Source organism: Motacilla alba, chromosome 5 (genome assembly GCF_015832195.1).
Source record: "Motacilla alba alba isolate MOTALB_02 chromosome 5, Motacilla_alba_V1.0_pri, whole genome shotgun sequence".
NCBI classification, from domain to species: domain Eukaryota; kingdom Metazoa; phylum Chordata; class Aves; order Passeriformes; family Motacillidae; genus Motacilla; species Motacilla alba.
In genome coordinates this window covers 6,373,705-6,641,529 of record NC_052020.1, presented here as the reverse complement: position 1 = coordinate 6,641,529, position 267,825 = coordinate 6,373,705, and the positions used below count along the sequence as shown (strand labels likewise).

General features: G+C 42.0%; 8 protein-coding genes across 32 annotated transcripts; 5 read left to right on the top strand and 3 right to left on the bottom strand.

The window, feature by feature from the left end:
• Nucleotides 1–10,555: 10,555 nt before the first annotated feature.
• On the bottom strand, nucleotides 10,556–15,310 carry LOC119701372 (gamma-butyrobetaine dioxygenase-like). The gene is made up of 5 exons (XM_038137995.1): nucleotides 15,306–15,310; nucleotides 14,472–14,577; nucleotides 13,125–13,321; nucleotides 12,253–12,419; nucleotides 10,556–10,716 (listed from the first exon to the last, which is right to left on the bottom strand). Exons 1-5 carry the CDS (start codon nucleotides 15,308–15,310, stop codon nucleotides 10,556–10,558), a joined length of 636 nt encoding a protein of 211 aa, XP_037993923.1.
• A 35,254-nt stretch (nucleotides 15,311–50,564) lies between these two features.
• On the top strand, nucleotides 50,565–85,822 carry FAR1 (fatty acyl-CoA reductase 1). 3 transcript variants are annotated; one of them, XM_038137837.1, is made up of 12 exons: nucleotides 50,565–50,695; nucleotides 61,880–62,074; nucleotides 65,556–65,731; nucleotides 67,486–67,665; nucleotides 69,405–69,582; nucleotides 70,129–70,173; nucleotides 70,284–70,402; nucleotides 70,890–70,957; nucleotides 72,971–73,139; nucleotides 79,310–79,439; nucleotides 80,710–80,837; nucleotides 82,847–85,822. In XM_038137837.1, the coding sequence occupies exons 2-12, from the start codon at nucleotides 61,886–61,888 to the stop codon at nucleotides 83,007–83,009; spliced, it is 1,545 nt and encodes a 514-aa protein (XP_037993765.1). In that variant the 5' UTR covers nucleotides 50,565–50,695; nucleotides 61,880–61,885; the 3' UTR covers nucleotides 83,010–85,822. The 3 variants fall into 3 exon arrangements, with proteins under 3 accessions (XP_037993765.1, XP_037993763.1, XP_037993764.1); XM_038137835.1 differs by lacking the exon at nucleotides 72,971–73,139 and adding an exon at nucleotides 72,479–72,650; XM_038137836.1 differs by lacking the exons at nucleotides 50,565–50,695; nucleotides 72,971–73,139 and adding exons at nucleotides 57,362–57,865; nucleotides 72,479–72,650.
• Nucleotides 85,823–104,422: 18,600 nt separating this feature from the next.
• OVCH2 (ovochymase 2) lies at nucleotides 104,423–118,449 on the top strand. Its single transcript, XM_038137994.1, is given in 16 exon segments — nucleotides 104,423–104,770; nucleotides 106,582–106,776; nucleotides 107,914–108,073; nucleotides 108,660–108,718; nucleotides 108,721–108,840; nucleotides 109,933–109,956; nucleotides 110,720–110,791; nucleotides 110,794–110,809; nucleotides 110,909–111,057; nucleotides 111,470–111,743; nucleotides 111,934–112,036; nucleotides 113,154–113,340; nucleotides 113,886–114,131; nucleotides 114,404–114,547; nucleotides 114,836–116,122; nucleotides 118,110–118,449. Coding segments are annotated over 15 exon segments (2,166 nt in total). The 5' UTR covers nucleotides 104,423–104,577; the 3' UTR covers nucleotides 115,060–116,122; nucleotides 118,110–118,449.
• A 25-nt stretch (nucleotides 118,450–118,474) lies between these two features.
• Nucleotides 118,475–125,305, top strand: LOC119701177 (NADH-cytochrome b5 reductase 2). The gene is made up of 9 exons (XM_038137415.1): nucleotides 118,475–118,575; nucleotides 118,683–118,829; nucleotides 119,450–119,522; nucleotides 120,582–120,688; nucleotides 121,684–121,813; nucleotides 122,534–122,617; nucleotides 123,172–123,257; nucleotides 123,817–123,916; nucleotides 124,856–125,305. Exons 1-9 carry the CDS (start codon nucleotides 118,561–118,563, stop codon nucleotides 125,026–125,028), a joined length of 915 nt encoding a protein of 304 aa, XP_037993343.1. The 5' UTR covers nucleotides 118,475–118,560; the 3' UTR covers nucleotides 125,029–125,305.
• A 1,658-nt stretch (nucleotides 125,306–126,963) lies between these two features.
• On the bottom strand, nucleotides 126,964–224,689 carry PPFIBP2 (PPFIA binding protein 2). Of its 23 annotated transcripts, none has more exons than XM_038137392.1 (30): nucleotides 224,320–224,689; nucleotides 202,511–202,607; nucleotides 189,424–189,638; nucleotides 168,637–168,726; nucleotides 164,681–164,794; nucleotides 155,712–155,843; nucleotides 150,747–150,926; nucleotides 149,229–149,321; nucleotides 146,408–146,516; nucleotides 144,939–144,971; nucleotides 143,201–143,262; nucleotides 142,606–142,681; nucleotides 141,832–141,929; nucleotides 141,588–141,652; nucleotides 141,008–141,076; nucleotides 140,563–140,623; nucleotides 138,991–139,032; nucleotides 137,244–137,388; nucleotides 135,892–135,924; nucleotides 135,185–135,323; nucleotides 134,407–134,535; nucleotides 133,764–133,914; nucleotides 133,490–133,601; nucleotides 132,918–133,006; nucleotides 132,069–132,191; nucleotides 131,338–131,463; nucleotides 129,907–130,095; nucleotides 129,339–129,509; nucleotides 127,766–127,831; nucleotides 126,964–127,098 (listed from the first exon to the last, which is right to left on the bottom strand). In XM_038137392.1, exons 2-30 carry the CDS (start codon nucleotides 202,572–202,574, stop codon nucleotides 127,027–127,029), a joined length of 3,048 nt encoding a protein of 1,015 aa, XP_037993320.1. In that variant the 5' UTR covers nucleotides 202,575–202,607; nucleotides 224,320–224,689; the 3' UTR covers nucleotides 126,964–127,026. The 23 variants fall into 23 exon arrangements, with proteins under 23 accessions (XP_037993320.1, XP_037993319.1, XP_037993321.1 ...); XM_038137391.1 differs by lacking the exon at nucleotides 224,320–224,689 and adding an exon at nucleotides 219,418–219,999; XM_038137393.1 differs by lacking the exon at nucleotides 224,320–224,689 and adding an exon at nucleotides 205,810–209,395.
• Nucleotides 224,690–235,570: 10,881 nt separating this feature from the next.
• Nucleotides 235,571–236,986, top strand: MRGPRD (MAS related GPR family member D). The gene has a single exon (XM_038139681.1). It carries the CDS (start codon nucleotides 235,678–235,680, stop codon nucleotides 236,611–236,613), a length of 936 nt encoding a protein of 311 aa, XP_037995609.1. The 5' UTR covers nucleotides 235,571–235,677; the 3' UTR covers nucleotides 236,614–236,986.
• Nucleotides 236,987–239,784: 2,798 nt separating this feature from the next.
• On the top strand, nucleotides 239,785–240,739 carry LOC119702147 (mas-related G-protein coupled receptor member H-like). Its single transcript, XM_038139680.1, has one exon. It carries the CDS (start codon nucleotides 239,785–239,787, stop codon nucleotides 240,727–240,729), a length of 945 nt encoding a protein of 314 aa, XP_037995608.1. The 3' UTR covers nucleotides 240,730–240,739.
• A 7,938-nt stretch (nucleotides 240,740–248,677) lies between these two features.
• On the bottom strand, nucleotides 248,678–256,005 carry OLFML1 (olfactomedin like 1). The gene is made up of 3 exons (XM_038138443.1): nucleotides 255,574–256,005; nucleotides 252,892–253,180; nucleotides 248,678–249,639 (listed from the first exon to the last, which is right to left on the bottom strand). The coding sequence occupies exons 1-3, from the start codon at nucleotides 255,697–255,699 to the stop codon at nucleotides 248,861–248,863; spliced, it is 1,194 nt and encodes a 397-aa protein (XP_037994371.1). The 5' UTR covers nucleotides 255,700–256,005; the 3' UTR covers nucleotides 248,678–248,860.
• Nucleotides 256,006–267,825: the final 11,820 nt, after the last annotated feature.

The following is a 267,825-nucleotide window of genomic DNA, read 5'->3' as shown; positions in this document are numbered from 1 at the left end:
CAGTACACAATACACACTAATTTAATCACAACATTTAAAACAAAATCTATTTCTATTACTAACATAACAAAATTCTTCACAAAATTTAACTGTAATAAAACCTAAGAAAACCTCACTAAACATAAAATTTTTAAATTCCATGATAACCTGAAAACTCATACATTCTAAACATGAACTTCCTCCAAAACAAATATTTCAAACCCCAAAAATCTCAAACCAAACATTTAAAATAACTACTATGAGACCAAAATACAGTAAACAAATAAGCACCTGACCTCAACTATCTAAAACCATCTATAATCACTCTTCTTAAAAGCACTCCAACAAATACCATTTGCCACCTCAACAATATACCACCAGCAACCTCAAACAGTTCAAAATACTGTAGTTCCCATGCAAAAATACTCCATAAACTAAAAGACCAAAATAAATCAATGAAACCCACTTAACCTTCAACAACAGGACACTATATACTACCAAAAACAACTGAATAAAAACCATATATAAACACCACGATTTATTAAACAGCACTGCCACTAAATATACTTACCTGTATGTATATATAAATGTATACATACAATTAAAATATAATAATTCCAGCAATCAGCCGACGATATGAGAAAATAAAACCTCCTAAAGTGATAATAGGATATCTTCTATCATCCTCACCCAAATCCTCTCTCAACTATATTGCCAAACACAAACAACAACAGAAAAAAAAAAATCCATTTTTTACTTATTTTACCTAACGTCCAATGTATTCGCCAAAAAAAAGAAAAATTTGGCCAAAACTTTAATTTCATCTTTTAAAACTATTCAACTTTACTTCGTTACTAAAAAACCAAACCACCACCAAAAGCCCCGTGCCAAAAAGACCCTCGCCGTACCCCCCTCCACAATTCCCTCCGCCCCTGCCGCTGGATGCGCGCAGCAGTGAACGAGCACAGACCCGGTGCGAAATGCATCGCGGCGCCCAGGGGATTATTAAAGCTGCGGCTCGCTTACAGAGCAGCCCCAACAAAGCCCGCAGACAAAAAGCCCGCGCGGTCGGGGCTGGGTTTTTCCCCCTCTCCTCCTTTCAGTGACTGTGGCAAGCACGCTCCGAAGCTGACAAGCCACAAGTGTCCCCCAGCGCCCCTTGCCGGGACTCGCTGCGAGAGCTGGAGTTTCCCTCAATTGAAGCCCCGAAACTGACGCCGCAGGGGATGCGCACCTCACTTCAACAAGGGCAAATAAACGCGTTCTCCCCTTCAATTTCATCCCCTATAATAGCAGAAAAGAAGGAGTTTTCCTGAAATTATGGTAAAAGGGGGATTGTTTTACCTCAATTCAAACCCTTTAAAAGGAGGGACAACTAGGCTGCGCCCTCAATTTAAACCTTAGGATGACGAAAATGGGGGGGGGGCTACCCTCAAATCAAACCTATAATACGACAACAATATCTTTCCCTTTCTGCTTAGAATAGAGCACAGGATTCCCTGACATCCTTGTGCTACCCCTAACACCCTGGAAAAGGCAGGTTTTTCTTCAAGCAATATCCTTAAAACTAAACACAGACAATGGCGGAAGAGGAGTTCCTCTTTTTAATTTCTTTTGTCCTCAAACCCCCCCCCCCCCAGTTGGTTTTTTTTTTTGGTTTTTTTTTTCTTTTTTTTTCCTGCGGGCACCGAGGAGGGATTGGCAAGATAAAATTGAAAGGGAAAGGAGAAAAGTTCCTGATACAAATCCACATGGGCTCACCTGTTTGGCTGCTGCCTCCCCACACAAAGCTTTGTCCCTCAGCACCTCCTTTAGGAATGCTCCACATATCCAAGTGTGTATCTAGGCATTCTCTCAGACCCTGTAAGAAACTCTCACCGTCGTTCCATGAGAGAGCCCCAGGAGCCCCCCATAAACCCCACTCCTCCAGCAGCTCCATGCAAAAGGGAGCTAAGGCAAACCCTCCCCATAATACAGCTTCCCCCCGGCAGGAGCTGCCCCATCATCATCCTCACAGCTCACAGCTGGGGCTGCTCTGAGCCCTCATCATCCTCACAGCTCTCACCTGGGGCTGCTCTGAGCCCTCATCATCCTCACAGCCCACACCTGGGGCTGCTCTGAGCCCCTCATCATCCTCACAGCTCACTCCTGGGGCTGCTCTGAGCCCCTCATCATCCTCACAGCTCACTCCTGGGGCTGCTCTGAGCCCCCATCATCCTCACAGCTCTCACCTGGGGCTGCTCTGAGCCCCCATCATCCTCACAGCTCTCACCTGGGGCTGCTCTGAGCCCTCATCATCCTCACAGCTGGGGCTGCTCTGAGCCCCTCATCATCCTCACAGTTCACACCTGGGGCTGTTGCCACTCTCCAACAGCGCCTCTCCCTCTCCAGCACACAGCCCACCTCTCACAGACACAAACCAAACAGAAATCTGCTACGGGTGTTGGCTTTTCTTAGTCCCTCTGGTTTCACGATTAAAGCACATACGTGCACTGATGGTCACTGAGGGAAATCTTTCCAGCGGAGAAAACAGTCATTCTGGTAGCACCCTTTGATACACCTTCAGAAAAAGCAGAATCAGCACCAACTCCTAAGACCCCTGCTGAGGAACCCAGCCCTCCCTGGGACACCCAATGCAGCAGACCTCAGAAAAGGAGAGGAAAAGTCAAGCTTGGAGTGGAAAAAGAGACCATAAATACACCAGCCTTTAAAAAAAGCCTTCACACAGCAGTAGTGGGAACCAGCTACATTTCTTCATTCCTTGGTTTTTGTGATTACATAAATATAAAATAAGAACACATTAAACACAGGGCAGAGCTAGGATTTTACAGGTCTTCATTTGGCAGTCTGGATGAAAAATGGGTGAAGAAGTAAAACGAGAAAAAAAAAACATGACTCTTTGCCTTGTTTGGTCCCAACAATGCTAAGGGCTTGTCCTCTAGCATCCACTGCAAGTGGTGTCCTCTCACAGATACATCCATTGTTGAGACAACAACAGAGAGTACCACAGGATTCCTTAAATGTACTGTGTGTGCATGCCCTGCAGTGGCGACAACTGGGATCAGTGAAGTCTAAGCAAGTTTTAGTGAGTGCTTATTTGTATATCTAGCCAGCTTCAGGGTTGTGCTGGGACCCTGATGCCAAAGATTATGTTGACCCAGAAAGGAACTGGAACAGATTGAAACTCCTCTTCATTCAGCTCTCTGGTGCATCCAGATTAATAGGGCTGCTGCAGCAATGCTGAAATTTGAAGACAGGATTTTTAATTCCTGGTTTAATATCTATGCTTCATACTGTGATATTTTATAGTGCTTCTCCTGCCCTTTAGTGAGCAGTGTTGTGATCCTTGCACAAGTCCTTGGGTCTGTATGCAAGGGTGATGTGAGGGATCCTGAGTGGTGAGAGGAAGGTACTTGCTATTTCAGACATTCCTTATTTTTTAAATTTTTAAAAAATTTGTAATAATCATAAATATGCCCTGGAAAGGAATCCATGAACTCATGCCTCTTCTATATTCAACAACTTTATTTGAGAGAGCACTTTTCTCCTTGCAGGAGGAAGAGCAAGGTATGGGCTTATGAGCTAGGATGGCTGTGCATGGCAGCAGAAAATGCGAGCTCATGGCATCTCTCCTTTCTTAAACAAGAGCCTAAAAATACTGCTGAAATCACTCACTGGAAACATAGATTACAGCTCCTTGGCCACATAAAAGCTGGCTGCATCTATACCTCTGCCCAAAACACTTTCAGATTTATATGCCAAATGAAATGGACTAAATGAAAATTCTTGGAAGGAAAAAGGAGGTTTTTAAGGATTAATGATTCTTCACCTTATTCTGAATAAATAAACCTATGGGTAAATAGAATACAAATGCACTTACTGAGATGAAGCATTTAATCTGACGGGGAGAGGGAGTTGCAGAGTCACACTCCTGTTTGCTGTCTAATCTCCAGGAGATCTTGGCTGCAGATCAGACCCCTTAATCAGCTCATAGCCCCAACAAAGGTAAAAAAGGTCAGAGAGCACTGTGGCAACCCTTACTCACCCTTAGTCTGGGCTATCATGACTTTTTCAAGTTAAGTCCATGACTTGAAAACCCCATGTCTAGCCTAGGTGAGCCAAAGCTAGTTCACACCAGGTCAGCAGCGCCGTCATCATCTTGAGGCTTTGGTGTGCCCAGAGCTGATGTGCAGGGACTGGAGCTCTGTACATCTTAAGGGCATCGAGAGCAGAACAACATCCACTTCTAAGGAGAGGCAGCAAGTGCCAGCATGGGTTTCTTCTCCCCACTGGGGAGGCAGCAGCAGATGTGGATGCCAGGGGGATATGTCCCTCCAGGAAGAAGGAGCGCTCAGGGTCCCGGGTTTTTCCCTGAGGCACTGGAGTAGATGGTGAGGGTCCTCTCCAGTCACATTGGATGTTAGTAAGGTCCCAGTTCACTGGCTGTTCTTATGAGCAGAGGCTCACCCGTGGTAAAGAAGAGTCAGTGCCAGGCTGGACTCCCCGATGGCAGCGAATTTTCCCCACGGCAGCAGCAACTCGACCGATCCCCTCCTGTCCCGAAAGCGAGAGAGCCAGGAGCTGAGCCCAGCCCCTCAACCCCAGCCAAACATCTCACGGTATCTCTGCCCTTCCCAGGAGAAAAGCCTCTGGCTAGGAGGCTGCAGCCAGGTACTGGTCCTTACTACCTCTTAGGCAAGAGACGGGAGAGAATTTCCTGAGAGAAAAGGAAACAAAAAGAGGGAAAAAGAATTCCTAACCTTCAACAAAGCAAGACCCTCAGAAGAGGAGGAAGAGGTAGAGCCACAGGTAGGATCCCTATCCCTGGATGAACAGTGAGAGATGCAAAAAGATTTCAGCTGCCAGCCACACGCCAGTACAACATTTGGTTTACTTGGCAATCTTGTAGAGACGCCGAGAAAGTGAACGGATAAGATCTTCCTCCTACCTGCCCTGTTCTTGTGTGCTTGCATGTCAAAGTGAAGGACAAGCTGTCGGGAAAACCCAGTGGTGAACACAGCAAAGGACAGGAGACAGCTGTGGGCTGGTGTGACCAGGAGTGAGAGAATTGTGTCCTGCTCCTTCCCAGCCGTGCTGCGGGAACTTAGCCAGCTCCTCCCTCCTGAGCCGTGCTTCAAGGTATCCTCCCCATCACCGTGCTCGCTGCAGCAGCTGCCTCTCACCCTCCAAGGGCATTGAATGGCCTCTAGCACACTTTCAAACCAATACTCCTGTTTGAGTAAAAACAGGGCAAGATTTCAGAAACTGAAAATTTCTGTATCTTCTCCCTGTCTGTTGTTCTGCGATTTCCAATTTCTGTATCTTCTCCCTGTCTGTTGTTCTGCGATTTCCAATTTCTGTATCTTCTCCCTGTCTGTTGTTCTGCGATTTCCAATTTCTGTATCTTCTCCCTGTCTGTTGTTCTGCGATTTCCAATTTCTGTATCTTCTCCCTGTCTGTTGTTCTGCGATTTCCAATTTCTGTATCTTCTCCCTGTCTGTTGTTCTGTGATTTCCAATTTCTGTATCTTCTCCCTGTCTGTTGTTCTGCGATTTCCAATTTCTGTATCTTCCCCCTGTCTGTTGTTCTGCGATTTCCGCTGCTTTGAATGCATCCAAAGATAACTTGAAAGAGATGCACAGCTTGATCATTGCCGACGTGAGTAGATACTGGTTCAAATGGCTGCTTAGAAAAGAAGAATAACAGAGACAGAAATCATCTTCTGCAATCCACATCCAGTGTTTAGCCTCCTGCCTTACACTTTGCTTGAGCTAATGGCTAAAGACTTTTATAACGGTACAGCAACAAAGAAAACCTTCTGCCTGCTTTAAAGCTATTGGCCCCTTAGTCATTAAAAATAATCAAAATACATAAAACTTTCGACTTTTGTTTAAGTTGGTTTACTTAAAAAGGGGACTTTTGTGTTCTTTCTGCATCTCAGTCTACCATCTTTTTTGTCCTACTGGACTGGCATAACAGCATGGGGGATATTTTGCTAAAAGTTTGAAATGTGTGTCTAAAATACGTTAGATTTTACCACAAGTGATTTCAGATTTCCAGCTTTTAACTGTGGACTTGCCCTGACAGCTGGCTTTATGAGGGTGTAGATTAAAGGAAAATCTCATTTACCTTAAGGATAATTTGAGAAAAGATCCCTAAGAATATTCACTGATTTGTGACAGAGAAAAATATGGTACAGAATAAATACATATTTGTCAGCCAAAACTAGGCAGGCGATGGAAATCTTCATTTGATTTGTTTTGAATTTACAGGTGTGACCTTAGCACAGCCAAGACAGCCCAAATGTGAAACAGGAATGCATCTTCCTTTATGCCTCTGAGTAACATGATTCTGTGTCTAAGTAGATACACTAAAACCATTTTAGATGTATCTGGACATATATATATGTATATGTAAATTAAAATATATTTCAACTTGTACACCTGGGCAGCCTGTCCAGTTAAAAATTAGTTGGCCCATGCAGCAGGTGGCTCAACAGCAGTGGAGCGGAGCCTGTGCTGAAGTGATCCAGAGATGTGAGTGTGCTGATCTGCCCAAGATGCTGCTTACTTTCAGTAAACTTTAAGCAATAGCTGGAAATCTGCTATATAAAAGAAGATTTTTAAAAGTATACATGAAAACGGTGCTTTGGGATTGGATCCAATAGCCATTGCTGAAAAATGCAGTAGGAAGAGAAGAAAGCCAGGACAAAAGAGAAGAAGCATTTTCAAATAGTAAAATGGGTATGTATTTTTTTCTGTTTCTTCATCTGTGCTGGATGCATTCAACTGCTGACCACTGCCTGGTTGGGTGATGTATCACTGTCCTAGTTTAGTCAAATTTGAGAGAAAACCTGCAGAAGGAGGCCCCTCCAGAAAGCAAACCCACACAGCCACTCCCCCCAACCGGTTTGGGAAGGATTCCTTGGAGAGAAGTGGAAAGAACCTGTTTATTTAACAGGCACAGCACCCCCCAGCACACAGAATGAACAATACCGGATGATAACACTCCTTTACCACTCTGAAAAGGATGACAAATTCAGAAAGTCTCTCTTGGGGGGTGGTTGCTCTGTTGTCAGTCCCTCCGGTGCTGGGGATGGCTGCTGCAAGCCACGAGGTGCAAACTCTTGGTGTTTCCCAGGTCCCAGTCCAGAGCAGGTTTGAGTAGTTCCAAAAAGGGAAAGGGAAAAAAAAAAAAAACAGTCCAGAGAAAAAGATTTGGACTGCTTAGCTAAACTAACTAATGAGCAGAAGCAAAAGGAAAAGCAAGAGCGAAGCAGGAGCAAGCAGAAGCCAGAGCAAGAGCAAAGCAAAAAGCCCAGCAAAAAGCCAAAGCCCAGCTATGTACTCCCTGTCTCTGTGTCCCGCCAGCCGTGGGGGAGCAGGCTGATAACAAAACCCAAAACAAAACATTCGCTCGTCAGAGCCAGTCTTGAAGGCACAGAACATAATATCCAGCATAAACAGAACACACAAATGGGGATACAAGCATCATAATGTCACCCTAGGACAATCACAAACAGCACAAAGCTAACACAGACAGCATTAGAACTCCTGGATTACAACAGCTGAGTGAAAGCATGTCCTTTACCACCCTCTGGATACAGCCCAAAAGCTTCTCCAGTGTTGTCTTGCAAACACTTTTTGCCAGCTGATTGTTTTCCTGCTGCTGTAAGATGGCAAAGACCTTTTAGTCTGTGAAGGCTGAGGTACCCACGCTAGGTGACTGGCATGTGTCTGTACTGCAGCTACCTCAGGAGCCAGAGCTACCTCCACCCTTTGCAATGTCATCTTCTGGGTGGTTCTGGAAAAGAAGAGGAAAAAACCCATCTGGGCTTCCTCTATTATTTAACCTAACCAGGTATCAGTGGTCATCAGGAGATCTACTTTGCAGATAGTTGCAGAAATCCTCTCTTTTTCCAGTATGACTAAACTATTAGGCAAAGGAATTCAGAATTAAAATCTCTGATATAGATAGTAGCTGGATTCTAGAATTTGAGCAGAGGGTTTTCAGGCACAAGCATAAGTTTTGATTTGCATTCAGTTTGTGTGGGTAGTCTGACCCTTTTCCAGTTTAAATATCCAAAATCCAGTTTTTGGATATTGTGTTTATGGAGGCATTACAGGAGTTTTATTTTTTTTCTTGTGCAGGACTTCATGTTTCCACTGATCAACAGTTTTTGTCATTATTTGTACTCCATTCTGTTCAAAGCGATGGGCTTAGCTATATTTAAACTGTATGTTAAGTATACAGGACAAACGTAAATGGATCCAGGTCTAATAATATTTACAAATATTTGTAACTAACAAAAATGACTTCATCTCCGTGTGCAAGATGTTATGTGTGAGATTAGATACAAGCCCAAACCAGCAATCAGTTCCAGAAAAGCTTTTAATGAAAAGAAATTTGAATTAAAGTGTTCAGGAAAGTATAGAATACAAGTGGAAAATATCTCTTCCCTATTAACGACTGGTATAAATCACAAGATGTCTTAACTGTTATAAATTGCAACATTCACTCATTTTTTATCTGGAAAATATCACAGTTAATGCAGAGCATTATGAATGTAGGTATTAATCTTTCCTCAGCTTTTCCCTCTTCTATTGCAAAGACAAAAAAAAAAATTCCTCATGTTTCCAGAATTAATTACTAAAGAAGGAACTGAGAGGTTTAATTACTCCTAAACTTTTAATTACCCAATTTTGTTAAACTATTTAATGAGGTCATACCTTTGACAATAACATTTCACTATTTAATAAAGAGGACTACATTCAAACCGCCCTATGACAAAAAGGCCTAATTGAGTTTTATCTGATTATTCAGCTGATACCTGTTGTTAAATGATGAGCAGGAACTATGGAAGTGTTTGCAAACTGATTTTAGGTCATAGAATCATAGAATGGACTGGGTTGGAAGGGACCTTAAAGACCATTCAGTTCCAGTCTGCCTGCCATGGGCAGGGACACCATCCACTAAATCAGGTTGCTCAAAGCTCCATCTAACCTGGCCTTATTTTAATTCTACGGTTATTTAGTTCTGTAGTTGAAGTTCTGTTGTGTCACCCTTCCAAGAAGAGAGTAGACATTGTTTGACTTGGAAGGGACAGTTTGAAAATAGAGAGTTGAACAGAAGGATTTGAGGGTGGAAGAGTGGCTATATTGCCCAGCTCGCAGCATGGTGAGAGGCATCCTGTTAACTCTGCAGCTGTAAGCACAGTGAAAAATGAACTCAGTGGATATGTTGTTGAGTATGAAAACAAGTACTTTAAACTTCTTTCTTTTTTTCATTTGGCATCTGAATGTAGGGAAAGAACACCACTACTTTGGCTTACAGTCCTTTCTAGCTAGTGTGATTTTCATTCAGAATCCAGAGTAGAGGAAAACATCCTAAAGACATATTGGAGGTGTAACAAAAATGGATTAGGGTTCAGTTGCCACATTTCTGTCACATGCAAAATCAATACCACTTCTGCTTTGTAGTTTCTAGCCACCAAGCATCATCAGCATTCCTCCTTTTGACTTTACTAAAAATCTGCTGTACAGACCTTAGGTCTGTACATGGCCTCTGATAGGATTTCTGATCCTCTCTGTAACCTCTACACTGAGAGTGATTTATCTTCCTAATGCAGAGGAACATTAATATGATGCATTCTTTGGTAGGTTTATGATTTCTGAGCTTATGAACTTGGAAATGTAAGAAAAATTATTCATGGCTGTGATAATCAAAACAGGTACAGTGGGATATAGAGAATACAGCCTCTGTTCAATGACATCCTGTATTACAGCAGAGTCCTACCTAGAAAGGTGAGTATTTAAAAAAAAACATCATGGCAGTGGGTTTTTTTTAATTTTGATAGTGAATTTTAGTTATGATCTATGCAATAAAGAACTCATGTCTGAAAATAAAGAAAGGTGCCGTTCATAGCAAAATTTAGTTAATGATACTTTTTTCCTTTTACCTTTCAAGCCTTCTCGGGAGGGCAGGTAGATCTGTAGAGGCAAAGGAAGGCATTGTGATCCACAGTCAGTCCAGTGAAGTGATAATCTTTCAAGCCACTTTGCACACTGCTTTTATAAAAGCACATAAACTTACAGACATAGCAATATATTTCCTAGATTCAAAGACCAGGGCATGGATAAATCTTAAATTGTTATGAGCAAAATGTTTCTTAGCTTATAGAAACCAGAAATATATTTATGACAGACTCATAGAATGGTTTGGGCTGAAAGGGACCTTAAAGACCACCTCATTCCATCCCCTCTGCAAGGATACCTTTCACTATCCCGGGCTGCTGCAAGCCCCACCCAGCCTGGCCTTGAACATTTCCAAGGACTGGGCAGCCATAGTTTCTCTGAGCAACCTGCTGCAGTACCTCAGCACCCAGACAGTAAAGAATGTCTTCCTCATATCTACTCAAAACCTACCCTCTGTCAGCTCAAAACCTTTACCCTGGTTCTATGACAAGCCCTTGTCAAAAGTAACGGCAGTTTCTGAAAAGTAGACTCATTTTTTTAATATTGCTGTTGTGATTGAGGTTAGATAACCTATGTTGTGCTCATTCTAGTTAGAAGACAGCTCAATCCCTCTTCAGGACCCTTTTCCTAAGGAGCTGGAGCCTTGCCATGACTACATCCCAGTCTGCATAGGCACCTCCCAGGTGACGTGTCGCTTCTGAACAGGATGGGTAGCTTTGGCGACCATGAAGCACACGCCAGTTATCAAATGTCAGTACATCTTCTATAAAGAGATTGCACAAAGGTCAATCTCTTAGAGTAGTTGGAATTTTAGAGCTGATTCCTTCAAAAAAACACAGAGGTAGATTCCTATCAACAGTTAGCGAGCAATAATTTTAAGTAGCCCAGCTGGAGATGTATAGCAACAACACAGTAATTTTAACTTTCTCAACCAGAGAGGCCAGTTCCCTTTTGACACCTCTTTCATTTCTTGTATAATGAGGAGTTAAAAAGCAGGGTGGTAGAGGAGTCCACACTGAGAAAATCAAGCCTTGAGGAGAATGCAAATCCATGGAGGTAAAATAAATAAAATGTGTGAAAACCACTAGCATACATTTTACTTGACCAGTCTAGTGCTATTTGTACTACACACATATATACTATCCCTGTTAAGAGAACTTCATGAGAACAAAGGCAAAACACTGAAAGTTAGCAAATCGCATTGTAAGTATGATATTTTATGAAAATCCCTTTGCTAGGATTTTCTCCTCCTGAGAAGCTGAAGGGCCTCAGCTCCAAGTGTAAACAATTTGTTATCTGCTGCTGTGGGATGCAGCAGGTGCTTCCTCCATTGGTCAGTGTGGGATGTTTCTGCTTGGTGGCCAATCCAGGAGGCAGCAGCTCTCGGACTCTCTGGGAGTCACAGAACTTTGTTATTCATTCCTTGCTATTCCTGTCTCGCCTTCTGATGAATCTTTCTCTCTGTTCTTTGTAGTGTAGTTATAGTGTGGTCTTTTTAAATGTAATATATATCATAATACAATAAACCAGCCTTCTGAAATGGAGTCAAGATCTCTCCTTCCCTTCACCAAGTCCTGACTGCCCTAAAAACCACCACATTATCGCATAATTAATGCTAGAATACCAATTTAATTTTTCTCCCTTGTGTGTCACCATTATGGTAATTCTTGAATTAAATAAACTCAAAATATTTCTTATCTTCTCATTCCCCCCACCACCATTTGCATTAATCAACAAAATTGGTGCCACTAGTGTAATGTAAGGCACGTTGTTTTCCATTAATGTGATTTTAAACATTATTTTATTTTGTTTTTGCAATGGAGGGAGAGTAATTTCCTCACAGATATTTTAGACACAAGTACCATAGTATTTGAGGCAGTCAGATACGAAGATGAATTTACTTTTGTGATATCTCTTGAGAGATTAATATATTTATTTTAATGCCGAGGAGTGAAAGAACAGAGATTAAGGCCACACATGGTATCACACATAGGATTGCCAATCTATGGTGCTATTGATACATCAATTTCCAATGTGTTATGTAGCATAAAATGCTTAGTTTAGAGATGCATTCCAGTAATCTATAAGTAGACTATTCCTCCCTGCCACTTTTTTCTTCTTTATAGTGTAACAATGGCAAAAGAAATCTACGAGATGAATGCAAGAAAGCAGTATGAAATAAAATAGATGATTGAAAGACCTGAAGTTCCTCTCAGTACTAGTGCTAGCAGTGTTCAAGTATTTTGACTGTCAGGAAAAACATGTGAAAAATTGTTGTGAGGAGAAGCAACTTACTGACCTGGTTTCATCTTGGAAGTAAACTTGTGTTCTGTGCTGTTCAATAAATCATTAAATTCCTTTAGAGCTGCATAAAATGGCCTCACTTGTTCAGCTGGCATATCAAACACTGTGTCTCTTGTTGCATTATTATAATTGATGCAAATTGCCTGGCCTCTGGAATCTGTGCTATAGAACAAAGAAAAGGGGGGAAAAAAGGAAAGGAAAAAAGAAAAAGAAATGTATTCTGTTGTTACTGAAACAGTTCAAGATGATTAAACAATAACTGAATTCTCCTGCTGGAATATCAGTATGTTTCCATAGTAAAATTCAGATTGATATTGGATTGGATTTTGCTAATTCAGACTAACTTGGAAAAGGGATAACCAGGAAAAAGTGTAGACACTTAATTTGCTCAAAATCTATATTATACACTCTTTAATTGTAAACTTTTAAATAAATCATAAACTTTTTTTTTTAATCAGAAAAGAATATGAACATTTGCATTTCGTCTTCTGATAGTGCATAATTCTTAATCTAAATGTTTCAAATTATGACCTCTCCTTGGCATGGTATATACGTGTAAATTGGCTGGCATTTGGCTGTTTGCTAACCCGTGCCTGTGCCTAGGAGTTACTCTATTTTCCAACACTTCTTGTTTGTGTGTGGCAAAACCAAGTAAGTGCCACAATGCACAGAACAAGTCACACATTTCCCCCAAAAAAACCAGACTAAAGATCCCAACCAACCAACCAACTCCACCCAAACCTAGAACTACAGACCACGTTAAACCAGAGTTTTCCCACAAGGTGGCAGGAGCAGACCTTGTTCTACCAACACATCATCCACCAGATGACAGGGATTTTCTTTTCAGGTGTTGTTGAAACTACTCAGTCTATAATCCTTTGTTTACAGTGCACGGCAAAATCACAGCAATCCACCCCAACATCAGCATAGTCTACAGCAGTAGAGGACGGGGTCTGATATGCCTCAGGATTTTGTTTCTTCAGCTTGTTGGATAAGTGAAATCCATCTACAACTTCACTGTCACCTCCTGCAGCTGTTTGCTTTGTACAATGAAGAAATCGAACCTGGAATGAAATAACAGCTCTTAAAAAAATAATTGGCTTGCATATTTAACAGCTTATTAGTATCAGTTCTCTCACATCTGTGGTTCTTTTATTCTGGTTGTTTGGTTTTTTTTCCCAGAGTTCTCATTTACTGCAGCTTCACAGCACTCTGCCACCAGTATCACAAAGGCAAAAAATTAAAATAGTGTGTTCATAAATCCATCCCATTGGGATATCTTCTAATGCTTGCAACCTGTGAGTCAGTGGCAAAGAGGTTTTGCTGCTTTCCTTTGAGTCCCTCTTTCTCTTCCTACTACCTTCCAGTTCTCTGGAATGATGTGAGTTACATGGATTACCCTTTGATATGACAGGAACCGGGTGAAAACATCTTTTCTGTGGTTGTCCAGTTTTACAGAATGGCCCTGATTTTTTTGCTGTTATGAAAGGGCAAACAAGTATTTACCTTGTGCCAATTCACAGAAAGCAGAATACACCATCTTAATCGTGTTTCTTTCTCTGTTTAGAGGACATGGTCTCAATCTGTGCCAAGGGCGATCCAGGCTAGAATTAAGGAGGAAGTTTTTCACAGAAAGAGTGGTCAAATACTGGAACCATCTGCCCAGGGAGGTGGTGGAGTCACCATCCCTGGATGTGTTTAAAAAAAGACTGGATGTGACACTGGGTGCCATGATCTAGTTGTTAGAACATGGGTTGGACTCGATGATATTAAAGGTCTCTTCCAACCTAGAAATTCTGTGATTCTGTGATTCTGTGATTCTGTGATTCCCCTCCTGAGCTGAAAAGACAAGTCCTAAAAATCTCACAACCTGACTACAGCATTTAGACACCTAACTTTTGTGAAATAACGAGAACAAGTGCTCACAGCATATAAAGGACCTGAAAGTTTTCTCATATGGCAGTATTTTCAATACTTTGTGAATTTAATTAAAAAATTACGGGATACATGGCAGACATGCTGAATTTATATCATACTGTATAAATTGCATGCCATGTGTACATAAATCAGCATATGCAGTTTAATATATCAATATTTTTACATTGCTCTTTTAAGACAAAATTCAGTGCCACTGATCACCAACCATGTTTCACACTACAGGAACATTTCCCTTTCCCCTTCTGTGGAGTGAAAAAGTCAGCAAATTCAACTTACCCCGGGTGGATGCTGCAGAACAGGGTAATCAGTGTGGAAACAGAGCCTCTCAGTTGTGTATGCTGCATTGTTAGCATCTGCTTTGTCTGGCACTTGCCAAGTCGGTCTTTATAATGAAAGGGAAAAGAGAAAACATGTAAGAACATCCAGCCCGCATGCCAGACAGTACACATTGAGACTGAAATCACAGCACAGCAGTCACTTCCTCTTTGGACATGAAAATATCGTAACATTATAAGGAAACAAGGATTTAGCAGTGTCCCTCCACCCCAACAGAGGCTTGTTTCAGCAGTCCTAGATAAAACTTCAGTGTGTCAAGGGACATCTGGCATCAGGGCAGTACCTAGAAGAAGGATGGCTTTCCAGTGGTGGCAAAGGCCAGCTGAAGACACTAACCAAGAGGCTTCTGCCAGTAGAAATCATCCTATGATGATTCATGCCTCAGAAACAAGTGAGTAGAAGCTGGCCCATTTCTTTTTATCAACCTTTTGCTTTCCCTCTGCCATTGGAGCACATTTTCAATGAAATGCAGAACTTGTAAAGGCCATGTAATTTTCCCTGGAAGTTATTTTTAAGGCTTCATAATCTTAGAAAATATAGATTTTCCTTTACAGGGGGATCTTTCCTCTAAGCTGAAAATTTGCTTCTGGAGAAAAATGTCTTGATGAAAGACTTTGAAACTTCTTCCCTTTCTATGGCATCCTGTTTGAGAACCAGCTCTGTTTATTTTATTACATAGTTTCTCTCTTGGATCTTGGCACAATTCAGTAAAAAGTTTTCTGACAACTGCCGTGAAAAAAGTAAGTCACAGCTGTATGACAATGGCATGAATACCTCATGTTGCCACACAGACAAAATGTGTTTTGAGTGGCACACCATGCAGGAGAATTTGAGACCCGGAACCACAGGTTTTGTTTACACAAAGTTCACATGATTGAAGACAATCCTCAGCAGATGCATGTTATAGATCCAGATGTTTGTCTGGAAAAGTGTAATTTACCATACAGAGACTATATAATTGCACATAAGTAACCAAAAAGAAATTATGAAACTCATTTTCCCTCGTGGGATACTATAGACAAAATATGTTCCAGATGGTGTGTGCCTAGTTTTACTTCCTCGTAACAGTTTTAAAAGAAAATAGGCTAAAGGACATGCAAATAAAATTATTTATATATAGTATATAAATACTTTTGTTCTAGGAGGGGTATTTAGAGTAGAAATTATGTAAAACACTAAAATTAGATTTCTGCAATTTCCAGAGGGAAAACCCTCTTGAGTATTTGCAAATGTGTTTAACTGCCTAGGAGAAATAGTTTTTTTGTTTGGTATGGCACATATTTATCAGTACAATACTTGAGTAACAGCACATATTCACCATCACATGACCTCAGTACTCAAGCATGACAATTTCAACCACACTTACACAGTTTGACAGCCAAAAAATAGCCCCTTTTTATAATTCCTGTAATTAGTTCTGAAGGCAGATAGATTTGCTCCATCTTTAATTTGATAGGCTATGGTGTCACTTGATGGCTCTAAAACAATTTAACACATTTTAATTGTCTTATTTATATAAAATATATAGAATTGCTGGAGTGATAACACTTTACAGAATCATCAAAAGCTTTTGTAAAAGCAGTCATTGCTTTTGTATTGACAGGATTTGCAAGGGAAGCTGCTCCCCAGGAGCTTTCCTTCCACACACTGAGCTTTTGGTTCAATCCTGCTGTGCAAGGCCATAAACTCTTTTCCTCAAAGTTTCACTTTTCTCACATGAATTCCCTTCCAGTGACAAGTGTAGCCAGCATCCTTAATGGTTTAGGTTTGTCTCTCTTTTTAAAGGTGCAAGCTGGTACACAAATGCATATAAATCCTACCTCAAATTTCAGAGGAGAAAGGCTCCCAAGTTTCCAGCCCTTCAGTGAATGCTGGTGCAGTCAAGAGCTTGGCCTTTGAGCTAGTGCAGGAGCAGCCTTTCCCCCTTCACATTTGCCAGTGTACTCTGGAATGACACCATGGTAAATACTCCAGTAGCTGAAACCTTGCTTATAGCTCCAAGTGGTAATATGAATGTGACCACACCATTTAATACTAAATATCCCAAAGAAAATGATTAATTTTAGCACAGAATTTCCTGCAGACTTTTTAATCTTTATGCTTTACATATTAGTGATTGTGGGTTTTTTTCCAGAGAGCTCTTAGAGCTTAATTTAAATACACTAGTGCCAATTTTGATCCTTCTAGTAGCTGCAATAGTTCTGAGATCTAATTTCTAACACTTATGTCTGATATACGCATGAACTGCTTTTAAACAATTCGTATTTGTATGAAAAACAGTGAAGGAATTCTCCTGACTGGTCCCAGCAAGCTTCACAGCCAGGTGAGCACAACAGCAATAGGTGAGAGACAAGTCAAAGGTCTGTGCTAAAAGAAGCAGCATTTACACCTTGGCTCTGAATGAAAATGCTCTATGTTGTCCAATATTTACAATTTGACAGATTACTGGGTCCATAATGAATTGGAAAAGGGACAGGAAAGCAAAACTCAGAGAATGGAAAAAAGATCTTGTGGTATGCAGAGAGTTACATTCTTCCATTTAAAAGTGTTTTTTAAAAAGACTTTCAGGCAGTCTTAGAAAACGGTATGCTGCCCATGGCGTGTTATTCTTCCACATACCAAACAAACAGGAACTTTCTACCCACTTTTATTCACAAAACCTCTTCAGCCTGAAAATCTATCAAGGAGCTGCACTGAACTGCACAGGGACTGTACTCTTTGGCAGTATTTCCTGGTGGTAACTGATCCCACTCAAGCGCTCATTGTTTTATTGTGTCATCATAAGAACGATTTCTTCCCACTGCTAAGGCAGTAAATACAGTTTCCATTGTACTATAGTAGAAGGATTAGAACATATGCTCTGAAAGCTGAAGGGGTAAGAAAGATAGGAATGAGTCATTAGTGTCTGGACAGCCCTAGGTCTCACTTGCACAGCACAGCTGCAGTTGGCAAATTAAAAATCTTTATGTTTGCAAATCTCAGAATCAGCTAGGCTGGGAAAGACTTCTGTGATCATCAAGTCCACCCCATGACCTAGCACCACCTTGTCAATAAACCATGGCACGGAGTGCCACGTCCAGCCTTTCTTAAACATCTCCAGCACGGTGACTCCACCACCTCCCTGGGCCACCCATTCCAATGCCCAATCTCACTTTCTGTGAAGAAATTCTTCCTGATGTCTAACCTGAACCTTCCTGGTCCATCTTTAGTCTGTGTCCTCTTGTTCTGTCGCTGGTTGTCTGGGAGCAGAGCCCAACCCTCACTGAGCCACAACCTCCTTTTAGGGAGCTGTGGGGAGTGATGAGGTTACCCCTGAGCCCCCTTTTCTCCAGGGTACACAGCTGAGTCCTTCACAGGACTTGTGTTCCAAGCCCTTCACCAGCCTTTTTGCCCTTCTCTGGACATGCTCCAACACCTCAATGTCCTTCCTAAAGTGAGGGCCCAGAACTGGACACAGCACTCCAGAACTGGACACAGCACTCCAGAACTGGACACAGCACTCCAGGTGCTGCCCAACCAGTGTTGAGCACAGGGGAACAATGACCTCCCTGCTCCTGCTGGCCACACTATTCCTGATCCAGGCCAGGAGCCATTGGCCTTCTTGGCCACCTGGCTACACGGCTGGCTCACATTCAGTCTGCCACCAGTCAGTACCCCCAGGTCTCTTTCTGCCTGGCTGTTTCCTGTCACTCTCTCCCAGCCTGTAGTGCTGCAGGGGTTATTGTGGTGCAGGACCCGGCAACTGGTTTTGATGAACCTCACCTTGTTGGATCAGCCCATCTATCCAACCTGTCCAGGTCCCTCTGCAAATGTAACTGAACAACTCATACGGGACAAAAACAAGTCTTACAGAATTATTTTGTATCTTTATGGATAATTTGTATTATGACTACTAAAACCCCAGATCTCCGTGCTTTTCAAAATGGGAAGAATGAAACTCTTCTGAAAGAATTAATGCCTCTTTCAATAATTTCAGAGCAATAATTTTGGGGGAAAAAGAAAGGAGAAACAAAAATCCCATTTCTTGATCATACCAGGTTAGTCCTAACTACATTAGAGTTTGCATAAAATGAGAAGATGCCCTTTGTTCAGTACCTGCAGATGGTGCGCATGCATCAACACCTGGAATTATCCAGCATTTACTACACAGCTTGGGACAATGCTGATCAAATCTTCTGGAGCAATATAAGAAAGTCTAGACACCACTAGAGTAAATTACTTCATCTAAAGTTATTTTGCCTCCAGCATGCATTTTAATGTTTGTTGAAAGCCAAGTGTATTTTTGCTGTATTGTGAGATATGCATAGGGCAGCCTAACTCATCATAAAGCCCTTATTAGTTATTACTGCAGGATAAATTCAAATTACCAAACTTTTAAAGTAAAAAAAACTACTTTTAACTTCATCCTCCTAAAATTATCATCTCTCAGGACCTAGCAAAGAAACTGAAAACAGCATTGATGCTGTTAACATCCTGATTCAAACTTTTACAGAACTGGTTATAAACATTCAGTATTATATCATCACATTTTAAAGAATTATCATTTGAAACCTTCAAACTGCTGTTTAAACCTTAACCTAACCTAAGGTTAAAAATATTAGGCACCACTACAGACTAGCTCTGCAGAATCTTCTCTTTCACCCAGCAGGAAAATATGATTGTGATGTTATCTAATTTCCACCCCTCGGATCCCCCAGCACCATTGGAATGCCAGCATGTTGCAAAATGAGCCCCAGCAAACACAACGGAGTTGGATGCTGGATACTGGCTTACTCAGTGTCTGTCACAAGCACCCTCTACTACCCCCAGCATCTGAATCACAGACATGGGAAATCGTTCCTGTGGCATCTGCTGCGTAGAACTCAAGCAAACAGAAAGAAAAAGGAGCATCTTTGAGACACCACAGCTGTAGAGGTAGAATATGGCTCATTCTTGAGACCCACTAACACTGTCTGGAAAGAGAAGGCTTTCAGGAAAGTAAGTGCAGCCCAGTGAGTTGTACTTCTCTCAGGTATAGAAGGTAGAAGAGGGAAAAGATGACCACGGGTCCCTGTCACACATGCACAGCCTGGCACTGGGCACCAAGGGATGTTGCCACAGCTTCAAGCTGGGTAGACCTGGTCCTCACACAGGCACCTCTAGCCAGGACTGTCAGTGTCAAACCCCTTGCATTTGTCACAAGCATGGATTTGATTCCTACCTGGTAAAAATAAAGCTGCTTGCATTACAGCTCTGGCTTCTTCAGAGAAGCATCGTTTTTTCAACCACTCAGCTTCATATTCGCTTGTGTGTTCATCAGGCCATGTAATAGAGATCTTTCAACACAAAGGAAAAGGTGAGTTTAGGAAAAAAATACCTGAAAAACATCATCTAGAACAACAAAAATCCCTTACAAATGGCAGAAATTGTAATACCTAGGTCAATAATATCAGAGCTAAACTTTCCCTGAAGCATGATAGCAAACAAGCAATGAAAACCCAACTGAAACACCATTCACATTCTGACACTTTTTATAAATGTTCATTTTCATTTCAACCCACGACCCAATTTGCTGGTTTGTGTGGACTGTTTCCACTGTGGGAGCTGCACTTAACAGAAAGAAGGGAATTGTAAACTGGCACGTATCACTGGGGAGAGCACTTCACCCCAGCTCAGAAGAGCAAAATTTTCTTGCAAAACACTGACAGGTGGTGAGAAAAGAAAAAGAACAAGACAGACAAGGACCTTTTGCTAGGAGAGAAATCCAGCTTCTACTTTTGAAGTCTTCCCTCTATCAAATAAATTTTTAAAAACTGCTGGGTTTTTCAATTCCTGAAAAAAACATGGATAGAAAGCATATGGCTTTGCTTGTCATGAACTGAAAGAGCTCTGTCCAGCACAGACCCTCAGCTGAATTTTTAAGGTGGATGAATAGGTATCAATTCCCAATTCACATGGCTCTGCTCATTCATATGATGGTAAAACACTATCAGTATCATTTTAGTATTAGTGCTGTGCTTTTATAAGTTTTTGAATATAAGTGCAAGCAGACAATTCCTAATTTGCCTGATCAAATAATGAATTTACATTGCAATAATTTTGTCTACAATCAACTTGGGAGCCCAGAATTCCTCACCAGAGACTCTTATCCTGTAGCTGAGGATACAGGACACATGTAGTCAGCCTCTGCAAACTGCCCCTGCAGCGAGGCTGCCCCATCTGACCCAGGGCTGACTGCTGCAAATTCAATATGTTTAAAACATCTTTAAGTATAAAACCAAGGAAATTAGTTTGCCAAAGGAGCCATAATAAAACAGAAAAAAAAAATCTAAATAATATACTAGGATTTTATATATCAGGAAAGATTGACATTCATGAGGAGGGCAGCTCCTATCCTCTCTTGCTTGATAACCTTCCATTTTGCAGGAAGAAATGCAATGTAGATAATAGACAGGGATACAGAGAGTAGTCCAATCCTGATTATTTGATTTAACTTTGGTTTGAGTGTTCACTCAAGATAAAGGTTATTTTGCATTGAAAGTTTGCTAATAAAGCTGATATTTTTGTAACAGATTAAAGTCGCCATCATCTTGCCATTTGTTTTTCATATTTTCAGCCATTTACTTAAAGAATAAAGAGAGGAAAAAGAGTAAGTGTGGTCAAATGTGCAAGAAACGTCTATTTTCAACAACTAATGATGAAGAAGCATATGGCAGAATTTTTAAAAGCATTATTATATGATAAAAGCTGAAGCTTGGGTTTATGCAGCCTCTGCATAACATCCATGCAGTGAAGATTCACATGAAGGTGGAAAGATCTGAGCTCCCCAAATTGTGATTCTTCCTGAAAGCTTTGCAAATACCTGATAAAGTTTGCAAACAAGCAAATTGTGATTAGAGTGTAACTTGGAATTGTCTGGAATTTAGATTAATAAGCATTGTTCGACAAGTTTCACAAGAAGGTGAACGATGGTTTGCTTCAAATACCTTTTTGCTATCTGCCAGAGCAACCTGCACGGCTGTCCTTTTAAAAGGCCAGTCCTTTTCCCTGGGAAACAAAACTCAGCAGCCCAGGTTCCTGATGTCAGTTTGCAGGAGGTGCTTGGCACTGCCAAAGCAGCCCAGGCTGGCAGTGGTGGCAGCTTGGGTCTGGGAGGCATCCTGCACCCTGCGGAATTTCAGGAGTTGGCTGCCCAGTCAGGGCCACAGGCCTCTGAACACCAAGAGCAGTTCCTTTCCCTGGGAAACAAAACTGCATCCCTCTGGTTTACAGTCAGCAGTCGTGGAGCAGCTGTTAGGTTGACATCAACTCGGAGGAGCAAACGCTCATTTTCAGCATCCGAGGATTTGGGCGTTGGTTGCATGTGGTTGTGGTATTTTATGAAAATCCCTTTGCTAGGATTTTCTTCTCCTGAGAAGCTGAAGGGCCTCAGCTTCAAGTGTAAACAATTTGTTATCTGCTGCTGTGGAATGCAGCAGGTGCTTCCTCGATTGGTCAGTGTGGGATGTTTCTGCTTGGTGGCCAATCAAGGGGACAGCAGCTCTGGGACTCTCTGGGAGTCACAGAACTTTGTTATTCATTCCTTTCTATTCTTGACTCGCCTTCTGATGATTCTTTCTCTCTGTTCTTTGTAGTATAGTTATAGTGTAGTCTTTTTTAATGCAATATATATCATAACATAATAAACCAGCCTTCTGAAATGGAGTCAAAATCTCTCCTTCCCTTCACCAAGCCCTGACTGTCCTGAAGACCCACGGCAATAGTTGCAGATATTTATGGAAGAACATTTGAAAAGAACAGCAGGTCTGAAATATCAGAGCATAACTCTGACTCTAAAGTGCAGCCGGGTAGGGTCAAAAAGGCATATTTTTGATGCACTAGGCTGGGTGCACTAGGCTGAGTTAGGGAGCAAATATCCAAGCAGAATGGTGCACCTTTGCAAGGCTGGCCTTGAACTTAAGGCTGCCTAGGAAGCCAGTGAAGTGTTTTTTCCTCTGGAAACCATTAGTATTTAGCAAGCATCATATACTTAAAAGGAAGATTTCATTCTGGAGCTCTGAAATCTGTCCTTAAAGGAGCCACTGGGCCTAGAATATGCTGAGTGAAAAAGCTGTTCTTGAATCAAATCCTAACTCTCTAAAACTCTTAGGGCCTTCCACAATGGAGCTATGCGTTGGAAGTGCTTACAAAGGGAACACATCAGGAGTCCTTAATGCTCACAAAGGTGTGTGCAGTTCCTGCTTCCTCAGGCTGAGCAATCAGGGTGGCCCAGCACCCTGATTCATGTAAGGAGAGGACAGTGCATTGGAATGGACAGCTCTGTGGACATGCTCAAATGTGACCCCATCACATTGAGGACATACTTAGAGAACAGGATCCTTCTGGAAAGGGTGCCATACAGCTGTGTGGTCACTAATGCCACAACAGGTCTCTTGCTCGTGGTAACTCTCATCAAACAAAACCAGGAAAGCTGTGTGCACAAGTCTCAAAGCTGAAATCTACCTGCAATAACAGGAAATACCACCCAAGGGTCCCTGCATCGCTGCTGTGGGTGGAGATACCTTTCCATGGCATCATGGAAGGTCGTGGAGACCAAAAGCTGACCTGGTTTGGTGGGAGAAGTGGCATTCCAGCCACGGGGCTGCCAGTCTGTTGCTGCTCTGCTATGAAACGTACACCAGCTTTGGCACAAGGACCTGACACCTGCAAGAGCACAGATATCCCACTCTGCCAGGGCTGCAAGCTCATCTTGTCTTCCCTGTATTGATCTTCACACAGGAGTTGCACAAAATTTGCAGGCTGGATTTTTAAGCTTCATGGGTGTTATGGAGTTTTCACTTTATACGTGTCAAATGTTTTGTGGTCTCCAGACACGCTCATTTTCTTTCCATTAGCCTTCACTATTTTATCTCTGTTGGGGTTCTCTCTGGGATTTTTATTCCTAATTTATAATCAGCCCTCTGGCACACTACATACAATATTTCTGAAGAAATATGAGTAGATATTGTTCTGCTTAGTTCTTAACTCTGCTCTTTTGAAGCATGATGTAAAAGCTCTTCGCAAAACTACGAACACTGATTGGAATGATTGTCATTTTCTGGATTTCTGGAGAGTCTCACACTGACAGCTGTTATTTCTGGTGCCAATCCCACCTCCATGTAATAAAACACTTCTCTGCATTTATCTCACTGCACAAGTATGATAAATACTTTGTCACAGGCATTTACTTGCATCCTAGTCCTCCAGTGATGGTGAGGCACAGGTGTTGGCTCAGCTTCTGTGCCTGCATTAGACTAACTAGGTGATGATATGACGTCGATATTTTGCATTTCCACAGAAATATCTCACATTTCTATTTTTTTTGAGTATAGACCATGAAAAAATGCAAAGGGCATTTAAAATTTATCAGTGTTTAGAAGAGACCACAGTCTGTGAAACATCAAAGAGGAGGCTTTCGGCTATCCCCTGCTTCCAGAAACACTTAAATACTCAGGTGTCCTGTAGCACAAGTGCCTGCTCAAAGCAGGGTTGACAATTAATTCAGAACCAGCACGCTTTATTCAGTTGGGCCTTGAAAACCTGCAAAGAAAAAATCCTGGAGGCTCTCTGGGCAACGTGGCTAATTGCCTTTGAGTGAAACACTTTTTTCCTTAATCAGAATCTCCCATACTCCAAGCAGCAGTGATTTTTCCTGCCAGTCCTTGCCCAGCCATTACCATGGCAAGGTGAACATCTTGCACTAGTGCAGCCCAAGCTGTGATTGCACAGGAACACTGAAAATGTTTGACCTGCAGTTTCTGGGCCCCTTCTTCTTGAAGTGAAGGGAAAAACCATGTGCCAGGCATGCAGACAACTCAGATCACAGTTTCCACCGTGTCTCTGAAGCAATTGTTGGTGTTTTAAAGGATTCTAGGCTGAGGTAGTTACATAGCAGCTTCCAGTGAAAAATAAAAAGCAAGGGGGAAAACAAAGCAAATATATAGAGTGAGGTTGATTGAAAACAATAAAGTTTTAGCTGTACAAAGGAAACTGAATTAGGCATTTCAAATGCCACTTAATTACAAGCCAAGTGATGCAGTAACTATGGAAAGAAACAAGTTATGCAAGGTAGGTAGAGGATCTTCAGTACTTAGTTTTGTTTACACTAAGCAAAACATTGAATTGAAACAGCCTCTGTTCCAGGGACAGTGAGCGGGTTGTATCTTTCTTTGAAAAAGGCTCTTTGGGTAATCTGGTGTATTATACAACATTGACATTTATTTAGATACATTGGTTGCCTGAATAATTAAAACAGAAACCACTGCAAGAACAACCAACGTAAACAAAGAAGTTCCTGCCTCACATATCTCTCAGAATTATCTGAACATGCTTATAAGTGGTAGATGGAGAAGATGGATCTTGAATATGGCCTGATTTAGAAATTTCTGTATTCCTAAGAATATCACATGTCAAGAGATATCAACCACCCGTGCATGAGTTTCCCACAAGGATTTTGTCCCCTCACTTTCTGTTTTCATCAGAAAAGGAATCCAGACATGGAAAAAAAAATTATGTGGAAGTATTTATGTATAGAACACTTGTGCATTTAAACAGCTTTTCCATCAATGTGTTTTACCTCATTTGGGATTTTTATCATATATTACTTTGGCTGTAAGTTGGCTTCGGCAAATTTTGTAGGAAACTATTGTAGCTTGAGGAGTTTCAGCAAGCATTGGCAAAACATTTAAATACAAAGGATTTTGAAAATGGGATGTATTTGCAGCATCTCAACAACAAGTGTTCCATTATAATTAAAATGATGCCATTAGTCATGAACATTTGCAATCAAGGGCGGATCTGCTGAGGTGGAGGGATCACAAAGGTCACTTTTTTGCCTACCATGCACTTTTCTTGCCTCATCTTATGATTACATCTGTAGGTCTAACTGACTTTTCCAGGTATCTGTTTCAGAACTAGAAAAACAAAGCAAAAGTACAAAAGATTATGCGGGAGGAGGCGTAGTTTGAATTTATCACACCGAATCGCACACGCAACAAGGAGAAGCAGCCCTTTGTCATGCTTCTCTCTTTGCTCACTGTATGCACACAGTGCCTGAAATGTTGAGTGATTAAGTTTGCTGAGCCAAAACAGCTGTGACAACACTTCCAGGAGTTCAGTGGCAGTGGCTTCCTTCAGTGTAAATTCAATGGACCAAATTTTCCTGGGTAGTTCTTGAAACCAGACTGCCAGGGTGTTGGGGCTTTTTATTGGTACGGTTTTAAACAGACTCTTGTGTGAGGTTCCACTGCTCCCCCAAGCCAAATGTTCTTGCTGGGAAATGTTCTCTGTGCCAGTGATCTCAGAAGGAGAATCTGGCCTACAGATCAAATTCCCCAACTCCCAGCTTTCTGTTTTGAGAGGCAAGCAGGCATTCCCTAGTAAAGACAGTTCTTTGAGTGCTGTAGAGGGAGGGGTGCACAGCAGGAAGCTCAGCCTCGGCAAAGGAAGCTTTTTATTAAATTCTGATATCTGATGTGAGTGTATTGACGTCATCAATGGACTCATGGCGTTCAAAACCACACAAGTTTAAATTTAATAAAAGGTCTGTAAATTGTGTCCCTGAGGAGCTGATGGCATTTTAGGGATTTCTAAGAAACTTCCTCTAACTCTCATAGATATAAGTTCTGGAACGAGGGGTTTAACTGATGTTTGGCCTAGGGACCTTTTCGATGGTTGTTTCTTTTGATGACATTCACAATAAAAGTTACAAGAATCCCATGTACTACCAACAAGGATAGGGGTTTACTTGCTGGGGAAATGAGGAAGAATGGTGAGAATCTTGAGGGGAAATTGCTTATCAGCTTGACATGGGTATTCTTCAATACTTGAATATATTAGAAAGATATTTTTCTATTTCTGCTGCCCTCTCCTGGGCACGGGGGACCAGCAGGTGCACAATGAATGGGTTTGCTTCTGCTACTGAAACTAGTAATATTGGCTTCCTTATTCATGTCATTGAGAAACAAACCTCTCACATTTGTGAGAAAAAAACAGCCCAAAACCCTATTCCTAAGAAAAAAAAAGAATCTGAACAATTTGCTCAAATAATACAGAATATAGAATTATAGAATCACAGTATGGATTGGTTTGGAAGGGACTTTTAAAGGTCTCTAATCCAAGAGCCCAGCCAAGGACAGTGACACTTTCTGCTATCACAGGTTGCTCTGTGCCCCATCCAACCTGGCCCTGAGCACTTCCAAGGATGGGGCAGCACCAGCTTCTCTGGGCAACCTGTGCCAGTGCCTCGCCACCCTCATAGGAAGGAATTTCTTCCTCATACCCAATCAAAACCTGCCCTTTTTCAGTTTGAAGCCATTCCCTGTGTCCTGTAAATACTCTTTCCCCATCTTTCGTTCAGGCTCCCTTCAGATACTGGCAGGTTGCACGGAGATCCCCCGAAAGCCTTCTCCTCTCCAGACTGAACAAGCCCAATCGTCTCAGCCTTTCCTCACAGGAGAGATGCTCCATCTCTCTGACAGCCTTGGAGGCCTCTCTCTGGGCTGGCTCCAGCAGGTGCATGTCCCTGCAGTGCTGGGACCCCAGGGCTGGATGCAGCCCTGCAGGTGGGGTCACCTCGCTCAGCCCGCTGCCCACGCTGCTTCTGGGGCAGCCCAGGTGTGACAGAACCTTTCCACAGTCACTGGGATAACAAAGAGAAACTGGGCCAAGTTCACCCTGCAGGAATCCTGACGGAGCCAATGAGCTGTGGTTGCACAAAGGCTCAGTCTGGACTGTGATGTGGCTAATTTCTTATTCAATTGAAGGTTTGACAGGTGAACTCCTACGGATTTAGAAAGAATGCTTTAGGATGTTACCACCTTCCTGTAGATTTCTCCTCCCGGCTGGGTCACTACCACAAATACTGAGCTGCACTAATCAGGCAGATGAGTATTTCTAATCAGCTGCAGAGCAAAGACTGACAGATTCCTGGACAGAAAAAAAAAACAGCAGAAACTGGGCCTAAATGAAAAATTTTGTAAGTATTTGAGAGAAATCAGATGTAAGAAGCAAGATGCAGTTGCTAGTGATTCACACAGTAGCTTACACAATAGCCCTTACATCAATATTCTGATGCAGCCGTGAAGTCTTAACCTCAGAAATGAGCAATCTCCAAAGATCTGTTCAGTCTGGAAACAGCCTGTGCCAAACTGTTCCCAATTCAGAACTGTCTCATGGTTTTTGTGGAAATATGACTTTTAATACTTTTAAAGCATGCAACTAACAAACTTTTGAAAATGTTTTTTCTCCACTTTCTTATGACTTGAGCTATATAATTTGATCCAATGTAGAAGACTTGAGAGCCACTGATCTATGTTCAAGTAATTTTCCCACTTTCTTCTTAGTTCCTCCTTAGTTCCAGTATAAAAACTACCCTCTAAAGCCCAAGGCATGCAGAAAACAAATACCCTGACAGTTTGTTTCCCAATAAGAATAAAATTTTAGTTGCATATCTTCATGCTGGTTTCAGCTGGGCTAGAGTTAATTTTCTTTGCAGTGGCTGGTGTGGGGCCGTGTTTGGATTTGTGCTGAACACAGGGTTGATCACACAGAGATGTTTTTGTTGTTGTTGCTGCACAGAGCCAAGGCCTTCTCTGCTTTTTGTGAACCCTGCTGGTGAGGGAGCTGGGGGTGCCTGGGAGGGGGGGAGGGGACACAGCCAGGACAGGTGACCCCCCTGACCAAAGGGACATTCCAGACCATGTGGCATCATGGTCAGTGTATAGAGTGGGAGGAGGAGTAAGGGAAGGGGAGACATTTGCAGTGATGGTGTTTGTCCTTCCCAAATCACCTTTACTCATGACAGAGTCTTGATCTCCTGGAGAAGGCTGAACTCCTGCCTGTCCACGGGAAGCAGGGAATTAATTCCCTGTTTTGCTTTGCTTGTGTGCATGGCTGTTACTTTCCCCATTAAACTGTCCTTATCTCAGCCCATGAGTTTCATAGCTTTCACCCTTCTGATTTCCCTCCCCAGTCCCACTGGTGTGGGAGCAAGCAAGGAGCTGTGTGGGGCTGGGCTGCCAGCTGGGGTGAAACCACGACAAACTTTTATGTTGGTTTCCCTGTGGAGAGCCACATACAGCCTCAAGGATATAATCTGATCCTTAGAAAATCACAGAGGGTCCTGGGTTGGATGGACCTTAAAGATCATCCAGTTCCATCCTGTCTGCCATGGCCAGGGACACCTGCCACTAGACCAGGCTGCTCAGAGCCCCAGCCAGCCTGGCCTTGAACATTTCCAGGGATGAGGCAGCACCAACTTCTCTGGGTAGCCTGTGCCAGGGCCTCACCACCCTCCCAGCAAGGAATTTCTTTGTAATATCTAATCTAAACCTACTCTCTTTCAGTTTGAAGCCACCTCCCCCTTGTTCTGTCGCTACATGCTCTTGAAATAGTCCCTTCCAATGTCTTGTACTGGACACCCTTGGTTTCAGTGATCTTCTGGTGTCCTTAGACCCGAAATTATCCTTCAAACCTGGAATTATCATTCAAATAAATTTCAACCTCCATCCCAGAAAAGGCTTAGATCTCCTGCAACATTCAAAGGTAATTTTGTTCTCTGCTGGAATTACAAGGAGTGGGGACAAGTGCATGTTGTGACATTTTGCCAGGTGATGTTTGTTTCTATCACAGGAAGTTAAATCCAGTTTAGCCACATGTTGAGCTACGTCTTCAATCCTCTGCAGGTGCTGTGTGCAGGTCACAGGATTTCCAGGCACAAAACCTAAAAGAAAAAGAAATCCATGACCACTTAGATCTTATCCTCCCTAGCAAACACTTAGGAAGCACTAGAAGTACAAAGTGTAAGTATTTCAATAATCATATTAAAAGCTTTCCTACCTTAGGATTACATTACTTTGTGATGGCAGAAAAGGAGATGCTGACATCCTAGGGGATGGGAACAAGAGGCTCAATAATTCATCCCTCTTATTTAGAGGAATCTTCAGAACCACTGAGAATTGCTGCATCAGTATCAGTGGGAACACTGAATTTGTAAAGCAGACTGTAATGCCATAAAATGTATGTCTAAGGCATCTCTGCAGAGCTAGATGAAGCTGCAAAAGCAATAAAGCTTGATTAAATAATCCAGCTACTTAATAAAAGAAGCATGATGAAGGCCTTGTGGCACGAGCTTCACCATGGCCTGGCAGCTAAAATAAAAAAAAAAAAGATCTCTTCAGATGTTCTTATTGATGCCAGCATGGCTTGAGGCAATCATTTCTAGCTGGTGGGGATGAACCTACCAAGCTGAAACGACCCTTCCTCTGGCTGGATAGGTGTAGGTAACTGGCTAATTGCAAATCTCAAACGGCATTGCAATTGCTTGAGAGCGTTTGTCAGTTTGGGAATATTTATTAAAAGTATATTGAACATAATTCTGAAAGCCCCTAGAATTCTGAAGGAAAGCATAATTACCTACAGGGCTGGTAAGGGTTTATGCTACAGTTTGTTATCTGCCTGTAGATGGTGCTCTCACGTTGAGATGAAACAGCTTTTTATCACAACTCTCAAAATTAATGAATAATAGCTAAACATTTCTCTCGAAGTCAAAATTGTCAACGTTTTCAAAAGAGCAAGGAAAGAACTTGCTGGAATGCATACGAGTGTTGCCATATGGTAGTTTCAGATCACTGATGTCCCCCAGATGGCTTGAGGAAGGGATTTTAATTCTAGGAAAATCAGCACTAAAGCCACACAATACCTCATAAAAAAGGTAAGATTTCTAAAAAGATTTAAAGCGTTTGTCAAATAATACCTTTATGGTTAAATAACATCATTCCAAATGGGTGATCATCCAGCATTACAAACTGGAAAACAAAGGCAAAGGGATTTAGCAGTGAAGCTCAATCTTTTACTGTAAGGACAAAACCCACTGTTCCCTGTGTGGTTTGTGCATATTTCTACTCAACATTCTCCTTCACATGATGCAAGCATTATGCCAGAAAGTAGAGGTGATTTAGGTGACTCAGAGATTTCTCACCGTGCCCATTGTGTTTGAGCAGGACGCAAGTTTTTGCATCATTTGCAAATGATGTGGATTCTTCTGGACCCTTTTCTATTTTCAGCAAGCAAGTCACCCTGCTCGTGCAATTCCTTTCCAGGTGTCCTTCAGCAGTAAGAGGCTCTCTCAGTCCCACCATTTGCTCCCTAATTCCTCTGCCACGTGCAGCTGTGACACACACAGGAGAGTTTTGGTTAACAACGAAACAGAGGAACATTTTGGAGGCCAGCACTGTCTTGCTGGTAAGTCTGAAATTGAAATTCACTCTTACAGTGTGAGTAGTTTTGCCGACTTTTTGTAGTTACTTAATATCCATACTAAACTTCTTTTTTCCCTTCTCAGCCCTGTAGATACAATCATTTCCTTGCAGATTTCATCTGGTTCCTTTCCTTCTAGGCTCACATCAGACTAAGGCCTATTGAGACACACCATCCTTTATTCCTTTGCTTCTTTTCCTGGATTTTAAGCTTCTGCTCATTCCAGCTGTTCCAGTTCTAGGTAACATGGAACACCCAATTGCTGGTGATGAAGAGCAGGATGTGGCTGTCACTGTTCCCACACAAAAAGAGTCTGTTTGTTCTCAGGCAGCACAAGATCAGAGATGTAAATTATACAAAGCTGGCATTTACTGTGCCCTTTACCTTGAACACACAAATGCATTGAACAAAAGCAACAGAGACTCCAGTCTGTGCTAACCCTGGTGAATAAAGAAAAGAAAGATGAAACCTGGAGATTGTGGACATTCTAGAAAATACTGTATGAAGTTATTTCCTTTGTGACAAATCCAGGCTCAGGAGCTGCTCTTCTTACTCAGCATGACACTGCTGGTGAATAAAGCTGTACAGAGAGAATGCTCAAGAATATTTGTTCCCTATGGCTCTAGGATTGAATTTTTTCCTCTGTGACCTGACCTTAGGAATAATTTAACTTCTGTTCTCCAGAATCTGCTCCACTAGCCACTTTTCAAATCAATCACTTTACAGAAAATCGTGGAATCATCGTAGGATATCCTGAGCTGGATCAAGATCATCAAGTTCAACCTCTTTGGCCTGAAATAATTCAAAAGACTAAATCACCTCAACATAGTAGAGTTGTGAAAGCATTCCCAGCAAAGGCCCAGGCAAAGGTCTGGTGCAAGAAAAAATTGTATGCTTCTTACAAAGATAGCATCTTAAATCAACACACCAAATCTTCTTCATCTTTCAGAATTCAAACACATCAGGAAATCGGTGCCCACAGAATTGTGAAAATCCATGCTCCAATATTAATATTCAGTGGTGACTTTGATGTTGGAGCAGCTACTATCCTGAATTCTTTGCCTGAAAAGAAAAATCAAATGGAAGATACAAGTCTATTGAAACATTTCCACTCCTCATATAGTCTTATCTGTAGAATTACAGATCTCATTAACTAAAAAGTGGGGTTTTTTTAATAGAACTTCACTGGGAATAAGGGGTACAGATTAGATTTTTTTTTAAACAGGAATGTCTTTAGCATGCACTGTATTGCAGTATCCTCAGTGACAGAAACTTTATTTCTCTTTCAGAAATGGTTCAATAGCTTTCTCTACATGTAAAACTGAGGTGGCAGACACCACTTATATTGTGCAGAGGGAGAGAGCAGGGAGAAAGGGAGCAGAGGTGAGAGTGAAATGACGGCAGAAGACTGTGCAGCTGCCCTTGCACTCTCTCCCCAGACTGACAGGTACAGAGCTGTGATCCCCTCCCTGTGGCACAGGTGTGGAGCAAGCCCAGAGCTCACACAGACAGGGGGATTAATGACTTGCAGGTTTAAGTTGCAGCAAACACGGGGTCTGCGCACCTCTGCCACACACGGGCAGAAAGCACTGATGAGCAAAGCTCAGCTGGAGCTGCTCCTCCAGCTGCTTGCCTTGAGGGATCACATTGTGCAAAATGTGCACCTTTCTCTAGGTCAGGGCTCTGTGGTTGGTGCTGCCAGGGGTGGTTTCTGGTGGTTAACTGCTCTTAGGCTAACGAGATGGTTTGAAGGCAGTGGGAACGAAGGAGCTGAGGCCTGTAAACCACGTCAAGAGTTGTATGTACATGCTTTATGACATGCACAGTCATTTTATGAGTCAGCTTTGGGAATTGAAAGACATTTCTTTCCTCCTTTCTAAGAATGAGCTCCATTGTTTCCCTGAGAAACCTTAGTTTAGCGTGACTCTGACAAATATTGGTGCATCCATTTCAGTGGATTCTGTTTTCTAGGGTCAGTACATAGCACAGAGCACCCTAGATTATCAAAACCATTGAATTTTTCATCAGTAACAATCCCACACATACACTTTGCTCTGCTTGTGTGTGGCTTGTGACAAATATGACATGATATTCCTTCATGTGGGTGGCTTTATTAAGTATACAACTCCTTGTCCACAATAAATTGGATGGAGCAAAATGAATTAAAGAAAACTGACATTTCAGCTACTTTTCTGCTCTCTGGACAAAACCTGCCCAGCACTGTCACTGTTTGCTGGGAGACAGTAAATGTTTTCAAAAAGAGTCACCTTTCAGACTGAGGCAAACGAAAAATACACGTCTTGTGTGAGAGGACACAAGGTCAGTTTTGATCCCACAGAGCAAAACCAACTCAAGTGCCCCACTATCTCTACAAAAGAGTCCTTAAACTACTACAATTCTTGAATAAGTATGCCACACACATTTCTTTCTTCTAAATACAACTTCTCTCCAAGGCTGTAGGACTTTCAGCTGCAGCCTTTCCACGTTTTCGGCTTTTCAGGGTTCATGGCTACATTTGTCAAAGCCTTTAGGTAAACCTAATGCTGTAATATTTTTATATGTATGTAGGACAGAGTCAGATTCAGTTTGGCTTAGAAAGAAGAGCAGCAGTTGTGGGTTTAGCAGCCTGAATCTTATTCTTCCCAGGCTGCTTAGTCTTCAGCTGCGAAATTTTCTGCACCTCGGCTTCACCACCAGTAAAACTGAAATGTGAACCTCACGTTGTCGAGTCCAAGGACTCAAATCTACCAGAAAGGATAAAGATTTGCAAGCAGGTATGTGCTGGCCATTGCAATGAAGCACACTCTCCTCAACCTGTGATCCTGTCTCAGCCTTGAGGAGTCCAGCCCATTCCTGCAATGTGAGGAAACCAGCAGGCTCAGAAAAGGAATTTCATGCTTTTCCACTTGTATTCTAGTGAGTATTCACCCTTTGCTATTGAATGAGCAGAGATGGCAAGTGGGATTGTACATAAACACAAACACACACACATCTGTTATTGCCGTGGGTCTTCAGGGCAGTTAGAACTTGGTGAAGGGAAGGAGAGATCTTGACTCCATTTCAGAAGGATGGTTTATTATATTATGATCTATATTACATTAAAACACACTATAACTATACTACAAAGAACAGAGAGAAGGATTCATCAGAAGGTGAGACAGGAATAGAAAGAAATGGAATAAACAACAAAGTTCTGTGACTCCCAGAGAGTCCCAGAGCTGCTGCTTTCTTGATTGGTCACCAAGTAGAAACATCTCACTTTGACCACTCAAGAAAACACCTGCTGCATTCCACAGCAGCAGATAACAAATTGTTTACACTTGGAGCTGAGGCCCTTCAGCTTCTCAGGAGAAGAAAATCCTAGCAAAGGGATTTTCACAAAATATCACAACCACAACCTGTGGCTGTGGCCTTGTTTGTATCAGCCGGTGCCACGGCACAGCAGAAAGGGATCTGTGAGCAAAACTGCTCATTCTGAGCCTGATTTCACTTCATGTGTCTTGGGAACCTAAAAGTCACATGCCATCAGCCTCCAAGTTATGAAATTATGTCTGCAGCTCTTATTAGAAAAATGGGCTTGCAGGCATCAGAAAGCAAAGAGCTGAGTTCTAGCACACTGTGAGCAGATCTTAGAGAAGGTCCCAATGTGCAGTTGGCTCTTGGGTTACCGTCAGTTCGGACTCTGCAACACAGCTTTGGATGTGGCCTATAGGATCCTTTCTGACTCAGTTTTGATACTTATCTTTTTCTTCCTGGCAGAAGTAGTCAGCTTACTCTTATTTTCTAACATTTCGAACCTGGCAGGAAAACAAAGATCTGAGTCCTCCCTGACATTGTCACTTCTTCCCTCACAGAAGGGCTTAAACACAGAGGAAACATTCTGTGAACCAAAAACTGCCCTATCCTCATATAACAACTAGAAATACCTTAAAAAACCCAAAGTTCCAGCAGCTCTGTGGGCTCTGTTATTGCTTAGAGCTTCCTGTATCAATTGTTCTCCCCAGAGCACTCTGTGGCTAAGTTACATTTGTACACCTTCCTTCTGTACCTGGCAACACTGAGAATTTCTCTCTAAGTTTTCTTCCTCACACCTTCAAGCAACTTCTCTGTATTTCCCTCATAGTGGACTGTGCTGATTCCATCACAAAACCTTTAGCAAGAAAATACATCCTGACCCACAACATTTTCCTAAAGATTAAAATCCTAATGGATTTTGCAAGAAAATTAGATCAGCTATTTTATTGAGCTTTTGTTTGTTTGTTTGTTAAGAATTACTAAAGAAATGTTTTCCTTCTAGAGGACTCCACTCTGCAGTGATGAATTTTCTTCTGTGTTTTGTGAGATATTTCTATCAACAAAATTACCGGTTTCACCCAAAATTATCTCTTTAATATTTACCAAAGTGTGCCAAGTAATAACTTTCTGAGGCATCTGCCTCACTCCAAGAACAAGATTCTCTGTTTCAAGGCAGTAGTGCTTTATTTAACATCAGCAGCCATCTGGAGTATTCCAACAACAATTTTACACTTTCAAATCAAATTTTCACTATCACAATCAGTTTCAAAACACAGCATTTTCATTTCACTCAGGTGAGCCGTCACTGTCAAAGTTTTAAAAGAAGAAATCAGAGTAAATATGATCCAGATGGGAGTTTTCTAGACACAAGTTTTAACAAATGGGGGAATCAGCATAAATGCTCCTCTAATGCATTTTAAAATGTCAGTGGGAACAAATGAATATTTTATTACTTGAAATATGAACTCTTCAGCATTCAGCTGGGATTTTATAACTTTAAATTGCATCCAAAACCAAGTCCTCCACCACTGCCTAGGCAGTAGAAAGAGGAGGTAGAAAGGACAGGCCCTGAATCCCAGCAGCACCATATTGTCCATCATGAGGAAACCACAATCAGAAAGGGTTCAGGACCTGCAAATGAAGTGGGTTTATAAACAACGCAGTATTGTGGAGAAAGCTCTGCAATAATCAGCCTCCAGTATGTAAGAATCTATGAAATTCAGACAGACATAGCTCTGGAATAACATAACATCCCAGAGAATCTGAGGATGGCAGCTCAGGAAAGGACAGAGGATGCTGATGGGTGTGGTGGGATTATTCCAGAGACTGGAGTAAATGAAGTTGTGAGGGTTGGTTGTTTGCCAAGTGAGGCTGACTTGGTACTAAGGGGCAAGGCTGCACTAATCAAACACAGCAGCCTGCAGTATAAAACTCCTATTGCACCAGGACTAACCAAAAGGGTGATTACAGCCAGGCCCAGCAAGGCAGCCCTTCTAAAATGAATGCCCTGCAACAGGGTCAACCCTTGCAGAACTTCAAAACCAAGCGCACATGATGAAGAAATAAGCTTTGGCCCTGAACATAAATTATAAGCAAGATTAGCCTGCCCAAAAAATAACATAACAATAACAACAAGCAATAGAACCTTTGACAAGACGGCAACATGGAGCACTCATGAAGAAATACTGTGATGGCTGGGATAAAGAGCAACTGCAAGTTGTCCCAAAAGGAGATTAAAGAGCTCCATGAAAGAGAAGATGGGTAAAACTGTCTGTTGCATATGACAGGTGAAAGCCAAAATGAAAAAAAAAAAAACCCTAACCAACACACAAACGTTTTTCAGCCTGATGAAGCTGGAGTCATCTAACAGAAACTCCGTGTGTTTTGCATTAGAGCAGGGTTAAAAATAAGCTCCATCATGCTGGAAAGATGGTCTCCCGTGTTTAAATAAGGGAAGAAGAATAAACACAGGTTTTCTCTTCATATCTTTGTACAATCTTGGGTACATGAGACTAGAAGTAGGCTTTCATAACTGTTCTGGACAACAAAATTAGTCAAAAAATTTAAAAAGAATTGACACATAGGAATGAAAATGTTAAAGAACACATGAGGGAAAAGCCAAGGAGATTGTTTCAGAAGTCTTGAAGATGTGCACTGTGGTGGAGCTCAGCATTCCTGCCCACTGACTGCACAGACAGAGAAGCTAAAGAGAGCCACAGTCTCCCATCTGTGCTGGTGAGCCCAAAGGCATTCCCAGACCATCCATCTACACATGGATGGGAATACTGAAGAGCAGCCAAACCCTCCAGCAGTTTGACCAGTGTGGAAAGCCTAGCACTGTTACCTAGCCCCAGTAGGACTAAGCTCTTGTTACCTGATTTTTTTCCTAGATTCTGTCATATTGAAGAGAAAACACGACTTTGTCTGTACACAGGCTTTCAACTCTTGATAGTTTCTGCTGCAGCATTGACAACTAAAAGACAGACAAAAGTGGTTTTTTCCAGACTTCCAGAAAAAAAAGGTGCTCCTTTGAGTTGAAAACTGTGAGGAGAGATAATTAGGCCAACATCCCTTAGAAGGTACCTGCCTGCATGTGCTGCAGAGTCTGAGCTATCAGATAGCCTGGCCAGCTGCGCTAACCCCAGGACTGGAGTCGGTGTCGCTGCACCTTCGTGGCACTGCACTCAAAGTAATTAGCTGGGTGATGAGAGATGGGGCTTCTTCAGCTTGCCAGGTGGTCTAGAACATACTGCAGCTTAAGCTGCTCTGCTCTGCTCTGCTCTGCTCTCCCCTGAGCCTTTCACCTGCTGGAGTCTGCCTGGGGGTCTCTATGTGCTGCCTGCTGGGGTGCAGCCAGGCCCTGAGCAGGCACCCCAGGGACAGGGACAGGGACAAGGACAGTCCTAGAGTGGGCAAAGGGCTCTGAGAGGGAAAGCTAGAAGAGCACAACTCTGCCTGGGCCTCAGACTGGAGGCACAGTTCCATTTAGTGACATTCCTAAGGGGAAGAAGTGGCATTGCTGGGCCGGTGGCTCCCCGCACAGCTGGCTGATGGTGCCCTAACTCTGACAAGCGTTTCACCCTGGCAAAAAAGCCATCAGGTCAGTGCTGCTGCCATGCTTTGAGAACTGTCTGCAGCCTTATCTTCCTCCCATCAGTGATGTAGCAGACAGAGGCATTCCATGCTTCACCATGGAATTTACCCAGAGATCCCAAACCCTGAAGTGTCTTTACTGCCACTCCCCTGATTTCTGCCTGGCGTCACCACTGACAGCCTGAGCTGTGTTGCTCTATCCTGACACAGTTCGTTTCTCTATTTTTCTGAGCTTTCTTGTTTTGTAATGCTTGGATTGAGTATTCATTTCAATATCTCTGTAATATATTTTGTCCTAAATTATTGCTGCATGCTCTTATCTGCATTGTAACATAGGGCTCAGAAATTCTAGAGGCCACAGTGGTGTGGTTGTACACGAGCCTGTGCTCACAAAGCTCATCAGAACTCACCACCTACACACCGAAGCAAAGAGCAAAACAAAACACTTGGGCTCTGTGCTTGCAGTGTGTCTAGTTAATGCCCAAACAACCACAGCTCCTTTCTCATGCATTAACATTTACAGAAACAATAGACGGGATCAGTGTAAATCAGAGCAGCAGTAGGAGGGGGGTTTGCAGCCAGAGAAAACAGATTTTTTGAAGTTGGTCAAACCTTGGGGTCACTTCTGCTTTCAGTGGAGAGTCAGACCAGATGAGGTCCCTTCCAACTAAATATCCTCTGTGATTTTAAAAGATTCCAAAAGATTGTAGCACCCAGTTTAGTAAGACAAAGAGAGGACAAGGGAATGAAAAATAGAAATAAGACATGGAGGAAATGAAAGAAAACCCTTAGCCTTTTTAAGGTCTTCTATATAGACCTATATATTATTATAGGTCTAGAAGACCTATATATTATAGGTCTTCTAAATATGCAGACTTGATTTATTTCACATTCTATCTACAAAATGGACTGCTGCCCTTCAGGTAAAGTCAGTAAATCCAAGTGCTACAGCTTTCATTTCTATGAAACTCCAAGAAATATGAAGATATTTAACTAATGGAAATAGTTGAGCTAAATGCAGCTGATATCATGTCATGGAAACCAGGATTTGACAGAAAAAACTCAAGTACAAAATAATATTGTATGCCATAAGAGTTTTAGGGGAAAAAAACAAAACTGTCCTGAGTAGAGCAGCAATAAAGAAAAACAAAACAAAAAAAAATTCCAATATGGCCAAAGACTAGAGATCCTGTCCCACTGTTGAATAAGAGCAGCTATTAAAGTGTTTCACTGAAGAAATGCCCAGTTTGATTTCTTCTGCTGCTGAGCCTCAAAGCTCACCAAATCGATCTGAATGAGGTTTACAGCAGTGTTGCATTTCAGGCGTCTGCCTGCCTCAGCTCCTGATTGCAAGCCCTGCCTCTCTAAGCAATGCATTCAACTTTAATCCCACCGGCTGGTCCTGCCAAGAACAGAGATAAATGTAATTGACACCCCAAAGAGCGGAAAGGTGCTTCTCTCCTAAGGAGAGTGGGATTGGTTTTCTCCCCCAGGGGAACCCTAGTTAGAAGGAGAGAAGTGTTTTCTGATCCACATTCTGTCTCTCATCCACATCCCTGCTCTGAGGAATTTATTATATAGAGCCAAACAGTGGAGCAAGAGGTTCCAGAAGACTGGCACTGTGGGTGCGTGGCAGCCTGCTGTCAAGGTCACTCTCATGGACAATGGGACAAAGAATTAGCACTAAAGCCACTCATCGTCCCGACTGAGGACTGAAATCAGGCTTGTCAACACCCCTGTTGCCACCTTAATCACCAGATTACTGGATATTTGGGCTGCTCCAAAATGAGATCACAGCTCAGAGTTACTGCTGAGTCCTTCTGTTGGAGTAAGGACTATTGCAGTCGGGCTGATATTTTTAGGTGAGGGATCTTTGGATGCTGTATAGAACCACTGAACTGTTGCTTAAACAGCAGGCCTGACACACTGAGGCTACAGTACACAACCTCTACATATTCTTCGTGGGCAAACCAGGTGTTTTTTTTCCAATTCCAGCACATGGAGTTTGCTGGCTTGTTGAGCATTTGCAGGGGATAGCTGCAGTGAAAGCACATTGGATTTGACACCTCTGGGAAGTGCTGCAGCTACTGTGGGTTTGTTACAGTGTTTGGGATTTCTGAACACCCTGCTGTCTGCTTAGGACTGAATGCTGGGACCAGAAACACTCGACAGGTGTCCAATATGTCCTTAAATTCTGCCCCAAAAGGCTGTATCCTTTGGACCCTGAAGACCTGATTGCTCTGCCTTAGTTGTCAAGCCCTGTTGGAGATTGCAACAATATTGTAGTGACATTACAGCTGCTATTAAATCACAGACTGTAAATTCAAGTGTCTTAAAAAAATAATTTCATGGCAGTGAGTGTTACAACAGTGCACTTGGCAGAGTTTAAATTTACTATGTAGCCAAGAATATTATTTTCTGTTCTAACAGGGATAATTCTAAGGTGAATTTAAGCAGCTCTCTAATAGTGGTTCAGCTGAGTGTAACCTATCTGAACAAAGCATTTTTCAGTGTTGGAATTCATACAGTTCATTGGTTGATGAGATGTTAATCTTATCTGGGGTGTCTTGACATCAGTGGCATCTTGCAACCATGCCCCATAAAGAGAGTACATTGCTCAACCTTTGTACATGTGCTCAGTGGTATTAGTGAAGATAATGACTGCCAAATGAGCCAATATTTTCTTTTCTCAATGCTACCCTAAGTGTGGCCAATAGCAGATGCTTAAGGAAGCAGAGTGTAAGAAACAAAGGCAGGGTGTTGCTCTCCTTGATACCCAACTTCTGTCTTCCAGTGCTACTCACATGTCATCAATAAATTATCTGGAAACTGCAAATGGCACTAAGGCTGATGGCTCTAAATCAATGTCAAATATTTATTGGAACTGCAGTAGCATCTTAAACCATGTGTGGTCCCTGCTTTGTACAACCAATGGCATAGAGTAAAATGCCACATATGAGTTAATTGCAGATACTAATCCTGTTTGTGGGGCTTTTTTTTTTTTTTTTTTGCTCTTGCTGACTTGTGGATCTCTTTAAGTAAATAAGTTACTTAGATGAAGATCCAGAGTTTCTGTGCATAGTCTTCCTCCTACTGCTACAACTATTTTACTAATTTTAAATTTCAACTCACATCCCAGGTTATATCACCCAATGGCTCACACGAGATTGTAGATAATAAATAAAGCACATAAAGAAAAAAATCTCAGAATGGGTCCTGGGACTGTGCCTAAGAGCCAGAGGTTAAGCATACACCAGACTGATCCTTTCTTCTTTGTGCTGCTGTATCTGCTGCAGATTTTTAGGGACAGTTCCCAGGCTCTGGCCAGAGATGCTGGCAGAGTAACGCCTCCACGGGCACAACAGGAATCACTTAGCACAGCACTTGCTTTGTCATGATGTAGTTCCCTAAGGTAGGATTTGCATTTTTCCATACTTCAACGTGTGTTACAGCCAGGTGTCTTCAGCAGGGATCTTGCTCTTGTTCACCTTTGAAGCTGCAATTTGCCATGAGTCTGAGGCTGTTTCTTACAGGCTGTTTGTGCCATGGCAGCCTGGAAACCTTGATGAAGAATAACAAAACTTTGTTCTGGAGATAACTACGTCGAGTGTTGACAGTGCAGCTATGAGAGAAGATGTAATTTTTCCTTATCTATTCAAGGATTCACACTCAAAATAAAGGAAAGTTTACATGATTCTCCACTTTCATGTCTGGTGGGTTTTCTAAACACCTTCTCTGTCTCCAATGTCCAAAAAGTCAAAGGCACATCACAAATTGTTTCAAGTCAAGTGTTTTTACAGCTCCATTTGCTGTTGATGGCCAGTCTTCAGCTGTTCCTCATCCACCTACACATCTTTGTGTTTGAAATCCTTCCCTGCCCTACTTTCTGTTGCCTTTCCCCCTCTCTTTTTTTAAATTATTGTTCTTTATTGGCTTTCTATCTACTTGCTTTTGCCATGTCAAGCTATCTTTCGAAGTTCAGAAAACAGAAAAACACAGAAAACTCTGCAAGAGATTTGTCTTTAACTTTCTGCTCACTACAACCAGGATCAGCAGCTCCTTGGACCGCCTGAGTAAAAACAAAATAAGTGTAACACTTTTTGAAATTACTCTAGGGTGGAAAACATGGGGCAATTAGAAACAGCTATTAGTTCAGGGCTGTGGAGAAGTAACATTCCTGATCACAAAGGAACAGCTCTCTGAGCTATCCCAGCAGGCAGGGTGGGCACAGGCAGTGGCATTGCATGAGCAAACTGGTGGCCTGCAGTCATAATACACCTTGTCTGCACTCAAAGACCTCACCCAGTCTGTCCCTGGGCTCAGCAGAACAAGCAGGAGTTTCTCTTCACCCACTTTTCATTCAGTGCAGGCTACAAAAAGTAAGGGAACCCAAATCTCTGCTCTCTAAAGGCACGAAGGCAACTTATCACTGTGACGTGGATCATCATCTTCAGGACCTGGCTTCACCCACTGTGGTTGTGATATTTTATGAAAATCTCTTTGTTAGGATTTTCTTCTCCTGAGAAGCTGAGAGGGCCTCAGCTTCAAGTGTAAACAATTTGTTATCTGCTACTGTGGAATGCAGCAGGTGCTTTCTTGATTGGTTGATGTGAGATGTTTCTACTTGGTGGCCAATCGAGGAGGCAGCAGCTCTCGAACTCTCGAGGAGTCACAGAACTTTGTTATTCATTCCTTTCTATTCCTGTCTCGCCTTCTAATAAATCTTTCTCTCTGTTCTTTGTAGTATAGTTATAGTGTGGTCTTTTTTAATGTAATATATATCATAATATAATAAACCAGCCTTCTGAAATGGAGTCAAGATCTCTCCTTCCCTTCACCAAGTCCTGACTGCCCTGAAGACCCATGGTAATAACCCATCCCTCTCATCTGATCAAGGCCCACATAACTGTGTCCCAGTTCTTCCAGTACTGCTACCCATCCTCGAGAGCACGGTCACTGTGGGGATGGAGACTCCAGGCGACAGAACAGTGCCCTGTTCTCTCTTGGGCATCTTCCTTTGGTGAGGAGGGCCCTCATCACGGATTGCTTCAGGCTCCTGATCTGCCCCCGTCACACCAAGTCACAATGAATATAATGCAACACTAAGGATGAACAGTACAACAACCACCAACAAACTGCAAACTTTTGAAATAGTGATCGTATCTGAAGAAGGGATTGTTTCACAGGTGAGAAGATGAAATGGCTTCCTTTGAACAGAGCAAACATGAGAAATACATTAATAAGTCTAAACCTACAAAATCAGACAGCTCGAGAGAAAGTCTTTGGAAAAAACACCACTGAGGCGGGATGTTCTGCTTATATGAAAGTATATTATTAAATTGTTTAATAGAACATCAGGAAAAATTATGAAGCAATCATCGTGAGCAATAACAAGCTTGTAAAGTCTATGTAGTTACCCAGGGGGAGAAATTATCATCCTTGTTTTTGGGAGCCAGGTGTGATTGTGTGTCATCTTGAGGTGCTTGAGGATTAATCATGCCTTAGAAAAGGGTAACTAAAACAGAAATAGAAGGGACAACTGACCATGAATTCAAAAGTATCAGAACTTGGGGTATATTATGTAGTTACTAAGCATAAGAAAGAAGTAGCTTCCAACATATTAATACAGAAAAATAATAAATAGAAAAAAGAGGCAAAGTGAAGCATGAAATGAGCTGACATAAAAGGAAATAGCTGCAAGTAATATTACTGTTGGATACATGACAATGAAAATTCACTGATAAAGTGAAGAAACACTTGTAACGCAAATAATGAATGACTACCAATTAGAATTAATACCAAAAGAGCCTATAGCTTAGACTGCTAGAAATGAGAAGCAATTTTATTTATATACAAATATGCAATTTTGTGCTTGGGAACAAATAGCACCACTATATGCTACAACCTCAGTTTGACATGACAGAAGAGGAACCCAAAATATACTCTTCAAAATCACACTTTTTGTGAACTGCTGGCATGAGGCAGCTATGCCAAAAACAAATATAAGCCCAAGTTGCCATCAGGAGATCTGCTTTCAGTAGAGGTAGGAAAATATTTTTTGCCAGGTAAGATCTCAGTGAAACTTTACCTGGAATATTGCATAAAATTACAAATTTAATCTGAAAAACATGCCAAGGTGGGCACCTGGAATAGACTAGAAAGAGATTCTCTACACAAGAGAAAACCTGAAGATCACAGTTCTTCTAGCCCTGTAAAATGAAAGCGGAAATGGAGTAAGATTGCTCCCTACAAATGTATCACTGCAGGAGTGGTTTGTTAGCTAAAAAGGCAAGTGCTGGCAGGGAAAAAAAAAAGGTGTGTATTGGCAAACACATTTAGGCTGCGAGCTGAAGGACAATTAAAAGGAGTTAGAGGCAGCAAAGCACAGCTGTGTAAAAGATGGCACACTGTCATTTTACAAAGGGGCTTCTGTGAGCCCGTGCCTGGGGCAGCTGAGCACCACGAGCCCATTCAGCTCCCTTTAATCCTCTGCTCCTCACAGAGATACCTGGTTAGGTTTTTTTTTTCAGCCAGTCTGCTGAAAATAATTGAGCAACATTTTTTGCATCTTCAATACCTCTGAAGGTTCTTTCAGGAAGTCTATTCTGTACAAAAATCTTTTCCTTATAAACTGTTTTATTTTAGTCATGTGACCCAGGGAGCCCCATTTTTTAATGTATTGGTGAGCCAAGCCTCACATGATCAAGTTATAACTAAACCTCCATCATTCCTCTGAAGGTTCCCTTCCCACTGCAGCACTCCTGATGGATGTCAGCCTTTCCTAGCAACTGTTTCTATCACCCACACCCACACATTTATCAATATACTCAGTGCACTAAACTATAATTAAGTGTATTGATATGCCAAAAGACAATGAAAAAGAAGAGAGGAAATATCAAACATAAATATCATTCATATCAAACTGGCAGGGCTTGGCACTGTGGCCAGTACAGTTAAGAGGTGTTTTAATTAGTTTTTTTTTCAAAATAAGAAGAATGAAATGAAGTTTCATATTCAGATCTCTTCAGCAGGAATTTCTGCTGCTTTTAAGTGACGTGGCAAGGACGCAAAGTAGAAATAATGTTTGTGTTTAGTCATGCAGGAAAAGATAACAATCAGCCAACAGGAAACTTGTAAAGTTCAACAAAGGAAATGCAAAGCCCTGCACTGGGGAGGAAAACCCCAATGCACCAGCACAGACTGGGGATGAAGTGGGTGGAAAGCAGCTCTGTGGAAAGGCCCTGGGGATGCAGGTGGCCAGCACACTGACTGTGAGCCCTGTGGGTAAATACCTGGGCAGGGGACAGCAGGGACACACTTTTCTCAGTAGTGTCCAGTGATAGGATAGGAGGCTACAAACAGAAATACGGAATTTCCACTTAAACAAAAGAAAACCTTTTTTTATTATTATTATTGCAAAGGAGGTCAAACACTGGCACAGGCTGCCTAGGGTGGGTGTAGAGTTTCTGTCCTTGGATGCTCATTGCCCAGCTGGACACAAGTCTGATGAACCTGCTCCAGGCGAGCAGAGAGGATAGACTAGACAATCTACAGAGATCCATTCCATTCTGATTCAGTAATTTTACTGAATACACATCATAATCCTAACAGCTGTTCCCAAACCCCAAAGAATTAGCATATTATGATGGAAAGCGTAGAAAAGGTAGCAGAATGCATTCGATTGCAAACAATATATTTGTTACCCATCCTGTTTCCACACTGGTATCTAACAAGCAGTATGTTCAGGGTAGAATTTAAAACCCACTCAGATCACTAAATAAATATCCTCAATCAGTTAATTCATTAGTAAAAGACAAATGAGGCACTTGACAAAAAACTGTATCGACTCTTTGGAGGGTAAAATCACAAATTTCCTCTTATGAGGTGTTTGCCCTGTTTTGAATCCTAAGATATCTTTAAATGCATTAGCTAGCTTTAGTCCACAGCTAAAAATAAGTTCCTGCACTTTTCCTAAACTGGTTTAACTAGTTTTGGTCAGACCCTTATCTTTGAACCACAGTACCTCAAATTAGAAAACAAACAAGCTTTAACTGTGTTAGTTACTGCTCATACTGAAGTAGCTTCTGAGCTTCTGTAGGACTGTTCCTTTCTCACTGCATCCTGTAATGCAGTAAGTTTGCAAATTCCAGCCTATATTACTGTGCAGCTTGAGGACAAGAGCTGTTAATGCTCATTGCATCACAAATGCATCCTTTGTAAACCCCTTCTTTCCATGTGGCTGTTAGCCTCCTCCAGCGTGAGCACAAATTAAATATTACAGGAGTCTAAGCTTGCTGAACAGAACCTGCCTGTGCCCTTTCTTCTGGCAGCACAGAAAGTGACATTTCTCTTGACTAATCTTTTAATTAAATGGGTTGCGTTTAGCAAGGAATTGAAGTGAGCATCCCTGTGGCCTTCACAAGCAGCTAGGCTGTGATAAACAAGTGCCTTGGTTTATGCAAAACACTTCATGGTGTCTGAAACAAAGAAACACGACTGCAGTTCGCATGAAACCAGCTCTGTTCCTGAGTATACAGTGTATATATAGGCACTTAGTGTATAAATTTGTAAAAAGTGAAGTTATGCACAGAGAAACAAAGTTTCCATATGAACACCGTGCCCCTGTAGCGTGCCTGTGAGTCCTGCTGATACTCAGTGGCTCGTGTCTGGTGCTCATCCTCTCACACCTCTCTCAGCGTCCAAAGCAAGGAGATTGGGGAACCTTGTCCACGCAGGGGGTGCAAAATTAAACATTTCTATGAGCTGGACAATAAGGGACACAAAATCGTTACAACTGTTGGCCTTGCTTAAAATTGGAGAGATATAATGAAGCAGTCTGGAGAGCTCTAAAAGGTTCCTGTGAATTAAGTAACTTGCTAGCATTGCTTAGAGAAGTGGGTCAATTTAAAGATACAATCCGAACCTCTTTCCCCCCCGCCAATAGTGAGCGTTCAGGGGTTTGTCTCACTCTCAGGGGTAACAAACCAAGATTTTGCCTTGCAAGCACTCTTGCAGTTATTTCCTGGATTCCCACAACCTTGTGTCACGCTATCTGTGCTGGGTAATAGAGTTTCAAATAGGGTTGGGTTGGTTTTGTTGGGTTTTTTTTAATAATTTATTCAGTGTTCCCAGACTAGGCCACATTGGTGTTGATATCGTCTCTTTCCTGCAATGAAAAATTCACAATGCTACCTTGAATAACCAGTTTGGTAGGTTCTTTGAGAAGTAACCATATGTTACTACATTAAAATGCAAATGCATCATGATACAATGTCACTATGTCATTTTCCTGATGATAAATAATTTAGGTGAGAACAATTAATTGTGGCTTTAAATGAGTAATCTTGAAAAAAAATCTGATTTGCTTTAATATTATTATTATTATTATTATTAATAATAATAATAATCATTTATACTGAGAGCATCAGTCAATCCACTGTCACTGCATTATAATTTATTAATGGACTACAACGATCAGAGGATATGATATTTATTAGAGACAAAGTTTAAACCACCACCATTTTTCAGCTGTTTTCAAAAACAAGACTGGACAAACGACACTGTTGTTCCCACACAGAAATATTGCTGGGATATTCCCCATGACTTTCGTTTGGGGTCACAGACACATTTTACTGAGTGACTTCTAAAATATATATCTAAATTTAGTAATCTGAGAAACTTTAATTTGCATATACCAACTAGAGATTTTTTTTTTAAATTTTCTTAAGAGTTCATGTGCACTGGCTGCAATTCTGTGTCTGCGCTGCAATGGGCTCATCTTTTCTTGGTAATCTGAAATGGAAAAGCCTCATCCCACAGTCTGTAGGGCTGCCCACCACATTTGAGGGTTTCCATACAACAAAAAAGTAACCCTTGGTGTGCAGCAGGGTACAACAAAATGGTAAAGCTTTTCGTCAGGACTGTGGGAGATTCAGGCTCCAATCTTTGTCTGCCTGAGTTAGTTTTCCTATGGCTGAGTGATTGGATGATGTCCCAGCTTCAGTGAGCAGGTGTTTTCCAAGGCACAGTCTGTGAAAAACTGTCCACTGGACAGTTACGATAAGGAGTTTACAGTTACGTGATTCTAAGTACTCTGTCAAGAAGTACCTAGGTACCAGGTGTGACCACTATGGAGTGAAAAAATAATGAGAATACATATCTAAAAATAAGTATAAAATAATCACTGATCTGCTGTGGAGGATATGAGCAGAGCTCCCATTCTCATGGCCCGGGTCAAGCACAAACCATTCTGAAAAACCAACCTGCCCTTGCATAAGCCAAGACTGTGCTTACAACAATTCCCGTATAATACCTTATTTGTACAGTAATCTGGATAGTACAGGTTGCACAAGTTTATATAGAGTGTTTCCTAACTTTTAAATGCCTTTTTTTTTTTTTTTTTTTTTTTTTTTGTTCAGCTGATGCATGTCCATCTATGTAATGTTTAGTTGTGAAACCAATGGCATATGGTGGCAGGGCATGGCACCATGGCAGCACAGCACCAGAACATCACGTTGCACTGTTTGGTAACAAACAGTGAGGCAAGTGGAGCACAGTGACTTTTGCACGCAAATACGGCGCCTATCAATAGCAATCTCACGATCTCAAAATTCAGCTCAGCGCTTTGGGGGTTGCAGCGGCAGTGCGGGGTTGGTGGCTGGGCTTGGTGTTCTCAGAGGCCTCTTCCAGCCTTGGTGGTTCCGCTACTCCACGGTTCCAAGATCCTCGGCCATTGGCACGGGGTCGTGCCGCCTTTGCCCCGCGGGTTGAGGCTGCTCCGAGTGCTGCGGTGCTGCTGCTGCTGCGGCCCGGTGCCTCCGTGCTCTGAGGGCCGGGCTCGCTTCTCCCAGAGCCTCAGCCGGGGCCGGAGCTCTGGGCTTGGAGCTTTGGAGCCGGGTTCGGACCCGCGCTGGTTTGTGATGGCAGCGTCCAGCGTTCGGGACGGGGACACACGTAGGGACGGCCAGGGACACACGGGGACACTCACGGCCCCTCACGGAGCAGCCGCTCTGCCCCTCAGAGCCGCGAGGGTGGGGCGTGTGTGTGAGGGAGAGAGAGAGAGAGGGGGTCTATGCGACCCTCTGTGAGTGTGCACTGTGTGTGAGGGGGGGATATGTGTCTGTGTGTGCGTGACCCTCTGTAAGTGTGTCTGTGTGTCTGTGACCATCTCTGTGTGTGTCTGTGTGTCTGTGTGTGTGTGGGTGTGTGGGGTGTGAGAGTGTGTGTGACCCTGTGTCTGTGTGTGTGTCCCTGTGTCTGTGTGTGTGACCCTCGGTGTGTGTGTCGGTGTGTCCGTGTGTCCGTGTGTCTATCTGTGTGTATCCCTGTGTGTGTGTGTCCCTGTATCTGTGTGTGTGATCCTCGGTGTGTGTGTCGGTGTGTCGGTGTGTCCGTGTGCCTGTGTCTGTCTGTCTGTGTGTGTGACCCTCGGTGTGTGTGTCTATCTGTGTGTCCGTGTGTCTCTCTGTGTGTGTGACCCTGGGTGTGTGTGTCAGTGTGTCCGTGTGTCTATCTGTGTGTCCGTGTGTCTGTCTCTGTGTGTGTCTATCTGTGTGTCCGTGTGTCTATCTGTGTGTCCGTGTGTCTGTCTGTCTGTGTGACCCTCGGTGTGTGTGTCGGTGTGTCCGTGTGTCTATCTGTGCGTGTGTGTGTCTGTGTGTGTGACCCTCGGTGTGTGTGTCGGCGTGTCCGTGTGTCTATCTGTGTGTCCGTGTGTCTGTCTGTCTGTGTGACCCTCGGTGTGTGTGTCGGTGTGTCCGTGTGTCTATCTGTGCGTGTGTCTGTCTGTGTGTGTGATCCTCGGTGTGTGTGTCTGTGTGTCCGTGTGTCTGTGTGTGTGACCCTCGGTGTGTGTGTCGGTGTGTCCGTGTGTCTATCTGTGTGTCCGTGTGTCTGTCTATGTGTGTGTCTATCTGTGTGTCCGTGTGTCTATCTGTGTGTCCGTGTGTCTGTCTGTGTGTGTGACCCTGGGTGTGTGTGTCAGTGTGTCCGTGTGTCTATCTGTGTGTCCGTGTGTCTGTCTCTGTGTGTCTATCTGTGTGTCCGTGTGTCTATCTGTGTGTCCGTGTGTCTGTCTGTGTGTGTGACCCTCGGTGTGTGTGTGTGTCGGTGTGTCCGTGTGTCTATCTGTGCGTGTGTGTGTCTGTGTGTGTGACCCTCGGTGTGCGTGTCGGCGTGTCCGTGTGTCTATCTGTGTGTCCGTGTGTCTGTCTGTCTGTGTGACCCTCGGTGTGTGTGTCGGTGTGTCCGTGTGTCTATCTGTGCGTGTGTCTGTCTGTGTGTGTGATCCTCGGTGTGTGTGTCTGTGTGTCCGTGTGTCTGTGTGTGTGACCCTCGGTGTGTGTGTCGGTGTGTCCGTGTGTCTATCTGTGTGTCCGTGTGTCTGTCTATGTGTGTGTCTATCTGTGTGTCCGTGTGTCTATCTGTGTGTCCGTGTGTCTGTCTGTGTGTGTGACCCTGGGTGTGTGTGTCAGTGTGTCCGTGTGTCTATCTGTGTGTCCGTGTGTCTGTCTCTGTGTGTCTATCTGTGTGTCCGTGTGTCTATCTGTGTGTCCGTGTGTCTGTCTGTGTGTGTGACCCTCGGTGTGTGTGTGTGTCGGTGTGTCCGTGTGTCTATCTGTGCGTGTGTGTGTCTGTGTGTGTGACCCTCGGTGTGCGTGTCGGTGTGTCCGTGTGTCTATCTGTGTGTCCGTGTGTCTGTCTGTCTGTGTGACCCTCGGTGTGTGTGGGCGTGCGTGGGTGTGAGGGGGGGGGAGCGCGCGGCCCCCCGCGCGCGGCGCCGCCGTGGGCGGGGCCGCCGGGCGCCAGCCAATCCGCGCCGCCCCCGTCCCGCGAGCGGCGGCGCGAGCGGCCAATGGGCGCGCGGGGAGCGCGCGCGCAGCGGCCAACGGGAGCGGCCGTGCGGGGCCGCCGTGCGGGACCCTCGGGGCGGCGAGCGCCGGGCGGGCACAGCCGGGGCCGGGCGGGCAGCGCCGGGGCCGCGCCGCGACCGCCCGCAGCAGGTACCGCACCCCGCGCCCCGCCGCGCCGGCCCCGCCCGCCCAACGGGAGGGGGGCCTTGGGGGAGGGGGCGGCCGCGCCATTCCGGGAGGGAGGGATGGATGGATGGATGGATGGATGGGTGGATGGGGGGCGCCGGGGAGCTCCGGGGCGCGTCGTGGTGGCGGCCGGGCCGGCGGGGCGCGGCGGCCGCGGTCGATGCTCAGCGAAGCGGGGAGCGTGGGCGAGGCCGAAAGCCCCCGCTCCGCCCGCCGCAGGGCCCGGGCCTGGGTACCACCATCCCCCTCGGCGCTGGGCGGGCCTGCGGCGAGCGGCGGGGCCCCGGCCCCGGCCCCGGCCCCGGTCCTGGCCCTGCCTGACCGGCGCTCCCGCTGGCCGCGGCGCCCGGCGGCTCCCCTCGGGCAGTTCCTCCCCACGGAACGGGCTCGCAGGGAAGGCCACGAGTTCCTCTGGCGCTCGGAGGAGCGAGCGTGTGTGGGGAGAGGCGGGATGGGCCGTGCCCGCAGCCCCGGCCCCGCGGGTCCGTGCGGCGGGAGCGCTCCATCGGGAGCGGCGGAGCCCTTGCTCCGCCTGTGCCCTGGGGACAGGCTCGCCATCCTCCTTGGAGCGGGAGCCGCTGGGTCCTCCACGCACTTCCCTGAGTGAAGTTTAAAGTGTGGCTGAGTGCAGGGATACAGTGGTTGGTAGCGAGCTTGTAATCGAAACCGGCTTGATTCCCATGAAAATAGAAACCTTTAATTTCATGTAACCTACTTCAAGCCTTTAGCAACTGAAACTTTTTTTTTTTAAATATTTTAATAACTCTTTCGGTAATAATTAAGAAGTGGAGCATGTAGGAGTTTTACTATCTGTGACATCCATCTGTACTGGAGCAGGCTAGAATTTCTTGATCCCCAATTTGTGTGTCATCTGTGTTTCTTAACCGAGATACCATTATTTCAGCAATTTGGAAATTAAATACTAGGTATACGGTAGATTTCTAGGATCTTCACCCTTCAGCTTCTCTACCCTGTTTTTTATCCTCCACTCACATATTGGTGCCTTAAAATTCAGCCATTTCCCTATCAAAAACCTATAGATGGATAGGAAAGATTAATTTTATGGGTTCTTTTTTACCTCTGCCTGTTGCAGAGCTATAAAATAATGACAAATCTGGATCCCTAAATATTTTACTGCAAGTACTCGGTTTTTATTGCTGGACTGCAGATATGGTGAAGCTTTACTAGACACAATTTTAACAATGAAAGCACGTTGGGGGAGTTGTTCTAAATTTAATGCGGCTGTACGTTTGGACAGGGTAAATATTTTTTTTCTTATAATTCCAGAATAACCCAGCCTATCCACATTTTAGTTATCTATAGCAACTGATACTTGTCGATAAAATTTAACATCAAAGCAAAACTGTAACCATCCGTACTACCTCTTAGCTCCTGAAAGGCCAAACTGAATCTCCTTTTCTGGCTGCTACAAAGTGAAGGATTCACTGTCATCTTCCTGTTTCTGAGTTCTAGCTCTTGGAGGAGCTCCCAGTTCCTCACAAGGGTTGTTGTTTCCGGTGCTAGGAAGGGGATGCACAACAAACTAAAACTGTTGTACAGCCATTTGGAAGGTTTAAGTGAGTGCCTGAGTGAAGAAGGTCCTGGATGTTGCTGAAGACATGAATTGTTGCAGTGACTTCAGGCTTGGCTGGCTTCTTCGGGCAGGAATTGTTTCTGTTTGGTTTTTTGTCACAAAATATTCAGCGTTTGATGATGTTCCGTGTAGTTTGCTTGTAACTTGTCTGCAGGAAGCAGAGCTGCTGAGTGGGAAGCTAAAAATTCTGAAAAGGAGCCAGTATCAGCAAGAATTGTGCTGGGCTAGTTTGGTAGGTGCTGTGGAGGACTTGCATTATGTAAACATTCGGTGCCTGGGCATGGTTAGGACCATCGTGCACATCCCTGGTGTTTTTCCCTGTTGCTGATTCCAAGCCTTGCAGCAATAAGTCTGTTTAGCCTTGACACTTGCACAGTTTGGAAGCTGCAAACTGTAGTAACAAATCCTGTCTTATCAGAATAAACTAGGTATTCCCTTTTTTTTTTTTTTTAATTTTTTTTATTGTCTTCTGAGTGTTTTGTAGTGAGCACTGTACTTCTGTTGAGCTCTCCCCAGCAGTGGGGACCCCAGGGATGTACCCTGTTGCTTTCTGCCCTCACTGTGCTGACAAAGGCCGTGCTTTTAGCAGGTGTTGGTGCTGGTATCTGTGTGTACACAGGACCTCACACCTTTCCGTGCCATTGTTCAGGGCGATGTTTGTAAATTTGTAGAGCTTCTTGTGCAAGAGGCTTAATTGATAGATCCGGAGAGGACATCCATTAGCATAAATAGGAGTTAAGATTGGAGCTCTTGGCACTACACACATCAGTATCTGCCATCCTGCCGAATAAATAGCTCTTCTCCTGAGCAGGAGGAGGAGGAGGGAGGCTGCCAGCATCCTGTTGGGAAGACAGGTAGGCAATCTCTTGGTACAACTTGCTTTGAGTGTCTGTTTAAGTCACTTTTCAAGATAAGAAAATTGTGGAAATGGGCTTTTATTCTTTTGGCTGTTGTTTGTTCCACATGTATTGGAAGAAATGAAAGGTAAACTAGTGGGGTTTTTTTCTTTAGAAGGTGATTATGTTTTGAATATGATGTTTTGAATATGACTTGGTAGAGCACTTGTCAGATAAAGGAGCAATTTTTAGGTTTCAAAAGAATTATTGTGAATTTCTGCAGGAACATAATAGAAGAGAAAAATATCATTTAACTGTAAGAGATTTGGGAAAGTATGGGAGGAATCTGGAAGTGTTGTTTCCTAGGACTTTAAATTCATCGTGTAATGTCTATTGTAAAACATGATTCAGGCCTTCTGTGTAATTTAAATCATGAGAAGAATAAGAGCTAGGCTTTTTGTTCTTGATTAAGTATTCCAATTGTAATTGCTTTGTGAATAGTAAATTTGAATAGAACATAATTGCAGGTGCAGGTTTTGGGTAGTTATCCTTGTCTTGTCTGATCAATATGAAAAAAGGTGAATTTGGGTTTTAATTACCAAGATTAAGGAGTTAACCCTGAAACTTAAAGTAGAGACTGAAAGTCTCTTTATCACTGAAACTTGACAAACTGATGAGCACTTGAATGTTGTGTGTTCCCCCACTCCCTTCTATTTACTTGATTTTTGGCTTTCCCCTCCCAGCAAAATGACAGGATCACAGCAGTAACTGCAGCAATAATCCTGCTGCAGCTAAAGCTTTCCCTGGCGATAACCGGGGCTGGATAGCAGCAGGTTCCTGTGAAGGCTGAAGCGATGCCTTTGGCCTGTTTTCCTAAGGCAGTGAATAACTGAGTGATGGAGAGGCAGCTGCGAGTGCCGCTCTGCTCATTGTGTTGTAGACGTGTCCTTCAGACAGGTTCTGTTCTCCTTTCTGGCTTGACTCAAGAGTAATGATTTATGCAAAGTCAGAGCCATGATTTATGCAACAGAGGCTTTATCTTGTAATCCTTTTCATAACCAAAAGTGCAAATGAGATTTCTAATGCAGATTTCCAATTAAATTAGATAAAATGATCTGGAACTCAGCTTCTGTTCAGCAAATCTTGAATCTGCCTGCCTCTTGATTTCCTAGAACTTGTTTCAAATTCTCCCTGCATGTGTGTTAAACATGTTTTCATGTTAACTGGTGATGGAATACAGTTAATGTTCTTATGTGGGATATGCTTTCCTGGAATAGCTTAATTTCTGGCCTGATCTGTGCCTTCCGTGCAATTTTGAGAAATGAGTTTAACTATGCCAAAAGAGACTTTTTTCCCCCCCTTCACTGTGCACTTGATGACTAGGCTCAAACAGTAAACAATTTAGAAAAACGTCAACTTATAACCTGATTATAAAGGGATTGTAAAAACCTCCTACTTTGTTCCAGTTAATTTTTGGAGGAGGGACTGTCTGTAAAAGAAGCATTTACAGCAAAGCAAGGGACTTTCCTAGTATGTACTTTGTGAACAGATTACTTACTGAGAAGTAATTACAAAGTCATCTCGCACAGAATCCCTCTGAGTAGAGGCATGAGTAAGTGGAAATTTGTAGTAAAATCAGAACTTTGGCCGAAGGAAGGTGTGTGAGCACATGCTTAAGAAATATCTGTGTAACCACAGGCATTGAATAGCTCTAATGACAGAGTTCTGCTGAGATCAACTCAACAGTGGCCCACATTGAAATCAGGTTCTGCTCCATAAGAGTCAAGGATTAAAAGAGGTTAAATACTCCATGATTGTGAGCACTGCCCACAGAGGATCTCATTTCACAAGGGTGTCTTTGGTGAAGTAGTTGATGAGTTGGGCTGAATTCTGCTAATAAGTTATGGGTTATGGGTTACTTGGTCCCAATTCACCATCTTCCCAAAGCAACTGACTGAATACTGTACTTGGGTTTTGTCATTGTCATCTAAAAGAAAGTGACAGAGCTACTTCTGTGTCTGGTATCAATCTGAATTTTGATATTAAAGAGATCATATGCAGTATTAGCTAAGTCTCACCTAAATCAGTTTAATAATGCTCCTTACCTTGAACGCATGTGCTGCCAGAGGTAGTAATGTATCCAAGAGGAATGTAGCTTGAGGAGCACACACTCTAGGGCATGCTTTCAGTATCTAGCATATTTCAGTGGTTAAGAATAGTGAGGAGAACTTTTTGCAAAGCAAGCCTACTTTATTTTTGTACACAGAGCTATACACTCAGCAATGTAAACTTTGACCTAACTAGATTGGTTACTCGAACTGGTATTGTGTTTCATTAGATAAATGATTTAAAGAGGACAAATCTTTTCATTGGTAGTTGAGAAGTTTCTTTCTAGTCTTCAGTCTTGAAGATGTTCAGCTAGTTTGAAATGCCTTGTTATTTTTCAGAAATTCTCTTAAATCACTGACTGTCAGCCACAAGTTTGCCATAGTCTTTGCCACAGGGTTTTGGGACTTCTGGTGGCATTTATCCATGCTGCAGTTGTGGGCCTGGTCCTTCAGACTGGTTTAGTTTTGTTGTATTTCACGTGTAGACAACACAGTATTACCCTGAATCCATCCCCATTATTGTGTGGAAAGTGTGTAGTGAGACACTTGAGGTCTGGCATATGACCAGGGCCAAGGCAAAGACTGGCTAGTTGATGTTGGATTAGTGGCCCCATTTTGGTAAGTCTTCAAAACCTAGTTGTTCTAATTAGCTTTCAAGCCTGCCAGTATGTTTTCCAGCTCCTTGGAGGTCTGTTACATTTTCTTGGTTCCTGGCTTACAGCTAGTAAAGAAAATGAACTTGCAGAGAGTGGATAAGAATGCTGATGAAATCTAAAACATGGATAAATAAATCTGTCCTTCTGCTAGCTGAGGGAAGAATCCCAAATCTTCCACGTGATTGGAAAGTTTGGAATAGGTATGCTTTAAGGTTAACTTGCACCCAAAGCAGTTTACAGTCTCTACTCATCTTTTAAAGCAGTATCTTTCACAGATAAGGTTTCCCAATGGCTCTAACCTTGGACCACAAAGACAAACAGACTGTATCCTTTGGAGATATGCTGGCTGGGTATTGGCCACATAGGGTAGGTCATTGGCCCTTGTGGTGCTTGAAAATGTGGGCATTCTGCTGATAGCATTCATTGATTTGCTTTTGTGGAAACAAGGCACAGATGAAATGAGACATGATGATATGATATAATATGACATGACCCAGACTTGTCTTTCTGGCAGTAACCTTGTTTAGATGAGTTAAATATTACTTCCTTTGTTGCCCGAGTCTCTCCAATCTCTCCAGTTCCCAGAGATTTGTTTTTTTTTGGCTTGTGATGGCGTCCTTGCAATGTGGCAATTGGAGTTCTGTATGAGGGACTTCTGTAATGATTTTTGTCTGGTGTGGATGCAGTGGGGAATGTGTGTGTATTTAAACACACTCGGTGCACTCAGATTTGATGTCTGGACAAATTTCATCTTCTGAATATACCTAAACGAAATGCTCCTACCACCTTACTTTTTCTGCTTTTTACTCCTGCTAGTGCTGAGTTCAAGCTGTCAGAAGGAAGGGGCAAATTGATTTGTTGGGCTGTGTTTTTGTAGAACTTTGTGGTTTGTTGCTGCTGTTTGAGAGGTTGGGAAATGCACATTTTCCATTTCCTGTGAGCGATAATCTTGATAGGATTGAATTTGGAGGGAGCATGCTGTTGACCTAATGTTTGTCAGTGATAAACCAGAAGACAGAGCATTTAATCTCTGACAAGGACACACATGCACACTCTGGTGATGCGGTGGTTTTCAGGGCAGTTAGGGCTTGGTGAAGGGAAGGAGAGATCTTGACTCCATGTTTCAGAAGGCTGGCTTAGTATATTATGATATATATTATATAAAAAAAGACCACACTAAAGCTATACTATAAGAACAGAGAGAAAAAAACACATTAGAAGGCAAGACAGGAATAGAAAGGAATGGAATAATAAAGTTTTGTGACTCCCAGAGAGTCCCAGAGCTGCTGTCCCCTTGATTGGCCACCAAGTAGAAACATCCCACACTGACCAATGGAGGAAGCACCTGCTGCATTCCACAGCAGCAGATAACAAACTGTTTACACTTGAAGCAGAGGCCCTTCAGCTTCTCAGGAGAAGAAAATCCTAGCAAAGGGATTTTCATAAAATATCACAACTACACTGTGACTGCTGGATTTAGCATTTAAACATTCAGTGGAACTGCAGCAGGCTTTCCTGGCACTTGGAAAGCACATCTTTAAGCATCTTGATCTGTGTTTGGACAAATCTGGGAACTGATCATTTTCCTGTTAAAAACAGAATTGTCCTTGTTTTGAGAGTCAGAGCCCTCTGAAGCTGTGAGTTAAATATTGCTGCAGTAGCTCTGGAGGCAAACAGAGCTGCTGTTGTTTGCTCCATAATAGCACTTGCTCAGCCTTGGCCACGAGAATTTTTTGCAAGATGGGGAATGTTGGCTAGGATCCTGGGGTGTTGGTTTGCTGGTGGTTTTTCCTTTTTTTCCTGAAGTGCTTATGAACTCTTCACTTATCAAAGGACAGCACCCTTCACTCAAGCATATCTACGGAGTGTCACCGTGGGCTTAGCCCTGAACCTGTGAATTCAGAAGGATCCCAGCAGCAGCTGCTCTGTAGCAGCTTCAAGTAAGATTGCTCTAGCAAAGGCTGTTTATACCTCTGGGTAATGTGAGGATTTTGAGCATTTCTGTTCTAGAGAGAGAATTTTTTACAGAACTCTTATTAAGCCTTTCAGCTGTCAATTGTCTTTATTCTAGACTGTTATTGCTTATTAGCTCAAAAAGGTGTCTATGATACAGGGTTTTAGGTATCCCACAGTGTGGATTAGACAATTTTGTGTTTGGTAGGAGTTCTCTGTGTGTGTTTGAAGAGGTAGGTGTTTACAGATGATTGGATAACTGGTGACAATATGTATTGCTGGTTAACAGCTATTGTAAACATACAGGATGTACTCTAAACCAGATACCTAAAGTGATTGCTGACACTTTACAACCTTAACGTGTTAAATTTGGTTTTGCTGTGGTGTCTTGCAAGGTAGATTTTTTTTTTGCACTTGTACCAGCTTGTTATGTGTTAAGAGACTAAATTTCTGATAGGAACTACATTCCTACTATTCCTGTATTTCTTGACAGTTTTTAAATAAAACAGAATTATAAAGTAGTTCTTCCAACCCTGTCAATTCTGTGATTCTTCAGTAATTTTCTGCTGTAGAGAACTTTAAAAAGTAATATATTATATGTGTGAGGTAAGACCCTTGTGAGTTTGAGACGAGGAGTTGCCAGCAGTGCTGTGCTAACTGGCATGTGGACATGCATTCTCGGAGAAGGCAGGGAAAGGTAGGTGGAGAATGGGAACATTCTTTCCTTTCCCTGTGCTTGAGATAACCTTTCTTTCTAACATAGCAAATCATAGGCTGCTGGATTCAGACTTTGATCATTCACACCTAGATTCCATGCATGGTTTCTACCCTTTAAATCCAATTTAGGTATTTCCCTCACAATCCCTGTGTTTGTTGCTGTCGTGTTGACAGCAAGGTGTACTTCTGAAAAAGTCACCAATTACGTTTTCTAGCTGGAATCTTCCAGAGTAATGGAAGTAGAAGACAATCTCAGTGTGGGAAGTTGCTATGAATAAGGTCTACCAAAGTCTGGTTGCTGGAGAACAGGATAAAGAGAAATGGGATTGAGAGTTTCTTAAAGGAAATATTTCTCAATCCTTATTAAAAAAAAAAAAAAAATAGCCTTCAAACATACAAGTATTGCTGCCTCCCAAGTGTGAATGTGAGTATTTGTGGATGGGGCTAGTTTTTTAATTGAAGCCATTTCATCATTATGGTTCATCACAGCTCTGGATGTTGATGTTTTTTAGGTCTGGTATTCTGATTTCAGCCTCTTACACAAAGGAATATGATCAGAAATGACTGAGGCAGGAAACTTTGATCTATTTTGTGCCAGTTTTCTTTACATCACCTGAGCCTAAATATTGTCAGATTTTTCAGTAACTTTAAAAGCTACAGCAACACAGGTATTTCCACTGTCAGCATAACTTTTCATTGCTTTTGTAGCTTTCAGAAACAGATGTTGGACCACAGCCATGTACTGGGTATTGTCCAAGGTTCCTGTGTAGATGTAGCCAGAGACTCTGCCCATGTGAGCAGGTTTGCAGGCTGAGGTTGTGGCATTGTGTCAGAGGCAGGATTAAACCTTTCTTTGAGGAAGGACAGGTGAATGCATAGTATTAGATACTCTCATAGAGTCTCAAAGTGTAAAAAATAGAAGTTGTGGCTAATTAGGTAAATTAGTAAGAAGGGTATGTAGGAACCATGACAAAACTGAATCTTAGTGACAAAATTGCTGCAGTAATGATGCATGAGTTTTTGCCTCCCTCTTTGAGGGAACTGAAATCCTGTCCTATGTATGGGAGCGATCATGCAGATCTTTAGAAGGAAGTGAATAGTGTACACAAAGCCCAGGAAAACAAAAGTTATGGGGAAGGCATACCTGAAGAGCATTAACTGTGACTTTGAGCCATGGTAAAGACAACAGGCCTGTATCTTAACTGAAAAGGGAAAAATGACTCATAAGCATGCTGTGTCTTGCACTCCATGCTTTATGGCAGGAGCTGCACTTTCAGATTTGCATTACAGTCTCTTAACTGTGTAGTGGAAGTGTTTTAATATAAATAGCTTTTTCTCTTGACCTTCAAAGAAACAATTCCAGGTGATGTACTGTGGTCAGTGGAAATAGTAGCGCTTGTTCTGCTTTAAACTTGCTGCTGTATCCTACTGTCTGCTGTTAAATGCTTCACTTCTCAAATAAGGGAGTCAAAAGAAGGATTTGGAGTATCTGTCATAGCACTTGGTACCCAGACTTGTGAAACCAGGACTTGTGCAGGTAGTAACTCATTTCTAGCAAGTAATCATTTGGAACTTGTTCAGAGACTGTTGAGATATGAGCACATGAAAAACAGGGCACAATTGATATGGTGGGTACTTGACAAATAGGTGTTCCAAAAATATTTACTTACTTTTCAGGCAAAAAGGACAAATTAGCTGTTCACTCCTAACATACATTCTGTGCATTCCCTGGTAAGTCCCTGCTTGCAGTATCTTGCTGTCTTGAAAGAACTGAGTGTATTTAGAAGTTGCACCTTTATTCCTGGGTGGCAGGTGAAGAAAGGTTCTCACCCTGTTAAGGTGTTCAGTGTTGTAATCCTTATTTGCCTAAGATGCATTCCATCTGTGTTTAAAGATTCTCAATTCTGTGGTGTTTTTTTTTTTTTGTTTTGTTTTGTTTTTTTTTTTTTTTTTTAAGTACCACAGTTTTATGGACTCTATCCCTGAGATGAGCTCAGTTGGTCAGAGCATGATGCTGATAACACCAAGGCTGTGGGGTCAAAATCCCCTTATGGGCCATTCACTTGAGAGCTGGATGGTTCTTGTGGGTCCCTTCCAGCTCAGAACATTCTGTGACTCTCTGTGGTCCCTTTTTGGGAGCGTTTTGGTCGTAGCAGTTTGCGTGGAACTGCTGTAGAGGACTGGAATTAGACATCCACTACATCAGCTCGGGATTTTGATGAGTCTAATCAGAAAGATTGGTAAAATTTGGTGGAAGTGTATCCATAATGCTACAATCTTATCTAGTGAAAGTAAACTGGTTAAGGGTTGCAGTAAAGATGTTGCTATAGCTGACTTAAAAGAATGGCAGCTCTGGATGATGCACTGTGATTGAGTGCTTGGGATCCTAAAGGCCATGTTGTCACTTTATTGTGAGACATACCAGTTATTTGTCCTTAAAAAGAGTTTCAGTTTCTCTTAGCAAGAATGACGTATTTCCGAGAGGCTGATGAAGGGAGAGGAGAAGAATCATGATTCTCAAGGTTAACTTACTAACTGAAGCAAAACCTAAAGCATTTTCCAGCTTTGTGCTGAATTTGAGTAATAATCCCTTACCCTTCATTTTATTAGGAGTGTATTTGTGGTTACATCTTAGTTTGTTGAGAATTCTAATGACTTCATTGTTTGTTTTTTCCCTCCCAAATGACATAATGGATGAAGCAGTTGGAAAACTCTTATCTGTGGATCTGTGTGGGTTTTTTGTAATCAGTGTAAAACTATCAGATCCCATTCCAAACAACTAACTCAGCCTTCTCTCTGGTTTAGTGTAATTGGTAGGGAGGCTCATCCTAACAGTGACAGGAGGCTCTGCTGGCACAGTCAGAATACCAGGGCCAGCAATTGGGATGCTTGGCTCCCTGTCTTCTGTCAGTGGGTTTGAAGAATCCACTTGTGATACAACCTCTAGTTCACATGGAGCAGCCCCTTGGAGTGGTAAAGCACTGTGCACACAGAGGCAAAAATAGACTGAAGTTGGGCTATTTTCCTGGCTGAGTGGATGTCTCAGTCTTTAAAACACTGTTAACAGGGGCAGTTTACAAGAAGATCTGGAATGACTGTAGTGACCCTGTGGGAATCTTTCAGAATGTTGTCAAAAAAGACAGCTTCAAGTACTGGTTATAGGTAAAAAAATCTGTTAAGCATTTCTTTCAGGTATAAACAGCACAGATATAATTATTCAATCATCTGCAAATCTGGACTCTGTAAGTTCTTTAACATACTTTTTGTTTTTATCTTTTGTAAAGGTCACAATGGTTTCCATTCCTGAATACTATGAAGGAAAAAACATCCTCCTGACAGGAGCTACAGGCTTTGTGGGAAAAGTGCTTTTGGAAAAGCTGCTCAGATCCTGTCCTAAAGTGAAAGCAGTGTATGTGCTGGTAAGAAAAAAAGCAAAGCAGACACCAGAAGCACGAATAGAAGAAATTACCAGCTGTAAGGTATGTGTCATATGCTCACAAAGTTAATTTTTGTCCTTCATTATGATGTTCTCATTTCTTTTTGAGAACAGTTTCAGTTTGTCTAAAACAAAATGTTACTGTTATTTTTTGTTGTTGTTGTTCTAACAGAAATACAAAATCTAAGACCTGGCAGTGCTTCTCTGGCTGCTTCAAGATGTTGGTCTCTAGCAAAGGCAGTAGTTGAAAATTATCCTGTATTTAATTCAGGAGGAGGATGTTCAGCTGTAATGCAGAAATGAGAAGTAAAAATCTGTGTTAGAGCTTGTTAAGAGAATATAAAATCAAGTACAAGAGGTAGTGAACTGAGAGTTGTAAGATGGATTGAGGCTCTTAAAGATCTCAAGCAAGTCACCTTTTCACCTTGTGCCTTCTCTTTTTTTCTGGAATGTGCTACTGGATCTAGCAGTAAATAAGAATGTGTCATCTCAACAGGAACTTACATTTGTAAGTGGAACAGAAATGTTTGGCTTAGCAGATTGTTGCAGATTTCTGTCGGTCAGCCTGTGACAGCTAGAAGGGCACTGAAGGTCTGTGCTGTGGAATTATCCAAGTGGCTCTCTAAATGATTTTCTGTGCATGCTGGGTCAAATTTGCTCCTGAAGAGACTCATTACCTGGATATTCTGGTGAGCTAGGCTGACCATTCTTACTAAGTGTAGAATTATCCATCTCTGTTGCCCATCTTTCTCCTTAGAGAGTATCCTGTTCGTGATGGGAAGGATGAGCAGGATGAGGAGAGATTTCTGGCATGAGCTTTGCTAAAGCAGAGTTTGTTTATTTCTATCTAGGCCTTTCTCTTATGAAACACAGGTGTCAGCAGTTTAATTTTTTCATTGAGATACAATGTAGTCTGTACAAAGTGTGTTCTTAGAAGGTGCTAAAGGGGAATCAATAAGGAGCTATGAATGCACTTAGGAATAAGTTGTTTAAAGTACAGCAGTGGATTTCTACTACTCTGACTAGCTGGGATTATAGCAGATATGAGGATGGCTGTTCCCTAGTTCATTTTTTTCTGTAACCAGTCAAAAAACTGTATCTCATTGCTCAAAAAGCATCTTCCTGTTGTCTTGTGCAGTGTCATAGAACAGAATGAGTTACAGTGGGATTCTATCTTAAAATTCAGTTGCATGTTCTCTTTACATAAAACCTTCAGTTTGTCACTGCCCTGAAACAAAGAAAAGATCTCCAGACTAAGCTCTGAGATGCAAAAGGAACATTTTCTCAATTCACTTTTTGTATACACTGTTCCCCAAGGAAAGGTGGGGAGTATTTGGGCAGAGAGAGTAGCAGCACTAGTGTGGGCTGACTTAAACTTTGGTAAGCTGTGAGGCTCAGTATGGCTTTTAGGAAACCTGTTGTAAAAGGCTTTTACATTTGAGTCAAAGTCTGCTTGTAGTCTGCTCCAGCTCCTGTTGAGATAAAAATCTGATGTGATTTGAGTCTTGGTGAGCACTTATTGCTGGAGCAGGTTCACAGCAGAAGCCCCGGTAAGGAGAGTTACTGCTTGAGGCAGGAACATGCAGGGATGGAATTGCTCATCTATGCTGAGATGTAGAATAGGGTCAGGTGTTTGTTCTGTCTTTATCAAATGATTAGACAAGATTGAAAGTTCATTGTTTAAATGGTTTTGATGTCATCAAGATTCTTCCAAAAGTCTGTGAAAACTTTAAGAAGATCTATTGTCTTAAGCTGTCCAGTTGCAAGGGCACTGCCAGTAACTCTTCACAATTTAGATGGACTCATTAAGTGTTCTGGAGATGTTTCAACATTCTGTTTCTTGAAGAGTTTGAAATCTAAATGGGTGAATTTTGGTAATAAATAAAATAAATGTGAAATAAACTGAGCTACAAATAGCAAAACAGTGTTGAGGTTTCTACTTTCTTTGGACTTCAGGTATCTAATTCCTCTGCTGATTTGCCATATGTATTGCATGCAGTCTAGGTATTTCTTCTCCTTAGTCCTGGTGTCAGTGCTAGTAAGGGGTATGTGGAAACAGTGCATGACTATGGCTGTGAAAAGGGTATAATAGGTGTGATGGATGTATGAAGGATAGAAACTTGCTCTTGAAGAGCTCATCCATGGTACTGCTTTTCTGTTATAAGGCAGTATCACACATTAATGTGGTTAACAGGCAATTGCTTCAGCTCCCTGGAGGAAGGTGCCATCATTCCAACTAAAAACATAGTAGGCTTATTTTTCAAAATCACACAAAGTTTCTGCCCTTAGGTAAGAACTGTTTGCTGTACCCATAAGAGTTTCAGAGGCTTTAAATGCTGTCTTGGCAACTTTGTCCTATAAAGTGAAGCTTCATGTTTGCAAAGTCCAGCCAAGCCTGGAAAAGTGGAGATGTGCCATGTTCTCCCTGTAGATTTAGCACTGCTATTTCAGGTGGCCACACAATGAGCTTCATTGGCTCATGTTTGGGTTGAAAAAACATCTCCAAAAAAAGAGCTGGACCTTTTTTAGGTCACACAGCTGTGGGGCTTCTTGCTCTTGCCAGTGTCAGAGAAGCAACAGGAATAAAGAAATTAGAAGGACGAGTCTCTGTGGTAGAAATGCAAACTTACATTGCCTGAAGTGTTGTGAAACTGCACCTTTAGGTGACTTAATTTATAGTTTAAAATTAATTAGCATCATTCTGTAAGAAAATGTCTTTGACTCTGTGTATTTGGTATAACCACATGCTTGGGCAGGAAAAAGAAAGTACTGCCATGATTTTAATGCAGTATAATTGACTGGTGTTGAAGCAGTTGCAAGATATTGGCCCCTGGACAGTAAAGAAGGGTCTGCTCTTCTGCAGTTTTCAAGGGTGTTTTATTCCCACAGTACTGTGTGGCTCAGGAAAACTTGCTTGCTAATGAGTGTAAATAAGATGAGACAAGAATTTTGATCTGTGTGTTAAGCCACCTGGTTAGAACCCAGCTATTTATGAGAAGAATTCTTGATGGAATGTAATTTTGGTGAGATTTTTTTTCAGAGGGAATTGTTGAACACCAATTTAATAAAACTTAATCAGATGTTCTAATGTGGTATGCCTTTTTTCTTTTAACTAACCAGAGAAACTATTTCTTGGTTTTTTTGGTTTTTTTTTTTTTTTTAATAATCTGGAAGTTCTCCAAGACTGGCATAATTTGGGGATAGCATTTTTTAAATCACTGGAAATTTGTAAATCTTAATGCAAGATTTCTAAACCTAAAGTCCAACATGACTTATATAAGAATTTGAATAGCTATTATCAAGTTTGGGAAGTGGGTAGACTGTTCCCTTTCCTTATGTTGGAAAAAAATGTAGTTTATGAGAAGTCTGTAACGTGTTCTTATGGTATTGCTAATGCACTGTTCTAACTTCCTGATGATCTTGAGAAGTTAGGAGGTATAGACAAAGAATGTGGGATTTTTCTTCACTTAAATGAAATGTTTCTCTTACCTTCACTGAGTTTATAGTCCTCTTATTTTTGACAGCTCTTTGACAGATTGAGAGAAGAGCAACCAAACTTCAAAGAAAAAATAATAGTAGTTGTGAGTGAACTTACACAGCCTGAACTGGATCTTAGCCAATCAATCAAGGAAGAACTTATAGAATGCATCAATATTATATTTCATTGTGCTGCTACAGTCAGATTCAATGAAACACTAAGGTGAGTCTAAAATTCTGTTTACCCTGGTCTGGTAAACCAGTGGTGCTCAAAGGGAGGGGTGAATCAGGTGTCTGCCCAATGTTGCAAATATGGGTAGAAAGGATACAAATAAGTTGCAGCTACATTTGCTGTGCTCCCTAGTCATGCCAGTTTTCCTCCTGGTGTATAGAGGTAAGCACAAATTATTCCTTTGGCCTGCCTTGTTAGAAAGGGAATGCACCTTTTCAGAGGATAGAATTTTGTGAGAAAAGTTGTGTGTGGGAGGTTCTAGTGCTTTCTCTCTTACATGATAAGCAAAACAGGAGAACACAGCTCAGCTTTTCTTCCTGTTTTAAAAAGTCCCTTATTAATACTGGAGGTTTGCATTGGAAGAAGTGGGGAGAAGCAGATGCACTGGGACAGACATGAAAACAAGAAGTGGAAAAAGTGGTGCACACAGCTGGGATTATGAGCTCCTTTGACTTGTTGAAAGACATAGCAAACTAATTAGTTACCATTGATGTTAATTGCTTTGGGATAATGCTCCCCTTTCCTGTCCCCCACTTCAGTAATAATGTGAGATAAAGCATTCTGGAACTTAGTGATTGTTTGGGGGAATACCGATTTTGTTGTTGTTGTTAATGTAACACTTTTGTTGCAAAGACTTTTGAAGTGTTGCTTAGCTGTACTCTTGAAACTTGATAGTGCACTGTGTACGAGGAAACTGGTGCCTACGGCAGGTCTGTAGGCTGGAGAGAAAATGTAAACTATAAAATAATCATAGGAGTTGGTCAGCAAGCTGTTATCTGCTGGGAGCTGTAGAGATACACCTACTCTGCTGCAGTGTCCTTAAACATAGAAATGAGCAGGCGTGGAGCTGGAGTGGAGGTGTGGTTCTTGGTGGTTTGCCTTTTTTTCCCCCCTTTCTTCCATCCTGTATGGAGCCTTTTGCTATCCTACAAGAAGATGCCAATGTCCAGCTTACTGGCCCACTGTGGTTGTGATATTTTATGAAAATCCCTTTGCTAGGATTTTCTTCTCCTGAGAAGCTGAAGGGCCTCAGCTCCAAGTGTAAACAATTTGTTATCTGCTGCTGTGGAATGCAGCAGGTGCTTCCTCGATTGGTCAGTGTGGGATGTTTCTACTTGGTGGCCAATTGAGGAGGCAGCAGCTCTGGGACTCTCTGGGAGTCACAGAACTTTGTTATTCATTCCTTCCTATTCCTGTCTTGCCTTCTGATGATTCTTTTCTCTCTGTTCTTTGTAGTATAGTTATAGTGTGGTCTTTTTTAATGTAATATATATCATAATATAATAAACCAGCCTTCTGAAATAGAGTCAAGATCTCCCCTTCCCCAAGTCCTGACTGCCCTGAACACCCACGGTAATAGCCCACTAAGCCTCCAAGTTGTTGACCTCACTCAGCTTGAAGTTGGAAGTTCAGAGGTGCATCTTATGGAAGCTTGGTGTTGTTGCATTATTTCCTTTGTGTTCTATGGAAAATGGACAATTGGATTTAGATTGAGGAAATCAAAGGATGCTGGTAAGGAAAGGGTACAAGGAGCATTATTCTGAACATTGAGAGGTGTTCTAGATTAGGACTGTGGTATAGTATTCTAAGCAGAAAATTAGGGCAGTCTCGATGCTGCTTTTTTGGGGTTGGTTGGAGAATTCAGGGATACTTTATATACCCAGCACTGAGGCATTTAGGAATGAATTTCTTTCTGCTTGTTTTTGTCTTGCTTTCTACTAATGACATTTCTGTTGAATCAATAGAGATGCTGTGCAGTTAAATGTGGTTGCCACACAACAGCTCCTTTCCTTGGCACAGCGGATGAAGAATCTGGAGGTGTTCATGCACGTTTCCACCGCCTATGCGTATTGCAATCGGAAACAGATTGAGGAAGTCGTGTACCCACCTCCTGTGGATCCCAAGAAACTGATAGATTCCCTTGAGTATGCGTTACATTTTATGAATTTACTTGGATAATCTGTATCCTTTTTCTTCCTGCTATTGAAGTACCAAAAAATGGTTAGGAGCTGTAAAGATGAAGAGTTATCTTATGCTGTCCCATAGGTCTGACAGCATGTCTGACACTCCCCTTCTCTGTAAGGGACATAGGTTAAGGTTTATGGTTTCTTTAAGCTGAGCTGGCTGTGGAGGGGTACTGAAGGAGAGGGATGCTCACAGCTACTCCTGGTGCCCCCTCTGTGCTGAGAGTGCCAGTCTTTCAGCTGTATGATTGGCTGAATCAGGAGATGCTGATAACTCGTGCTGCTACCAGCATTGTGAAGGAAATGATAAAACTGAGGTGCCTTGAACAGCTGCCTCTACCACATCCACTTAAATGCCATTGCAAGAGGAGACTGAGATGCTCAAATAATATTACTTACTGTGGAAGTGGTTCTGTTAGGTATGCTGAGAGCCCAGACATTAAAAATCTGTTTTCTGTAGCTTTAAGTCTTGGATTGGGCATTATGGGTTGGAAAAATGACGAATTTGATTTTTTTTTTGGTGTTTATTAATTGTCCTGAGGTCTTACTCAGTAGCTGTCAAACTCTGAAACAGGTGACGATGTGGGTTAAGTGTAATGTAACTCTACAACTCTACATCAGTCTCTTCCTTCTTACCTGTTGTACAAAATATCACCTCTTGGAAGAGAAATATGAAACCGAATAAAACTAATTAAAAATTAAAATACCTACTTGTTATTTTAGGTGGAAGAATGCTAACATTAAGACCAAGTGAGCTACCACCTGGAGTGCACGTTGAACCAGCCCTTTCTTGTAACATTGACTTTAAATACACTTAGAAAATGAGGGACTGCAAAACAGTCATATTTTTGAATATCTGACTTGTGAAGACACAAATTTAACTTAAACTGTTTGGTGTGGGCTATGACAGCTGTGTGTACTTTAGAACCCCTGAGGGGAGGCTTTTGTGAAGTTATAAAAGAGTGATCTCTAGCCTTCACTACCCCTCTTCCTACCCTGTTCATATCAGGAAAGGAGTCTGATGTGTGTCCACTTCGTAACATGACATTGGTGAAAAACAATAATTTCCATTTCTGTGACTAAGAGACCAAAGCAAATAAAATTCAAGTCCTGTTTTGCAGTGAAGATCACCAAAGTAGCAATATTTGCAGAGGCACATCTTACTTGTGTGCTATGACTGAAGGTTATTACGTTTTTAATAGGAACTGGGAAGCAAGATGAAATTGCAAGGTTTGACTAATTTAAAGGGAGAAAGAAACGCTGTGACCAGCTTGCTTCAGGGGTGGTGTATGATTGCTCACTACCACAAAGGTGGAGGGGATGCTGCTAATGCAGCTGGGACTCCCTTGCAGTGATATCACTTTGTAGATCATAATGCAGTGAGCCTGTGTTCCAAAGACTAATTTGCTGTGTCTGCACTCCATCTTTGAGAATTTGGATTATTGTAAAGGAGTGTACTGCTTGCTCTGTAGTTTGTGTGTTACAAGTGAATTTCCAGGGCAAAAAATAAATGCCAGTATGCTTCTTTTGATGGACACTGAACATGCAATCCTTCATTTTTCTGAGAAACTTGTTTTTGTTTAGGTGTGTGTCCCTTGTTCTTTAAATGAGAAAAAAATAGTCATGGTAACTTCACCATTTGCCTCCCCAGTGAAGCAGTATGCAGTAATTTACACTTACTTCTTGTTCTGTTTCTTTAGGTGGATGGATGATGACCTAGTGAATGATATTACTCCTAAACTGTTAGGCAAAAGACCTAATACCTACACATACACGAAAGCCTTAGCTGAATCCGTGGTGCAGCAGGAAGGTGCAAATTTAAACATTGCCATTGTAAGGCCGTCCATCATTGGTGCCAGCTGGAAGGAGCCTTTTCCCGTAAGTCCCTGAGCTGTCACCTGACCATCTTGCTGTAGACTGTAGTACACACTGGGAGCCTCTTTATCCAGTGACCTTTGTAGAGGAAAATCTCTTGGACCATGAAGTAGTGTCTTGGTTGCTTCTGGATGACTGATAACAGTATACAGAGTCTAAATACTGTCATCAAGGCTGAGCAAAAATGTATTTTGGGTGAAAAATGAAAAACACCTGAGTTGCTTGTCTGAAAATACTTGTAAACTTGAATACTTTGAACATAAATGTATTTTTATGGACAATTGCAGTTCATTCACTAGGAAATAAATAAACATCTCTTTCTGAAGAACTGTGGTGTCCTGCATGTAGATCTCCGAGTCATAGGAAGTTGATACATCACCAGAATTTGCTATGGAAAAACTTTATTTAGCAATATGGAACTAAAAATCTTTCTCCTCTCTGGTCTCCTTTTGCTTACACATGTAAAAACTGCTCAGATTTTCCCTTGAAGCTGGTCTACTCTTCAGTGTGCTCTAACCAAATCCTCTCCCTCTTCCCCCTTCCTAATAGGGCTGGATTGATAACTTCAATGGACCTAGTGGTATCTTCATTGCTGTAAGTAATGAATATACTTAATTTTCCCCCTCCTTTTGAAAGGCAGAAAAGCTTCATATGTTTCACTGCTGGGTCTTCTGTCTCTCTTTGTTGTTGTTTTGTTCTTCAAGGCAGGAAAAGGAATTCTTCGAACAATGAGAGCTTCCAACGATGCACTAGCAGATCTTGTCCCAATAGATGTTGTTGTCAATACCACACTCGCTGCAGCCTGGTATTCTGCAATTAATAGGTATAAATGGTGACAAAAGAGAGTACTGAATATTTGGAAATGATATTGTGTATTTGGTAAGCCAGTCTTGTATTGAAATCCTCATCAGTGTCCTGCTGTTCCCTGAGGACAAAGGAATCTAAGGTTCTGACAGCTTAGCCTCTCAAAGGGTAACTTGCTTATGCCAGAGGAAGACATCACCTACTGATATTATGAATCTATGTCTGAAAATTCTCTCCTGGGTCTGGTTTGTAATCAATACAACCTGCAGTAGTGTAGGTGAATACCTTCTCTGAAATAAAAAAAAAAAAAAAAAAAAAAAAAAAAAAATTAAAGAAGAAAAATACTGAAAGATGCTAAAGCAAAAACTCTACCATGAGACTGATGCTTTCTGCTTTATATAAGTGATGCTGTTGAGGGAAAGGATAACTTTGGGCATCTGTTCTGTTTGTGTTTTTAAAAGGCTGTTTTTCTTCTAACTTGCTCTTTTATTTTTTTTTTCCCCCAGACCAAGAAAAGTCATGGTGTATAACTGTACAACAGGTGGCACCAATCCTTTCCACTGGAGTGAAGTTGGTATGCCATGTTTCTTTTTTCTCATTAGCCTTAATAAAAAAAGAAAATCAAACAGGTTATAATCAGTAAACCATAATGCATTTTTATTTTTGAAACAGGTATTTTAGCCATACCTCTCAATTTTGCAGTGAACTGTGCTTTCTCATCAGCTTCCACTGTTAATTCTTCCCCCCGCTCCTCCGGAAGCATTACCTCCATTTCATTTAGTTCTTATTGGTATTTTTCTTTGTTACTCTTATTCCATTATTAACTTGAACTATGGGAGAACTGATTTTGCTGTTTGCTGCTGCCATGACCTAATCCAGAGAGTGTAGGTAGTGTGTGGAGAGAAATGTTGCTCCGAGGAGCAGTAGTGATGCTGGGTGTAATGCCAACATCAATAAATACATATGAAAAAACATATGAATAAGCAGCCCACAATTAAATGTTTTGTACATCTGCATAATTGAGAGGTCTGGTAAGAGTTTTGCCCTTGTATAGCTCTTTGTGTTTGGCTTAAGCTGATTGTTGGTTGAGGTGGCTTTTTTAATATTCAGATTGTTGCATGACACTTGAACAAGTCATGTACAAGGTAGAGTGGCCTTTAAGGAAATATGACTACCTATTTTCACCTCTAAGATATCCTAAGATATAACCCACAGGCCAACAGCTTTGTAATTGCTTGTTGTAAAGAACAACAAGCTGTTTGGCATAGTAAAACAACTTACTACTTTTCAGTTTTCTTAGAAATTGAGTTCTGAAACTCAGATTATTTTTTTTCTTTCAGCTAATCTCAATACTTAAATCTATTTTACTTGGCGCTTGCCCATTTTACGTGGATTTGTAGTTGCAAACATTATTGCTTCAATTAAACTTGGAGAATTGCTGACTTATATCCTAGTTTGAATCAAGGTATTTAGATGCTGTCTATAAACAACAGCATAAAGTTATAAGAGGAGATTTAAAGGAGAGGTGAATTTCCACATAACTTTTAAAGACCCTGATCCTGCAATATCTGTTATGTACTGAATTTACAGGTGTTATCAAGACTTTCTCATGGAGTCTCACCCTAATTGCTTTTTTCTTAATGCCTAAATTTGGATAAATTGGTTGAAAATGTCATTTCAGATGACTGCAGGGTTCTCAATCTGTTCTAAAATTCTTCATACAAGCGATCAGAACAACCCTCTTCATGAAATATAGATGACTATTTAAATAGCTTTACTTGCTTTATAAACTGAAATTGTTGTCAGTGTTTGAAACCACCAACTTCTAAGGTAGAGAACAGAAAGAGAGAAGCTACTGTGAAATATGGTACTGAAGATGAAGGCATAAACCACCTCTTGATTATAATGAGAACCAGTTCAACAGTATTTTAAGTTAAAAGCTTATAACTGTTTTAATTTCTGTGCATTGTAGAAGAGATAGGGTGGTTATTTAAATAAGACCCTGCTGTTGATGCTGTACCCTGTAATGTACTTTCAAAAGCATTACATTTTACATGGTGATTATCGAAGCTGTTGTGCAACTTTTCTTTCTCAGAATACCATGTAATTTCCACTTTCAAGAGGAACCCTCTCGAACAGGCCTTCAGACGGCCCAATGTAAATCTAACTTCCAATCACCTTTTATATCATTACTGGATTGCTGTAAGCCATAAGGCCCCAGCATTCCTGTATGATACCTACCTCAGGATTACTGGAAGAAGCCCAAGGTAATGGTGACTGGCTCTGCCTTGTTTGTTCCTCTGACTTTTAAACAAAGCTATGCTTATACTGTGATGTATGTTGATTTTAATTTTTTTTTGGTATTTTTTCTTTCCCTGAATGTTTTGTGACTGAAACTCAACCTTTTTTTTCCTGAGAACAGGTCCTGGAATTCAAAGTGGCTTTGAACTTTCTAGCAAAAATGAGAATGTTTTTTGTTGGATAGTTTGGGGGTTTGAGTAGTCAAGAGAATTAAAAGATATAGAAGTGATGTTTGTTCTTGGATAATAAATACTAAAAATATGTTGATCCTTATTTTTTCCTACAGTGAGCTGCATGACTAAGAATTACGAGATATATCCATTAGAAAAAGTAGCAAGAATACCTTACTTTAAGTTCTCCTACAACCCCCTCTTGTATTACTGCCGGCGTGCAGAGAACCTTTTAGTGTTTTTCTTCTTTGATCTTTTGCTCATGTTGACAGGTCGAAAACCATGGTAAGAGGGCTAAAAATATCTTGCCCATAAGGTGGTGGAGACTTGTAAAGAAGACATGGCCTGGGCACTATCTAGGTTTACTAACTAAGCAATAAGAATCCAGTGGCTGCATTTTGAAGAGTTTAATGACTGGCCTAACAATGCTGCCCAAGGGATGTCTTGGATCAGAATCCTAGTCAGTCATTAAACTCTGGGAAGTGGCTTGTGTTAAAGTTGTTGTTGCTTTTATAAACTGAAAATGGAATGGAGGACTGATCTTTTAATTGCAGATTATTCCTGTAGATGATACAAATTGACCTGGTACATTGGTTTGTATCATCTCAACATTCCATTCAGTTTATAATGTTTAGGCTAGTATTTGGCTAACTAAAGTGGTGAAAGTAATAGGCTAAACTAAAGCCTGTAGAAGGTATTTAAGGTACCACTTCAATTTGTGTCAGATTTGCCAAGCCACATGGCCTTAATTCATTGCTGATGTTACATTTTCACAAGCGTTCGCCTTCAGACTATGAAACCTCCACTGTGGTGACAGTGTATTGACACAAATGGTATTCACTTGTTGTCCTGTAGTCTAGGTCTGTCTTACAAGGAGGGCAAAAGCTCTGTAACACAGCAGTGGATGAGTAGAAAGGAGCTGTGTAAATGGTTTGTAGGGGAAAACCTCTCAGCTGCAACGGTGTAATACTTAGAGCAGCAGCAGTGGCAGTCAGCTGTGCCTGTATAATAATCTTCCCACATTAAAAAGTTTTAAGACTTTCAACTCCAAAGAAGGTATTGTATATAAAACATTTTAGCTTCCAGGTTCTCTTGCATTTTTCAAGTTATTTTTAATAAAAATGGATAGAAATTCCCTGACAGATATGAAAACTTCATCCCTCATTAAAATAGTTATGCTGTAAATGCCAACATCCTGTCTTCCGCATGGCTGGGAAGGAGTGCTGCCAGAATCTTGTCAGGCTTTGAAAGGCAGCTGGTCTGCTGAGTATTTGACCAGTGGGAGCAAAATGAGGCTGTGAATAATCATGCACTTTAGAACATTTAGCTTAGTTTTATATTCTAGCATATGAATGGAATGTTGAATCTTGTTTTTGCTTTTCCCGGAGTTCTTATTCGATGTCTAAATGGAATTTAGAACTTTCATCACTACTGGTACAATTGATGACATTAATACTTTACAGAATAAAAAAGAAATGTTTACTGATATGAATACTCCTACTTGGCTTACTAGAACAGTGATTGGATGGGTTTCCTATGATGCACAAGATTCCTGTTTGGAGAAAAGATGGCAGATTGAATTACACCGAGCTATGGTTCAGTCACAGCTTTTAAGCTGGCTGCACAGCCCACTTACAGGAATTCAGCTTTCATTAGACAGCACTCCTCTCTCCTTTTTTAAAGCATTTAAAAATGGGAGCCTGCAAGAGAAACAGTAAAAGTGAATGAATACCTAGATGCCAGGAAGAGGTACAGTGTTAAATCCTGATGGAATAGGCTAGTGTTTAATAATACAAGAATTTTGAGACAGATCTTTACTCTTGTACTTTTTTTCTAGTACTTTGAAGCTGCTTTAACTAAGGGGCTGGAGGGGTGTACTGCTGTTGCTGTGTCATTCTGTCAGTTGATAGAATGTTATTAATTACCAGGTAGCACGTACTCAGAAACTTCTAAGGACTTGGAAACACTACTGGATATTCTTAAACTCAATATAACGCTGTTCTGAGTGAAGACAGGCTGGCATAATTAAAAATGTGATCTTTTCCACTGTGATTTAGCAGAACAGTATAGTAAAAATGTAATAAAATGAGCACAAGAAGATATAAATACTTTGCTAACCTGCCTTTACATGGGTGGGTGCTTGCCCTCTCTGTGCTAAATACGTTGAAGTCTCTACAAGAAAAATAAGTAATGAAATCACTGTGCAGGTTTGACTGCACTCTTGTCATACCATCAGGATATTGTACTGCAGTCGAATGAAAAATCAAGTAGAAGAAAAGGAAGAAACTAGAAATAGATCAGGTCTATGATCCTTCAGAATTAAATGATTATGTTAGTAATAATAAAAATTAAAACAAAAAATCTTCCTATTTTCAAAGCATTTATTTGTCGTAATCATTCTGCAATGGGAAGTCATTTTTTTGCACCTCACTTGTGGAAGCAATGTTTTTGATAAAATGGAAATCTTTCTGCTGTTTCTGCATCTAGTTGAAGGTTCTTGAATTTAACGATTCTCTGATAGTATTAAAAGGTAAGGGAAGGAAGAAATAACCTATGTAATATTTCTTCCAAATTTGTATAGAAAGAACATGTACAAAAAGGACTGGCATAATGAAGATTTAATATTTTATACGAAATAATGCTCTAGCATTGGGCAATTATGTAACTAGTGGTGATAAACCTTAGCATTGAAGTTTAAAGGTAGTGTTGTTGGTAGCTTGCCATATATACCTAGTTGCTTAGCAAAGCTTATTAGTTGTCTAGTTATCTTTAACACAAGGCATAGCTTGCTCCTGTAACTTTGCATAGTGCTTAGCATGACAGAACTGTGTGTTATTTAAAAGCAGTTTGGTATATTTGAAATGTTAAAGCCTTTAAAAGTGCACACCAAGCAGGTCTTCCCAGTTGCTCTGAGAAAATAGCACGTGACATGAAATATTTAAAGTTGTAGTTCAGAGATTTCTGCAGCAATTTTTCTGTTAATGCTTCTTAGAAGCTAAAGGAAAGGTGTGGCTGATGTACAGAGGGAGATATGAAATTAGGTCTTTTACATCTTGTCATTTCAATTTAAAGCTTCTTAAAACCAGAAGCATCTTCCATGTAGTTACTGTCTTATAAACCAGAAATTAATTAGGAGCATAATCATGTTAAATAGATCAATACATTTTTATACCTTCACAGTGCCTAAATTGTGTGCTTAAAGCAACCACAGAGCTGCTGGAAAGATAAGAATTCAGTAGTGTGTCTTACAGTTCAAAATTTACAGCCAGGTGAAAATCCAAACAAAGACAAATCTAAAAGCTTGTTGTGTGTTTTTTAGAGAAGTCTTTAGAAAAAAGTAATTATCTGTAATGCTTCTGCAGAGACTTGCAGACTGGCAGCCTGTGGATCCACTGAGGGATCAGTCTGTATTTGGCATCAGGACTGTTTTAACCTGGAGACAATAGGTTGTGTGTAAGACTTCTTCAAATTGCAGTTATGGCCTTAAGCCAGGTCACTTTCAGTTGTCTGGTATAGAAACAAGCCCACCTAACTTATGGTTAATTGAATTAACTTGCTTAAACTTTTAATTCTTGTGATGTGCTTCTCAAACTGTTATAATGTGCTTGGTCTTGATGGCAGTTAGGACTGCAAAAGCAGGAGGCAAAATTCTACCTTGAATCTGGGTGAAAGTCACCCAGACCGGCTGCCTGCCACTAATGCTCAGGTCTGTGAGATGGTCAGCAGGGCTGGCTTTTCTCTGTCTTCAGCTGATGACGAAGGTGTGAGGCAATGCTTGGCCTTGTACTCACTGGTTATATTTGGTGCTGGTATTTATGACTCGTGTGCAATGGCTGTCTTTGGAATAACTAACCGTCAAAACTTCACGTTGAGGGATAAAGTTCCATTGTGTGACTCCGTGCTGGGTTTTGAGTCGTGTGTGCTGCCATTCACAGGAGGAGGGAGTATGGTGCCATTGAAGTTAAAGCTTAGTCTGCCAGAGCTACACCAGCGTCCACTAAAGGACACTCATTGCTGACATCTCTCAATGTCACCAGGCTGCTTTTTCCTCCCCTCGAGAGGAGAAGTGTAGTTTCCTGTTGATTTAGTGCGAGCCAGCAAAGTGTCACAGAGAAACTAGGTCCACTTCCTCCAACTTTGTCATTGATCGAGCAGCTGAGATAATGTGGAGAATTGCATTCTTTGGGCTTTCTTTCTAGAGAAAGAAACTAACCCTACAAAGAAAAACAATTTTTTCCTTGATGAGTTGAATCAGCTGGTTCCATGGTCAGCTGCTAAATCCAATTTGAGTTGGAGAGAGGGAGGGAAAAAAAACCCTCTTTTAAGCTTTTTTTTTTCTGTAATCAGCTTAGCTAAGCTCTAAAGTCATATCCATGAGCAGAGACAAAAAGAATCCCAGCAGAGTCTGCATTAGTTTAAATTTAGTTTGTTTTTTTTTTAAGAAAAGAATGAAAACCAATGTCAGTGTCCAGAAACAAGTTCAAAATATGCACTTATCTAATCAGATATTCATTTGCTCAGTTAGTATTTTGCAGAGGCACAAGGTTTTTAAACTGTAGCAGTCAAAGCACTCTAAAATTCAGCTGCTTGTCCAGCTTAGCATAGGGACACAGACTGGGAAGGTTCAAAAGGGCAAGTCAGGGTAAATAATCTTCAGACTGTCAGTGGACAGAGCTCTGCAAAAAGGCTTAAATGCTGTTTGGCACTAATTTTATCCAGGCGTTTTAGCTCTGAGGTCTTTTTGGCTTATCTGACCAGTGAGAGCTTTGCTTTCCAAGTTTTGAGTTATTTTCCTAATTTTTTGACATAACTAACATACCTTTTTTTTGGTTCAGTTTAGTCTTGGTTGTACAGGATATGTTTCAGATGCAGAGTCTATATTCCCAATTATTTCTGCATCAGAGGAGCTCCAGTTCAACTCAGTCCTCACTGATGTCACCTTGCCCAACTGGTGAAACTCTAAGCAGGTGTTTGAAAGCTCCTAGAGGTGCTTAGTAATAAAATCAGCTGCTGGTCTAACATTTGAAGTCAGTTCTGAATTAGTACTTATATTCTTATGACGTTTAAAAAAAATATGCTTTTTGGTGCTTTAGAGATTACATTTTTTTCAGTAGTCTCTGTGGTTTGTTTTGCTCCATTCTGTGAGAAGAAAAAGAGGAAATTTTAATGTTGTAGATTCTGAGATGCCAGCTGCGAGTAAGGGACACTAATGCAATGCGAAATACTTTCTTTAGAAGAATTTCTGGGACAATGTACTATATCCCTTCTACAAGTATGAGTGCATCTTGATGCACTCAAAATGCATTGCAGCTTTCAGAGAAAAAGAAGTTTGTTTTTATTGCTTCTGTGATCTTTCTTGGCAAAATTTACCTTCAGAAAACCATTTCCTGTTAGTACTGGGTTCTGCTTTCTTTGCTTCCCCCCTTACCATTGTGCTTGAAATGATCTGTGTCCTGCTATAAGGATCAAATTGGAGGCAGTTTTCCATTTCTGTGAGATGGAAATACCTAGAGCACCCAAAGCAGGAATTTAATAGCATTAGGCCGTGTGGTACTAGTTAGTACTTATTAAAATTGAGTGGCCATCTCTAGCACTGAGACACTTGAAACAATTTTCTTGTCACAAATGTGGAAGCTTTGCATCTGAGAGGCTGGATGACTCATACTTTTTTTTTTTTTTTGGCCCACTTGGGATGGTATGTTCAAAGAGAAACTTGCCCAAATTGATCCTTATAACATAATTTCTCTGTATTCCAAGTGGTGATTTTATAGAGTTTCTTCCTCTGCATAATAAAGGATGATGGAAGGTATTTCTGCATGTTTTGAAGTAGCATAGAACACAATCTGCTATGATCTATCTGTGCCCTTAAATATTTTCCTGCCCTTTGCTGCTGGTGGTTTTAAGCCTTGATCTCTTAGTAACCATAATGAAACCCTCTGTTCTGTTACAGAGATCTGGTCTTGCACAATGGGCAGGAAGATCAGGGCAACTTCCTCCCTTGTTTAAGGGGAGGTCCCGCACAGACATTCTGCTCTGTGCAATTTGAGACTTCTGTCAAGTCAGACTCTTGAGTACAGCTGAACATTCCAGTGTGCTGAAGGGAACGGTGTTCCATCTCCCTGTCCCAAACTAAGAGTTACCAGCAGAAGACAACATATTGTTCCCCCTAATAAAAAAGAAAAAATGGTAATTTACAATTCCACTGGGAAGTAGGATTAGGAAAAAAAGGACTGTGATAATTTCTGGTTTATGCAGAGATTGGACAGCCAAAGTTCACTTCAATACTATGCAGAAATATCCTATTGATGTGATATAATATGCTTTAGGTACAGAGCAAGATGGGATTTTTGGAGGTGGGGTAGGGGGTTGGAGGGTAAAAAATGTTATTGTCTATTTCCCTTGTTTGAACTAACCTTTATCCCTGTAACCTGTCCACTCCATGCCCCGGATTGCAGGATGATGAAGACAATAACACGTCTTCATAAGTCCATGATGTTTTTAGAGTACTTTACCAGCAATTCTTGGACCTGGAACACTGAGAACATGACCATGCTGATGAACCAGCTAACCCCTGAAGACAAAAAGGCAAGTGGCTGTGTGCTGTGGCCATGGAGGCTGAGAGGGGGACAGCAGCTCAGCAGTGCAAGATAGAATAAGGACCTGATGTCATGTGCAGCTGACCTAGGAGGAGCTCAGCACTGCAGGTTCCTGGGAGATCCTTTCAGATGTGCCAGGGCTGTGTGAAAAGCTACATCAGTGACATGAGGAGATGAAGAAGGGCAGGGAGAAGTGAAACAAGAATGACAGTTTGTTGATGGAGAAGGAAAAGTTGTTTCTTCCCAGGTTTAACTTTACTCCAAATTTTCCCTACCTCCTCCACCGACAATGGCTCAGGTGCCCCAATTGAATTTAAACGTCCCTTCTGCTATGACTTTGTTAGTTAGTATTCAGCAAAATAAAAATTACCAGTTACAGTTCTAAAAGCTCACATTCCCTTATGCATTTGAAACAATTTTGTCATTCTTGAGATGTCTTTGCTACTGAAGTGTTTTCCAGAATCAGTTCAGTAGTTACATTCCAGAAAAGCTGCCAGATTCCCAAATAAGCTGTCTAAATGTAGGAAATAAAATAGCTTTTGGTGATTTTTGTGTAGATGGTATTTCCACCCCATCCCATCCTCTTGCCTCCTCCTAGAAGCTTGAGTTCAGGAAAAACTTGAAAAACAAAATGCCAGACAATTTGAACCGCTAGTATTTTCAAATTGCTGCTTTTTGTTAAGATTTAAACACTGTTACTGTAGAATCTTGAGATGAAGAAATCAACACATCAGTAAAAAACTTGTGTATCAAATTCATCATAGTGATCTTCTCTCCTGCAGAAGGCATTTAGATTTAAATCTGTATTTAAAATATTACTGTACAACTCTAAGCACGGCTAACAGCACCCTGCACTTACCAAACAGTGAACTTGGCACAGAGCAGCGTTTATTTTAGAGCATATTAGAATAATTTTGTTGCTTAAAAATAAATAACATACTAGGAAATAGTTATTTTTAGGATGGAATTCCTTACAGACAGTTGAAGTTGGAAAACTGAGAAGTGGAGAGAAGAGCATTACTGCTGAGGAGGGAAAATAAGGCATGAAGTGATTGAAATTTGAAGAGATTATGTCACGAGCTGGTGGTTGAATCAGAAATGGGACCTAAATCTGGACAGTTTCTAGGATTAAGGATAGGGTAGCCTTCTTGTGTCAAAGGCAAATTGGATTTATCTGGAATAAAGACATTTATTTTCATTTAAATGATGTAGAGGTGAATTTTTAGGCAACTAACAGTGAAAGCTTTTCTCTTATGCAGACATTTAATTTTGATGTTCGACAACTACACTGGGCAGAATATATGGAAAATTACTGCCTGGGAACAAAGAAATACGTGCTGAATGAAGAAATGTCAGGCCTCCCTGCAGCTAGGAAACACTTAAATAAGTAAGTATAATCTTAATTTTTTTTTCTTTTAAGTATAATTTTATATTTTCTATGCCCTGCATTTGTCCAGGTTTGCTTTTACGTGTAATGACTTAATTGTTGTTAATAGCAACTGTTTAGGCTCTCCACAATTCTTCTGCTCCATTCCAGTGGTCTGAAGCATTTTCTAAAGCATTTGTTGTTCCTGAGTTGCTCCCAGAATTAATAGTATCAATCTGGGATCACTGGTGTGGATACTGTAATTCAGGTTTTTGATTTTGCCCAAGTATCTTTTGGAAGGTCGAAGGTACGTGGCTGCACAGGTCAGAATGGCTTCTTTGGGAAGTTTAACAGAACAATAGCTGTTCTGGGAATATGATCTTTTGAGGCAGATAAATAAGCAGGCATAAACTCTGCACTTCAGAGGAGGACACTTTGATGTTGGTGCTCTAGGATGACCTCCTTTAGCCTTTTCTCTGTGACTTAATTCCTGCCATTTGGATGGATTGGCACTGTCCAGAATTTTATTAGCACAGTTGCCCTTGTTTTGCTCTTGGCTGATTCATCAAGGCAGCTGTAGCCTTTGATTTCTCTTTTTTAAGAGTGAAATAAAAATAATCTTGTTCTGCAATGCTACATCATGTCTGCAAACCTGATAGCACAGAGAGAAACAATCCAGGTTGTGACTTGTGACTCCAGGTTGTTGTCATTCTAAAGACAAGGATCTGCAGCTGTGGAGGGGTTTGGTCTATGTTAAACTGACAAATACACTTTTGAAAGATAGGATCTGTGATAATGGTGGAAATAGCTAAACAAATCTCCATTCTTGGTTGTTTTGTTTGGGTAGTTTTTTTAATTTCTATTTAGATGCCATTAAAAAGTGCATAGAAATGATCACATAGTTGCTGTTCTTTGTGCAAAGGATCATCATGAAAATGACTCGAGAAATAATCTTGTATTGGAGCAGCCTCTGGTTGCCCCCAGCTCTAAAGTTTGTAAGTGGATTGTTTAGCAAGAGGTTTAGATTCTGACTTACATTTACTCTGAGGTATTAATTTGGTCTCTTTTGTTACCATCTAGTTCTTAACTCTAATCTGAACTTGGAGTGAGTCTGCTGCCTTAGAATTAACCAGATTTGGCAGCCCAGGGGACATTTTTCTCTAAGGAACCACTGGGTAGATTTGTTCTTTAAGTGGAAAAGTATTGCTTTTGTAACACACATATTTAAGCTGTTTTTCTCTGCAAATAAGATTTGTAAAGGAACCTAGCCTTACCTGTAAACAAGATAAAGGCTAAAGATTTCAAGGTTTTGCAAGATTTCCCTGAAAAGAGCTGCCTTTATAATATGAATTGTCATGATCTACTGAGCCAAAGAGATTGCTCTGTTTCTAAGAAATCTGAGCAAGTTCTGGCTGCTGTTTTTCTTGATGTTTCCATCTCTACATGTGAGAAGATTGCTAAAAAGCACAGTTGCTCTAAAAGGTCACTTAGTTTACCCTGCACTTTAAATATAGTTCCTTGAGAAGGAAGGAGTTTGAAATTGCAGTGAAGAGGGTGGAAATATCTGGAAAATTTGATGAGTTCTTATGATGGGGTGAGGTGTTTTGTTTTTTGTTTTTTTTTTCTTGTTATTGTCATCAGTGGCAGAGTTACTTCTACATATTTAAGAAGTTTTAAATACATGGTGGGGAGAAGGGAAGTTCAGTGTTAAATGTTTTTTGGTTGGCAGCCTTCTATAGGTGAGTTACCACTATGATGTTGGCTTTAGGAGGTTTCCATCAAGCAGCTCTGAAGCAGAAGTACGTGTGGTGAGCAACAGGGCTGACTCTGCTCCTTGGTTTTTCATCCTGCTTTCCAGCAGTGAAAAGCCTTCTCTGTTGGTTATTCACTTCTGTCATTACTCGTCACGTATCTTGAGATTAACAGATAAACAAATTGTATTCTACACCAGAAATTAATGTTTAGGGTGTTCTTTTTCCCTCAGAGTCTTTGTACGTTGGCCCTTAGTGATTGCTGTTGTTTTTGCCCAGGTTAAGGAACATTCGCTACGGCTTCAACACGATCCTCGTGATCTTGATCTGGCGTATCTTCATCGCAAGGTCACAAATGGCAAGAAACATCTGGTACTTTGTGGTTAGTCTGTGTTACAAGTTCCTCTCCTACTTCAGAGCCTCCAGCACAATGAGATACTGAGGAAGAGAATTTAGCATTAGGACATCTATGCATATGGTGGTCTAACTGCACAAACCCTGTAACATGTAGTCATCTCACATTTCGTGAAGCATAATTTCATTTTTAATTGAAGTGAGAAATAAGCAGTATGGTATTTGTAACGTTAGCTGTGTATCTTCCTGGAAACAGAGCAAATAAAAAGGGCAAGTGCCACACTGAATCGGCTTAGAAAAGCATTTAGATAACTTTAACTCTTTGACCTGGGGAAGACATATTAGACCACTGACCAACATAACTGTGCAATTTGGAACGTGTTTGATTGGAATCTGCCTTAACATGATTTTTTTTCTTTTTAAGTTTTATTCCACATTGAGCGAGATAAATATTGGCATAGTAGATACTAGTTGCTGTAGACCTATTTATTTGAAATTCTTCTAAATTACGAAGGGTTTTGCAAGTTGCAAAAGTGTACAAATGACTCTGGATCTCCTGAAATAAAATAATTGAGAACTTTTGTAATTTGTCTTTAGGTTTTGCCACTTCTTCCCTTCCCCTCAAAGTAGGGATGCAACAATGGTGCCTCCTTTGCATTAAAAGAAAAAAAAGAAATTAGAAAATGAACCAACCTTCCTTATTTACTGAAAGGCCTTTTGTATATCTGGGCTTCAGAATGCACTTTGTGATTCGGTTCTGTGCTTGAACCTGGCTGTGCCCAACTTGCATTTGTGTTGGCATGAAGCATTTGCTACTCTGAAAGCAGAATTGATCCTTGCATTGAGCAAATAAAAGGAAGTGTTACCTAGACAGGGGTAAATAAAGTCATTGACTGTCTTCTTTTTAATGATTTATCTTTTTTTATTGAGAACACAGAGCCAGCACTTCTTCTGACATAAAGGGTAAATGTAATGAAAAGGAATTTACTATGCTTGGTTGCTATTTATATTGCTGGTAAAAGTAGCTGGACAAGCTGTAGACTTTCATTAAGAGACACGCCTGTTTTTAAGTTGTAAGCAATGTTAGCAAATACTTCAAGAATTAATATTTTTTTTCCCAATCTCTGAGCTGTTAAATTTGATGCATGGTCAACACCAATGCACAAGCACACTTTCTCATCCCTGTCCTAGTAAAACCTCATTTCACTGGGCAAGCAGAGCAAGATGCACCTTGCTCCAAAATGAAGAGATGTTAACAGTTCTTCCATCTATCTTTTAACTTAAATTATTAGGTTTAAACCTGAAGAAATCTGGGTTTTTTCCTGCATGTTACTTTGTTTCAGTAGGGAAGACATTTGTAAAAATGGAAAGCTGTAAGAAAAGATTGAATCCTTATTTCTTTAATCCAAGACAATGCATGAAGATCCCTTTAAATTTTGGTTGCACAGATTTGAGAACACTGTAGTGTTTCTCTAATTCATGCACTGACCAGCACCCTTGCCCAGTGTTTGTTCATTCAAATCAGTTTGTACTGATGAATTTGTTCTTGAATCTTCCTGGAAAGGCAAATAATGACTTAATTACACAAGAACTACATTTTACTTGCCCTTGGTAGTTTTTTGTCCTCTTGAATTAAATTTGTAAAGAACTTATTTTGCTATTCTTCTAAAAACTCTTACTTTAAAGAGAACACCTTTCCTGCAGGTGTATATCTCATTTTGAAAAGATAATGGCTTCCTTGTTGAAGCTAAATATTCTGTAGTAAGTAGTTAAACTGTAATTCCTTTTTTAAATTCCTGGTGTATATATAAAGCTAGTGATGAAAAGCCTAAGTGGTCTAGGACCACACCTTGTGTGAGAGACCTCTGACTGTGGCTGCAATCAATTAAGGCTTCTGTGCTTGGAGATGTTACACTTTAACAGATACAGTAGGTGTATGACAATTTTAGCTGCCTCCCCAAGTATCTCACTAGACCTGAAAGTATGCTTAAGCATTCCTGGATTATAGACTTTATTCAGAGGAGCTTCCTGTCCACTGACACCCCTCGTCCCATGTTGGCACGTGGCTGAAGTTTGCTAAAGATAAGTACATCATACTCTGAAAGTTATTCTGTGAAACAATCCACTTAGGAATTTTGGTTGTTTCTAACGATAAACATAATATATGAACATTATAACATGATACTTCTAATGTTGATTTGTTAATACTGAGATGAACTATGAAGCCAATGAACCCATTACTCTCTGGTCCAAGACACTGCTAGGAAATTTAGTCTTTTGGATAAATAACAAAGAGAGGGATTACTTTAAGCCTAAGCTTATTTAACCTCTACGCTAAACATTTGCCAATTTAGAAACCCATTTTTTCCCCTCTTTGGAGAGTGTTCTGTGCCCTATTGGTATTTTACACCAATTCATCAGTCATCCTATTCAACTGACAGTAGATTCAATGTCACATTTTTTCTGCTGGTTTTGTCACTTCCTGTGGTCAGTCTGTGAAATTCTACCTGGAACTATTGGATTTTTTCCCTATGGGAGCCCTGTCCTTCTGCAGTTCTTCACACCAGTGATAGCACATAAAGGATGTTGGTCAGAAATATATTGGAACTATATTTTGGTCCATGAAGGCAGACTCAGTGTTTTGACTAGCAAGTTACAGGAGGGGTATTAGCTGGTTAATAGGAAGAGGAACAGACTGAAACAACATTATGACTGAACTGTTACTGGTATTTAAATTGGGGACCAGGAAAAAAAAAGACATTTTCCTGTAATGTTTTTCTCTGCTGTAGGAACAGATGTTTGGAAACAAATGCTAAATCTGTGAGCTTTTATAAGACATAAACAGAAATATTGGGTGCCTTTGTTTGTAAACCAAAAATAAACAAATCCCTTGAAAGTGTTGTTACAGTGTTCATTGTATCTTTTTATGTTGCTTAATCTAATTTGTGGAAAATACCCAGGTAATTTAAATGCCACCCTAGTATAAGTGAACATGTTCTTTTCATTTGTGAGAACTATGAAAATCAAGTTACTGATTCATGTGCATTTTGAAAAAAAGCAAAACCAAAGAAACTACACAATCACAAACCAAAACATAAACCCCAGAAAATCCACCAAACCCCCAGAATCTAAACCTTCATGAGCTTCCAGAATCTACTCCTTCATCAGAACACATGGTGAGGTGTCCCTGGTGTCATGGTGACTGTTCTGTGTGTCAGCCTCTTTTCCCCTCACTGTCATTGCTTGTTCATTTGTACTATTAGTTTCACATTTATTTAAATAGCATGAACCCATCTGCATTTTCGTATGGTTTAAAAAAAGGTACTGTGGTTTTGCAGAAGCTTTAGGATTAACATTTGAAGGAACTCCAGTTATTTATGGCATCTGCATTTCATGGTGAGGGAGGGAAAGGTAGCATTAAGTCAGTGCATCACCAAAATGCTGTGGGTTTTTGTTTTTTATTTCTTGGAATATTCATTTTTCACTGATTCCTCCTTTTTTTTTTTTTTTTTTTTGTCAGTCATACAGTCCTAAAGATCTGCAAGCTGTGGTTTGGGGTCTGCCAGCTTTAAGCTTAACCTTTTCTTTACAACTGAAAAACCAAACCGAGACGCTTTTTGTTGATCTCAAATTCAAACTTGGAAGCAAAGAGCACAAAGGTTTTAAGATTATGTCCCTTATGTCTTGTGCTGTTGAACATTTTGCCCTTTCTTCATAGTACAGTGTTAAATCCTGTGTTGTTGAGAAGCAAAGAACAGGTTTCTAAAGGTAACTTGGATTGAGAAGCACCCAGCACCGAGCTGGGAAGTAAAACTTCCCATAATTACACATACTTCCCAGCCTGTTGAGCAGAGCTGAAAACAGAAATGAAGAAAGACCACCAACGAATCCCTGCTCTGGAGAAATGCACTGAAGTGTATTTTTGTTTGTCAGTCTCTTTGTGCTGAAGCACGAGCGGTTTTCGTCTGGCCTGGAGACACTGGCTGTGTGTTTGAGGAAATCTCCAGAAGCAGTGGAGCTGATGGCAACTGTCAGCTCTGATTTTCAAGATGTGCCCTACCATCATAAATGTAGAAGCACAGGTTGACAGGTCTCACTTTAGCACTTTCAGTTCCAGGTTTCCTTCCTCTCTTGTGGAGCACTGCTCAGCCCCTCAGGCAGCTCTGGCCTCCTTTCTGCCTGCAGAGCACTTCCAGTTAAAGGTTGTGTAACTGAGCTGCTGCTCTGCCATCTCGAACTAAATTTAACCCCGCTTCACTTCCAAGATATTTATAAATGCTTTTCTCCTTCGTGTTATCCCAGTGCTTCTCTCCAGTGCAGGAGCTTTGGCTTTCCCTGCTCCACAGCTATTGTGACTCACTGATAGGTAATTAGTAATTTGTAATTATGCAACTATCTGTTCTGGAATATGGAACAATGACAGCTCTGAGCAGCTTCTATTCTTTCTATGGGAAACAGGAGGAACCGTGACTAATTGGTGAAAGCACAAGTTCCAGCACATTAATGTACTGGAATACTTGGAGCCATGGGCCCTAGGTAGGGTGAATGGGACTTCTTAATTCTTGATTCAGTTACAGGCATTAACCTCAAGTGTTTGGATTGTTACCATAAGCCTTTAATATCACTCTAATCGAACTGTTAGACCTTTGAGGATTGTGATTCTGTAGCCACTCTCACTTTTGGAAAAATTGTGGCCTGACGTGGAGAAGAAAGGCCTCTTTTACTTCTTAATAAGCATATGGAAAAAAAGAAACTTGCCATAGATCCTTAGAAGTTAAAAAATGAAAACCACCACTTAGTTACAATGTTCTGGGGTGTAGAATGAGGATTAAATCTTAAATTGCCCTTGCCCCTTATGGTAGGAGTCCCTGCTGTGTCCTTTGTGTAGAAACAGCAGTCCAGTCCACCAGCAGCAGAAAGGAGCTGTGCTATTCTTGTGTTCATCAGCAAACATTGATTTGCCACCTCGGTGAAAATGATTCAGTACTTAGACACTATTAACTTCTGTATGTCAGCCTTAGTTCACATTCAAGATGGCATAATATAATTGAATTATTTTTATCTTTATGAAACTCAGCTGCTCATCCTTTCCTTCATTCCTGATGAGATTATCCCAGAACTGGATGTCCAGAACACAAATAGTTGTGCTTGCTGTTTTAGGCACCTACTTGGGTGGAATTCAAGAATCTAAAGCCAGGAGACTTCCTCTAGTATACAGCTTTCTCAGTATGATTCAGAATCATAAGGCAAATGCTTAAAATAAGCAGAGACTTCGCAAAAGCAGTCACATTGTGGGGTGGGAGAGACCTGTGGAAACAAAAGGAAACGGTTAAACTAAGGGAGAAGGAGGCTGAATATGGCTAATATTTGTTCTCATGTATTCTCCGGCTGTGTGGAAACACCTTTTCTTTAAGAGAGACTGGTTGGGTTTTTTTGCTTCTATCTTTGAAACCCATCTTACCTTTCCTGTTCCATAAAGGCTCTCCCAGTTTAGGTCAGAAACCTGCTTTCTGTTGCATGATGCACGCAGCACGTAGGTTCAGAATCTTGCGCCTAGTAAATAAGGGAAGGATTCAAGGGAACTTCAGGCCAGATTTAATGCAGGACTCACAATAATCACCTTTTTCCTCTGTGTCACTTTGCAACAGTGACAATCCAGTCGGCAGCTTCCGTGTTCAGGTCTTGGGTTCCACGTCGTTGTGCTGAAGAAGCTTTTTAAAAAGGAAAGCTGAGCTCTGGATTTAAATATGCTTCAGGATTTAAATATGTAAGTCCTGGTACTGAAGTATTTTATGGAGTGAACCAACTCTTCAAAACTCTTGGCTCCTTTGTTTTCCTTCCCTAGCCCAGATGCTGCCATTGGTGCCTCTGCTCTTGCCACCCACTCAGCTGACTTGAGACAAAAAGATTGGATGCTCTTGGCTGTAAAAACTTCATTAATGCCAGGCACTGTAGGGAAAATGCCACTCTGGAGATTTAATACTGTTAAATTCTTCTTCTTGGAAACAAATGAAAGGCTTCTAATTTGCCTGGGCTAACACACGTGCACTTTTAAGGTTACTTAGCAAGCAGAGCATGTCTCACCACTTTTCAATCCAGGTGTGTGGTTTTAAGTCACAGCTAATCTCTCCTTGTCAGTGACACCTGTGGTTTTCCTCTGATAAATATTTGATTTGGAAAGAAAAGCATGCAAGGTAACTCCCACTCTTGGTGCCTCTAATTGAAAACCAAGTCTATCCATTTTTAATAGCAATGTGCTGCACTTAGCCCAGTAAGTCACCTTCTGGATAGAGCAGCTGCTGCTTTGCTGGCTCCTGCATTCCACGTGGTTTCTGCATTTCAGAGCCAGTGGCTGCTTAGCACCTCTACAGGAGTTCAAACAGCAGGAAATGTGACTTGAAATTCCATGGGGCATGAGGTGGCTGAAGATGCTTCTACTCCAATAGTAATCTGTGAAGGCTTTTTTGTAGCAGTCCTCTGGCTAGAGAGGCAGAGAACAGTTCCATGTTTGCATGTGTTAAGTGATCTCCCTGTTTTATCAGTCTCTGCCATGACTGCAGGGAAAGTACTGGTAGGAGTTAATCTGTTGGTAGAAAATACTAGTTATGTCTCAATTAATGAGTTGAAATATTTTAAATATGGCTTAGTAAAAAGAAAAATGCTCTGAAAACTCAGAGACACAGAATAAGGAAGCAATTGGTGATTTTCTCTTTAAAGGTTGTCCTAACACCTATCAAATAAATTTGCTTCTAATTAGAAATGAACTTTTTAAACTAAGTGCAAAAACATCTGCCAGTTCTTGGCACTTCTTTTTTTCTTTGTTTTAAACTCATGCAGTCTTGTCACTTTAGCCATTCTGGTGGAAACGTAGAGGTTTTGCTTTCTGCCTTGTTTAAATGTTATCATCCTGGGAGCCAGAAGTGATCAGTGTTGCTGTCATGGAAGCTGAACAACTTGGAAAAAGATGCTCCTCTCACTTGTGGGAGTTTTCCAAGTGCTTAGCATGCAGGTTTAGCAATGAACCCTTTTCTGGCAGGCATCTTTTGGGGTTAAGCTGGGAGTGTGGTGGCATGGTAAGATAACTTGCCTGAAAGAGCCATCTCCTCAGGCACTTCAGAGCCAGAAAAACACCCCAAGTGGAAAGCCAGTGTCACCTGCACACTCCCAGTAACACCCTTCATAATCCTGAGAGGCTGTTGTCACCACACTGAAATGTTTCTGGCATTTGCTGTCATAAAGCAATTAAAACATGACAAGGGAGGATGATGACTTGCATCCTGAGGGAGGATTAAAGCATGAAATCTTTGTACAGGTCACCTTTCCCTTAATTCCTCTTCCCACCTATGCCACATGGGCTGGCTCCTATGTTGAGAGCACCTTGTTATTTTTAGAAGCCCGGGTGGGAGAGTTTGGAACAGGTAATTATTAGCGTGTGGTGCTGCCAAAAGACACAGGTGTTGCACAGTAAATGCCTGGGGCTTTAGAGCAGGACGAGGAGGAGTTCAGCTGTGCAAGTGATGCTGAAAGAAAGGGCTGCCACCACCTGAAACTGAGGGTGCTTGCTGCCAGCCTTCCTGCCCAGGGTGTCTCCTGTTCCATTCTGGGCTTTTGCGAGCTCGTGGCTGCTGCATCTTCTCAGCCTTCTAGAAACTGGTTCCCTTCAGCAGCAGCAGTTTCACAGGATCCCTTAGGAAGTCAGGCAGAGATGGAGGTGGACAAGGACTGCAGGTGGGAGATGGTAGAAGATGGGAGGAAAAATTTCAGCCTTTTTGCAGAAATTACTGCTTGAGACTTGCCTAAAGCCTTCTGCCCCGCTGCCTTATGATAGCAAGAAACACTTGTGCTTAAAGGAATGGGAAAGTGGTAAGAAATGTCTGATTTTATACAACTGCATTTAAGTGAAACTTCCAGAGCTTGTTGGGAGTATTTGCACCTGGCTGGAAGAAGAGTGGAAAATGAAAGTTAAAAAGGAAGGTAGATGGTAAATCACTGCTCTTAAAATCTTTTTACTGCTGTCCTTTTCTTTAGGTGGAAATTGTAACCGCCTTCCAGATTGTGTTTGGGAACTAAACACTTTACTGAATTATTGCAAACACTGATTTTTGCTCCTGCAGGAACTGGTTTTAGTTAAATGTAAAATTGCTGCAGGGTGATGTCTCATGCTGTAGAATTCTCTTCTGCCAAAATGAACTATCTGAGGGAAGATAAAAGGTGCAAAGGCTGTAAGTGAAATTCGATTGTATTGCAGGTTTTGAACAGACTCCTGGCCACTGCCTGGGATGTCTTTGGGCTAAAATAATTTGAATGCACGTGATGTGGGTTGGTAGGCTCTGCTTGGATTTCCCTGCACTAACATTCTGAGCTGTGCTATTAAGCTTACTAGAAAAGCAGTATTCAGTATTCTGAAGAAGTGACATGCAATTACTCTTGATATGCACTCAGCCTGTAAGATTATCAGAGCAGATTTTCTGACACTGCTGTTCTTTCACTTCTTTTTCCTTGGAGAGGAACGACTGAAGAAGAGTTGTTTGCTGGGAACTGAGAACCAGAGCCCAGGTCAGTCTCACCTGGTAATTAACTTCTTAAGCAGAGTCTTGCCTCAGGGGACTGTTTGTAAGTGCTGCCAGTGTTGCTCTTTAGAAGTACTTGAGTAAATAATCTATACAGGCAATACTTTTCACATTCACTGAAGTTTAACACTTTGCAGCCTGCATGCTACATTGTGATAATTAGCCAGGCAGAACCCTCTTAAAATTAATATTCTCTAACTCATTATTAAATAGCAGATAAAAACACCAGTGCCAACTTCCAAATAAAAAACATCCCCTCTAAACTGCATGATTTTCTCTTTTTTGGGTGTAAGTTCTGCAAGCATATATGTGTACATGCACACACCCATATATATACATATATATATATACATACACAAATGTATGAGTGTTTCCAATGTCCACCTTTGTAGCCGAAGCTTAAATGTTGCAGTGCAAAGTGGACAAGAGGATTTGCACTGCTCCAAGGAGGTGGAAGGTTTTTCATCTCCATTTCACCCTTACAGGTGGATTGAATGCACTTTGGAGCCTTACAGCCCTGGGCTTGTTTAGTTACTAGCAGGGAGCGTGTGTTGCCAAGAAGTTCTGCTCCAGGGCAATTGTGTTGTGCATAGAAAGGATTAGCAGAGTGTGAAAAATTAAAAATTATGCCATAAGAGCTATTCTTGGGGCTGCAGTAAGAGGTGTGGGATGTAGTTTCTTTCCTGTTGGGGTTGAAAGCTTGACAATTGGAAAATGATCTTGCTGGGAGACAGCGTCAGAGCTTAAAAGTGCTTTTTGCACATGTTTGAGCTGGTAGCAAGAGATGGAGAGGTGAAAGTACAGGGGTAGGCTCAGCTGCATTGCGTGACAGGCACTTTCCTCCTGCCAGTTAATGAAAACAGCCTGGGACCTTGTAACTGCACACATTTGAGGGGATGAAAAGAAGCCCTTTAGTTTCCCTTTTCCTACAGCTCTGCAGGAGCTGTGCTCTAGAGTTAATTTTTAAAGCCAGCTGGAATGCAGAGCTAAGCAGTGGTCGAGGGAATGTGCTGGTGCCCTGTTCATAACAATATTGCAGATGCTGTTGCTGTGGTGTGTTTTTTTGGAGTGACAACTCATTTGCTCAGGGAGGACGAGCCAAAAGAGGAGGTGTCCCCGCAGTGGGGCTGTACCACGGGCAGACCTTTGGGCAAGCAGCGATGAGCAGAGAGCTCTGGGGGTGGTGGCTGCTCCTGAAAACTGAATTGTGCCCTCAGACATGAGCAGGGGCTGCTGTCCCCCCTCGTCTGGGTCCCTCCCATGGAGGTGGGTGCCCTGCCAGAGCTCTGATCCCTGTCCCACACCTGTGTGTCTCTCCTGTGGCTCTGCTGGGCTCCGGAGGAGAGGGAATGTGGGAATTCCTGGAGGCAGCTCCAAGGTGCTCACAGTCCTGCAGCGTCTCCCAGAGCCCCAGCTCTTCTGCAGCCTCCCAGGGTTTCCATGGTGAACTCTGAACCTGGCTGGGTGGAATTTGGAAAACAGGCCAGGCCTGATCTGCTGCCATGACCCCAAACCCAGGAGGATGAGGGAAGGAGTAAAGGGGATCTCCTGTGGGAACAGATGTTGTGCCAAGGGGAATTTGAATGGCAAAACCAACTCCTGTCACTGATTCCAGGCCAGGCTGGATGGCCTTTGAGCTGGTGCAGTGGGAGGTGGCCCTGCCCATGGCAGGGGCTGGAGTGGGAGCATCCCTGAGGCCCCTCTCAATCCAAACCATTTATCATTCTTGTGAACTACTACATTCCACATTTTGTTGGGTATGAGGAGTGTTCTGATAAAAGGGAAGTTTCCTGAAAGGAAAAAAGTGTCTAAACAGGCAAACCTCCCAGCTCAGATGCCATTTGAGGTTGGCCAATTACAGCTACAGAGCAGCAGATGATTTAATTTAGGCTTTAATTCTAAAAGCATCACTTTTTGCTCATACGTTCTCTATAGGAGAGAACTCGGCACGAGTGAAGTCTGTAGAGCTTGCTGGGATGTTTGGATGCCAACAGCAATCAAATTATGGCAAAATGGAGCTTCCTCTGGTCTCATTTGCTTGGCCAAGAAGTCAAGATCATGAAGCCTCATCTGGACTTCTCGTAACTCCTCTATAACTCCTCTGTAGCTCCTCAGCTGGAGCTGTACATCCTGAAGTTTTTGAGTGTCCAGATGGTCAAAAACACCTGTAAAATATGCAACAGAAGAGTGGCATCTCAGGGGCTCTGAATTGATTTTTTTTGTTTGTTTTTTCTTGTTTTTAATTATTTCAGCCTTTCTGCTATTCTAACCTTTGCCGTGGCCACTCATGCACCACTAAGTGATGCAAAATCCTAGTTTTGTTTATTTAATTGCATCACTTTAATAACAGAATCTCGTACCTGGGACTTCAGAGTGAGGAATGAATGAGTATAAAATTTCAAGCTGAAGAAGTTTTAAGCTAAAGTGCACCCAAATTTTTAGTCGAGGTTTTTCCACTTTCGTTGAGTCCAGACAGTTGCTCTGTGTGTGTCAATTTTATGTTTAACTCCATCTGGGCAGGAGAACCTTGCCTGGATATAGCACACAAGTGACAAAAGCTGTGAAAGCCCAGAGAATCAGGCTGTAACCAGAATCTTCCTGTGCTCAGTGGTGAATCCTGGCCCGTGGGAGAGGCTCTGGGGCCCTGCAGCCTGTGACTGACTCTGCTGTTTGAAAAGTGACTCACACTGAGCACACCTAGGGAGTAACCACTCCTTTCCTGCCTGGTTCTCTCCTACCTGAAACAATGGCAATATTGGAGATTGAATGATTAACTCCTCACAGTCCGAAGCCCAGCATCCTTCCTGCAGGCTCAGAGAGGCTCTGAAGCTGCAGGAATGTTTTGCTTGGCTCTCCTGCTGCCTGGGAGCAGTTCAGTTGCCAAAGACTGTACTAAGCCCACAGAGGGCCTCTAACATTGCAGGTAGAAATATTGGAAATATTGAAATTTTGTTTGTGGACTTTGTGGTTTTTTGGGTTTTTTTGTTTTGTTTCGGGGTTTTTTGTTTTTTTTAAATTTTTTTTAATTTTTTTTTGATTGTTATTTTTGGTTTGGTTTGGGTTTGGGTTTTTTTTGGTGGTAGATTACTCTGGAGGTAAGGATGTGCCTCACTGAAGTTTGCTGTGCTGTTTTTCTGTCCTACCCCATTTCCACTCATCCGCCTGCCCAGACACAAATTTTTTCTTGGTTTTGGTTTGGGGTTTTTTGTTTTTTGGTTTTTTGGGTTTTTTTTGCATGAAAAGATACCAAAAAACTCAAGTTTACCCCGACCCTTGCTCTAGAGAAAGTAGAGAGTTCCTAAACCATGAATTAGTGATGGAACCCCATACATATTACATTAGGGCAAGGAACAGGGCAGAAAGTGGTGTGTGCTTATTCAATATAAGCCAGCACAGGGTGGCACAAAACGACAGCATTCTGCAGTATTTGTGGTCTGCAGTTCCGAGGGCTTGACATGGCACTTTCCTGCATAAAAAGGGTTGCATTGTGCACAAAGTTGTGAAAGAAACGCTGCTGTTCAGTGTGTTTCAGCTTTTTTTTTTTTTTTCCTGCAGGGAGTTAGAATTTGCTGTCTACTTTGTTGTGTGGCTGGTTTTTTTGGCTTTTTGATTTTTTTTTCAGAACTGGCCAAAGCTCTTGCGTGATCAGCACAGGGCTGTTCACCACCCCCACGGCCACGAAGTCTTGAGCTTGCACAGAATTTGCAGTGGTGTAATTCTGTCTCCTTCTTACACCAAACTGAGAGCAAAGCTTGTCCAGTTTACCTGAGCACCGTGTCTGCCTTGGTTGGATTCACGTGTCTTGGAGCCAGGAATAAATGTGGTGACCAATCTCCTTGTGCCACTCTGGCAGAAATGAGTGTCCTCAAGAAAGAGGGCTGGCATTGGAACTCACCTGCCTGCCTCACTCCATTGCAAAGAATTTGATGGTTTCAGCTGCTGCTGGTGGTGTGAATGCCTCCCATCTGCTGATGAAAGGCAAAAGCCTTCCTGCCTGCGATGTGGTGTGGTTTCTGTGGTGCTCTGTGACGTTCCTCAGAGGCCTCCAGCTCTTGGCTGAATTGCTCAAGACACCCCAGCAATGGCACAGTTCGCTTTCCCACCCACTGCAGTTTCACACCGGCCCTGGAACTCCTCTAACTCCATTTTTTTAAAGCTTTTAAGACTCTTCTGTGATCATTTTGTCGCAATGTGCTGCTGGGGGCTGGCTCTGCCCTGTCACTGCAGGCCCGACAGGAGGAACCTGCACCCTTAAGCTCTGCCAGCTTTGCCAAATCTTGCTGACACAGCTGAAATTTATCCCTTCCAAAGCAGGCGTGTGCTGGGCTGGCTGTTCATCTATGACTCTGCTTCACAGCTTGCATGATCATATTTCTTACAAACAAACCAAGGGTGTTTTAGGGTTTTTTTTTTGGTAGCTCCACTATTGCCTCTTCCCTTCCCAATTGTTTTTTCAGTCATGTTTGCACATTCAAAGTACTGAGTAATTTTAAGGCAGAGTTCTCATTTCCTCCTCGTTATTTACAGCTACACCAACAGTTGCAGAGACGGGGAATCCCCTTGATTTCAAGACCCAAGTTTTCTACTTCCCCTTGCTCGTCCTGCTGTGGTATTTACTGTAGCACAAAGTCTGTTCCTAAAGGAAAAAAAAAACCCAGAGTTTCATTGCTGGTAATCCCTGAGCCACGAGTCTCCTGTGGCAGCAGCTGTTGCAGGTGGTTGCAGTGGCAGAAGCTGCTTGAGAGCAGGAGTCTGGTTATGAAAGTGGAAAAATAGGAGTATGGATCCAGCTGGAAAATTCTAAGCTGTCCACAGCCTCAACTCAGATGACTTTGTGTCAGTGCATCTACAAGGGTGAATCCTGCTCAGGGTTGCTGTGGGGCAGAAAGGGTTTGCAAATTCCTGCCCCTTGTACCCTCACCATTGAGAATGACCACAAAATGGGCAAAACCAGACAGAAAAAAAAAAAAAAAACAAAACAAAACCAAAACCCTGCAGCAAGACCTGTGCTGGCTGTGTGTCACTGATGTGCATCATGTGCCTCCTCATTATGGTTAGAGAACTTTGCAGATGCCTCAGTTTTCCTTAAGCTTTCTCTGCAGCCATGAAAACAGACTGAAATGAGTTTCTACAGAGCCTTGAAAGGAGTGTGAACCAAACCTTCTGATATGGCTTTAAACATCTCACTGTGTTTGAATGAATTTTGCCTTGCAGTGCCAAGGGAAAACGATTCGTGTTGATGTTTACAGCTGACTGCTCACCCACCCACCTCGGTGGCAGAGCTGGTGCTGTTCTGCCATCTGATGGCAGAGCTGGGACAGAACAGGGCTCCTGCCTTTCCCAGAGCTGGTGACTGTGGGTGTATCCCTCCAGCAGGACAAACGTCACTGCAAGGGGATCCTGCTTATGGCTGTATTTTAATTGGAAATCAGGAAATATCCCATCCTTGTTCATTTATCCCTTTTGGCCTGGCTTTCCCCACCTCTCTGGAACATCTTGCTCCTTGTGCTTGGGCTGCCTTTGCTTGTGCTCCCCACACTCTCACATTGCCCTGGGAGCATCAGGAGCAGAAGGCAAAGTTCTGATTTTAACTTTTTTGCAGTTTCCCCCTCTGTCACTCTTGTTCTCTGTGTCTCCATATCCATGTTTAAAAGTGGGAACTGTGTATCTGGAAGTCTTTTACAAACCAAACCCACTCCACTCCCTAGATTTCAGCCTGGAAAAAAACCCCAGTTTGAAGAGTTTTAAATCCACCTTTCTACAGTTTTGGCACAACATACATAACTTTATGAGCATGATACTTCTAGACTTTGTTCTTTCCCCCTTTCTGGCTTGATCTGCCAGTAGCGGAGGGCTGTGAGCCTGCTCTAGATTGCATTGGATTGTGGGTCCTGAAAGTGAGTGATTTAGCCATGGAGACTGAGCCTGGAAGAGAGCAAACAGACCCTGGGCCAGCCTCCTGTAACAGGGGGAAGCTGGTCTCCCCTGGCTGATCAAGAGCAAATACATGGATTACTCCTGCACTTCCTTCTCCTGGACTTTAAAGCTAGTTTGACAGGCCATTCATCCCTTCCTGCTCTTTGGGCTCAGCTCCACCTCCCAGCAAGGCAGAGGGACCCACTGTGAACCAGGCTGGGCAGGGATGCCTGGAGTCACCTGCAGTTCTCTCCTTTCACCTCCTGGTCTTGATGTGATGTGAAATGCAGACAAGACTGACAGCATAGCCAGGCTGATGCAATACATTTTTATTTTATTTTATTTTATTTTATTTTATTTTATTTTATTTTATTTTATTTTATTTTATTTTATTTTCATTTTAAGCATGTTTCTGAAAAAAAACCTGCAAGGATTCCTCTTACTGCTGCCTGCCTGAGATGGAGTATTTCTGTATTTTGAGCATATTCTGTAAGCACTGTAATACTGTCAATCTTTACCCATGTTAAAAGCATTGACATGTATCCACTTTGCTCTCCAAACATCAGGTGATGTACTGGATTTATTGTTTTTCATTTCTATTTACCTTGAGCAGCTGCCACTGTGCTATTAAGACTTGGCATTTCACAAAACATTCCCAAGGGGACTAAGCTGGCAGTTAAGTGACCAACTTGCTTCTGACTGTTGCTGATTTGTTTAATCCATATGCCAAATATTAGCTGAAAAGCATTAGTATTGATCTATCCTTACAAAGCATTTTGAGGTATTCAGGGCAAATACATCAGCTAAGCACGATCTTGTTCCCTCTCTCTTCCTTTGTCTGTCCTTTCCCAATTAACCAGTTTAAGTCTGGACTCCATCCAAGGGAAGCTTTGGCTGCTATCAATGCACTGTGCTCTCCACAGCCCGTGGTATTTCTGCATTTGTTGATCGTGTTTGGTCTTGGTCTTGTTTGCTTTGAAAGGTGAAATTTCTGTCTAGGAGGAGACTCAGCTACAAAAAGGAAAATTGCTCATCACAGATGTAAGTAACTGAGCCTGTATCTATTATTTTTATTTTCTGGGAAATGGAAAAATAGAGCTGCAGTGAAAAGTGGGAAAAGGCCAGCAGCTGCTGTTTCTTTTAATTCCTGGTCACCAGTTACTTTTGGCTGGTGCATCAACTATTGAGCATTGCAGGATGAAAAAATGCATTTTGTGTTAAAATTGTGCTCCTTTTTTACAGCACAGGAGACTCAAATAGATCTTGATGCATATCCAAAATCCTGAATTAAAGAACAAATGTTCTGGGAAACAGCTTCTTGGGGGGTTTCTGTGGGTTCTTCTTGCCCCGAGTGCTCCTTTGAGCATTCTTGCCCTTTGTGCACTTTGCTCTGTGCCCTGATGGGCCAGCTGGAGAATTCAGGAGGGTATAGAGAGCTGAAGTGAAATCATTATCAAGAGCCAACCCTTCAGTTTTACTGCTCCCTCTGAGTCCTTGCTGGAGTTGATTGGAGGCAATAAAACACAGCTCAGGGTCTCTCTGAGGCAAGAACCCTCAGCCCTTTCAGTTTTGGGGCAGGCTGTGATGGGAACAGCGAGGGAGGAAGTTTTCAAAGTGTCACAAAGTCCTCTGCATCCAGGGGAACCTGAACTGTGAGGCTGGCTAACACTTGGGAGGATGTAGAGCAGACCTAAGCTGTGCAGGGCTGGGAGCAGCTTTTCCTCCTTAAGCTCCAGAGTTACTGGGTGACTTTAAACTCCTGCTGTGCTGCTGAAAGCCTGCAAAGCTACTCTGCCCTTGGGGGATCTTCACCCCTGAAGAAAAGGGATTTCATCATGCCTGGAGTGTGGTAGGTGATGCCTCAACATTTCAGAATGCTTGGCTGGGGCACCTTTATTCAGCAGAACTAGGCAGGAGCTTGGAGCACGAGCTTGCCACCAAGCTTGGAACAGAACTGAAAATTCTGGATCTGCTCTGAGGAGAGGGCTGTGTCTAGAACAGCCCAGCTGAATTTCATGATGCATTTTGATGCTTTAAATTGTAAGTGGGGGGAAGGAATGGGCTGGGTTCTCTCTAGGGCATGCATTCATTCCTTTGCATTGGCACTGGCATCCGATTTTTGGTCAAAAGCTTTGGTCAAGAAACCAATCCAGCTATAAAAGCAAGCCCAGCTACATAAAACAAGCTCAGGCCTCCACAGAGCCTGGCCAGGGCTGAGGCTGGCACGAGGGGAACGGCAGCAGCACTTCCATGGGAGATGGGGCACGGCTGCCCTCTTGGTGGCAGCCTAATTTGGGGCTGGTTTAAAGCCATCAGGGATCAGCAAGCACTGTGAGAACCCTCATCGGTTATTTTGGATCACTCGGGAAGGATCCCAAGTGATTTGGGATTTGCCTTGTGGTTTTTGGCTGTCAGTTTGTCTTTGGCAGAGAAACAGGCACCCGTCAGCACCGCTTTTATTAATAGATGGAATGACATCGGTTCAAAATTGTACTGGCTTTTAACTTTTGTCTCTGACCTTTTTATAAATAGTTATTTTCTAAATTTTTAGGCAAACAATCTGCTCCCAAAAAAAGGCTTGGGTGACTGAAAAATCATGGATATGATTTTTTTTCTGGAAAATGAATTGATACCACAGTGAGCATTGCTATTGCAAAGTTTTAGTTTGTAGGTCTTTTTTTTGCAATTTTTACCCAAACCTAGCTATAATCCTAAACTAGAAGACCAGATTAACTAGAATTCATGTGGGAATATTGAACTGAAATCTTGCAGTTTGACTTTTGCAAGTTGGGTATATTTATCAGTGATCTCTGATGGTCTAAAAAAGTACATGAATCCCAAAACTACGAATCCCAAGTGAAGGTGCAGCATGGTTTTACTTTGAGATGTGACTTTATTTGTACAGAGGGAGAGGGAGAAAACATGGTTGGGAATTGCAGAGGTACTTAATGTTGTGATTTTAAGAACTGAGAATTCCTAATTCCCTCAGCTTTTCAATTTATTGGTCTTTGAAGTAATGTGAAGACTCTGACTAAAAAAGGTGAATGCCAAGCTCCCCTCTCTCAATGTGAGCGTGGATGGTGGCTTTTAAAGCATAATAAAACTGAGGTGAGTGTTTTGCTGGTGCCATTCAGGATCTTTCATAGGCTTTTGGGGAAATGGTAGGCAATAATGGGCTTACCTTGAGAATTAGATTAGATTTTTTTTTTGCTTTTTTTTACAGCAAACTTGGAGTCATTGGAATTACAATAGCTTAAAACTGGTGAAAAATAAGTTTGTTGGAAAATCAAAATTCCTGCCCAACTATTGAAACATAAATACATTAAGTCCATGTTAAAACTAATCTGCTTTCAGTTTAGAATGATTGGATTCAGAAGAATAGTACATGGATTGTAAGATTTATGAAGCTTCGTATTTCCAGACATTATATCTTGTTTAGAATATGATAGCACGAATTTCATTGAGCTCAGAAAACTGAGCTTTTCCAGTTTTCCTGCAGTGACCTTGCAAACTGTTAGGATGTGACCAGTGACCCCCAAAAGCACAGCTCGTCGTATTTAAAAAATCAAAGCACAACCAACCCCCAAAAAACCAATCCCACTTAAATCTTGGCTTTTTCTACTGATCTTCTAAGAGGTTAATTACTAGCCAGCATTTGCTGCTCATTGTACCCTTCACTCCTTGTTCCCTCTTCTCTTAAACTTTAAATTGTCACTGGGTGAGTACATTTTCCATCTTTCTTCCTCCTCTGACAGGAGCAGCAACATGAAGAGACTTTTCCTTCAAGAATTAAACTTCCTCTTTCCTGCACTTGGGCCATCCCAGTGGTCCACTGACCCAGTGGAGCCTGTGTTCCCTCCCACCAGCCCTGGACTCCTCTAAAAACCCCTCAAAGCCGGCACAAAAAGCAACTGGAGGGCTCTGATGATGAACATTCTCAATATTCTTTGCTTTCTCTCGGTCTTAAACTCATTTGGGTGTGTGCACGATTGTTTTTTAATGGCCTCACAGCAAGGAGCAGCTGTGCACATTTCTACAGCACTGAGCACGCTTTGGTTTGCAAGCATTTCATTCTCCCAGTGCACGGCAAAAGAAAGGGCAGCCCAGGCTGACTAACCTTGATCAATGCCATTATTTTGGGGCCAGCAGGAACAGGCTCTGCCTGCTAAAACATTTTGGGACAGTTAGTGATTTCATGGCTTTGTTTTTCTCGCTGCAAAGCTTTGGGACACAGAGCCAGCTCTGCGCTGAGATTCAGAGCAAAGGTGTGGCTGGAGATCCGTGGTGGTGCTGCAGTTGATTTGACCTTTGCCTGTGGTCTGTTGAAAGCTGAGTTGTTAATTTTGCTGCTGGTTGTCATCATTGTTTTGTGTTTCCCCTGCCTGCTTGGATTTTTGCAAGGGCCCTGCAAAGTCCTTAGCAGTTGTGTTTGTGGCTCAAACACAAAAAAGGGGGAATTGTGGAAGAGGTTTTACAGCAACTGCTGCGAGCCAGAGAGCAGTTTGATAAGAGGATCCACATTTATCCCAAAAGAATTTCCTACCAAGGTCATTGACATAGAAACCAAGAAAGAAAGAAGGATAAATAAGAGAAACCTGCAACTGCCTATTCCAACAAGCACTTTGTTTGTCTCTCGTGACCAAATTGTAAACGTAGGAGTTTTGTAAGGAAGTAGAAAAAGCATGCATGCTACAATAAAAACAGGTTTGAAGCCTTCTGAAAACGGAGTGTGTTGCTTTGTATTGTCTCTGTCTCAGCTACAAGAGTGGCCAGGGTGGTGCTGGTCAGGAGTGCTGCTGCCAGAGCCACCTGCCAAAGCTGCCAGTTTTAGGGGCCACAGCAGCTCCCCAGTGGGAGGTGCCTCTGTCTGTAGTTGTGATATTTTATGAAAATCCCTTTGCTAGGATTTTCTCCTGAGAAGCTGAAGGGCCTCAGCTCCAAGTGTAAACAATTTGTTATCTGCTGCTGTGGGATGCAGCAGGTGCTTCCTCGATTGGTCAGTGTGGGATGTTTCTACTTGGTGGCCAATCCAGGAGGCAGCAGCTCTGGGACTCTCTGGGAGTCACAGAACTTTGTTATTCATTCCTTGCTATTCCTGTCTCGCCTTCGGATGAATCTTTTCTCTCTGTTCTTTGTAGTATAGTTATAGTGTAGTCTTTTTTAATATAATAGATATCATAATATAATAAACCAGCCTTCTGAAATGGAGTCAAGATCTCTCCTTTGCTTCACCAAGTCCTGACTGCCCAGAAGACCTACAGTAATAAATAGTGACCCCAGACGTGGCAATATCTGTCTGCACAGAGGATAAAGGAAACAGCTGCAGGAGAACTATAAATAGGTAGCAGAAGAGGAGAACACAGAATAACAGGACCAGAAAGCCTCCCCTTCTGTTCTCCCATCCCAGGTAAGTGCAGCTTGGACAGAACATGCCCCCCCTGTGCTTTTCCTGTCTGACCCCTTGGATGCTGCACAGAAAGTGATGCCTCTCTGTGAGAAACTGGAACGTGCTGATTGTTTCTCCATCTGCCCATTGTTTCTCCATCTTCTATTCCACATCAGTGGCTTGCGTAGCATCACTCATAACCATGGGGATTGTTTATTCTTGTTTTTATGCCCTCCTGTTGGGGTGGATGAGCGCAGAGCCCTGCTGTACGTGGAACTGGTTTGGGGGTCTGGAGGGTTTGTTTTGTCCCTGTAAAATACAAATGACTCCCTGAAGGGAAAACAGCTTAAAAAAGTTTTTGATTAGTGCTGGAATCATGTTGGTGATACAGGTTTCAGAAGTGCCAGAAATGGAGATTTCCTTAGGATTAGTAGGAAAACTGCACTCATAATAAATTCTGCATCTGTAGCAGAAAAAAGCAAACAACTGCAATTCAAAGTTTCTAGGGCAGGGTTTATATTCAATTCTTATAAAACTGCATATTCAGAATAAAAGCTGGGGTTTGTTATTCTTTGACTGGCACGGGAAAGGATGAAAAACTAGAATTGAATAAACACATAAATGATTGTTGGGGTGGTCACTGATGGTGGATTGGGGGGGATAGTTATTGAGAGCCCCTTGGCCAAACAATAAAACACTGGGCATGCTGCCAACAACATTATAAACTTGTGGTGTGTTTCTCAGGTCTGTAATATTGGCTAAGTATAAAGTGTGCAGGAAATATGAAGTTTTGCCTCCTCAAAAGCTGTAGAAATTGTTGGGGCAAATAGCAACTGATTCTCTCCCTGTGAGCTCTATTTCCATGTGTAGATCTGCCTGGGTAAGTTGCTAGCAAAGCATGCCACAGTAAATTAATTTTGCCTCAAAAAAAAAGTTTCAGAGAGGGTTTCAGTATTTTACAGCACAGACTTCAGTGATGGTGTGTAGAAGAACCATGATGTATTAAATTTGGTGTCTTAGGTTGGAAATGGGGGTGTGTGTTCTGTCCCCATCTGTCAGAGCTGGGGCAGTTCTCTGCTGTTCATTGGCAGTTTTTTCTTTATCTCTCCCACAGCCAATCCTCCCTCCAGGAGATCTCTGCTGTCCATGGCCAGTGAGTGTCCCTGCATGGCTGAGAAAATTCCATCATCCCATGGGAGGTGCTCTGCCCAGGGGAGGAGCCAAGCATTCCTACCTGGATACAATCTGACCCTGGGAACATCACAGCAGCCTTTGCCCACTGCATTCCCAGAGGAGCAGCTTTCTTCTGCCCTGCATTCCCAGAGGAGCAGCTTTCTTCCCCACTGCATTCCCAGAGGAAGAACAGGCCCATCTCCAGCAGCCCTGGAGCTTCAGAGGAAAACTCCCCCCTTGTCCAGGATCCCTGCTCCAGCAGAACCACAGCTGGCACTGCAGGAGGGCTGCAGCCAGCATGGAATGGCACTGCTGCCACCACCCTGACCCACAGGGTGTCAGGTTGTATTCTGACTCTGACAGTGGTTTATTTTCTTTTTTTCCTACTATTGAATTTGTGGTTTTAATTTTCCTAGTAAAGAACTGTTATTCCTACTCCCGTATCTTTGCCTGAGAGCCCCTTAATTTCAAAATTATAATAATTCAGAGGGAGGAGGTTTACATTTTCCATTTCAAGGAAGGCTCCTGCCTTCCTTAGCAGACGCCTGATTTTTCAAACCGAGGCATTTGGAAAACTCATCAGTGGAGGTAAGTGCTCTGTAGCTGGATTAATGAGTAACCTCTCCTTCAGTGAGTTGCTGGTGCCCTGCAGTGCAGGCTTTGGGGCTGGGTTTCCCTCTCTGTGTCCCAAACCCTCTGTGTTTCCACTCAGCCCCAGGATGAGCCTTTCCCCCAGCCAGCTGCAGCTGCGGGGGCTGCTCTGTGTCCCAGAGCTCTGTGCTGTGCCAGCTGCTCTGCAGAAAGGCAGCAGGGAAATTTCACATCTTTTAAAATAGTTTCAGGTCCTGGTGGTTCTGCTTGGCAGTGACAAGCTTGGGAGGCAGTTGCTGATATCAAGAAGCTGCATTGGTTTCACCCTCTAAGTTATCTACATGAAAGTTTTATTTCCATGAGTAATTCTCACAAAATTTTGCCTGATTCCTTGATGATTTAGAACAAATAATGTTAAGTGTGATTAATGATTAAATAAATAAAATTAAATACTTTCAAATTTCCAGCAAGGTCATGATTTATCAGGATACCCATGGGGTACAAACAGAATGCAGCAGGTCTTCCCTTTCTTTGTCTTATATCTTAGAATCTAGAATATCCCTTTTCTGGAACAATTAATGATAGCAACTGTTCCTGCTTCCTTCATGAAGATTTATTAATTTAAGAAAAAAAATTAAAGAAAACAAGATAATTAAAGAAAACAAGAATGGAAACCAGCAGCTTGTAAAGGAGTCAGGAATTGCTTGGGATTAAAAACTGCAAAGGATAAGGGCTTTTAGAGTTTATTAAAACACAGATAATAAAAGTTTGGAATAATATGTATAAAAATTAACTTATCACTTTTAAACTACTCTTGCATTGGAGGATAGAATTATTCAATGCTGAAAGAAAAAAATATTTTGTGAATCTGATTTTTAATTTTTAAAATTTATTTATTCCCATATGCCAAGTACTAAATTCTTTCTGGTAAAACATAAATCAAATTTTCCAAAAAATTTGTCTCTCTTTCCCCTGTCCTTGTGTCTTTGCACAAGGGGAAAAAGGTGTGTGGAGTGATAATTAGGGAAGAATGGAAAAAATCAGATAAATGAACAGGCTCATTTCTAGAGAAAGCCTTTTTTATTTAAAAGCTGGTGTAAGTAGCATTGTGTCAGCCCAATTGTGTCACTGTAATCACTTGCATCAGCCATGCTGAGGTGACAGCAAACCCCTTTTTTGTAGATGTTGGATTCACCTGGTAGGCTGGAGAATCCCACATTTCCCAGACAATCTGTACAAGGGTTGGTCCTCCATCCTTTGAGCGCACCCTCCTGCCTGCCAGAGCAACAACAAAATGGTCCATGATTATGGATTTTTCACAATGGAGAGTTTAACAGAGTTTGCAGTTAAATCTATTAGAGATGTGTTTTCGATGAGTTGTCATTGAAGTTTTCACCTTAAGGAAAAAAAATTAAATTGTGACCACTGCTGGGTTTGAGAAGTGCACTACAAAGAATTTCTCTTTTACAATTTGCTGCTGGGCAGAACTGGTTGCTTTGCTTCTGTCTTTCTTAAAATCCAACCAAATGCACTGCAGATAATTGTTTCTGTAAGTATTCTCCTTTAGAAACACATAAAGGGTATCAGCTTCACTCGGCCATCGTAGATGATGATAATAATAGTGGGTTAAGAAGTAAATTTGGCATAGTTAGAGATGTTCTGGAGAATCCAGCCACTGTTGTTGGTGATCAAGGTCTATTTGTATTTTGACTGTTTGTCAGAAGTATTTTCAATACGAATGCTGGTTGTAAACAGATTTCTGAAATTCATAATGAAACAGCAATTTAGTTCCAAAATGATTCCAAAACTTGCTTGAAAGAGAATTTCTGCTCATGTTTTTCTTAGCCCAGTTTAGCTTTTAGCCTGGGCAGTTTGTATTAGGGATTATAAGATCTGTTTCCTGACATGGCAGAAAGACTGAATTTTGTACCAGGCCATGCCTTCCAATTGCATGTTACCAAAACAGAAATAAAACTTGAATCCAGACTGAATCCTTCCTTCTTTTCCCCCTTTTCCTCCCTCAGATCCTAAGCGTGGGCAGAAAGTGCAAGAGACCAGCCCGTGGAGTTATTTTACCCTTTTTGCTCTGATTGTTGGGGGAAACCAGGTGAAGCAAGGCTCACACCCATGGCAGGGTTGCACAAGTGAACGTGGTTTTATCTGCAGAACAAAGCGCTGGAGAAGAGAAGGATTTGGGGTGACCTCAATGCAGCCTTCCGGTACCTGAAGGGAGCCTACAAGAGAGTTGGAGAGGAACTTTTTACCAGAGCAGGGAGTACAGGACCAGAGGGAATGGCTTCAAGCTGAAAGAGAAGAGGTTTAGATTGGATATTAGGAAAAAATTCTTTACTGTGAGGGTGGTGAGGCACAGGCTGCCCAGAGAAGCTGTGGCTGCCCCATCCCTTGAAGTGTCCAGGGCCAGGCTGGATGGAGCTCTGAGAAAACGGGAAGGGCAGGCAGGATTGGATCTTTAAGGTGCCCTCCAACCCAAGCCGTTGTGTGATAATGTATTATTCAAGTCCAGCCTGATTTTAGAAAAAGCAATGAAACAGGTGGAGATATGAAATGCAGGGAGCCCCCAGCACAGGGAATGACTGGCATCTGACTCCATTGATTCAGAAGGCTGAACAACTGCTTTATTAACACTGTATTATACTACATTACACTCTACTATATTAAAGAGATACAATACTATATGAAATAATACTGAAATCATACTAAAGAAAAACCCATGACTGTCTTGAGACAGCCAGGACACAGCTTTGAGTGATTGGTTAATTAATATAAACAACCATCACCAGAATCCAACTACCAAATCCCTTCAGGTAAACAATCCTCCTAACACATTCCACATGTGCAAAAACAACAGGAGCAGAGAATAGAGGTAAGAATTGTTTTCTCTTCCTCTGAGGTTCCTTGCTGGGATTCCCAGGAAATTTCCTTGGGAAGTTGTGCCTGCCTGCTCTCTATGAAGAGAGCTGCGACTACATGGAGAGGACTCAGAACCCATCCTGCTTCCTGATAAACCTTTGTTTATGATTTTTATTTTGTTTACCACTCTTTCTGGAAGAGTAGCTGTAGTTGAGTAATCTCAAAATGGGATTTTGCTTCTATACCTACCTGTGAATTACTTCAACATGGGTAATCACAAAAACTAGACCTGTATTTGAATTTTGAAACATTCTGGAATTTTTTCAAGTAAAACCACTTGTATACAAAAAACTGGATGTTGGCCAAAACATGCTTGTGACCATAACATAGCTTAGAGCAGGCTTCAAACCAGTTTTTGTGGTGTATTAACAGTGACATTAAGTTTACCTTCCAGCTTTCCTTCTGAACATTGATTTGTGTTTCAGATGGACTGCTCCCTCAGGTGTTGTATGAAGTCACTCTCCCAGTCCTAAACAGCAGAGAGTGTTCAAGAGCACTGTCAACTTCAATGTAATCCATCCAAGGTGACACCATAGTGTGTGTTGGATTTCCAGATGCAGGAAGAGATGCCTGCCAGCACACAGGGCCCTGTGTGCTTAGGAGTGTTTCTTGGGAGCTCTGTGTGCCAAAGTAAACAAATTCACTGTAAATTGGGAGGTTTGGATGTAGGGATTCTTTCAAAAGTCCCCTATGGGGCAATGCACTTAATGACATGGTTCCATGTTAATTGTTGTATGGGTTGTAGGACAGGTTCCTGAGAGCAATTTTGCAATGTACCTCAGTGCAATAACGTTTAGGGATTTCTAACTTCAGAACACTTGATAAATTAATTGATGTTGGAAACATCCAGAGGATGAAAGGAGAAAGAATTGGATTACAGGAAGGAAAGGAAGTGGGATAAAGGTTAAGTGATTGTTCCTCACTCCTTTTTTACATGCTCAAGCACATCAGAGATGAACCCATGAGGGAATTAATCTGTCTCTCCCCTTCCTGACAATCCTGACTAAACACCCCAAAAATGTGCATGTCTTTACAGCTCTTTTAAAGCCAACTGTCCCCTGTGTTGCAGGCTTTTAGTAAGGCACAAAAGAGACCCCAACAAACTCATTAAGGCTTGCTCAGCTGTACCAGCTCTGGCTCCTGGGATTTTGCTGGGCTTTTTTCCAGGGAGACCCCTTTTGTGCTGAGGCAAGCCTGGGGCCTGGAGCCTTGCTGGTGTCATCTCCTGGGGATGGGATGTGCCTGCAGCTGGACAGGGAGTGAGAAGAACAAACATTACAACAGAGGATCCCTGGGAACATTCCCAGACCTCAGCAGGGTGTTGTGCTGGCTTCAGGAGAACATGAGTGCTGGCAATTGAGTCCCCACAGTAACGCGTCCCTTGCTTGTGACAAATCCTCTGTCTCTGAACATTTTATTTAATTTTATCTTTCCTCAGGATACAACACTTACATGATTTCCTGTCAGAGCAATGCAGCATTTCACAGTCCCTTGAAGTGCAACTGACAGGTAGCTGTCAAAACCAAACTGGGAGCATTGTAAATGCACTTTACTTCCTGTTTGGACCCTTTTTTTATTTTTAAGAATGATCCTTTTATGCAGCTAGCCAGTTAGCATGTTTATTGGAATTTTTCTTTTTTTTTTAGTGTAAATTCACTAGTTGAAAGTATCAGAGATTCCATGTGCACCTCTTTGAAATCACTTGTCGTTTTTCTCAACTGAAACATGTTGGATCAGGCATCTGACAAGAGCATGGGGACAAGCCACGCTCAGAAGTGCTTTTGTTCACTCTTCCCAAAAGGCCATGAATTCCCTCTGTGCTAGGGAACAGTGTGTGACCATCAGGCACCACTGCCAAAATCATGGAGCTGGAGATATAAATGGCAGGGGTGAACTTTACTGGGGGTATACAAAACTGAATTGACATTTTCTTCTATTTTGGGCTAATTTTGTTAAAGGGATTTGGAGACACTGTTAAAACTTACACAGAGAACTGAAAAACTGAGGGAGAGTTATTTAAGAGGTTTAGTCAATGAGAAGAAAATAACTGAGAGGAGAAAAATAAAATTTCCTGTTAGAAACCATCTTCAATTGATGATTCAAAGAAGGAACACCCATAATGTCAGAGAAAAATTAAAAGGGTTTAGCTTCTGAAAAAGTGCTGCTCAGACTGAGTAGTGGCCTGTCAAAGCATGATTCATTCTGGTAGTGGCTACTCCAGAACGGTTTGTTCCAATGTCAGCATTCCCTGAACTTGCAATTTTGTTTTGATTCCAAGCCCTAGTTTATTGTAGCAACTGTGCCCCAAAAAAAACCACTGGGAGTTACCTCAGTGCCAGCTGTACAAAATTGCCATTTCACATGGACAAAAGTAAATTGTGAATATGAAACTGCAGTAATTTATTCTTCTTTTTCCACCCCTTTCCCTATCCCTCCTTCATTAGATCTGAAAGTGGAAAGCTCCACAGGTGAGTACATTACTTTCCCCCAGTATCTTTTATTTGTGTCAAAGCATAAAAAGCCCTCCCCAAAACAACTGCAATTTATAAAGGAAGAAACCTTTCTGAAAACATTTTTGCCAGTTTTTATTGGTCTTCCCAGGATGCTGCAGGTGCAGTAATCTAATAAGTATTTGACTCCTTAAATTTGTCTGTGTTTACATAGTTGTTGATAAATGCTGCTCTCACTGGGTTACCTGGCAAGCAGAAGGAAGGGCAAGAGGAGATTATTTTTGTGCTGTTGTGTTTCTGCTGACACTTGACCAAAGAGGAAAGCTTCTGCTTCTTCTATTAAAGTAATTTTTAACAGTGCATTGAAACGTTGCAAAAGTCTCCCGCTGTAACAGAACCAAGGGAATAATTTCAGATGGGATGCCATGAACATTTTTCTTGTGCCCTGGGGTATCCATTCTTCCTCACTGAAAATTATTTCTACTGAAATCTTCATGGAGACAAGAGTTTCTTTAAGCTAAAAAATAAGCACTGCCATTTACAAAAAAACTGAGAGTCCATTGGCAGGGCTTCATTCTTGCTCCCAGATGATGGGGTTTAAAGCTGATTTACCAGAATTCCAAATAAAAGAGAGAAAAGACACAGCATCATTCTGCCAGCAGAAACAAAGTGCAGCTGCGCAACCCTGTCTCACAGTATCCTCCAGATGTTTGAGATTTTTGGTAGAACAGCTGATTGCATGTGTCAAACCTAATTAATTTCATTATGATTTAACTCACAGTGTTTTGTAGTGTTTAGGGTGGCAAACTCTGCAAGAGTGAAGGGGAATTACATTTTCCTGGAAGGCCTGAACAGTCTATCAAAACCATCAGTAAGCAGAGAAAACAAAGTCTTCCCCCAGAGAATATTCCCCATACAAGTGCAGGTTTTGGTTGCATTTTTGTGAATGGGAACTGATTTCTTATTCCAGATTGTGTGTATGGACTCTATTTGTGCCAGAAGGGAATTACATATGCCTTCGTTTCTCCCACTTTTTCTGGCCAGAAACGTCCTGTGATTATGATTCTTTATCAGTCTATTCAAAAGATGACAGACTCATGGGGGAGTTTTTGTCCCCTTGTTCTTTGAAACAATCATTGAGGTTGGAAAAGACCTTTGAGATCTATAACCTGCCAGAGCACTCCTCATTCTAACAGCAAGGGCACCCAATGGGGTGGTGGTTGATTGTTTCACTTGCTTGATTGATACATTGAGACATAGGATCTGAAATAAAAGAAAAAGAATGTGGGAGGTGAAGAGGTTGGAAAATGCCTGGTAGGGAATTGTATCACATTTCTGGTGTCAATGATTTTCAATTTTTAATAGTGTGAATCTATTCGGGCTAATGGATTAATAAGGAAAGTAGAAGGATGAATAGGAAATTTCCCTTTAACCCTAAAATTTTATGGCTAAGTAATTAAAATGGTACATGCAATTTTCTCAAGTAACTGAAGGCTTTAAACAGTGATTATTCTCTAATGTTATGTTTCAGGGAAATTCTGTGGAGGAGATCTTCCATTACCTCTTTTGATTGGCTCCAATAGCATAAGGCTGAAATTTGTTTCTAATGATGAGGATTATGGAACTGGTTTTTCCATTACCTACAAAGCTCTTACACCAGATATTCTTCCTGGTAAGTTTAGGCCAAGTAATGTGCCTGCCTACACTCTTGGGTGGGGACCTGGAAAAAAAAGTCAAGAGAAAATAAACCAGAGGAAACTCCTGTGGTATTTCCGTGTGGATGATGCTTCCATGGGGGAGCCTTGAGGCAGGCAGCTGAGGCTAAAACACGTCCTGGAGAATTGTGTTTGGTTTTTCTGTGCACAGCAGTTCACCAGCCATAAGGACGGGCCCAAGGGCCACCTGCTGAGTCTTAAAAGAACTCCTGATGTTCCTGTTCTGACAGCATTTCCAGCTGGTGCTTTCCTTTCCATTTTTGTCTGCCTGGATTTCCAGCTGCTGGCTGTCCTCCTTGAAGAAGGAGAGTATGCACTGCCCAGAGCACTACAGCAACCTGGCAGGCTGTCAGTGGATTATCTGTGCTCTAGAGGACCACGTAGTCAAGGGATAACATGAACATGTGTCTCCATGTTGGAAATGGGCACCACTGAGTTAACAGGAAATGATACAGCTAAGGACAAACAAAATCAAGCAACATGAGCATGAATAATGCTGCTGGGTGCAGTTAAGAGGAATCACTATCCATCCCAAAAGACAGGTAGGTTTGGATTTGTCCTTTAGGTTATGGTAAAATAGGATTTCCTGGGTTAAATTTCATCATGACAGGTTCTTCTAGAAAATTTAATATTTATGTATCACCCGTGAGAGGTCTGAATGTCACAGCAACCAAACCTTGCAGGAATCATTCACAATCCTAAAGACCCTGTAGATCTTTGAATTTTTTTCCATATGACTTTCACAACAAGGTTCACTCTTTAATTTTTTGATTTAAAGCTTACATAACAGTCTTTTGAAGTAGAAGAGAGTGAAGATAGAGTGAAGCTATGAAAATACGAAGATTTTGAAAACATGAATGTTACTGAAGAAGAAATAAAGGTTATAACAGGTAAGACAACCTAAGTTATGCTTCCTTCATGGGAATAGAGAGTTCCTTTTGGACTATAAATTCTCAAAATGATTATGATTGCAGTTGGTCCAGATTTTTTAGTAAGATATTTTGAGGAAATAAAAATATGCACAGTGACATTTACATGCTTTGGCTTTAGCAGAACCTAATTTTTCTTGTTTCCTTCATCTTGCTAAGTGATGTACAGCAATTCAATAACATTTCAGCTACTTCCTTTGGTGAAAACAACTGCAAAGACTACAGAGTAATTGAAAGTGACAATCAGCATTTTAGAACTGCCCTTTCACCCTCTAGTAGTCTATAGAAAACTGGATGAGTCGCTGTTCGTTGTAGGTTTGAGGCTAAAACTCCTGAAGGTAATGGTAGCTTTCATCTTGGTGAAGCTCTGTTTTTGCTAGGATCATCTCCTCATGGTGGTCTAAACATTTGGATCCTATTAAATGAGGGAAATGGGAAGATTTAGCAAAAAAGAGGGAGGTGGAGCTTCAAAAGCTGTGGGGTTGCCCTTAACTGGAATGTTCTTTACTTCTCCCAGTCTTAACCTAACCTCTAAAGCCTTCTTGGAACACCAGTGCTTTCTGTTTCAGAGGATGCTTGTGGGATGCCTTCAAATCAGCCCAGGTTCCTCTTCAGTAGGATAACAGAAGGTGAAGAAGCTGTGCCCTACTTGTGGCCTTGGCAGGCCAGTGTGCAAACTGCAGATGAGCACATCTGTGGAGGAGCAGTCCTTGCCCAAGAATGGCTCGTCACAGCTGCCTTCATTCCAGGCGAGTGCAGTGGGATGAGCCCTGCTCTGGGAATGTCTGTAGCTGCACAGGGTGTCCCTGCAGCCTGCTGCTTCCATCCAGCAGAATTGATTGATACAAATCAATCCTTCAAAATAGTTTTTAATGTAAATGCGATTCCCAAATTCTCCATGATGAGGCAATCCAACAGCCTGAACGCTGATCCTAATCTGCATTTGCACAACAGCTTTTGTGTGACTGTCAGCACGGATCTGTGCCTTCACTGAGCTCCAAAGCTCAGAATCCCAGAGGATGTGGGAGTGAGAGGTGCATTGTCTCTGTGCTCACAGGTGACTGTCACCAACACAGAAAGATTAGGGCACAAGTTGCCACTTGGCTCACACTGAATAAAAGTTTTTCCAAGACTCTCTTCCTACCCTTGCTGGATGGAGTTTTCTGCATGTTCCCTATTCCATGTCACAGATGCATAATCTTGATTTGTTAATATCAGAAAGCTGGCGGTTTCTGGAGCTGCTTTTAAATGTGTTCCCTTCTTAAGGCACCTCGGAAATTTATAAAACCAAAGTTACTTAAAGCCTCGCATTCCCGAGTCTTCCATAAAATGTCAATGTCTTAGCTTTCCTAGAAAAGGTCAATCAAGCAGTATTTTATCCACCCAAATTTTAACGAGACCACTCTGGACTCTGACACTGCCCTGCTGCATCTGGCTGAGCTCTTGGAATTCACCCTCTCCGTGCTCCCGGTGTGCCTCCCTGCCGGGGAGGAGGTGCTGCAGCCCTCGAGGATGTGTGTGGTCACAGGGTGAGGTACACCTGAAGGAGGTATGCAGTCTTTGCAGCTTGAGCATGTTGTGGCTGTGTTTTAAATACCACATTCTGTGCTGGATCAGTCCTTCTGTCTATATGTTAGCTTTTGGAGAACAGACACGTTAAAAAGTTTTCACTTGTGTAAGCTCAGCTAGACGTGAAGGGACATGGGTGGGGGGAGAGAAATCAGGTAATTTAGATTGAGACCATTTGAAAAGGAGAGGAGTAAAGCTTCCTTCTGGAACCACTAATTCATGCCTCTACTGGATGATGTGTTTTAATTCAAGACAGAGGAAAGGGGAAAAAACTGCAGCAGCTGGAAGTCTCCATCCTGGCACCTGACATATGTCAGAGCTATTACATAAACCTTCCCAGTAAAGTGATCCTGGGGATGATCTGTGCAAGATTCCCTCTGGAGGATGGCAAGGACTAAGTTACCCTTGGGCCAGGTGGATTCTAGAAAGGGAAGTGCAAAACCTCCCAAAGCTGTTTTCTTGCAAACAAGCTGTGGTGGTTCACAGTGCACGACTCCTTAGCAGTCAAATTTTAATTACCCATATTGCAAAAAGAGTTACTACCCTTGAACAAAGGTTGTGCCTTTCTTTTGTCTTTTAAAAATGGAAAACCCCAAGCACGTGAGCAGCTGGGATCTCTCCTTGCTGAACTGAGAGTTTAAAAACAGCAGGAGTGATGTTGGCTCAGGATAAGGTTCCTTTGTCCTTGTGCAGGTGATTCTGGAGGCCCATTAGTTTGTCCTTCAGGAGACAACTCGGGGTTTTACACTCTCCATGGAATCACTAGCTGGGGCTTGGGATGTGGAAGGAAGAAATACCCAGGTGAATACACCAATATTCATTTTTTTGGTTTTTTTTTTAACTGGATCAAGATGAGTATTAATAGTAGTGGTATGTATGAAAAAAAAACCCAACAAAACAACCATTAAATTAATCCTTTTGCTATTGTTAGATGATTAATTTGAGGTCTTTTCCAGGGTGCCATTTTTATATTTGGGTGTCCAGCACTCCCTGAGGTCTTGGCTGTTTAAAATATCCCTAGCTGAATGCCCAAAAAAGAAGCAAACTTAAATCAGCAGTAACTTCTGAAAATCTTATTTCTTCCAGTTGTATCATTATTCTTCCACTCTCTACTGCATTTCATGTGTGGATGAATGTTTTCCTTGCTGTGGCTTTGCAACTTCATTTCTCAGGGTTGGGAGGAAGTAGAGGAGCAGGAACTGACACATGGTGGCAGCTGAGTCCACTTTGACAAGTTTACAGCCTGTCTTCATTGATGAACTTTGCAGAGTTTGCCCTGTTTTATTCTTCTTCTTTTTTTTCCTGAGCTCCCCATTTTTATTGTGTGACTGTCAAAAGAACAGTTCTGATGGATCCCATTGTAAAACATTCCCAAAACACAAATGTCATTGAAAACAAAATTTGGTGGGAGCATGCAGGTTTCTTGGACTGATGAACAGATTCCAGAGTAGCTGATACTTACCCTGGGGAATTTACTACTGATTTACCTGAACTGAGAGTTTGGCTTTTCACGTGTGTTGGAGCAGTCACAAATTACCTGCAGCCTTCTGACACTCTGTTAATCCATTTTAGAAGGGAAAAGAGGGAAAATAAGCCACATGAGCCAAGCATGTCCTTGAATGTAGTGCTGGAGACTGTAAAAATACTGCAGGATATTTTTAACACAGTTTCTGGTTTTACAAATTGTTTGGTGTTCAAACAAAAGTGTTTGAAAAGACAGGTGTTACAGGCCAAGGGACCATGCAAGAACTCATAGCTATCCTAATTAATCTGTGCATTAACTTGTAACTAGCAGTTTGCTTAATGGCCAAAAGGCTGTTCACACAGAAATCTGTGGTGACAGGCTCCAGTCAGCTTTGCAGACCCTTCTGCTCTCAGCTGTAGTGTTTAAAACTAGATTAGTAGGACAGTACAACAGGTAGCAAAAGAATAATCCTCCTTTGACCCAATGGTCCAGATAATAACTAAAAGGTAAGATATCTCACTTAGTTTTTGTTGATATTAATAGCAAAAATATTTAGAGAGTTTTCCCATACAAGCATTTCATGGCAGTAACCCTCCTTTTTTATTATATTAGTTTCGAACTTTGGTTCTTAAGTTTTTTTTAAACTTTCAATTTTATTCTGTAGCTGAGGGAACAATAATCTCACTGATTTTGTTCTCCAATGAATAAAATAAACATATTTCACCACTTCTCTTCACTGTAAAGTTTGAGGCAAAAGCCCACAAAATATTGAGTATGAGGTTTTTTGTGAAGCTATGAAAATACTTAACAGTGGAAGGATTATGGGCAAATTGAGATTTAGTGATTCAGATTGACAGCTGTGTTACATTATTGATGGAGGGTGTGTGCTCTATCTTTGCCAAGCTCTCCGAAGAGATCTTTAGAAAGAAATGGAAGGAAAATATCCTTTGTAAATTTTTATCATAGCAGCCTGTTAATGTTTGGGTATGGTGGGAGTTGCCATTAGCTGACTGTCTCAGTTTATGCTGGGAGCAGATGTGGATTATCTCTCGGCTGCTATTCTGTTTTGCTTAACAGGAACACAGTGACTTTTATCTGTTTATTAGTTTAAGACAAGGATTTCAAGTGGATGTGCTCAGAATAGCAAAAATTGTGTGGGAAGAACTACAGGTGAAGTCAGCTGTGATGATATTGAATGCAGTGATAAATTGGTATCTCTTATGAAAATTCCTGTCTTAAATTCTATCTTAAAATGTCTGCTTTTGATTTGATTGTTATGGCACTAACTTTTTGCTTGGCTACTTGTTGGCCTTTTGTGTTTCTCCTAGTATGATTTTACAAGGAGCCTAGTTTTGCTTTTGTTTGTGGCAACTTTTTGGTCTCTCGTAAGGTGCCAGTACCTTTTAGCAACAATGTGAACTGTTTTCTGATGCAAATTAAATTAAAAAAACCTAACACAACTAAAGAAAATAATAAAAATTTACTTTCAATGCTGATCATGTAATGGGATTCTATTTTAGTTTTTAGGTGAGGCTCTGTGACCATAGGTTGTTCTGGTTAGCTCTGGAATGGTGCCCTGCTCTCTGTGTTTCTCTGCCTGAGGAGGTAGCACATTCCGTGCCCTTCCTGACCCTCCTCCCACTGTGGGTCTGCCCAAAAGGACACGACAACCCCATTCTCATTAGGATCTTCCCTGTTTTCTTTTACCCTGGCTTTGTTTCCCTTGCACTTTTCCAGAAGCAGCACGAGGGCAGGTTTATTTCTCATTTAGCAATCCATTAATTGCCATGCCTTGGGTGCACAGAAATACTGCTATTTCTTCATCTGAGCTGACAGTTCAACTTTGTTGCCCTCTTTTTTTTGGTGAAAAACACTAATCACTTGCTTTTAAAATTTTAAAAGTTTAATAGTAATAAAATGGTTATAAAAATAGCAATATAATTAGAGTAATAAAAATTTGAACAATTGAGATTAGGACAATACAAGACAATAAGAACAAAGAGTTACGGACAGTCCGGGTACCTATTTCTGGGCAAAATAACCCCTAAAAAGGACCCACGTTAACAGAGGATTAACCCTCAAAAGCAACAGCCTGTTGCATATTCATACACCTCACACATGATGCATAAATTCCATTCAAACAAAGGATTCTGTCTGGTCAGTGTCAACTTCTTCCTCTGAATCCCGACAGCGTCTTCAGGGCTGAGCAAGGCGGGAAGAAGTTAGTTTCTTCTGATGATGGAGCAATAAATCCTCTTTCTCTGAAAGATTTAGGTGTCCTGAGGCTGCTATCTGGTGCGAGTACCTCATTCCTTCCTTAAAAAAAAAAATCCCACATACATAGTTTCTATTTTAACATTATGTTATTACCTAAAACTATATTTGAGAAAATTAATACAGCATAACTAACATAACACATAAAATATTCATCCTTATATTTGCGAAAAGCCAATCATAAAACACGCATTTTTCACGTTTTCTATTTCTTCGCAGAAGGAATTGCCAGGCGTTGGAAGGGGCTGCCCGTGGGGTCACCGTCCCTGGCGGTGTCTAAGGAAAGGCTGGACGCGGTGGTGTCCGCTCACAGTTTGGCCTCGGGGATCTCAGAGCCCTTTCCCAACCCCATCGATCCTGTGAAACCAAGAGCTCGGCTCTCGGGGCAGCCTGACCCGCCCGGCCTGAGGGCGGAGCGGGCTCCCCGGAGCGCCTGGGCCCGGGCGGCACCGGGAGGAGGAACCGGGAGGCGGCACCCGAGGAGGAAGCGGGAGGAGGAACCCGAGGGAGGATCAGGAGGCGGCACCCGAGGAGGAACCGGGAGGAGGAACCCGAGGGAGGATCAGGAGGCGGCACCCGAGGAGGAACCGGGAGGAGGAATCGCCGGGCGGGGTCTGCGCGGCCGGGGCTGAGCGGGCCCGGTGCGGCGGGAGCTGCGGGCGAGGCCGCCATGGAGGCGTTTGCGGTGAGGGGCCGGGCTGGAGCTGGAGCTGGGGCTTGGGCCGTGCCCTCACCGCCGCCGTGCCCTCACCGCCGCCGTGCCCTCACCGCCTGCCCTTCTTCTCCTCCCAGGGAGCGCCTGTGGCCGTCGCCGTGGCCGTGGTGGCGGCGTCTGCGCTGCTGCTGCTGCTGCTCCGAGGGACGGCGCGGAGGCCGAGCGGCCCCGTCACCCTGCAGGACCCGCTGGCCAAGTACCCGCTGCGGCTGCTGGACAAGGAGGTGCCCGGGGCTCCGGGGACGTGGGGCATCCAGGGGCCGAGGGCAATAGGTGCGCTGGCCTGGGAGGCTCCTGACCCTGGGCTATCCCAGAGCAGGGCACGGAGCCGTCCGAGGAGGGCTGTGTCCCCCGCAGCCAGGCTGTGATGCTCGCAGGGTAGAGCAGGGTGTGTGAAAGCGTTTATGGCACGCTGCGAGCTGTTGTTTCCCGATGCTTTGCGTGTTTGCGTGCTGGCTGTGTGCCTCCCTCGATTCCTGTCCTGGGTGCACCATGAGAAGCAAGCCCGGCAGCCAGAGCTTCTGCACGGCTGCGTTGCCTGATCTTTGGCTGCAAGCATGCGATGTGCTCGCTGGCCTTGGGCACAGGGTTTCCTGCTTTTATCCATGTAAAGATGATTGTGCAGGCAGGCAAAAGTCACTCCTTGTGGAAGTAAAGAGGAGAAGACTGCTTCTGAAACTCCTGGTTATTTTAACTTTGTTTTTCAAAGCCGTTTCTGTGTCCTTTCCCAGCATTTGGTTTGCAAGCTAACAGAGAGCAGGCTTGCTGAAGCACATTGTGTTGAGTAGAGTTTGAAATTCAAAGTAGTGGTGATGCTGATCTCATTCTAACTTCGGTTTTTTAGGAAATCAGTCACGATACTAAGAAATTCAGATTTGGGCTACCCTCCACGAATCATATATTAGGATTACCTGTAGGTAAGTACTGTAAACAATGACTCGTATTTCTGGTTTCTCACAGTTCTTGGACTTCTGACTGTGAATTTAAGGCTCAGCAAAGCAAGGAGTTGAAAGCTGCATCTGAATGCTGCCGTCTCAGAGAGAAATGTCAGGGGTTGTATTTCTGATCTTTTGTGGGTGCTTTGTCCACTTGTGTGGTGTAGGCTAGAAATGGTGCAGTGAGATGGAACTGAGCCTGGTGGAATTTGTCACCAGTCAGGGTATAAGCAAGAGTGGTATATGTCGAAGCTTTTTCATATTTCTTGTTTGCATTCTACTTCCATCTGGTCCCCTCAGTCTATTGGCAGTTGCCCTCGTGGTTTTGGCAAATACAGTCACACTGTAAAGGAGAAAGGGGACAACACTGCTGCCTGGGAAGATGCTGAAATGTTCAGAGCTTTTCCTGTGCATGTGCTTACCTTTGAATTACACACATTTCCATGCAACTTTATCTGGAGTTCTGTGGCACGAATTTCTGCCTAGGATTGGCCTTCTTCCCTGTGCCCTGGAACACTGATAGCCCTGAACCTTGGACCTTGAGTCAGTGCAGATCTGTGCAAGGGGAAAGTCTCTCTCTGATCTGCAGATGTGGCTCTGTTTGTTCTGCACTGTTTGGCAGTTCCCTGAGCTATATGGCGGGTGTCAGGGTCATCCCATTCCCTGCTGTGAGCGTGTCCTTGCATGCTGCCTGCTTTTCTCCAAACTCTTCTGGCTTGTATGGGAAAGAGTAACGGAATTGACTAGACAGATGGTAAACCAGATGAGATGTGTTCTGCAGTGCATGTGTTTATCCAGGTTCATTCTTAAGAATTTGGGAATGAGATCCTGAAACTGTATTACTTCCTGGGAGATGCCTGCTCTGTGCTGAAAAAAGAGGAGAAACTGAATGTTTCATGCAGCATTTATGTGGCAAAGATTTGCTCTGTCATTGCATGTGTTACACATGCAGGTTAAACGCAAGCAGGTTACAATACCTGCCTTTCTCTCTTGTTCTCCAGGGATGAAAAAGGTAATCAGATAGTAATTCTTTCTCCCCAGGCCAGCATGTTTACCTTTCTGCAAAAATCGATGGGAATCTGGTGGTTCGAGCCTATACCCCCGTTTCCAGTGATGAGACAAAGGGTTACGTTGATTTAATTATAAAGGTAAATTCTGCTTTCCCTTAATAGAGATAAGTTGCTAACTGGAAGGAGGGCAAGCACTTCATTTTAGTGAAAGAGTTTGTTTTCATTTAGTAATCATATTTCGTCGTCGTTCTTTCTAATTTTATTCAATTTCATTTTCATCAAATCTCGTATTTTTCAAATAGGGTGACTGCACGGCAAACAGCTCATTTCACATTGCCCTTGAATAGTAAGTTGGATCCTGTGTGTCTGCTGTGTGGCACTGAGGGATGACAGAGGAAGAGTAGAGGGAGGAGAGAATCACTTCCCTGTCAATTCTTTAGGAATTTCCCTAATATCTTTGATTTGACAGTGCATGGATACTTATCTCTCTCCCTCTAGATGCCTGTGCTGCTGCTACTGTTTAATGCAAACAGCTCTAAGCAGAAAACAAGTCACACAAGGAAAATCCTTTAAGCTCGGGGATGCAGGATTAAATGATCCCAGGACTTCTGGATTTCCTAATCCTTTTCTACGATAGAGTTTGTCCTCAGGCAAAAAGCTAGGCTTTTTTAAAATAATTTTTTGCATGTTCTGTTCTTCATGTTACAAGGGTGGTGAATTTGTTATGAGCTGCTTAATGCTTCTTACATGCTTTGAAAGCTGAAAAAGCTGTTGTGTGGCTGACTAGGAAAGATTTAGAAAGAAAAGATGCAGCAATGCTGTTTTCAGAAGGAACAGCTACAAAAATGGGGTGACATGAGGCAATAGTGAAATGAGGGCAGCAGTACATAATCTGCCTGCCACCCATCCCTGTTATCCTGGCTGTTTGCAGGGAGCAGAGGGACATGTGCCCAAAAGCACATTTTACTGAGTTTGGCTGCTTCCTGTTGCAAGGCTCAAGAGAAAACTGAGAGCAAAGGATTGCCTGGATTTGTTTCTCTGGTGTTGAATTTCAAACCTGCAGAATTGTTTTCTGCAGATACTGTCTGTAGGAAGGTTAGTGGTTGATAATGTGCAAATAATTGTTCTTACAGGTCTACCACAAAAATGTGAACCCCAAGTTTCCAGAAGGTGGGAAGATGTCCCAGTATCTAGATAACATGAAGATTGGAGATACCATTGATTTCAGAGGGCCAAATGGACTCCTGGTCTATAAGGGGACAGGTATTGTGACACAAAAGTGGGACAGCAAAAGGGAGGTATTGGTTATTTTCAGAGGTGCTTTATAAAACTTGACAGCTGTAGAGAATCTTTTTTTTTTTTTAAGTGGAAAAGAGGAAAAACCACCTTTCCTACACTTGACCATGAGCCTGTCAGAGTTGGTATGATGGGAAAGAGTACTTTGTGTATGGAATAACTGATGAGTGTCTCACTCCTGGGACTATAAATCTGAAAAAAAATGCTATTGCATTATATTACTGAGAAGTCTGCACTGGAAATAAAATATCTCAGCTATATATGTGGAGGGAGATGCTCCAGATGCTTCTTAAGCAAGTGAGGTTGTGGCTTAAAATGTCCTCTGGGGATCTCAGTGCAGTTACTGAATAACCAGCTGACTGAGAGCCAGCTCCATTTCATAATTAAAATCAGGTCTGAGGTGACTGTGAGGAAATAAGCTCAAGAGAAGTAATCCTCTTGTAGGATGCAAGTGAAAGATTTTGCACTGATCTTGACTGAGAGGAGCTGTGCATTTACATCTCACCTCAGAATGCTCAGCACTTCTCTGGATCCTGACCTCTCTCCTGATGACTCTTTCTCAGCAGAAGGGAGGGATTCCCAGATTTTTTTTTTTTTTTGTTAATTGATCACCTGTGGTAATTTATTCCCATGGAATTTGTGTCCATGTTTGTTTGGAAGCTAATAGGTTTGGAATATTTCTTCTAGGTACCTTTCTTATCAAGCCTAATAAGAAGTCTGAAGCAGAGAAAAAGTTTGCAAAGCACATTGGGATGATAGCTGGAGGAACAGGTAAAACTAATCCCATCATGTGGGGTGTCTAGAGAATGAAAATGTTTTTTGGAATGAAAATGTTTTTTGGATTGAAAATGTTTTTTGGATATATGTGAGGACTACCACTGTACTTTAGTAGCAGAGTATTTACACCTGCATTTCTTTTCATTAATTGCTTTTCGTGGTGGCAACACCGAGGCATTCCAGTGGTTTGAGCTCAGTCCTGGGGTGTGGCAATCTGAGGGTTTGAATACTAATTTTACCTTGTGACCTCAGAGAACTCACTTCATCAGTGACAAAAAGAATTTTAAGAGAGTGTCTTGAGGGGTAAAATTACACGATGGAGAATCCTGAAGAGAAAAGCCCTGAGTACAAGAATTGTGGGTTTGTTTTGGAACTGTTTGTCATAATACAAACCCCCAATCTCTGCACTCCATGTGGTTTAGAAATCCAGAGGTGTGTAGCCCTGTGCAGACTGAGATCTCATTGAAGACTTGAAGGGAGGCAGCATTAACAGTGAAACTGTAGCCATGGAAAGAAATACCCACTTTAACCATTTTGGTTTTTAACAGGAATAACTCCTATGTTGCAGCTGATCCGTCAGATCACAAACGATCCTAAGGACTCCACAAAATGTTACCTTCTTTTTGCTAATCAGGTGAGTGTTCTGACCCATCTGTTTGTTCTTCTTTAATAGCCTACTTGGTTGTGCTGGCCTCTGAGCTTTTTAAACTGATGGCCCATGTTTCATACTCATTCACACTTAGCTGTCTCCTCATGGTTTCACTGAATTCCTACATCAGGGAGTAAATACAGCAACCAGATCCTGATCCCTCTGCTCATCTTAGTCCTTCACTGATTTCAAGGAAACAGGATTTGTTTCCACTAATCTTTTTGTACAGCTAACCTTCACCATGCTGGTCCAGGGACATTTGCCAGGGCCAGGGACAAATCCAGCTTGCTGTGATTTTAGCCTGGATTAAAAAGTTGTTCTAATTGCCATCTTTAGGACTGTGTTTAGGTGGCTGCTCAGTCTCACAGTTTGTTGTTCTTTACAGAAGCCTGTGATGATAATGGCTATCGTGGAAGGGACGAAATACCAATTACTTTCTTGATTTGCATAGTTTCTATCATTGCATTTGTTGTGAATGGCAGATGAGTTCACATCAGAGGGCTCCTGGGATGGTTTAGAGCTAACCAGCACTCTCATTTTGCAGACAGAAAAGGATATATTGCTGAGAGCTGAGCTAGAAGACATTGCCAAGAGGCACCCTGAGCAATTTGTGCTGTGGTACACCCTGGACAGACCTCCAAAAGGTAGGGACATATGGAAATGCCTTTGCTTATCCCTGCCACAGCTTCACTCATGCTCAAGGGGACAGCAGAGTAATGTCAAGTGTTCTTACACTTTGAAACTCCTCAGAAACCAGCCTTACCCCACACCCTGTTTTAAAAACAGATCTAAGCCAGGTGGGCCTTAAAAAGTGTGAGCTTGTAATTAACCTCATTTGGGTCAGATGTGTTACTGAGTGCATCTTTTCATGTATTCCAGTTTTTGGGAGTTTTCATCCAAAGTTCAGCTCTGTTTTGGGCTATCTCCCAAATCAGGTTATGTTAGCATGTTGTTGGCACTAAACTGTTCAATATCTGTAAATATTATGTGCACATCTTTGTTTTGCAGCAGCTCCAGATTAGATTCTAGTGAAACAGAGCTGCAATGTGTATGGATTAAGCATCATTTTCCTTCTTGGCTCACTTCAAGTGGCAGATGCATTCAATAATACTATACTGCTTGAAATAGTTTAGCATCCTTTCCTCTTTTAATTTGTTTTCTCTTATCACTAAACGACTTGGAGAGCTTTTGTTGACATTGAACTTTGTCACCTCACCACTCCATCTCAAAAAAAAAAAAAGAAAAAGAAAAAGTACAGGTCTCAATACCTCTCCCTGCCACTGGGTGATGCCTCTTCCCTGGAAAAGCTGATTCACTCTTCCTTTTTATTCCTACCTGCTCATTTCTTTTAAATTTTATAATTTATTAAGACCTCCATGTCTTATCAACCAAATCCTTGTTATCTACATGCTTGTTGTCCCTGTGGAAGGGGATCACTAGGTTTGAGCTGAGTGAGAAATTTAACCCTTTCCTGGCTTGCAGTGATGGTGCCATAATTTGATTCTCCTGCTACTTAATGAGGTTTAAAGAGGTTTCAGCCTGTACAGAGATTGGGAGTAACTGAATTAATTTCTTTGTTGCAGACTGGAAGTACAGCTCTGGCTTTGTCACTGCAGACATGCTGAAAGCCCACCTGCCTCCCCCTGGCAGTGAGACCCTCATTCTCATGTGTGGGCCACCACCAATGATTCAGTTTGCCTGTCAGCCCAACCTGGACAAGCTTGGCTATCCCAAGAGCAGTACATTTGCTTACTAACACTGATGTCACCTGGTATCTTTTTTGGAAGTACTGCATATTTTTCTACAGGAACAGTTGATGTGCAACTGTGCAGCGACTGTGTGTGTGTGTGTTTTTTAACACCTTGATGTAATTTCTGTGGTTTATAACTTCATAATTACATTGTGTGTTTTAATACTAAGAAATTGAGAAGTCATCTTGAATTGTGCGGGAGTTACTTAGTCTTACCTCTGGAATTAGTATAAAATATTAATTCTGAGGGAAAAAAATAAAGATAAAAGGTCATCCACATGGATTTGTGTTAAATCATTCCACAGTCAGCAAAAGAGAGGGGAACATTCAGAATTTATTCGTAACAGTCAAAGAGTAAGCATTTATACCAGTGTTATGCTAATTAGGATTTCTTACTACATATATTTAAAAGAAGTATCAACTGGTTTGTGGATTGACTATTCACAGCCAAGTTAGCACAACAACACACTGAGTTGTAAATACAGCATTGAAAGAAAATAGGAAGCCTTGTGTTTGGAATATCCCAGGGCAGCTGGAGGAGCCAGTCCCATTTGCAGTGCTGTAATAAGTCTGTTGGCTAATTGACCTGACAAAGTATTTAAAATGCCCATGGTACCTGAGCTTCTCACTAGCACTGACTGCATTGCCAGACTGGTACATCTCATAGCTTTTATTAAACATTGGTAGTTTGCTGATGCATAGACTTATTTCCCATTTTTCTGAATTTTTCTTTCGGCAGTTTGCAGTGATTGAAAAGAATTTGCCTTGATTTTACCACTGTGGGCAATCAAATCATGTGTTTATCTTCTTACAGCTGACCATGCAGTGCAAGGTCTGTCATGAGAGACTGGTGGAGTAAGGACCAGGGTCGATCATCTGTAAAAAGCACCCCAGGTAGTTCTCAGAGAGCCCTTGCTGTATCCTTGGCCAGCCCTGGAGCTTCCCTCTTTCTTTGGGAGGGTTGTGGCTGGCAGTGACCTGCCCTCAGGCTATATTGGAATCTAAAACAACACCTGCAGCCAGCAAGGAGAGAGTAATGCAAACCAGCTCTGTACAAAGTACTTTTCCTTACAATTAAGGAGATTTTTTTTGTGGCATTTGCCTGTTTACCAAGAGAGCTTGTTAATAGCTCATTAATACAGGAGATGTACCTGTAAACAAATGCCACAAGTAATTGGTGCTGTAAAGGCGACAACTTCGCTCTCAGCCCCTCAAAAAGTGAGAGACCATACTTCCCTCTGATGCAGTCTTGTCTAGCCCAGTACAGCAGTAAAAGATTTATTTTGACAGGTGTTTTAAAGAAATAAATCTTTGTTTTATTGTGGTACTTTCCTGGTAGTCTCAGAGTTACAATTTCCTGCTGCAGTTGTTTTTTGCCTTAGGTAAAGATTTGTGAACATGGCAGCTTGTCGTCCTAATAAAAGCAAGGTCTGGATGGACAGTACTGTGTTCCATTCTTCCCATCCTACAGTGCACTGACTTGGATAAAGAGAGGGCAGGACAGGTGCCAGTGAAAAGGAGGATTAAAATCCTTTCTGGGGACCAGTCTGGCAAGACCACAGGAGTGGTGAGTGAGCCATTACTGCTGCTCTCACCACCCTCTGAATTCCAGGTGGCTCTGATTAGCCCCCATGGTACAATTATGTTTTAATGATTCCTGCACTACAAGTCAATTATAAAAATAAAAAATTACAAAAGGTCTTTCACGTAACAGGACATCAACACAGCATGTAAAAGTCAACTGAATAAAAGGACAAAGCATTGCCAGTCTTGGCCTTCCAGACTCTGGATATGAGTCCCACTCCTCTCCCAGCTCCTGTTTCCTATTCCATGGTGTGGGAAAACAGCACAGAGGAGAGTTACCTGTAAGGTGTGCCTACACTGACAGTAGGAAATGCTAGGTGGGAGGTGGCAGAAAAGAGGTAAAGCTTTCCTGCATCCAGCTGCTCCTGGCCACTCCTGCAGGCACGAGGTACGAGCAGAGATCTTGGTCCCGCTGAAGCATCATCTCCAGTCTTCAAAGGTTGGTGTTAAGAACCTGCTGTCATTCAGCATTTCATCTTGGCTCAGCAGGGTCTGAAAGAGCAAGATGGGAAGGACTGAGAGTGTTTGGTGAGAGGCCTGTGCTCCCAGAGACCCAAAGAGCTCAGGCCCACAACACAGGAGGTGAGCCACACACAGTCAAAGGGAATTTCCTCAATACAGCTTTAAATAAACTTTTTTGTGTGGGGAAACTTTTAGAGATTTTGTGTCTGGCATGCAACTCAACTATATTTCATAATTTTTCATTATGTCTCCCAGTCACTTACTTTTATTTTTTAATATATTGGCTTCCGTGGAATGTAGAAGCAAAAGTGAGGTGTTTGGTTTTGCACAGAGTTTCAGCTCATGTAAATTTTCAAAAGTCTTTACCTCATTCCTAGCTGCTGTGACTGAGGTGGTGGTTATCTGTAAAATCTTTGAAGAATTGTTTTCATTTGAGGGGATGGATATCTGGCATTTTGTCAAAGAGACACCAGAGTTTATGAAAAGTTAGAGACGCCTTAAATGAAGCTTAATTTCTAGAGCAATTTAAAAGCAGGGATTTTTTTTTTTTGACTGAATGTGCCACCAGGCTGTAAAGAGATAACAAGAACAGAGACCCCACTTACTCTTCATTATTACCACCAGCAATGGCCAACTTTCAGTGAGTTTTAGCAGAGCACATGGGTGACTTTGGAACAAGAGAGGAACCAGTACGTACCGTGAGGTGGGTTATGCCTTGGGAAAGAGCCCCTATTTGCATTACTGTGCCTTCTGAGTGTTCCATCTGTAAAAGCAGTCAGCAACTAGTTCAAATCAGACAGCATGTGCAATTTTATTCACTCTACATGCAGCTTTGGGAGGGATCTGTGCCTGGGCAAATGAAGTTCAGCTAAGTTGAAAAGCTCCTTAAAAAAAGCCTCTGTGCTACAAGGTATGTGAAAATGCAGTTAATGATAGGAAGAGTGGATCCTGATTAGGAGAGATTGATTCCATTAAACTTGGCCTTTAATTCACAGAAAAAAAAAAAAAGAAAAAGCTTAACTGATACTATCACTGTAAAGTAATATTTTCTAAATGGTCTGACACTACTGATTTCTGGTAGGCTTTCACAGGCAAGAAGTCCCTGATACAATCCTAGCTCTTTTTTCATAGGAATGTCACCAGTTCTAGGGCATTGTGATTTCCTGTGTGGCCACATGCTCAGAAGTCATGCTTAAATCCAGTCTTTCTGTCATGCTTGAACAACTGCACCGTGCAAGTTCTTGGCTCAAAGTTAATGCATTCCCTCACAACTCCTAGCTGAGCAAGTGGACATCCACACTCACAGTCAGGGTTGGATATTCTCCCTGTTTAGGAGCAGCACATGGAAAAAAGACCACAGTTAGCCAGTGAACACAAATGAGATGTTAGATGCACTGAACCATGCAAATGAAAAGATTACCTGCACAGTTAGTCTTTTCAATGCTGTGACCATTCTCTTATCAGGCTTAAACTGTTTTTATGGCACTAGAGAAAGGCCAGTTTACTCCAGCTGCCTCTGTGTGGCTCTTGTGTGCTGCTGAAGTTCACACAAGGCTCCAGGAGCGCTCCATTTTTCAGGGTTTACATCCCTTTACACAACAGCCAAGTTGAAATAAAATTTGACGGTTTTTATCATCATTTCTCTGTGTGCTGTCTCGACAGTTTCATTCACAAGTTCACTACTACATTACAAAAGTGAGTTAACTGTTGGTTTATTAATAATTTGTTCATTGCTGATGCATTGTCTTCACGTATATTATCTAACCAGAACTACTCCCCTCTGTACACCATGAAAGAAAAATTCAGTTGGCTTCTCTGATTACTGTCTGTTAAAAAATACAATCCAGTTGTACTTTAATATAACTCAATAGCTTTGTACAAGTTTGTCCAAAGGAATTTATTACATTAAAAACCACCCATAAATGAAAAAAAATACTGTGCCATACTAAAATTATGAAAGCTAGAAGTACAAAAGTCTTATGTTTCCTGCAACCACACCCTTGACTGACAAAATACCTCGATCTTCAGAGTGTAAAGGTGTCATAGTCCTGAAAAAGGGCTTGAGGATGGATGAGCTTATTATGATGTTGATTAAAAAACCCCAACATTCTTAGTCTGGAACTCTTTCCAGTGTCCACAGCCAATACTTTTCTCTGTGAGTTCATGCGGATGTAGCAAAGAGTTTGTTACAGGGGAACATTTGGTTATTTGCAAGCTTTGGAATGCATGGAGAGGATGAGATGAGCATGGCATCAGTCTGTCTGTCCCACCTGATCCAGTTCCCTGTCAGTGAAAGGACTAAGTCCTTTGTAGCCACCATAGTTTTTCGAAGTACCATTCGTAGCAGCTGGGCTTGTATCCATAGGACAAATGTAGTCTGTTGATTCGTCAAACTTCTTTTTCCTCAAGTTTCCAAAATGTGAAAATCCAAGTTTCTTTGGCTAAAATAAGGAGTCAACACAAGTAGTTTGAGTAAAACAAGCAAAGTTCTTCTGTAAACATTCAAAATCCTCCCCTTTTTCAATTACTGCTATGCCCTGGTCATTCAAGAACGAAGATTCTGAATTAAATAAGTTTGTTTTCAAATTGGAGTTACAGTGGATGTTAAATGTGTTTACATGATGCTCCTTCTAAGGAAAGGCAGAACAGATTGCTTGGTTGCTTTCAGGACCTGGTTGAAACAGATACATAATAAAAGGTCTGGTATCTAAAATTAAGGGAAACGTAGCACTCCTGGAATTCACATCTCCCTGCCCACGTTTGTTCCCTACTTCCTTTGTAATTGACAGTGGAGAAGTCTGACACCTGAGATCTCTCCTTTTCGACAGCAGTACCTACCCGAACTTTGGCAGTGGTGGTCAGAGGCGTGTATGCTGCTGACTCCATGGTTTCTCTTTTTTCTTGTTGTGCCTCTGGCCCAATTAACACGTTAAAATTGGTGGTGAGGTGGCGGCGCAGGAGGGTCTTTTGGGGTGGGATGTTCAGGAGCATGGCCAGCGTGTCACCGTTGAAGCGAGGCTCCAGAATCTGGGAAAAGGGCAGGGTGTTTATTTTTTATACAAATATTTGCAATAATAAACTACTACAGTGCTTAGCAGAGGATTTCTCACTAAGTACCTGGTCACATCAGACCTTTTATAGCTCACTCATGTTACTGGGGCTTGAATGGGAAATACCTGAAAGGAGCCAAGAAAAAATGCTGAGCGTGATCAGGCAAATATGTGTTTATATTTATCATCAAACCCATCAATATGTGTTTATATTTATCATCAAACCCACCAATATGTGTTTATATTTATCATCAAACCATACATTTGTTTGGGTTGAACAAGTTTACGTTCAGAATTTTCTGCTCTGCTCAGGGTAAAAACTTAATCTTAGTAGGATGTAGGTATGATATTTTATGAAAATCCCTTTGCTAGGATTTTCTTCTCCTGAGAAGCTGAGAGGGCCTCAGCATCAAGTGTAAACAATTTGTTATTTACTACTGTGAAATGAAGCAGGTGCTTTCTTAATTAGTTAATGTGGAATGTTTTTACTTAGTAGTTAATCGAAGAAGCAGCAGCTCTCGGATTCTCTAGGAGTCACAGAACTTTATTATTCATTCCTTTCTATTCCTGTCTCGCCTTCTGATGAATTTCTCTTTCTGTTCTTTGTAGTATAGTTATAGTGTGGTCTTTTTAAATGTAATATATATCATAATATAATAAACCAGCCTTCTGAAATGGAGTCAAGATCTCTCCTTCCCTTCACCAAGTCCTGACTGCCCAGAAGACCACTGCAATAGTAGGATTTCTACTGTTGCATTTTTGCAAAAATTCTACAGCAGTAGAATCATGGTATTTCAGAACCTTGACATTACTGAGCTGCAAATGGTTCTGAATGTTTTGAATTAAAAAAAGTCATCCCTGACTGCTGTGATTTCAGGGTGGTTATTTAGCGTGGCTCAGAGTTCTGGTAAATCCCTGAAAGAAACACTCAGGGATGCCTTATCAAAAAGCAACTTTTGCACAGCACAGTTGAGGTTTCCTTTTCTGTGCTGCTGTCATACACTTGTGCAGAGCTCAGCTTTGATTACAGAAAGTGTTTTAGTTTAGCTTTCCTTTGTAAAATGAAGACCCGTGGATCAGACAAGGAGGCTCCTTAGAAGGCCTGATCACGCTGTCACATTGCACACGTGCTTGTTTCTTTCAGCTTGATGAACATCAGACAAAAGATGGTTTCTATTACAGCCTGCCAGTTTTCAATAGTGAAATGGTAAATTCTTACGATCAGGCCCCCGTGCACGCCGCTGCCTCGAAGGTTGGGTGCATATTCTGCCAGATCCACTGATCTGAGCCATTCCATCACCCTGTGGTTGGACCACTGCACCACGTCGGAAGGAGAGACGTTGTTCTGTTGGAGGGACCACAAAAGGTGATGACACCGCAGCCTGCACTGTCTGGGTGTGCACAGCTCGTATCTCGGCTCAGATAAAAACCGCCTCCCTCCTCTTCCTCCAAGGACACTTGTTCTTCCCTGACTGAGGGACTGTTTCTCTTCAGGCCCCTTTCAAGCAGTCTCTGATGAGATGGCAGACCTGGTCTAATACTGATGAAACCCCATGTGTTGCATCAGGAAGTACAACAGCTGAGATTACAGATTACAGGGATAAAAAGGGAACGTTTGACAACAGGGTTATTGACAGTGTTTAATGCTAAGAAAAAACTGTGCTGATCAGGTAAAACCGTACAGATTTTAAAAATTAGGTCAGGCGGAGACAAATCATTCCAAATTATTCTCTTGGAAGATGAATTAACTTTTTTTCCCACCATGCAAGTAACTTCTGAAGAGAAATGCATGAGATTCAACTAATAAGTGGCATAACTGCTGCTTTAGGTGCAAGTCCCTAGAAGCAATGATTCTGTTGTATCACTGCACACTGCTGACTTTCCATCTCCTTTGGCTGGGACCAGGTAATTCGTGCTTGCTCAGATTAATTTATTTCAACATTCTTTTACCTCCTCAACTGGCCTCCTGCGCAGACAGTGGGGATTGAAGCCGTTGACGTGCAGCACATGAATGGCACATTTAATACTCAGGTGATGCAGCTGGCTGGTGACTTTCAGGAAGAGAAGGTCATTCTGTGAAGGAGAGAGAGACGTTTAGGTGGCACACAACACACACCAAAACAGATATTCTCGCCAAGAAGAAAGAGTTTAAATTTGCTGAGTAGTTTTATATAACACCACAGTGACTATGGTTTAGGGAAGATGAAAGATTATACTTTAAAGAAGGTTTGGGTTTTGTTAGGGTGGAAGTTTGGAGGGGGTTTTGTTGTTGGTTTATTTGGGTTATTTTTAACATTGCACCCTAGCAAGGCCTGGCTAAAAAATGAAGGCAGAAGTGTAGCCTGTTAAGGCAAATCCAGGCTTTAATTATCCAGACTTGGGCAGGAGAATGGGAAGAAAACAGTGGCTGTGTGTGGCTCATGGTGTGCTGTGGATGTGGTCAGAGCTGTACAAATCACTGGATTTTCTGCTGTTACTTTGCTGAACTTGGTTGCTAACTTGGTGTGGAGAACAACGACCTCCAGAAATTACATGTAAAACAGATAATTTTACTTTTAATCGTGGTGTGCTACATGATACTGAAAGAAGGACTTTGCAGAAGTTAGCCCTAACATGTGACTTATTTTATGGATCTTAGGAACAAAATGCGTGCGCTAGGAAGCACAAAGGAGTTATTACTGGCACTATCTCTGCCGTGCAAAAATTCTTTAACTGCTCACATTCAAAGGAAAATTTTAAAAGTTTTTGCTCATTCAGAAGTTAAAATTGGTAAAACTGAGGAAAAAGGACTGTACTTACCACAGTTAAGTACTGCAGCATCCTCCCATCTACTCTGGATTCATGAAACTGGTCTTTGTACTGAGGCAAGCCAATGTCATCGAGCCACCCTGCAGATATGGGAAACCAAATCCAGCTTGGTGAGAACAAAGCCCTTCTCCCCTCTTGCCTGGCCTGGCTTCGTTTGACGCATTTGGGTGGCTCATTCTACCTGCTCCCCTTTCCTGAGGACAGCCTCTTGCCAGCAGCCTGAAAGCAATTCCCACCAAGCAGCTTTGTCCACAGCAGCCCTGTGATATTTGACATACAGCACGTGGTGGAGCACATCTTCTGCAGCATAACGGAGCTCTTCCTAGACTGAGCCCACCCATTTCATTTCCTGCTGTCTGACAGGGCTCCCCATGGAAGAACATACCACCAGCTGTATGTTTGGATGTCAAGAGCAACACAAAAAATCCTCAATTCTTCTGTGGGGAAACTCAGTGCTTTTAAAAAGGTGTTTGGTAACTGTTTAAACATGAAATCAGGCTGCCCTGTCATAGAGGTGGGAGAAATTCCTTCCCAACCAACTCTGGGAGAGTCCAAACACTTACGTGTCACCCAGATATGATCAAGTTGTGCAGACTTCTCATCTTGCTTTGCATTTATAGCTTTAATGGCCAAAACCAATTTCTTCCTGTGCAGTGGATGCTTTATTCCCATTTCCTGGAACAAAAAACATTAACAAGAAGTTTGCCCTGCCTCTGGCTCCTTTCCTCATGTGAGGTGACTATGAAAATTAGTACTGTGGATTTCAGGAAGGTAGAGCCAATGGTTTGGAGGGGGCTGGTGGGACAGAACCAGCAGGTGGAGAGAAGCAGTGATTACCTTTTCCATGTCCTGAGGTGTGGCAGTTAACAGCGTGTGGCCTGATGTCACCCACTGCCGGGCAAAAATCACGTACTGGCCCAGGCCAAAGTCCTCCAGCCAGTTACAAACTCTTTCAGTGCTCCACTGAGCAAACGGGGCATTGTGGTCGCTGAAAAGCACAAGAAACATTGGGAAAATCTTAAAGGAAAGAAGGAACGTCCATATTGGAAAGCTCATGGTGTGCCAGAGGCAGCACAGCAGCAGATCTGTGGGTGTGCTGTGTTCTGGGGTGCTCTGGGAATTTGGCAGCCCAGGCACAACCCGTGAACAGCTGCAGGGCAGACAAGAATTCCCCATCTTCTGTTTGAAAAGAGGGAAAAGGGAACTGCTGAATCCTCATCGTTATGCAGATGAGGAGGTAATTATTACCCTTGTTCTTTAACAAGGTGAAATTTCTGACACTCCAGCAAGCAGCTGCAACTTGCAGCTGGAGGAGCGCAGGCAGGGGATGATTTTGCCACCAGGGAAATTCTTTCCAGCTGCTGTGGAATTCCACAGGGACCGAAATGCTTGGGCAAAGTCCCCAAGAAGAGGGTTTGGCTGTTGGGCACATTTAACACCACCAGGCTGTGCCAGGGAGAGGAGGAGGAGGAGCTGTTACCTCTTCTGGCCTTTGGTGTCCTTGGATCGGGATAAGCGAGGTCCAGCTGTTGCCCGGAGACCTCCCCTCCGAAACTCTGCCAGGCCCAGGTCGTCTGCAGGGAAGTTACCTGACTGAGTTCTTCGTATTCTTGCAAGACAAGAGTGCCACGACAGGACTGTTAGCTGCTGACAGAGGATGTTTGCTCTGCATGGAAACTACAGTGACAACTAAACAGCTCTGTGGATCTCCCTGGAAAATGCAATTGCCAAATTCCAGAGGCAGCTGAAGGAGTTCTAGGAAATTCAGTCTGGACCTAACTCTGGAGGAAAATAAAGGAGCTCCACGGAGCAGCTGTAACACTTTGATCCAATTAATAACCCAGACTTGGAAATGGCTGCTGTTGCTGAAGCAGATCGAGTGGACACAGTGCAACTGTGCCCTGATTTCTGTTCCTTCTGTTTCCCCCTTTTTTTTTTTACCTAGTGTCTTTTGTAATGAGAAAATCGCTACAGTTTAATTTTTCGTGGCTAATAAAACTGCTGGCATGTTAAATTAATAGCATTAAGATGACAGCAGTGCCTTGTTTCTTTCACCAGCATGATGCTGTGAACACTCCCAACATTCTTTCCACCCCCCTGTGTACATAAGGACACATCCAGGCAATCCCAGCGCTGCTTTTGCTCCCCAAATTTTAGTTTATTCTTGCTATGGATAATTGTACATTTTGCTGGAATTCATTCTCAGCTAAAATGATTTGACAGTGATTAAAAAAAAAAAACAAACCAAAAAACCTTACTTTCCCCAGATTTTCTTGATCCCTTTTGGACTCTTCCTGTTTTCTGGAGCCCATGGAGATTGTTGACCTGAATCCGTTCCCGAAGAGAGAGGTGAAAGGTCATCCGAGACCACTGTACCATCCATGTTCTCTGTTTCTCCTGGGTTAAGAACAGTATTATAGTTCACATTTTATACTCATTATTGGTAAAGTTGTTATCTGGGAGGCTGATGGTTAAATGCAGCACATGATACCAAAGTAGAGATACCCATAAAATATTTATTTTTTTTAAAAAAACCAAACATGCTCGGAAGGTGAAAAAGCAGCTGGACATTTGATTAAAAAAAGAAAAAAAGAAAAGAAAAGAATAAAACATTGGGTAAAATAATTCTGTTATTTCAGTCTTTTCTATTTAACTACATCATTTAAATTAATTGAAGGTCTTCTTGGCTGCTCTTAATACCTCTGCTCCTCCATCAAAATCAGTGGGAATTTTTCTAAATTCAGTGAAAACAGAACGAAACCAGGAATAAGTGCCATAAAAAGAAACCCCATGTGAATGCCACACAGCAGGAGCTATTACTTCATTTCAGTACTGCACGTACGGAGTTCAGTCTGGAGGGCCCAGCTGGGATTAGTATTTCATAGGGAAAGGGAGAGGGAAAGGAAAAAAAACAAAGTAAGCAGCAAACTGAGTGTTAAAGTTGCATCTTGTTTGGATACAGTACCTAGCACGGGTGCACTGACACTCCTGCCGCGATCTTCAGTCATCCCAAGAAGCAGAAAGCCAGATGGAGAAGCAAAGAAGATACAAAACACCAGCAAAATAAAGTTACAGAAGGGCAGAGTAGTTAAGCTAAGCACTTAGAGCAGAAACAAAAAAAGAAAAAGAAGTAGTTATGCTCGACGTGGAAGTGAATATGCATTGGTGTGCACAAGCCCCAAGAACTCTGCACAGATCATCTTGAACAGGTAGGGATGGAAATGGATCTGTTTGGGCTTTCCTAACTGGTCTTGGAAAGTTTCAGCTCTTAAAGCAAAGACTACAGAGCTCTACGAAGCCTGCAGAGTATCTGAAATGAAGCAGTGGCTAAGATTACATCAAATTGCTCTGAAATACAGAATTGGAGGTGGAATAAATTCACTGCACGTGCAAGAAACAAACCAACCTGCAGAAAAAATTCTCTGAACTCGGTGTATTTAAGAAGCCATTGCTTGTTTCTGGAAAAAGAATATTTTCCTTTTCAAGCTCACCCACCCTTGGATAATCCTGCAGTTAAAGACACTTCAGCATGACTCATGCATTGCCTGCAAAGTTGCCATCACAGAAAAAAAAAAAGCACTTTCAAAATGCCTAAACAACCACAACCTATTGCAACCTTGAAAATGCAGTGTGCTAGCAGCTTTTAGCTTAAAATTAACCAACCCTCACCAAAGAAAAAAAACAGCAGCCAAACAAACAAACAAAAACCCACTGTAACTTCCGAAGTGCAGGAAGACTTCAGAATCACAAGGGTTACTCTTGTGCCCGAGCTCCCAAGCCCTTCAGTCCTAAAAATACCTTAACACCTTTTTATCAACAAATCTGTGCTTTAGGTGCCGCTGAAATGAAATTAATTCAGGCTTCCACAGGGCTGTGGTTGTGGAGTGGAAATATATTTGTAGCTCCAAAATCCACGATGTTTTTCTGCATGTAGTAAATTAAATTTTCACTAGTGGGTCCCCCACAGTTGAACAACCAACCGTGCTGATAGAGGGATTTTTACCCAAAATTTTCATGGTTTTGATGGTTGCACTATGAAGATTCAAGTGGTATTGTCAGGTGCAAACAGAAAAAAAAAAACCCTCAAAACTAAAAATTAAACTCATCCCTCATTCTGCCATGAGCTATGGGACTACTTCTGGTATTTGTTAAAAAAAAAAAGGAAAAAAATAAAAAAAAGTAGTAGTAGGACATTCCCTAAGTGAACCACGTGAACATCACAGTGCATTTTTCTGGCACAGCAGATTCCATCCCATGCTACGTCCCAGCTCCTCAAGCAGTTTGAATGTTCCCTCTGGGAGAGGCACAGGTACATACTCAGGCCAGGGACGCCGTTGTCATCGTTGTCATTCGTGCCACATCCCTCTGGGGAGCTGTACATTCCCTGCTCTCCGTTCTGCAGGGCTCGGGGCAGCTTCCCTGGCAGCGTTTGGTACTTGCTGCCTTTCCCCACGGGCTTACTCTGCCGTTTTTAAAAGAGGGAAAGATAAAATAAATACAAAATTCAAATTGCTCACAGCATCTGCAATCTGCTACACAATGTTTCACAAAGCTGAGAAAAGAGTATGGTTCAAAATGACTCCACTCCCTGCAAGTTCCTGCTTACAGACAACTCAATTTAAACCCATCCATCAGCTGACAGTTTCTTAGCTAAGACACGGCCTTGCCTTCCCTCATCTGCTCCTCCCTCTTCACCCACTCTGCATTACTTTAAAATATATGTTAAATATTACCTGGTTTTGCCATAAGAATTTTTCTAGCTGTCTCCCTTTCCTCCAGGACCCTGTCACTATTTCATTGTTTGATCTTTCCAAGGTCAGCTTTGATAGCACCAAAAATGTGTTTAGTTACTTCTCAGATCATTTTTTCCTCCCCTATTTTCCACCAGACTTTCTCTGTTTCTGCCTCACAATTGCATCTCACTGGAATTCAACCCCAAAGTATTTGTACACCTCAAATTTCCACAAAAGCATTTCCTACCACCATTAATGACAGTAAGAGAATCAAAGCCAAAGTTAGGGTACAAAAATTTAACTTTTCTAAGGAAAAAAAAAATCTCTTTGCATAGACAGAATTGTAATTGTGATTTTTTTTTTTTTTGAGAATTAGAGCTAAATATAATTGCCAGTTCTATCACAGAACCTAATTTGCCTTGCATTCAAGTCATATCTACTTGGGCACCTGGCTCCTTTTACAAGGGTAGATGACATGTTCCCATAAATCTGGTATTTTTTGAGCCTAATAAGTTTATTTTCCAGGCAAAGCACGTGTTTCACAGAAGTACTTTTGCCTACAGTTTTGGAAATGGCTTGTTGGGATTTCTTCAACACTGAATCCAGAGGAAAAGATGGACAAGGCAACACTGGGTGAAAGCTGCAGGACAGGGATGCTTTTTGAGATAAGCAGTGAACCTGCAGCTCCAGCTGCCATTATTAGGGGGAGTGCACATCCAATATGTGTTTTGGAATAAACTCCCACTGGGAAAGGTTTCAGTGTCAGAATGGAGGTTTCATAGGAAAACTCTGCACTGGAAATAGGCAAACCATATTTAGTACAGAGGAGAGTACAGTGTGCTCCTATTCAGTAATCCCACTCCAACAACATTTTTTTCAAAACATTGTCTGTGACAGGATGATACATTAAAAATTCTGTGAGATAACCACTGCTTTATCTGTTCTTATTCCAAGGCCTAGAGGATTCTTTGGATACTACAGCTGCAGGCCAGATTGCTCAGGTCCTTTACTCCTGCTCCTTTTTGGCAACTGCAGGAGTACATTCATACTTGCACCAAAAATATTGTGAGAGTAGAGAAATTATATCTTACATCAGCAGTGTGTATTCTGGGACTGACTGACTGACCTCAGCTTCATGTAACAAGCTTCTAGATAAAAAGTCAAGAACATTTCCCTCTCAAATCTTTACTCCCTGTGTTGTTTGTCAGCACTGGAACTATGCAAACATTTTGAAGAGAAAAGGAATATAAAATGCAAACCAGCCATACCATCACAGCACATCACACCACACCACACCAGAGAATTGTTAGGGAAGGTTGCAGTTAATATACCTCTTGTTCTACAACAGGCTGTGCTGGTTTTCCATCTACATACTATGGAGTTTCAGGGAGGGCAATTTCAAAGTTTTGTGGAAAAAAGCAACAGACAAATGTTAGTATTAACATACATACATGGAACATCAAATGTAGTCTTATTGCTATAGAGATGGTGCTTAATGTATGGACAATACATTACAAGGACCTCTTAATTTCATCTCAATCCAATATTTAATACTAATTCTGTTTGTTCATTCCCCACTCTACAAAATTCCTGCTTAAGTTCTGTTGTGATCAAAGGAATTTTGCTATTTTCAGGTTTCTGGGTGGTCCCTTTAGAGTTGCTTTGAGCTGGGAACACAGCAGCTGTTTAACAGACCAATATGAAAACAACTGACATAAAATAATACACACAATCCTGTGTGGATCCAGCTGAAATCATAAAGAGCTCTGACAGAAACCAAGCGATAAAAAAATTCCACCACAGTTAGGTCAGGGACACCGATGTGGTTTATTATTTTATTATTATCATTGCTGGAAGCAGTGGGACTTTGAGCTTTGAGAAAGGCAGAATAACTCCAGCATAAATGTGTAGGTCCAGCCTTATCAAAGCACATCACAGAGACAAATTCAGATTTTTGGTTTAAGACAGGAAAATAACTAAAAGTTAGGACAAGAAAACCTTTATCAGTTCTCCACGGGATGAAATGTGAATTCTGATTTGTCACATGTGTGATTACAATCAAATGAAATTTCACAAATTTCATTCCACTTGGTCACTACCATCTCCAGCAGTTCAAGAAAAATATGAAATTATTTAGGAAAAAGTTTTAAAAATTTAAGAATTAGAACAATCTTATGACTACTATCTGATTTCAATGGCATTACTCTAGGTCACCTGGTATAAAGCCTAATTTGGGTACAGAAAAAAACAACAGTCTCACAAAGCAGAATTACACAAGTGCAGAAAAATGTCAGTATACATAATGACAAAACAAGACCGTGGACCACAATGTAACAAGACTTTGCAAATTGGGAAGTTTTATTCTGGAATGGAATGAAAGCCCTTGAAGTGCTCCTGCTGCTTTAACTAAGGCAGCATCGCTGCCAACTTCAGGAATGCCATTTGCATCAGAAAGCTCAGGGAAAACACTGTTACATGCACACACCCAAAAAGGATTCCTACGTGGAAATACCCGGTCCCAATATTTAGCTACTTTCAGGATTAGTGGCCTTAATATTTTTGGTGATTTGGAAGTAAACTATATTTAAAAAAAACCCCAAACAACTATAAACAAAATAACACTGCAGTTTAACAAAACGACTCCTCATTATTTCTTGTGTTTCACTTAAATATTTTTCTCTCAGGGCAAAAACTGAATTTGAAGGTGTGTCCACAGGGGTGTGTCAACCAGCTTAGAAATGGGGGGGGAAAAGAACCTGAGCTGTTCTAGGGCTCTTTCCCCACATACAGAGTTAGTGGTGGTTAATGTTATTGTATGCACAACAAAAATAATATTTATACTTGATCTTTGTCCTTTAGTTGTGACATTAAACACCAGAAGCTGTGATTATAAATAAACCAACCTTTTCCAAGGATTCGCTCTGCAAGTCTTCTAAACTGCTTGACTTTTTTTTCTGTGGACCCCTTAAAAATGGCACAGGCAAAGAAGCAGCAGTTAATACAACACGGTTTGTTGGCACATCACCAGTGTCTCATGCACAACAGCTGCAGAAGTCACATAATGTCCCCATAAAACATAGCTCAGAATTAAGATATTTGTTTATTTTATTGTGGTTTTAGTCTGAAAATCATGGCATTGAGAACAGCAATGGAGGAAGGCAGAAAGAGCAACAAGGCATCCTCTGACCAGCAGTGAAAGGCAACCAGGCCCAGTGGGCAGCTGTAGCCTCCTTCCTCCAGGTGATCTTAGAAACTCTTAACAAGCACAGCAACAACTCTCTGTGCAACCTTTAGGGATCTTAGAAAGGGAAATTGCCTTACATTTTGATGGAAGTTAATTATTCTTACCTATTTGTGATTTCCAAAGATTCTTCCTGCTGAGAGGTTAAATTACTTGAAGGTACTGGAATGCTTCCACTTTAAATAGAAAAAAACAACTATATATAAATATATCAAAATATGATATATAAACATAAATATATAAATATGTTTTATAGCAATAAATATAAACACAAACACAACAAAATTTATATATAAATGAATCAAATTATGATATATAACATAAATATATAAATACGTTTTATAGCAATAAATATAAACCCAAATACAATGTAACAGAATAGAATATACAGTATATATATGTTAATAAATATTATTTATATAGATTATATATTTATAATATAATATAAATATACTAATACTGTATATACATCTATTACATAAATATATAATATATGATCTATAAAAATGCTGAATTGTTCCTATCATTTACACCTTAAACACCTAAGCATTGCAAACCTCCACGACAAGCACAGCTTTCACAAGTGCCCCAAACTGCAGCAAAGCCAAGGACAGCCAAGAGAAGATGCCAACAGTCAAACAGTCCAAATAATACAATTTAGCACCACAGGAGAAAGAAAGGTCTTGCCTGATTTCCATGGCTTTGTGTGGCACTGGAGGGAGCACAGCTGGTGACAATTCTCCTGCAGAGGCCTGGGGAAGATACAAGAGTTTCAAGCCTGTAGCTCTGCTGTCTTCTGCTCAATCTACTGTGCCCATACCAAGGAATACGAAAATCCAGCCAGGGCTGAACCCTCACCCACATTACTACAGAGAAACCAACAGCAAAAAAATCATCCATACAGCAGAGCCTGCTTGTAGGACATCTGTACCTCTGTTTTCAGTAATTCTCCTTGAGAGTTATTCAGAAGATTCCACTTCCTTAAAGTCGCCTCAAGTTCCTCTTCACTGCCACCAGAGACAGGAGAGCCTGAAAGCATTAGGGAGTAGAAGTAGAAAGGGAGAGAAACTGGCAAAGTTTTCTCTCTGCAGTTTGAGCTCAAGAATCCAGAGCATCAGGGCTTGTTCCTCGCTTCTTTTTATGTATTTTTACTTAATGAATGTTCAGAGAGAGATTTACTCTCATTCTCTAGTTTGTGTGTTAAATACATTCACTCTCATTCCATATTTTTGTGTGTTAAACACAAGTTTCCATTCTGCCATGCAAGGCCTAAAAATATTGTTATTGCTTGTTAATGTGATGGTGTGCATGGAACAAAACTGTCCTTTCAGAAGGTCAAGCATCCCAGATTCAATTCAGGGCTGAAAACTGTGGTGGAACCATCAAATGAGATTGTCCTAAAACACACTCCACTTCCTACACTGTAAATAAGAAATGGGAAACAGATTGGTTTTTTTTTTCCCCTCCTCAGTGAAGTTAAATACATAGGACTGTGTGCAGCAAAGCAATGTGAGTTTCCAGTTTCTCCTTCGAAACAAAACTTGTCTTGTCAGCTGTCAGGGTTTTCCTCAGTGGAAGGGAAATGAGTTCTCCCTCTCTAGGATCATTTGATGCCGTGAAATGTGGCTGGTGGTCACAGGTGACGATGGTCACAGGAAACACCACATAAAAATAAAAGCAGGAAATTGTTCACAAGCCATTTTACCATGAGCTGCAATCATTATGTCCTTGACCCTCCTGTACTGGCTTAGCAGTAGTGTCAGCTCCTCTATCCGACGGTCCTGAGGAAAACATTAAATAAATTAAATTACATTTTAAATCCTTCACTTTTAACTGCAGAAACACTGTACTACACCTCTGTGATTTGAAAGAAAACAGGCTCAGTCCTTCACATGCCTTGTAAGGAATGTTATTTGCCTTTGTACACAATATTTGCTGGACAATGTGAAATTATAGTTGTAAGGAAACCAGAGGAGTTTAACATTACAGCTTTTTTTTCAGAAATAAATGTTATGAGCCACAGTAATGTTCTCCAGAACTAATGTTTCCCTGCCTGGATTCTCTACTTGCTAAAGGAAGTTTTTAGGGATGCATTATTATTGTCTATGTGATCACATATGGGTGTGCCACTATCCAGAAAAATCCCATGGCTTGATTTGTGACCACAAAAATGACAGTCTTGTGAAGAATGAATCCCCTTTCTCATTTAGTCCTTACAGAAAGCGTCTTATTTGGAACATTTCAGACATTCAAAACCACAATTTCATTCTTAACACACAGAACAAGGATTATTTTCTCACCTTTTCTTCATTTGCGGCCAATAATGTCTCCATTCCTATCTTCAACCTTTGAACTTCTTGGTCTGAAAATGTTTGAAAATGTTGTAAGAGAAATAAGACTTGTTCTGTTTACTGTAAATAGATGTTTTGTGATACTGTCCCTATGTTCTTACTAATAACCAAAACCACGTCAGTGGTGTGGCCAGTGCACTACTAAACTGCTTTTAGAGTAGATTTTTTTTCAGAACCTGAACTATAAAAAGCATTGCACAACACAAACATCCTGGTTTTGCTTACAAAAGACTACATAACACTATTTTAAACTGTGGAAGTCAGCAATGGAAAAGAAAAGAAACACTGAAGCTCAGTTTGCAAAAGATGAGAGTGTGTTTGCTGTTACATACTTAAGGAAATAATTTAAAGTAGGATTGAATACATATTCCATCCGAGAAGTAGCTAAAGTACATCCCTGAACTTGGGAATGAAAAATAACAAAAAACTGGTTTGATAGAAGGAAGTTCTGTAAAATGTCATTTACTTAAACGTTTCAGCATGGGCAACTTGGTTTAAATCTACATCATGAGCTAATGGAGAATTTCCTCACACACAATTTAGTGATAGAGGCTATCCAGTAATGTTAAAATCAAGTCAACTAAAACACCCTCTCTGAGATTGATGAGGTTGCTAATCACACCCTAACTTTGCTGAACCAAGCCTCTCATTTTTCTCTACAAAATAGTCCCAGCAAACCTTCCTGAGTAAACCAAGTGTGATGGAGACAGAACCTGAAATATTTCTTGTCTTGTAGCTACCACCTCCAGCTGTTCATGCTTTGACATTACACCAGACACAACTGCTCCCGAAAAACCATGAAAACAGACATGGCAGCAGGCAGGAAGGGAGAGAGGGGAAAGAAAATCAACATTGCCAAAGAGCATCTGTGAAAAAAGGCTTTACAAATGAAGGTTGAACACACAATGTCATAGCTAAACTGTTTGAAAAAGCTTAGTTTGTAATTAGTAATTAGTTTGTATTGCAGGGATTCTGGAAAGTGCACACCTTGCAATGATTCAGTTTAAAACATGTACATGAACCTCACAGGTGTTTTCTCAAAGAAGAGACACAGGACATGCACAGGCACAGCCAAATCAAAAACTAAAGCCAGCAGGCAGTGGGCAAGCAATCAGGAGACTTTTAAAAAAAAAAATCACAGTCCTACTAATTTCTCTTTATAAATATTAGACCTCAAAAAGGACTGGTGTCAAGGTAGATTTAAGAACACTAAAGCAAATTTTACTTACAGTATTCATTAATATCATCAAATATGGGGACATTTATTCAGATTTTTTTAAAATTTAATTCAGTGATTAAAAAAAAATTTAAAAAAGCCTAAATCCTCCCCTCCAAAGAGAAAGGCTTTCAATTAAAGCTGTCTTTCCCATCATTAAATGGGGTTTACATATGTGCAAATAAAAGAGGGCAATTGTTAAGTTTTGGCTCTGTTAACCTTGACAACGTCCCTTTGAAGCCCAACGCTTTGATTTGTGAACCTCTGACCTTTATTCCTGCAGTGAAATCTCACTGAGCAGGGAAAGGAGCTGTCTGCTTGCTGCAAGCAGTGAAAGCAGCGCCTCGTGAGTGTTACAATTAGACAGCCAAATCTAAACAAACGTGGAATTATTGCTGCAGAAGGCATCTGAGTTACCATTGGTGTGAAAGGAACAGGGAGATAAAGCCAAAAGGGAATTGCAAGGCTTACGTTTTTCTTTTAGCCTTCTCCTATAAACTTCCTCTACGATGGTAAGTGGTGAGAGTCAAGTAAAGTATGTAGAAAAAGCACACATTAGATCCATTTGGCAATTGAATTAGGATATGCATTCTAGCATACTACAAGTACATTCACATCGTTTTTCAACTTCATCTGAGAAGACCACCTAAAATTCTGATCAATCAGTAATTTTTGTTTGTTTGTTTGTTTTCAGAAGGATTGCTACTGTTTCCATTCAAATACAATCTAAGTGCTTTCCTTGAATGTAGCCCACAGATTTTGTAGAGGGTTTGATTCTTCTGACACTGGAATCAAGGACAGTGTCACCACACTTCTAGAAGCTGAACCCTGCTGAGCTCTGGATTTACTGTCATACCATTATCTTTCTTTTGAAATACCCTAAATTATTTGGGAATCTCACAGAAAATACATATTTTTATTAGTAGAAGGGTTCCTCTACCAAGCACTGCTGTTAGACAAACTAATTTTCTGGTTAGACATGCAGCTCTCTACATGCACAAGCTCTGCAGCTGGGTGAGATCACCACGAGGAGATGTTAAGTCACTCTGTTGGAATGAACCAGAGGAGGTTTTGGGAAGCCCTGGGAAGGAGGAAGCATAGCACGTGGAGATTCACATCCCAGCCAGGGCAGTCTTGGGAAGCCTCAGTTAAGACCCACAGAAGCTGTTAGAGCAGCAAAGCTGATGCCCTGTGCTACACTGCACACAAATACTCCTGAGTGGCTGAGTGCTGGTGCTGCAGAGGAGAAAGGTCCCTAATTCCATATTCTCCTGGGCCAGCAGTTGGCAGGAGCCCCAGGGAGTGAATATTTCAGAGAGCTGTGGCACCACTGGTTGAGACCAAAGGCTAAACAAACTGGTTTGCTTGCCACTGACCTGTGTCAACAGAGGCAAACAGAAACCTGCAACATTGCAGAAGCCTAAACCAGCCCAGGATGGCAGGGACACTGAAAATGCAAACTTTCATGGGACAGGGAGCCCGAATGAGACACAGCCATGAAGAAAGGAAGCAATGACCCCTTTAGGATGTTTGGACATTGAAACATTAGGCTTGGCTACTACCGTGACCCTTTTTTTTTCCCTTATAAACCAGAAAGTGTAAGGATTTTCCAAAGAAATTTTCAAGGTATACCTGAAAAATAAATTCCCATTGAACTACAATGAGTCTTTACAATTGTAAATAAAACACCAACAGAAAAAAAGTTTCAGGGTCCTGAGGATACTTATTTCAATTTGTGCTGCCTCTAGACTGGAATGGAATTTCACACATTAAAGGCCTCTAGCAGAACACAGAATGAATTGACATTGCTTTTCCTCCCATAATAAATTTTAAGTCCATTCTTGCATTTCTTTGTATCCCTTTGCAATCCTGCCAAGCTGCTACCAAAGCAAACTTGAAGTAGGGTTCTGAATTTTTAATTTTTTTTCCCCTCCTCTTACCTCTTTCTGCCACTTCAGAGTACGAGGAGGTCCTGGAGAGCTGACTTTGCAAGCGTTCTATCTCTGCATCTTTGAGAGCCAGCTGCTCCTGGAGCTGGGCTATCTCAGCCTGAAAAAGAGCAAAGTCAGAATATCTTCCCCACCCACTGTCTGTGAATCTGTCCCAGGAATGAGGAGACGTCTGAGTGAGGCTGTGATTGAGGCCAGTTACCAGCTCAGGATATTTCACAAACACTAGGACAAGTATACATATTTATGCTGCTATTGCTGTTAGAGAAGCTCATTTTCCCCCATGCAATTAGCTCTTGGAGAAGGCAGACTAACATTTCCAAGGATTTATGTAGGTAAGGAAACTCTGGAAAGCTCTTAATAATAATAACAACAACAACAACAACAACAACAACAACAACAACAACAATAATAATAATAATAATAATCATTTATATACTATTAATAATATAGTATATATTAATTATTAATTATACTATGCATTATATTATTATTAATAAATTATATAATAATCATATAATTAATATATTACATATTAATTATATAATATATTATATTAATATATTAATAACAATATGTTATATATTATTAATAATAACAATTATTATTATTATTATTATTATTATTATTATTATTAGGAACTCAAACTTTGCATGAAGACCTCTAAAAGATATCAAAGGATTTTTAAACAGATTCTGGTTTTTAAATTTTTTTTATTGTTTTATTATTTATTTTTGTTTTTAATCCTAGTTACTACTTACTAGTACAACTGAGAATCTATTAATACTGAGCCTTCTCAGCAAGATAATAAAACTGTTTTTCCTCAGAACAGCAAATAGGGTAGAAGGAAAGCATGGCCTGGAAAGCCACCACACACATGCACCAGAATACCATTCATTTACATTTCATACATTTCATTCATTTCATTTACTGGAGATTTAGGGCTGCCACCCGATTTGGATAGAAAATCCCACATGAAAAAGCTCAACATGACAGAGGGAGGAGAATTCTGTGATTGATCAGCTTGAAATGCTGCAATTCTAATCTGTTTTTTGTATTTATGAGAAAAACTGCTAGCAGCATATTTTACTAAGTCAGCAGTTTGATTAGATTTTCTTCAGAGGTGTCAAAACCATTGTGTGTCAACATTCTACATTTCCCCTGTAAAAGCACACCAAGCATCCTTGCAGATGAAAGGGTGAGGAAAAAGGGAAAAGCAAAGAAAAAGGACAAAAACCCCCATGAATGTGACCAGTTTCTCAAAATAAAATAAAGCAGGAAAGATGCAAATCACCAAACGACATTACCCAAACAGGGAGAAACACAGATTAATTAACACACAAGCTTATTTTCACCAGCAAGCAAGCAGTTGGATTGCAGGATAACGTCGCTGCTCTGCCTAAAATTCCACGTGGAATAGAAGAATCTGCCCTGTTGCATCTCTGAAGGGCTCCTACACTTCCCACTGACCAATATGCTTGTTATATCCAGTCATGGATTTATTCCAATTTCTTGTCTAAGAAGTTGGAATAACAGGAAGACAAAAGCCTGCAGACCTCTTAATACCAGATCTGGATTTGCCTCCCCTGGTCTACTCAACCTCAGAGCTCTTTCAAAGGCTCTCTTTTCCCTTAATATCTAATTCCTGTAATCTCTGATTATTTTTCTGCTTCCTCTCTCTTTCCTTGTACTTTTCTTCCTTTCCAGTCCTGCACCTTCTCTACCTCAGTGGGTTTTATGATTCTTCTTTCCTATTTTCCTTCTGTTCCTACTTTTTCCATAATTTCTGTCTTGGCAGCTGGCCACACACTGCTTGAGAAAATATTTTCCCAAAGACTGTTCATCTCCACCACGTCAGAGAAAACATTTTCATGGATTGAAGAACTATTATCTTAATGAAAAAAAAAAAAAAAGACATGACAGCAACATTCTGCTATTCATCCAAGAATTCTCAAAAGAAAGAAATGCTAATACAAATAATAGCTGTTTGTCATGTCTGGATCAAGCTATCAAGCATTAAATAGAAAATTCAGTTTAACAATTTGAAATCTTTCTCCAAGATTCAACCACAAGTCAAGAGCCAGTCATTCCTATCAACAGGGATTATTACACAAATGAAAGGAGATGTGATTACAGCACAAGAAGGAAAAATTGTATGGTGCTTTTTAATCCAGTGGAAAAGGGCTAAAAATTCAAACTAGAACTAACAGTGAGAATATTCCACTAGAAAAATTAATTGTTGGGGAAAATGATTAAATGTTTGACTTGTCAAGTTTCTCCAGATTATGATCCAACAGCTTTGCAGGACTTAAGGTCAACAAAAGTGTGAGGCAGCCGTGCAGTGTGATATACACAAAGCCAAAGCAGATGATCTAATGGTGTATTTTGGGCTTAATGTCTGTGAAAACAAATTCCATAGTAAGCAAACACCCAACAAACTTTGCATGCCTCTCTGGGAAAGTATATCCCACAGAGGCTTGTCACCATTACACAAATCCAGGCTAGGAAGCCTTCAAAGAGGCCTTTACTCTGAGCAGCTCTTTGCAAGTCAAAATGCCTTTTGTGGCTTCCTAAAATAAGAATTGCAAGAAGCACCAGGCTGGAGACTGCATGGAGGGAGCAAAAGGCACTAAGAAAGCCACACCACCTTCAAACCAAGCTATTTATTCCAAAGATGGTTAAAGAAAACTTGACAACATAGCTACCCTGCGCAAGGTATATGTCAGAAAAGTAAATATTGATGAGAAATGGAGCCTATCTCTTTCCAGCTGATAGATGCCTGTCATTAGAAAATGCCAGGGATTGTGCTTACTTTAGTTGCTTTCAATTTCCACTCATACTGATTTCTTTCGTTTTCCAGTTCTTCCACCTTAATTTTGAGGTGTCTGAGTTCCTGTAACAAACCCTGCAGAGGAAGAAGGAAATTAAAGGCAAGGCTTTTCTGGCAGATATTAATTTTCCCCAGTCCTGAATTACAGATCATGCATGGATCACACAGTATTCAACACTGAACTGCCACGTTAAAAACTGTGACCTGCTCTAAGAAGCTGTCCCTTAAATGTCCCTTCTCCCATTCCTTGATAGAATTGTATCTCATTCATTCTAAAGGACAATATTATTAAAACCTTGAGGGAGCTCTGACAGGACAAAATGTCTTAAAATGAACTGAGGAAAGGAACAGTTTGGAGGAGTAACCCAACTTTGGACTCCTGGGCGGTACATACACTAAGAACCACACTAACATCTTGGATTACACTGAGATTTATTTGGAATGACTCCTAGATTTGACTCTCAGATTATTTCTCCAACCTAAAGCCTGTCGTTCTAATAGTCCATTTAGCAGCTCTGCACAAAAACAAGCTCAGAAACAGCAGCACTATTTTCAAAATAAGTGTAACACACAGAATGGTTTTTTTAATAATATAAACCTATGAGAGAAATTACTGAAAAACACCCTCACAATACAAGAAGATTACTTATGTGTTCTGGGCATGCAAATTTTAACCAAAGAAATGTGGCAACAACCTGATTGCAATCAAGTATTAAAATGTTTTTTTCTAGGCATACCAGTATCATTCCACCTTCAGCGACATGAAGCCATTTATGCAAAGTAGCTTTTGTTTTGCCATGTGACACATTTTTTATCAAATACAACCAGGATCTGTTATGTAAATTCTGGTACCTGCAAATGGCAGGGAATAAACTAAACCGTGATGGATTTGCTATTTTAAAAGTACCAGCAGATTATTTTTATTATAGAAAAAGAATTATTTTTAATTAGAAAAAGAAAGGGTACATGTCAGAGAGTCTTAGCTGAGATTATTTGATACCTGTGTTAAGCTTTTAAGATATCCAGGAATCAATAATCTGTGTTCAGAGGACTGGTTAGGCCACACCATCAAGCACAGCTGGGGTGGCATCATCACGAGGAAAAGCAGCAAACTACAAACCATGCCAGCATGCTGCACAAAATCAGACAAATCTCAACCCCTAAATCCAAAAAACCCACACCAACCAGCACTGCAGACTTACAAGTGAAATGGAAACTATGAAAAATCTGGAAGGGGTGATTGGGATTTAGAGATTTCTGTGCCTTAGTAGACAGCCATCAACGGTGACCAAATTTGTCCCAGTAATTGGGGCGGAGAGTCTGAGGTGAGGTTTTTTTTTTTTCCTGGTCATTTTTTATGGCACTCTCACTCATTGCTAATGAAAGCCACAAAGATTAATGCCAAAACATTCCCAAGGCAGCTCTGGTTAGTGGAATTCAGTTTCTGCAAGAGGGAGAAGAGGCAATACAGAGGCTTCTGCCAAGGGGAGCTTCTCGTACTTCACACCGAGAGCAATTCTTCTGGCCCAGGGGCTCTATTGATCTTGCACCAGATTGAGGACCATTAGGGGTCAAGTCTGCTTTCCTATCTTGAGACTTTCTTTCTTGGATCCTACTATTAATTTCCAGCTGCAGTCTACACATCTGCTCCTGTAGGTCACTGATCAGGTTCACTACTGACTGAAAACACAGGAGGAAAGGGAGGGAAAAAAAAAGACAAAAAAAAATACAGGTGAGGAAAAAAATGATGCAAAGAATATGTTTCTACAGTTGCAGCACAAAGAACTACGTGAGGCACATTAAAGGCAAAGTAAAAAAAGACAGATTATGTGTTTCCTTTCAGATAAAGTAGATGTAAATGAGTACAAACCTGGAATATTGCACAAAGCCCACAGTTTACATGGAACAGAATCTACATTCCAGACTAATTCATGATTCTGACTCTGAAGTTAAGATCAGAAACTTTTTTTGGAAAGTTTCACAGTCATGGAAGGGATCATTTGGAACATATTTTAATATGCTGGCTCAGAGGTACACTTTTGCTGAAATGGGACTTGATTGCATTCATTTACCCTTCCAAATCAGCCAGAAGAAGAAACTGCAAAGTGCCCAGCTGGGGCCATAGCCTGCTTTTTCATAATTTATACACAGAATTCACTAGCAAAGTAATTCTGTTTCCAGGTCTAGCACGAGGCAGAAAAATAACTCCAAGACCTCTCTCTCTATCTGGGCAGGATCTTGAGGTGGAGGAGGAGTTAAACAACAGATGCAGGAGAAATCAGGAGAATAACACAGAAGAAAAAGTAATTATTTGAAAGTGCACCCGTTTGCTGGTCAGCTTCTTGGATTTGTGTGTATCAGTGATACACACACACAAAAATCCAGCTTAGAAAGCAAACCAAAGTCAAGTATGAAAATCTATATGACATTGCACCTAAATTCCCCAACTCTGTAGCAAATAGCACTGAGTATTTTTTCAGGTATCACGAGTCTGAAGTGCCTTTCTCTTAGCCTTCACGGACACAAATATCATGAATTTTGTGGTTTCTCAATCTTCTCAGGTGGAACAAATTTGAGGAGCTTAATCCATTTTTCAAAGGAGAGATAAAGATTTCAGTGGACAGAACAACAGATGACGTGGCAAATAATTTTTTTTTTATTATTTTCTTCATTAGAGTTCCCAACAATCCTCCTGTAACCTCAACTCTGCAGTAAAATCAGGAGTCTTAGAGCTAGGGATCAGCAAGGACAGGGCAGTAACAGCATCCACAGTCAACTTTGAACATTCACAAAGATTCACCTAACTCATCCAAAAGAGTTCCACACATTTGAGTATTTTCTGGCTCACTGTTTCAGATGAAATTCAGAAAAGCCATTACAAACATTTTACTTTATACATATTACGCTCAATCAGGATCACAATGTCTGATGCTCATCCTCTTTGACCCAGCAAACCTTTAATGGTCATAAATGAGGACTAGATTTGTTGTTTTTTGTTTTTTTTTTTTTTACCATCTTCTCCAAGATCAGGTACCTCCCAGAGCAGCACCAGCTGGGGATGGGAACTGGCGGGACGCACACACCCAAATCCCTCACTTTCTTTTAGCACCAAGGCTTGGTTTTTGCTCCTCTTTGGCAAGAGCTCTGTCAGCCCACACCAGAGTCTGGATGGAGAGGGGCAGCTCCAACAGGATGCACAGATTTCTGCGCACAAACTGGAGCTGCTCTGCTTCTGGTGACACGTGGGGATCCAGAAACACTTCTGCTGCTGCCTTGCAATTCTCTCTTTTGCGTTATCATTAAAAAAGGGGAAGGGGAAGCATCCACAGACCCCACAGGGCCAACTTGACAGTACAGAGCTGGCAGAAACCCTTATCCCAGATGAACTCCAGCTTGTGACTTCACAATTGTTTCCAGTTTCAAGGCGGAACAAGCCTTTTTGAGGTTCTTTCCCAGCAGGAACGTCCATTAACACTAACTACAACACCTTGATTCAGATGAGACAGCACACCAGACTCCCCAGAGGGAGTCAGTGCCTCACTGACTCAGGTTTCTTTGGAATTGCAAGTAGCTTTGCACTAGCTATTTAATTCAGAAGCTGCAAGAGCCACAAAATACTTGCCAGCAGCTTACAGCCAAACCCACAGACTTATCCCATGCTACAAAAGGAAGAAGCAGGACAGACAGAAAGTCTCTTTTGTCCACGTTCAGGTAGAGCAGACATCTGGGCAGCCATAAATCTTATGACAATGCTGCTTCCTCATACCTTGCTACATTAAGAAAAACACATTTTCAAAATTTCTGAGGCTTCTCAGGTAAGAGAAAATCCACACAACCCCTTCAGGTGAGAGTCCAGAAACCTTCATGGCATTACTGTGTCAAAAGGAGGACTTTATTCCCCAGAAAAGGAATTAAAGTGACAAAGCCAGGAGTGAGATAGTCCATGTACAAGCAGCTACTCTCCTGGCCCATCTGTAATATATATAAATAAATGGCACTGTATATTTAGTATGTACTTTTGAAGAGCCAGAGACAAGTGGCATTCAGTGTGAAATCAATACCTGTGAGGGGAGGGCAGAGATGCTTGATAAACCCTTTGCTGCTCACTAAAACCAAATCTAAATGACAGCTGCACAAGATGAAGTGAAACCAATCTTACACATTAAAACTCACACACATTTAGAGGGATGTCTTAGTTTGCTTTCTTTCCTCCCAGCCCGACCAGAAAAATAATTGTACAGATAAATTCCAAGTGACTGGAAACAGCTGCTGCGAAATAAGCCGGCACAGAATTAGAATAGAGAGAAAACATGGTTCAGCTGAATGATCCTGCAATGCCACATTTGATTTAAAACTTTTAAAGACCCATTATTATATTTAGAAATAGCAGGGTCAGCCATGAAGGATCTGAACAAGCTATTTAAAACGGTTTAACTACTGGATGCCAAAACCAAGAGCAAGCTGCAGGTAGACTGCTTGTTTTTGTCAAAGTGGTTTCTTCGTTAGAAAGATGTAGTTGGGCAGTGGAGGCAAAGAGTTCAGGAAAACACTCAAAATATTACCAAATTTAAGCAGCTGTAATCTAATAATGTAAAAACATTTAAAAATTTCATTCCGATGTTTGAAATCGTGTCTGTATTAAAAAAAATAGTATAATTTACAGGAAAAGGAGAAGAAATAGGGTTAAAGCATTAGATTCAACTAAGCATTTAATTTGATTTAAAGCAACTTGTGATAAATGGGATTAATGCTTGTTCAGGAGAATCTGAAATAAATACACAAATAACTGAACAAGCAAACCAAAAATGCTGTTTGTTTCCCACACCTTTCCTTCCTTTGCACACACAAAGTTTTGCAACTTTCAACATGCCAGAAACCTAATCACACTTTGGGGTAGTAAATAATTCAGCCCACACTCAGCACAACGATTCTCAACTTTTCCATCAGATTAGAATCCTTTTTTTCCATCTCAGCAGGAACGTGTCCTATCACTTTGCAACACCACCAAGGGCATCCAGTCTGTTAAAGCTCAACTTTCCCACCCAAGGGGGCACACACCTCACTGCAGCAGCAGCAGAATTGCACAGCTCAAAGGACAAGACCTCCCAGGCGCTCAAAAAACCAGTCCAGAAAAACGCACCCAAAACCTTTGCTGCTTTCCAAGAGCCAGGCTGGCCCTGCAGTAATAGAGGCATCCTCAGCCCTGTATTCCACACATCATGGGAGGCACTGGAAGCAGGCTGTAGCCATCGGGGGCTGCTCAGAGCTGCTCAGATTTTCAGGTAGCTTGAGAGTGCTCAGGCCCCCTCTGCACACAAGGCACTGGCAAATATGTCTGAAAGAGCACCAGAAGGGCCACAGGTGGTAAAAACAGCAGCTGGTGCCTCTCTGGCTTGCAAGCTCTGCCAGAAATCGCTCTCTTCGTGTTATCTTTGAATCTCTAAAGAAAACTTCAGAGAATAAATAAGCTGAAAGCAAACACACCCCAAACGAGCTACGTCACTGCAGGCAAAGTACTGATGCATAGTGATAGGTGATAACCTGTTCCACTAGCAGAGTTATAGAGAGCAAACAGTTCCTAATGCTGCCTGGATTTCAAATCCTCCTAAATCAATACGGAACAAAGGTGTTTTTTTTTTGGTTTTTGTTTTTGTTTTTTTTTTTTTTCCCCAGTCAGCAGTGTATAAACCCTTCCTTTCCAGGCAGTCCTCTCCTACTAGCTGGTCCCCTTACAGGACCACTGAGTAGAGCAACACATGGCAATTTGTTTGAATTTCTCTCTTCCACGATTGCTCTCCTCCCCAGCTCCCACCTGCTGCTCACCACCATGACACGAGTGTTGCTCACTTGAATTCCCTGTTTCATACTCTCTTTCTTAACCAATACAGCAAAACCCAAAGCTCCTTTGATGTGCAGAGCTCTCCACATCTGAAAGGGAGTAAGGGCTGGAATTGCCTCCGGCCCATGATATTTTTTTGCACTATTTATTATGTAGCCACAAGAGGAAAGACACATTTGAGGCAAATGCCCTCCCAAGTGCCACAAATACATTAAAATACCCAATCACAGTGCTTATGGCACCTCTGACACTACTGAGCTGACAGTCTTTGCTGCCCCAGAAATGATGGAAGAGCTCTGGAAGGCCTGGCAAAGCCATGTCAGTCCAGCTCCCAGGAAAAGGAAAGGGTTAAGTGAACACCCACTGCAACAAATGCTTCTGGAAGGGACTGTGCCTTGATGAAAGCCAAACAGCAACCTCTGAAGTATAATGAGAGAGAGGAAAAGAAACCGCATCCCGAAAATGCATAATCCTTCTCCTCACTGAATTCATAGGATCAGTGATACCAGCTGTGCTGCAGGCATGGGAAATCCTAATCCCTGCTGATTTCAGCCCAAAAGCTCAAGTGTGTGACAACACACCACAGACGTGGAAAAAAATTAAAACAACTAATGAAAGAAACTCACCTCAGCTTTGTTCTGTTTCTCTTCATATTCACTCTGCTCCTTTTCCATACCAACCAGCTTAATCTTCAGGTCTGAAACTTCAGCCATCAGATCTAATTTCTGAGTCTCGAGTGATGTGCGACTTAGCAGTTCCTGAAAGCAAAGCAGAATGATTTCCCCAGTTATTGATGTGAGCACTGACAGACTGCCATGTGTTTTATTGGCAGGCCCATATTAAACCCTCAGTTTGAACCTCAGTGTGTTTCTCAAGTGCTGCAGGTATTTCCATCTAAATGTTCTGTGTTAATCACCAAACCACCGTGTCCCACTCCTTGTTTCAAGCAAATGTGTGGCAAAGTTAACCCCTGGGCTAGACACGAGATCAAAAACAATACAGAGGCTGAACAAACCCCAACCTCCATAATGGCACATTACAAAAGAGTTGGCGTCTTCCTAAAACACTCATCAGCCAAAGTTATGCTTTAGGATGACCTTGTAGACCTTCTTGTCACGTGTTATCCAATAAAGGATGTATTGCAAAATGAGCACCTTAACCCAAATTGAGCAGCAGAGGCAAGCAACACCTCTACACCAATAAATAGTAACTTACGCCATGGGGCACCTGATGGCTTTTGATGGCTGCACGGTGTGGAGGGAACTGCAGCCAAAGAAATGTCCCAGCTGGAGTCTAAAAGGCAGTGTCTAAACTAAGAAACGCTGTAAAGGAGAAATAACTGCTCATGGCTTTTGCTTGTGTGCCCCAAGTTTGTTTTGCAGGTTGCAGAGTACGCAAGCTTTGGATGGAGTCACATCAGTGTGTCTGGAGAAGGGGCAACATTCACACCTTCACTGAATGCTTCATTTTTCAGGAAAGTCAAGGCAAGAAACCACCCAAAATTTAATGGAGTGTATTCCAGACATCAAATGCCTCTGTCACCTCGGTTTTAAAAAAATAAAAAAAGGCCCATCAGGACTTCAAGCCTTACTGAAAAATTCCTACTTTGTTTTCCAAGCGCCGAATCGATTTTTAATGAAAGAATGTAAGCTTCCAAATGGTTAAAAGATTTTTTGATAATTCATAAATCCCATTGGTGTGTTGATCATATGAATCACACTGAGGAATCATAGCAGACTGTGCTTTGAGTTACATGGCAGCGATTTAACTGAAGTTGCCACAGTTAATCTGGATCTATGCTGATGTTATTGAGGGATCACAAATCACCACGTCCAGCAGCCTTTTCTCATCTCTTCCTCTGCCCCAAACTGCACACCACATTGTAGACCACGGCTTGGAGAAGCCACAAAGGTTATTTCAAAGATTACAGAGTCAAGGATCATTTCAAAATCTGCTCTATATGTAAGTTATTTTAGTCTAGTGGGGAATATTGCACAAATTAAAAATAGTCCTAAACTTGCATCTGAATTGCAACACCAATTATCTAAGCCACCCACTATTCCCAATGCCATGCCCATTCCTGCTGACATTGGCAATGATATTTGTGGATGGATGGGAAAATAAACAGAAATGTAGCCTCTTGGTTTTGGCTTTTTTCTTTTTTTTTTGTCTTCTCCAAATGAAATAAATCAAGCCCTAATCAGGAAAAGATATTGCATGGACTTAGTTTAATTGAAAAACTCTAAGAGGCAGTCACTTAATGAAATCCCAGGAGGAGCTGCTTTCTACACAGGTGATTACAAATTACAATTATAATTGCAAATAACTCCTCTGTGTTCCAGAAAAACACAAATTTGCAGCAGTTTCAGAGGCACATCCCAGTCCAGACTGGAACAGGCTCTGCACAGCTGTTAAGACAGCAGACTGCTGCAGGTTAAGGCAGAGTTAAAAATGGGAGCTCTGATATGAAATAAAGCCACTGAACACTAGAAAGAAGAGCAGGATGAGGCAACTCTGGCCCCATGGACAGACTCTATCCACTCTTGAGCTAAAACAACATTTAGAATTTTTTTGGACACTGACATGGTGTTCCATGATATGGGAGGAATATTTCTTAATAAGGCAAGGAGCCGCAGCATCCCTCTAGGGATTTTAAACAAAAGATCTATCCTTTGAGTGCACCATCTGGCATTAGTTCTTATTTTTTCCTACAGACCCCTAAATTACCCTTAGTTATGCAGTGGAGAGCAACCCACACTCACTCCTCTCACCCCAAGCTCAGGAGCTCTGTGTGAACGTGGAGGCACTACCTGGTCCCAGCGAGCACGAAGGCAGCTGCTTGGGTGTCGGAACTCAGAATGTCCCACAGACATTCTCGGATGTTCCAGACCCAGGTCAAAAGCATCTGAGACCCTGGCATGCAGCCAGAGACCCCTGTGGCTTTGAATCTGACCCATGGAACAGTTTACTGTTTGCAGGAAGAACAAGAAGTCACAAAAGTTTAGGTTTTGTAGTAGAAGTAGTCACGGAGTGAAAGGAAGGATTTTTGAGTGCTGTACAGGGGGGTTTTAAGCCTTGTACGCAGGGGCCCAAGTTTTGTACATGGGGGTCAGGAGATCTAAGATGGAGGGATTTGGGTGTGCCCTGTCCTCTTTCTTTCTCCTTCCTCGCCTCCATGTCTTTGGTGATGTTGGCACTCACAGATTGGTTTAGAGTAGAAAGTCACCGTTCAATATAGATAGTAGGCATTGGGGAAAAAGTATAAACGTGTAACATGTAATGTGTGATATAAAAGATGGCACCAGCCCCTGGGAGGGCAGTGTGCCTTTGTCTGAGCTGCTGAACGGGCCACAGCAGCTCAGGAGAAGAATCTTTTAGATAACCAACAATAAACTACCTTGAGAACAGACAGCAGAAGACTACTGAGTCTTTCTTTGAAGACACGGGTTGGAGGAGGGACTTTTCCATCTTTTGGGGTCACCACAATCCGGGGGTGAAACCCCACACTTGGGTTTGCTTTTCTTTTATTCATCTCAAACACAATTTTTCAATTTGCTCTGAAGCTGGGGAATCAGATTCTCAGCTGGAGTAAACTGGCATAAATCTCGTGACTTAAAATAGGCAAAACAGCTAAGTACCCCTAGTTTGTTTTCAATGGAGCTCCACTGATTTAAAACAGCTGACAATTGCTCTTGCATCCCGAGGACCTAACTTGTGCTTTGAAAGCAAGTGCCGTTTAAAGTAAATGTCTCCTCTTGAAACAGGAACATCTGGAAGCAATTATTTTCATCTTCAAGCAGATGCTCACAGTGAACAGCTCATTAAGAATGTGAACCATTTTGTTACAGAGAAATTATAGTGTATTTCAGCGGTATGATGCAACTTGAATTCAGCCAGAATAAATATGCAATTGTAAGAAAAGAAAATACAAATTTATGTTATTGGTTTGAAAGAAAAAAAAAAAAAGATAATATAAGACAGGCAAAATGGTAATTTAGGCTGTAGCAGCTTTAGGAGGACCTTAGCTGAAAAATAGAACAGATAGAGAACACATCCTAGGGAATCTTCTTTAGAAACAAGATATTTGTGTTTAGTTTTAAAATGTACTATACATTATACTACGTAAGGGTAATTCTCCTTCTTAAAGATCTTTTTCTAAACTCAACTTTTGACTTTAAAAATTGAAGAGGCATGCAGATGGGATGATATACGTGTACCAGACAGATCAAAGAGTAGCAAACTATTTCCAAACACAACACACTTTTTAAAACTCACACTGTATATTTCTAAAGTACTTAATCAACTTTTCCAATATTCCCAGTGAAGCTGTAGCTCATGCTGTATATCTCACTCTCACATTTAGCTGTCTTGGAAATACACAATGCTTATAAAACAGTTTATAAAATGTAACGTGACAAAAATAGCTTGAAAAGAGGACACTATAATTTTTTAGGCTCTCAGCTGCAAGCACAGAAAATTCCAGGATATTAAGTTCCCCACAAAACAGAGGAAACAATCATGCCATACACTGATTGAGAAACCATAAGAAAGATTTTAGTCAAGTGAGGAGGGGAAAAAAAAAACCCCAAAGATCCCATTTTGCACTTGTGCACCGTACAAAATACAACATTCAAAAAATTCCTTACTTTTCACCCTTATTAAAAGCCTTGAGAGAGACAGACAGACCAAGCTACCTACCTGGGAAGCAAAATGCAGCCAGAAGCCCCCCTAATGAGGACTGCACTTCTCAAGAGCTGTGTGTCAGCTGTGGCAGAAATAAGATATTTGCTTAGCTGGAGGCACAGCTGAGAGCGATGTACGTGTGCAATCACCATGAAATGGTGCAAGGCAGTAGCAGGCAGGGAATTACAGCTCTCCAATTCATCATTTGCCCATTATATGGTTAAGGCAGGGAAAGGACAGAGCTGCCCGTAGCCCTGCCAACTTGACCAGCCCTTGGATCTGCCCGAGGAGCAGATTCCTGCCCACGTTAACTCCAAAAGAGCAAAGTGGAGTGCTCACCTGGAGAGATAAAGCTGCACAGCTTGAGAGCATGCTCTGAAAACCTTAGAGCTCAACCAGAGCAGCACAGAGCACACTTCAAAATCTGAAACACTAAGCCAGCTGCTGGCAAGAAGCTCCTGCATGCTATAAACAAGTGCTGAAATTCATCTAAGATCAGATAACTCAGGCAACTGAAAGTTGAAGGAATGGTCTTTGCCAGCCAGCAAAGTTCCTGAGGAGCAAACAGATACACACCAGATTTACACCCTGCAACCAAGGCAGGATTCTGGCTCCCCTGAGCATGAGACAGCTGCAAAACCAGAGCAGGTACACACTGAACAGGGCTGGATTCAAGTTCCTACTCTGATACAGCTCCTCCCTGCATACTTTTAATCCAGTTTTTTAAAAGGTTCTCCGCTATCTGGCACACCTTCCTCTGGCCCTTGCACCCAGAAATGGGCCATAAACTGACACAAGAACAGAGATCCTCTCCTGTTTACACCCTAACATTTCAGGTTTTGTGTGTATTTTTTTGTAAGGCACAAAGAATCGTAAACCCAAGTCCTTTGTGCTTTTCAAGAGAATTCACTTGATTGAAGACACAATCGTGTCCACACAACAAAACTATCCAACAAGAGTCCCCTAGATTGTGTCAGGAGATACTTGGAAGGCAGAAGGACACGGTCAGACCACGTCTAGGATTTGGTTCAGCTCAGGTGCAGGAAAGACCCTGCCACCCAGGCCAGAATTGTCCTTGGTTAAGCAAACTGCTGTCCTTATTCCAGAGAGCTGCAATGGAAATTGCTATCTGTTAAACAAATAAAATGCAGCTCTGGAATAGCAAAGAGGCAACCAACTAGATTTACTCATGACAGTTACCAACAAATGCACACAAAGGCACCGTGGAGGTGAAATCTGAGTGTGCAGAAGTTCACTTTTCAGATGGACATGACACAGCTGTCAAGCCTGACAGCACAGATTCCACAGCACTGATGTGTTTACATTAGGCATGGCTGGTACTCTCTGTTATGGGGCAGTTTAGGCAACTTTATAGAGCAAAAATTACTTCTGTTTCCAATTCTACAGCACCTTGATAGGAGATTCCCCCAAGGCCCTCTCTCTTCTCCAAAAAAAAAAAAAAATTCTTTCTTAAAATTGACTGGAAGAAAATACTTAATAATGCCACAAAGTAACTTAGGACAAGACAGACAGACAGACACACACATCATTGCTCTCTCAAATTGGCTGTCACTTCACAACTTAAAGCAGCTGATATACTGGAAATGGGCTGTCACAGCATAAATTGTTTTCTTAGGATAATTCTAGGAAGTTTTTTTTTAAATTTTACTTCTAGACATCTTTACAATGCGCCAAGGGGAAAGGCAGGTAGCTGTCCACACAGGCCAGCCTTTCCATATCCTTCACACATTCAGTGGCAGCACAGACACTCCTCTGGAAGGTAATTCCATGAAATTCAACTTGTGTCTTGCTGCCAGCCATGTCAATGTTCCAGAACATTTTACCACTTACTGTGAAGGATGACCTCGTTTCTTGGCCCAAACCTGAATTATACTTCAGGACTGAATTAAGGTTTTGCCATTGACTGCCACGAGTTTTGGAAAGGCCTGTTTTGTTTTCTTGAAGGAAGAAAATTCAGACACCTTCAAGGTGGAAGAATACTTTTCTTCGTTACAACCTGTGGTGGAAAAAGTGTCCTTACAAAAGTAAAATGTTGGGTTTGATGCCTTAAGCATCACATTATTTGTACCTGGGCACATCAGGGCATCTCTGCATCTCTCACACAGGATCCTCTCATTGCTCAAATGCTGCTCAGCTGGATTTTCCTTGGCTGTGCTTCCATAAACAGTGAGGTCAAAGCACATCTCTCCATTGCCCTCCTGCCACACCTTGACCTTTCCTGTGAGCTGTTCGACTCAGCCATCACAAAAACAGCCCCTTCCTTCTAAACCCCAGGTCAGCTTTCTCCCAGCCATGGAGGAGAAGGTTTGCTGAGCATGACAGCCTCAAATCAGTGGCAGAAGAAACACGGTCAGGAGGAGGGAGAAGGATGAAAGGAGAATCTTTCTTCCCTTCTCCTCTGCTGCTACTACTCCACATTCAAGATGCCCACCCCAAAATGCTGAACAGCCACTTTATGTTATTTGTATAACTTTTATTTCAGTTGCTGTTTCAGAAGTGGTTGCACGATCACTTTGTAGCAGGGTTCAAAACAACGGTGCATAAATCATAAGCCAGAAGGATTTTTTTGCCAGTAACCCCACCCTGACAAGCCTCTGCTAGCACAGATTCAGCAAAAACTACTTTGCAGGGTGGCATTAGATACCCTTTCTGCTGTGGAACTTCCAGATACCATCATCGGGTTATCTTAAAGTTTATAACTTTTTTTATTGGAGCATTTTTTTGCACAGAATTAATTATGAGTCACTCTTCTTATAGTTCTTGAAATTAAAAAGACGGGGCTTTATCTTTATTGTTCCATTTTCCACTTAGAGGAAGCAGCTGACTTAAGTTCACAAAGGCAAAAATCAGTGTAGTTCAAATATATTGTAAATAAGGAAACAGAACCATGAAATAAATCTGAATTTAGACTACACCGCCTCTCAAGAGGGTAACAGAAGCCATTCTGAAAAGCAGGAAACCAGCAGCAGCTGGCTGAGAAGATCTGAACTCAAATCTCCCCAAAATCTGACTGATTCATCTATTGAAACCCCTGAAACCACACACACTCTACTTTTGACAAATTGTCTGCAGAAACGTCCACTGGCCACATATCTGACACGAATATCACGATCACCACATGATCAGGTCAATCTCTTCTTCCCAAATCTCAACTCATCCCCCACAGAGGATAATCTTTTCAACAAAAGATGGAATGGAGAAGTGAATGGAGAAGAGAACCTTCAAAATAAATGATATTAAATAGGATCCTCTGCTGAGACAATAAATGTACAACTTCTCTGACTGCTGAGAGATCTGACTTGGGTTTCCCAAATCGCACTGTCTACTGGGAGAAACAACAACTACAGCTGCTCAAAGTTATACCAAAATTTAGATTTCAGGCTTATTTTAGACATATCTGGAGATTCTCTGCCTTCTTTTGCTTTGGCACAGCCTTTTGCAGTTTATCACTTTAGGATCAGCTTTGTAAGCAATTTGTGCACATGCCTAAGGCCAGACAAGCAGATGCAAACATTTTCACTGAAATGGCAATGTTCCTGCAACATTATATTCTAATTTCAGATGCCTCAGTGCTCTGGTAAATAAGGCTTTAAGTTCACAATTTCCTCAGAAGACCATCGGGGCAAAACATTTGAAGTCAGAGAAAGAATAAGCAGTTTTAGCAGAAGTCACAGAACAACGATGTAGCTTTAGACTGGAACAGAGAGCTTCTGCACTCTGTTGGGAATGCCTTCCTGGAGACTGAAAACAGATTTTCACAACTTAAATAAGCACTGTTCTTTGAGGTTTCACTTCAGATCTTGCTGGAAAACTACATGCACTCACTGTTTGCATTTTTAAAGCTGTCCCCTCACAATACAACCTTGCCCAGCTGGAAGCATTTTGGACTGTGTGAGATGGAAGGTTTTTTCAAGATCCTCTGAGAATTATAACTTAAAATGTTTAGGATACGATTTTATCTTATAGAAACTGCTGCTGCTTACATACATATGCACAAGGATCCTTATCATAATGTAAAGCTATTGTCAGTTCATAAAAAGGCTTGTGTATCTCACATGGACTAAAATAGCAAATTTATAGCACTAAATATTTGTGTGGGGAGAAAAACTAAGCTCATAGAAAACAGTATCTATCCCAAAAATTTCTGGCATAGATTTTTGAGGCTTATTTACAGTTTCAAATCTATTTTTGTTATCTATGTACTGCATTGACAATGGGTAATTTGCATCTGTAACAACAGAAAATTGTACAGGGAAAGAACTTCGGCATCAACAGACCTGCAAGTTCTGTAAGGTATTTAATTTATCATTTGCTCTGCCTTCTCAACACAGAACATCAAAGAGCAACAATTAAATCACATAGCCTGAAACTGTTGATTCAAATAAAGAAAATATGTCTTTATATACTAATTTTCTCATCTCAAGCTAAGGAGAAAGCTCTAAAGTTAAGCGAAAATGGTTATAGAACAGAACTTGATACAGTAATTCATTCCAAATTGCTGCTTGTTCAACTTCAAAGCCATTGGAAAACAGAGGGCATTTAAATAAAACCTCTTAATTCTATAACTCCTACATGTATTAGATACATTTAACCTGTCTAACCAGTTACTCAGCCATGTCCAAATAAGCACAGTTCAAATAAGACACAATAGTTTCATTTTACATGCTGCCACGTACAGCATTATGCAACCAGCCAGTAAAACTTTTCTTCAACAGGAAAACAAAGAAACATTTATTTGGGGGGGGAAGTGAAAAGCAGGAGGAGGACAATAAAAGAAGCGTTTTTTTCCTTCCCTGTTTTATCCTGTTGCCAAAGGCAGTCACACATGCAGACAAGCTGACCATGTGTGCTCACCCCACCTCTGGAGAAGGTCTGCAATCCAGATTTTTACCTGCTGAAGCATTTCTTCCGTAGCATTCAGCTTCAACTGATGCCCCTCAAGACAGATTTCTAAGTCCCGGATTTTCTCTCCTTGAGCTTCCACCTGGTCTGTGAGAACACTCACCTGTAATTTGAGAGAAGCACAGTGCTACTGAACTGACTGTAAATAAGTTCCAATTACCTTATGCATATAACATCCAAATGCACGTTTTGACAAGAAGCTCCTTTTTAAAGCCCTCAATGCTTTAATATTCCTGTGCACTGCAGCAACCTGCTCTACCAAGAGAGAAGTTTTGCAGTCTTACCTCTATTTCACTCCAACCCCGCCCTCTCATCTCCCCTCCCCTGCAACTGTTTTGTTTTGATATAAAAAAGAAAGGGCATGTCAAGGAGAGGTGGAATGCTACCTATGGGTAGCCTGGGTCCCTTCATGCAAAAGTCTGGAGAATTGGAAAGGAGCAAAGAAGAACAGAGGATACTTGAAATGCTTTATGTGGTTTTGGAGCATGCATCGCCATTTCGGCTTCTGTTGGCATTTCACTCCCTAAAGCGGATAAGTAGGAAAACTCTTCATTCCCAACCCAACCAATTACTTTACTTCTTACAAGAACAAAACTTTATTGATAGATTACCTATCAGTAAAGAGTTCTGAAGCTATGAAGAATGCAATGAGTGAAAGGCAAATTTTAGCTGTGGCAAAGTTCTATTCCAACAAAGAATCCCAGGCTTTGGCAAGCCAAAACACGAAAGCAAAAGCAGGGAGATACAGACAATGAAGCCCAGGGAAAGAAACAATAAGCAATCCTGGTAAAGAACTGTGGGAATGGTGGTAGAGAGAAGTGAGTGTGCAATAGAAGAAGCCCAGCAGCTGAACCCAGATCTTGCAAAGCAGAAAAAACTGCACCCAGGCTAATGTTAGAAAGACGTGGAAAAAAAACCCAGTGATAATTCTTATGTTAAGGAGACTCTGTATGTTCATTGTGACTATTTATCTATATAAAAGCCTTGAATATTCTAGAAAAATATTATCTAAAACAAACAAACAAAGGAGCCTAAGGTGTTTAAACTCCATTTTGAAAAAAATGCATTAACGAAAATTTGTATATGCTTTCACATCTACCCTGCAGCACCTTTATTAAAAAAAAACAAAATAAAAATGGACAGTATGTGGAAGTGAAACTTTTAAGATATATCCACTACACAGCATGTCTAAAACCCAATGAACAATTGAGTTCACTTCAGGGAAGCTACAAAGGGAGATGTCTGTCTTTCTTTTACCTGCTGACACAATGCCAAACATGCCTGGGAAAAAATCACAGGAAAAAGAAAGAAAGGCAAAAGACTATTTTTTTTCCATTAAAGTAGTTGTCTGTAGCTTAGAGTACAGCTGAACTCAGGATGGGGGTGGAGGCAGATGGCAGGGGGACACATCCAGGCTGGGGCAGGAAAACTCCCTGCAAGGAAATCTGTTGCTTGTCTACTTTGTTTTGCTCCCATTAAATGAAGAATGATACACAAAAATCCCCGTGTGAGGTCAGAAGGCATGAAGAGACAAACTGAATCCTCTGCTTCAGTGTGATGCAAGTTCCAGAGAAAGAAAACCAGCTTTATTTAGAGCTTCAGGTTCGGTTTAAATACCATTGCAACCTGGAAAGAAAACTCTGGACGTTAAATGTGACCTGCAAAGGAATTTAGTGAAAGCTTAGCAGTATGTGTTGGGTGTTCCAGCAGCTGGGCTGAGAGGCACATCAGCCCCTTGGAGCTCATATTTTCCCTTCTGTCCAGGATCACATCTGCCAGGCTCTTCAAGGAACCCGTAGGCTGCACCCAGACCAAAATCCCAGTTTATGCTAAGCTGGCACTTCCACCTTGCCTTAGGAGTGCAACACCTGCAAGTCTCAGCCTGTAGGTAATACATCTTCTGTAAAAGTGAGGGGCATGGAGCACTTAGCTAAAAATGGAGCCTTAGAAGGGTTTAAAAGTCTGAGGCCAGGCTGGAGTGCCCCCAGCCTCAAATTCCCTCCAGTTCACAGCTATGGGCCAGTCACTGGTGCAATCCAGCACGAGCCACAGAACAGAGGTGCTCTGTTCCCTTTCCTTTCTTATCCCTCCTGCCAAAGGTCACACCCAGCAGCCAGGTCTGCACCAGCAGAGTCCCTCAGGCCACGGAACCTCAGCTTGGGGCTTGCCTCTGCTCCTCATATTTGACCGACTGGACAGAAGAGCTGGTGTAAAGCAGGTCCTAAACCCAGCTGCACCTTGGCAGCTTTGTTGTTGATGCTCACCCTCCAGACTGAGGTTTTAGTCTATCTCATTTGCCTGGGGATGTTGCAGTTCCACAGCAACGCTGCTCAGCGGGAAAGGAAAAGGCATAAATATTGACTAAGCCTTTGGGTTTGATGGGGGGGGGGTGGAAGTGATGGGAGTAAAATGCAAGAGAAACATGTTCTAGTTCTGATTTTACTCTGTCCCTTCTAAGAAAAACTCTAGGCAGGTCCCAAAACGTGTCATAAACCCCTGTGTTTTGTGCATTTGGCTGGCTACTTCCCTGGGTACCTGTTTGGATGAAGATACAGTTATTGAAAATCTGCAGGAGAAAGAGGAGAAAAGCACATCCTGAGCAGCAGCCTGGGGCAGTCTGCAGGGACTATCAGCACTGGCCCTGTCAGACCCACAAAAGCTGATGCACAGATCACAGGACTGCACAGAAATGTGGGGAACAAGGGAGACCCTCACAAGTGCCCCAGTCCCACCCTCAGCTCTGGATGGAACACCTGGATTTGGCCCCTAATTGTCTCTCCACTCATGAGCTGCTCATGCATTCAGAACATGAATGCATGCACAGTGTGAGAAGCTGTTTGCTTTTACTACTGAAATTAAACTTTCAGTGTTAACAACCACTTGATTAATAAAAGGTGTTCTAATAAAGATCAGTTGTAAAGGGAATTTGTAGCACACACTTAAATTCCAACCAGAAGATTGTTTTTCAGTCAGGTGGGTTTTTTTTTTTCCCTAAATTTGGTAATAGCAATTTAGTTTAACAGTAATGGAAAAAAAAAAAATCCAACCAAGCCAAAGCTTGTGTCTCAAAACATTTATTGTTTATTTAACAACAGCAGTGAGGCTTCTGCTCAGTAAATGAACACAAGCGTGAGCAGAACATACAGGATAAGACATGTTTACAGAAACTTGTGACTGAAAGCAGGGAGAACACCTCCCCAACACACTTCAACTTTGTTTGATATAAATGTATGTGCTTATAATATGGATTTGAAAGCATGAAGGGAAAGGATATGCAAAGACCATTTAAATGATCTCCAGCTTCAGGATTTTAAAAAGCAGTTTAGTACTAGCAAAAAATCACAGAAAAATAATTTTTTTTGAAGTTGGGCAACATGTGTTTTATCCAGGAGGAGAACTTACATGGGACATGGGATCTGTTTGAAAAAAGGCTTGGTAAACTGAGAAACAGGAATCCTGGAAGAGCTTAGGCATGCATTTTACTGTCAAATTTTCTCTATCCCTGTTTCCCTCCCCCTTAAGCTTTTAGAAGATGTAAACAATTTTGGTACAACATATAAACAGGAGAAATGCCAATTCCACCTTTTAATGATGTTCTGGGTTCATTAAAAAAATGGTGGCATACAGAACCTAGAAAACTGGCACAACCTAGCAAACCTAAAATGAGAACCACCATCCCAGCAATAGCCTGGGACAGAAATATTTTTAATTCCTTTGCCACTCCCCTCACACTTTTACTGCTGTTCCACCCCTCTCCTCTACCAGGTTACCCCACCATGGAATCATTTAGAGGGATTATACAGATTACAAATTAATTCCCTGTTAAACATCAGCTACATTTGGCGAGCTGCTAACATTTGTTTAACAGAAAATGCTCTGCCACTTCAGCTTTTATGCACTGGGTATCAACTATGCAGACAAAATTCTTTTCTCTTTTGGACATACCTGCAGGATGAGTGACTCTTTATCACCTTCTAATCGTGCCAACCTTTCTTGATAAGTTTCATTATTGGATGAATGATGGTTCACCTGTGACTGGGAGGGAAAAAAAAAAGTGCTGTGAGAATTTTTACAGTTAAAGTTTCAAGGAATAGTTAATAAAAGTTTCGTATACTAAGCAGATTTTACAGGACAAAAAATATGAAAAAAATGTGTGTACAGACCAGAACTGCTTATTTCATATGTATTAAGCCTGTAATTACTGTACATTAAAAAATAATGTACATTAGGAATGTACCTTTTTTAAGCTGTATTCTGAATACTCTCTCATTTCCAGCATTCAAGAGTAGTAAATGAATAGACTGATATTTTCTAGAAAATTATAATTTCAATGGAAAATACCATCTTACCAAAACAAAACCCTTTTAATTTGAAATATCTATTTTCCACAGTAATGAATCCTGTATTTACTTTCAAGTGGTAAAAATTGCTATAGGCGTATTATTCCTAGAAATTACTGAAAGAAAATGAGAAGGTTTTTGTTAGCAACTAAAAATTTATTTAAATGATCATATTCTTACCAGGAACTATTCTAGCCACCCAATTACTTACGGACTTCTAAAAGGCTCTAGGGAGCAAAACCTTCTAAAATATGGCCTGTCCTTAACTATTATGCCCCATTTCCTCTGAATTTTAATACTTCACATAGAAACACCACCATTAAAAAAAAATAATAAAAAAATCTGTGGATTTCTTTAAGTTTAGAAGAGTCTCCTCAGTTGATCCTGCACACTGAAACATTGTGGGAAAGGAGCTGCTTGCTCAGAGCATCAAAAGTAACCTGAGCCCCCAGAGGTTGATTTCCCAGCTCCACTGCAGGCACTGCATTTCTGCCAGGGAACTCAACACTCAGCCTGGATTTTCAGCTAACACAGGAATCCAAGGAGCTCCCTTCCACTGCAGCTGACTGCTCATTTATAGTTACTTGCACAATGGCACCAATAGAATTATAATCCTCCTCCCCAAATGCCCTTTCTTTTTCAACTGAACATTTGTGATTTTTTTTTTATTTTTTAATTAAATATATTTATAGCTTCTTAATCTATACTGAGGCAAACAGGCCCAAACCTGAAACAAATGCTGAAAATAAACATGGTGCTGGATAAATCAAGAAACCAAATTTTTATCCAGTCAAAAGCCACTTTTCAAGCGATAAAGTGCTAAACTAGATATAAGTATGGCACTAGATACAAGTGTGGCTCCTTTGCAAGGTGAGAGAAACCAAGCACCCTTTTCTATGATTGTTTTGAAAGAAATTGAGAGAATCACAATAGCACCAACAAACAGGGGCTGAAAGATGTCTGAAGAGATCTTCTGGTTCCCTATTCCATCCTAGGGCAAATGAATATTTGCAATATTCTTGTTTTGTCTTCTTCTAAAGACCCCCAGAGATGGAACTCACAGCTTCTCCATCTACTTCTTCCCCACCCATCATGAGAGCATTTTTCCTCATGCCTAATCTGAATCATCTCTTCAACTTCATGGTTATCATGCCACCATAAATTAAAAAATAATTCTATTCACTTCAGAGATTTTTTTTACACATGTGAAGATTATCTCTGCATCTCTAATTAGCAGGTCCCTCTTCATGCTGTGAAAGAAAATACAAGTTTTTCTGTCTTTTCCTCAGAGATTAATTTTTCAAGATTTGTTTTGTTGCTTTCTTTTGGTTCCTCTTCACCAGCTATTTCCCAACTTCTTCTGAAATTAAAGGCTTGAGAGGAGACACAGGACTCCAGCTGAAACTGGCTTGAGTGGTAAAACCTTTTCACAGACTCCTGGGCCATATTTATTTCCATATTAAACTTACAGTAAAATTCATATATTTTCAGACTAGGACCTATAACTTCCAGATCCTTTTAAAATGCTTTTATTTAGCTGCCAGCCCGTTCTTCATTCTGCATTTACTCTTTGTTTCTGCTTAAATGCAAAACTTTGAGCAAGTCAGCGCCGACCTGCATTCTATTATTTATACTCTTTTCCTATGCATCTGGCTCTTATGTTTTAACCATGTCCTTTGCTGCAAGGCCCTTAACTAGAATCACCTCTAAATTCAATAATCTTGGTCTTTTGTGCCTGTTTAAGGGGCCAACAGGGACACTGAAAACAGAATGTGCAGTGCTCAGTCCACGCCTCACTTACCAGCACCCACCATCAAAAGATGAACGCGTTAACTCTACTCAAAATACTCTTTTGTCACAAGTTTTTGACCAGCTCATAATAAGTACAGCCAGGGTTCAAGACCTCACAGAAACAGCTCTAAATATGCAGGTGTGAGGTCAGCCAGAAAGGCCTCAGATAAGCACAGGAAGGTACAGTAGACAGAAAAATGACCTGCTAAATAAAAGTGTCTGATTGATGTACAGCAGTTGTTTGAGCCTGGGCAATTCTTTGTGGCATGTATAAAGACAAGATAAAACAGTGTAACATGAGCCAAGGCCATCTGGGGATGGCTGGAGAGCATTCTGCAGTTGTGAGAGTCAGGACCGAGAGGAAACTGAGCAAGATGTCACATGTATCAGCAGCAGCTGAGTACAGGACCCACAGCACAAAAAACACCAGACCACAGCTTGCTCTAAGAATTCTCAAACAATAAATAAACACAGGTCATGGGGTTACACAGGTCTCAAAGGCTGAATTTGCAGGATTTCCTATAAAGTTGTTACTTCAGAAGATCCAGCATTAAAGACCAAAAATTGTTACCTGGACTGGACAAATTATAAGCCAAATATGTTAACTATTCCTCTTCCAATGAAGGAATGAGAGAGATTGCACAAAACACGTAAAAAAGTTTATGATAACAAAGTAGAAGGAAAGATATGCTAAGGTAAGGTAGCTAAAAATATGCTGACGGCAGTACCACTGCAGATAAAAAAATCAAATCAACTGCATGCCATAAATACTTTGCCTACAGGAATCATAGAATTCTTAAGACTGGAAAAGAGTTTTAAGATTGTGGAGTCCAGCCAGCACCACCACCATTTTCACCATAAAACCATGTCCTCAAGTACCACATCTACACTTCTTCTTAACTCTTCCAGGAATGGTGTCTCCACCCTTTCCCTGGGCAGTCTGATCCCATGTTGTACAACCCTTTTTGCGATGAAATTTTTCCTAGCATCCAATCTGCACCTCTCATGGCCCACCTTCGGCCATTTCCCTCATCCTGTCACCAGCTGGCTGGCAGGAGAGGCCGATCCCCACCAGCTCCACCCTGCTGTCAAGCAGTTCTAGAGAGTGATAAAGTCACCCCTGAGCCTCCTTTTCTCCAGGCTGAACACCCCCAGCTCCTTCAACTGCTTCTCTTTTACCCTCCAGACCCTCCCAGCTCCGTTTCCCTTCTCTGGACTTGCAATGTCCTTCCAGAACTGAGGGGCCCAGAACTGGACACAGCACTCGAGGCATGGCCTCACCAGTGCCCAGCACAGGGGACAGCCACTGCCCTGCTCCTGCTGGGGACAATATTGCTGTGCAGGCCAGGTGCCATTGGCCTTCTTGGTCCCCTGGGCACAGCTGGCTCAGGTTCAGGTGCTCTCAGCCAGTACCCTCAGGTCCTTTTCTCTGGCCACTGTCCAGCCATTCTGTGCCCAGCCAGTGGTGCTCCACAGGGTTGTTGTGACCCAAAGACAGCATCCAGAACCTGACCCTGTTGAATCTCACACCATTGGCCTTGGCCCATCTCTCCAGCCCGTCCAGATCCCTCTGCAGGACCTTCCTGCCCTCCAGCAGATCAACACTCCCACCCAGATGTTATCTTTGTACTTACTGTGTGTGCACTCGATCCCCTCATCCAGATGGTCAATTAAGGCACCAAAGAGGGCTGCGTCCAGCACTGATCCCTGGGGAACACCCCTGGTTGACAGTCTCTGGCTGGATGTGGCACTATCCACCACCACTCCATGCCAGGACATCCAGCCAGGCTTTACCCACTGAAGAGTGACCTGTCCAAGCCATGGGAAGCCAGGAGCTGCAAAGAATTTCTTGGAGCACCTGTATTACAGTCTCCTTAGCAATTTTGGATATAGTTTACTGCCCGTCAGATGGCAAGAGATATTAACCTAAAAAATTTCCTGGAACAATTCCAAATCAGCTGTAACTCCCAGTTCAAGAGAAAGAAAAGAAAAAGAAAGCTTTTTTTTTTTTTTTTTTTTGTGTCAAAATGCATTCCATCACCTGCTTTAGCTTCTTCATTTTTATTTTCCAAATCTCTCTTTGGAATATGCTCACTGATTTAATATGAAAATAATATCGGAAAGTTGCTGGGAAGGTCCAAGAATCACTTACATGGTCCAGTCATTACCAAGTCCTCTTCCAAGAAAAGGGCTTGAATTTTCCTTCTCATGTGACACACAAAAAAAATTCAGACTTTGGAGAACAATTCCAAAAAGTGGAATTGTTGGAAAATTGTTTTAAATCAAAGCTGTGAGCTTTGATTTAAAATGGGGATAATCAGCAAAAGTATCAAAGGATCTGACAAGAAATGTTGGTCATTGATGTTCTCCTCAGGTGTTCCTTTTCAGCACCAAGAATCTCCAACACAGCTAATTTTAATCCTAACCCCTCCAACTCCTGAAGCTGGTCAGCAAGCTGTGACTCAGAAATTTGTCACAAGCACCATGGATCTCTCCCTGGGCTGTGGAGCGGGGAGGAGCTGGGAAAAGAAACCTGGCAGTCAGTTAAAGTGGTGATTTGTGAGCTTTTTCAACAAGTCACCCGCCTCTGTGAGGAGACAGGTTATGTCATAACCCTGCTCTCTTTCTCAGCCACAAGAATCACCTTCAGCTCCACTGATACTTGCATGGGATGCCAGTGGCAGTGATAATACTTGTATTAATGGAGATGATTAGGAACGTGCTTGATGCGGTAGTTTTTGTTGTAGTTTAGAAGCTGAAAACAAGGAGGATGGGCAGCAGAGTCCAGGCAGTCAGCTTTACCACAAAGCCCCAGCAGCACCCAGACCTCAGCACTGCCTCCCAACACAAGAAAATGCACACAGCAGACTCTCCCCAGCCTATTTGGAGTTGACAATATTTAGAAGTGAATGGTCTTTGCACCTCTGTAGTACTCTTTTTGGTCACTAGAATCATGGTCTGAGTCACAAGGAGTTGTATTGTGATGAGTGATGAATGAGCAGCTTACACAGTAAACATTTTTATTTGCCTCTGACTGTTGAGGCAAAAATTTAATCTCTTGGCATGTTAGTGCTACCTCAGATACACACCCATCTCAATGTATGCGCATTCCCTCAGTTACCTCAGAGGAGGAGGAGAGGGCTGGAACACAATTTCTGGATCTATAATTCTTGCCTTTCATCTGAAGGCAATTAGTAAATCAACAGTCGGATTTTTTATTTGCCATTGTTACTGGTTGCTTAAATGAAAGTGGCAGTGACTTGAAAAAAGCTGACAGTGCATAGTCTGAAACTAAGCAAAGACAGAGCTAGGTAAATTTTGGTAGTCCTTAAACCAAATGATTTTTAAAACAAATATTTTTATTTTATCTGGATTATTTTTCTAAAAATAATACTTATTTTTTTTCCTCAAGACGTGTAACTGTCTTAAAAGAAAATATCCTTACAGAAGGCATAAGATTCACCTTCAATATCTTGAATTTAATGGCTACATCATGGGTTTGATCACTCCACCTCTTGCTGGTACAGGTTAAGAATCTCATCCAGAAAAAAAGAATGGCATAAAACCAATGTACACCAATTTCAGGCCAGCCATCAGCTCTGTCCCACACAGTTTGCAGTGAATATTAGCATTTATATTAATCATTTTGGGCTATAAATATATGTCTATGTACCAAAATATGGGTTGTACTGTTTTTATCTGGAATGGTATCCTTTAATTAAGGGTAGGCGGAGAGATAAGAATAAAGCAACAGAATGACACAAAATTGTATGTGAGCCTTCTAACCCAAGTCCCTTGGGAGAACAAAAGAATTTTTGTTAAAAATGAGACACTTCCATATAGTGGGGGTATCCCAAGTCCCTTAGTTTGCAAATGAAACTTTTAACAGATCCACACTCAGGCCCGGTGGAAGAGCCCAGAATTAATTACCTGCAAAACACTCCCCCCAAACTGCCCACCACTGCTTTATGACTGTGCTGCTGGCCAAGCTGTGAATTTAAAAGCACGATGCTCATACACAAGGAATTTCCCCTGTCCTTCCTCCTTGGCTCTGTCCACAGTCTCTCAGGTTTTCCTGCCCCCACTTTGTCCATCTCTCTGGCCATTCTTGGCCCAGCATTTCCACAGGTCATGTGGACACCAATAAAGTCCAGTGGAAAGAATTGAAGTGTGGTGACACATTATTTCAGTTTGATCTAAGTAATATTTTTTTCTCCTTCTGCTGTTGCAAGATGCCACTGTACACATTATGCTACAAGATTTCTTCTCAAAAGCAGACCCTCCATCACAAGCATCTGAAAATAGCAGTTGTATCTGTTGTTTTTCCCTGCCTGGATCTCGTGATTTTGGTTTTTGTTTGCTGCCCTAATCCAGTCCAAGCCACAGATACCACACAAATCCAGCCTAGCCAACCCCTGCAACATCAAAACCCATCTGGGTCTCTGAAGTGATTTCTGCTAATGATGAAATTTGAGCCAGCTCTGGCATACTTCACCAAGGCTCTCTGGAAGTCTGTTGCAGTTATTCTCTGTTAAATGCCACATGTTACCCTGAAAGCAACTCATATTTTCATCATCAGCCAAAGAGCAACAGTTTGTGATTGCAGGAACTGAAATCTTTATGTGCTGTAACAGTCAGTCCCAGCCATGAGACATTGGGATTCTTGGACGGGAGAATTGATCAAGCAGCTCAGATTTTTTCAACTTTTTTGGTTTCTAAATCACTTGTCAAAGAAATTTGGGAGCAGACTGCTAAAGTTCTCCTGAAACAATGCAAGATCACTCCCAGTCCTCCTCCCTTCCCCTCCATGTGCTCACCCCTTTAAAGAGCTTGCAAGGAAAAGCAGCAGTATTGATATTCTCCTTTCTGACATAAAGGGAATTACATGCAGCAACAGCAGGAGCATTATTAATTCCTGTAAAACCTCGTGCTGCGTTTGAGCACCGTGTCCTTTCTGAGCACAGCCCACAGGCTGATGGCAGCAGACCTTATTAACCTTTTTGTTAGCAAACACGTCTTCACAGAAATGAAATTTCTGGAAGCAGGAGTGGCAGACACGCCGTATCCATAACCTCATTTAAATAGCAAATTAATATGTGAGCTCAAAATACATGTTTTTAAAGAGGTAATTAGCTTTAACTGCACAGAGCACAGGTTAAACTAAGAGTATAACGTTACCAGCAGCTACTTCCTGTTGCCTCTTCACTATCTGCTCACTTCCCATTTAATCCCCTCCACAGACACACTCCAGAAATGTGAAAGTTTCCAGAATCTGATGCAAATATTTGGTAAATTAACTCCAGGATTCTCAAGCTCTTATTAAAGACTGACACATCATTGATATTTTACACTTATTCAAGAAACCACCCAAAATAAATGCTCCTAATCACATTCCACATTAGAATTGACAGATATTTTGTGTTTATACAGCGAGTAAAAACCCAAGAGAGCACCAGCATTTGTATTCATGTGTTCATACATATAGACAGGCAAGAATTTGCAGGAAAGGCACACACAGGTTAAAACAGATTTTAAAAGAATAAGGAGAGAATGTGCTTTTTCCGTGACACACAAATCCATATTCTAATTGAAAAAACAGCCTGTTCTGAGGGATGTAGTCATATCCCATTCATGGATTTTTCTAACATTGAGAAATAAATACTGAGGTCATAAAAAAAATCTAAAAGCTGACAAAAACAAAGTGATTTTTTTCAACGTGATGAGAGAACTGCACAAACCTACTTTAAAAAAAAAAAGGAAGACAAGGACTATTTCATGCAGTTAATCTATGTCTGGGCAGTTCATCAGCAAAATTAACAAAATTAACAACCTTGCCTCTAAAAAAAACCCCCATCTTTTTAGCAGAGTAACAGGCAGAGAAGGAAACCACCACCATTTTTACCCGAGACAAAGGCATCCCGAGAGGTCTCATACAGTTACCCCGATGAAGAATCACTTAAGTGGAGAGCTGGAAAACTTTTCCCTTTACAGCACAACATGGTAAACAAGAGCCTCTCCTCTCTTTTGCTATACGTTACCATGCAGGATTTGTTTTGTTGCACTGCAATCCCCGGAAGGCGCAAGCACTTGCCAGAATCTATTGCCATTTGCTCAGAGTTTGATCCTAGAGTTTCATTTTTAAAGACAAAGACAGCTGATTTTCTCCCCCCCTCCCTAAGCCTCCTCCTCCTACACCAAGGCACGTCTTTAATTCACCTCTCATGAAGAAGCTCACACCATTTAAAGGCTGAGGCACTGAATGAGTTTCTTTTCGCCGAGCAGAGAACTCTCACTGAGATTTTGCTAAATGTGCTTTCAGAAAGAGCAAACAAAGCCCAGCAAATCACTTACCCTCTTTAGCCACGTGAAGTGCTTGTAAATATCAATCTCACCATCCATGCTTTGGGCCCATCTCAGCAGTCACATTCCCAGGGTTAAAAGAAACTTTTGGAAGCAAGCGCTCTGCTTTGTTCTACAGGATGTAGCTGTGATTTCTTCCCCTTTCAACTCTCAACTTCTGAAATTTTCAGTGCCTGGTCATATTTTAAGCAGAATCCCCTGCCCCTGTCCCACAGTCTTATCCCAGAGGCTTCTCACAGATGTATATATAACACACAACTGTATAAACTTCAGGCTCCCCCCCCAAACATCTGGTTTTTTTAAACAGCAGATCGGTTTGCAGCAAGAACAATGCAACCCTAAAAACTTTAAAAAAGATAACTTGCTAAATGATCTTTAAAAAAGGATCTTTCAAGAACATCATCAATCTGCAGGAACTGTTCCCCTTTAATGCTGAATAACAAGCTAAAAATTATATAAGCTGTCACTGAGAAACTATTCTCAAGTAGTGCTTTCTCTGGCTTTCTGTTTCAAGAGTGGCTGGAACTCATTACCAAAGACCCCCTATTTCCTGTCTCTGTTCTGCTCCCTGTTTATCGTAACACTACTCAGCCTTCTCAATTTATTTCAGGCTCAGACTAAACCTAAAAATATGTTCTGCTCTTTGAATTACTTGCCTGTCCTCTCAAAAGACATTATAAAAGGGGAGGAATTCAAGGACGATCCTGTGAATAAGATAATGATCCCATAAATACTGCTATTGCCAAAGAGGCGATTTTCCATCCTAACAGAAGATGATGATACCCTTCCAAGATATTTGTCTGCTCCTGCTGAAGCTGAAATCTCACAGCATGGCAACTTTTCAAACTTGCAACACCAAGATAAATACGTGTGCAACGCAATGCTCTGGCAAGAAGGGAAGTTTAAAGTGTTGCCTGTTATTGCGGTGTCCTCTAGTGCCTCCACACAGCAGTTATCCATAACTTCTAATTTTTCCCAATAAACTCCAGCTTCCAGTGTTGTTTCTCCCCCTAAAAGTGGCTTTGGCCTTAAACCAGGCAGCTGATTGTTACACACACAAGGACAACTGCCTCTTCAGACCCAAAGGCAGCTGCCCCCATGGAACCTCTGTGATCATCTCAGAACATCTGCTTATCTCCTCACTGCCTTCAGCTCCTGCAGCCAGACTGAGCCCTGGGCTTAGGGAGCCATCAACCAGCAGCTGGGAAGAGCCAGTATCAAAGCTGCTCGTGGTACTAATGTTATACACAAAGGACTCAAAGTCTGAAGCCGTGGAAAGCCTTTCCTACAGGGACCTGCCTCACTCAGGCACCCACCCACATTCCAGGCTTGGGAAGCCACAGATATGTGACAAAATTTCTTCAAGGGGATGTGGATTTTTAATATTTCAACCATTCTTGGTCCTTTTGACCTGATGGAGCTCTTTTGAGAACCTCCTGCAACACAAGGAAAGAGGGAAGGATATAATCCTGGACTTTCAGTTCCTTTCATGCATTTATTGCCTGTTTTTACCTAAGGTCACATAACAAGAAAAACATGACAATTTTTTTCTGTCACTGCTACAAGTCTTCTAAAGGTGCTGGGATACCTAAAATCACCAGTAAATGTGAGGACAAAAGACCTGCCTGTTTCCAAAAGCAATGCTACAAGACAGCTCTGACTTGGGTTGCCCTGAGCATAGAATATACTTGTTTTATGCTGTCTGAAAGTGGATGAGAGAAGTTATTATTGAATAGCTAATACTCTCTGGAAAAAAATCTTAATATATCATCAACAGTGCATTAAAAAAAAAACAACAAACTTACTAGAGTATATTTTCTTGTGTGTGACAGCTGACATGTCATGGCTGACAAGCTGGAGACTGAATAGGGGTTGTCTTGACATCAAACAAGAATGCCCAAAAGTATAAAGCATTTTTTCCCCCAAAAACCTTGCTATCTAACTACGGAGATTAGAAAATGCATCCAACTTTATCTCACAGCTTGCATATCCCATAATACCACCACTATGGTGCCTAAAGTTCCACGTTTCATCCATTTCAAAGCATTGGCTCTAAGACTCCCATTTCAGTCTTACTCAGGGAAGAAGGAAATACCTCTCTTAAAACACTCCACCACACTTAATCAGCTAATGATTGTGGTTTTAATTTTAAAAGCTACAGAAAAGCTGTGTTGCTGAACATCCTAGTGCCCCAGTGTGGCATCTGCATTTAGGGTAGCATCCATTTCCCCTTTGAAAAGTATTAAAAATGACAACATACCTTCCTTCTACCTCGCCACTTGTGCTGGAGATCATGAGAGGGCGTCTTGATTTCTGTTAGCCATTCTTCCTGATTAAAAGGTGAGTGTCTGAATTTTCTGCATCTTATCAGCCAGAATGTTGACAGCATGCATTCCAGACAGTCACATGCTCACCGGGAGCCTGTCACCTGCATGCTGAACTTTACATCCTGCTTGAGCTTTGGCCTGAAACTCCCAGAAACCAGCTGAATGCAGATCTATTGCCCCAGATTTGCTTAGAACGCTTTTCCATTTCACTGGGAAAGCAGGTTAGCTTCTCTGGGCAGCGGGAAATAAGGAAAACACGTTGCCCTCTCAGCATTGCTTCATCAGGTTACCACTCTATGTTTTCCTTATTTTCAGGAAATTCCTGTCTGTGTGTAGCTCTTCACTGAGCACCAGTTTCTGGTTCAGTGGAGAGCTAGAAAACAAAGAAGCAAAAGCTCCCCCACTTCCACTATAGAACCACCATGCTCAAGTGTTACTCCAGAGAGAGGCTGATCCAGCTTTTGCTCTCTTGCCCCCATCAAACTGTCTGTTTTCTCCAGTGCTGTCCCCAAAAATAAAAGAACACACACATTATGGCAATACAAATGCAATGTAGGGCAGTAAAATATTTCAAGTTAGCAAAGTTTATAGGCTCCATAAGCTGTCTGATAACCCACCAGGGTTTATTTACCAGTTCCATACTTCCATAGAAAACTGCTGACTACTGCCAGACTTGATTGGACTAAAAACTCCGTTTGCAGAACACCAAAGGTGCCGGCCCAAGAACTTTTAGCAATTTTACATTTTTGTGCTGATACACAACCAACAAAGCCCACTCAGCTAAGCGAGCCATTGCTCTTAGTCAGCATGTCAAATACCTCAAATAAGGCTTGCAGTCTCTTTTAAATAGTAAACAAACATGCTGCCAGAGCTTTGAAACTGAGAGCAAAAACGCTTTAAATGATCAGCTGCACTTCTCATGTCCCTCCATTCCAGACTAGGAAGAGACAGGAAAACACCCAGAAATCCTCTTAGAACTGTGGAGGGAAAGGCACTGTCTGGTGTTTTCCCTCTTCTACCAACACTGAGCTGAAGCAGCACAGAGCTGTTTGCTTTTCCACCACTTTTCCCCCTCTTTCTCCCACCCAGCTAGGGCCCTATGGAGACAAAAATTTATATTAGCATTGCTTTAGCAATTTTATATTTTATTTGTGATAAAATATAGGTTTTGGTGCAGCACAAATGCAAATGGTCAGTCTTGTTCTTCAATTGTCTCTGAATCTCCTGGGAAATTAAGGGGCAAAGGAATAGGAGAAATCAGAGCAGTCCTTCAGTCTTCCTTTTCATCAATAACTTCTAGATTCTTTTGGTTTCAAATCCCATCAGCCTCTGAAAACACTAAAATAACTAACACTTGCTCTCTTAGGCCAAGAAATGAAGTGTCCAGGTTTGCATCCTCCCAGCCTCGTCAGGGGAGCCCAGTGAGGATGGCCACGCTACAAAAATTTACTAATTCTCAATAATTATTATGTTAATTGGTAATAATGGATTCAACATTATTAAATTAATAATATTAACACTATTACATTAATTATTAATGTTAAGTAATAAATAAATTAACAGTAATATTAATTAACAAATATTATTTAGTTAATATTATTAATTAAATTAATATAATAATAAATAACATTAGCAATTATTAGTAATTATTATCAACTTTTTCTACATCTCTCCCTCTGCATATAGTTTTTTAAAAAATTTTTTTCCCCCCAATCCTAGTGTCTGGGCTGCTTTGGAAGCAAAGGGATTATGACCAGATTTTCAATGGGAAAATGTTTTCAGTGTGCCAATTCACATGTGTTATTCTCATGGTGCAGAAAAATGTGAGAGCTTCAGAGAGAAAAAAGAGAGAGAAAATATGGGAATACTTGTGTATAGGGAAACTCAGGCCATTTGTGTAGAAGACAATGTAGAAGACAAAGAAAACTTCAGGAATCTAGATGAAGTGTTTCCAGCAAGAAAATTTGTCTTAAAGTACTAATTGTGACTGACTGATAGTGTCTACGTGACAGAGAAAGGAGAAACTCTTGGAACAAAATTAAACAAATACACTGCATTCTGTAGATGAGCATGTTTGCTTTGCTTATGCTTGTCATAGTTTAAAAAAAAAATAGTATCCTGGGAAACAGACAAGAAATAACATTTTGCAGATGCACAAACAAATAATCCTTTGCTACCATAAGACACGCTCAATCCTAAGGCCTCAATCTGTTGATTAAAATCAAGAATCAGACTTGACTCAGAGTTAAACAGGCTTAGTTGGCCTGTTATTAGCTAACCCTCACCCCTATTCCATGCTGGTAACTCTTGCAGCAGGCGCTGCCATCCCTGGAGCCATTCCCAGGTCACACGTCCCCAGCACTGCCCTGTCCCCTCTGGTCACTGCTGGAGCAATGAGCAGCTCCCTGCCCCTGGCTGGCACAAAGGATGGATTGCAGGTTCTGAGATGAAGTTACTGTCTGGTAACTCACCCACAGACATTTGCACATTCTGGGCAGTTTCACACATTCCTCACCATATGCTGAAATGCTTTGCCCAGCCCAAGCTCTACAAGAGCTGTGCCTTTTTTTTTTTAATGTAAGAAACCTGAGTTCTCTTCGCACAAAATCCAAAAAAATATTTTCTGCTTAACAGAACATCAACATCACTGTGAACACTTCTCCTGTTATATGTACCAGAGTACACTGGTACCTAAAAAAAATAATGAAAGATATTTATTTTCACCCTGCCACGTCACGCATCACAATAAGTCAGGTTTAGTTTCCTGTCTCAAATGCTTCAAAGCACTGCTGAAACTACTAAACCTGCAATAAATGAGGATGTGAGACACTTGAAACAGGATATTTACCAAATATTTGCATACACACCAATACAATACCAGGTAGCAGTTTGCCTCTCCTCTCTATGATGCGCATCAGATTTCGCTTTTCTAAATTTCAGAATGGAAAAAAATAGTAAAAAAATCCCCCAAAATAGAATAAACTGCAGATACACCTTTAAAAGTCCTCATTTCTGATAAGGAATAGACAAATATTCTTTTCATTTTTTTTTTCTTAAGCATTTCATTACTGAGGAAAATTAAGCCTATTGTTTCCAAATTCTGGAAAAGAACAGGATGCAAACATGTTTAGAAAATTTGTCCAAAATAAGCGGGGTTTTTTCCCATTTTTGAATGGTCACAAAAGCTGAAAAAATATTTAGTTTCATGTTATTAGCATACTAATCCAAAAGAGAATGAAATAACTTTGTTGTGGACACAATATTGCTACGTTTGTCACAACTAATAACATTTAGCAAATTTCAATAGGTCAACCTATCCATCCAAATTGTGTGAAATGTGAATAGGGGTTACATAGAGAAATACCTCAAAGTTATGCCCTTTTTTGTATGATACAAATAATGCCTCCAAATCAATACAGGGACCTTTTAAAATGAAATTTTGTCTTCAGTTTCTTATGTAACCTCTACACCTTTTCTGTCAACACCATTGTTTAAGGGAACAATTCTCTCTTACCAATGCCTCTTTTAACTACTTTGTGGAAAACATTTTCCAATGTTTCCTGCAGCTTCACTTGGAAAATGCATTTATACACCAATGTTTGTTAAATGAAAGCAGTGTACAACATTTAAATCAGTGAAAAGTATGCAGCTGGAGATTGTGGTGAGAGATCAGAAGGTGAGATGGAAAAGGGACTCCATGCATAGCATCAGACACAAAAGGAAAGATGAATTAATGGGATATTCAGCCACTTAGTGCAAAGGAAAGCTCTGAAGCCAAGAGCTGAATGAGACTTGTACAAATGGAACTGAATAAATTGTATTTTTGAAGAAGAAATTGCAATTTCTGTACAAAATCATGGCTTCATACAGAGTATTTCACTGACAGCATCAAGGTGTGGATAGGCCACGTAGCTGAGGATTGCACTTGAGGGCAAACTTCATATATGTCAGTAGAGTACCTTGAAATCTTGGAGAACTAACATAAAATACAGGCTGTTAGAGCAGGAATATCACCTGTCTTCCATGAGTACTCTCAGCCTCAGGCCGTAACTCAATCCTGTTGAAACAATTCTGCTCACTGCAGTTTAGGGTGGCTCTGTTAAACATTACTGATCATTACGAGGGTGAAAGAAAATGACGTTTTCAGAAAGAGATCTAAATCAGTCCTATCCACTGCAAAACTCTTGAAACTTCTATTAGCTCTTCACGTAGAGGAGACCTTCTTCTGAGAGCTGCTGCAGTGAGCAGTCATAGTCAGAGGTGATGGGGTTGGTTCCCAGAAAAAGCAACCACAGAACACTGGAGAAATTAGGTCTGGCTTAGAAAAGTTCCATGCAAGCTCTGTACACCAGCAGTTCCACTGGCTCCGAGGCATTCTCTGGTATTCCTAAATGGCTGAACTAATGAAGGACACCCCTCTGCTGGCTCTGGTGTCCTCTGAATTGCTCTGAAACACCCGGGAAACCCTGAGAGGACCAGATTTTCCAGTCCAGGCCTTCCTTGCATCATCAGTTCACCGAGAAGGAGGGCTGGGATATTCAGCTGAGTCCTTCTCAGAAAACAGAACCCATCTAATGTTTCAAGCTGGCAAAAATAAACCCGAATGCTTATGGAATGACTGCTTTTCTACGCTGTCCCAAGCAGGCTCTGCTGCTCCCTTTTCAATCTAACATGTGTTAAAGTCCCTTGGCAGTGGGGAGATGCAGCTATAAATATCTCCATCAGGACTCCCAGCAGTTGAGTTCTGCAGTCAGATCTCCCAGCAGATAAATGACTTTAACTGGTGTTGCTCAGAATACATTCCCTTCCCACTCAGCTGTTGCTGAAAAATGCTATTGATACTTTTATAAAAGCCTGTTTTCAAGTGCCTGGAAGTGCTCTGAATTCAGACATTTTCTGCCTCTCCTCTGGACAGATAACCCTGTGAAATGAGTCTTGGACAAAAGTGAAATAGAGAGGCCAGTGATTAGGTTTCAGCAGAGCACTTTAACACATGCTTAAAATAAAACTTTGAAGTGACTTCCAAACTCCACAAGCTCCATCAAGTCAGAATTCTGAGCTGGCCTTTACTGTTTTCACTCAAGTCTTTGTGAAGATACTGGGGGAAAATATTCCTTGATTTTAACCCGCAGTGGAAACAATCTCTTTTGAACATTATTTATGAGCTATTAGCAACCAAGACTGTAAAGAATTTTTTGCTAAAAAGTCTCTGGTTTTACCACTAAAGAACAGATCCTCAAAAGAAACAAAGCACAGCACATACCATGAGGCAAATCACATTTATTAAAAATTGCCTCTACCGCATCTTCCTCTACTATTTCTTCTGCTCTTCTCTCCATTTCCTTAAATTGAGAATATTTAGAAATATTTTCAGAGTTAGGCTTCAAAAAAACCTTTGAATAATCAGGAAAATACTAATGAGTTTTCAAGAATTGGTATTTTAAGGCTCATTGTATAAAGCTACATGATGGAGGGGTTTGCTTTAAGTATAGATGTTCCACTAGGAGGAAGATCATGGTTTGCAATCCTGAAAATGGGGCTTAAGGTCCATTGTAAGAACACAAGCGTTCCTCTTCACTCAAAAAAAGGATTGCATAAAGGTGGATAGAATAAGACCCAGAATGAACGGTGTGGAAATTCATTTAGAGTTATGAAACTGTAACTAAATACATCCTCTCGTAGCTCACAAAGCCAAATTGTCACTGCAGCAGTTAATTTTTAATGCTGAAATTACTATCTGCTTTGTGACAGGTCACATGGTCACTGGCAATACTAAAATATTTAACAAGAAACATGGATACTATCCACAAATTCGTTTTGTACAAGCTCTCCCAGATAATCCCTTGGTCTTAGTGTTGTTTTTAAGGCCAAAGGATTTAGAATCATAAAACCATGCAAAACACTTCAGACATTCTCTTCAAGGTAAAAGTTTTTAATACAATTCTTAAGTACTTAAAAGTTTATAATTAATCATGTTTTCTTCCATGTTAGGTTGCAACTACAGCAACTATAAAATCCTCATTCTATGAGACACAAAATCTTTCTAAATTCAGTGCTAACTTTGTCAAACCTATTTCATCTGTCTCAAAGCAGGGACAGCACAGTTACTGTGTCCAGTTATTCTGTAAACTCAGGAACCTGAATTGTTCATACATCTCAGAGGACAGAAACAGAAAAAAAATAAAAAGGCCTTTTCAGAAAGAACACCTTTAGTTCAACAGATGCTGTGCCTTGATCTTAGAGGAAACACCAAATCACTCTTGGGTACATAAGAAAAAGGAATTCACCAGCTGCTCTCCAAAGAGTTAACAGGGAAGGTAATATCAGGTATGAAACATGAGGCCTAAAGTTTTCCTATTCTAGACATCTCTAAATTTTTCCACATCTTTGGTATTCACACCTAGAGCAGACCAGACAAAGAATATTAAAGTTCCCACTGGTTTAAAAAAAAAAAAAAAAAAAAATTAATCTGAAACATCACTTGGTGATGCCAAGTGATTTATCATGCCTGATAAATTCCAGAGTTTGGTGCTATGGACCTGAAGGCAGGTGAGACCAGCTGTAGTATCTATAAACAGCTAAGAAACTTCCTGATCAGCAATAAGCTTGTGTGCTTCAAAGCTGGCCAAAGGCTGAACTCCACAGCCTTTATTTATTTATTTGGAGACACAGTTCAGCACATTAAGTGGCAATTCCCAAAGCAGCAAAGCTACTTGAGTTATGTGGCCAAGGGGCAATTTTCTGCCGAGATTATTTTCCCCACGCGGGTACAACTGATCTCTGGGTTCTGGATGTTACCCCAATAAAAACAGCACACAGAATATCCAGCCAATTCCTGTCCTCTGAGCTGCAGCCCCAAATCCTGCTGTGTGGCAAACAGAGCAGGGACACCCACCCTGGGCCTCAGAGAGCTCTCAGGGCTGCGCTGGGTTATGAAGATTGCTAAGGCAGAAGGAGCACGCCAGACAACCACGGGGACTTTTATCCTGTAATTTGCTTAGTCCCAAATGCTGGCAGTCAAATGCTGCTGTTTGATAGCATCCAGCAGGAATGAGCCTCCACTCTTCCTTCTGGCTTCCCTTTCTGTGGTTTCCCAGCAAAGCAACACAGGGTAGGGGCAAAACACACATTCAAATTATTTTCATTAGGCGCATTGTTTGTATTCTTGATTAGCCATGGCAGCTGAAATTATTTTTGATACAATTTTCAACCACACACTGAAGTGAAGGAGAACAACATACTTTTCTTGAGAGAAGCATACTTATCTGCTTTTAAAAATATGGAATGGCTTTTTATATCTTTAGTTTCTAATGTGTGCCTAATCAGGATAAGTTGGGAATATTTTTGGTGCCCATTTGAGTAAAATGTTAGAAACAGAGCAATTGCTGTGGTCTCTGAAGCTATTCAGTGACATGCTAGAGCAGCTCTCCAGCTGCAAAGGAAGGTGCATGGACCCCAAAAATAAACAGATGTGGAATTAATCACTCACAAAAGAAAATCCCTCTCCGTTTATAGCTGCTATTTAACCTGTAACAGCTCAAAACAATAAAATCTCAAAGGAATTCTTTCACCATCCACTGTTTGCTGCACGCATTTCACATACAATGTTGGTTGCAATTCAAATACTGCTAGTGATATTAAGCAATCTTTTATGTAACATTTCAGTTGAATACAACAATTAAAATACACTCCAGTTATTAGCCTACACTTTAGGCAGAATGCTTAGAAGAGACAGTGGAGAGTGTGGCACATCTGAGTGGGTTTTTTAAAATGATACTCCAGCATGTCATAGAGCAATGATCACCAAACTGCTTTTGAGGCTCTTAGTGTGAATGGATTCACTGAGATGCAAAGATTTCCTTCTTTAGGACTCACTACCTCAGCTGTCCTGGCATGTGACACACATTAAGTGGCATGTTTCACAGCTCTGGGCTGGAAGGAAAGAAATTTCAGTATGGGACACAACTATGAAATACATCTTCCATTTCATTTAAGGAGCTGAATTTTATCAGTTTTCTTCCACAGAAATTAATTGCATTTAAAAAAAAATTCAAGAAAGGTCTTCAAATACATAGGGTTACTATCCATTTTCAAGTAACAGTCACAGCAGCTGTGCACTACCCTCCCTCAATGCAGAGCAGTGCAGAATATTTTAAAACCAGTTATCTCTCCATGCTGCACTAGAGATACTCCAAACAACACCTTCCCTGCTTTCTTCGTTCTGAATCCAGGCTGCCCAATTGCTTTGTCAGATGAATACTACTCTTGATACAGGGCCAATTTTACTGTGAACAACTCTGAAAATCTGTCTTTTATACACTAAACTCATCTCTTAGCAATCATAAAGATTAGAAAAATCATTAAAAATTTCTGCTGAGGCAAGCATTTGGTAAGAGCTGGCCTAAGGACATTTAAATCCAAAATCTAACACTGTGAATGCAAATTAAACATTGCCTACACCGTTAGCTTCCAAAACCGGGACCAAATTCTCCTTCCTTTCTCTCTCGTGGGCCTAAACAGGATTTTCCAGCCACAGGCCTGCACCCTGTGAAGAATGCCAAGGAGCCAGCAGTTGAGAAGCTCAAACAAAAGCAGCCACAAACTGGGGTCACAAACAGCACTGGCAGCCCCAGCAGATGACAAACCAGGGGCCACAGGCATGGTTCCATGAAAGTCACATGCACTGACAAAGCCAGAAGGAAAAACATTAACCCAGGAAACTTTCTGGAGCTGGGGCAGCCACAGGTAGGTTTTACTCATGAGGAACCCACCAGTCCCTGTCAGTGGCAGGTTTGGGGAAGGGCAATCTTGTGTTTCTCTACACCTAGTGAGTCTCTTCTTCTGAGGTCTGTCTCAGGGTCTGCTCCTCACCTGGAAAACCTCAGCCTTTTCCAGTGTAGTCAGATGTTTATTCCCCAACAGGAATGTCTCCCTTTCACAATCAAGGGCCTTCCTGCATTTCCTGCATCCTAAGACTGTAGCTCCTAGGACACAGAAATAACTTCTGCACCTAAAGTAGCTCATAACCAAACTGCTGAGGGATCATTTAATGCTAATATTATTCCCCATGTCAATCAGTTTTTTGAACGAAGATGATACCTGGTCTCTCATTTAAGGAATGCCTAATTTTACTCATAGCTCTTGGGAAAATTTAAATAATACTAACCCGGTTTTCTTCTTTTACTCATGAGGATCCCTGTCAGTGGCAGGTTTGGGGAAGGGAAAAGTTGTGTTTTATCCTCCTTTATACCCAGTGAGTCTCTTCTTTTGAGGTCTGTCTCAGGATCTGCTCCTCACCTGGAAAACCTCAGCCTTTTCCAGTGTAGTCAGAGGTTCATTCCCCATCTATCCTGACAGGAATGTGTCCCCTTCAGAATCAAAGGCTTTCCTGCCTTAACCCCCCTGCCTGGTGCACAGGATGCTTTGGAGATTTGTCACACTGATAGCAAAGGCAATGCAGCAAGGAAAAGGAAATGAGGATCATCCAGTCTGGATCTGTCCCTTCAACAGACAATGCCACTCTATTCTAGAATAAACCAACAGTTTACAAGTTGGAAGTTTTGTAAACAGTTATAAATTTGTTATCTCCAGCAAAAAGTGAAATAAAGCAAACAAAATTTAAAAAAAACCAAACAACCACAGAAAAGGCAACTTTTTTTTGTACTTCATTTTTTCTATATCTTCCCTCCCCAAAACACAAAATATGGTCTTTTATCAACTTCTTCTACTCCTATATCTGCATTGCTTTAGAAACCAGTACATAAAGCAGTGATATCCTCAGCTGTTACTGCTCGCCACCCCCTGCAGTTCTCTAAGCATGCAGATTTCAGTTTTTATGGAAATTATTTAGGCATGGAAATACTTGACCCAACCCTGTTTGCAGACAAAATGGAAAAGCTCAAATAACAACTCACCAGGTTCTCCTCAAACCACTCCCTCAGACACAGTGCTGTGGCCCCTGGGATTTGGTTCCTCAGAGCTTCTTTCTCCTGAGGGTCCTCCAGCATCTCCAGGGCCATCTTCAGATCTTCCAGGAGGTGCAAAATTTGAAATGTGCCCAGGTACACTGATGGAGCAGGTGACACAATATCATACCCACCATTGGCATACTCTGTGGCTGACTTTGTGCCTAAGGAAAAACAAAGTGAGGAGAGACAATAATGTCATATAATTGCTTTGCAGGTGGCAAATTAATAGGTACTGCACGCTACAATATTTGGAATTCAGACTGACAAGTTTCACTCCAGGGTGCAAATCTTCATTTTAGGCCTAGAAATACCTGAATTAGTCTCTGGAGAAATCATGAAATCTGGAGAACCAAATGCAAGAGGTCTGTACACGCATATCAAAAAAGGATTTTTGACCTAGATCACGTTTGCAATGTCCAAATTATAAATCCCAAAGCTTATCCCAAATCACCTGTAGTTTTCCACAGTTACCGTGAGATGTCACTAAATTCTCAGCTACACCATTGAAAGTCCCCACGCTGCACACTGCAAAGCAATGAATGACTGATGCAGCTCTCTGACAAGAAACTGGGATCAAAATAGATCACGTTACCAGATCTAGAAAAACATAAACGACCATGAGCAGGTTTAGAACTCTCCCACAGGGAACTACACCCAAAAAAGTTAGCAATAAAAACAGCAAATGAAACTTTTCTAGCTCAATAAATTACAAAAAGCTCTCTAAATTGCATTGTTTCTCTCCTTCCAGTCCTCCAACACCTGTATTATTTTTCTCAACAATAATAGGCACAAAAAAACCATAACTCACTTATGGAAGTATTATAAATAATACAAATTCTAATATCTCCAAAACTTATTTTCTTAGTACCCTGTGTGTTTCAATGAGATGCACACCAAAATAAGCTCTCTTTCCTCAGTCCTGATTTTCAGACCTTAATTTAATTTACTATGCCTTTGTGTCTTTAAGAAGCAGTCAGGTAGAAAATTTCTATTTGCTCTACTTTTAAAACTTTTTAATTACAATTCATTGCCTCATGTATATAATAGATTATACACATGCCTTCATTCATGTTCTCTCTGGCATTAAAAAAAAAATCACAATTTCCCTTCCTATTTGATGTAATGGGAGATTTTTTTTTAGGTTTTTGATCATTCACATTGTACTGGCTCCACATAGCATTTAGTATTCATTAGAAGACTACATAATTGATGCACACAAGGGGATTTTAATCATTTCCTTGCTATTATTCTTTTTACTCCTGTGTTTAACATAGTTTATGTGTTAATAACGAAGGGAACAAAAATCTTTGGCAATGACCTGCTAAGTTTATTTTTCCCCTGAGCAGATGTATCTAATGTGATGCAAAAATGTATAAGGAACTCAGATTTTCTTCTTGAATGCACAGTACCTCACAATAATCGTTGTTAGTTTGCCTGCTGTGGTCATTTACTACCATGATCTGGGCACTGCAAACTACGTTTGAACCCAGTGTTTCATTTTACCTGCAGCCTGATTCACGTCTCATGAATACACCAACACTGGAGGTCCTAGGACACAGAAATAACTTCTGCACCTAAAGCAGCTTATAGCCAAACTGCTGAGGGATCATTTAATGCTAATATTATTCCCCATGTCAACCAGTTTTTGAACAGAGACAGTACTTGGTCTCTCATTTAATGAATGCCTAATTTTACTCACAGCTTTTGGGAAAATTTAAATAATATTAACCAGGTTTTCTTCAAAAACTCTTTCAATGACCCAAAGTAGTCTGTGATGTCTTTGCAAAAAATTGTGTGGCTTGAATTCTACAATAAGATCCATGTGGGTTGTTTTTTTTTTTTTTTTTTGACTATTTTAGATAATGAAAAGCCCTTCCTAGAAAATTTTCAAGGCTCTGTAGTACGATTTTTCTTTTTAGATTTTGGTAAAGCAACAGTCATTTTCACTACTGGAGCATTTCATATTACCTTAATCTCTTTTCTGACTCAGACTATTCTGTTTGATCCTGTTGACCTCTACTGCTTATGAGTTTATTTTAATACCTCAAGTGCAAGATCTCATCTTAATTTCTGGCCAAGACCGTGTGCAAGATAAAGTTTCTTCAATATCCGGTGCTCCGAGGCTGCCACAGGACACAACCTCCCCCCGTAAACCAACCTTGGCTTCCTGAATTACTTCCTTTGGAGGGGAGGATCAGCTGACTGCTCTGCAGGACTTGTGTTCTCTAACCCCTAAATGACATTTTCTTAAGTATTTCTGTGCTCTCGGCTACTCAGGCCAGCTTGTTTCTGCATCTCCTAATGAAGATTAATATTAAACTATTAAACTAAAAATAGCAGATCTCCAAATCGAGTAAGGGGCCATTTGGATCATGTAACCAATGACATCTTTTCATTCAGCCAGAGAGGTTGGTTACATTCTGAGAGATGCACACACAAACTGATACATGACACTGACTTCTCAAGTAGCATTGATTCCTTGGTTATTGTGCCATTTCTCACTCTTTTGGGAAACTCCATGCCAATATTTCCCTTTTTGCTTAGCAAGCACTTTTCACCCTAGAAAATCAGAAAGGGTTCAAAGCTGTTTCATAATCAGCTGTGGTGGCTACCCCTCACTGAACTAGCAATTTAGAATATTTATGGAATGGGAGAAATTGAAAGTAGCATCCTGCTATAGATTTTTTCAAGTTAGTTTTATGAATATTTTTTTATTTATAGACAAGAGAAAAACCCAAACAATATTCCACACAATCCAAACAAAACCACAGATACTTTAGGTGGGGAAAAAAAAAAAAGCCAAGCTAAATGCAATTTAAAACAGTTGTTCAGGAGTTCAGTTGATTGTACTAGGTAGATAGTTTATATAGTCAAATAAACATCTCCATCCAATGTACCATTGTGACTCCCTCCAGGACAGTATTGGCAACACCTTTGTTCCCCAGCCCAGGTGACTCACTGTGTCACCTCATGCCTCAATCCTTGCATCATCAGGACTACAACACTCCTGGCAACATCTGCCTTCCACAGCAAACAATGCCAGGTGATGCAGGAAAATTCAGTGTCAGTGATATTCACACATTTCATCGTGCCTTCATTTGACTTTCCTCTACCAAAACACCAGGGAAAACAACATACACACACATGGACTTTCATGTTTAAGAAACTGATTTTATAAAGGATAAAATTTCTAAAGGGCTGGGGCACAGGCAGAGGCAGCCAGAAATTCTGTGATTTCCTGAGACTGGGCATGCTCCATGTGCATCCTTGAGTTATCCCAAGCTCTTCAACCGACAGTTCAGACTGGCAGAATTCTCTGCACCCTAACATTTTGCAAAATGCTGAATTACTTTAAAACTGGTTTACCGTGGATTGCTCACGTGGTCCCTTTTATTCTCCAAGCTGCAATGGGAAATGGAGAACTCCTTTGAATGCAACAAATAATGCACTTGGTACTAGGGACAGAAATGCAGAAATACAGAGCCCAGCTCAGCATTTTAATTCAGAAAACTTCCTGATTTACTGCTAAAATTCAAATGAATCACAGGGTTGCTTCTCTAACTTGCTTTCCATGTAGTTTCATATTAAGTAGGACTGCACTGCTCACCAGAACACACCCTGGAAAACAGAAGTGTGTCGGAGTAAATAATTGTATTTCTTTGCCTTGCTTTAAACCTTGACATCATTGTGCTGCAAAGTACATGAAGTTTCAGCACCAGACAGTAAGAATTTGGATTAATCTTGCAGATTAATGGAAATAAAAAGAGATGCCACGCAACATTATTTGTTACCAGCATTCTCCACCATTAACAGCTGCCTATATCTGTGTAGCTTTATTTACTGAAGAGGGGAAGAATGCAGTTCAAACATCAGAATTTTATCAATACCCAGGAAAAATGATTACAGTTTTGAACTCTTGTAAAAGGACGATTTTTTTTCTTGAGCAAGTCACAGTCTTCCTGTACCTCACTTCTTTTTCCAGGGGTAAACAGGACACAGGGGAATCTTTTGTCATGAAGTTTATATAATACCCAACACCATGGTTTCCTAGTGCACTCCTGGAACACAATTATTCATCATGAATGTTCACTTCAGAAGAGCAGGGAAAAAAAAAGAAAGGAAGGGACAAAAAGTGTTGAAACCAAGACATTCCAAGTAGCTCCCTCCTGGCCACCCCAAAGAGTCAGTGAGTGAAGGAGATTAAAGGCAACTGCACATTATATGCAGGCAGAAAGAATAAAATAAGTGATAAAACAAGCAAAACAACTTTTAAGTTACTCATTTCTTCCACCCTGACTGTGCAGGCACATTTTTCTCTCAGAGTTCCTTGCAATTAGCAGAAGGGCTTCAAAGAAACATTCCTTTTGGGCAAATACATAACCTATTCAGAAAACAGCACTGCCAGTAGCTTGCAAAAATAAGTTACTGGGCACAAGCAAAGAAAGAGGTAAAAGCCCTGCCAGGTTGAAAATCCCTCTCCTCAGCCCATGTTGTGTGCATTCATCCATCACACAGCTTCCATCTCTCCTAGCAGTAGATGTTTTGTCTGATCTCTCACTTTTCCCTTCCATCTTAACTCCTGATCCCCTGCATTCATCCTTTTCATCTCAATTTTTTCAGTTTCAATCTGGCTGAATTTGAAAAAAAAAAAAAAATCCAGGTAAGGTAGAACTCAACCGTCAGTGGTTAAAAAGAGATTTTTCCAAGAATGCTGGCTCCTTTAGATCACAAATCAGCAAAAAACAACAAAAGTCCCCCAGCAAACACCAAAATCTACATCTATGCTGGATAAGGATGACTTTCTATAAAGCTGAAAATATTCATGAGTAACAATATTGACATCTGACCAACAGTGGTTAGAATAATGTTATAAACATACCTTTCCTCTGGCCTTTCAGTCAATCATTACACTGCTAGAGAACACATTTTTACCTGAATTTTTACTCAGTGAGCATCTAGGTTGTCCAAGTTCTTCCTCTCTTCCTTCAAGATTACACAGTGCAATTTTCTTTGAAGCACAGTTTTCTTTCTCTCACGAAGACAGCCTTGAAAATGTGAATTTATGTAAACTAGCAGTAAGGGCTGGACAGGACATATTTCAGCCTGCTGGTTCCTCAGCCTCCTGCAGAGCGAGTGAAGAGGGAGCTCACACAATCCTTTCTTCCCGAACCGTGATGCAGAATACATCACAAACCGTGTGTTTTGAATCACAGCTCACATTAACTTCTCCTCAAATCTCTGCTTTTAGATCTTTAACTACAGGGAAAAGTAACTATTAAGCTGGATTAACAGGAAGCCCTAGGAAAAAATTTCCAAGCCTAAAAGCACTAATGACCACATTCAGATGAGACCTTCACGCGGCTCAGATGATTTTCAGCTGAGCTCTGCCTACAATCACACATGGAATCTTTGAGGCAATTTCCAAGAAGTGTCTATAATTTCTTATGCAAATTGTAGGTGTAATTACTCAGACTTCTTTCCTACATGCTTCTAGACGCTGAGCTGTGATGTGCAACACTTTCAGGGACTGCACACGCAGCTACAACAAAGAAAGTCTCTCCTCTCCAGAAACACAAGCCAAGCAGCCTGGTGAAAAAAAAGGAGGATGGATTATGCAGCTGTGATGGAGGTTTGAGGCCAAGTCTCCATTGCACAAGAAAAACAGGATCAACACATTTACCAAAGAATAAAAAATACTTGCAAGAATTTTCTCTCTTTTTAAAAATTACGCATAAAAAAGAGTGTATTTAAGACTAATGATTTCACTAGCCCAAGTAAAACAGTGTTTTTAGCCCAAAATCTGTAATTGTTTGTAGTAAGCAGCAGCAAGATCATTCAGTTTGAAGGAAACTTGTTTCATTAAGATTACAAAGTTTTCACTTTTAAAAAGACTCTCGAATCAATTTCATTAGCTTAAAGTAAGAAGTGGACATGAAACAATTCTGAATTTAATGATACTAAACTTCTTTAAATTTAAATCTTAGAAATCTGTCCGCTCGCCTGTTAGAGAACTGACTCACTCATGTACTGAAGAACAGATCACATCATGCAAACTACAAAAGGACCTTTGTGTCTCAGCTTTTCAGTCCCGTGGGGTTTTGGCCATCATGCTTTAGCTGCCTTTCTTTGCCACATGTTGTATCTGCAGCTATTTACGTTTCTGTTTCTTTCCAGTCCTTCCTCAAAACTCAGTAAAAACAGCATTGATGTGTGGAGTTCATTTGGTATAACTGCAAATGCATTGCTGCAGTTTGGTAAGCTGGTGTAAGTGTCTAGGACACTACAGCATTTCTGCTGTTTTGTACTAAAAAAACCTATCTCTTGTCAGGAATAAAAAAATTAAAGCAGCATATTTAAACTGTAAGTATTTTTCAATTTTGTATTAGCTTTAACTTCCATTTTCAAGAAAACTTTGAATTTTGTGGTTTTGGTGGAAAGGCAGAAACCCCTGCAAGGGAAGTTAAAGACCAAATAGATCAGGAAATCAGCTTGACTTGGACCTTCAAAGGACCACTTAGCCCTACAGCAAACAATTTTAAACACCTATTTTTTTTTTAGATAATAATTAAGTGTTTATAGGAAAGATGCTTTCAGTGCTTTCAGCTCTGTAAGTTCTGCAGCTCTGCCCTGTTTGCAGAGGGAATCCATCGGTCCTGCCAGCAACATTGAGAGGCTCCCCTGTCCATCCTGCGCTCAGAGCCCCATCATTTTGAGAAAGTGAGAATGGGAAGCATGTTTGGAGACAGCTGTAGTGACCTCTTGCAAAGTGAAGCACTCAAAATTGAGGAAATTCCAAAGGTCAGGTTGCTCTGGCAACCCTGGGGAAGGGATCAGCAGCCAGTGCTGCACAGGCGCAAATCAGCATGCAAGGTGCCCTGATTTTCACATGCTTTTCAAACAAAAATGCACCTGGACACTTCTGCAAAGTTTTAACCTGAAGGCTACAGCACCTGCAAAACTCTTAATAAAGAGCTGGTTATAGTAACAAATGGCTGTAATGGTTACTCAAGTGTGTACATCTGTTTTAGGTGTTGTTAACAAAATTAAAGACAAGGCCAAAGAGAGCTGGCACGAAAAATTATGAATTAAGTAAATAGAAAAACAATGAACTGCTCTATTTTTAAATGTTTAAAATATTTTTAATTGCTATAAATAGGTTATTGTTGATATCTGAGAAATTAACTAACCAGCTTTTCTGAAGTCAAGTATCTGAAAATAAATGTCAGCACCTTAAAAAAATTTAAGTGGTAAAAAATAAAACCCTACAAATTATAAACCATAAATATTGTGTTCAGCTTTCTTATTTTCTCCTTTAATATCCTGGATGTTTAGAGGTCACACACAATTTTTATCTTTCCTTTCACCTCAAGCCCTCATCATTCTTGACGCAAAGTTTTCTGGAACTGTTAAGACAGGAAGTTATGTATTCCTCCATCAAAGGCCTCGTTTCAAGTAATTTCCAATGTAATTTCCTTTTTCATATCTCTATTGCTGTACGATCTATGCATAAACACAGTGTAGTTAATGGTTAAAAAAGCCACAATATTATAATTTCACAAATGCTCACCTTACTTAATGCATTGCAGTAACAAGACACACAAGTGCTCTAGGTGTATTAGTTCTTTTGTTCAGAAAAAAACAGCCTAAATCATTGATTGAAAAGTAACAGAAAATTAAAAAGAAATGCACTAATCATAACTGAAGCATAGCCTTTTAACACAATTGTAATTTATTTAGAAAATGCTAGAAAACCACTGCAACTGTTGTTGTCCACTTACTCTGATCTACAATGCAGGAAATTGCTTAGTATTTAAATTGTTCTGTTGTGCTCATCATTATTTTAAATAGTCAGTTCAGTGCTCTGAAGTGAAATTTTACAAAGATTCCTACTATAAAGTTATACACCTTTACTATAGAACCCAAATTTTGAGTTGGAAAGTGTTGTGAACCTTGAATAGGATTTAAGTGATAAAAATGTGAAACTGTCTGGAAGTGTACAAATTGAAAAGAATAAATAGAAGCTATTTTCCAGCCATTCTGCACAGTCCCAGCTGTGCCCATCAGCTGCATGTCAGCCAGCATGGACTTCAAATGAGACCCACCAGCACCTCCCCAACACACAAAAATAGGATTAAGTGCTCTCTGTCTGGTCTGGACAATTTCAATCCCTCGTGAAGCAGAACAGAGGTGTCCATCCTCCTCAGTTAAAGGGCTGTGAGACTGAATGAATCCTGTGATGACATGTGGCTACTCAGGGGTGAAGGATGAGGTCACCAGGAAATATCGTGATTTCCTTTTATTTATCTAGGAGCTCAGTGAAGACTTTGTCCCACAGAACCTAAAGCCCATCCAAAGGAGTTCAAGTGAGTGGCAGTACTCTTTTTTTTTTGAGATTAGAACTCTCGAGTTCTAATCACTTATTAGAGGTGATTTAATAATGCCCACAAACAGCTCCTCCTTCAAATTCTGGCTGGTAAATCCCATGAGGAAAAGACATTAAATTTGAACTAAAAGCCTGTTTATCTCTGAAGTACAATTTCCTCTGGAGGCTCCTTTTTCAGCAAGGCTGTGGGCAGTGCTGGGTTTCTAACACAGCAGCCAAAGCCATGAGCTGAACACCAACATTCTGCCAGCTCAGGGGAAGGGAATTCAAACATGAATACTCCTTGCTCAACTTTTTAATTGTATTTACTTTTTCATCTTTCTGTGCTAATACTGAAGCATTGATACAGACCCATGTGATTACACATTTGACTTTCTCATTATTTTCCAGTGAGCAATAATTGCAGGAGCTCTGGTTAAAAGGAAACTCAGTAATTAATTACACTGATCACTTGGTGAATTTGAAGAGACTGTAGCAAGCTATATTGTGATGGGAGATTTTAGATCTTACAATTAATGGTCATTAATCACAAAGGCAAATAAGGGATTTACAAATTGATGATAGCAAAAAGCAGCTTGATAGAAAATATTTGCAAAATAAAAACTGTATTAATTTCTTATGATACATTGCAAAGAAAAATAACCAAAATCTACAGTCCTATAAAGAAACACATCTTAATAAATGTGTACAAGCTGAATAAAAGGCGAAGTAATGACTTGGTTAAAGCTCAGAGGGAAACAATGCCAAAGTCACGCACCTGAAACGAAGAATGAGTAGATGGGTCTGATATATGGTGCTTTTTTACAGAGGAAGCCTCTGTTTGGAGTGCAAGTCACTCCAGCTAATGGCTAAGTGATGTGCATTGACAATCACATTAGCCCTTTTTGCTATTTTAGTCAAATAAGGCTAATCATTTAGCGTGCCTAATTTATATAGCTATGAGGGCGGGTTATCAGTACAGATGTACCGAGGCATAAAAGACTTGGGAACACTGACCTATCTGTCAAATTTGATCAGGCCCAGTGAAATTCAATTTGTTAATCTTGCCTCACAATCCTCCCCTCATGCAGTCTGAGCACGAATAGGTTTTGTGCTGCGCTGAGAATGAGCACAGGCTGCAGTGAGACTTCTTGGTTGGATTAATCAGAATCATGCATGAGCGATATTGCTCTTGGATCCAGGGGTAGGACTTCTAGAATCTGTAAATGCTGCGAATAAAAATCTGCAAATAAATAAATTAATAAATCTAAAGTCTCTAAATACTTGCGATACATATTTGCACATACCCAGTTCTTACCCCAAATGGCCACAATCCAGTATTTTATTGACAATGAAGAGAACAAAATAAATGAGGGCTGATTAAAGAGATGGGATGCTCCCCTTTTTGCATGTGTATATATGCATTTATACTCAAGCTTCAAAAGTTAAACAGTGTCAGATATACATCTCTGGACTTCTCAATTCCCTAAAATGGGAGTAATGCTAACTTTGTGCCTAAAGATGAAGTTTCTGAGGCCAAGAGAAGTGTGTCACTCTCCCAGTACTCAATCAGGCCTCACTGCAAAAGAAAATGTATTTTTTATCAGCTACCTAAGTTTACTCAGGTAAAATAAGGTTTTTGAATCCTGGAGATGTCCACAGAATCTGGATACAGTGAATTGAAATAGCACAAACTCTTAAAAAATGACTTTCTGCTGTTTCCTGTCAGCTCTAAGAGCAGCTACATTTGTACAGATGATTTTTCCCATATTTGAAGCTCTACCTGGATGGGATGCTTGACAACAAACCCAGATGTTTTCTGCATCAAAAATAATATTAAAATCATTTTGGCTTGGCAATTTGACCCTATCAATACGACAGCTGAACCTATTTTTAAAGTGACCTTGGAGAATCATTGTCTGGACATGATTTCCCAATTCTCCACTGATTTGTGGCTTATCAGCTGTTGCAGACTCTGGGATGACATACAGAGTTTTAATGCTTGATAATGATCTAATTTCACAAGTGTTATTTATTGTGTATATTATTTGAATAATTCCTAATTGCTGCCAGCTTCTTCTTTACTACATGTGTTGTTTTGCTCTGATGTTTCTTCGTGCTTGTAAATAAAGGATGCTTGAAAGTTTCAGTTCAGTATTACAGTCATCCTTTCAAAGGGGTTTTCTACCTTATAATTTCTCTCACCACCATACAGGACAAGAGACCATTCCTGTTTTCCAGTCCCTGCCCAAATTGCATACAGAAGCTCACTGGATCGAATTAGGGAGAGTCAAACTCGAATTATCATTCTGTGCCTCAGCTTCAGACAAATTGGGATAACAACCGTATCCAAGTATAGATTCCAGCAGATCTGCTTGGTCCTTCAATCGTGCCAGAATATTCAAGAAATTGTTCTGGAATACACAGAACATTGGCTAGAGGAGAATGACAACAGACTTTACCTGTCTTAAAAAGTTTTATCTATTTCTGTCAAAAAAAAAAAAAAAAGAAGAAGAAATAAGGTCAACAACCTTTCCAGACAAATTTTCCCTAAGTATGGGAATAAATCAATATATTTCTCTATTAGTGCAGGTAGACATAACACTGAAATCATATGGGAAGCATTCAATTATCATCCATGAGGCTCAACAGATGAACTGTCTGGGAAGTATTTTGTTTCTTCTCCCATTAGATATCTTTACATAAGCCTGTTCCCAATGTTATGCTACCTATCAGTGGACATCAGACTGAAAATGTAAGTAATGCAAAGTCACAAAGTCATCTCTCCTGGAGAGATTGCTCATGACCACTGTGGAAATAAAACTCCACTTGCCACTGGAGTTTATTTATGCCTGAATCTTTTTACTTTGGGGCTTGGTCACCAGCACAGAACAGCTGTGATCAGCTGATTTCCAGGGAATAGTTCTTCCAACATCTGCTTTGCTTCTCTGCATTAGTGTTCTACACCACCAAGACAGCCAAATGATGGAGGTAAAAGAGATGTCATTTGAAAGCCTGGAAAAATTCAATTTTATTCCTTATTTATCAAGATTAAACCCTGAAATGGTATGGCACAAACAAAAAATCTGAAGAAGGAGCTGGGAAAAGAATATTAAAATCAACCAACCAAAAGAAAAGCTGTCTTCTGGCCTCAATTATTTCTCTGACACGAAACTTAGGAAAAATTTTATTTTCTTAGGCTGTCATATATTGCTATCTAATTAGTTATAGCCCATATTAGGAGGCTATCTTTCCATACCATGAAAAAACACCCAGCACTAAACACCTATTGTCATAGCCAGGACTCGCCTCACGACTGATAGCTCCTGGAAAAGAAAAAAAAAAAGTCTCTGATCTGAAAATCAATTTAAATAGAGTGACTCTTTTTTCAGTCTCTTGCTTTTTCTGAAGAATGGAACCACCAGTGCATCCAAGACATCCCCAGTGTGTGCAGAGCTCTGTATAAATCACCACAGAAGGGAGACAGCGAGTTCCATTTGTGTGCAGGTGATTTCTGAGCACAGCTCCCATGGCATCCCAGTGGCTAAAAAGTGTTACAGTTCCCTAGTTCATGAATTATGGTTTGGGACTTGCTTTTCTTCTTCTCTCCTTATACATCTGAGGGAAGTTCAGTGCTTCTCTACCTATGGTGTTTTGTTAGGTGTGAAAAAATAAAATCCCAGTTAACTTCCCTTGGTTAAAATCTTGTTAGAAGAAGGTTTTGCATTCAGGGCAAGGAAATATACGTGTGGTTTTTCCTATTTGCCTAGAATTTTTTCCATCAATGCGGAAAGTCATTTCAGTTATATCTATCCCATATTCATATTTACAGTTCTGTGTATCTCAGCAGTCTGGTAAAGCTTGCACATGTAGAATAAAGTGAAGACTCATATGAGGATGCAAAAACCAACCAAACCAAACCCTAGTGACCGTTTAAACTAAAAAACCTGGATAGTGATCTAGCCTGATGGTGACATTTAAAGTCCCATATCAGTCTCTGGACAGAGAGCTTTCCTAGAAGAGCAGGAGGAAGATGAAGGAGCAGCACAACTGCAGCAACAAGAGGCTGATGCCATTGACTCCAGCACCAGGGAAGAAGGCTCAGCTTGGGTGTCACTATTTAGATTTATAAAGCTTTAGTGAATTCTTCCCCATTGTGCACAAGTGAGATCATGGCCCTACCCTGACACTCCTTTAAGGAGCTCCTGCTGCATGGTCTGTGAGCACAAACCTCAGGGCATAACAAAAGTTATGTCTATTTTTCTGTATACACACATACTTTTATGTATCTATATGTGCATGTGTTTGACGCAGTTATAAATTATCCAGCAAGCCAGAAGACTTGGTGAAAACATTTTAAAGACATATTGAAATACAAAACTAACATTTGGATGTTGCCACAAGGCTGAGGATGTGTTTAAGTTACCATAGAGCATTAAAGTAAAGTAAACCTCTCTTACTTTAATATTCACCTGTCTGAGGGGAAATTGTAGGGCTTATTTTACTTCTTTTATTTTACTTCCAGCTTTCTCCACACAGCTATTGAACCAGAGTGTTAATAGTGAAATCTGCATGTCAGAGAACCTGATGAATTGGGGATAATTATTAAAAAGCAAACCAGACATAGTTAAATCTCAAGACAGGGTGGTGTGAAATAATGCATTGTTGTACCTGCAATGATGTCATCCATTTGCTCCAAAGCTGCTTCCAGCATATGACTGGCATCAGAAGCCATCCCTGGGATTTCTTCAGATCTTTACTCCCTCTACTGAAAAGACAGAATAAGCCATATGTATTACACTAAATAGCCTGATGGCACAATGTATGTCACTGTCACATTATGCATTAGGCTACACAAACAAAATCCATGCTACAGCTTAGTAATGCAGCCTAGTGATACAAAACTACAGCCCAATAATAAGAAAACTAAAAATAAAACCCTGTTCCTGTTCTTGATAGATGACTTGGGAGTTCTGATTTTTTTTTTTTTTTTTTGAAGAGATTTTACTAAAACAGTCAAATGCAAACAAAAAAATCCCAAAGAACTTCAAATACTGGAAGCCCAAGATTCTCCTGCTCCTCATCCTTAACAATGGTTTCCTAGATTCAAAGTTCAGGGCATTTCAGCCTTTTCCTATGTGGGGAAAAAAAGAGGATCGACCAAGGTTCAATGAAGGAATGAAGACATGGGGCAGAACATGTCTTTCCTATAAGCAGAAATCTGTAGGAAGTCAGCTTTTTGGTTTTTGCCTTAAGAGCAAAAAAAAATTCTCCAATAATTTTCACTCCTCCTTCCTATATCCTCGTTCAGTCTTTTCACCATCTCTTTCATGACACCAAAAATGGCATTTTTTTTTCTGTTCAAATCACCAAAATGCTCCAGGTATGAGTTCTCTGAATTTACTGCTGCTACTATAAAACAGGATTAAATACATTCATGTTACCATCTGACACTGGGGATAACAAACAAAAAAAAAAAAAAAGAGAAAAACCTTCCAGAACGAGTCCCTGCTCGTGAGTTGGTGCTGCTGGACTCTAAGTCAAGCAGCAGCTGCTGCTGCCAACAGATGACATTTCAAAGGGGAGAAGAATTTATGCAGTCCATTTCACTGCCAGTGAAAAAATCCCCTCTGGAATAAGGCCCTTTTGCACAGCACTTCATCACTGAAGCACGAGAGCAGTGCCCACACAGAGACGAAACAGGGATGGCTCCTGTGCATGGGGCTCACAGGGCTCTGACACAGCTCACAGCACCCACAGAGCCCACAAAGGCTCACAGAACTTTGATTTCTTCTCCATGAAGGCTGCAATTCAGTCTTTCAGCATTCAGTCTTTTTTTCCCAGAGAGCTGTAAGAGCTGTGGTTTGAAGCTGTTCCATTTGAGCAGCTATCACCAAAGACGCCAGTCTGACGATGGACAGAGATAGCCTTCAAATAACTCAGGTTGTGGATAGGTGTAAAGGCAATGGACCTGTGATTCCAATGCTACTGAAATGCCACAAATACGTGTTTATCGTGGGATTACTTGTGCTAAGAATTCAAGTGGTTTGAATTGAAATAAATATTACAATGAAAATTTGTACCATCCAACCAAAATTGTTTTCTTCTCTCGAAAACTAAGAAACCTGAGACATGGGTTTTTCTCAAAGAAGTGGGTTTCTTCTTCAAAGAAAGCTAATTTATTAAGAACCTCTGTGTTACCAGCATCCTATGTTGATTCCAGTTGATGCAGACAACCCCAGGATGCAGAGACAGAAGCAGGAATGAGTCAGGAACTGCAACATTCTCATTTGAACTCTGCCATTTATAGCTTGTCACAGTGGGTAAGCCACAATTTAACTTCAGATCACATTGATGTGAAGAGCAATGTGAGAATGCCTCATCCTCACTGTCACCCAAGGCTCAGATTAATGTAAATTAATCAGTGGTTTTGGTCCCTCGGTTGTTTTTTTGTCAAAATAATCTTTTAAGCACAAGCAGTGCTAAATTTAACCAAAGTAAAGTACGTGTCACCCAAATATTTTGTTTAATGGAACTGGAAATAACATAAATTTTGCTCAGAATAATCTGGAAAGTCATTAAGACAGCTGATATAAACTTTGAAATTTCAGAGTGCTTTCTTTCACACGTGAACTTTCCAGACACTTCCCCTGATCCCGATGCTTCCATTTGCTGGTTTTTGGAAGACTTCCATCTTCTGTTGCCACATCACAGCCACCAAACCCCTCTCAGCTGCAACGATCCTCCTTCCTTGCAGTATTTCCTCTAGTTCAAAGCAGCCATACCACGGGGAATAATCACCTCAGGGACAGGAAATCCACCTACAGGTGGCAAACAGGTGCCAGGGGGGCACCGAGGCTCCCCTGCCACCAGCCACTCCCCCAGGAATGCATGGCCACCAGCTGAGTGGGCAAATCAGGGCAGCAGGTATCTGGCTCAGAGTTTGAAGGCAGAAAAAGAGTGAAAAACGCTAAATATAGCACGGAGTTCCTAATTCTAGGTTGCACTCCACGCTTTTATTTGTGATGAAAGCCACTGGAGCAGCACACGGCTGTTCAAACCAGAAATGCAGGACTGCATTTCTTGTTAACATCTGATATAGTATTTCATCATTTGTAGTGACAAAGGCGCAGAAAATGCTGATACACTGCATTACAAACTTGAAAATTCACTGATGGAAAAAGCTCCCATCCAAAGCCTTGGCAAAACCCAGAAAGTTTTGCTGGAAAACTCCCCCAGAAGTGAATGTTCAATCTCCTCCCTGCCTCCACAGTCAGCCTATTTTCTCACCTGTACCCACTGAGGTTTTGCTGCCTAACTGCATCAAGCTATAGCCAAACCTGCTGATCAAACAAGGATTTATTAATAAAAGCAATGTTCTTTGCTCCAGAGAGATAATGTAATATTACTTGCTTGACATCTTTTTCTAGACAGACCTGTTGTGTGTGCTCCAGGCAAGTCTCACTTTCCCAGACACTCCCTCCTTACAGTTTGGCTGCTCTGAGCAGTATTATGAAAAGAGCTTGTTAGATCTCCTGGACTTTCAGCTACCATCTCTGATCTAATTCCATAGAAATATCTATGCATTTTAAATATCTATGAATTTTAAATTTTAAATATCTATGAATTTTAAAAACTATGTTTTAAACTATGAATTAAAAAAAAATATTAAATAACAAGACACGTGTAACAGCCCCTCAAACAGAATCCATCTATTTGCTGGTATTTTAATTACAAATATTTTTTACAGTTTTCATTCCTGAATGACATCAACATTCAGAACACCATGACTTATTTACTTATGTAAATATATACATATATTAAAAAAAAAGTTTTTTCAGCTTTGTTAAGGACTGAACAAAAGCTACCTCTCACATTACAGTACAAGCTTCAATATTAGCAAATTGTAACCTTCAGGATTTATTAGATTAATTCATATGCCAGCAAAATACAAGAACCAGGCTACTTACCTTTTCAGGTCTCTAGGAAGAAAAGAATTTACTTTTTTGCCCGATCAGTAAAAATTCCTTGCTATTAATAGCCGAAGTTTAACTGTTTTACAGACATAAGTCTAAATTATTATCATCCCTTCTAAGCCACATGCTCATATTAATTTAAAGCCCAGCCCACAGAGATATTGCAACCCTGTTTGTTATAATTGCCTGAGTAATGACATCTTCCAGGAAGTGCAGACAGAGCAAACTGGTCTGAATTCCTTAAATTTATTTTGCTAAGATAGTTTTGCACTGCACATCCTAATCTGAGATTTGCATTCCAAATAAAATGAAAAATCTCTGGTAGAACTGTTGTGCTCAGAGCCAATATCCCTTGCAAATTTCTTAGCCTACATTCTCTATGTAAAACCACAACTTGGTGTGTCCAAAGGAACATAATATTTAACAGACATATTCACTGTGAGCAAGATGTTCTTCAGAACTATGAAAAGCCTTAATTAAATTTGAATCTTTCATGGCTGGCTTGAACCAGCAGCTGCTCAGAGATAAGAATATGAACAACATGAATTCAGGCAACTCAGATGTTTTCCCAAGGTTGCTCACAACAGTGAGGTTATCAACTTTCAATTACAAGGGGTGTGGTTTTTGATACAAACTCCAGAAATCCAGACCTTGTCTGTGGCCTACAAATTCCTCTCACATTTAGCTGACACATGTTATAATTAACTATCACCACCTCTTTTTTTTTTTCCCTAAGATGAATAAATACATGCTTGTAAACTCTTTAAATACTCACATTTGCTTTGTACTTAAGGGCATAATGAAATATCAAGTGCCTTGGATAAGCAGAAATGCTCCAAGCTTTCCTTCAGCTGTAAGATGACTCCTGCCCTGGAATGCAGGAATCTGCCCAACTCCCACCCTCTCTCTCCCACCTTTCTTTTCCCCCAGCCAGGCTCTGTGCAGCGCCCAGACAGGAGCACAGCCACTGATTCATCCCTCCACCTCGTGGCTCCATCAGTTACAAAAGTTATAAACTCATGTTTGGATCCTGGCCTTTTAGGACCTGCTGGAACTCTCTAATTAAGATAATCCTCAGTCCTGACTAGCAATCCAGGGAACCAGAATCACCTCTGATGGTCGCTAGAATGACTGCCTAAGGAATGCTCCTTGTGCCGGATCCTCCGGGGCTCTCCAGCCAGAAATCCTATTTATCTGACAGCTGGGAGAGCTGGGCTTGCTCAGCCTGGAGGAGAGAAGGCTTCAGGGAGACCTTCCAGCAGTTTTCCAGTGCCCAAAAGGGTTCCAGGAGAGCTGGAGAGGGAAATTTCACAAGGGCAGTAGTGACAGAAAGAGAGGTAAGAGCCTTAAGCTGGAGGAAGGTAGGTTTGCATTCAATATCAGGAGGAAATTCTTTACTGTGAGGGTGAGGAGGCGCTGGCACAGGGTGCCCAGAGAAGCTGTGGCTGCCCCTGGATCCTGGGAAGTGTCCAAGGCCAGGCTGGATGGGGCTTGGAGCAACCTGGGATAGGGGAAGGTGTCCCTGCCCATGGCAGGAGGGGTGGAACCTGAAGACTTTTGTGGTCCTTTCCAACCCAAACCATTCTATGGTTCTAGCTTAAATTTCATTTATTTCTTAATACAGACAGTACTTGCTCTATTTCCCCTTCACATGCTTGACTGGAATAGGCAGAAAGGTAAAAAAATCTCTTCTTTCATTGATTACCCATTCTGAATAAGTGAAATCAAGGCTATTTCAGAGGGGTTTTAAGAATAGAAAAGTTTATTTTGAGCTGGAAAGTGTGAAGTGCCCAGAGGAAGGCAGAATGGGCAGCTCTAAAGAGAAATATCAATTAGCCAAAGCTGAACAAAGACCTGATAGCAAATCAGATAGGTGGAAGAACTGCTAAAGTCTCTATTCAACACGTTGCTGGGGGTCCTTACATGAGGGGGTATCCTGAAGTGAAGTACCTTGGCACTGTAAAAGCACCATATTTGTGGGTTACTGATGAAAGTCAGAGCAACAAGCATAAAGCAATGATGCTTTTACACACAATGAGCTAAATAATTTGATTTAAAATACATAGCTAAACTTATTGCACTATGAAGTGGCAAAGTCAAAGCCAAACATCTCTTTTCAAAAATAAACCCATTAACTTTGCTAATACAAGTCTGAATTTCAATTCTGGGGGAAACAGAAGGTGAAGGAAAAAAAGAAAGTCCCCTTCTTGAAAAAATGCTAGATCTGACTGATCCTTGATGCTTAAAACACAGATCACAGCAACTCCTCCACAGGGCTGATGGATATTGAGTTACAGCTCCTCCTGGTACCATAACCAAATTTCCTGACTCATGTTTGCACTGAGTCTCATCCTCACATATAAGAGCTGACGCTGACAGAATGGCATGTGCAAAGTGAGCTCTCTTCAGCTCCTCTCTGTAAGACTTCCAGCAACTGCGGGAAGCCCTTCAGTCCTCAGCGTGGCTTTAAACTTTGTCCATAAAAGCTTAAAAAAGCCCTTCATCCTTTAGTTTCATGTTGTTATCAGATATATGAAATTTTCTGTGTTACACGCAGTACAAAGGAAAAATGTTACAGCTTCTGACTTTGCAAATCTTAAGACCAAAATTGCATTAATTGTTACTGTATTCAGTCCAAAAAGTCTAATTATTCGAGTTCACTTCTCTGTCATCTAACTAGTTAAAATCAAAAAGAAAAAAAAGGCAACACGATGAATGAAAAGTCTGGATATAAACTTCAGCTGAACAAAACACTACCTGAAAAAATACATGAGAGGAAAGTCTCTGAGGCAAAATATGAACATTTCTGCTCCTAAAATAAACACATACAAAAGTCAGATTTGGTACTGCAGTTCACATCTAGTTCAGAGAGTTTTACAACTAAGGAAAGTTAGATCCTCAAAATTTCAACATTTAAAGTAAACTGTGGTGTTTGGGGTTTTTTTTCTTATTTTTCATTCCAGTCTCACTGGCCTCAAGGTCACAGCTCTGAATTTTCTTCCATGAAGGTCAACATTTCAATGAGATCTTTGAAGTTGTTTAAATGCTGCTCCAGTGCCTGGGAAACTGCTCAGACCACACCTTCCCCACATCATGTAGGTAAATTCATGCTCTGGTAAATTGGAAGGTGAGGAATTATAGTAAAAGTAAACACAGAATTCATGCACAAATTAACTCTGCCCTAGAGTAAAGCAGAGGACAAATCCTTGACAGCAATGGAGAGAGATTAGGCAGATATGATAAGCAAAACTTTCAAAGCTAGTTACTGCAAAAATCCTAAAAATGTAGACGAACAAAACAGTGCTGACACGGGGCCAGAAGATCTTCTATCTCAAAGAAATGCAGGAGGTCCAATTTTCTAATCTGTGCTTCTTCAGTTCCTTAGGATCATTGTAGAAATCAGCGGCCTTGCCAAGAAGGAGCAAACACTGCTCAGGGAGCTGGCAGAGCTGGTGGAGCCCTTGGAATGCCATGGAAGTCATTCAAGGTGCAGGGCACCTCTGATTTTTATAAAAGATGCAAAAGAATGCATCTGCAAAAGGATGACACGATGGCACAGGTGGAGGTGTGAATGTTTCCATGTAAAAGCCAAGAATCTTTACAGAAATAACTCACTTGGAGGTTTAGAAGAGAGCTCTAAATTCTCCTTAACACGGGCAGACACGGGGATAGGTGAGGATCAGGGAAGGAATTGGCACCAGTGGATGCTGAGGTAGCCTAGATGGGTTTTTCTGCAGCAGAACCTCAGAACAAAGGGCAGGGTTGATGAGGTAGAAAACTGAATTCCTGCAGTCCAAAGAGGCAATTCTCATCCACAAGATATCTAAGGTAAAAAACCCCTGAGGTCTGGGTTAGACTGCACAGAATAAAGCTCAATATAGACACAATGAAGAAAAATATTTCTTATGAATATTTATTATTTCAAAACTATCTACTCTTGGGTTACTCTGATTATAAAGCTCTCTCCTGAATTTCCCTCAGCTTTACAAACATGACATGAAGGCTCTTGCGTAGTCTAAACTTAGCTTTAGATGTAAAGACTAAGAATGTGCACTAAAAAGTCAACTTTTTGACTTTGCAAAATTCATTTTCATGTGAGTATTTTTCCCCCTTTGAAACATCCTGTGCAGAAAATTATAAATAACACTCACCAGGCTGGTTTAATATTACCCAACCTACATCTGTGGATACAAGTATGTCGAATTCATACTAACAGGAACTGACAGCATCAAGCACTTCTGTATAAATTGAAGCTTCAGTAGCTATTTTGAGGAAAGTGTCTGTGGGAAACAAAGAAAAGAAAAACATACTTCTGCTAGAAACAGCAAATTCATCAAAATTGAATCCGCTTGGATTAAAAGCGCTGAAATGGATCACTATGAAAAGCACCACATCCCACATTACTCAGCAAATCAACAAAAATATAAATTTTAACAGCTGCGCCAGTTCAATGCCTGTGCTTATAAACAATCATTCCTATATAGATTGCTTCCTGAAGATTATTGAAAATATCCTTGGGGGGGAAAAAGCTATATTCAAGTTTTTCCTCTTTCTCTGCCTCAAGAATAGGTTTAACTGTTGTCCCTAAATAGGTTGTTTCACCTGGTGGGTCAAAGACCAACCCACACACAGAGCAGAGCTGCACCAGTTGCTGAGGTGGCTTTGTTACTTTCTTCCTTGCCTTGGGAATTCTGCCCAAAGTCCCCATGGCCTGTAAATTCTGCATTCTTTGTGCCCACTATCAGCGGTACATCCTTCTCCTCAAGCTTTGTTAAATTCTCCCCTAAGTCTGAGATCGTTGATCACATCAAGCCCTAAACTTTACCAAGACAACTCTAAGGACAAGTAACTCATCATTCCAACACCTGGACATCATAACCAAGAGGCAAAAATTCTTCACAGCAGGTAAAACCTTGGTTTAAAATGACACCTTTTGTTGGTTTTGCTCCTCCATTATTCAGAATGTGGGACATCTTACTCCCTGCAGAACGGGCCAACACTAAGATTAAAGTATCTGTATCAAACCCTGTGCCACAGCTGAATTTTAAATCCTAGCCTCCTATCATAATTGCTTTCCATACTTGATGGAGGAACATGATTTTCTAATTTTGAGAGAAAAGGCATTACACAGATAGGTAATGCTGCGTGACAGACAGAAGAGCAGCTGGACATCCAAGAGCAACATTTAATACTTTCAAGATTCACAGAGGTGAGAGAAACATAGAACATCCCCCAGCTGAAGAAACATTATTACAGGTGGCAAGAAGAATGCACCACCCTTCATCCTTGTTTTTCCAGTGAATCTTAGAGGAAAAGAGATTATCAAGGTGCCTAGAGACAGATCAGGCATGCACTGAAACCAGAAGCTGACTTTAGAGGGAACAGGGAGCAGCCCACAATGAATGTGTGACAAGACATCCAGGCCTCCTCACTGACCTGTTTGGTGGAGGCTGTATTTGCTCACAGAAACACATATTTACCCAGGGAAGGCTCTTAAGGGATTCACCTTTCAGGGATTCTCCCTGAAAAGCCACCCAAGTGCTCAGCTCTTGTATCTCACACTCATCTGTGTGCACTGCTACTGTTTTGACTCTATCACAACAAGTAAAACAAGCAATAAATAAAATTATAAAATAATAATTTTATATAAATAATATTTAATAAATAAATAAAATAATAAATAATAAAATAATAATATTTAATAAATAAAATTATAAATTTAAAATTTATAAAATTATTTTTAAAAACCCCAAACAACTGTATATCCAATTTTGAGTACCTGGGGAAAAGATTTTATAGGCTTAAAAAGAGTCCTGAAGTGCTCACTGGGCAGCTTCCACAAAGGGGATACTCCCGGGGCACAGGACACAAAAGAGATCCCCAAAATTGTCCTGTAACATATTGCACCTTTTAGTGCCAGCTGTGAGAGGTGTTCAAGTTCTCACCACCCGCAGAGCCCACCAGGCAGTGTCTGCCAACCATTTCAAGGGATTTATTCCAAGCTCTATACAAATGTAAAATGAATACGTTTCCAGGTCAAACCATCTTAGCAAGGACAAAGCCAAATCGATGTAGATTTCTCCTTCTATGTTATTATACATGATATGAGGGACTAAGGAAGAGATAAGAAAAAGCAAAGCCCCAGTTCCATGCATCAGGAAGCCTTTTTGAATTTGCAAAACTCTGGATGCATGTGTCATTTCCAGATAAAGACTGATTGCTCAGTAAAACTTTCAGGCCTCCACTTCCAAGTCTCCAAAGTTTCCATATTCCAGTTCAGCCATTTTGGCTCATAGATTTGCTAAGACACAGAAAGCTCTTGGAAGTTTTGCAAATCAACTGAATGTAAGAGCTGAACCTAGGAGCAGACCTGTTCATAAACTCAGTGTTCTCCTGGGTTTTATATCCATATTTACAGCTGAAGTTCAGGATGCTGTCAGTATCATCTATCCCTAGGGTATATTTAAAGGACACCTTTTATTCTCTGAATTCCCACTACTTTTAGGGCATGAAAAATCCACAAGTTAAACCATTGTAATGAACACACAGAGGATTTCTCTAGATTCCTTTCCAGATAAGTATTTTGATAAGTGTTTAACAACTTGAACACGAACAATGACACAAAAAATAAAACTCTAGCTAAAACTCTACGGCATGTTACTTCCAGTCCCAAGAACTCTTTCATATGGTTGAAATAAATAGAAAAATTCCAAATACCAGAGTACAACTGTAGCCAAAACAATATATTGTTATACAGTTAGTCTAATTTTACTGCCTCTGAAATAGACACCTTTGTACTGACAGAGCAGAAAAATGAAAAAGAATTATTACATTACTTTAGAGGGCCTGAATGACATCATAGCAAGGCCTGAAGTCATAAAATGCACTGTGAAAACCAGGAATGACACCTGGGGGCATGCTGATTGCCAGGCTTTCACACATCCTGTCTTGCTCCAGACTATTTCATATTAGGACTCAGAGCAGCTCTTAAGAACTATTTGAAAGTCCTACTACTCATATTTGGTCTGTGAATACACCTATGGAGTTCCCTGAGGTAATAAATTAATCATGCATTTTAATGCTTGATAACAATGCCTTTATTTGACCTGTTTATTAATACAGCCACAAAATGAAATTATTTCAGGCTAATGACTTGCAAAGCCCTTTAATCCCTCGCAGCTACCAGCTGATTTGCCTGCCTGAAAAGTTTGTCAGAAGTTTCTTGCTTTTGGGGCCACTTGGATCAAAATCAAAATAAAATATAGACAAAAGACTAAAGAATTGAAATGACCATCTGTTGGATAACATTATCTTTTGCTTCTATTTCAGGAGAGAAAACGGAATCAGAATTCACTATCAGTTTCTTCAGTTTATTTAATTTTCCAGAAAATGGATCAAAGTCTGCTCCCATATCAGTAATTGTGGCATCTTTGTACTCTTCTATTAAATTTGTAAGGAAAATTTGGTTTGCTATTATATAAGAGAGATTTAGTCCCCTTTGTTTCAGTTGTTTTCAAAACTCCAAGTGGAAGTAGTGGAAATGAAACCTCCAGTTTCATTAATTCCAAAATAATATAGATCCTGTCCTTTCCTACTTGAAAAGAAGAATATGGTCATATTGGCAAACATTAAAATACAGTTCTGTCATGGATACATTTTTTTCCTCCATTACTGTTTATTGATGAGGGGTAGTTTTGCTTCAATACTCTGCTGTAAACATGTAACAGTTCTGTTTACTCGTTAGTTAAGAAAAGCAAATAAAATTCATTTACAGTGAAATGATATTTATGAACATTCTGCTTAGTATGGCACTTTTATCAGTCTCTACTAATTTGGAAGCTCTTCTAAGTACCCAAATCTGGGTTTCCAAAGAAAGTGAGCAACTGCTACTCTCATTTGCAATTAGTCCTGGATAATCAGAAGCTTTGATTAAATAAAAACTACAAATGGCTGGTGAATCCCAGCTACATTTTAGAGTATGAATTCCTTTTATAACAAACCATTTCCTCTGAACACAAACTCCTCTCCTCATGCTAGAAAAAAAGTAAAAAAGCAGGTTTCGAAAATCTGCCTTTTGCCAGTTAAATGAGAACCAGCTGTGCTTCACAATCTGCAGAGGAAACTGAAGATGCTACCAAGTTTCCTAATTAAAATGAAGAAGGCAATCAAGGCAAAACAGATTTGGACCACAATTCTTGAAATAGTTTTCTAATCTTTGCCTGATTTACAATTATTATGAAATGTTGCCCTCACTGGGCTAGTATGGGTGAGTAACTACAGAGGGTTACTCAGTGTTTTTCACAAAGGAGCAGCACCATGCTCTGCAAAGCAGGCCAGAGCAGACCTCCTTCTTGCACAAAAGCTTGTTAGAACCACTTTCTTGTAGTGACAAAAGTTCTAATACGATTTTCTCTTTATACATACAAAGTCTGCCAGAGCAGACTGAAAATTGTACTTTACAGTTTCGGGTAACATTTCTATTTTGCATGCATTCACCTTTCTAAATTAAAGAAAGTTTTAATTCAGTTGTTAACTAATCATTTATAATGCCTGTGACTCAATTTTTCAGGTTTAAAAAAATCTGTACTAATACTAAAATACTTAGTATATAAACTTTTATTTTATTTACAGATGATTTCATCTGAAGAAGAGAAAAAGCAAAATTAGGGAACTTAGTATTTTTTTTTTCTTGAAGTAATGAACACACTCTTTAAGAAACTAACACATCCTACTTTCATAAGTGGTTTGTGCTTGTTTCCTACCTATCCACATAAAACAGGTTATCTCCCCGAGGTGTTTGCCAGAGATTTTTATTTTTTTTTGTCTGGAGTGAGACATCAGAATTCTTCTGTTTGGGAGCTGATTGGATTATGTTCATTAGTTTATGATCATCCCAGAAACACACTCATAAATCTTGCTGCAATGCCATTAGAATAAGATGTTCTGATTATGCTTTATTAAAGCAGATGCTACCATCTGCACTGTAGAGGAATAAAAATATGATTCACTATATTCAAGAGACACGTGGCAAATATCTTCCCCTGTCCAAATAAGATTTCTGAAATAAACTTTGGGTTTAAAATAGTGCAAATAGGAAATAAAATTCCTTTTTTCCTGTATGAGCAGTAGATAGAGAAGAAAGGAGGCAACCCCAACAAAGTCACCTCTGAATGCAGAGACCAACCAGACTTGTTTTCAGAAGAGGATAAGGTAAAACAGGAGTTTCCATGCTCTAAGTGCTGGAAATCCAGATTAGAATGCAACATCTTAGATTTATCTTCACTAATTACTTGAACTCGCACACAATGTGTTGATCTTAAAGAGTATGAAGACCTAAGCAGCAAATGAATGATCCCCTATGAATATTCATACACTTTCTGTTGCTCTAATGGAAACAACCCTCACAGTCAGCATTGGACAAGCAAGACTTGGAACAGAGGCATCCTTTGGACCTGCCTTTTTCGTGACTTTGAGTGTTCAGTCTGATTTCAGCCCTCCAAACCAATGCAAGGTTTCATTGAAGGAGAATCAGCTGATCTGCTTTCTCCAAATTCACATCTGCTTCAGGAAACCATCATCAATTTATCACCATTTCCTTGGGTGATATGCCAAAGGCTTCTCAAACAATCACCAGTTCATACTTGCAGCTTTTTGGAAGTCAGATCCATTATTTACCATTCCTTGAATTACACTGCCTGGTCACATCAGGTTTCTTATTTTTAGTCCCCTATAAAGTGCTCTATTTTAAACCTGTATTCAATCCTCAGTTACTTCAGATTTAACCTGGAAAATTTGACTAAACAGAGAAACACAGAATGCATTCTATATGTCACATATACAGAGCTGAGAAAACCACCAATGGTTCCTCATTTGTTTGTTGATGATCTGGCAGAGAAATAAAGCCCTGTTTTAGGCATTTGAAGATACTACATTTTCCTTTTTGATCTTTATGAAAATATACAGCTCTTTCCCCTCAGCAGGTTCCAGTCACAGGTTTTGCAGAAATACTAGTGAACCACAAAACAGTCATAAAATCTTGCTGTACAGGTTATCAAATTAGAGTTCAAAATCCAGGTTGTTCTTAAAATCCTCCAAACCACTACACTGGAACTTGGCAGGTGCACATTATAAACACAAATTGACCTAGACTGGCAACAGTGCCACCAGGATTTACTTTTTATGTTTGCTTCAGAAAGAAATTATCCTTGTAATTTAACTGCTTTGTTCTCTGCATCAATGAATTACCAGATAAGAGCAAAGTGCCATTGAGAAATGGTTTTATAGAAAATAAACATGTAAAGATGGAAACAAAAAAGGTAACTGTAATGTTACAAGGTCAGAGAGACTTGAAATAAAAATGTCACACTAAAACATGTAGGCAGAGGCATGTAGCTACAAGAAAAAAAGCACCTTTGTTTTGTTGCTTAATGTGCATCTATGTAAAAGAAGAACTAAAATGTTGTAAAGATGAGAGAAAGAAGAAGGGAAGAAATTCAACCTGCCACAGGTTATCAAAGACATCACCTCAGAGCTGGTGCCTAGATGAAGTTAAAGAACAGATTGAGCAAAGGGGGACTCTCAGTTTCTTCAGCTTGAAAGCAACAGGCGAGTTGATAGCACTGAACAGACAAAAGCAAACGGGGGAGAATTTAAAGAACTTAATTTACTGCTCAGTCTTTCCAATTCTCAGGGTATTGACTGAAGCTAAGTTATTTCATACGTATCTACAGAACTCTGGTAAGTGATCAAGTGTCCCTCCAGGGACATCCACTGCTGCTAAACCCTCTTCAGCAGCTTAGGAGATTTTCAAGGTTATACCTAGAGAGGTTGAAGAGCTCTCTGGCAATGGGGTGGCAAACAGGAACGAGAAACATCTCCAGAGACCGGAGTGCTGCAACTTCACTGACAGAAAAGTGACTTCTGACAGTCCTAATCTGCTGCCCTAAACAATGTCATCTTCTGCTGCATTGCTATTTCCACACCCTTGGGTATTTCTGGAAAACACAGAAAAGCCTTTCTTTGTACAGCACGTTCAATGATTTTGCACCTACGCTGAGTGATCATTATCATAAAACACATTTCCTTATTTATCATTCCCTGCTTTGAGAAACTAAACCATCCCATTACAAACTTCTAAAGCAAGGAGGAGGTTTCCTCCTGTTGCTGTAAATGTCCTTTCTGGGGAAGGGAGCAGGAGGAAGGTGGATTTTTTTGCTAATAAGCAGAACCCTATTGAGGCTCTGCTTTACCTGTGTGAGCACAGTCCTTTGCTAATCTTACCAGGTCAAGGCTGCCTGAGCTCAAACAAATCCTTAGCTGCAGGGAAAACCAACTGAGTTTCTGGTCTGCCTCTGAGTAGCCTAATAAGAGTGAAAGCAGTGTCTGGGGATGAGTGCCTTGTAGGGGTTTGTAGGAGTTTGTTTGTTTTGAGGAGAGAGACCAGAAAGAGGCAAACAGGAAACAAGGGAGGTAAATGAGGGCTGGAAGCAGAGCTGCACATGGAAGAACAAAGAGGTGGCTCAGTGTCTCTTGCTCTGTTTCATTTTCTCCTCTTTTGCACTCACAGGGCATTGTCCCTCTGCCTTTCCTGCCTGTTTGCTGACACAATCAGCATGTTGAGGAAGGTGATTATTAAGGTTTCCATTCTACTCTTGTCCATCTGTCCTCCTCCCATGCTCCATTCCAACTCTCTCTGCCACATGGAGTCACATTTTGCTGCCTTAGAGCCTGCATGGTCTGTCTGGAGAAACCCTGACCCAGTGTAACAAGCATGACAGGAAAATGGGAGAATGGATTCAAGAACCCAGAGAGCACTTCTGTGGTCTGTGCCTACACCTACACATTCTCCCTTTGCTAGACACCCACACCCCCTGATTCCTTTTGCACACTGCTGACACCACATGAGGAAAGATGAAGTGAGATCAGATACAGGAGGAGTGAGGGGAAGATAACTCTTATTATCTCATCTTTACCTATTCCTTCCCTACCTCCTTCCTGTCTTCCCTGTTTATCTGCATGTGGATAGGGCTGCTGGAGTGAAACAAGGATGGCAGCAGCAGAAAGTGCCCTCTGCACCATCCCTCTAATCCCTCTGCTTCCTGGGACAGGAGATGAAAGCAGCCAAGGAACCTGGAGTCAGGGAACAACGCTCCCAGCCCAATTCCTTCCACGTTCCAGCCACACAGATCCACCAGTTTCTGCCCCCTTCCTTTAATTTGGGCTTCCCATAGGGCAGAGTCCCAGATGGGTGACAGATAAGCTGCTATATGTTTTGTCAAGACATTTGATTACTACCTGGCTCAGGTAAATAAAGCATTTAAGCTTCCAAAAGTGATGCTAACATTAGCTCAGAAGAGTTACAGGCAAGTCATGTGTCTCTACAACAGAAAAAAACCTTCAGCAGTCAGTGGTGAGACCAGTCTTGAGTTGTGCCTCAGCTTAAGTCTTGTTACTGGGGACTTGAAATTACTTTGTACGTTATAAATTATATTATTATTATAATTACATATTCTGGTACCAAGCTATACCTGACCTCAAGATAAAGCAAAGGTTCTTTTGAGTTCTTCCTCTCTTTAACTTACACTGGGTTTCCTTCAGGTTCAAGAGGCCTTTACAATTGTTCTCAACTGGAATCATGAGCAAGCGGATGGAAAATCCGTATCATTTGAAAAACAACAACCCATATTTGCTTATGGTTGTCCCAGTTTGACTTTGTACTTTCTTGGTATACCGAGAAAGATGGAGAGAAACGTAAAGATTCAGTGGTTTTAAAGTTCACACAGCAGATGCAAGTAAAAACCAGGAACACAGGCAAAGTCAATAAATAAACATGGAAAGCTAGAATTCTGCTTTCTTTGCTCTCCCACCTGCTCTTTCCACATTTCCATAGAAGTTTCAGAATGAAGTCTTTTATGCACTTGTTCATATATTCCTTTAAAAAAACCCCAACAAAATAACCCCAGAGAAGCGCCCCTCGGTGAATCCCCTCCTTCCACAACCTTAAAATTAAAAATCTGAAATTGCAAACGACCTTTTTGGCCGTGGAAATATGAAGTGTGGTACACACAAGTCTCCAAAGCACACATTGCACTGCACCCACGCAGTCAGACCTGCAGTGGCTGACCTGCCAAAATGACACTCAGCGTCTCCTTCTGTCCCAAGCCAAGCTGAGCAAAGGACGATGCACAAGGAGGGTGGTTCCTTATCCTTCTTGCAAATGTTAGGAGGAGGTGTTTTTATCAGAGCAGCGCAAACCTCGAGGGCTAGCCCGGGGATCACTTGACATCCCCTTACCTTCCTTATCTCAGTACTGCTCAAACAGCAAGCTCCATCTTCCAACTACTTTGGCCTGAATACCCTTTAAACAACCTCCTTTCCACCGCCGTGACACCCCCACAAGCCGCTTTTTTATAGTTCATTGTCAAAGCCTGGGGAGGGGAGGCAGAGGAGGCTCCCACCTTAGAGATCTCGGCTGCAGCTGGGTGTCATCACTGACAGCGCTTGCTGAACCCCCTGCCCTACGCCAGCAAAGCGCTTTATTTACCCACCCGCCAGTCCAAGTGGAGTTTCGGAGCTCTGCCCGCCGCGAGAATAAATATTTACCTTCCCGGAGCCGCGCGTGTTGAATGAGCCGCGCTCCCGGCGGGATGGAGCCGGCGAGCAACAGGCGCGGCTGCGGCCCCGCTCACGCACCCCGGGCCCGCTGACTGCTGCTGCTGCTGCTCCTCCTGCTGCTGCTGCTCCTGCTGCTGCTCCTGGTCCCGCTCCCGGTCCTGCTCCTCTTCCTGGTCGTGCCCAGCGGTGCCTCCGCAGCGCCGGGATCCCCGGGACAGCCGGGACCGCTCTCCGCCGCCTCCCGCACCGAGGGCTCGGGCGGCTGCAGCCGGACCTTCCCAGGCAGCCCGATCCCTTTCCAGTCCCGATCCCGATCCCTTTCCAGTCCCGATCCCTTTCCAGTCCCGATCCCGATCCCTTTCCAGTCCCGATCCCGTTCCCGTTCCGATCCCGATGCCGATGCCAGCCCCGGCTCGGCCGCGCTCGGGGCCGCCCCCGGGTGACGGCGCCCGGCGCTCCGGCCCCCCCGCGCGGGCAGGTGCTCCCGGGAATTCCTGCGCTCAGGGAATTCTCTGCACAGCGTTTCTTCCCCCCTGCTTTGCTGCTGCTGGATTCGAAAATACGTTGTTTCAAGAAGTGGTACCGCGCGTATTTTTTTTTTCCCTTTTCTGTGCGTTTTCCTGCGCCCCGGGGGTTTTCCAGGTTTACACAGACATCATAGTATTGACTGAGAAAAACACCAACTTACTACAAAGATTTAAAAAATCAGGTGTTTCGCTACTTAAAGCAATTCTCACCTACTTTAATTCTCTTAGTAAAATAACAGCATAGGTAGTTTATATTGTTATGACTATTTCATATCACCCCCCTGTTGACTCCTGCTTAAAAATCAGCCTCTAATGCTCTGTTTATGACTGAAAAAAATCCCAAGTGCGGGGAAGGCTCCAAGTACACAAAAACACACTCGTGAAGTGTAGCTTTTCTTCTGTCTCTGGAGATTCCAGGATCACTGGTAGGAATGCGAAAAACGCCGTGAGTTTTGGTCATTGGGAGTCCCCTGGTGACTTGGGGTGCCTGGATGAGCAAAAATCTGATAAAGGGTTTCTGTTGACCAAAGGGGTCACCTGTGCTGCACTGGCACAGCTCTTCCACAGCAGCCGAGTGCTTTCTGGAGATGCCAGTTTTCTGTGGAGCTGGCTTAGCAGAAAGTGAGATAAAGAGATTCCAGACACACATCCAATGCAATTAACACACACTTTTCACTCTTTGTGGAGTGGTTGTATTTCAACCACTACAGTTTGCTGTCTTTTTTTCTGGCATTATTATATACTTCACCTAAATAGTTTAAGCATGTCTAAAATACACATTTTTAAGGTAAGTTTGTCACTTATAACACTTCTCCTCACTTTTAGAATCTCTTTATTTTGCCTAGAATAATCTTCCAGTGTATTTGGGGTTTTAAAACTTGCTCCCTGTTACCAGCTGAGCCACTCTCTGACCTTGGGAAGAATTACATGTTATTTCAGTTTTGCTTTAAACTCGCACAAAACACCAAGGCTATGAATCACATACCAGATATTCCAGATAGAGGATTGGACCTCACGTAGAGAGCAGACATGCCCAAGGTGGGGGAGAGAGAGAAAATGGGAAGTGAAGTAGAATGCCTTTGAAACGTCTCTGAACATGCTAAAGGATAATTTAACCTGGCAAGGATCCACGGGCTGTGTATTAATTTGGCTTTTGAATGTTTCTTGTCTTTTGTCTCAACTTTGAGGTAGTCCTCTTAAACAGGTCACGTAGAGGAGGGGTGAAAATTACACAGGTTGATAACATCTGCATCTTTCATAATACTGATACCAAAAATTATTGGGCAGCACTGCTCGTTGAGTATTGCTCAACCATTTGGGAAAGGGTCAGTGGAATTTAGAACAATCTGGGCAAAACTTGGTTGAAAACAGCCCAGTTTCCCCTCCTTTTTCCCAACTCACTGGAGGTCTAGGACAGGTGTCTGGACAGCTTTCCACACGATAGAAGCAGCACCTGGGAGCTCATTGACTCCGTGATGCAGGGTTCCTCCTGTCCTGTTAATTCCTGCCCTGGAATTGCCAAGCCCCTGCTGGTACATGCTGTTCTCCAGTTTCTCTGGGAGAAGCAGTGTCAGGCAGGGCCTGGGAGGGCGAGCATAGCCTTGCCCCAGTGCAGGGGAAGGGCCTGGAATGGGGAGGCAATTACTGCCACTCCCTTGGGAAGAGCAGGCAGGAGCAGAGGGAGGCTGGGCACAGAGCACAAGCCCCTGTCTGTTCATGGCTCATGATTTTACAGCTCTGCTTCTTTACTGTCTGACATAATATTGCTGCACCACCAGAAAGCAGAGAGAATCCTAATTCTGGGCTCCCTTTAGCTTGTTGGTCCTGTCTGTCCTGTTTGCTATCGTTGTAATGAGTGAGTTCTGCACCTCTCTCAGTGCAGTGGGTTCCAGGAGCGCTCCCTCAGCTCTGCTGGCCTCTTGGCTAATTACCATTCCAGAAGTGCCCCCTTCAATGAGAGTGGTCTGTGTCTTTGCTGCAGTGGTGCAGACCCATGGCTGTCACAAAGCTGGCATTGTGCTAGGTCTTTGCCTCTCTTATGTGACAATGGGGTTTATTCAGGGAGAGCAGAATCATCCTTCTCGGAAAAGACCCACGAGAAAAACAAGTCAGGAGCCCCAAAGCAGAGCACTGCTGGACACGGCTTTACCAACCATCTTCATTGCTTCCATCTCAAAAAACAAAGTTATCTGTCAGATCTCCCACGTGAGACCCCACAGTTTATCCTAAGGTGATTTAATCACCAGGGTTTATTTTTATATTCTTAAAACTTACTGAGCAGGCCTAACCAAGTTTCTCTTCCTCAGTGTCACAGTCACATTTTGGGTCACTTTGGCAATGCCGAGTTTCAGTTCAGGCCAGATTCCTCATCCTGCAAGTGTGCCTGGATGGTGCTTAGGCTGATGCACCCAGGGGTTCTTTTCTTGTGCTGAAAAGTGGCAAAATGGATCATAGTCCCTGAGGGGTCAGGGCCAAAACAGACCCTGAGATGAAGGCTCTAAATGGCTGTGCTCCCTGGATAGAAACTTATGATTCTAAGGCAGGAAATTAAAAAATCATTTTTTGATACATCACTTTGCAGTATGTTCCAAATTGCTGTTATATTTGCTGAAAGGTTTTTATGAAGCTGTAATTTTCCTGTTTATGAAGGAGAGTGAATTAGTTGCAGCTAAAGTAGTCTGAATTCAGTCCCAACCACTCAGATATTTTAGTATCAATTTACTCAAGAATTCTCACAAGATTTCACATCCTTCTTCATGAAATCTTTTCTCCAAGACGACAAGAAAAGTTAGTCACAGTATGGTTTCACTGCTTCCCCCAAAATCACTGTCCTCATAGGCTGCAGGCTGGGAAACACCGGCATTAAAACAACAAATAAACACTATGATGCAGGATGGTGAAAGCTGCAATGCTGTGTAATCTCTTTTCTTTGAAGAAAGTGACCCATTGAAACACTCAAGGATTTCCTTTCCTGTAAATGGGGATAAATTAGCTGCAGACAGGAAACAATGTGTTGGAGAATCCTTCCCCATGGCCTCCATGCAGCTTATCCATTATGTCCCACTAGAAAGTGCAGCCTGCTTTATCTTTTGCTGAGATTTGTGGCCAGTCACATCACCAATTTCCTCTGGCACAAACTTTCTTTTTTAAGTGGTTAAGGTAGCCTTGTGGTTTATTTTGTTTCATGGAGTGATTTTGAAACATTCAAGTTGGCAACTTGAATAATGATGTTTTGCCCCTGCATAAAAGTAGAAATTCCTCATTTAGAAAATAGAATAATGAGATTTTGCACACTAGCTACAGCTACTTGATACAAAAACAGAACTTCTTTTTTTTTTTTTTTTTTCCTCTGTCATAATTTAGCAGAAAACATGATATAGAGGTCTTCTTACCAGGACAGATATGATACAGTTTTAAAAAAAATTCCTTAATATGCAGATGGTTTTGCCAGAGAGAACTATACTTGTTGAGCAGTTTGGGGGTTTTCCCCCAATTTTCCCTTTTTATTCCAGAAGATTTCATTGACACGTGCAGTCCTTAAATAAAGCATTTCAGCAGGGTATTGCGCCTTTCGTTCAGCATTTTAAAAAAACATTTAAGCAAGCCACTAATGCGGTTGCTTGCCGTAACTGGAATTTCACCTGCGACAGGTGAAATTATCCAAATTTGGGTGGTGCTGCTGCAAGGACTTGGCGCCATCTCGTGTTCAGCCTTTAAATGGCTCTCGAAGTCATTTAAATCCGGAGAGTTTCTGAAGCTGGAGCGTTCCTTCTTGCCCCCCCCCCGCCCCAGGTGAACACAGCCTCCCCACGTGGAGGCATTTTATAAATTCTGGGTTTAGCAAGCCTGCCTTAGTAAATCAAGAGCTGCTGGGGGGACAGCTGCAGTGTTTTCAGGCAGGCACAGCTGTTTCCAACATCTGTATTTGCTGTCACCATCAGGCAGCTGGGGAGACAGAGGATTTATACCCTGTGTGGCTGAAAGTATTTGTGTAGAGAACACAGCCCCATACAAGCTGGTGTTCCAGCTTCTTCCACGAGATGATGTTCAGTCACGGGATTTGTTTCAGTGTCAACACTGGGGGATTTAACAAATGCCTAAATTTGTTGTGGGAAAAAAACCAAACCAAACCAAAACAACAACAACAAAAAAAAACATGCTAGAAAGGCTTGTGAGATACGGGAAGTGTTATTAAGCTGTTTCTTGACTGAAAATATATCTATTGCCATGTTATTTCTTCAGGGAATCTAGTCTGGGGTTTTTTTTTAAAGGTATTTGTTATTTAAAAAAATACACACAAAATCCTGTACCTTCAAACATCAGGAGAGACCATAACATCAGAAAAACTCTGAGTTCAGCTTACCTGCAAGCTTGGAGGCCGGACACAGGCTGGGCCTCTGATTTGTCTCTTTCCCTGCTGGAGTCCTTGCTCACCTCTGTGTGTCAGGGTGGCGGTGGCTCTCTCACAGCCCTTTTCCCACAGCCCCACACCCAGCTGCAGCAGGTCATGCCTTCTCTTTCGGTTTTGGGGCAGCTCTGGCTCAGCCCTTGGGTGCTGTGATGGAACAAAACACCCTGTGCTGGCTTAGCTGCAGGAATCAGCCGTGGGCTGGGACTTGTCCCAGCTCTCAGGAGGCAAGATTAGCCTAAGCCCCTTTCATCTAACCCCAACAGGAGCCAGAGCAGACAAGGTCAGCTCCTGGGGCTCAGCTGACATGCAGAAGCTCTCTCACATGCCCAGGCTCTGTTTGTTCACCGGTCAGCTCTGCTCTGGTGTTTTCTGCTGTTTGATGAGGTGTGGCTTCATCTCACAGGGCGTGGATGGTGCTCTCTGTGCAGTCTAAAGAGTGGCCAGACACAGAGCTGAGTCTCTGCTGATTCACGTCCTGTCAGTCCCAGGGCACTCATTAAGGTCCATTACAGCAAAAATCCCACTGAAAACCCCAAACCCCAACCCAAGGGCAGGAAAAAGCATCAGGTCCTGATCTCCAGGGCTTGTCTTGCAGCTGATAACCCACATGGGTGTACCAGGGCTTGCATGGACTGGAATTTGTGAGTAATTGACCCTGAGTGACACAGCAGTGGGAACCCCTGGATTTACAGGTTCCCTGGGGACATGTGACCTGGTTTTGCACAATACAGGTTTCCTGTCAGAGAGCCCCTCTTGGCTCTCTGAAATCTGAATTTTAGCCATTTTCCCATTCCCTTTGTTCCTCTCTCTACCCTCAGAGATAAACTTGGTGTTTTTCTGAGACTCGATTTAGCACCTACAACCTGTTTTGTTTATCCAACAGATTGCAGGTTTTCAGCAGTTCTTTGCTCTTAGGATTTGCGGGGGTTTTGGGTTTGTTTGTTTATTTGTTTTCATTGTTGTTGTTGGGGGAGGTTGCTAGGTTTTTGTTTTTTTCTGTGTCTAAAGAGTTTCTTCCTTCTGCCCCACCTTTGAGCCCTAAACACATTTTGTTTTGTAGATGACTGCCCATATCTTGGTCACTACACTTTCATTACATTTTGGAAGTAACCAGGAAATTGTCTACTGATACATTTTTACTTTCTTAAAATTAACCAGCTTAGAAACTGGACTACACTTCAGGCGTAGAAGCTGTACAGCTTTCATGCACATTTTGCCACCTTGAGACTGGAGCTGGTGGGGAACCAAGTTAATTCCAGCACAAGCTCCCTCAGAAGGGTTGTTTTGAGCTTGATCTCAGTGCCACAGCTGCAGGAGTTCTGACTGACTCTGAGAAAACCTGTGTTTCACTGCCCATGACCTCTGAATCCTCTTGTGATTTCATGCTGATTGCAGCTATGTAAGCCTCTAAATAAACTTGTCTCTGTTTGAAAACCAAAACTTTGCTTCTGTGCTTTGCCATGCTTTCTTTTAGCTCAAATAAAAACACAATCATAGAAAAAGATATTTATGAGCGCTGTAAATGCTGACATTTGGGCAGTCAGCAAGCCTTTTCAGGTAATTTACAGTTTAATTTTCTTTACACAGATCCAATCTAAAATTTGAGATGTATTTGTTCTTGAGTGTCATTTTAATGCATTATTTCATTCTTTGCAGCTTCTTAATGTACTCCGTCTTTGACTTGTAACATTATTAAATAGCTAGGAGGTTCTAGCTCCCAAAAAATCCTCTCTGAACTATGATGGTCAGTTATCTTTATTGTGGTTCTGATATTTGTTGCAGTACATGCGCTCTGCTCTTGATATGGAACTAGAATTTCTTGCATATTTTAATCACCATTGTTTTCTTCCTAGTGTGAATTTATGTCCAGCCAAAAGAAGTACCTCAGTATCAAAAAACTTGCTGGTATGCCAGCAGGTGCATTTCTGTCATGACTATAGATTTAGACAGTGACTTTCTGATCCACATCTGAATTGCGGCTCATGGATTCAGCCTTAGGAGTGTTTCATTTTTTGCTATTGTAATTGATTTTTTTTTTCTGCTCTTAAGATCTTAAGATTTCTTCTGGGACTTTTAGCTGAACAATTGAGGAAGACGTTCACTTTTTTTTCAGGCTCCTTTAAAAATCTCCTTGGTTCCTAAAGCCTAGTTCACCATAGGAGAACCTAAACCACTGGCTTTACCCAGTGCACAGGTGAAATATTTGTTTTCCTGAAGTAATGGAATGAATAAGGAATTTAGCTTCTGCTTTGCTTTTGCATCAACAGACATCCTCTTTCTGTGTACACACCACATTCCTTTTTAAAAAAGTATTCACGTCTTGTTTTTGAGCATTCCTTGTAGTTTTTCTGGTTAGTCAGTCATGTGATATTGTATGTCCTCACCAAACAGCCCCACAAATTCTTTTAGTTTGGACACAAACAGGGCTGAAATGAAAAACAGTGTTTATGGGTACTGATATTTACAGTGTTGAAGTTAATTTGGTGTTGTGAGTAATATCAGACAACGTAAATATAAATATTTCACCAAAAAGTTTGCTTGTGGACATGATAAGCAGCACCTTCCTTGCTGTCTTCCTCCATTGGAGGGAGTCAGTAAAATCATATCTAGTAAGAAAACTGCAACTAAATTGTCCCAGCTGGATGTCAGTGCTGTGCTCTGGCTGATAAACCCATGGAGGTGTGGGGTGGGGAGAACTCAAATGTTTTTTCATAAAAATATTAGATCTCATCTGCTTTTTAAATATCAAAACATAAATAGACAAGCATATGACCATTGCCAACATATTTTGAATTGCTTGGATAGAAAAAAGTGCAACCTTCATACCTGTTGGTTAGTAAAACAAACATTGTTTTAAGTAAAACCTTGCTGAGGAAAAGGTTTATTCGAAGTGTATATTTAATGCCCCTCACTGCAGGAGGAGCATTGGGGTAAGTGCAGAGAAGGGCAGCAGAGCTGGGAAAGGGTCTGGAGAGTCCAGCTGAGGGAACTGGGGGTGTTTAGCCTGGAAAAGAGAACACTCAGAGGGATCATCTCACTCTCTAGAACTCAGGAACCTCAGGTGGTGAGTTTTGTTCCCCTGGGAAAAATGCTGCACAGTTGCTGGGAGGCCCTTGGCCTGCAGGGACCGGCTACCTGCGGGAATTCCACATTGATCCAGATGCCGCCCAGGGACAAGCTGCCACCTGTGCCAACTTGGGCTGCTTTGACAGTGCAGCCCACTCTCTCTCAGCACAGAGACTCAATTTCCCTCAGTCACCTGATGAATAAATATCCATGCGATCGCCCTCCCCACGGTGCTGTATTCCTGCAGGACAAGGTAGCACAGGCATTGCCTTGGGTGATCTTTGTGGGATGCTCTGCAGGGAGCACACTGGAGCATGGCGTTCCTCTTCCCTCCTGGATCCACATGGCTCCAAGCAGTGCAGCTGGGCTCTGTGCTGTTCCCAGCTCTATTCCCCATGGAATGAACTCCATCTCCTTTGGCTCAGCAGATGAGTTTCATGGTGTTTGCAGGGTGTTCTTGCCAGTACTGTGATAAAGTAATCCCTGGGGACACTCCCAGCACGGAGTGGCGGTGATTTCCCAAATCCCTGCAGGGCCGGTGCCTCTGGATGGCAGGAGAGGGGTTGGGATCGCACGGAGCAGCCTTCCTCGTCTTTTTTTTTTTTAAGCTTCTTTTAAGTTTTGGCGTTTTTGTGAAGTGAGTACAGTGTTCATGTCGAAAGTTGCAATGCTGATCTCTGACCATTGCGGGGAGTCGAAGCCCAAAGCGCTGCACAAACCCTGGGAAGGCGGGACGGAGGAGGAGCTGTGTTGGAAAAGCGGAATGTGTCTGAATGTGGGGGATGGATTACCAAGAGGGTACAAAGCCTGTTTCTATTTTGGGCAGTGGGCCTCTGGCTGCCAGTGAGCACCGAGCACTGTTCCTTTTACCTTGTCGCTTGTTGCAGTTTAATAAATGTCTAAACATTTCAATAAGTGTGGCATCGTTTTTCACAAAAAAGAAAAAGACCACTTAATTTGTAGGGAAAATGAAGAAAAACAAGATCAATAACTCAGAGGCTGTGGAACTCTGTGGAAGCCAAAATTTGTAAAACCACTTCCGACTGTCCTGTGACCCCACCGAGCCTTGCGAAGCAACACCAGGACAGGGCAGAGAGAGGAGCCAGCAGGACGCGAGTGGGGAGCTCCTGGTGGTCTGGGCACTTTCTCCTTCATGTCACTGACCTGGCAGGAGCCGCTTTAGGACGTGGATCCCAAAGGAGCAAGAGGCACCAGGAAGCGCCGCTGATCTGCACAGACCCCTTTGCCTGCTGCTGCCCCACAGGGAACAGGTCAGTGGAATGGTTTCCTTCCTCCCTACCGCCCCTTCCTCTCCTCCAGCAGCTGCTCTGTTCCTGCCACCCTCTCCCGGTGACTGCAGTGCCCTCACCAGGTCCCCCCTCCTCTGCCCTGTGCCTGAACAGCCCAACCCTCCCACCACTCTCCCACCCCATAATTTCCACTGCCCTCCTCCCCTGCACATCTCACTTCTCCCCACTGCATCCTTCCCACTGCAGGGAGCTGCTGAGGAGCCACATGGTCCATCCATGGATTCTCCAAGCACTGACGCCCCATCCACTCTGACCACAGCCAGGGGCACATCCCACTGCATGCCCAGCGTCCATACGTGGAGGGGAGCACCGTGTCCCCACATCCTCTCTCACCCACTGAAGGAGATGATCTGTGTGAGACAGATGTCACCAGCGTGGCCATGCACAGTGTGACACTGCTCATCTGCCTCTGTGGGCTGGCCGGGAATGGGGCTGTCCTCCGGCTCCTCAGCCTGAAATACAATAACTCTGTCATTTTTAAGCTGACTGTCGCCGACATCTTCTTCCTTCTCCTCACAGTCCCCACTGCCTTCCTCTTCCTGGTGGAAGATGTCTCCTGCTCTCCTGTCATGCCCATGCTGTACCTGCGTTTCCTTTTCCAGCTGTCAGTGGTCTCCTATTACTGGGCGCTGTTCTGGCTGAGGCCTGGCGGCACTGTGCAGTATATGGACAAGCTCTGGAAGCTCTGCTGCCACTGGGACCTTTCTGAGCGAATGTGGTTGGTGGTGGGAAGTGTCCAGTCCTGGACCTTCTTTGCTCTCTTCACTGTCATTCCCTCTGTGATATTCCTGTGCCAATCACAAGAACAGGAACACTGTTGTGCACCTCTCATCTCCCTTTACACCGGCATCCTGCTCCTCTTGGCTGCTCATTTCTGGCACAATTGACTTCATTAAGGCCAAGGGGGGCTCCCAGCAGCAGCAACCCAAGAGGCGTGACATGGTTCTCCACCTCACTGCGCTGGTAACTCTCCTCCTCAGCTTCTGCAATTTCCTGCAGCAGCTCGGTTACATCGATGTGCCCTCCCAGGCTGTTTTCCTGCTTGCCAGCATCAACAGCAGCATTAAACCCTTCATCTCCTTCTTGGCAGGGAGCTCCTGGAGGGCCTGCTCTGTGGCAAGCTGCTGGAGGCTCTGTAGAGTGAGGTCCCTCCAGCTCTCCCTCCAGAGGGTCTTTGAGTAGCAGAAAGAAAAAACTGACCACAGCAACGATGCCCCCCGGGACATGAGGAAGTGAGCCTGTTGATGCCTTCCACTGCTCTGCTGAAGGACCTCCGCACAGAAGCTGAGGGTTTTCCTTGATATTAATCAGTTATTCCTGATTAATCAATATCCACAGGATTGCCTTCCCCGTGGTGCTGTGTTCCTGCAGGAGAAGGGACCAGAGGCATTGCCTTGGGTGATCTTTGTGGGATGCTCTGCAGGGAGCACACTGGAGCATGGCTTTCCTCCTCCCTCCTGGATCCACATGGCTCCAAGCAGTGCAGCTGGGCTCTGTGCTGTTCCCCAGCTCTATTCCCCATGGGATGACCCTCATGGCCTCAGCCCCAGGGAATGAACTCCATCTCCTTTGGCTCAGCTGATGAGTTTCATGGTGTTTGCAGGGAGCTCCTGCCTGCAAAGAATAGGACACCTTAATCCCTGGGGACACTCCCAGCACAGGGTGGCTGGGAAAATCCCTGCAGGGCTGGTGCCTCTGGATGGCAGGAGAGGGGCTGGGATCACACGAAGCATCCTTCCCCTTCTGTCCGGCAGAGCCAGCCCTGCATTCCCAGCTGATGGGAAGGACACTTGGTAGGGCTGCAAAGCTGGGGAGGGACAGTAACATTCCCTTATCCTTTCAGTGGGAATTTGTCACTTTCTTTAATTCCAGAATTAAATCCTTCTGAATATCAAATTTTAGGATCAAAGGTGAACTCCACTGAACTCCTGTGCCTGTATCCAGAAAGAGCTTTAAACATGTGAATTTCCCATCACCAGATGCTTGAACCACTTAATGGCACAGAAATTAGGGGTTATGCTGCTCTTCTGCAGAATGGGGCCATCCATCCTCTGGTTCCCCAGCATCAGTGTCCAAGGAAACCTTGACCACCTCCCTCCTGAACCTGGCCCCCCTCAGGAGGAGCTGAACAGCGACTCTGCACAGCAGCTTCAGCCACAGTCCAGGCTGTAGGGATCTGTGTCATTCTGTAACTGCCCCTCAATCACATTGGGATTCATGGTTTTTGTTTTACCTCCATTGTGGAAATTCAGGCCCCAGAATTTGTTGAATGAACAACATCCAGGCTTCACTGCAGAGCCTGTCCCTGTTAAACAGTGTCCAGAATGGCTCATTTCCTTCTTTTATCCCATTCTAAAGCCTCTGGCTTGTCTGTGAGCAGGGCAGGTACCTGTCTCATACCAGAGCCCTTCCTAAGGCACGTGCCTGCAATGGTTGGGATGATGTTGGCAGTGCCAAGAGCTCCTCATTCCTCCTGGGAGAGACCTGGGCAGCAGCCACATCTCTTGCTCAGGGGGAAGTTGTCCTTCCCTTTCCCACTGCCTTATATCCAGGGGAATCCAACGTGCCACTGCTTCTGGAAAGGGAAGTGAGAGTGAAAGCCATGGGTGCTGAGTCAGGCTTTGGAGACACACGTGAGGTTAAACACCTAAGGAGCATTTATTCACAGAGTTGTTAATAATTAACAGAAGAGAGAAACTTTGACATCGGAGACGGTTTTTCTCTCCCTGTCTCCCATTTCCTGTCCGTTGGAAAGACAAAACTTTCCAACGTACAACCTGTTGTCCAGGGAAGAACATCTCAGCCAGGGAGTCCCACCCAAGGCAAGTGAAGAAGGACCATTATCCTTCCATGTACATTTTCTACTTCCCAGCACCTTCCTTGTCTCCTCTGTCACCCAGGCCACTCCCTACTTGAGCTTCCTTTCAAAAGAGCAAGGCTGCAAAGCGAAAGGTTTCCTGGCTGTCCCTTCCCATGGAAGAAGGAGAGATGGAATGAGATGATTCTCTACCATTCCTTCCAACCTGTCCTGGCGTGACTTTATGATGCTGAATTGTATCCCCATTCATCTGTTTAGCCCAGAAATAGGTTTTTCACTTTTAAGACTGGTTCTGAGAGCAAAGAGGGGGAGAGAAGATGCAGCAGTTTGTTTTCAGAAAACTGGCGCTGGCTCCTCCACATTCCTGCTCCCAGACTGTGCTGTCTGCAGCACAGACTTGCAACAGAGAACTCTCCTTTGCTTTTAGGTTTTTTTCAGCTAGCTCAGGCAGAGGAGTTCCCTGGACTGTGGTTTTTCTTTTTCTTGGAACTGTTCAAACCTGCTCCGGACTGAAATCCCAGAAGAGCAGTGGCAGCTCACACCTGTGGGCCCGGGGCCTGGGACGTGGCATTTTCCAGCACCGGAGGGACTGATAAGAGACTGAGTGAGCCAAACTGCACTCCACAACAAGGACTTTCTGAATTTGCCAGCTCTTCAGAACAGCAAGAGATTTTATTGTTTAATATTGTTTTCATTTTTTACGCTTGTGAATACTTTGCTTGTTAAATAAACAGTTTTTTCCACTTTCCTCTAAGGAAATCTTTTCCTCAACTAGCTGGGGGAGGGGCTGCTTGAATTTGTTTACTAGAGGGATCCCATTTGGAGGTTTTCTCCCAAATTTACCCTAAACCAGGACACAACCCAAACCATTCCATGATGATTCCTCATGTCACCCACAACCATCCCAGGCAGGACTTCCCCTGCTGCACGCAGCACCACCCTGACAGAGCTCAAGGAGCATTTGGACAATGCTCTCAGGCACAGGCTGGGATTGTTGGGATGTCCTGTGCAGAGCCAGGAGCTTAATTCCACGATCCTTGTAGGTCCCTTCCAACTCTGGATATTTTATGGTTCCATAGTATGATGGAACACATCTTTTTCACAATGATTCCCCCTGATGATGACTCCCCTGTGTTGTCCCTCTGATTGACTTCCTGGCTGGCAGCTATGCAAAGGAATTCACCCCCCCTTCTGTTAGTGTTGCCTTCCAGAGGGCTTTTGAGGATGTGCCAGAGCCAGGGAAATCCCTCCTTCCTGCCTGTGGACAGGACAGAGCTGGAGGAGGAAAACAATTGGAGAAGGAGAGGATTGCCCATGGAGATATCCCAGAGCAAATGGATTTTGGATGGATCTGACCTGGACTCCCAGGTGTCGGGTGCTATCAGTGAGCTGCTGGAGGATTCCTTCAGCAATACACTTGGTTCTGTAATCCCTCCCTTTTCCCTCAGTATTTCTAGCTTTTAATTCCCTACAGTCCTCAATTCTGCCCCCAAAATCAATAACCAGGTTCCACCCAATGAGGGGGCACTGATTAGGGTGAAAGAGAAGAGCCTGACCTTGTTTCCTCTCGCAGCCTGGAGAACTTCCCCGCAGTGCACTCTCCTCACCTCCCCCCCTGCAGCTGCTGTCCCTGGCTCGGGATCTTCAGGAGGTTCCCTGCAATGCTCCCTTGGGAAAGGGGAGCCCAGCCCGCGGGCTGAGCCCCAGCAGCGTCCGGCGCGGGCTCTGTCCCAGCTCCTGCACAGCCCCCTGTTCTCCGGGCTGGCTCGTGTTCTCCAGGGCTCTCACAAACAGGCAACTGCTTCAGAGCCTGCCACGGGATCAGGGCTCTGCTCCTCATCTGCTCTCCACTCTGTGCAGGAAATGAGGAACAGGAGACAGCCTCAGCAACCAGACCTATGGCCAAAGCAGTTTGTCTCCACCTCAGCTGCTCTTCCATTTTATAGCAACCCCACTCCCAAAATCTTGTCTTTTGAATTGCCTGAACTTGCCCCCTCTCATTTCTGAGGGTGTGGATCCTTAGGACCCTGCTCTACAAATGTCCTGTGAAACTTTGATTTCTGGTTCACATCTAGTTTAGCCACTTGTATACCACAACTTCAATGGCACTGGACCTTCACCACGCAGTTTCCAAGAGGATTCATGCAATAATCAATTCTGTGTGTGAGCTGGAGCACTGGCACACAGCAGAGGGATGATTTAGGATTTCAGCAAGGTAATTTCTTCTGAGAAGAGGCAAATCCATGCTGCTCTCTTGGCTTTAATCCTTAGAAAGTTGCAGGTTTCCTCTGAATCATCCTCTACATTCCCTTGGCAGTCAGACAGCAGCCTACAGTGAATTCCAAGATGATTCCTACCCAGGCTGACATGTGCCTCAGGGATCTGGGATGCTCCTCCTGGAAACTGGTGTGTGTGGTGGCCCTGGGACCAGAACTGATACCTCTCTTCCTGCTGACACCATGTTTGTGTCCCCAGCTATGGAATCTCACATCCCCTCACCAGCCCAGTCCTTTCAAGGGCAAACACTTCATGATCCAGGAGCTAATGGGGCTCCAGGAAAGTTGGAGAGGGACTTTGGACAAGGGTATGGAGTGACAGGACAAGGGGGAATGGCTTCCCACTGAGAGGTGAGTTCAGATTGGATATTGGGAAGAAATCCTTCCCTGTGAGGGTGGTGAGCCCCTGGCACAGGTTGCTCGGAGAGGCTGTGGCTGTCCCTGGATCCCTGAAGGTGTGCAAGGCCTGGTTGGATGGGGTTTGGAGCAACCTGGGATAGTGGAAGGTGTCCCTGCTTGCAAAGGGACAGTCTGGGATCACGTAAAAACAACCACAAGTGTTCCCAGGACTGAGGAGGAGCAGGAGGAGTTCTGGTGAAGGGCTGGCAGGGAGTTCCCAGCACCCTGGTCTCCAATAGCTTTCATTGCATCTTCAAGGGATTGGCAGAAATTAGGGTGGGCTCTAAGTGCTGATAACCTGTCTGCAACAACTGAGTGCTGTCCTTCCCTTGGGCTGTGTGAGCCTGGGGTAGAATGACAAAAATGGGAATTCTTGCCTCAGTTGTGCCTCCTTGGGTGAAGGGGGGGTTTTGGCAATGATTCTGGAGCTCTTCCCAGAATGGGAATTGCTTCTGACAAGCAGACAGATGCTTCAACAGCATGCCAGCACTGCCAGCAGCATTCCAGTGCCACCAGCACCACCAGCATTCCTCTGCTCCTGGAGGAACAATGACCCCTCAGGGAAGAGAAACAAGGAGTGGTAGAGAGCGATGAGGCAGTTGGAGTGTGGGACATTCTCTTGGAAGAGAGAATGGGAGAGAAAATTCTCTTGGGAGAGAGAAGGCAGATGGAGTATGGGACATTCTGCAGGGAAGAAATGCTCCTAATCAGAAGAAAATGGGGTGCCATTTGCAAAATTCTTCATGGGAACCTTTTGACAAAAGCCAATACCTTTGTGGCAAAGAAAAAAATATTCAAGATAAATAACTCCAAGGGAGTGGAGCTCTGACGTAGCTGAAGTTGTAAATCCACTTCCACCTGCCCTGTGACCCCACCGAGCCTTGCGAAACAACAGTGGGACAGGGAACAGAGAGAGCCAGAAGGACGGGAGTGAGGAGCTCCTGGTGGTCTGGGTACTTTCTCCTTGATGTCACTGACCTGGCAGGAGCTGCGTTAGGACGTGGATCCCAAAGGAGCAAGAGGCACCAGGAAGTGCCACTGATCTGCACAGACCCCTTTGCCTGCTGCTGCCCCACAGGGAACAGGTCAGTGGAATGTTTTCCTTCCTCCCTACTGCCCCTTCCTCTCCTCCAGCAGCTGCTCTGTTCCTGCCACCCTCTCCTGGTGACTGCAGTGCCCTCCCCAGCTCCCCCCTCCTCTGCCCTGTCCATACCTTCTGCATCCTCCATCGAACAGCCCAACTCTCCCACCTCCCTCTCCCACCCCACAATTTCCACCACCCTCCTCCCCTGCACATCTCACTCCTCCCCACTGAATCCTTCCCACTGCAGGAGCTGCTGAGGAGTCGCATGGTCCATCCCTGGATTCTCCAAGCACTGACTGCCCATCCACTCTGACCACAGCCAGGGGCCACATCCCACTGCATGCCCAGCGTCCATCCATGGAGGTGACCACTGTGTCCCCATCTCCTGCCTCACCCACTGAAGGAGATGATCTGTGTGAGATAGATGCCACCAAAGTGGCCATAGACAGTCTCACCCTGCTCATCTGCCTCTGTGGGCTGGCTGGAAATGGGGCTGTCCTCTGGCTCCTTGGCTCCCGCTATTTGTCCAGGAAAAGAACCAACCGTTACATCCTCATCCTGACTTTCTTTGACTTCCTCTTCCTCCTCTTTCTGGTCTCCTCCACCCTGCTCTTTGTGGTGGAGGATGTGTCCTGTTCTATCATCCTGCCCTTGCTGTACACATTGTTGCTTTTTGAGGTGCCACTGGTGTCATACTGCTTGTGGCTATACACGCTGACATTCATCAGCATCAAGAGGTGCAGGTCCATCCACTGCCCGCTCTGGAACTGCTGCCACCATCCCAAGTGCCTGTTGAAGGCAATGCATGCCCTGCTCGGGGCCTTCTTCATTGCTCTCATCGCTATCTTTGCCTCCATGGTTTGTCTCTGCGTGTTCCGGCTATCTGGGCACTGCTGGGTGTCTCTCTTCTCCATGTACGCTTTCAACCTCCTGGTTTGTGCTCCCGTTGTGCTCATTTCCCGCATAAGCCTCTTCATTAAGGCCAAGCCTGGCTCCCATCAGCTGCAACCCAAGAGGCTCGACATTGTTATCTGCCTCATTGTGCTCTTCACTCTGCCCCGCAGCCTCTTGAATTTACTGCAGCAGTTTGGTTACGCCGCTTTGCCCTACCAGGTGTCTTTCATACTTAACTGCATCCACTGCTGCATCAACCCCATCATTTGCTTCTTGGTGGGGAGGTGCTGGAGGCCCTGCTCCATGGGGTCCCTCTGGCTCTCCCTCCAGAGGGTCTTTGAGGAGACAGAAGAAAACACTGCCCACAGCAATGATCCCGCCATGGACACTGTGCTCTGAGTCTGTTGAATCTCCCCGCTGCACTTCTGAAGGACTCTGGGACTGTGGCTGAGGGACTCTTTAATTCACCTGATGAATAAATATCTGAATTGTCACCCTCCCTGTGCTGGTGCATGCCCCACCCCCTTTCCAGTGAGAAGAATAGTGGATTTGTCTTTACAAACAAGAAACAATGGGGAAGAAAAACCCTTAAATTCTGTAAGAATTCAAAATTAAAAGGGAGAGTTATATATTAGAGGGAAATCTTCGTTATCAGCCATATCGGGAAGTCTGTATTTCTCAAGTACCTCAGCCAATGGGGAAAGAGAGAAGGGAAATGCAGTTGGGAAATTAGGATAAAAAGGGAGGCTGTGTTCTCCAAATATTTGAGACATCCCAGGGGAATACCCCGCTGCTCCATTTATTCGAATAAAGAAAAAGGAGTCATCTGCCTCCTTTTTGGACATAAACCTCTGATTGTCGATCAATTTTCCTAACACCAGGCTGCAGTAGGATCTCAGAAATGCTCCTTAGGCCTCAGCCTTGAGGAGCAGCCCCTGGGCTCAGCTCCTCTGGTGCTGATAAGAAACACCTTCTGCTCCCAGGAACTGCTGCTCTCCAGCCCTTGGCACAGGGAGGAGATGCAAAGGGATCCGCAGGCAGCATTTCACTGCCTGCCAGGGGAATTTCTCACAGGCACCTTGCACTGACTCTGGCTGGCTGTGTGCACACACGTCTGCATCTGCCATGGCAAATGTGGGGCAAATGCTGCTCTCTCACGTGTGTCAGCGCCTGAGACATCTCAGTGGGTCAGGCCTGGGAGCAAGGTTAAGGCATGGGATGCCATTCCTGCTGTTCTTTGCTGAATTGTTTCTTTTAAGGTACAAAAGCAGGAATGGCTGGGAGAAGCAGAGACACTGCTCATGGTTCTGAGTAGAGCAGGGCTGTCATAGGGGTAAAGGCGGCCCCAGGGTCAGTCTGGAGTTTGTCAGAGGGGTCCAGAAGGGTTGGAGGGTTCTGGAAGGGTCTGGAGGAGGTGGGGAAGGCTCTGGATGCTGCTGATCCCAAATGTCCTGACTGGAGAGCAGGAGAGCCCAATGGGCAGCGCTTCACGGCAGGGAGCAGCCATGGGATGGGATGGGATGGGATGGAATGGGATGGGATGGGATGGGATGGGATGGGATGGGATGGGATGGGATGGGATGGGATGGGATGGGATGGGATGGGATGGGGTGGGGTGGGATGGGATGGGATGGGATGAGGTGGGATGAGATGGGGAGAGGAGTGGAGATGGGAACTGGAAGTGATACCAAAATCAGCTGGAATAAACTTTTCAGTACAATGAGAAGCATTAGGAATCAGGAATTCTTTACCTAAAAAGGACACAGATCTCTCCATATTTCTGTTTGGGGTGCGACTTTACAACAGGGGTTTTATCCATCATAAACACACAGAGTCATTAAAGTGTCTTTCTTATCTAATACACAAACATCACTTTCCTAGGACTCATTTCCGGCATCCACCTCCTTCTCAAAGTCCTTTTCTGATCCTGGAGGATCATTCAGAGGGGTCTCTGGTGGTCACATTCACTGAGTGCTGAGATATTAAAGGTGACCTTGCCTTGAACTTTTCCTTTGGCCATGTGCTCTTGTTTCTTGTTACAGAACTTGCCCCAAAACCACTGCAGGTCTCCAAATCTGTTTCTGCACTGGCTCCAGCCACGTTTATCATCCCGTGTGATCCTGAGGAGCACATTGGGGCTGGGCTTTTGTCCTCCCTCTTGGGTCCAAGAACCCTATGGCCAGGAGGAGCAGGGACACTTCAAGGGGTCCCAGGTGGAACGGGGGAAGATCGGGGCTGTTCGGGGGGAACAAGGGTCCCCAGGAACGGTCGGGGGTCGGGGGTGTTGCAGGCAGTATTGAAGGGGTCAGGAGAGGATCGGAGTGGTTTGGAGAGGGTCTGGATTCCGGCAATCCCACATCTCCCCACTGGAAGACAACAGAGCCTGACAGGCCGCAATTGGAGTCAGGGAGCGGCTCCATCTGGGAAACCTCTGGGATGTGATAGGATGGGGCAGGGATGGAGAGGCATGTGAGCATGGGGATGGGGAGCAGGGATGAGGATGGGATCGGGATAGGAGAATGTAGCAGCTCACCTGTGCTTCCTCGGGCCAGAGAATGTTTTTGCCATGATCTCAGAGCCCTTCCTGGAACACAAGTTGTTTCTGAGAAACACCCAACTGCATCACCAGCACTGCCTGTGCTGGCAGCATTCCAGTGCCACCTGCACCACCAGCATCCCTCTGCTGCAGGAGGGACCATAACCGCTCAGGGAAGATGAAGCAGGAATGGTAGAAACCCATCTAGAGAGGGAAGGCATTTGCAGAATGGGACACTCTGCAGGGAAGGAATGTTTCTCATCAGGAGGGAAAGAGGAGCCAATCACAAAAATCTTCATTTAGCGCTTCTGACAAAAGTCACTTCCCCTGAAGGAAAAATAAAAGACCAAAAAAAAAAAAAAAAAAGAAGACAAAAACCACACCCCAGATAAATACCTCAGAAGAACTGAATTTCTGAAGTAGGAAAAGTTCCAATTTTCTACTCCCCCACTCCCCCATGACTCCACTGAGCCTTGGGGAGCAACATCAGGACAGGGCACGGAGAGGAGCCACCAAGACGGGAGTGAGGAGCTCCTGGTGGTCTGGGCACTTTCTCCTTCATGTCACTGACCTGGCAGGAGCTGCGTTAGGACGTGGATCCCAAAGGAGCAAGAGGCACCAGGAAGTGCCACTGATCTGCACAGACCCCTTTGCCTGCTGCTGCCCCACAGGGAACAGGTCAGTGGAATGTTTTCCTTCCTCCCTACTGCCCCTTCCTCTCCTCCAGCAGCTGCTCTGTTCCTGCCACCCTCTCCTGGTGACTGCAGTGCCCTCCCCAGCTCCTCCCTCCTCTGCCCTGTCCATACCTTCTGCATCCTCCATCGAACAGCCCAACTCTCCCACCTCCCTCTCCCACCCCACGATTTCCACCACCCTCCTCCCCTGCACATCTCACTCCTCCCCACTGAATCCTTCCCACGGCAGGGAGCTGCTGAGGAGCCGCATGGTCCATCCCTGGGTTCTCCGAGCACTGACTCCCCATCCACTCTGACCACAGCCAGGGCCACATCCCACTGCCTGCCCAGCATCTATCCATGGAGGTGACCACCGTGTCTCCCCCTGCCAACTCATCCACTGAAGGAGATGATCTGTGTGAGATTCATGTCCCCGATGTGGCCATCCACAGTGTGACACTGCTCATCTGCCTCTGTGGGCTGGCTGGGAACGGGGCTGTCTTCTGGATCCTCGGGTTCTGCATTCACAGGGAAAACATGAAACCCATCACTGCCTACATCCTTGACCTGGCTATCATCAACTTCCTCTTCCTCATCTTCATGGTCCCCTCCCCTCTGCTCTTCCTGCTGGAGGATTTCTCCTGCTCCTCCATCATGTCCCCAGCATACACAGGCTTCCTTTTCCTCCTCTTTGTGATGTTCTACAGCGTTGGGCTATTTCAGCTGACAGCCATCAGCATCGAGAGGTGCAGGACCAGCCTCTCCTTTCGTGGGCTCTTCTGCCACTTTCCCCAGGGCCTCTCATGGGTGGTGGTGAGTGCCGGGCTCTGGGCCCTTTCCATCACTGTCATCGCTGCCATTTCTGCGGTGACGTCCCTCTGCGAGTCACAGGGACACAAGCACTGCCAGTGGGCTCTCATCTGCCTGTACATCCTCAGCTTCCTCATCTTTGCTCCATCCGTGGTCATTTCCAGCACAATCCTCTTCATTCATTTCAAGGGTCGCTCCCAGCTGCAGCAATCCAAGAAGCTTGATATCACTGTCTTCCTCGCTGTGCTCTTCACTCTCCCCCTCAGTCTCTGGAATTTCCTGCAGCAGCTTGGCTACACCACTGTGTCCCACCAGGTTGTTCTCCTGTTCGCCTGCATGCACAGCAGCATCAACCCCTTCATCTACATCTCAGTAACAAAGTGCTGGAGGAACTGCTCCATGGAGTCCCTCAGGGAGCACCTCCAGAAGGTCTTTGAGGAGCCAGAAGAAAGCAGTGCCCCCAGTAATGATGCCACCAGGGACACGGGGGTCTGAGCCTGTTGAACCCTTCCCCTGCCCCCATGCAGGACCATGGGACAGTGACTCAGGATCACCCTGCCACCTTTATTCCTGCAGGAGAAGGGAGCAGGGGCACTGACAAGGGCCATGTGGGGGAGTGCTCTGCAGGAAGCACATTGGAGCATGGCTTTGATGCTCTCTCATGGGTCCTAGAGCACTGTTCCTCCAAATGGATCCTCCCAACCATGGCTGTGATCCCAAACTTCCCCTTTTCACCTGGTTCCTGCATCCCACTGAGGTCTGATATCAATAAACAGCACCGTGAACCATGAGCTGCCTTTGCCCCCTCTGCCAGCACTTCCCGGCTTCCTCTGGCTGCTGCTGCCAGCTGGGAATGTGGCTGGAGGGAGGGGACACCCCCATGGCTTGTGCTCCCTGGAGCAGCCCTGATCCCCAGTGCCCAGAGCTGGGCTGGCACCGGCACAGCCGGCACGGACACAATGGCCCAGGGGCTCAGCATTCCCCCCTGGCTGCTCCGAGAGTGTCACAGCAGCGATGTCCCTGCTCCCGGCTGGAGCAGGGTGGGAAGGTGTCCCCAGGGGGTCTGGCCGTGTCGGAGGGACCAGGAGGCGCCAGGAAGGATCTAGATGCTGCTGATCCCAAATGTCCCTACTGGAGACCAGCAGAGCCTGACGGGTTGAGCTTCAGCCCGGGGAGAGGCCATGGGTTGTGATGGGATTGGATGGCATGGAATGGGATGGGATGGCATGGCATGGCATGGCAATTAGGGTACATATGGGGCTGGCAATGATACCACAAGGGGCTGAAATAAACTTTCTAACACGATAGGAAGAATTAGGAAGCAGGAGTTCTTTACCTCCACAGCCCACACAGAAGATCTCCCCATGTTCTGTGTGTGGCAAGACTTTACAACAGGGGTTTTATCCATCATAAGCACACACAGCCATTAAAGTGTGTTTCTTATCTAATACATAAACATCACTTTCCTAGAACTTGTTTCCATGTGTCCTCCTCCTACTCAGAGTCATTTTCTGGTCCTGGAGGATCATTCAGATCCATCGTCTTCACTGAGTGCTGTGATATTAAAGGTGACCCTGCCTTGAACTTTTCCTTTGGCCATACAGTGTTGCTTCTTTTTCCAGAACTTGCCCCAAACCCCTGAAGGCCTCCAAACCTGTTTCTGCATGGGCACCAGCCAAGTTTACTATTTTGTGTTCTCCTGTGGGGCACATTGGAGCTGGGCTTTCCTCCTCCCTCCTGGGTCCTTGTAAGGGTCTGTCCGAAATTTCTCTCATTTGCCTCATGATTCCTAGACTACCGAATATCCTGTTCGACATCCTTCATGATCTGCGGGATTCTCTACGTCACCAACTCCCACCTGGCCGGTGCCAAGATTTATTTCGCTTACCACACGAACACTTCCAGCTATGAGTACACGGATATCCCCTTCCATAATCAGTATTCCCACAATTCCATGCTGGACTACAACCCATGGGAGAGGGTGCTCTACACCTGGAACAACGGCCACCAGGTCATCTACAATGTCATGCTCTTCCACATTATCAACATGGCCGGAGAGCTGTGATGGACATTCCCAAGGGGAGGGAGAATTTTTGTTTTCTATGCTTCCACGCTTCCCCTTTACCGTCTGCGGAATTCCGGAGGGATGCAATGATGAGGTGGAAATTCCCAGTTCTTGGCATGTCTCAAACTCAAATTCTGCTTTATTCCTATTATTTCGTACCTATGCTGCATTTCCGCTCTTTTTTTCCCCTCTTTTCCTCCCTTTTTTCTTTCTTCCCTCTTTCCCCCCTCTTTCTCCCCTCTTTTTAATCTTTTTTCCCTTTTTTGTCCCCTTTTCCCTTCTCTTTCCCCCACGTCTCCCTCTTTCCCCCCTTTATTTCCCCATTTTTTTTCCAGCTCATTGGATTTTTTCCCCCCACATTTTTCTCCCAATTCTGCAATTTTTTCCCCTTCTCTTCCTCCTCCTCCTCGGTTCTTCTGGATATCCGTCAGATTCATGGAGCATGGAGCTGCTCTGCCTTGGGTTTTTCCGTATATTTGGGGGGATTTCGGGGCCAAAATCCATCTTTATTTCGATGTGATCTAACTCATTGCATTAGCAATTAGTGTTCACATGTTGGATTCTTTCCTTTTCCTTTTTAATTAAGAATAAGAAAAGTATGACTAACTTTGAGGTCACAGAACAATGTAGTGTAATAATCCTCTATTAAAGGGATTTTTACTTGGACATCCTAATGAAAATATTATTTCTAACCTAATGTATCACAAATATAGGACAAGGGGACCCAGAGTTATAAAATGTTCCATTTTTCAATGATTTTATGCCAATCATATTTCAAAGGCAAATGAGTGCAACATCAGATCACACTTAATGTCCCATGTAAAAATACAGAAAGATTGGTCTAGTCAAGTAATATTTTTTTTCAGTTTTGGAGCTCTGAGTTTCCAGGAGGGGCACGGACTCCTACTGAGAAAATACATTTAATGATAAGTTTATTTATTCAGATAACATTCCAGGATGGCTCAGACAGTGCCCCAGAGACTGCTCCTCCTCTCTGCAGGTAACTGCTGTGGGATCAGTCCCCTGCCAAAATGCAAGGTTGCTCAAGCTAAGGCTGTTCCTGGCAGTGGAAATTGTTAGTCCTCTGTCACTGGAAATTTTTGAGACTATAGTCTAATGCCTAACCTGACTGCAGTTTGCCTTATTTCTGTCCATTGGTGAGGTGGGGAACTAGTTCTTCTCCTCTGCTTTACAAGATTACAATAAACATTACAATAAATATTACAAAAATATTACAATATTACAATATTACAATATTACAGTATCTGCTTTTGAAGCTTGGGGTTCTTTTGGCATTGTCAAAATCATTCCTGCCTATGTGTAGCTCTTCACTCATGCCCTCACTGCATTATCTCCCATGATTTTTCTGCCCATTTTTCAGATTAATTTTGGTAAAAATGAGTGGGCCAAAAATTGAGTCCTCACCAAGAACTGGACTTGATGATTTGACTGCAGGGACCCAAGGCAGCAAAAAATGGAGGCTCTGTTAGGTCTGTGCTCATCAGAGATGTCACTGCCCCCTTCATGACAGGGAGTGAGGGGAATACCCCTCAGTGTATCAAGTCTTCGAGCTCACAGTTTGGGAAAAATTGCACCCTAAAATGCCTCCTGATCTGGTCAAGTCAGAAATGGCAGCACCACTTTGTGTGCCTGTGGTTTTGCTTTGAATCCAAACGAGTGTTACAGGAGAAACCAACTGTGTTTTTCCCTACCCAAGATCGGAATTACCTACCCATACTGTGGGGGTTGTTTAACATAGATGGATTTTCCTTTCCGTGCAGATATAGTCCCAGTGGGTATCTCTACAGCTGCTCCCAAAAATTCCATATCTTGCAGCATCAGTTTTCAGATTAATTGGGTGAAGATAGTACTGGGAAATAGAAAACCAGGTCAGAGTCTAGGAACTCTCAAAAATTAGCCACCTCAGAAGTATTTACTTTTTGATGTACTTCGAAAGGTTTATAAAATAAAACATTTTCCGCAGATCTTTTCCCCCTTGTTCTCCTACTCTTAAGGAACAGTTCAAAAAGCCAAAAGAAAAGCCCCAGTCCTGTTATCATGGAGTAGGGACTGACTCACTAGATGGGGTCAGTCCCATGAGAAGTCAGCCTTAAATAAGAAGGAAAAACAGATGGTTATCTGCAATAAATATGACACTGGCACAGGGAGCAGTTAAGAAGGTTCTTTTACTAACCTTTTCCACATAAAGGTTTTACTTGTTCAAAGTTATTTTAAAAAGGGATTTAAAATAACAAGGGCTTTTGATATATTTTGCAATACTAAACTCTGAGGTAAATGAGACCCATGCCAGTATGAACATCAGGAAAGAAGACAGAGCAATATCCAGATGTCACCAGCAGAAAGATGGTCAGACATTGGAAGGGGCTGCCCAGGGAAGTGGTAGAATCACCATCCTTGGAGGTGTCGTGGTACCTGGTCAAAGACTGGACTCAATGATCTCAGAGAGCTGTCCCAACTTTATTCATTCTGGGATTCTGTACATTGCTTTTTCTGGCTCAGGGCTCAATCTGGTGGAAGTGTAATAAAATGTTATTTTCTTATATGCAACAGAAACCCAGCGAAAGTTCAAACAACTCAAAAAGCCACAGGTCCTGATTTCTGCCTTCAGGAGGAGCTATTTCTTCAGTATTAGGAGAATTAGTAGCTTAGTATTTGCTGAGCTTCCATGCAACTCAGTGGGAAACAGCACAGGGGTAAAAACATGCACTGTGACAGAGCAGGGTGACAACAGTTGAATTTTTTAGTGATAAAACCACCTGTAACAAACATGTAGTGTGTGTTTTTCTGAAATGGTGCCTGCTTGAGTGAATGCTAAAAGGGGCTCTCATCCTCCAGATCCAGGCAGGTGGGAATCAAGAAGAAAAAGAGACAGGAGGATTATTTTCTGACAAACAAGCTTATCTCTGATGGGCACTGTAAAAATAAACCCAGTTAAACTGGCATGCTCCTAGAAGCACACTCTGCTGTACTGGTAAGTTGCTTTTAGCTGTCACAGATCCTTAGTATCCACAAAATCCAAAAAAGAAAGTACACAGTTGTCAGAAAGCTTAAATTCATCACATGGCTGTCAATAAAGCAAGAGAGTTGAAAACCTTTCTGTCTGTGATAATTCTGACTGCTCCAAGTACAAACAGGACATGATCATTGCAGATTATTCTGACCTGAGCCACCTTTCTGGGGAGGAGATGGCAGAAGGAATGGAAGGCAGGGAAGTGAGGAGCATCTGTGCAGTGAATCCTGCTCTCACCGTGGGAAGGGGCAGTCACAACCTGCTGCTGGAAAAGGATGAGGTGACAGCAGTGTCACTGAAGGGGTGAGGGACCTCCAGCACAACCAAAGCACTGAGGAATGCTGCTTTTGTTGGGAGGATGATGATCCTGCTGTCAGAGCAGAGGGCATTGAATTGCCCTCTAGAGGAGAGTCTGGACATGAAAAAGCAATAAGCCAGTGGTGCACATGGACTGAGCACAGCGGTTCAGGCAAAATGAGCACATGGAGAAAGTGTAGCATAAAAGGACTTGAATAACAAGGACAGTAATGGATGTTATCTAGATGGTGAAGGTGGAGGTCATAAACTCATTTGTGTTTTTTGTTCCTGATGAAGACTCCTCTGTGTTGGTCCCCTTGTACCAATTCCATTTCCATGGTAACAATCATATCATCTACCTGAACTGGAAGTCAATGCCCTCTTTCATGCAGTCTTGTCATGGCTGTCTCCTGCCTCCTGACACTCCTTTGTCCTTGCCTTTTGGAGACTGCTGTCTTGGAGCAGATTATACAGTCCAGATATATGTCATTCTTTCCTTTCTCTTTCTGAACAGACTGCCCTTTTTTTTTTTTTTTGTTATTTTTTGCCCTTTGTCGTCCGGGAGTTAACCAAATGTCTCCTCTGACTTTCTCAAAGATATCTTCTTGTGTGCTATCAGTTATGAAAATTAATGAAAAATATATTTCAGAGATAACCATGAAGCTGGAGGAGAATGCCTGCCACTTTTTTCTTACAAGAATGTTCACTGATCAGCAGAGCAGACCGTATTCACAGATGTGACTCCCTCACCTGTCACCAGTGCTGTAAGCCCCGAGATGCTGCTGCCACCACAGCCCACAAAATTCATGTGCTACCCCAACCCTCAACCTGTTTTCCAGCTTATTCCCTGCTGCAGGACCAGTGGCCTGGTCTGTGTTGTGCTCCAGGAAGAGTGTGAGCAATACTGGTTTTTGTCTTTGTCACAGCCGAGGTGAAATGCAGGCAGTGAAACTCCTGGATGAGCACAGGAATGGGATACTAAAATGTCCATGGAGATGGAGAAAAAGAAAAATAGCTCTAAAGTTCATCTTAAAACTATGAAACAGAGCAAGAGTGAACCTCAGACTGAAAACTGCTCCCCCACCTCCACCTACAGGGCTGAAGGACTTTCCTCAGTGCCTTCCACAGACTCCTTGTGTGGTGCTGGCACAGAGGCCCCAAGGATGCCAGCTCCTGTCCTGCCCTGTCCTTGGTGCTCCATGCAGAGGACATGGATGCCTCACACTCATGGCACAGAGCCAGGGCATGGAAAAGCAGGGTCCAGGAAGGGTTTGACAATGAGCAGTTGTTTTACAGAGTGCTGGCAGTTCTTGTGCAGGCTGGCTGTGCCTCCCTCTGCTGCTGATGGGATGTCTGGGTGCTTCACCCCCTCTTGGGCTTTAATTCATCATGAAGCTTGGATTTCCAGGGCAGCAAGGCTCAGAGAGCACCCTCCCTGAACTTCTGAGGATTGCACATTGAAATCTTTCTGTAGAATAATGACATGGGCTTCCTCTGCTGAGTAAGTGTGGCACAAAGCACGTCCCAAGAACCCCTTTTCTAAAAAGCAGACTCAATCCATAATTGCACCCAGAGACTTTATTTCTTAAATAAAGGAAGTTATACATCCTTTCCAGTAAAAGATCTCACAGAGGCAGCTGATACCATTTTGCATTTACATGTTTGTAATTTTACAGAGGAGGAATAAAAGGCCAAATACTGCCTTTAAGCCAGGAAAGCAGTTCCAGCCCACCTCCCTGGCAGCCTGGGGGTGTCTGTGGCTGCGCACACCATGTTTGCTGTGACACACGATCAGTGCTCCAGTCACTAACCCTGCTCAGAATGATACAGCTCCTCTTGCTGAAGGCAGAGTGTCACTGGTGCAGCCCAGCAGTCTACGTACTCCTAATTGTACCCTGGGACTCCTTTTCAAAATCATTCCCTGATGTCTGGCGGTTCTCTGGAAGCTATTTTTGAACAGAACAACAGCACTCTCAGCATAATGAACAAAATGGGTTTTCTGTAGCAACAGCTGTGGATTGCTTTTCAAGTACCATTATTTGTGGTTTTTCAGAAGGGATTTTTTTTGGCATGTTTGTTTGTTTGTTTGCTATTAGACATGCAGCTGCCATTAAAATAAATAAATAAAAAATACAGTCTATACCTGCATTTTGCATTAAAAGCTTTTTCTTTAAATATTGTTTAACATTTTAAACATTATTTTTGAAACAAGTATACCTGGAGTCTATCTGTGACTCACAAACCCAGGACTGAGGAGTGCCACGGCCTCACCTGTACTGCTGGGCTCATCTGAGCCACCTTTTCCTGGAGGTGGAGGATAGAATGAGAAAGATTCTGCTATAATCAGTGGGAGTGACTTGAAACATTGGGGAAATGCCTCACAAGTAGATGCTGAAAGAGACCTAATGAGAATAACACCAAAGAGTGACATGTAAAACCTTTAAAAGTAGTGTGTGATACAGAAGAGTTCACCTAGGAACATTCCTTCTGAGACACAAACAGCAATGTGCTCAAAAATAGTGAGAAGTGGTGACTTGAAGCTGAAAAAAGTGAATATTTGGCTGCAGCTAATGTACTGGCAGGATCCACAGTGGTCTGTACAACAATACAGGTAAGGAGTGTGGAATTTTCATGGGAATACTCTAGAAGTTCAATGAATAGGAGGAGCCTTGATGTGATGTATGAGAGTTCTATGTTAAATATCAACCATGTCTGTGGGGCTGTATATTCCTACACTTTGTGGAAAAATTAACCTCTCCTGTTAAAACTCATATCTAAGTTCTCTGGAAGCATGTGATTTTATATTGCTTACTAGAAGGCTTTCTACAGTGATCTCCAGAAGAGGGAAGGTTGTCAGGCTGTATTTTGGACAGGAAGGATTTCTGATTTGATTTCCCTGTCATTTACACAGAAAACATAGTTTCAATAGGAAGAGAACATGTCAGAAATTGGTTGTTTTTTTTTAATTAACCTTAGACTTTAATTTGGGGTTTGGGGGTGGGGGGAGAGGGGCTGTGTATGTGTGGTATTTAGTCAGCATGTAATTTATATTAACTCAGTCTTCACATATCCTTTATTGGGCATTAAGATTACTGGGGTACATAAGTCTGAAGTTACGTAAAATGGATGAAAGTTGTAACAGCTGGGAATAATACAATTTTAATACACATAAAAATGCTGTCTTGACCTGGGACTGGCGGCTTTTAGGTCTGCTTGAAAAGCTGCTAAAGGCTTTAAACTTTCTGCTCTGTGTGAAGTTTGTAAATGATCTGGGCTCCATCACCCCAAGCAAAGAGCTGCTTTTCTTTAGGATTGTAGTGTACGGTGGAGTGGCCCCCCTGGCGTTTTGGGAAATGCAGTCCTGGGTTTGTGTGAGCATTCAGAGCACCCAAAACATCATAAACACACTGGATACGGGAGGAGCCCCCAGAAGGAGAGTTGTAGACCACGTGGAGGGTGTTGCAGGCCATGAAAGCTGCCTCAGCATCCCGGCTGCTGCAGGGTGTGTCCCAGCTGTGCTCCACAGCCATGGCCACGGGGTTGATTTTGCTGAGGACAATGTTCCCCCCGGTCTCTGGCTCTGCATGGAGGGCCCACAGCCCCTGCTCGTCGAGAGCCAGGTCTATTTTTGTCTGTGGAGAGAGCTGGTAGGCAGGAATCCTCCCAGCCCCTGGCAGCAGCATCTGGTCAGCTACGTTTCTTCTCTGGAGATGGAATTTGACGATCTCGTTCAAGGAGCCGTGTCTGTGGTAGAAGAGGAAGCCCTGATAGATGACGTGGCCAGTTCCTTCCCAGGGCAGTGGCAAGGGCACTCTGCGAGCCTTCAGAGTCTGGTTGTTTTCCATGAAAGCCATGATATTGGCAAATTCCAAAATCACATTATTTACGGAGCCACTTAATAAATAAATCTTCGCGTGCTTTTTGCCGGGATCTTTCATCCAAGAGCCATGCTTTCCTCCAGTCTTCTTAACTACCTTCAGGGACCTAATGCCTGCAAGCATGTGGTCACAACCTGCAAGGAAATAACCAAAGACGAAGAAAAATAAAATTAGAATGTCTGTAAATTTTCTAGTTTCCTTTCTTTGAACTACTTAGTTTCCTTTTAATTCATCAATCTGTCAGTAAAGGGGATTGACTCAAAAAAGAGTCAATATATCAGTAAAGGTGTCAGCAGTGTGGCTATGGTAAGTAGGGCTGAAAACAGTTTTATGTGATATTATATTTGAATAATATTATAGTATATTTGAATATACTTGGATAATATAAAATAACAATATAATATACAATATAGAATATATAATATATAATAGATAATATAAAATATTTATTATATGATTATATATTAATATATATTAATATATATTATATATTATATATTATATATTATATATTATATATTATATATTATATATTATATTATATATTATATATGTAATATTATATATGTAATATTATATATGTAATATATGTAATATATGTAATATATAATAACTATATAATATGTAATATACCATAATATTTTATCATATATAATAATATATAATGATTATACAATAATATATAATAATAAATAATATATTTGAATAGCATTATGATATTAATTTTATATATTCCTGCTAATAAAACTGTGGTATCTTCATCTACCTGTAGAGTGTTGGGTTTTGTTCTATTACACCAGTGTTATCCAAAACATTTGGATAATTTTGTGTCTGAGAGGAGACCAAGAGCGCAGCTAGTGATTTTGTGATTATTCTTGTCTGTCCTTTTACAGGGCTATAATTTTTACTTCAGAGAACTGACTTCTGGTTTAGATCAACACAGTAAAGTAATCAAATTCATTTCTTGTTGGAGGCATACAAATTAAAATCCATTATCAACATGTGTAGTATTTTTGTTTTAGGACTGGTCTTACCCTCAGATAGCCTCTTTTTTATGCATTTATAGTATAAATAGAAATAAAAAGAGATCAGCATAACTGAAAGCCAAAAAACTGGGCTATCTTCCCATTCACCTTCCCATCACCTGCACACAAAGGAGCAAGAACAGAATATAGATCACACAAGCAGGGGTGTGCATGCACTGAGGTGGCCTTTGAAGGAGCTGGGGTGATGTCTGTGCTGCCAATTCCTGTGCCAGGAGCTTGGCTGCTGGAACCACCCAGCTCTTTACCTCACGGTTAAAATTGGCCTCAAGTCACAGCTCTGGCTTCTTCATATTTTCTGTGCACTCTGCAGGGACGTTTAAGTCCAGAAAGCACCAAGCCTGGGAGGACTCAGGCATTTAGACTCTGAGATCTTTATCAAGCAGCATCCTTTCCAGGAGAAAAACTATAGCAAAGCGTATTAACAAGCTTGTTTACCAAAGGCACCCATAAATTACAGGGCCCAGCATTTGAAGTTGAAAGAATTGCTTTCAGTGGAGTGCAGCCATTTCAGTAAACAGGACAAACAAAGCTCTAAGGCAGGAAGTTCTGGCAGCAGATGAAATGGAGAAAGCAAAACCAGCCCCCCCTGTTTGGCCTGATACGAACCTATTGAAGTCAGTGGCAAGACTCCAGTTGCCTGTAGAAAGCAATCTTTATGTAATTTGTGTGCACTGATACCCTCTAATCAAAGCTTTTGTATATTGCTGCTACAGAGTGGATTTTTTTTCCTGGGAGTCCTCACTCTGGAAGTGCCTTCCCTGAGCAAGTCACAACAGCTCTCTCAAATCTAACATTTACTGATTAGACAGATTAAAAAAAAATTCAAGCTGCTGAATCAAAAACCCTGGACAGCCTTAGCAGCATCTTCCTCTGCAGGGGAAATACCCAGATTTTTGTCTGATTGTCCGTGTGAGCTCGACCCAAACCCAGTAAAAAATCTGGACATAAAAACCCTCTTTTCTGCTAGAATTTTGAAGTGAGTCAGCAAAAATAATCCTAGAGTCTGGTTAAGACATGAAAACATAGAAGCAGAGCTGCTATTTTCTAGAGTTGAGGATCTTCCTACTTTTTCTGCGTGCTGTAAAATCTGCACAGGGAATACTTTTGACATTAAATTCAATGGGAAAAGCATCCGACTAGTACTGACGGTAGAGAACAAATTGAAAACAAAGTTACCATGAGCTGCTACAATAAAGTTAAAAGTAATAATTTCCAACAAATGACAATGCAAAGTAATTTTTTCTCCTCTGAAACTCTCATAAAGATACAATTTTCTCAGGGCCTTAACCACAGTCAGTTTAAAAAATCCCCAATTTTTTTCCTCTCTGAAAAAAATGCCCAATGTTCAAAAGTTCTCTAAATGGAAAACAGAACTATTGATATTCAGAGCACTAAATTGTGGAGTATGAGGAGAACTCAGAAGCAGAATAGGCGATTGCTTCTGTAAGCATCTGCCTTAATACTGATTTGTTTGAAAAGTCTAAGGAACAAATTGTAAATTTATGTGTAAAATTAGGTCAACCTAATTCTGCTGAAGTCAGTGGAATTGTATAATTGATGACGCTAAAGTTCTTTCACTCACTTTTTAAAAATTTCAGTTTGTATTTCTTATTATTTACTCTTCATTTCTCACTGCTATGAAAAGAAAACAGACTTCTTTAAATAGGTCTATAATACATAGTTCACATCCATACCAAAACTTCTTAAGGTAAAGATAATTAAAAAATGTCATTTGTTTCAAAAAAATTATAGATTGTGCATGTATTCTTCATGCTAGGTACCATAACACCAAATTTTCAAATCAGATCTAAGCTTTGCTGACAGCCAAGCCAGTGTGCTCTCTTATTAAATGAGGGGACAAGGAGAGGAAGGATGACACAGCAGGAAAGCAGGTAAAAATTGTAGAAGTAAATTAAGTAGTTTATTAATTAATGAATTTACTTTTGAGTTGAGGTTTTGACCCTGCCTAGTCCAAAAAGCAAAGACCATTCCTAATTCCTTAGTACAGCTGCAGTACTCAGAAATGTATTTTTCTGTGACTTTGCAACAGCACAGCTTACAGAGGATTTTACCTTATTTTATAATAAAAAGTAACTTCCAAAGAATTAATTTGATATGCAGTAGAATTTCTGCAAAGTAAATGTTTGAACTGTATTTTCCTCCCTCCCTCCCTCCCTACCTTTTCTGCATACACTTTTATAAGTCTCATATTTACACAGCCCAAACCCCCTTGCAATAATCTGTGGTATTCACTCAGTTAATGAAAATCTCTTATCCCTGTGTCAGCATGCACACGTGGGACTGTTCACACCGAAGTTCTGAAAAACAAACTGTTCTTACTTGCATTAAGCATGAGTTTAAGTCTCTTTTTTTCCTCTGCCTCTTCCAGCAGCTGCTGTTTCAGCAGGTCCTCGTGCACTTCCACGCAGGCGTTGGAATCCATGACAGATCCAAAATAGTCGATGTCCCTCTGGGCGTGCTCGACCCTCCTGAGCAAATTCTCCACTTCCCCCCTAAGCTCAGCCTTGTCGGTGCCCAGCCTTGCCAGGCGGGACAGCACTGCCTGGGAGAACTCTCGGAACTCGTCCACGTATTCCAGCACGTCTTGGCTGCACTTCTCCAGCCTCTTCTTCAGTCAGAACACGGGGAGAGAACACAAGGACAGTCATGGGTATTCTGTGTACATCACCACCTCACTCATGACTACTTTCACAGCCCTGCTGTTCCCTCCTTCGCAGTGCCCTGCACCCACCTGTTCCAGCCCAGGGGGCTCTTGCTGGGTGGCTGTATGAGGAGAACATCTCAGACTGGCACAGAATTCAAAAGTTTGGACAAAAATCCACATTTTTTGACTTGACATGTATAGTTTCAGGACGACCCCAACACGGTGAATAATGTGCTCTGACTCCATGGTTCAGGAGGCTGAACAATTGCTTTATTAAGCTATACTATATTGCACTAATACTATACTAAATTACACACTAAAGAGATGCTATACTAAACAACACTGCAGTATACTAAAGAAAGCCCTGTGACTGTCTGGAGACAGCCAGGACACAGCTTTGACCCAGCTGGCCAAGGAATCAAAACAACCTTCACCGATGTCCAATTAGCAAATCACTTTGGGTGAACAATCTCCATAGCACATTCCACATGTGCCAAACAACAGGAGCAGTGAATAGAGACAAGAATTGTTTTCTCTTCTTCTCTCTGTGCTTCTCACTGCCTTCCCCAGGAAAAGTCCTTGGAGAAGTTGTGCCTGCTGCTCTCTGTGAAGAGAGCTGCGGCCACAGACGTGGTTACTGACAGCCAGATAGTTTGTTTTGCTGCCTAAAGAAGAAAAGTGCTCTGATGGAAGCAGCCAGGGGTAACAAAGGGCCCATGATCTCTGATGACTTGCTTTCCATAAACTTTCTGGAACTCCTCCTGTACGACCACTGGTGAAGCAGTCTCAAGGAGTTTTCTGCAGGAAACCTATAGCCATGAACATTTCACATGGATACACCTCTTCTGACCAAGGCAGAACCTAGTGTGGTTATTTTTCACCCATTTAAAGGTGAAAATGAAAACACTAAAATGCTATAGTTGAGGAAGTTTTGCACTGTTTATTTTTTTTGTTTTGTTTTTTTCCCCCCTCAAATTATTGGCTGTATTAAAAAAAAAAAAAAAACAAACAAAACAACAACAAAAAAAAAAAAAAAAAAAAAAAAAAAACACAAAAAAACCCAAAAAAAACCCAAAAAAACCCCAAAAAAAACCCCCAAACACAGAAAGCCAAAAACCTATTTCTTTACACATAAATTCAAGTTATCAGTGTTTTCAAAGGTAAGGAATATGTTTCTCTGTTGCAATGCAGCTGCTTCATAGGTGTCCTGAAAATAGCAGTTCAGCTGCCACTTTGGGAAGATGAGGAATTTGAGCAGATCTTTGTTTGGTTTGCCTTGTGAGCTGTGCTTTCTGTGCTACCTCCTCTCTCCCCCATTTATACAAGATCATAAGTCCCCAGGAAGTTGCTTAATTGCTTTCTACATAACTTTTATTTTAAATGCTTTCAAGCGCTGTCATCAGTATCTGCCTCACTCTCTGTCCTGTTCCTTTTGTGCCCCTTGCACCAAATGCCCGAGGTTACCTCATTTTTAATGGGTGCCAAAGGAATAGAAATTGCCAGGTGAAGTTACTCCTAGAGTGGCAAAGTAAGTGTAAATCTCCATCTACACAGTGGGAAGAGAATATCAGGTTAATCCTTCAGTGTTGAGAAGATAAAACTAATGAGGGCTTTGTACAAAAAGGGACATCAAATCAGGCAAGTTAGAGCTTCTCTGTAAGTCTGAAAATGCAAGCCAGGAGCCAGGGATATGTCAATAATTAAAAATAAACAATATATGATTATAACACACCAATACTGAAGAGGTATTTTGCAGTACTGGTAGTTTTTTACTGTAGATAAAAAAAAAAAAAAACCAAAAACCCAAGAACTGGTACATTTATATAAGTAATTAAAAAGAATTCAAGCAATTGAAAGGACTGCATTTCAGTGTCTCAGATATTAAAGGTTAGTTTGAAATGCAGATACACTGCTGGATTGCATGAATGTGTCTTAAACTACCCTTCCAGGTAGGGATATCTGTACACAGGAGAAAAATACCCGATAAATTCCTGTCTCCTTGCTAATAAATACTTGACAGCACTTCTACAGGTGAAAATACATTTATACTGCTCCCTAGGATGGTCTGTGACAGCTCTGTATAAACACTTGCATTTTTAGCTAAATTCAATGTTGTCATTAAAAAAATACGAACGATAACAGAATAAAAACACAACATTATGAAATTTTATCCTGCAACAAATGATGTGGTAAGTTGGGATCATTACAGTCAAAGTTTTAGCAACCATTTTACTCATTCATTGGACAAAGCTGGAAATTTACCCTCCTGATTTGCTATATCACACAGGCTGTCCTGTGTGATACATCCACACATTTCCAAGCCTCTTTTGCTGCAGAAGGATTCAGCAGGCACATACCTCCAGAGACAGAAAACGCTGGTCAATGTAGCTCAGCAGGGCTGCATCCTGCATCATGTACTGTGCTGCTCCCATGATGCTCATGAGGGATGGAATCAGCAAGAAATGGACTTGTAAGGCTACCATTGCACCAGAAGGTTTTGGAGCAAAGTAGTGAATCAGTTCTGTGGGCAATCCCAAATGCTGCCAGGCCGAGGTCAAATGCAGCTTACCATCGTCTGAAGTGAAAAAATAATACTAAAAAGTACTAAAAAGTTAAAAATGCTGCGTCTGAAAGGATTAAAAGGACTTAAAATGGCTGTTGCATTCTATCATTAAGGAAGTAACACTGTGGCAGAGGGACTGAATGTGTTTATTTCTAGGAGCCAGATGACTACTTCTCAGTTTGTGATTCTGTGATCAGTCCCAGATGTTCAGCACTGAGTCACATCGAGCCTGTAGGCCAAATTGTATTAAATAATAAAAATAATTTATTTTCCCCTCCTTTCTCCTCCCATCTGCTTCCCCATGTGACCAATCCTGCAGCGTGTGCTCGGTGCAGGTCAGAGTGGATTCATGGTGGGTGGGACACAGGGAGGTCTGGTGCTTGATGTCTGTGCCTCTAAAACCATCTAAAACAACTCATTCACTTCCACTATTCTGGGACTGGAAACCAGACAGAAAACTGTTTTTAAAAGAAGTTCCTCCTCCTTTTTCTCTTGACACTACTTTTCCAGCTGAAAACAATACCCTTAACACAGCTCTGTGTCCATTCAGTGGAGTCTATGACAGGCATCTTCTTTTGGAATAATAGTTCTACTTAGTCTGACTTAAAAATTAATTGTAATTAACATACATGAGCCTACTGCATTGGAGGCAATTTGTACTTATTTGATTTCATAATTTTCCTGACTGAATGCCTTGTTTGGAAAAACTCAGGGCCATGCTAGCACTGTTTGCTAGAAAACCATGTGTTAGGAGCTTAAAAAGCTCCCTTTGTATCTGAAGCCAAGCTGGATGCCTGTTTCTCAGAATTATCCACCTCTTCACTTTTCCACCCCTCCCATTTTCCTTTTTCTACAGGTTTTTTTTTTTTTATTTTTCATCACATTTACCAAGCTTTCTTTTTCTTTCTAACTGCCTCATGTGTAAGCATGTGATGATTGCAGAATTCAAGAGTGTGTGTGTGTCACAGCAGGTAGATTTTTTTCCTCTGTGTGTTTGATTTTTGCATGGTGCTTATGTGAGCTTTGCACGCAAATTTCACCCAAGTGCACAGAGCAATATTCTGTATTTTAGTACTGGTTCACCCTAAGAGGGGCACACAATTTGCCAGCTCCTATTTACAGGCACAGTCAGTGATGCACAGAGAGTTTAATATTTGATTTTTCAGTCCAGTGACATTTCAGTTTACTCCAGAGCTCCTGTTTGAGGGGACAGAGAGCTTGCCCTGAGAGCAGACACCTTGGGAAGTCTGAATTTCCTTGACTCTGTCCTATGGAATATCTTGACATTCTTTTCCACAAAACAATCAGCTGCAACACCAGGGAAGATCAACACAAGAAAAAAATCCCTTTTCTAATCTCTGAGGTGAACCTGGAACCCGTCAGAGTTGTTCTCTGAGTTTCATATCTGTCCCAGGTAATGACTGGGAGATGAAGACTGTGGAATTCAAAATTACAAACTCCCTTTCATGAATGCATATTTAGAAGTCAAGATACAGGTATATAATTTCTTTCCTTTATATTAAGAGAGGGGAAAATAATCCAAAAGGAAAAATATCTTGAACCGCTGTGCACACTTGATAAGATTAAACATTCTGCATATGCAGCTAGTTGAAGTTGCTCATTCATTTCTTAGAATCACCCACAGCTGAAAGACCAGAAGGATTCCTACAAATCCTAGAAATCCTTCCAAGGATTTCTACAAATGAGGCATTCCCATGTTTATTAAACCATGATCTCGTGGTAATGGCAGTGATGGTCCATGTCCTATGCAAAATTCTGGGAAGGCATGCCACAGCACCTGTTTTTTTCCAGAGCTTTGTTGGGTTTTTACACTTTTTTTGCTTTGGTTGTTGTAGGATTTCCACTTCTGTTCAGCCCTGATATAAACAACAATGATTTTTTCCCAGCTATATATCATCTGAATAATGAACAAATGGGACTGCACTGATCAAGATGCCTGCCAGACACAAGCTGCCACCTGTGCCAACTCGGGCTGCTTTGACAGTGCCCATGGAGCTCTGCAAACTGAGACCAGGAACCTGGACTGGTGAGTTTTGTTTCCCAGGGAAAAAGCCTGCACAGTTGTGCAGGGACCTGAGGCCCAGAGTGGCCGGCTGCCTGCTGAAATTCCACTGTATATCTAATCTATAACTATCTATCTACATCTGTATCTATATTTATATCTATATTTAAAGGTAATCTTTATCTGTATTTATATCTATATCTAATCTATCTATATCTATATCTATATCTATATCTATATCTATATCTATATCTATATCTATATCTATCTATATCATCTATATCTATATCTATATCCATAGCTGTATCTAATCTGTAGCTAGAGCTTATCTATGTCTGTAGGTATGTCTGATGGTGATTTAAAGCAGGATTGTTTGGCATGGCTGGGAAAACATCGGTCTCAGTGCACAGGATATTACACACCAATAGAGAAAAAAAGTTTGCTTTTAACTCAAGGAGCTCCTATTCTCATGGCCATTACTCCCTTGATTTGACAGGCCTCTCAAACCTTTAAAAGGAAACAAGTGTATAAATGTAGGTGAATATGCTTTTTCACTGTTCTTGTCCTCTCCCTTGCTCCTTTTCTTGTCAGTGCTGCTTCTTTGATGCATTTATTTCACCTTTTTACCATTTGGTGTCTGTTTTAACAGCTGTTAGATATTTTCAAAGGAAAAAAAATAGGCTTTTTCAGCTCCATCTGTGTTTGTGGTTTTGATTTCAGGTGCTGGATGGAGCTTGATGTGTTTTAAAAGCAATGTTGAAATCAGTTCATAGTGTGTACTTGATTTGGGGGAAGAATGACATTTCCTTAAGATATTATTTCACTCATATGATTGCATTCTGTGTTTTGTAGTTTTGTTTTTTTAATAAGTCAGTTTCTTTCTGTCATTTCAGGTGGGACAGCTGGAGAAGTGCCACAATAAATCAGGTTCTTTTTCCTCCAGTCCCACTCTGGTTTCTCAGATCCTCACAGGAATCACAAGACATTTTTCATTCTGAACTTTGGGTACATCCCTGACTCCCAGGGACTCCCTCACCCTTTTTCCTTGGCTTTTTCCTTGGCTTTTCCTGAGCCATGGATGCTGTTCTAATGCCTTGCCCTGTGTTATTACAGCCCTGAAAACAAGTGGGAAGTCCCTACTCCTGTCACTTAGCTCCAAGTAGTGCACAAATACACCATATTTTACTCCTAAACTACACACTGGCTTAAAACAAGGTTAATTATGTTTTTCCATCTTTAATTAACCACAGCATGCAAAGCATTAATAGATGAAAAGTAAAAGTCAGAGTCTGATTCAGAGTTTCTACTGATTTTATACACACCTGCATCAGAATAACTGCTGCTCACCCTGATGCATCAGTCATATCCCAGAGCTTGTGTGCTCCTGTGGGATTTTGTTTGTGATTTTCTTTCATTTACAGCTGCCTATTTTGATAGGTTTTGATGCTGGTGCATCAGACTGATATTTTGTATTGGTAGTATAGGGAGTGTCATGGTCTACTTCTGTATTTTGTAATTTTGTTGGGTCTTGGGTCTGCAGAACTGAGTTCCTTGTTACTACTGGCCACGGTTCTAGTGCTGAGATCTGGGAGGTTAGAAAATATCTTTGTCACAGCGGGACATCAGCACTTACTTAATTCCAGTTCTGCCACTACCTTTTTGTTTTTCTTTTTTTCTTTTCCCCTTCAGTTTTATACCTTAGAAAGTGACTCCCATTTCTGCAGAAAAGACCAACACATGAGGTCCAAGTGAAGTCCTTCTGCGGTGCTCAGCTGTAAAAGCAGTGCTGGGAGTGGTATTGGCCAGCAATGCACTGATAACAAGGAGGACTGGCAGAATTTTGGGACTCATGGAGGACTCCACTAGGTGGCTCCCAAGCCCTGGGAATTGCAAGGCAGACTCAGCAGGAACACACAATTCCAAAGCCTCTGAGGGAGATAGAACAGGCAGAGGGAAGCGTGGTTCAGGCGTGCAGAATGCCGGGGAGCCAGGTAGAGGAAAAGCTCCTCCAGGCTTTAGGTCTGTGCCACCTCAAACAGGGAATTCCAGAGCTCCCTGGGAGCAGCAAGAGCCTGGGATGCCCAGCACTTGCAGGAAAAATGAGTTGTCACATCAGGACTGTCTATAAACGAAATCTAAAAAGGAAATAAAGCTGTACTCTATTTGTGTAGATCTCTTGCTGGAGTTAGTGTCTGGGTTTGAAAAGACAGGTGTCTGCTAAGGAAGGCAGGAGCCTCTCTTGAAGTGGAAAATGTAAATCCCCTCCTGCTGAATTATTATAAAGTTGAAATTAAGGGACTCTCAGGCAAAGATATGGGAGTAGGAATAACAGTTCTTTACTAGGAGAAACAATAAAAGTAAAAGAAAAATGTAGTAATACAAAACAAAATACAAATACAATACAAAACTGCCAGAGTCAGAAGAGGAGCTGACCCACTGTGGGTCAGGGTGGTGGCAGCAGTGCCATTCCATGGTGGCTGCAGCCCTCCTGCAGTGCCAGCTGTGGTTCTGCTGGAGCAGGGATCCTGGACAAGGGGGGAGTTTTCTTCTGAAGCTCCAGGGCTGCTGGACATGGGCCTGCTCTCCCTCTAGGGATCCAGTGGGGAAGAAAGCTGCTCTTCCTCTGGGAATGCAGTGGGGAAGAAAGCTGCTCCTCTGGGAATGCAGTGGCTGCTGTGGTGTTCCAGGGTCAGATTGTATCCAGGTAGGAATGCTTGGCTCCTCCCCTGGGGAGAGCATCTCCCATGGGATGATGGCATTTTCTCAGCCATGCAGGGACACTCAGTGGCCATGGACAGGAGAGATCTCCTGGAGGGAGGATTGGCTGTGGGAGAGATAAAGAAAAAACTGCCCCATGAACAGCAGAGAACTGCCCCAGCTCTGACAGATGGGGACAGAACACACAACCCCTGCAACATCTTGCATTTCTAACCCAAGATAGTTGGGTAAATGGTAGAATCATGGAACATTTTGTGTTGGAAAAGACCTTTAAAGCTCAGCTGGTGAACCCCCCTGTAATTAGCAGGGACATCCTCAGCCAGAGCAGGTTGCTCAGAGCCCCTTCCAAGCTGGCCTTGAGTGTTTCCAGGGATGGGGACTTCCACACTTCTCTGAGTAACCTGTGCCAGTGTTACATCCCCCTCGGTGTTAAAAATTGATTTCCTGTATCTGGTCTGAATCTTCCCTCTCTTAATTTAAAACCACTGTCCCTTGCCCTGTTGCTGCAGGCCCTACTGAAAGCTTGTTCCCATCTTTTCTATAAGCCCCCTATAACTACTAAAATAATCCAGAGAACTCCAGCTGGACGTGGATCATGAAATAGCCTGGCAGAAAAATCAACTGTGTGCAGTTACTCTGAATGGTCTGTTTGCTTGTTTGTTTGTTGCCAAACGCAGAATCCCACTTCTGTTGATCAAAGGCAATTCCTAGTAGCTTGAAACTTCAATTTGTACAACCCCAGAACTAAACAAACTTTGAATTACACAATTCAGTATAAACCAACATTAAAATTTTTGCTGCTTTTGGTTTGTTTTCCAGTGTCGAATCCGCTCATGAATATTGTCACTAAAATTCGTTTTGCTTGAATGTTCATGTTCATTAAACCTATTCACAGGAGTGCAGTAGTCAAAATGACATTGCTTTAAATTCAGAGTATTTATAGGAAATGATTATGACATTTTCCCATCTCATTTCAGTTGAGAATGCCTGGTGTGGTTTTTTGGTTACGCTTCATTTTCAAATAGGCCTTTTAGGTGTAAGGCATGACTTCTGAAAAGCTGAAAAGATAATTTTTGAACTTTAAATGCCTAGGATGTTATGTTTTCAGGTTTTTTTATTGTTTATTTGTGCTGTTTTCCGTCTTTTTTTTTTGAGGGGGGGGTGGTAGACACTGGCAAGGTAGCATTTCATCATCAAGGTAGTATTGTTTCATTTATTGCTGCACTGAAGAAATAGATTCTAACCTGTACTGAAGTGTTTCAAAGAACCAGAAAGGGCTCTGTACATACCTGGGAAAACTGTTAAAATTTAGCAAGTAAGTCTCCCTCTGCACTCACTAAATTCCACCAGCTGGTGGAAGAAATACGTTTTGTGACAATGAATAATGCAAATGTTCGTGGGTCAGTGGCAGGTATGGAGAGAGTTTGTGGCAGGGTGATGTGCTCTGGGACTGCTCAGTGAGTTCAGGACTCTGGTTTCCTTGTTTCAAACTAAAACTCTGGTCCTGCTCTGAATTTCTGAGTGGCTGCTGATGTCACGTTCAGAGATTTTGGTGATGGCGACGGCGGCAGAAACTTGAGCTGAGTGGAATGGAGTTGTGTTAGCAAGTGTCCAATTAAATCTGCCCAAACCCTAAAAGATGGGAAAACATCTACGAACTGGGAGAACTAGGACAGAAAAGGCCCTGAAGGAGTTGCTGAGAATGGGTGAAATAAATTGTGCTGGTTTTTTTCACATTACCAGTAAAAATGAGGAGGATGGGCCAAGCCTGAACTCCAGAGTCACACTTAAAAACAAGGGGCACTTAAAAAGAAACTTTAAAAGAAAAATCAAAACATGGTAAAAGAAGAAAATACCTTGGATTTTTTCTTGCTATTTGTGTCTGCTTGCTATCACCCAAATCTTGGTCTGAAGGTAAGACTAGCAAGGCCTGTTGTGTTCTCAGTTTTCTACACGGGAGTCTTGAGATTTGTACTTCTGGAAAAAATTGTTAAATCTTTACACTGTCTGAGAATACTTCTCTGGACAAATTCAATTTCAAAAATTAAGAACTGCATTCAGGAACTGAGCCAGAGAGACATATTCTGACTTTAAATGGTGATCTAAAGGTATATAGATTTTTGTGTCTCTCTAATCTAGTCCCAAAAATAAATTTTATCATTTCTCTCTTTTCTATTTCCAACTTTTATTTCTGCCAACCAGTTTATGATCTCAAAATTATCCTTGATGCATGCCATAGAATCTAAGCAAAATAAACTTAGTAGTTGTTGGGGGGGGGGATGCAAGAGCTAATAAGCCCAAGAAAAGTACATAAGAAGAGAGGATGTTTTTTGAGACACATTATTCTGAGAATTAGTTCAGGAAATCTCCTGACAGACAAGCTGCAGGTCAGGTCCATTGGACCTGCAGAGCAGTCAGCGGTACAGCTTTTCAAACTGACATTTTTCAAAGCCCCACCATGACCAGACACTTCCATATTTTGATTCAGCATATGCTTTATATTATGCTGCACCCAATCTCTGAAAGTGAATAGAAAATAAGACATTCACAGGGGACTCCAGATTCGAGAGAGTCCCTTCCAAACAAACACAGGGAACTCTAGGCGTGACACATATGCAAGAAATGGATTTTGTGGCCTCTATGCTCTCTCTGGGGTTAGCACTATCACATTTGGGAGTCAGTGTATCAGATGAGATGGTCCTGGTGCCAGTTTATGATGAATAATAAAGCAGATGCACTATGCTGCCTGGAAAGGATATAAACAAGTTAAGCTGTCATGAATAATTGATAACCATTTCTTTAATTCTTCTTTAGAAGTCAGCTTGTTGTTTAGCAGTGCTACCATTGTTATACTGAATCCATTCCCCAAGCTTTGTCATATCTCCAAAATTAATCATCTCCATCCAGGAAAAGGTCACACGTTTCTGTGCGCAGTGTAGAACATTTCGCGGTGCTGTACCAAGTGGATTTGATCTGTTCCCTTTGACCTGTCAGGGCTCAGTGCACACTGAATTTGTGTGGTTTGAAATGTGAGCTTCTGCTGAAAACATTTCAGTCTTCTCATAAAAAATATTCAACTTACAGAGTGCTTTCTTAGGAAAAAAGCAAACCGCTTGTCTTAGGAGGAAGGCTGGAAAGGACCGAATCCATTCAGCGATGGATAATATGTGGCAAAATTTTCCATCTCTCTAGCCCCCAGTTGGCCAGACAATCAGAAACTGTTTCTGTTAACTGATTAAAATAGAAATTCAGTGCCACCATTGTGGCCTTTTACTGGGTTATAGGAAAAAAAAAAAAAAAAAAGCTGTTCTGCCCTGCAAGCCATCCAACCTGGCTCTGTTTGTTTCTCTGAGTAGATAGGGCATGACTAACTCGTCCATATGTTCAAACATAAAATTCCTGCTGTGATTCTCTGCAGCAGAGGACAAGCAGCATCTGTACATGGGGGAGAGATCTTTCCTGCTCTTGAATCAGCCTAGTCCTCCAATGGGACATATTTATTCCTGACACTTGGGAGCCTGCACACTGCTGCATCTTTTAGGCCTGCTGGTTTAACAGTGAAATATCATTCCCTTTTCTGCACAGGACATGTGAGCATCACACCCAAACGTTCTGCCACAACTTCACTGTGTGCCCTGTGCACTCCTGCCCCTGGCAGAAGGACTGTACAGTCCCTGTGGAATTGTCATCGTCATTGTCCTGGGCCCAGGAACCCAACTGGGCTGATTTGGAGAACAGCCCCAGGTAAGCAATCCCTGCAGTCATGCTGTGCTGCCATGGCAGAGTTAGCAGAGAATCTGTGTATGACACTGTTAAAGTGTGAATTTTGGGCTGTGCTAGTGTTAGAACATGAATTATGGTCTGTGTTAGTGCTAACACATGTAGAGTATTATGTATATTCTAAAACATGTACAGGTATTACATATATTCTTTTAGATCCTCTGAAAAAAATATCTCTGTGTCTGCCTGTAAGATGATTTTAAAAGATGTCACTGCCTCACATGGCATAAAAGTGACACATCAGATTTGGCCACTAGCTTATTTTTTGTGACTTTCTTCCTGGCTTTCACTACAGTCTGGTTGCTGGTCCTTCAAACTCTGAAGTACATCAGTGATCCACTAATGTCACACCGAATGAAATGGCACAGGATGGCGAAACAAATCCTGTGGGGCATTTCCGCAGAGATTTTACAGAAAGAGAGCTCAATCTTTAAATCTAGCCTTCATGTTTTCTTTTACTGGAAATGCCTCCTAAGGAAATATTACAATTTCCTCCATGTTTGGCACGTGCCAGGCATTAGAAGGCATAGACAGCTTTGTAATCAGTCTGAATGTTATCCTTTTGCCACATGCATTGTCCTTGGCTCCTAAGGGGCATTGTTGCCACACAGCTGAGGATGGCCTGTTAATTATAGATTAGGCTCTCAGCCTGCCTGTTCCTGCCTCTATGCAGGGCTACATATTTCCTGTTGGTGTATGTTTCACATGGCTCCTTATTAAACCTTTACAAAACAAATGTGCTCGTCCAGAGTCTCACAAACAGAACAAAAAATAAAAATAGAGAGTTAAAGGTGACTTACAAGAAATGCAAGGAGACCTGGTAGCCCAGATAATGCATCTGTAGCCTTCCTGAGTAACAGGCCCAAAGCTGCAAACACACTGCTTTTTGTGGAACAACCAGATGCTGCCAGTGGAAAATGTCTCAGTTTGACATCTATGGCCAGATGGTCAAACCTGTGCCCTCTCTGTATTGTGATGCATGCAGAGAGCTCTGCCAAGTGTAAAAAAACAGGAATGTGATCCAGGCACTGTCAGCAGTTAAACAGGATTACAGCAAATTCTTGCATGTACAGCCAAGGGACAGCAAGGTTTTAGTGATGGTTTATGCTGCATGTGTAGCCTGGTTGTGAGATCTAAGCATTGTTTCAGTTTAGGATGGGCAGGTGCTTGTCCCAGGAGGGAGGTAAGAGGCACTGGACCTCTGGTATTGTGGCTTCTCAGTTGCTACTGCACACGGATTTCATTGTTTCTCTTTTGTTTTGCTCTAGTGTATTGCAGGGGGTCTTCTGGGCAGTCAGGACTTGGTGAAGGGAAGGAGAGATCTTGACTCCATTTCAGAAGGCTGGTTTATTATATTATGATATATATTACATTAAAAAAGACCACACTATAACTATACTACAAAGAATAGAGAGAGAGATCCATCAGAAGGCGAGACAGGAATAGAAAGGAATGAATAACAAAGTTCTGTGACTCCCAGTCCGAGAGCTGCTGCCTCCTCGATTGGCCACCAAGCAGAAACATCCCACACTGACCAATGGAGGAAGCACCTGCTGCATCCCACAGCAGCAGATCACAAATTGTTTACACTTGAAGCTGAGGCCCTTCAGCTTCTCAGGAGAAGAAAATCTTAGCAAAGGGATTTTCATAAAATATCACAACCACACTAGTGTACAAAAAGACTGAAACCATCAACAAATTAATATAACCTGACTTTGAAATGGGAACGGGAACAGTTTCTGAGAGCACATGGGGACAGGAACTGAGAGCCCTGCCTCTTAAAACACATCCATTGCATGGAAAAATGGACTTGTATTGTGTTTATTGGGCTGGCTCTCTGCTGAGCAGACTGTTGCGAGGCCATTCAGTGCATCTGCCCAGGTGGGCTGGGAGTCAGGGCACAAACACAGCGCCAAATAAATAAGAATATGGATAATTGCAGTTACTTTATATGGGGATATGCACACCCATAGGCTGTCTTGAACCATTTGTGACAACAGTTAGGGGCTGGTGTGGCATGGGAAGAGAGAGCTGTTGGCTAACCCTGGTGGATCAGTAATTACAGATCCTACGGAGTGCTTCGTGACGTGGAATGTGGCTCCAGCTGCACGGTCTGGTAAAAGTGAATTTTGGACAGTTTATCTCTTGAAAACTAAACATTTTAGAAAGCTAAAATGAGCTGAAACCCATTTTCCTTCCTCCCTCTAAACATTACCTGGTTACTTGGCATTATTAAGCAGTTGTGTTTTTCACAGTTACTGCATTTCAGTCACAAGCATGGAAGGTGAAATACACCTTGGGTGAAAGATGCCACAGACACTGAGTGCTATAATGGGACTTGTTTCCATTGTAGTTATTAGGAATGCAATTGTACACTCGAGAGTCTTTTTTACCTACCTAATTACCTAGTTTTTCTGTCTACAACCAGGCTAATAAACTTTAAAAGCCATGAAAAGATTTTACAGTGCTAGTGGTACAAACAGAACATTTGCCTTTATTCTTACTGCTCCAAAGCTTCACAAGCTGTGCTATCCCAATTACCTATTTTCAGTGAGCATCATCCCATGAGAAATTTCCAGTCCTCTGTAATCAAACTGAATATAGGCAAAATGGAAAAATGCACACGGAAAAATCAGTTTGCCCAGCAGGACTTTTGCACAGACTAATCCTTAGAAAGGAATTTCAATCTACTCCAAAACACCTAGGGTGATTCCTCTGGGTAGCAAGTGCCAATTTGTGCTCAGAGAGAAACACACAAGTAAATGACTGGTATGATGTACTTCTATTCTGTGCAGCAGTATCCTTGATGCTGTAGAATAGCTGTAAACTCCCCTTTTTTTTCTCCAGATTGTGACATATGTGGGCTGGCTGCTGCAGGGCTGCTTTTGCTTGTATCAGATAGGATTCACTTTGAGAAGCACTGGGAGTGGGGTGGGGGGAAGTTCTGCAGCCTCAGAGATGAGGACACAGCCGAGCACGACATGAGAAGGGAATTCTGGTTTCAGCATAACATTGCAGTTTTCAGGAGTTAATTTGGGTTTAGTTATTCAGGAAATATGGCTCCACACCATGAATTTATGTGCACAGTGATGGATCTCTGGTTTGAGCAGTTCACATGTGCACAGAAAAAAACATCACCAAGTGGTTTAGTACAGAACAGCATGCAGACAGTTTGTGCTGGATCTAGAGCCTTAGGGTGAGCAATCGTTGCATGGAATTGTATTTTTAAGTAAAGAACTGCCTGTAGTTTGCAAACATTCCCATCTGGCACCTCTTTCAGTTTTATTTTCCTTTTGGCTCGAGTTCAACAGTTCTAGGTGGTGCAGTGTGCTCAGGAGGCTTTAATATCTGTGGGGCTGCCCTGCTGCAGCTTCCCCCAGTCCTTCAGTGTCTTGAGAGCCAACCCAGAGAGCTTGTGCAGACTTGCTGAGATTTACATCGTTCCCTTGCTTTTGTATTCAAATGAAGGGCTCACGAGAATGATGCATCTAGAAATGGAATGGGAGAGAGTGTTGATGGCTATAA

Excerpts from the sequence above, each read along its gene's own strand:
- FAR1 (XM_038137835.1), top strand. The coding sequence starts at position 61,886 with ATGGTTTCCATTCCTGAATACTATGAAGGAAAAAACATCCTCCTGACA. Across the intron at positions 67,666-69,404 it reads AAACTGATAGATTCCCTTGA|GTGGATGGATGATGACCTAG; the intron begins GTATGCGTTACA and ends CTGTTTCTTTAG. Across the intron at positions 80,838-82,846 it reads GCTAGGAAACACTTAAATAA|GTTAAGGAACATTCGCTACG; the intron begins GTAAGTATAATC and ends GTTTTTGCCCAG.
- LOC119702147 (XM_038139680.1), top strand. The coding sequence starts at position 239,785 with ATGGAGGTGACCACCGTGTCTCCCCCTGCCAACTCATCCACTGAAGGA.
- PPFIBP2 (XM_038137392.1), bottom strand. The coding sequence starts at position 202,574 with ATGGCTTCTGATGCCAGTCATATGCTGGAAGCAGCTTTGGAGCAAATG. Across the intron at positions 143,263-144,938 it reads GAGAAGGCTAAAAGAAAAAC|ACCAAGAAGTTCAAAGGTTG; the intron begins GTAAGCCTTGCA and ends AAACATTTTCAG. Across the intron at positions 135,324-135,891 it reads TGTCAGTGCACCCGTGCTAG|GAGAAACAGAGAACATGGAT; the intron begins GTACTGTATCCA and ends TTCTTAACCCAG.
- OLFML1 (XM_038138443.1), bottom strand. The coding sequence starts at position 255,699 with ATGGTAGCCTTACAAGTCCATTTCTTGCTGATTCCATCCCTCATGAGC. Across the intron at positions 253,181-255,573 it reads AGCGTTTTCTGTCTCTGGAG|AAGAGGCTGGAGAAGTGCAG; the intron begins GTATGTGCCTGC and ends TTCTGACTGAAG. Across the intron at positions 249,640-252,891 it reads TAAACTCATGCTTAATGCAA|GTTGTGACCACATGCTTGCA; the intron begins GTAAGAACAGTT and ends ATTTCCTTGCAG.
- MRGPRD (XM_038139681.1), top strand. The coding sequence starts at position 235,678 with ATGGAGGTGACCACTGTGTCCCCATCTCCTGCCTCACCCACTGAAGGA.
- LOC119701372 (XM_038137995.1), bottom strand. Across the intron at positions 12,420-13,124 it reads TGTAAACAAAGGATTATAGA|CACAGATTCCAGAGGCCAGG; the intron begins CTGAGTAGTTTC and ends TTTGTTCTATAG. Across the intron at positions 10,717-12,252 it reads TACTTCCAAGATGAAACCAG|AAGATGTACTGACATTTGAT; the intron begins GTCAGTAAGTTG and ends ATCTCTTTATAG.
- LOC119701177 (XM_038137415.1), top strand. Across the intron at positions 123,258-123,816 it reads ACCTTCTTTTTGCTAATCAG|ACAGAAAAGGATATATTGCT; the intron begins GTGAGTGTTCTG and ends CTCATTTTGCAG. Across the intron at positions 123,917-124,855 it reads CCTGGACAGACCTCCAAAAG|ACTGGAAGTACAGCTCTGGC; the intron begins GTAGGGACATAT and ends TCTTTGTTGCAG.